This window comes from Rhinopithecus roxellana, chromosome 14 (genome assembly GCF_007565055.1).
Source record: "Rhinopithecus roxellana isolate Shanxi Qingling chromosome 14, ASM756505v1, whole genome shotgun sequence".
Classification (NCBI taxonomy): domain Eukaryota; kingdom Metazoa; phylum Chordata; class Mammalia; order Primates; family Cercopithecidae; genus Rhinopithecus; species Rhinopithecus roxellana.
Genome location: NC_044562.1, coordinates 65,866,779 through 66,155,136, shown reverse-complemented (window position 1 = coordinate 66,155,136; position 288,358 = coordinate 65,866,779). Strand labels below are relative to the sequence as shown.

At 43.1% G+C, this 288,358-nt stretch overlaps 3 protein-coding genes, 1 non-coding gene and 2 pseudogenes across 7 annotated transcripts; 4 read left to right on the top strand and 2 right to left on the bottom strand.

Annotated features, from left to right (window-relative positions):
* The first annotated feature begins 40,461 nt into the window (after positions 1 to 40,461).
* EFHD1 (EF-hand domain family member D1) lies at positions 40,462 to 91,288 on the top strand. Of its 2 annotated transcripts, none has more exons than XM_010354551.2 (4): positions 40,462 to 41,248; positions 70,847 to 70,994; positions 80,723 to 80,857; positions 90,110 to 91,288. In XM_010354551.2, exons 1-4 carry the CDS (start codon positions 40,959 to 40,961, stop codon positions 90,242 to 90,244), a joined length of 708 nt encoding a protein of 235 aa, XP_010352853.1. In that variant the 5' UTR covers positions 40,462 to 40,958; the 3' UTR covers positions 90,245 to 91,288. The 2 variants fall into 2 exon arrangements, with proteins under 2 accessions (XP_010352853.1, XP_010352854.1); XM_010354552.2 differs by lacking the exon at positions 40,462 to 41,248 and adding an exon at positions 42,312 to 42,430 and having other exon boundaries at positions 90,110 to 91,283.
* On the top strand, positions 87,505 to 87,606 carry LOC115893401. Its single transcript, XR_004053410.1, has one exon. It is a non-coding gene; the product is annotated as a small nucleolar RNA U13 (small nucleolar RNA).
* A 15,219-nt stretch (positions 91,289 to 106,507) lies between the features above and the next one.
* On the top strand, positions 106,508 to 272,921 carry GIGYF2 (GRB10 interacting GYF protein 2). Its single transcript, XM_010354548.2, is given in 29 exon segments — positions 106,508 to 106,553; positions 145,985 to 146,067; positions 159,441 to 159,570; positions 160,801 to 160,896; positions 168,278 to 168,389; positions 172,557 to 172,668; positions 173,750 to 173,790; positions 199,474 to 199,653; positions 203,013 to 203,230; positions 203,323 to 203,485; positions 203,573 to 203,761; positions 207,088 to 207,284; positions 208,401 to 208,560; positions 219,897 to 220,063; positions 223,089 to 223,180; positions 224,650 to 224,757; positions 225,820 to 225,920; positions 228,982 to 229,082; positions 230,233 to 230,394; positions 233,195 to 233,353; positions 246,881 to 247,096; positions 247,098 to 247,118; positions 253,831 to 253,953; positions 258,044 to 258,259; positions 258,373 to 258,578; positions 259,736 to 259,890; positions 261,353 to 261,600; positions 264,606 to 264,753; positions 271,084 to 272,921. Coding segments are annotated over 28 exon segments (3,930 nt in total). The 5' UTR covers positions 106,508 to 106,553; positions 145,985 to 146,026; the 3' UTR covers positions 271,152 to 272,921.
* LOC104655158 lies at positions 140,369 to 141,065 on the bottom strand (annotated as a pseudogene).
* Positions 179,114 to 189,170, bottom strand: KCNJ13 (potassium inwardly rectifying channel subfamily J member 13). Of its 3 annotated transcripts, none has more exons than XM_010354540.1 (3): positions 189,050 to 189,170; positions 183,515 to 183,990; positions 179,114 to 181,470 (listed from the first exon to the last, which is right to left on the bottom strand). In XM_010354540.1, the coding sequence occupies exons 2-3, from the start codon at positions 183,972 to 183,974 to the stop codon at positions 180,848 to 180,850; spliced, it is 1,083 nt and encodes a 360-aa protein (XP_010352842.1). In that variant the 5' UTR covers positions 183,975 to 183,990; positions 189,050 to 189,170; the 3' UTR covers positions 179,114 to 180,847. The 3 variants fall into 3 exon arrangements, with proteins under 3 accessions (XP_010352842.1, XP_010352844.1, XP_010352843.1); XM_010354542.2 differs by having other exon boundaries at positions 180,797 to 181,470; positions 183,751 to 183,990; XM_010354541.2 differs by having other exon boundaries at positions 180,797 to 181,470; positions 183,515 to 183,757.
* Positions 195,256 to 195,350, top strand: LOC115893330 (annotated as a pseudogene).
* Positions 272,922 to 288,358: the final 15,437 nt, after the last annotated feature.

Sequence of the window (288,358 nt, the reverse complement as noted above, 5' to 3'; positions counted from 1 at the left end):
GAGCCACTGCACCTGGCCCTAGATCTTGATTTCTAAATACAGTTATCCAATACAAGGAACCAGCCTCCTTGGTGAAACAGCTGATTATAGGGCTGGGCAGGAAAAATGTAAGATAAGCCTGGAACAGTTTATAGAGCCGGAAAGTTAAGGAGCGCTAAAAACAAGGCCCAGTGCAGTGGCTCACGCCTGTAATCCCAGCACTTTGGGAGCCCAAAATAGGCAGATCACGTGAGGTGAGGAGTTCGAGACCAGCTTGATCAACATGGTTGAAACCCCATCTCTACTAAAAATACAAAACTTAACTGGGTGTAGGTGGCATGCACCTGTAATCCCAGCTACTCCAGAGGCTGAGGCAGAAGAATCGCTTGAACCCGGGAGGCACAGAGGTTACAGTGACCGAGATTGCATCGCTGCACTCCAGCCTGGGCGACAGAGTGAGAAGAAAAAGGAGAAGGAGGAGGAGGAGGAGAGGAGGAAGAGGAGGAAGAAGAGGAAGAGGAGGAGGAAGAGGAGGAAGAGGAGGAAGAGGAGGAGGAGGAAGAGGAAGAGCTAAAAACAAAAACAAACCAGCAAAGAAACGGCATCGATGGGACATGTCAAAGGGACACAGGAACCAACTGAAAGTGCCGAACAGCCAAAGTTGAAACAATTGAGCAACAAAATAAAAGGTGGTATTGGATTATAGCCCAAAGCATAAAATAAATGTCTTTGAATGTATACTGATATAAAATAAATAAACAAAGAGGAAGAGTAGACAAATGGTCTGTGGAGAATTCTAAATACTGTGTGGAATAACTTCATTCCTTCAGTGTTGGCTGCATTCAGTGACTCCCTTCCAGCGAGTGCAGCGTGGAAAGGAGATCCCCAGTGTAAAGCTGAGGATGGAGAAATCTGAGCAATCCTGCCTCAGCCAGATGGCCAGGTCAGCAGCGACGGGGAAAAGTCACGTGGTGGTGTGTACCCTTGACATGGTGTGATGAGGGGGGCACTTTACTTCCGTGGTCTTCTTTCTAAACATGCCCAACCCCAGTCTAATCATGAGAAAAACATTAGATGAATTCCAGCAGCGAGAGAGACGTTCTGTAGAACACTGACTGTACTCCTCAAAGCTCGAGCAGCCATTGCAAACAAGGGAAGTCAGAGAAACTGTCCCAGCCAGGAGGAGCCTCCGAAGACAGGACAACCGGGTGTCATGTGGTATCTGGATGGGACCCTGGAGCAGAAAAAGGACATCAGGTAATAATTAAGGAAATCTGAATGAAGTATGGAATTTTTTTTTTTTTTTTTAAGAGACAGGGGTCTCACTATGTTGCTCAGGCTGGAGTGCAGTGGCTATTCCAGGCATGATTATAGCACACTACAGTCTCAGATTGTTGGTCTAATGGGATCCTCCAGCCTCAGCCTCCTGAGTAGATGGGACTACAGGTGCATGCCACCACACCTGGCTCAGAACACTTATTTTATTTATTTATTTATGAGAGGGAGTCTCACTCTGTTGCCCAGGCTGGAGTGCAGTGGCATGATGTTGGCTCACTGCAACTCTCGCCTCCCAGGCTCAAGCGATTCTCCTGCCTCAGCCTTCCGAGTAGTTGGGATTACAGATGCACGCCATCATGCCCGGCTAATTTGTGTGTTTTTTTAGTAAAGACTGGGTTTCACCATGTTGGCCAGCCTGGTCTCGAACTCCCGATCTCAGGTGATAACCCCGCTTTGGCCTCCCAAAGTGCTGGGATTACAGGCCTGAGCCACTGTGCCCGGCCAGAACACCTTATTAATGTTACAGGCAAGATCTGCAAATGAATGCTAAAAATAGTGAGCAAAACTTCAAGGAGAAACAGGATATTTCCCATAGCCCCCAAGTATCTCCCCTGAAAATATTTCTAATTACAGTGATGGTTTGAATGTATGTTTACAAATATTTGATATTCCTCATTCCAGGAGAGGGAGCTTAGTTCCCCTCCCCTTAAATATGTGCTTCTGGATTAGTGACTTGCTTCTAATGAATGAGAGCAGAAAGAGAAAAGCAGTAATTTAATAGTGGAGGAAACTGGCAGACACCACCTTCACCAAGTGGTCAAAGTCAATAGCGTCAGTGAGGCATGTTGACATGGCATGCCTTGGGAGGATGTGCTGAGAGAGGCAGTCACCTGTGAAGTCTTCTTCCCCCAAATCCATCACCTTAGTCTACTCATGAGACAATGTCAGACAAACCCATACCAAGGGACATTCTGCAAAACACCAAAATACCTGACCAGCACTATTCAAAAGTGTGAACATCATAAAAGACAAGGAAAGACCTGGGAACTGTCACAGATGAGTGAGGAGAACTGATGACTATCATCTGGAATCTTGGATAGGATTCTGGAACAGAAGAAGGTCAACCAGGGAAATCGGAATAAAGTCTGAAGTTAGTTAGCAGTAGTGTACCAATGCTAATTTCTTAGTTTTGATCAGTGTGCCATATTTAGGCAAAGTGGTAACATTAGGGGAAGCAGGGTGAAGGGTACATGGAAACTCTGTGTACTGTCTTAGCAACTCTTGTGTAAATCTAAAATTATTTTAAAATAAAAGTGCAAGTTGGACCCCTTGGCTCCTGCCTGTAATCCCAGCTCCTCTGGAGGATCACTTGAGCCCAGGAGTTTGAGACCACCCTGGGCAACACAACAAGACCCCATCTCTTAGAAATTTCATTAAAATTAGCCAGGCATAGTGGTGTGTGGCTCTAGTCCCAGCTACTCAGGAGGCTGAGGTGGGAGGGTTGTTTGAGCCCAGGAATTTGAAGCTGCAGTGAACTATGATCATGCCCCTGCACTCCAGCCTAGGCAACAGATCAAGACCCCATCTCTAAACAAATAAATGAATTACATTAAATTAAAGTACAGCCAGGCGCAGTGGTTCACGCCTGTAATCCCAGCACTTTGGGAGGCCAAGGTGGGTGGATCATGAGGTCAGAAGATCGAGATCATCCTGGCTAACACGGTGAAACCCTGTTTCAAATTTCAAAAATTTAGCCGGGCATGGTGGCACGTACCTATAGTCCCAGCTACTAGGGAGGCTGAGGCAGGAGAATCGCTTGAACCTGGGAGGCAAAGGCTGCAGTGAGCTGTGATTGTGCCACTGCACTCCAGCCTGGGTGACAGAGCAAGACTCTGTCTCAAAAAAATAAAAAAAAAGTACATTCCTATGAGGCCTGATAGGATCCCCCCTTCCCTGATCTGTGGCAGGGTGCACACCAAGCAGGAGAAGAAGCGGTGGGATCCAAAGTGTCAGGTGGTGAAGAGAGGGACCCCACAGAGGAGGTGGGCGGTCCCAAGAGTGGAAGGCATGGCCTACTTTGCCCATAGGGAACCCCTCTCGACCCCCCACCTTGGGTGGGCTCTAGGTGGTCCACACATGACAGGTGGTAAGAGTCCAAAATAAGGCGGGAACTGCCTCCAGCTGTGGGTCACTGGTGAGCCACAGCTAATGGTCAGACTGTCCCCTCTCAGGTTAAGGGCATGCTAAGGTGGTGACAGGTCAACCAAATCATGGAAAAAAAGTTCGAAAAAAGGCACCACACCAAGCCTAGGCTGACTCTCTAGGACAACCATTGTTAAGATGCCAGTCCAGAATGAGCTGAGGCTTGCAAAAACCACCAAGAGCAGTACTGTATCTTTTAATTGATGATCAGAGCATAAAAGAACAAGAGGCAATTGATGGGAGATTACCACAAGCAGACAGATTGCCTTCCCTGTTGGAAAATGGGTCATCAGTGTGGAAAGGGTGGGCTGCTCAGCATGGGTGCAGACGAGAAGCCATGCCTGGGAAATCATGGGTCCCAGCACTAACCCAGGCGGGAAAAGCTACACCCAATTCTCCAGAAGCGGGGAGGGGGTGTCAGCTGCCTCTCCAGGGGCTGCTGCTCAGTGTGCTCTGGCGGAAGAGCTTAGGTCTCGGAGGCGCCCCCCAGTACCGCCCACAGCACGGCTGAGGCCCTGAAACCCTCCAGCCCTGAAAAGGGAACACTGCCAGAGGAATGGTTTCAAATATCTAAATGATCAATCATGGAAAATGGCCTTGTGTGTGGAACTAGCACCTCTGGGTAGAAGTTACAGTGATGAGGCTTTAGGTTTAAGAAAAGCTCCCTGACCATTTGAGCTGTCTAAAAATGGAGTGGCTGGCTCAGCCGATGCAGGTGAAGAAGCAGAGCCCGGAAGGCCACCTGTTAGGCAATTTGCTGAGATGCCAGTGGTAAACCCAAGGGTAGGTCAGATGACCTTTAAGGCACCATTCAGTCATGAGATCTGAGGGTCTCAGAACTGAGCCTGGAGGGAGCTTAACAGCCCCTCTCCGGCAGCCACCCCAGCCCTGGGAATGCAGTGGTGTCAAAGGGGCTATTGCAGCTGGTGAATTAGGCCCTGGCACCAGTGGCAACCTGGCAGACTGCCGGTTTGGCCCGGAAGGTGCTAAAGATCCCAGCTCTGAGCCCCTGGCGTCCTCGGAAATGTGAGCAGCTTATGGATAAAAGGATAGCTCTGTCTAGCTTCCCAGATCGCAGCTGCCAGGACGGGGCCGAAAGGGGTGATTTGACCCTCCACAAGCTAGACAGGAAATCCCTCAAGACACTGGTCAACATGAAGGGACATCAGATCCCAGCAGCTCCTGCACCTGTCACGCCCCCGCCCTCTCTCCCAGGACCCAGGACTCCAGCTAAGCACCTCCTGCGGCTGCCATCCTTCTGCAGCCCCTCCCTCAGGCTGCCCCATGCCTTGCCCCCTCCCATGGAATGTCCTGCTCTACTCACTTCCCCACCTTACCAGGTCGCCCCAGCACCGGCGTTCAATGCCTCCTCTCCCTGCAAAACTTTTTTTTTTTAAGATGGAGTCTTGCTCTGTTGCCTAGGCTGGAGTGCGGTGGGGCAATCTTGGCTCACTGCAACCTCCGCCTCCCAATTCAAGTGATTCTCCTGTCTCAGCCTCCTGAGTAGCTGGAATTACAGGCGCACACCACAACGCCCAGCTAATTTTTTTTATTTTTAGTAGAGATGGGGTTTCACCATGTTGGCCAGGCTGGTCTTGAACTCCTGACCTCTGGTGATCTACCCACCTCAGCCTCCCGAAGTGCTAGAATTACAGGCATGAGCCACCGCACCTGGCCAACTCTTTTTTTTCCTTTCTAAATGAAGGACGTTTTTCCTATTTCAAAAACAAGACAAAAATTAGACAAACTATGATACATTCATACAATAGACTATTATTCAGTGATTAAAAAGAAATGAGCTATCAAGCTATAAGAGGATGGGGAGGAAATGTAAATGCATAATGCTAAGTGAAAAAAGCCAATCTGAAACGGCCCCATACTGTATGACTCCAACTGTGACATTCTGGAAAAGGCAAAACTGTGGAGACACTATAATCAAGTGGTTGCTAGAAATTGGGGAGAGGGAGAGAGAGATGAATAGGTAAAGCACCAGACTTTTAGGGCAGTGAAACTATTCTGTATGCGACTGTAAGGGTGGGTACATGGCATTGTCCATTTCTCAAAACTTACACAATGTACAACGCAAGCAGTGAAGCCTCATGTAAACTAGGGGCTTTACTTAATGATTGAGCATCAGTACTGGCGAACCTGGAGAGGATGTGGAGGTTCCGTGTTTCTTCCCAGGTGCCTCGCCCTGTGCATCTCTTCATCCTTTGTAACATCCTTTAGAATAAATCAGCAAACTGATTTCCCGGAATTCTGTGAGCTGCTCTAGCAAAAAAATTTTTTTTTTTTTTTTTTTTTTTGGAGACAGAGTCTCACTCTGTCACCCAGTCTGGAGTGCAGTGGCACGATCTCGGCTCACTGCAACCTCTGCCTCCCAGGTTCAAGCGATTCTCCTGCCTCAGCCTCCTGAGTAGCTGGGATTACAGACATGCACTACCGCACCCTGCTAATTTTGTATTTTTATTTATTTATTTATTTATTTGAGATGGAGTTTCGCTTTTGTCGCCCAGGCTAGAGTGCAATAGCTCAATCTTGGCTCACTGCAAACTCTACCTCCCAGTTCAAGGGATTTTCCTGCCTCGGCCTCCCAAGCGGCTGGAGGACATCCAGTTGGTGTTTGCTGCAAAATTGATTACAGGCATGCGCCACCACACCCGGCTAATTTTGTATTTTTAGTAGACACAGAGTTTCTCCATGTTGGTCAGGCTAGTTTCAAACTTCTTACCTCAGGTGATCCACCCGCCTCGGCCTCCCAAAGTGCTGGGATTACAGATGTGAGCCACTGCGCCTGGCCAATTTTTGTATTTTTAGTAGAGATGGGGTTTCACCATGTTGGCCAGGCTGGTCTTGAACTCCTGACCTCAGGTGAGCCACCCTCCTTGGCCTCCCAAAACGCTGGGATTACAGGCCTGAGCTACTGCACCCAGCCTGCTCTAAAAATTAATTAAACCTAAGGAGGGGTTCATAGGAACCCCGATTTATACCCAGATGTTCAGAATCAAAGGTAAAAGAACCATGAGTATGCAACTAGCATCGGAAGTGAGGGACAGTCTTATGGGACTGAGCCCTCAACCTGTGGGATCTGAAACTATCTCCAGATAGTGTCAGAATTTCATTGAATTGGGGGCCTCGTGCGGTGGCTCACACCTGTAATCTCAGCACTTTGGGAGACCAAGGCAGGTGGATCACTTGAGGTCAGGAGTTCAAGACCAGCCTGGCTAACATGGAAAACCTCGATTCTATTTTTTATTTTTTTTAAATGTTAGAAAAACAGGAAGAATGTAATCGAATTAGAGGACATCCAGTTGGTGTTTGCTGCAAAATTGATTGATTGGTTTTTGTGTTAGTTTGAGACAGGATCCCGCTCTGGCACCCAGGCTGGAGTATAGTGGCTCATTGCAGCCTCAACTTACTGGGATGAAGCAATCTTCCTGCCTCAGCCTCCCAACTAGCTAGGACTGACTACAGGCGCGTGCCACCATACCTGGCTAGTTTTGTTGTTGTTGTTGTTTTTGAGATGGAGTCTCGCACTGTCCCCCAGGCTGGAGTGCAGTGGCACGATCTTGGCTCACTGCAACCTCTGCCTCCCAGGTTCAAGTGATTCTCCTGCCTCAGCCTCCCAAGTAGCTGTGACTACAGGTGCCCGCCGCCACACCCGGCTAATTTTTTGTATTTGTAGTAGAGACAGGGTTTCACCGTGTTAGCCAGAATGGTCTCAAATTCCTGACCTCGTGGTCCGCCCACCTCGGCCTCCCAAAGTGCTGGGATTACAGGCATGAGCCACTGCGGCCTACCATGCGGTTTTTGAAAAAAAAAAATTGTAGAGATGGGGTCTTACTTTGTGGCCCAGGATGGTCTGGGAACTCCTGGGTCAAGAGCTCCTCCCACCTCAGCCTCCCAAAGTGCTGGAATTACAGCCGTGAGCCACTGCAACTGGAATAGTTTCTTCCTACTGTACTCTCAACAACACAAAATCTTCTATGACCTCGGGTTATCAAGAAATGTGTGAGAATTTCTCCCCACCAAAAACCAATCAATTGACTGGGTGTGGCAACTCATCCCTGTAATCCCAGTACTTTGGGAGGCTGAGGTGGGAGGATCGCCTGAACCCAGAAGCTTGACCAGCCTGGGCAACAAAGTGAAACCCCATTTCTATAAAAGAAGAAGAAGATGAAAGACGAAAGACGGAAGAGGAGGAGGAGGAAGGAAGGAAGAAAAAGAAGAGGAGGAAGAAAGAGGAGAAAGGAGGAGGAGGAAGAAAGAAAGAAGAGGAAGAAGAAAAGAAAAGAAGAAAAAGAAGGAAGAGGAGGAAGAGGAGGAGGAGAAGGAGGAAGAAAGGAGAAAAAACCACTAAGTTTTCTTCCCCCTCGCTGTCCTCAGATGATGGTGTTTTGGGTTTGGTAAGGTTTTGTTTTATTTTGTTTTGTGAAGAGGGTGGTGGCTCTTTGGGTTTTCCAGCTTTCAGTCATGATCATTGTTGTCTCTCCCTTTCCCAATAATTATACTACTTTATTTTTGTGTGTCATTGCGTTAGCCACAATATCCAGAAAAAAATATCAAATGATTGGAGTGCCACTGGGATTGATTCCTTGTTCTGATTGAACTTGAGTGCTTCTGGGATTTCCTACGGCTCCCTAGAGAGGATTCTTCTTCGCATTCACTCAAGGAATCATTCTACTGCTAAGTTACCAGAAGTTTCCATCAGGGGTTGATGTTGACTTTCATCAAATGCTTCTTCATAGGTACCAAGCAGTCTTTTCCTTTAAAATGACCAAGGTTTCCTGTACCCTTCTATCTTTTATTCATCTTCCCCTTCACGGGTTTCTCCTTTCCCAGCTAAAAATAGCTGCTTATGGCCACTTCCTTCCTTTTTGATTTTCTTCCCTCTCCAGCCTCTGAAATGAATGTCCTGGGCCAGCAGACACCACTCTTTTTACACCACTCCACTCTCCTGGAGCCTCCAGCCCACCCCACCCGGTTCTGCATCCTCCCTGGCCTGGAGAACGCCCTTCTCACTCTCATTTCAGGGTGGGTCTCCTGATCTCCCACCCGGGCCGTGAGTCAGATCTTCCCCTCTCTGCTCCTCCATCCCATGCCAACAAGACCTCAGGCGGGCATCCTCTGCGGTGCCCAGGCTCTTATCTCTCTCCCTACCTGCCCAGTAGACACGAGTAGACACGAGACTTCACTCACCCCACACTCAACATTCGGAGTCTGAAACGGGGCTCATCCTCTTCCCTTCTCTTCCAGCTTCCCACTTCCCACAGCTCAGCAAGACAGGGAAACACATAAGCCTGGGACCAGGAGCCTGTGGCCTCCTTCTCTCACTAAGTCCAGGTGCTGGGGTCACACTTCCCACAGCGTCCTTCCCCTTCGGGCCCAGCATGCTCTTCCGAGTACATAAGCTCATTCAAAGTTTCCCAACCCTGATAGCCAGATCATTGTGGCCCCATTTTACAGATAAGGAAGCACCTTACCAGCCTAAGCATCTAGTAGGCACAGAGGCCAGGAAGGAGGAGCCCCAGCTGACCCCGCCTCCAGGGCTGGCCGGTTCCAGCGTCTTCTCCCCAGCGGTGTTGGAGTCGGACACCCAGATGCTACGCCAGAGACCCCTGTCTTGGTGGGATGTTAAAGAATTAGGGACCAGGCCATGTGCCGTGGCTCACATCTGTAATCCCAGCATTTTTGGGGATCAGGCCATGTGTAGTGGCTCACACCTGTAATCCCAGCATTTTGGGAGACCAAGGTGGGTGGATCACCTGAGGTCAGGAGTTCGAGACCAGCCTGGCCAATATAGTGAATCCCTGTCTCTACTAAAAATACAAAAAAAATTAGCTAGGCGTGGTGGCATGCACCTGTAATTCCAGCTACTCAGGAGGCTAAGGCAGGAGAATCTCTTGAACCTGGGAGGTGGAGGTTGCAATTGAGCCGAGATTACGCCACTGCACTCCAGCCTGGGTGACAGAGTGAGACTCTTCAAAAAAAAGAAAAGAAAAAAGAAAAGGAAAGAAACAAAGAGGGAGAAAGAGAAAGAGAGAGAAAGAAAAAGAAAAGAAAAAGAATTCAAAACGAAGTGTCCAGTTTGCTCTGTGGCCCCCCAGCTTCCTCTCGCCATAGGGACGTGGCTTTACTGTTGTGACTCCTCAGTACCACAAAAACACCCTCAGCCGGGAAGGTGGGGACCTGCGGGCAGCAGCGCAGAGCCGGTGGTGGGCGCAGGCTCTGGAGCAGGCCCGCCTGGCTGCTTGTCCCAGCCCACAGGCTTGTCACCGGGCTGCGCCGAGCCGCAGGTCCATGTCTGGGAAAGTCAGGATTCCCCACCCGTGAGTCTCTGTTAGCATCGAGCAAACTAAAGCGCAGAAGAGCACGGCCCCGCGCGGGGTACGTGGTGGACATCCGAGAGCGCTGTGACTGCCGGCCGCGCGGTGCGAGGTCCCTGTGGAGGAGGCGACAGGGGCGAGGGGCACCGCCTGCTGAGCGCTGCCTCCTTTGCTACTACGTGTCAGCCTCTCCAGGCGAAGGCATCGAGAGTTGAGGGCCAGAGACCCCAGGGACCCTGACCAGCGGTGCCGGACTCAAGCGGTGTCTTCGAGCTGCTGAGGGCCTGGCAGGGCTGAGCTACACGGCCACCACCCGGGGTGTCTCCTCGTCCACCTGCCCGCTGGACAGGAGACTTCACTCCCACCCCACATTCTGCAGGTCTGAACCAGAGGTCTCCCCTCCCCACTTTGCTCTGAACACCTGTCCCCCCTCTCAGAGTCTGAGGCTGCCCCGCAACAGAGGAGAAATCAGTTGACTAACTGCTCAATACGTTATTTCACTTTTAAATGATTCTTCAAGAAGCAAACTTCCAAAACAGACCTTATGTACATATTAAAATTAATATATGATACAGCGATATCTCAAATCACTGAAAAAAGTATTATTCAATAAAGGGCCTGGAATAATTAATCAACAGTTAAAAATAAATAATCTCAACTGAGCACAGTGGCTCACACGTGTAATCCCAGTACTTTGGGAGACGTGGGTGGGAGGAGCTTGACCCTGGATTTCAAGACCACCCTGGGCAACATAGGGAGACTCAATCTCTAGGAAAGAAAAAAAAAATTGTAATTAGTTGGGCATGGTGGCACATGCCGGTGGTCCAAGCTATTGGGAAGGCTGAGGCAGGACAGCTTGAGTTCAGGCGATCAAGGCTGGTGTAAGCCATGATCATGTCACTGCACTCCAGCCCGGGTGACAGAGTAAGACACTGATTCAAAAAACAAATGCAGAAAGGCCAACATTAAGTAGCCAAATCTGGGACAATTTGAGGATCAAAATAACTAATGAGGCCAGATGCGACAGCTCATGCCTGTAATCCCAACACTTTGGGAGGCAGAGGCTGGTGGATCACCTGAGGTCGAGAGATCGAGACCAGCCTGGCCAACCTAGTGAAACTCTATCTCTACTAAAAATACAAAAATTAGCTGGGCGTGGTGGCACACTCCTGTAATCCTAGCTACTCAGGAGGCTGGGCAGGAGGATCTCTTGAACCCAGGAGGCAGAGGTTGCAGTGAGCCAAGATCGTGCCACTGTACTCCAGCCTGGGTAACAGATCAAAGAAAAAACAAACAAAAAATTAATGATAGTAACGAATTATAATCCATTAAATAACATAAGAATCTAAGGCAGGGTGCAGTGGCTCACGCCTGTAATCCCAACACTTTGGGAGGCCAAGGCAGGTGGATCACCTTAAGTCAGGAGCTCGAGACCAGTCTGACCAACATGGTGAAACGCCGTCTCTACTAAAACTACAAAAATTAGCTGGGCATGTTGGTGGGCACCTGTAATCCCAGCTACTCAGGAGGCTGAGGCAGGACAATCGCTTGAACCCAGGAGGCGGAGGTTGCGGTGAGCCGAGATTGCACCACTGCACTCCAGCATGGGCGACAGAGCAAGATTCCATAAAAAAAAAAAAAAAAAAAAAAAAAAAAAAAAAAATTAGCCAGGCGTGGTAGCACACGCCTGTAATCCTAGCTACTCAGGAAGCTGAGGCAGGACAATCACTTGAACCCAGGAGGTGGAGGTTACAGTGAGCCGAGATTGTACCACTGCACTCCAACCTGGACAACAGAGTGAGGCTGTCTCAAAAAAAAACAAAAAGAAAGAAAGAAATCCTGTCATTTGCAGCAAAATGTATGAACCTGGAGGATATTATGTTAAGTGAAATAAGCCAGGAACAGGAAGGAAAACACTGCACGATCTCACTCATGTAGAATCTAAAAAAAGTTGGTCTCATAGAAGTATAGTCCTAGAGGTTGGGGAGGACAGTGGGGATGGAGGGAGATTGGTCAGCAGGCACGAAGTTACAGTTAGTTCTGGTGTTCCAGTGCACTGGCCAGAGTGAAGAGATTCTACTGAATGCATGGGGTAGAGAGCCCAGAAGTGCCACATCTTAAAAATAGGATTAAATTAGCCAGAGAGGAAAGCCTACTCCAGACCAATCCTGAGTTATCTTAAAACCAAGGCTTATATGCCCAGGCCCATTGGCTCACGCCTGTAATCCCAGCGCTTCGGGAAGCAGAGGCAAGAGGATCGCTTGAGCCCAGGAGTTCGAGACCAACCTGAGCAATATAGTGAGACCTCATTTCTATTAAAATTTACCAGGGCATGGTGGCTTGCACCTGTAGTCCCAGCTACCAGGGAGACTGAGGCAAGAGGGTCACTTGAGCCCAGGAGTTTGACACTTCAATGAGCTATAATCATACCACTGTACTCCAGCCTGGGCAATAGAGCAAGACTCCACCTCTTTCAAAAAGATCAAAATGATCTGCATGTAAATTAACTGCCTAAAAATGTTTCGGGGCTCTTTGAGAGGATCACAACAAACTCCAGCAGCCCAAAACATACATTTCACAATGTCTGACATCCAATAAAAAATTACATGAAATAGGAGAAAGAAGGAAAAGGCGACCTTTAGCCTGGAGAAAAATCAGACAGTATAAACTGACACAGCAATGACAAAGATCATAGAATTTTTCTTTCTTTCTTTTTTTTATTTTTTTTTTGAGATGGAGTCTCGCCCTGTCACCCAGGCTGTAGTGCAATGGTGCGATTTCAGCTCACTGCAACCTTCGCCTCCCAGGTTCAAGAGATTCTCCTGCCTCAGCCTCCTGAGTAGTTGGGATTACAGGCGTATGCCACCATGCCTGGCTATTTTTTTCTTTTTTTTTTTTTATCTTTAGTTCCACCATGTTGGCCAGGCTGATCTCAAACTCCTGACCTCATGATCCAACTGCCTCGGCCTCCCAAAGTGCTGAGATTACAGGCATGAGCCACTGCTCCCGTCCTCAAATTTGTCTTTTAAAATGACCCCCAAATAACAGTCCCTGATGAAATTTCAAAGTGGGATTCTGTTCTGTTCTGTTCTGTTTTGGCAGGGTCTCACTCTGTTGCCCAAGGTGGAGTGAGTGCAGTGGTGCTCACTGCAACCTCGACTTCCCAGACTCCAGCGATCCTCCCACCTCAGCGTCCCAGGTAGCTGGGACTACAGGCGCATGCTGCCACACCCGGCTAATTTTTGTATTTTTTGTAGAGATGGGTTTTGGCCATATTGCCCAAGCTGGTCTTGAACTCCTGAGCTCAAGTGATCTGATCTGCCTGCCTCGGCTTCCCAAAGTGCTGGGATTACAGGTGTGAACCACCGTGCCCAGCCTGAGATTCTGCCTCTTCTCCCTCTTGGTAAACTGATTTCACCTAATGTTGCATTGTGGGCAGCTTGCCGGTCAGTGGACAGCGGCTGCAGTGAGCTTAGCACCTGGTTGGATGGAAGCTCCACCCTTTACGCATCAGTGCCCCCCGCTGCCTGACATTGTTTAATTCAGGAGCAACCTCGTCTTCTACAGAAAGCCCTCCCGGACCTCCTGGACTAAGCAGGTCAGGTTCCTTAAGGGTAAAGTGTTTTCTCTGCCCTGTTCTTTCATCCTGGCCATTTATCACAATTTATTCTGTCTCCCTCAAGTCCAAGAACTGGGGCCAGGTATGTCCTTGAATCTCCAGCAGGAATCACAGTGTCATTGATACTGTGACAATCGGGGTGTCATCGATAAACATTTGCTGAATGAATGGATGCATACGTGAAAAAATGCTGTGGGTATGATATTCGGTTCCGGGCCAGGTGCGGTGGCTCACGCCTGTAATCCCAATACTTTGGGAGGCCAAGGTGGGAGGATCACTTGAGGTCAGGTATTCGAGACCAGCTTGGCCAACATGGTGAAACCCTATTTTTACTAAAAATACAAAAATGAGCTGGGTGTGGTGTTGCGCGCCTGTAATCCCAGCTACTCGGGAGGTTGAGGCAGGATAATCGCTTGAACCCGGCAGGCAAAGGTTGCAGTGAACCGAGATTGCGCCACTGCACTCCAGCCTGGGCGACAGGGCGAGACTAAGAAAAAAAAAAAATCGATTCTGAGCAAGTTTCGAGAGTCACTGACAAAGCTGCGGCATCCAGCAGAGGGCGCGCCAGGCGCCAGCAGCAGGCTGGAGGACGCCTGGCTCAGCCCCAGGACGGCTTCCGGGAGCCCCGCTAAGTGCAGGGGGATACCCGGTCCTTGGCGGCTGCTTGCCTTTCTCCGTACTGTCCCTGTGAAGGTCAAGCTCTATAACGTTAAGAGTCCCCAGACATACGATGGGAGAGTTGCAGTAAGTACTCTTTAAATCCCCTTTCACCCTTGAGAGTCTACGATTTTCGACGTTTTGCAGGCGATTTTTACTCCGGTCCAGAATAGGGGTGCGGTAATTCCTGACTTTCGCCACCGGAGGGCACTCCCGGCCCTCGCTTCCCATGCCCCGCGCGCGGTCTGCAATCGGCTGGGCTTTTAAGCCTCTCTCGGCTCAGGCTGGTCTCCCAGAGAGAATCTAAACTCAAAACGCTTGAGATACACCCCAGCCTCCGGCAAGTCCAGAGTGTACTGAAGTCCCCATCGTCCTCTTCTGGAATGTCAGTGAATGGGGAAGGCTTCCCTTTTTACTCACCGCCATCCTCCCCTCCCAGGCGTGGGGAGACCCGGCGCTGGGGCTGGGGGCGCCCTGAGCAGGTTCCTCACCTGCACCGACCCTCATCTTTAAAGTTGGAGTGCATGGAATGGGCCTCAGTGGCACAACCTAATCTGGGGACACATCAGAACTTTTTTTTTTTCCTTATTTTGTTTTTCTTTTGAGACGGTCTGGCTCTGTCGCCCAGGCTGCCGTGGCGCGATCACGGCTCACTATAACCTCCACTTCCCGGGCGAAAGCGATTCTCCCATCTCAGCCTCCCGAAGTGCTGGGACTACAGGTCCAGGCCACCACGTCTGGCCCATTTTATTTCTAAATGGCTCATGCCTGTAATCCCAGCACTTTGGGAGGCCGAGACGGGTGGATCACAAGGTCAGGAGATCGAGACCATCCTGGCGAACACGGTGAAACCCCGTCTCTACTAAAAAATACAAAAAACTAGCCGGGCGAGGTGGCGGGCGCCTGTAGTCCCAGCTATTCAGGAGGCTGAGGCAGGAGAATGGCGTAAACCCGGGAGGCGGAGCTTGCAGTGAGCTGAGACCCAGCCACTGCACTCCAGCCTGGGCGACAGAGCGAGACTCCGTCTCAAAAAAAAAAAAAAATTAGACGGGCGGGCTGGGCGCGGTGGCTCACGCCTGTAATCCCAGCACTTTGGGGGACCGAGGCGGATGGGGATCACCTGAGGTCCGGAGTTCAAGACCAGCCTGGCCAACATGGTGAAGCCCCATCTCTACTAAAAATCAAAAAAAAAAAAAAAAAAAAAAAAAAAAAAGGCCAGGAGCGGTGGCTCACACCTGTAATCCTAGCACTCTGGGAGGCCAAGGCGGGCGGATCACAAGGTCAGGAGATGGAGACCATCCTGGCTAATACAGTGAAACCCTGTCTCTAATAAAAATTTTATATTTTAAATTATGTTATATTATTTAAAATTTTATATTATTTACAGTAGCCGGGTGTGGCGGCGGGTGCCTGTAGTCCCAGCTACCTCAGGAGGCTGAGGCAGAAGAATGGCGTGAACCCAGGAGGCTGCAGTGAGCCAAGATCGCGCCACTGCACTCCAGCCTGGGTGACAGAGTGAGACTCCGTTTAAAAAAAAAAAAAAAATAGCCGGGCGTGGTAGCAGGCAACTGTAATCCCAGCTACTCAGGAGGCTGAGGCAGGACAATTGCTTGAACCTGGAAGGCGGAGGCTGCAGTGGGCTGAGATCACACCACCAACAGAGCGAGACTCTGTCTCAAAAAAAATAAATAAATAAATTAGCTGGGCATACTGCCACGCACCTGTAGTCCCAGCTACTCGGGAGGCTGAGGTGGGAGAATAGCTTAAGCCCAGCATCAAGCCTGCAGTGAGCTGTGATTGTGCCACTGCACTGCAGCCTGGGCAACAGAGCAAGACCCTATCTCAAAAAAAAAAAAAAAAGGAAAGAAAATATAGGCTAAAATTCTATTTTTTTTTTTTTTTTTTTAATTTAAGGTTAGGGCCAGGCATGGTGGCTCACGCCTATGATCCCAGCACTTTGAGAGGCCAAGTCAGGAGGATTGCTTGAGCCCAGGAGTTCAAGACCAGCCTAGGCAACATAGCAAGACCCTATCTCTATTTTTTTAAAAATTAATTAATTAAAAGTCAAATAAAATGAATTTAAGATAACCACTAACAAGATAATATGGAACTACAGTCCTCAGTATCTGAGGAGGCACTGGTTCTAGGACTGCCACACCAAATCCGTGGTATTAAGTCCCTTATATAAATTGGTGTAGGCCGGGCATGGTGGCTCACGCCTGGAATCCCAGCACTCTGGGAGGCCGAGGCAGGCGGATCACCTGAGGTCAGGAGTTCAAGTCTAGCCGGGCCAACATGGTGAAATCCCGTCTCTACTAAAAATACAAAAATTAGCCGGGCATGGTGGTGCACATCTGTAATCCGAGCTACTCGGGAGGCTGAGGTGGGAGAATCACTTGAACCTGGGAGGCAGAGCTTGCAGTGAGTCAAGATTTCCCCACTGCACTCCAGCCTGAGCGAGACTTCCTCTCAAAATAAATAAATAAATTGGTGTAGTATTTGCATATAACCTATGTATACTTAAATCATCTTTAGATTACTTATAATACCTAATACAGTGTAAATGCTATATAGATAGTTGTCCTGCTGTATTGTTTTTTATTTGTATGATTTTTATTGTTATATTTTTTCCTGAATATTTTTGATCTATGGTTGGTTGAATGCCATTGAAATGGAGGGCCAATTGTACTTGGGAAAAAGAGAAAAAAATACTTGATGAATACAGCAAAGAGAGGGAAAGAAAAACGAGAAAACAGCCTGGCCCAGTGGCTCACACGTGTAATCCCAGCACTTTGAGAGGCAGAAGCAGGTGGAAAATGAGGTCAGGAGTTCAAGACCAGCCTGGCCAATATGGTAAAACCCCGTCTATACTAAAAAATACAAAAACTAGCTGGGTGTGGTGACCCACACCTGTGGTCCCAGCTACTCAGGGGGCTGAGGCAGGAGAATCACTTGAACCCAGGAGGTGGAGGTTGCAGTGAGCCGAGATCGCGCCACTGCACTCCAGCCTGGCAACAGAGCGAGACTCCGTCTCAAAAAATAAAATAAAATAAAATAAAATAAAAAAGCATTTTCACGAGGCGGGCGGATCATGAGGTCAGGAGATCGAGACCATCCTGGCTAACATGGTGAAACCCCGTCTCTACTAAAAATATACAAAAAACTAGCCGGGCGAGGTGGCGGGCGCCTGTAGTCCCAGCTACTCGGGAGGCTGAGGCAGGAGAACGGCGTAAACCCGGGAGGCGGAGTTTGCAGTGAGCTGAGATCTGGCCACTGCACTCCAGCCTGGGTGACAGAGCGAGACTCCTTCTCAAAAAAAAAAAAAAAAAAAAAAAAGCATTTTCAAACATATCACTATCACAATACATTTGAATGGATGAATCTCTTCTATTACAAGACCAAAAAAATGTTTAAATCATGAGACTCATAAGTTCTTTTTTTTTTTTTTTTTTTAGATGGATTATTGCTCTGTCACCCAGGCTGGAGTACAGTGGTGTGATCTCGGCTCACTGCAACCTCTGCCTCCTGGGTTCAGGTGATTCTCCTGTCTCAGCCCCCCGACTTATTGGGATTATAGGTGCCCACCGCCATGCCTGGCTAATTTTTTTTGTATTTTTAGTAGATATGGGGTTTCACCATGTTGGCCAGGATGGTCTCGAACTCCTGACCTCAGGTGATCCACCTGCCTCAGCCTCCCGGATTGCTGGGATTACAGCGCCATCGCCCGGCCAAGATGCATGAGTTCTTAAAGTGAAAACAGTGTCCTTTTTTGCAAACAGTCTGATCAGGGAAGGCAAGGTTAAGTGAAATATAAATTTTCACTTCAATTTTTCATTAGTTCCTTCCTCCATCATTTTGTTGCAGTGCCTAAGTGTGCCAGGCATGGTATTGGGTACCAGGGGTTCAGAGATGAATTGACTAAAGCTTCTCTAAGTGCCCCCCTCCCCAGTAGGAAGGATATCTGTCTTGACCAGAGTTAAACCCAGAGACAGCCAAGGAGGAAGTCTCGGCCTCCTCACCTGAGCCACGCTCAGCCTCTTCCACTCCCAAAGGCCTCCTGCTCCTTCACCTTCAGCCAAGCCCATGCATCTCCCTTGATGTGAGACTCACCCAAGTTGAGACGGAAACAGTCCCGACACACAATCAATCCTCACCTTTCCGACCTTTCCTTTTGACACACAACACGGACACTCTGGGTTTGCCCTGAGGCATCTGCAGGGACCGGGCCAGGGGAGCGGAGGCTGCGGCTCCTCCAGGTCTACTTTCTCTGAGGAGAGAGTAATGTGGGAGAAGCACCGTTTGCCTTTGATACTTACCAAGGTCACTGTGGTTGCTCCCTATGGAATGACAGTGGCAGCGTCCCCGAAACACTGGCTCCTTCTCCAACCCTCACACATGCATTAAATCCCAAAGGTGAAAGGAGGGGCTCAGGGCACAGTGCTCATCCCACCACATGCCAAGAGGGGCTGGGTAATCCTTCTGGGTTTGTTCTCCAAAGCCCGAGCTGGGGAAATGGGGACTCTTCAGACAGGGTTGTCTTTGTCTGTCCCTGTTCGTTTATGTGAGAGCAAGTTTGTTCTGCCAGGCTGAGGCCCCAGGCCCACCTGCCATCAGCTCCTTGTGGAGGTTGGGTGTGGGAGTGCCCCTCTGGGGATAGAAAGCCCTCCCATCGCTGAAGCTGGGCCTACCTGGGGAGTGGGGCAGGCGAGCTCCGCCAGCCACTGAGGAGTGAGGGCCTGGTCAGGACCCTGCCCCTGTCAGGGACCTGCCCCGGTCATTCCATAGGGAGTAACACACAGTTCTCTACTAAAAACACAAAATTCACCAGGTGTGATGGCACACGCCTGTAATCCCAGCTACTCAGGAGGCTGAGGCAGGAGAATTGCTTGAACCCGGGAGGTGGAGGTTACGGTGAGATGGCACCACTGCACTCCAGCCTGGGCAACAGAGTGAGACTCCGTCCCCCGCCCCGAAAAAATATACTGGGCCGGCAGGGCATGGGAGTTCACGCCTGTAATCCCAGCACTTTGGGAACCTGAGGCAGGTGGACTGCTTGTGCTCAGGAGTGTGAGACCACCCTGGGCAACATGGCAAAACTCCATCTCTGTAAAAATTAAAACATTATCTGGGTGTGGTGGCATGCACCTGTAGTCGCAGCTACTCAGGAGGCTCAGGTGGGAGGATCATCTGAGCCTGGGGATGTCGAGGCTGCTGTGAGGCATGATTGCATCCCTACACTCCAGCCTGGGTGACAGAACAAGACCTGTCTAAAAGAGAATGCTGACATTAAGCTGGGCACAGTGGCTCACGCCTGTAATCTCAGCACTTTGGGAGGCAGAGGTAGAAAGATCCCTTGAGGCCATGAGTTCAAGATCAGCCTGGGAAACATAATGAGACCTCATCTCTACAAATGTTATTTTTACTTAGCCATGCGTGGTGGTGTGCACCCATAGTCCTAGATATTCAGGAGGCTGAGATGAGAGGATCCCTTGAGCCCAGAAGGTTGAGGCTGCAGTGAGCTATGATTGTATTATTGCATTCCAGCCTGGGCAACAATGTGTGATCATGTTGCCCAGGCTGGTCTTGAACTCCTGGCCTTGAGAGATCCTCCCACCTAGGCCTCCCAAAGTGTGGGATTACAAGCGTGAGTCCCTGTGCCCAGCCTCCAGGGGCTTCTTGACAGAACAAGCATCCTGGAGTAGGGGTGAGGGTGGGCCATCCTAATTAGAAAGCATCCCTCCTGAGTCTCTCTGAAGCCCTAAAGCCGGGTGAAGACCCCAGCTCTGCATCTTGGCCCACAGTGGATCTTGAGAGGGGTCCATGGGAGTTCTCATCATCAATAAGACGTTCTGTAACTGGAGGACTCCAGTCACCTGAGAAATGAAGAAATGGGTCAGAGGACTTGACAGGGATGGGTGGGCCAGCGGTGCCCCCCAGCTCTGCACCACGTGATGGAGCCTCTTTTGCATTTGCAGCTCCCTCCCCGGGGCAGAACAGGTCTGTTTGTCTTCCCAAACCTCAGAGATGCCAAGAACGAACGAAATCTGATACCCCTAAGGCAAAAACTGTTCCACCCCTGTGCTGCCAACAGGAAGCCTTTGCCCATGCCCAAGAGAGAGGGCAGGTGAGAGACCTCCGCCTCAGGGTTCCCACCAACCAGCCAAGGGACACCAGGAGCCATCTGCCATGTGGTTCCCACAGCAGCCAGCAGGGGGCAGCCTGTCGAAGACTTCCTGCGGCCATATCGCCCTGAGTTATGCAGGTTCCCACAGGCCAGCACCCAGTGTGGAAAACAGCGTGTGGTAGCAGGGGGTTAGGTGTCCGGCATGAACCAGCCTGGCCTTTACCTTTTGGGCTCTTTTCCTGTCTAGCCCGCCCAAAATGTGGAAACCTTAACAGCAGACATGGGTTATGATGTCAGAGTTTGGGATTTTTCAGAAGGGGTCTTGTTATGTTGCCCAGGCTGATCTTCCACTCCTGAGCCCAAGCGATCCTTCCACCTCAGCCTCCTGAGTAGCTGGGACTACAGGCGCCTGCCACTGCGCCCAGCTTGGTGTCAGTTTGTAGCTTCACAACTTTGCTTTATCCTAATTTCTGGGCAATATCCAATCAGCTAGGCCCGGAGCACCATCCCCACGCTGAATGTCTCCCTCTTTTGGATATTTTATGGACATTAATAACAAGCATGGGCTTCAAAAGACACCCACAAGCTGGGAGAAAACATTTTAAAAAACAAACCACAGACTGGGAGAAAAGATTCACAATCTACGTATCTGGTAAAAGACTTGTATTCAGAATATATAAAGTACTTTTACAACTCACTCATTAATAAGACAAACATCTCAACAGAAATGGGCAAAAGATTTGAATCAACATTTCATCAAAGAAGATATGTGGAAAGTCACTAGAGACATGAAAAACGGACCCCATCATCAGCCATAAGGGAAACGGCCCTTGAAACCACAGTGAGATGATACCGTTTCCACCCCATTGGAGTGGCTGCAGTCCGAAAGGCTGGCCATACCAAGACTTGTGAGGATATGGAGCAAGGCAGGCTCTCATGCACTGCTTTTGGAAATAGAAAATAGTGCAACCACTTTGGAAAACAGTTTGGTAGTTTATTTTTTTTTAGATGGAGTCACACTCTATTGCCCAGGCTGGAGTACAGGGGCGTGATCTGGGCTCACTGCAACCTCCACCTTCCGGGTTCAAGCAATTCTCCTGCCTCAGCCTCCCGAGGAGGTGGGACTACAGGGATACACCACCACGCCCAGCTAATTTTTGTATTTTTAGTAGAGACGGGGTTTCGCCGTGTTAGACAGGCTGGTCTCGAACTCCTGACCTCAGGTGATCCACCCACCTTGGCCTCCCAAAGTGCTGGGATTACAAGTGTGAGCCACTGCACCCAGCCTAGTTTCTTAAAAAAATTGAAAGGTAACATTTAGAGCATACACTATCCCATTCCAAGGTAATTAATCACCCCCCTTTCCCCCACACAAAAAATGTATGAAAGCATATGTCCAGGCCAGGTGTGGTGGCTCACGTCTGTAAGCTCAGCACTTTGGGAGGCCGAGGTGGGTGGATCACTTAAGCCTGGGATTTTGAGACCAGCCTAATATGGTGAAACCCCGTATCTACTAAAAATACAAAAATTAGCTGGGCATGGTGGTGTGCACCTGAAATCCCAGCTACCCCGGAGGCTGAGGCAGGAGAATCGCTTGAACCAGGGAGGCAAATGTTGCAGTGAGCCGAGATCACGCCACTGCACTCCAGCCTGGGCAACAGAGCAAGACTCTGTCTGGAGAAAAAAGCATATGTCCACACAAAGACTCAAACACAGAGACGAAAATTTCCACAGCAGCTTTACAAGTAATAGCCCCAAAATAGAAAACCACCCCAGTGCTCACCATGAATAATGAGTAGATAAGCAAATTGTGGACTATCCATCTAATGGACTACTGCACAGGGACAAAGAGGAACCACACACACACATACACACACACACAAGTATACACACACACATACATACAAATATACACACACACATACACATGCACACAAATATACACACACACAAATATACATGCACATGCACTAACATATACACACATATACACACACACATATACACACACACAAATATACACACACACATACACACAAATATACACACACATATACACACGCACACAAATATACACACACACACACAAATATACATGCACACGCACATATACACATATACACACATATGCACACACAAATATACACACACATACACACAAATGTACACACACACATATACACACACACACAAATATATACACACATACACACACAAATATACACACATACATACACATATGCACACACACAAATATACACACATATATACACACACAGAGATATATACACAAATATACACACATACATACACATATGCACATACACATATACAGATAAATATACACACACATACATATATGCACATATATACATACACACATATACACATACATATATATACACATATATACAAACACACACCTATACACACACACACATGTATTTCTAAATACAGTCGGCCCTTGAACAACATGGGTTTGAACTGCATGCCTCAACTTATACACAGATTTTTTTTTTTTTTTTTTTTTTTTTTTGAGACAGAGTCTCGCTCTGTCGCCCAGGCTGGAGTGCAGTGGCCGGATCTCAGCTCACTGCAAGCTCTGCCTCCCGGGTTTATGCCATTCTCCTCCCTCAGCCTCCCAAGTAGCTGGGACTACAGGCGCCCGCCACTTCGCCCGGGTAGTTTTTTTTATTTTTTAGTAGAGACGGGGTTTCACCATGTTAGCCGGGATGGTCTGGATCTCCTGACCTCGTGATCCGCCCGTCTTGGCCTCCCAAAGTGCTGGGATTACAGGCTTGAGCCACCGCGCCCGGCCAGATTTTTTTTGAATAAAAGAGACCCTGAGTGTGCCTGCTTCTCCTCCCGCCTGCTCCACCTCTTAACCCTCTGCCTTCTCTGAGACAGTGAGACCAACCTCTCCCCTTCCTCCTCAGCCTACTCAAGATGGGAGACAACCAGGGTGAAGACCTTTGCAATGATCCACTTCCACGTAACGCATGGTAAGCAGAACTTCTCTTCCTCACAATTTCCTTGATAACGTTTTGTCTTCGGTAGCTGACTTTATTGTAGGAAAGCAGTGTGTAATACACAGAACCCACCAAATGCGTCTGCTTTCTAATCCCCTCAAGAATTAGAATGAGTGGATTGTTTGGCAATTGTGGAGTCCCAGGTTCCAGCAAAGGAGCTGAATGGTCTTTTAAAATGTTTTTATTTTTAGTTTTAAAAATCATTTGGCCAGGCGCAGTGGCTAATGCCTGTAATCCCAGCAATTTGGGTGGCTGAGCCAGGTGGATTGTTTGAGCCCTGGAGTTTGAGACCAGCCTGGGAAACATGGTGAAACCCTGTCTCTACAAAACATACAAAAATTAGCCAGGTATGGTGGTGCACACCTGTAGTCCCAGCTACTTGAGAGGCTGAGCCAGGAGGATCGCTTGAGCCCAGGAGACGAAGGATGCAGTGAGCCAGGATCGTGCCACTGCACTCCAGTCTGGGTGATAGAGTGAGACCCTGTCTCAAAAAAAAAAATGATTGGTATTTATTTCACTGAGCATGTCTCACAGTTCATCCACGTTGTCTCGGGTGTCAGAATTTCCTCCCTGTCGAAGGCTGAATAACACCGTGTTTTCTCTATACCCCATGTTTGATTTCTTCACTCATCTGTCGACAGACACTTGGATGGTTTCCACCTTTTGGCTGTGTGAGTGATTCCGCTATGAACATGGCACGCCACTAAAATTTTGATTCTAGGTGTTGTTATACCACAACAAATGGCTGGAACAATGTTGCGCCTCAATAAAAATGTATTTTAGGGGCTGGGCACAGTGGCTCACACCTGTAATCCCAGCACTTTGGGAGGCCGAGGTGGGCGGATCACCTGTAGTTGGGAGTTCAAGACCAGCCTGACCAACATGGAGAAACCCCATCTCTACTAAAAATACAAAATTAGCCGGGTGTGGTGGTGCATGCCTGTAATCCCAGCTACTCTTTGACACCCAGGCTGGAGTTGCTGTGGCAGGACTATGGCTCACTGCAGTCTCCACCTCCTGGGCTCAAGCAATCCTCCCACCTTAGTCTCCCAGGTAGAGGGGACTACATGCACCCACCACCACTTACAGCTCAAAATATGTGTTAACTGACTGTTTACGCTATAGACAAGACTTCTGTCAATAGCAGGCTGTTAGTAGTTAACTGCTGGGGAATGAAAAGTTATATTTGGATTTTTTACTGTTGGGGGGGCACCCCTAAACCCCTGCATTGTTCAAGGGTCAACTATAGTATGTATATATATTTACATATTTTTTCTTAGGTCAAGGTTGATACTGTATATATGCACCAGAGTAACCATAATTCTCCCTCTTCTTTTGCCTTTACTTTTAAATAGATTTGGTGCTCACCTCGACCTTCTGCACTTTTCCCTGCCTGCTCTTGTTTATGTGGACTGACCTCTGGATGGTACTGTCAGGCACAGAGGGGTTTTGTTTCTTCAAGAGATCATGAGGCTGCATTCCTTGAGAGTCTGCAGGTCGCCTGACCTTTGAAGGAAGGCTTTGCTGAGGAACACTTTTTAAAAAATAGTGTAGTCATTTTAAAAATACATTTTCTTTTCCTTTTTTTTTTTTTTTTGAGATGGGGTTTCACTCTTGTTGCCCAGGCTGGAGTATAATGGTGCAATCTCAGCTCACCACAACCTCCATCTCCCGGGTTCAAGTGATTCTCCTGCCTCAGTCTCCTGAGTAGCTGGGATTACAGGCATGCACCACCACGCCCGGCTAATTTTGTATTTTTAGTAGAGATGGGGTTTCGCCATGTTGATCAGGCTGGTCTTGAACTCCCAACTACAGGTGACCCGCCCACCTCGGCCTCCCAAAGTGCTGGGATTACAGGTGTGAGCCACTGCGCCCAGCCCCTAAAATACATTTTTATTGAGGCACAACATTGTTCCAGCCATTTGTTGTGGTATAACAACACCGAGAATAAAAATTTTAGTGGTGTGCCATGTTCATAGCCCAATCACTCAAACAGCCAAAAGGTGGAAACCATCCAAGTGTCTGTCAACAGATGAGTGGAGAAATCAAACACGGGGTATAGAGAAAATGCAGTGTTATTCAGCCTTTGACAAGGAGGAAATTCTGACACCTGAGACAACGTGGATGAACCGTGAGACATGCTCAGTGAAATAAGCCAGTCACAAAAGGACAAACACTGCATGATATCACTTTTTTTTTTTTTTTTTTTTTTTTGAGACAGAGCCTTGCTCTGTCGCCCAGGCTGGAGTGCAGTGGTGCAATCTCGGCTCACAGCCACCTCTACCTCCCGGGTTCAAGCAATTCTCCTGTCTCAGCCCCCTGAGTATCTGGGATTACGGGCACACGCCACCACGCCTAGCTAATTTTTGTATTTTTAGTAGAGATGGGGTTTCACCATATTGGTCAAGGTGGTCTTGAACTCCTGACCTCAGGTGATCCACCCACCTTGGCCTTCCAAAGTGCTGGGATTACAGGCATAAGCCACCATGCCTGGCCGCATGATGCCACTTATACGAGGTCCCTAAAGTAGTCAAATTCAGAGAGACAGAAGTAGAATGGTGGTTGCCTAGGGCTGGGAAGAGGGGATGGAGAGTGGGTGTTTAATAGGTAAGAATTTCAATTTTACAAGATAAAAAAGCTCTGGAGATCTGTTGCACAGTAATGTGGATGTACTTAACACTGCTGAAATGTACACCTAAAAATGGTTAAGATGGTAAATTTTACCTGTAATTTACCACAAATTAAAAAAAAAAAAAAAAAACTTAGTGGCATAAAGCAGCCACCACCATTGTGTGATGTTCCTGTGTTCCCTGGTCAGAAGTTTGGGCACAGGCAAGGTTGCTCTTCTCTGCACTAGGATGTCGGAGGCCTCATCTAGAGGTGACCCTAGTGACTAGGGCTGGAAGGACTGGAGAGAGATAATCTACTTCCAAGACCACGCTTTAACTCACGCATGTGGCACCTGGGCTGGGATGGCCCAAGGACGGGCTCTTCTGGGCCTGTTGACTGGAGCCCTCCATGTGGCACTTTCAGCATGGCAGCGTCCAAGCAATCAGACTCCGTTCGAGGTGGTTCAGGGTTCCAAAACAAGTGTCCCCATCGGGCAAGGCCATGTGGCCTTTTATCACCTAGTCTCAGAAGTGACAAAGTCACCACTTCCATGCATTGCTTCTTTACTGCAATGTAGGTACTTCAACAAACTTCAGCATCAACAGTGAAATGTTATGTGTATGCCAGTTACTTACCCCTTAACTTAGTATGTATCAAGAATGCTGCCAGGGTTGGGCATGGTGACTCATGCCTGTAATCCCAGCACTTCAGGAGGCTGAGGCAGGTGGATCACCTGAGGTCAGGAGTTCAAGACTAGGCATGACCATCTCTATTAAAAATCAAAAATTTAGCCACATGTGGTGGTAGGCACCTGTAATCCCAGCTACTCTGGAGGCTGAGGCAGGAGAATTGCTTGAACCTGGGAGGCAGAGGTTATAGTGAGCCGAGATTGCACTACTGCACTCCAGCCTGGATAGCAGAACGAGACTTGATCTAAAAAACAAAACAAACAAAAAAAGAATATATTCTAAAAACCCTTATAACTCAACAGTAGAAAGATAAATAAACCAGTTTTATTTTATTTATTTATTTATTTGAGACGGAGTCTCGCTCTGTCACCCAGGCTGGAGTGCAGTGGTGCGATCTCGGCTCACTGCAACCTCTGCCTCCCAGGTTCAAGTGATTCTCCTGCCTCAGCCTCAAGAGTAGCTAGGACTACAGGTGCCTGCCATGATGCCCGGATAATTTTTGTATTTTTAGTAGAGATGGGGTTTCACCATGTTGGCCAGGCTGGTCTGGAACTCCTGACCTCAGGTGATCCACCTGGCTCAGCCTCCCAATGTGCTGGGATTACAGGCATGAGCCACCGTGCCCGGTCAAGAGTGATTTCTTAAGGAAGTACTTGGTATTTTTCTGGAATGATGAAAAAGTTTTGAAACTAGAAAGAGGTGGTGGTTGTGCAACACTAGGAAAGCTCTGGATGCCACTGAATTGTACACATCAAAATGGTGAATTGGAGCCTGGAGCGGTGGTCTGGAACTGTAATGCCAGAGACTCAGGAAGCTGAGGTGGGAGGATCACTTGAGCCCAGGAGTTCAAGGCTGCACTGAGCTATGATCCTATGATCAGGCCACTGCACTCCAGCCTGGGCAACAGAGCAAGATCCCTGACTCAATTAAAATAAAAAATATATATTAAAAAACAAGAGAATGCATAGGCTCCAGGGGTATCAGCCACTATTGTATCAGCAGGGTCTCACTCCAGATGTGGCTAATACAAGTCTTTCTGTGATCCATAGCTTTATCAATAACCTAAACTTGATTTGCTAATTAGCATAATGATGTCTTTTTTTTTTTTTTTTTAAAGAGACAGGGTCTCTCTCTGTCTTCCCAAGCTGGAGCATAGTGGTGCAATCATAGCTCATCACAGTCTTGGACTCCTGGGCTTAAGCGATCCTCCTGCCTCAGCCTCCTGAGTAGCTGGGACTACACGTGTGTGCCATCACTCCTGGCTGATTCTTTTAGTAGAGACAGGGTCTCGCTATGTTGCCCAGGCCTTATTATTGTTTTGTAAGAGCTTCCCTTTCCTTTAAGATTCTGGATACTTTGATAAGTTTATTGAAGATACCTTCTCTAAGTGTACATAATTAAATTAAATCTTGAAATACACTTTCTTGGAACAGACTGCTCTTAACTGAAACTGTAAGTAGGTGAATGTTTTGCTGGGAATTCTGAAAAAGCCAAACCATACCTACTTATCTCCAGACCCACCGGGCCTTTGTCTAAGGATGTCACGGGCCATAATTCCCAAGCAGCAGCCACATTCTTAGAAAGGCTGAGGAACTGGGTTCAGCATTCTGGGGAGGTGTGGACACATCTGCTTAGGAATATAGGAGGAATTTGGGATTGGGTGAGGGAGTGTTGGAGTTCTCTAAGATGGAGGGGCAAGGATGGCAAGGAATGAAGGGGAGGAAGAGCTGAGCCACACAGCCAATTTGGAATGGAAGCAGTTGCTGAGGCCAAGGTTTTCCAAAAATCAAAATGGAAGTCATTGTCATGCAGCAATATGGCTCCCTGCTGTTTCCAAACCACCTTGACTGCTGTGGGCTTTTGAAATCATGAAGGGCTGAGTGGCTGTCTGCATAGCAGGGATGTGGGTGAAGGCTGCAAGGCGCCTCCTCCAAAACTGGCTTAGTCTGTGCCTGCAGATATGAAAGGGGTACACAGAGAATCCCTGGTGGCTGGAACCAATGTCCCCCATCCCCAACCTCAGCCACCATCTGTGCTGAGCCCGTAGCAACAGGGACACAGCAGCAGAGTGACATTTACTGAACAGCTAACTGCTTTACAGGCCATCGATCGTCACAACATCCTTCTAAGTCTTGTGGTTGGTATTCTTTCGTTTTTCCTTTTCTTTTTTTTTTTTTTCTCCTTGAGATGGAGTCTCACTCTGTCTCCCAGGCTGGAGTCCGGTGACACAATCTCAGCTCACTGCAACCTCCACCTCCCAGGTTCAAGCGATTCCCCTGCCTCAGCCTCCTGAGTAGCTGGGATTACGGGCACCTGCCACCATCCCTGGCTAATTTTGTATTTTTAGTAGAGACGGGGTTTCACCATATTGGCCAGGCTGGTCTCAAACTCCTGACCTCAGGTGATCCACCTGCCTTGGCCTCCCAAAGTGCTGGGATTACAGGCGTGAGCTACTGTGCCTGGCCCGGTTGGCATTATTTCTATTGCATATATGGGGAAATTGAAGTTCAAAGAAGTTAAGTAACTTACTCCAAGTCACAGCCTCTGAGTGACAGAGCCAGGATTTATATGATTCCTCTCCTCACCCCTCTGTGCCCATGACAGAGGGCTCCTGGTCGTGTCTAAAGGGAAAAGCCAGGATAGTTTATTATTACCAGAACTCGAAAGGTTAATTTGTCCTGTGCTGTATATTAAAACTGTCAGAGAATTTGGGGAATTAAATTAAGTATCATCTCGCCAAACTTCCTTAAGAAATGCTCCCATCAGCAGGTGCCTAGCACGAGGCAAACCTTTTAACTTTGGACATGACCCCTCTCTACAAAGGGTAGGCAGCCCTACCTACTACCAGGGAATTCCTGCTGCCCAGGACCCAGACTTGAACAATAAAAGACATCTGGGGCCAGGCACGGTGGCTTACGCCTGTAATCCCAACACTTTGGGAGGCCGAGGTAGGCAGATCACCTGAGGTCAGGAGTTCCAGACCAGCCTGGCCAACATGGTGAAACCCCGTCTCTACTAAAAGTACAAAAATTATCCAGGCATGGTGGTGTGCACCACCATGTCCCAGCAACTCTTGAGGCTGAAGCAGGAGAATCACTTGAACCCGGGAGGCAGAGGTTGCAGTGAGCCGAGATCACAACACTGCACTCCAGCCTGGGCAATGAGAGCAAGGCTCCATTTCGCCGGGGGTGGGGTGGGGAGGAAGACATCTGGGAACTGGGACCGGTGGGTTTTATTTATTTAGACCCTAGGTCTAGCATCCCTGGAGCCTGGGTCAGATTTGTGTGAATCTGAACACCTTGGTGGGAAGGGAGGGAGTAACGAGGGGGGCAGGTTTCAGAGGAGAAGTAGTGGAGGCCAGAGATGAAGCCTGAGCAGAGCTGCTCGGTGGTGGGATGTCCTCTCCAGTGAGGGTTGAAGGAGAGGCAGCAGCTGCTCCGGTTTGCCTTCTGGGCCTGAGCTATTCCACGAGGTTGCCACCAGCTGCACGTGGCTATCAGGTGCTTGAAATGTGGACAGTCTGACTGAGATGAGCAGCAAGTGTGAAATACACCCTACATTACAAAACCTTGGCATGAAATAAAGTAATGTACAATATCTCATTAATATTTTTATACTGATGACATGTAGGGATAATGTTGGACATATATTAGATTAAATGAAATGTTATTAAAATTAATTTCACCTGTTTTATTTTTCTTCCTTTACTTTTAAAAGCATGTGGCCACTAGAAAATTTTTCTTTTTTCTTTTCTTTCTTTCTTTCTTTTTTTTGAGTCTTGCTCTGTTGCCCATGCTGGAGTGCAAAGGCACGATCAGGGCTCACTGCAGCCTCGACCTCCTGGGCTCAAGTGATCCTCCCACTTTGGCCTCCCAAGTAGTTGGGACTACAGGTGTGTGCCACCACACCTGGCTAATTTTTCATTTTTTTGTAGAGATAGGGTCTCACTATGTTGCCCAGGCTTGTCTCAAACTCCTAGACTCAATCCATCGTCCCACTTCAGTCTCCCAAAGTGCTGGGATTACTGGTGTGAGCCACGGCACCTGGCCCAGAAAATTTTCAATTCAAAATTACAAATGAAATTGCTCATTCTGAGGCCAGGTGTGGTGGCTCATGCCTGTAATCCCAGCACTTTGGGAGGCCAAGGTGGGTGGATCACCTGAGGCCAGGAGTTTGAGACCAGCCTGGCCAACACAGTGAAATCCTGTCTCTACTAAAAATGCAGAAATTAGCCAGGAGTGGTGGCAGGTGCCTGTAATCCCAGCTTCTCAGGAGGCAGAGACAGGAGAATCGCTTGAACTCAAGAGGCAGAGGTTGCAAGTGAGTCAAGATTATGCCATTGCACTCCAGCCTGGGCGACAGAGTGAGTCTTTGTCTTAAAAGAAAAGAAAAGAAAGGAAAAGAAATAGCTCATTCTGTTTCTTTTGGGCAGCGCTGTCTTGGACCAGTCCTTCCTGCCTGTGTGAGTGAGGGGAGGACAGGTGGGCAGAGGGCTGAGCTCCTTCAGAGGAAAGCATTGCCTCCTGTGGCCCCTCCAGGTGAGAGCTGTGTGCAGACCTATGCAGAGAAGGGGAGGAGAGAGCAGAATCGCCCCAGGGGCCGGAACCAAGAGTTGACTGACCGGATGTAGGGACAGATGGCTGGGAGGATGGAGCTTCCTAGGGCAGTGCCAGCCCCTGAAGGGCATGGGTGGGGACAAGATGGGGACGGGCAGGTCGTCTTCTGATAGCCATGTCCAGGGCTGTGGGGGTAGGGGTCTGCTCTCCCTCCATCCAGCCCTGTAGGACTCATAGGATTTTTTGCTGCTCCTGTCAGGTGAGGAATAAGACTGATGTTTTCTTTCTTTTGGAATCCTTTGTTGGTCTCTTGATTCTTTGAGCCTGTGGGCAGCTGAGCCTACCCAGGGAACCCAGGTATGAGCTAATCGGCCCCCTGGGGGTGCTCCCTAGGAAGTCCCTAAAGTCCCTCAGCCCCAGCTTGCCCTCCAGACCACAGACATTGATGACAGGAGCCACAGGGGGCTTTGGGAACCAGGCCTCACCTGGGGGTTGGTGCCTGTGGGTCTGGCCTGGCGCCTGGAGTCTGAGGTTTAAAAGCTCCCCCGTTCTTGATGCCCGATTCTCTGATTCTCTGCCAGGAATTTCTCCGGCAGCTGTGCCAACACAGGGGTTCCAGGGCCTATGCCGGGGATACTCGTGTGTCTGGCTTGCTGGGATTCATTTACACAGTCTGGCTAATAAAAGAGATGGGGAGAAATCCATTTAGCTAGTGCCTGGGGCTATCCACTGGGCACTAGCAGCCAAGCCGGGAAAAGTTGTGTAAGCGTTTCCCAAATGTAAACAAAGGATTGAGACTTGCCCTTGAGGAGACATTCCTGGAGAAAAGGTGAAGTCATTGAGGGCTATCTAGAAACATCTATAGGGAAAGAATTAGAGGAAAGGACACAATTGTCAGAAGATGCTGGCAAAAAAAAAGCGAGGAATTCCATGCCTATAGCCTCTGTTGTTTCTGTTGTAGCCCTCAATTCACTGTTAGACCCGCTCACTTTCTGCTGGTCATGATTTAAATGTCAGCTACTCCATGATGCCCCTCCTGGTCATTTTACCTAAAATTACAACTTGCCCCACCACTCCCGACAGACTTTCCTTAAATGCTTTTCTGACTTATTTTTATCTTAGTACTTATCAACTAAGATAGATTTTTATTTATCTTGTTGACTATCTGTTTCCGCCATTAGAATGTGGGCAGGGATTTTGTATTATTTTACTGGTACTGGCTTCATACTTGTTTGTTTTTTTGAGACAAGGTCTCACTGTTGTCACTCCACCACTGCACTGTGCTGGAGTGCAGTGGTGCAATCACACATCACTGGGGCTTCGATCTTTTAGGCTCAAGCAATCCTCCCACCTCAGCCTCCGGAATAGCTGGGACTAAAGGAATGCACCACCATGCCTGGCGAATTTAAACTTTTTGGGGGGGGAGGGTGCAGAGATGGGATCTCGCTATGTTTCCCAGGGCTGGTCTTGAACTCCTAGGCCCAAGCAGTCCTCCGACGTTGGCCTCCCAAAGTGCATGGCAAGCCACCGTACCCGGTCTAGGTTCCTATTTGTTGATTGAAGCAATGGATGCATGCCTGAATATATGAGATTTTTCAACTTCCAACCCAAAAGCCGCTTAGGATGGGAGTCCACCCCCTGCTCTTTGCAATACTATGTGGGTAATAAAAGATAGGAGTGACTTTGAGTGTCCACCAACAAGGACAGGTTAGTTAATGTATGCTGCACACAGAGAACAAAATACTCAGCTGCCAATAAAAGAAATAAGATTAGTGATTCCTCAAAGTGCTCCACATACCTCTGAGAACTATTTTCATAATACTAAGACAGTATTTGCCTTTTTCAATGTGTTGACATTTGTACCCATGATGCAAAAGGAATGGTGGGTAAACCTGATGTCGCCTTAGCCTGAATTAAGGCAGTGGCATCAAACTATACCAGAAGTTATTGTGTTCTTCACCGTCATACACTCCTCATTTTTTAAAACATTAATTGCATTTAAGAATGTCCTCGAGGTTGGATGTGGTGACTCACACCTGTAATCCCAGCATTTGGGGAGGCTGAGGCGGGAGGATTGCTTGAGCTCAAGGTTCCAGATCAACCTAGGCAACATGGCAAGACCATGTCTCTACAAAAATACAAAAATTAGACAGGTGCATGGTGGCATGCACCTGTCTGTAGTCCCAGCTACTCGGGAGGCTAAGGTAGGAGGATTGCTTGATCCCGGGAAGTTGAGGCTGCAGTGAGCCATGATCACAACACTGCACTCCAGCCTGGGTGACAGAACAAGACCTTGTGTCCAAAAAAAGAAAAAAATATATACCCTCGATGAAGCAGGAAAATAGTTTTTAATTTTATTAAATTTTGAGGCTGGGCATGTTGGCTCATACTTGTAATCCCAGCACTTTGGGAGGCCAAGGCAGGCAGATCACTTGACATCAGGAGTTCAAGACCAGGCTGGCCAACATGGTGAAACTTCGTCTCTACAAAAAATAAAAAAAATTAGCTGGGTGTGGTGGTGCATGCCTGTAATCTCAGCTACTCTGGAAGCTGAGGCATGAGAATTGCCTGAACCTGGGAGGTGGAGGTTGCCGTAAGCCGAGATTGAGCTACTGCACTCCAGCCTGGGTGACAGAGCCATACCTTGTCTAAAATCAATTAATTTATAAATTTTGATCCTTAAGTACACACCTTTTTAATATTTGGTGTAATGGATGGAAAGTGAACATAAAGCCCTTGGGCTGCAGATCAAAGTCCATTACTCATCTTGAGGAAAGCTTTGTGCTGTTGTTTATGAGCTGAACTAGCTCCCCTTTCAGGGAACATCAGTTTTGCCTGGAAGCACAGCTGACAATCCATGGCTATTCACAGCTGGGCATTCAGAGACACTTTCTGGAACAATGAACAAAGTGAGCCTGTCACTTCAAGGTAAACAATTGATAGTACTTTCTAATAACAATAAAATGTGAGCTTCAAAGAAAAAGAATTTTGGGCCGAGCATGATGCCTCTTGCCTGTAATCCCAGCACTTTGGGAGGTCAAGGCAGGAGGATCACTTGAGCCCCAAGTTCAAGACCTGCCTGGGCAACATAGTGAGATCCCATCTCTCTTTCTCTCTCTCTCTCTCTATATATTTAAGTAGCTAGTTACGGTGGCACACACCTGTAGTCCCAGCTACTAGGGAGGCTGAGGTAGGAGGATCACTTAACCCCTGGAGTTTGAGGCTGCAGTGAGCTATGATCATGCCATTGTAGTCTAATCTTTGTGACAGAATGAAACCCTGTCTTAAAAAACACAAACAGGAAAAAATAAACTAGAATTTTGGAAAACTTTAATACTGTGTAAGTAAAATGTGTCAACACAGCCAATGGTACAAAAATATGCACAGGTTATAGATCTTAAATGTGCAAGACAGAGCAACAGATTTTTCTGAAACAGAGGATGTAAAGTTTGTTCATGTACTTTCAGTTTCCACATTGCAACTAAACCTCAAGAAACCCCCACTTGTCTGAGCTTTGCTGTCATATCAAAGAAGAATAGCCACCGTTATCTGAAAAGCCTATTAAATGACACCTCCCTTCTTTCAGCTATATATCCAACTGTATTTCCAGCGATCTGTGGAAGATTGGATTTTCTTCATATACTTCAAGCAAAACAAATTGCAACAAATCAAATGCAGAAGCAGATGCGATATCCAACTGTCTTCTACTAAACCAGATGTAGAAGACATTTGCAAAAGACATTTGAAAAAAGGTAAAACAGTGCCTCTCTTATCAATATTATTTATGTTAATATATAATGGCTTATTGCTATATTATTTTTAAACTAAGATTTATGGAGATATAATTCACTTATCATAAAACTGATCCTTTTTTGTTTTGTTTTGGTTTTGTAAAAGTCATCATTTTGAAGTGCACAATTCAGTGGTTTTTGGTGTATTTCCAGAGTTGTAAAACCATCATCACTATCTAATGTTAGAATATTTACAATTTAAAGAGGCACCGCAGGAAGAAACATGGAAAGAAAACTCTGCACCAAAATGAAGTGCTTAACAATGTTTTATTTATTTATTTATTTATTTATTTATTTATTTATTTATTTATTTAAGGTGGAGTCTTGCTCTGCTACCCAGGCTGGAGTGCAATGGCGTGACCTCAGCTCACTGCAGCCTCTGCCTCCCAGGTTCAAGTGATTCTCCTGCCTCAGGCTCCTGAGTAGCTGGGATTACAGGCACCTGCCATCATGCCCAGCTAAGTTTTGTCTTTTTAGTAGAGATGAGGTTTCACCATATTGGCCAGGCTGGTCTCAAACTCCTGACCTCAAATGATCCACCTGCCTTGACCTCCCAAAGTGCTGGGATTACACACATGAGCCACTGCACCCAGCCATGACATGAAGTGCTTAACAATGTTTATAAAAGTCAAAACCCTTTGCTCTAAAACAAATCAAAATCCTGAAATTTTGACTTGTTCAAGAAATAAGTTGACAATCCAAAAACAAGTGGGAGGGAATACCTCCGGGGATGAAAGCAGCCCTGGGGCTCTGCTCTTCCCTTCCTGGAATTTAGTTCATTCTGACTTCTTTGTGACTTGCAGGTCAGACTTTCCCACAGGACTCAGAGGCCTGTACTGACCCACCGGGGCTGAAAGAGAAATCTTTTCTTGTCCAGATGCCACAGAAATGGACTCAATTCTGCAGGGATTTTCAGAGGGCGGGCAGGCAGATTATAAAATCCAAAAATGGCCACAATTTCTCCCTGGAGAGGTAGGGGTCTGTGATCCCTCTCCTTGAACTACAGTCCCTCCCCTTTGTTACTGGCTTGGCCGATAGAGTTCAGCTATATGACTTCTGAGGCTACATCACAAAAGGTGATACAGCTGCTACCGGACTCTTCTTCTTGGAAAGCCCACCCTTGGAGCCCAGTGACCACATGGAGGCCACATGGAGAAGCCACGTGTGGGTGTTCCAGCCAACAGCCCCAGTGAAGGGCCCAGCTGGAGCCAGCACGGATCCTAGGACACATGAGGGAGGGAGTCTGAAGGTGGTTCTTGCCTCCAGCCTTAGCACAGCCCCCTGCTTTTTATAAGTGCATTAGAGCAGAGATTTCCCCACAAAACTCTGCCCAAATTGGACATCTGTGAGGAAAATAAATGTTTGAAACCGCTACATTCAGGGATGGTTTGTTACACAGCAATAGAACTGAACAAGAAGTCTTGGAGAGAAAAACAATGATTTTATTTTCCCTGGGAAAGGCAGAACCTACTTTGGCCACCCCAGAATGTTAGTGAAATAAATGAGCTCATGGGATGACACAGACAAAACATTTTCAGCTGCTCTACAGCAAAAACATCCGCCCTCCGCTCTTCTCCACTGTAAACAAGAACTTTTATTTTCTGATAACAGTTTGATATGTTCATGGTAGGAAATTTAAAAAAAAATGATTTTTTTTTTTTTTTTTTTTTTTTTTTTTTTTTAGATGGAGTCTCACTCTGTCTCCCAGGCTGGAGTGCAGTGGTGCCATCTCAGCTCACTGCAACCTCTGCCTCCCGGGTTCAAGCAATTCTTCTGCCTCAGCCTCCCAAGTACCTGGGACTACAGGTGCCTGCCACCACACCGGGCTAACGTTTGTATTTTTAGTAGAGATGGGGTTTCACCATGTTGGCCAGGTTGGTCTCGAACTCCTGACCTCAGGTGATCCACCCACCTCAGCGTCCTAAAGTGCTGGGATTACAGGCGTGAGCCACCGTGCCTGGACACAAAAAATGAGAATTTTTAAAAATGGAAATGAAAATGATCTGGACTCTTAGCATTTACACCTGTTAATAATTTGCCCCCTTTAGTTTTTTCCCCCATAGATAGACATTTGTTTTACAAAACATGGGTCATATTTACACAGTAAGATTGATATTGACCCATCATTCACCAAGCATGTTTTTTGTTTGTTTGTTTGAGACAGGGTCTCTGTCGCCCAGGCTGAAGTGCAATGGCTTGATCTTGGCTCACTGCAATCTCCACCTCCCAGGTTCAAGTGATTCTCCCACCTCTGCCTCCCAGGTAGCTGGGACTACAGGCACATGCCACCATGCCCAGCTAATTTTTGTGTTTTTAGTAGAGGCGGGTTGTCACCATGTTGGCCAGGCTGGTCTTGAACTCCTGACCTCAAGTGATCTGCCTGCCTCAGCCTCCCAAAGTCCTGGGATTATGTTTGAGCCTTTGTCAGGTGCCCGACTGGACACTGGAGAAGAGGAGAAGGAGAACAGGCTTTGAGAGGTGGCTGTTAACAGCGATCACCTGGAACGGTCATTAGTGCGATACTAACACTTCATTCCGAAGGGTGGCCAGCTGTTGCCTGGTGAATACTGTGGGCCTCTGCTATTTTCCCTCAGGGGCGGGACACAGCTCCTCTGGCGTTCTATCTGGGCTGGGTGCCTGGTGGACACAACCCTCAATCTTTGCCCCTCACAGGTGATGTGCCTTTTGAGAGGCACCAGGTGACTGCTCACATTATGCAAGCTCATTACCTTAAAGCGCTCCCTCATTTGGAAACACTTTCATGAAAAAGTGAAATGTTGTTCACAATCCACTCTTATTAATTTCAGAATCTTCAAGGCAGAGCACCGTGGCTCACCCCTGTAATCCCAGCACTTTGGGAGGCCTAGGCAGATAAGATCGACAACATAGAGAGATCTCATCTCTATTTAAATTAAAAAAGTAAGAAAAGGAAAAAAAGTCATTTTTAATTTAAAAAATTTTCAACATTATATTCATAAATAAGAAGAGCTGTTAGATTTTTTTACCATGAACTGTCATAAATTTCAGCATGTAAAAAATGGTTTAAAAATTGTATTACCGGCTGGGCACAGTAGCTCACGCCTGTAATCCTAGCACTTTGGGAGGCCAAGACAGGTGGATTGCTTGGGGCCAGGAGTTCAAAACCAGCCTGGCCAACATGGTGAAACCCTGTCTCTACTAAAAATACAAAAAATTAGCTGGGCGTGGTGGTGGGTGCCTGTAATCCCAGCTACTTGGGAGGCTGAGGCAGGAGAATCGCTTGAACCTGGGAGGCGGAGGTTTCAGTGAGCCAAGATCGCACCATGCACTCCAGCCTGGGCAACAGGAGCGAAACTCCGTCTCAAAAAAAAAAAAAAAAAATTGTATTACCTAGTCAAGCAAAATTTCTCTCTCTCTCTCCCTCTCTCTCAGACAAGGTCTTACTCTATCACCCAGGCTAGAGTGCAGTGGCATGATCATGGTTCACTGCAGCCTCCACCTCCTGGGCCCAAGTGATCCCAAATAGCTGGGACTACAGGTGCACACTACCACACGTGGCTAATTTTTTTTTTTTTGTATTTTTTGTAGACAAGGTTTTACCATGTCGCCCAAGCTGGTCTCAAACCCCTGGGCTCAAGTGATGCACCTGCCTCTGCCTCCCAAAGTGCTGGGATTACAGGTGGGAGCCACGGCGCCCAGCTGCAAAGTTTCTTGTTGATAAAGACTATTAAGAATTTTGAACTTTTTTTTCTTGAGGAGAGCTCAATGGAATATGAAAATTAAAAAAAAGAACAAAACCAACCAGGTGCGGTGGCTCATGTCTGTAACGCCAGCACTTTGGGAGGCCGAGGTGGGAGGATCATCTGAGGCTAGGAGCTCATGACCAGCCTAGCCAACATGGCAAAACCCTATCTCTACCAAAAATACAAAACATTAGCCAGGTGCAGTGGTGGGCGCCTGTAATCCCAGCTACTCAGGAGGCTGAGGAAGGAGAATCACTTGAATCCAGGAGGCAGGGGCTGCAGTGAGCCGAGATCACGCCATTGCACTCCAGCCTAGGAAACAAGAGTGAAACTCCATCTCAAAAAAAAAATAAATAAATAAAAGTTTTTAAAATATAAAATTAAAAAAAATTTTAATTACGAAAAATTGTTGACCTTTTTTCCCTGAAATATGTCACATAAAGTGATCAAAACAGATGTGACAACAAAGGCAACCTCCTAGCCACCACCACCAGGTCAGGAAGTGTAGCGCCCTGTGATGTATTTGCAGGGTTCTCCAATTGCAATTGCATGTGTAAAACCCGTATTCTCCGTACCAAGTCAAGTTGTTCAGTATGAATGTTAAAGAAAGATTTTTAAACTTTTACTTTACAAAAGTATTTTCCTTTATAACTTTTTAAAAATAACATTTTAGGCCGGGCGCGGTGGCTCAAGCCTGTAATCCCAGCACTTTGGGAGGCCGAGACGGGCGGATCACGAGGTCAGGAGATCGAGACCATCCTGGCTAACACGGTGAAACCCCGTCTCTACTAAAAATACAAAAAAAAAAAAAAAAAAACTAGCCGGGCGAGGTGGCGGGCGCCTGTAGTCCCAGCTACTCGGGAGGCTGAGGCAGGAGAATGGCGTGAACCCGGGAGGCGGAGCTTGCAGTGAGCTGAGATCCGGCCACCGCACTCCAGCCTGGGTGACAGAGCAAGACTCCGTCTCAAAAAAAAAAAAATAAATAAATAAATAAATAAAAATAACATTTTAACCCAGGTCCCCCGCATGCCCTGCACTCGCACGCCAAAAGCTGGTCCCTGGGTCTCAGACGACCACAGTCCAGCGGGTCACTGACTCGCCCCAGTCATCAGCCCCCGGTGGGTCAGAGCAGCTTCGTTCTTAAGCGGGGACAGACCCGTGTTTACAAGATTCTCAGTGCTTGGCTGATTTAACAGCGGCATCAGCCTTCCTTGGGGAGAATGACGACTGTATGTTTTTACCCTCTTGTTAAAAATGCTGATTTAATTGTCAAGCTTCTTTTCTCTCTTTCCTTTCTTTTTTCCTCCCCCTCCTCCTCCTTCTTCTTAGTTTATTTTTAGAGCCAGGGTCTCACTCTGTCGCCCAGGCTGGAGTGCGGTGGCCTGACCATGGCTCGCTGCAGCCTCGACCTCCCGGACTCAAGCTATTCTCCTACTTCAGCCTCCTGAGTACCTGGGACTACAGACAAGCGCCACTACGCCTGGCTGATTTTTTAAAAAGTTTTTTGTAGAGACGGTCTAACTATGCTGCCCAGTCTGGTCTCGAACTCCCGGGCTCAAAAGATCCCGCCACCTTGGCCTCCCAAAGTATTGGGATTGCTGGTGTGAGTCCCCGCGCCAGGTTTCTTCTCTTTCTTGTGGGTTTCACGCAAAAAAACCCGAGTCCCTGAAGCTGTGCTGCTCTCCTGCCTCCAGGGAAAACGGGAGTTTTTTCTGCTCCTTTGCTCTCCCTCTTTTTTGTTTGCTTATTTGTTTTTAGTATTTTTAGCATGTTTTGGAAACATTTCGTTTCAATGAGTGTTTGAAAAGCAGCTCCCCCGCCCCGCGTTCCGGGCGGGCGCCTGCCACTCCCTGACCCCGGGGAGGGTGGGCACAACTCCCAGACGCGGGGGACGCGTGGGTGTCGCTCGGGGGCCCTCGCCTCCCCCACCCAGCCTGTCCCAGGCCGCGAGCGCTTCCACTCGGGTTACTTCTGGGGGACGAGAAAGGAACCGCCTGAACGGTCGAGACGCTTTTTCCCGCTACGATTTTCCCCGGAGCGGACAGGGGCAGCAAGGTCGGAGTTGACCCGAGGGTCCCTGCCTGGTCCCGGGGGGACGGCCAGCCTCCCGCCCTGAGCCGCGGGGAGAGGAAGCAGGTCGGGGTCTCCGGGACGCGCAGACACCGGCGGCCTCCTCCCACCAGGCTGGCGGTCCCTGAGCCCTGGCGCCTCCTTAAAGCCGCAGCTCCGCCCCCCCTGCCAGTCCTCAGTCCCTCCCAACCGCCGGGTCCTGGCCGCCTTGGCGGAGTGGTGTAGAACCTCGAGCCTGCGAGGAGCGCGCCGCCCGCCAGCTCCCTGCGCCCCGTCCCGCGTCCCAGCGTCCTGCGATCCGCCGCCATGGCCAGCGAGGAGCTGGCGCGCAAGCTGGAGCGCCGGCTGCGGCGCGAGGAGGCGGAGGAGAGCGGCCCCCAGCTGGCTCCCCTCGGCGCCCCAGCCCCGGAGTCCGAGCCCCCAGCCCGTGCGCCCACGGCCAGCGCCGACGCGGAGCTGAGCGCCCAGCTCAGCCGGCGGCTGGATATTAACGAGGGCGCCGCGCGACCCCGGCGCTGCAGGGTCTTCAACCCCTACACGGAGTTCCCAGAGTTCAGCCGCCGCCTCATCAAGGACCTGGAGAGCATGTTCAAACTGTGAGCTCCCGCTGCGCGCCCTTCGTCCCTGGGATCAGGTTGGGAGCGGGAGGCTTTCTGGCCCGAAGTCCCGGGCCCCGTTTGGGTGGGGAGGGGTCTCGGGATGCAGGTAGCATTTGTCCCGATGCAGCCAGATCTTGCGCGCTCGGGTCTATCTCGGCGGGTGGGGGGACGGAGCCGAAGCGGGGGGACACCAGGAGCAGGAGCTCTCCGGGACGGAGCCCAAAAGTTCTCGGCGACCGCGGGGCCCGAGTTCCAGGTCCCCCAACCCCGACCGCTAGTCCCGCCCCCTCCGCCCGCCGGTCGGGAGATTTGCTCCGAAAGCAACTTCTAGGAAAGGGAGCCGTCGCTGCGTCTCACCTGCCAGCTTTCGCCGTATCCCCCAAGGGAAAAATTAGCCCATGTTGGCCTTTTATCTTTTAAAACAAAAGGGGAAAGTTAATCCTTGGCTGCAGCGCGGGGTTTGATGAACGAGCGGAGCCTGAGAACGGGGAGTTTGGTAAACTCGTTGTAAGAGATTCAGGACTTTCTTGGAGCAAGTGCGGCCCGGGAGCCTCCTGGGGGGATCATGGGAACCGAACTTAGCCGCTGGCACCGGTCCGGAGGGGGCTCGTTCGATCCTGCTCTGTGAGCCCCAGTGCGTGGGGAGCCGCTCACCTGGGGAGACACTGAGCCAGAGGCAGGCGATAGAGACCCACTAATCCACCTCGTCGCCTGGAACCTCCTTGGATCTCAGTTTCCTCATCTGGAGAGTGGGAGCAGTAACGGTCCCTGCCTTTTAAGGCCGAAAAGTATTTTGCACCCGGTAAGCTCTTAACCGAGCTATTAATATTTCCAGAATTGAGCCGAGACCGGAAAAATGCCTGGGGGAGCTGAGGCCGCCGGCCAGGTCATGCTTGGGCGTTTTTAAAAGCGCATGGAATGTGTTTGCCCTCCGCGTGGAGGTTCTATTTAAAGGCGCTGTGGCTGGCGCTGCGTCGCCTGAGCCTCCACTGCCCCTGCACAGAGGTCTGCAGAGCCGGCACCTGGGAGCCTCCGCCTCCTCTGCCTCCCTGACACCCTGGTTTCTTTGTCTGGCTTCCAGGCACTGATCTGTGGCGTTTTCTGGGTCTAGTTTGAACAATTCAGGAAGGCCGAGTGAGGCTGAAGAATGCGGCCGGGGCGAAAATGGAAAAGTAACGGGTGAGGCAAGCCTTGTTGGAGCCCCTTTGATTTCTTTGGGGTAATGCCTTTCATGGGAAGACTGCCCTGGCCGGGCTGCTCCCAGGCCTTACCAGTTCCTCCCAGTCCAGCTAGATTCAGGGGATCTTGGGGAGGGACCTTTATCTTCAAGTTGTCTTGTGGTCACTCAGGCTTCTTTTGTTTTTCCTGCAAAACAATCTTTGGAAAGATCAACTTGTAGTTGGCTACCTAAGAGTGGTAAAAAGAGCTCATACGCTCGGAGGGTCTTGGGAGATGAAGCAAGGTGGCATCTGTGAGCAAAAAGGTACTGGACCAGGATCAAGCAAAGGGGAGCCGGGTGCAGTGGCTTATGGCTGTAACTCCAGAACTTTGGGAGGCCAAGGCCGGTGGATCACCTGGGGTCAGGAGTTCGAGACCAGCCTGGCCAACATGGTGAAACCCCATCTCTACTAAAAATACAAGAATTAGCCAGGAGTGGTGGCGTGTGCCTGTAGTCCCAGCTACTTGGAGACTGAGGCAGGAGAATTGCTTGAACCCGGGGGGTGGAGGTTGCAGTGAGTGGAGATCACACTATTGCACTCCAACGAGGGTGACAGAGGGAGATTCTGTCTCAAGGGGTAAAAAAAAGCTAAGGGGAAGGCAGTGTGTGGCCTGAGATCCCAACAGAGCTAACAGTTCAACCAGTACTTGGTATTTCTTTCTAGGTTGAGTTTTCTGTCACTTGCAACCAAAATTGGCATAAACAAAAGGGGAATAATTTGGCTGAAGAAACCAAAAAGCCATCACTAGCTTCAGGTATGGCTGGATCTAGGAGCTTAGGTGCTGCCATCAGTGCTTAGTTTCTCTTTCTGTTAAACCACCTTCCTCTGTGCGTTGTCCCCATTCTCAGATGGCTCATCCTTGGTGGTGGCGGTGTGGCCACAACAGCTTAAATTAATAACGTAAGAATGTTAAAAACACTAAAGAAAATGTAACACACCAATTTGTTTTCTATTGGATTACCTTCCAGATTTTACTCATTGCAGCAGCAGTCTTGTGAGGCTATGAAAAGCGAGCACTTGGAGGCAGGCTTCCTGGGTTCAAACCCCAGCCCCACCACTTGCTACCTGGAAGGTTCCTTGGGCCTCTTATTTAAAAGCTCTGTGCCATCAGTTTTCCCTTCTGTCAAATGGGAAAGCACAGGACCTGCCATGTGGGGTTATTGTGGGGATTAAATTAATTCATGTACGTGATGCATTTAGCTCCATGTTTTAGCCTATGGTGAAGACACAGTAGATTTTAGCCACTAATTTTTAGATTATCACATATCTGTAAATTGGGTAAATGTGCACATTTGGCTGGGCCTGGTGGCTCACACCTGTAATCCCAGCACTTTGGGAGGCTGAGGCGGGCAGATCACGAGGTCAGGAGTTTGAGACCAGCCTGATCAACATGGTAAAACCCCATCTCTACTAAAAATACAAAAATTAACTGGGCATGGTGCCGTGTGCCTGTAATCCCAGCTGCTCAGGAGGCTGAGGCAGAAGAATCGCTTAAACCCGGGAGGTGGAGGTTGCAGTGAGCCGAGATCACGGCATTGCACTCTAACCTGGGCAACAGAGTGAGACTCCGTCTCAAAAAAATAAAAAAAGTGCACATTTTGTGTTGTCCTTTTTTGTTTAATAATTCACTTTGCTGAGTCCACTTTATCCTTTGAACCTGATTTAGCCCACAGTTTGAGCTGTGGAGTGGTGACCTGGCCTCTTGGTGAGTTCCGGGTCCCCGTGGGACTGTGTGCTTTGCCCTTCTGGGTTCTGTGGAAGGAACTTGTTAGTTCCTCTGCTGCTGGATGAGGTTGTTTGTTTCTTAGAGCTGCCTGAATGAAATGCCACAAACTAGGTAGCATAAAACAACAGAAGGGTATCCTCTCATAGTTCTGGAAACCAGAAGTCTGACAAGTCTGAAACCAAGCTGTCAGCGGGGCTGTGCTGCCCTTGAGGCTCCAGCCAAGACCCCTTCTGTGCCTGTCTCCTGGCTTCTGGTGGCTGCCAGAATCCTTGGTATTCCTTGTGGTATGGACGCATCACCCTAATCTCTGCTACCCTGAGCTCCTGGTGCTCTCCCTGTATGTGTTTCTGTGTCTTCACATGGTTTTTTTATTTTGTTTTTTTTTGAGACAGACTCTCACTCTATCGCCCAGGCTGGAGCTCAGTGGCTCTATCTTGGCTCACTGCAAGCTCTACCACCCAGGTTCACGCCATTCTCCTGCCTCAACCTCCCAAGCAGCTGGGACTACAGGTGCCCGCCACCACGCCCGGCTAATTTTTTGTATTTTTAGTAGAGACGGAGTTTCACCGTGTTAGCCAGAATGGTCTCGATCTCCTGACCTCATGATCTGCCCACCTCGGCCTCCCAAAGTGCTGGGATTACAGGCGTGAGCCACGGCGCCTGGCTCTTATAAGGATACCAGTCACTGGATTTAGGACCCACCCTAATCCAGTATGACCTCATCTTAATTTAACTTTTAAATCTGTAAAGACCCTATTTCCTGATAAGGTCACCTTCTGATGTTCTGGGTAGACATGAATTTTGGCGGGGGATGGGATGGGGTTGGGGGCACTATTCAGCTGAGAGTAGGGAGTGAGAAATGCTGCCCAGAGCTTGAGCACCATCTCTGGAGCCTCATCCAAGGAAGCTTCTGGATTTAGGGAGGTCAGAATCTCAGATTTATCCAAAGCCAGTATGACTCCCACCCCTGTCAGAAAAAGGATGTCTTCCCAAGGCACGACTCTGATTCAAGTGGATTCACTACCTAACTATAAAAACAAAACTGGCCAGGCACGGGCCTCACGCCTGTAATCCCAGCACTTTGCCCAGCACTTTGGGAGGTTGAGGTGGGTGGATCATCTGAGGTCAGGAGTTCGAGACTAACCTGGTCAACATAGTGAAACCCTGTCTCTACTAAAAGTACAAAATTAGCCGGGCATGGTGGCAGGCGTCTGTAATCCCAGCTACATGGGAAACTGAGGCAAGAGAATCGCTTGAACCCAGGAGGTGGAGGTTGCAGTGAGCCGAGATCATGCCATTGCACTCCAGCCGGGGCAACAAGCATGAAACTTTGTCTCGAAAAAACAAAACAAAACAAAAAACAAAACCAACAGAACCCACACAACACCCCTCTTCATGCCAGAAACACACCTATTTTCAGCAAGAATTTCACTTTTTTTTTTTTTTTTTTGAGATGGAGTCTCACTTGCTGCCCAGGCTGGAGTACAGTGGCACGACCTCGGCTCACTGCAACCTCCACCTCCCGGGTTCAAGCAATTCTCCTGCCTCGGCCTCCTAAGTAGCTGGGACTACAGGCGCGCGCCACCATGCCCGGGTAATTTTTGTATTTTTAGTAGAGACGGGGTTTCACCATGTTGGCCAGGCTGGTCTTGAACTCCTGACCTCAAATAATCCACTGGCCTCAGCCTCCCAAAGTGTTGGAATTACAGGCGTGAGCCACTGCGCCTGGCTTAAGAATTTCACTTTTAAGCAGTTTCTAGATTCACGTTCTGATGTCGCCTTAGTTCATTGGGCCCTTTACAGTATGTAACCGATTAGACCAGTACAGTCTTTTTGTTTGGGGCTAGAAAAATTCATACAGATACTGGGAGACATGCTTTGATCGTTTAAATTTGACTTTCCTATTTAAAAGTATTTGGCTTAAGGATTTCTTACATGTTCAAGGCTTTAAAAAACTGGATTCTTCCCAGCCTCTGAGTTGGTTGGGTTCTTGGAGTGGTGTCCTTTGTCTTTGGGTCCCTAGGACCTAACAAATGAGGCTGGCTTCTAAATGGTGTGTTGTAGAAGAAAGAGGGTTTTCTAATGAGTGTGGGAAGCCAGAGGCATCATCAGCCCGGCCGGAGAAAGTTCCCGCTCCATTTCCAAGCCTGTTACTGGATAGCCTGAGCCAAGAGAATAGTGGCCTGATTTTAAAAGAATGAGAAGGCCCAGAAGAAACTGACTCTACAGTGTAACGTGAGCTGGTGAAGCAGTCAAGGTTAGACAGGAAATTTTAATTACGCTGGACTTATCTGGAGGCCTCTTTCAAAGGGAAAGGCAGCCACTTAAAGGCAGGACCCCAATGCAACATCTTAAAATGCAGCTGCGAGGTTTTTGCAGCATACTAAAAGCTTGTGTTTCAATTCCCCAAAGAGAGGGTGGGAAGAGGAACATTTGGCTATGGGAAAGCTGTCTTTTTCTTAAGAATCTGAAACGGTGATGTCATGGATGTCCTGCCAGTGCCAGAGTTCCGTATTACCAAGACACCAGTGAAACCTAAAAAGGTGAGGCTGTCGTGGAATCCTTCATTTCTCATCCCCTCTTGTCTCCCAGTTTCTTTTTTTCCTCCTTAGTCTTGTCTCTAAAGAAGGGAGAAGTGGGTGTAGATTTGGAAGGCTGGGAATTTTCCAAAGAGGTAAAGTGAGCCTCTTAGGGAGGCTTACTGGGGAGGTGGAGGTGAGGCTGCCTGCATACTGGCATCCTAATCTTTTGAGTGAATTGACTTTAAAAATGGGAAAGATGGATGGAAATAAAAGGAAGAAGTTAAGTGCTTTCTTTTTCCTTGGAGAAAGGCAAGAGGTACTGACTTGTCCTGCCTGTAGCTTCAGTCAACAGTGATCACCTTAGATGTGAAATTTTCTCACCTGCACTGGAGTTTGTACATTTGACAATTTTGAATTGGGGGATAGGATAAGAGGACCTAGGGTTTGTCTGAATTCTGGAGGATAGCTTTAGGTCAGCCTTCTGTTTTCGCTCTTAGTCTCTGGCAGAAAGACCCCATGACTTGGAACTGTGTCTTAGACTGGTTTAAGTGCTGGCTGCTTTTACTTGCTGGTACGCATGATTAACCCATGTAGGAGGAGCTGGAAGGAGCTTCCACAGTTGCTGGTGGGTTTATCTTTGTAGGGAGTTCCCTCTTCCTCCTCATTCCTTGCTCCCCACCTCCCTCTCCCTGGGATGTCTCTTCCACCATCCTTGTTACAGAGCCATTGAATTTTATGAGAATTTGAATAATGGGAATTTGAAGTTGAGTGATGAAAACAGTTTATTAAAGTCTTACATTATACAAAAAGAGAAAAGTCCTTTCTCCCTTCTTCCTTGCAAGATTATTAAAAAGTGCCTGATTTCAAAGCTGTAAGGTCCAGGAAACTCTAACTTTTTTTTTTTTTTTTTTTTCTTTTCTCAAGACAGGGTCTTGCCATGTTGCCTAGGCTGGTCTCGAACTCCTAGGCTCAGGTGATTCTCCTCTCTCAAAGGGATCATAGGCATGGGCTACTTCACCTGGCCAGACATACACACACACACTCTCTCTTCCTTAAATGTTGCATACCAACCAAACTAACTTTATACCCTCAGCTCCGTGGTACACCCTGGACCGACTAGTATACAGGAATACTTCTTCCATTGACCTGCAGGGTGTTTGATTGGCATTGGGCTATGTTCTGCATGGGTTCATGGTGTAGCTGAGCTAGTGGGTCTCCAAAGATGTGCCAAATGGCCTAAGAGTCCACAAATCAGGTCTTGGGAGCTGGAGGGTGCCAGGCTGTCCACAATTGATGTTCATCTTAGTTAGGAGCCCAGCACACCCTCAGGGCACTGATATCTGGGCTTGGCACATGTTTGTCTTGACCTTTAGGCTTCACAAACCTCTGTATATAATGTGCAACCTCACACACTCACACATGCCTACCTGCGTGCTTACACACTAGCTCACTCCCACAGCCACTCTTCGGGTGAGGCTGTCGTGGACTCACCTGTCGTGACTCACTGCCCTTGGCCTCCTCCACATTTTACAGTCCTCCCAGAACACACCTCTATAGCCTCCTCCTGCTTCTGCGTTCCCTGACTGTTGGTGGCCAAAGGGCATCATTGATCCTAAATCCTAGACGCTTCTTGGCAGGGGACACACCTTGAGTTATTGGAGCATGGACCATGATTCTCCATTCCCAGCAAGATGAAACCTGACCTGTGGTCCATGACCTGCCAAGACATGGCCTTCCATCTTCCAAGGCTGCAGAGGTTCTGTGGTACCTCCAGTCCAACTGGTAAACAGGAATACTTCTTCCACTGACCTACAGGGACTTTGATTGGCATGGGGCTACGTTATGCATGGGTTCATATTGTGGCTGAGCTAGTGGGTCTCTGAAGATGGGCCAGATGACCTAAGAGTCCACTTAGGTCTCCTCCAGTGTTCCCAGCTCTGGGCTCCTCTGGCCAGCACTGTCCATATGTCTGCTAGTGTGTGCTCCTGTGGTACCATATCATGATGATGATGACGATGATCACCATGCCCCTTTCCAGCCTGCTGTGAGCTATTCATTCACGCATTCATTTTTTCATTCATTTAACTAAGCACCTGCCAGGTGCCAGATTATACATACTTGTATAATCTGGAAGGGTCTTGGCCCTTGAGAAGCTCGACAAATGCTGACAGCAAGCTGGATGTAACATGATGCTGTTTGGCCGGGAGGGATGTCACTCCCCAAGAAGCCACCCACCACCTACATACAGGACACTCTAGTAGCTGAGCAGATCCTGAGAGGATGTGGGGGTTGGGGACACTCTGACCTCAGGCTGCTGCGTTCAAAGCAGGGGCTCCTGGTCGTTCTGGGCACAGCCATGGAGGAGCAGCCACTGAGGATTGTGAAGGGATTCAGGCCCTGGGTGGAGGTAGCAGTGAAGGCCCTCGGGATGAACCTCCTGGAGACAGAGAATGGGGGCTGAGAACTTGATCTGGGTGGTGCGTGCTTGACCTTGGATGGCAGAAGGAGGGCAGTGAGGGCTCAAGGAAAGGAAGCTGCAGCCGTCGGGAAGCAAGAGCCTTCTCATGGTGGGAGTTAGTACTATTGTTATTATTTTTTGAAACAGGTTCTCTCTCTGTCTCCCAGGCTGGAGTGCAGTGGCACGATCTTGGCCCACAGCAACCTCTGCCTCCTGGGCTCAAGTGATCCTCCCACCTTAGCCTCCTGAGTAACTGGGACTACAGGCATGACCACCACGCCTGGCTAATTTTTGTATTTTTTTGTAGAGACGGGGTTTTGCCTTGTTGCCCAGGCTGGTCCTGAGCTCAAGTGATCCGCCCGCCTCTGCCTCCCAAAGTGTTGGTTACAGGCGTGTGCCACTGCACCTGGCCATGATCAGAGTTACTGAGAAATGGAACGAAAGGTCTTGCAAGGTGGTGAGCTGCTTTCTCTGGAGTTTCACTGGAAGGGAGGTGCTCTGACACCCTGGTGTGAGAGGCTTGCAGTTAGGAAGGGCCGAAAGCTTATGGAGGGTAGGAGATGGGCTGTCTGACTTTCGAGTCTCTTTCTAGGCCATGGGTGGGCAAACTTGTTTGTAAAGGGCCAGATAATCCGTCTGTTTGGCTTTGGGCCCTAAGGTTTCTGTTGTCCCTCTGCAGCCTGCTATTGTGATATGAAAGCAGCCACAGGCAATATGCAAATAGATTGGCATGGCTGTGTTCCTGTAACACTTGGTGAGCATGATTTGGCCTGCATGCCGATGTTAGCCAGCCCCCATGCTAGGCAGTCGCTTTAGAATCTTGAATCCAGAGCCTGGTCTCATTTGTCCCCTTTCTCACTTCTTGGCCTTTCCTCCCATCAGTGGCCTCAGGTCCAGAGGGGACACGGTGGAAGCCTGGTGTCCCCCCAGTTGGGTAGGCAGCGTAGTGAGGCCTGAGTTCCAGGACCCCAGAGCTGCTTTTAGAAGATTAGCACTGGAGAAGGAGCAGGACCTGCATCTGCTTCTTCTGCGGGCTGAGGAGGCCTGGCAGCTGGCACTCGCAGCTGAAGTCCTAGGGTAATACTCCCCACCCTAGGAAGGCTTGCCTTCCTGTGGCTTCCCCTGAGAGGTGGTCCCTGGTATGTTTGAGCTTAAAAACTCCCAATGAAAAAGACAAATGAGGCCAGGAGTGGTGGCTCACGCCTGTAATCCCAGCACTTTGGGAGGCCGAGGTGGGTGGATCAGAAGGTCAGGAGCTTGAGACCAGCCTGGTCAACATGGTGACACCCCGTCTCTACTAAAAATACAAAAATTAGCAGACTGTTGTGGCAGGCGCCTGTAATCCCAGCTACTCGGGAGGCTGAGGCAGGAGAATCACTTGAACCCTTGGAAGCAGAGGTTGCAGTGAGCCAAGATTGTAGCACTGCACTCCAGCCTGGGCAACAGAGTGAGACTCTGTCTCAAAAAAAAAAAAAAGACAAATGCAAAACAAAAGTTAATTAGCCTTGGGTGTCTGCTTACTTGAGCCCCGTGTTTGGAGCAGGAGCTCTTGACCTCCGGTCTTGGAACTCTCACCAATCGTGTGTGGAGTTGCACTCTCACACCTGCTGGGAGACCTTGCTTCTCAAGGGAGTGTACGGCTCCTCACTCCAGGAAAATTTGAGATCTACTGGTTTGGAGGGAAATGGGAGATAAGAATCTTATGACTTGACCGGGCGTGGTGGCTCAAGCCTGTAATCCGAGATGGGCGGATCACAAGGTCAGGAGATCGAGACCATCCTGGCTAACATGGTGAAACTCCGTCTCTACTAAAAAATACAAAAAACTAGCCGGGCGAGGTGGCGGGCACCTGTAGTCCCAGCTACTCAGGAGGCTGAGGCAGGAGAATGGCGTAAACTGGGGAGGCGGAGCTTGTAGTGAGCTGAGATCCGGCCGCTGCACTCCAGCCTGGGTGACAGAGCGTGACTCCGTCTCAAAAAAAAAAAAAAAAGAAAAAGAAAAAGAATCTTATGACTTACGGAAAACTTATTTTTCATTATCAAATTATAATATTCCCCATTTAAAATTTCCTTTAAAACAGTAAAGTTCTTTAGGAAGCAGAGAGTGGAAGCCGATGCTGTTCTGGTCCCAAGGGTCCCCTCCAGCTGGTTGGATGCATGTTCTTACACAAGATTGTAAGAGACGATCTATGCTGTTCTGCCCGTATTACTTGGGAGGCCTTTGGCTCAAGTGATGGAAAACTCTGCCCCAAACTCACTAATGAATAAAGAAATGGATCATCTCATGGATGAGGGCATCCAGAGGACAAGGGTGGCCTTGGGGCAATGGTTGGTTGCTGCTGTCATCCAGGACTTGGGTTCCATCCTCTGTCCTCTGCCACGCTCTGTGCTGGCATCAAAGTAGCAAGGTGTGAGGTTCCCCGAGTCACATCAGCTGCAACAAAATCCAGAGGCAGGAAAGACTTAGGATTCTTCTAAACAATGAGGAAATTAGAGCGTAGGCAGCTAGAAGTAAAAAAAAAAAAGATAGAAAGAAAAACATAAACAATGAGGAAATCTTCCTCTGTGTGTGCCCCAAGCTGGCCTCTGGCACCTCATCACCAGCACCAGGTCACGGGCCCATCCAGGGTGGTTTCTGTTCCCTGAGGGGTGTAGCCAAAACAGGGCTCTGTTAGTGAGGAAGGAGAGGTGGGTTTTTACTGAATCGTGTTCCATGGCTCTTTTCTGTCCATCTGTGCGTTTTGTTTTTGTTTGTTTGTTTTGTTTTTTGAGACAGGGTCTCGCTCTGTCACCCAGGCTGGAGTGAAGCGGTACGATCATGGCTCACCGCAGCCTCCACTTCCTGGGCTCAAGCCATCCTTCTGCCTGAGTCCCCCCCACCTCAACACCTGGCTAATTTTTTCTTCTTTTAGTAGAGATGGAGTTTCACCATGTTGCCGAGGCTGGTCTCAAACTCCTGGGCTCAAGCAGTCTGCCCAACTTGGCCTCCCAATATCCATCTGTGTTTTTGTTGTTGTTGTTGTTTGAAGCAGTCTTGCTCTGTCACCCAGGCTGGAGTACAATGGCAAGATCCTGGCTCATTGCAACCTCCGCCTCCTGGGTTCAAGTGACCCACCCCCCCAGCCTCCTGAGTAGCTGGGATTATAGGGTGTGCTACCACCCCAGCTCATTTGTGTTTCTGTATACGAGGGAGGGTCTTTTGATGTCGGGCTTGGTTTCTGGAGGCCAGGCAGGGAGCAGCCCATTCCTGGGGGGTCCCGAAGACCAAATGCAGAGGTCTTTCCTGCAGAACGTCTGTCATTTTCACTGGGATTCCCTGTGATTTTTCTCTTGCCCATGGGAGTGGACCCACAGCTAGGAGTGCTATTTGTGCATCTGGTGCTGGGTAGGCTGTCTGTGTCGACCACTCCCTAGGCCAGCTTTTAGTGAACCCCCCCCCTTCCATCTCTTGTCGCCCTTCCACCCTCCAAAGAGCCTGGCATGATGGGCACGCCCCCTGGCTTTGGAGGACTGATCATTCCGCCTCACCCTCCTGGCAGGTCACTGTCTTGGAAAACTGTTGGCTGCTACCCCATGTCCCCCCAGACCCCCTCCCCAAAACTTTTATTCTTTTTCTCATCGGGGGTGCCATGCCTCTGATTTCGTCTCCTCTTAGAAGGGGCTGCAGCTGCTACCTTTGGCCAGGAGTTGCCATGCCTTGAGGGTCCTCATTCCTTTAGTGGCTCCTGGGCTTCTGTGGCTAAGGGCCCTTCTGTTGGCTTGGAGGCATTTGTACAAGTCATGTGTGAGCATGTGTTACAGGGTGTTCTGGGCTGGTTTTCTTTTCTTTCTTTTCTTTTTTTTATTTTTGAGACAGAGTCTCACTCTATTGCCCAGGCTGGAGTGCAATGGCGCGATCTCGGCTCACTGCAACCTCCGCTTCCTGGGTTCAAACAATTCTCTGCCTCAGCCTCCCGGGTAGCTGGGGTTACGGGCTCCCACCACCATGCCCGGTTAATTTTTTGTATTTTTAGTAGAGATGGGGTTTCACCATCTTGGCCAGGCCGTCGTGATCCACCTGTCTTGGCCTCCCAAAGTGCTGGGATTACAGGCGTGAGCCGCTGCGCCTGGCCTAATTATTATTATTATTTTTTTTAAGAGATAGGTCTTACTATGTTGCCCAGGATGGTCTTGAACTCCTGGGTTCAAGTGATCCTTCTGCCTCAGCCTCCCAAAATGCTGGGATTCGAGGTGCAAGCCACCATGCTGGCCTGCTTTTATTTTTTTTTAGTCTTAGCCTAGCACACCCTAATCCCCAATTGCGTTGCTGAATGAAGGTAAAGTCTTTGGTTTTGCAACTCAGACCTGGGTTACCAGTGACAGCGGCAGCCTCCTTCCAGGCCAGGCAGAGCCCTGAAGCGGGCCGGGCGTCCACATCCAAGGCAGACACGCCCTCAGCCCTATGCCACGGATCAGGTTTTCAGGAAGCAGGAGGATGTTCAGGACTTACAAATGACCTCGTGCCCAAGGCTGGCCACTTTGCCCCTTCCGGGTGGTGAAACAGCAGAGGCCCCCACCCCACAGGGCCGTGGCTGATCCTAGCTCTAGGGTTAGACATCTCCATCCCCAGGTTTCCCCAGCACCCCTCACTGAGCACCCATTGTGCCTTGGGACAGCCCTGATCAAAAACATCTGGCTGCTCACAGCCCTCACTCTTTGCCCATGGGGACCCAGCGAACTCTCTTGTGGCCTTGGGGAAGTGCTGGCCTCTGATGCTGTCCTGTTTGCCTTTGGTGCTGACAGGTCTCTGCCTCCTCTCTAAATGCCTCATGCTCTCCACCCTGTGATGGCTGACTTCATGGAGCACTGGGTGTCCCTAATGCCACCTAGGGGCCCCACTGGCAGAGCCGACTGTGTGCAGGGCTGTGCTTAGCGATTTCCACATGGGAACTCATGCTTCACGACACTCCAAAGTGGGTATGATATCAGACCCCATTTCACAGATGAGGAAACTGAAGCACAGAGAAGCCAGGGAACTCACCTAAAGTCACACACCTTGTAAGCTGTAGAGCTGGGAATTGAATGAACCCAAGTGGCCTGCACTCTTGTCCAGTGTCGCATGCCCGTCTCACTAATGTCATTCCTACCTCCCAGCTTTCCAGCCTCCAAATCTTGGCCTTCCTTGACACCATCCCCTGCATAGCCAGGCAGGGCCTTGCCTGGCACAGTCTCTGCAGGCAACCTGACCTCCAGGCCCTGTTGGACCACCTGCCCTGAACCTGTAGCAGCTGCCTCAGACCTGGCCTCCACCATCTGTCCAACATGTTTTAGCTGGATGGACCTCACCAGAGCCCAGATCTCATTACCTTGCTTCCCTCTTCAGAAGTTATTTTGAGTTAGGGTGGGGCAATATACAACATTCAGTAGCTCCCTATTGCCCAAGGAAAAAAGTCTAGACTCCTCATTTGAACCCTTAAGGCCCTCTCCAGTCGGCTGTTACAGTCTTCTCTCTCTCTGGTTCCCCCCGCCCAGGCCTTGCTCTCACTGAGCTGAATGGCCCCCACAGCCTCCTATAACCCTGCAGTTCCTAGTTAATTACACTTACGTCTGTCCATTGTCTGTTATTGCTGATTCGCTCTCTTCTTTTCTCTTCTTTTTTTTTTTTTTTTTTTGAGATACTATTTCACTCTGTCGCCCAGGCTGGAGTACAGTGACATGATCTTGGCTTACTGCAACTTCTGCCTCCTGGGTTCAAGCTGTTCTCCTGCCTCAGCTTCCTAGTAGCTGAGATTACAGGCATATGCCACCATGCCTGGCTAATTTTTGTATTTTTAGTAGAGATGGGGTTTCACCATGTTGGCCAGGCTGGTCTTGAACTCCTGACCTCAGGTGATCCCCACCCACCTCAGTCCCGCAAAGTGCTGGGATTACAGGCGTGAGCCACTGTGCCCTGCTGGTTATTGCTGATTCTTATGAAGCTCCCACTCGCTCCAGAGTTTCCCTGGGAAAGCAGAGACAGAATGTTCATGGCCAAAAGTGGCTAACCTCTTCCAGCAGTCCCCATGCCCAGCCCAGGGCTGGGCCCAGGGCCATGGCAGAGTAGGCACCTTGACCTCTGTGGAGGCTTCTGAGCTCTGCCGGCTGCAGCTGCACTGAGGCCCTGATGACTGTTGAGAGGAGCCGCACAGCTCCCCGTGGCCATGGGAGGTCATGTGAGCCTTCAGTGGGGTCATGCGGTTCCCTCCAGCAGAGCCACTGACCCACACGGGCACACACCTGTAAGTGAGACCTGGAAAAAGGTAAGTGACCACCTTCTCAGGTTGTGCACAAGACCTCGTGACCACTCGGTGTGCAGTCATGGCCTTAATTAGGGCACTCATGTTCCAGCCCAGTGTTCTTTCCACTGAGGGCTGCTGGGTTTAAGGTGGTGTGGGCCTGGAGTGGGGAACGCAGGAAAAGGTCCTCCTGGCAGCAGTGGGTGGAGAGGAAATGACGAGAGCTGCATGGGTGGCAGCCCAGGGCGTCCTTGTCTCCCACTTGGGGTGATGGCCGAGTGCCCCGTAGTCTGCTTCTGTTGGGCTGCTGCCCTGGCCTGCTCTGAGACCTGTGCCCCCTGGGCCGCTGCACACCCCCTCGTTACGGCCTCCCACTGGCCGTTTCCTTCCCTGACCTTGGCACTGCTGGAACTGCACCAGGCACAGCCCGAATGGAGTCTAGTGTGGAAACCCCGTGTTGTTTGGGAACATCTGTTCCCTGATATCCACAGGGCTCCTGGGAATGCCAGAAGAACTAGGTTTCCAGGGGCCCTTCCGACCCAGTTTCCTGGCCCCTCAGGACTCTCCTATCAGAACTATTTTTTTTTTTGAGATGGAGTTTTGCTCTTGTTGCCCAGGCTGGAGTGCAATGGTGCGATCTCGGCTTACTGAAACCTCCGCCTCCCAGGTTCAAGTGATTCTCCTTCCTTAGCCTCCCAAGTAGCTGGGATTACAGACACCCACCACCATGCCCGGCTAATTTTTGTATTTTTAGTAGAAACGGTTTTTACCAGGTTGGCCAGGCTGGTCTTGAACTCCTAACCTCAGGTGATCCACCCGCCTTGGCCTCCCAAAGTGCTGGGATTACAGGCGTGAACCACTGCGCCTGGCTTCCTATCAGAACTTTTATGCAGACCTGGCAAGGTGGCTCACTCCTGTAGTCCTGGCACTTTGGGAGGCCAAGGCAAGAGGATTGCTTGAGTCCAGGAGTTCAAGACCAGCCTGAGCAATGTGGCGAAACTCTGTCTTTACAAAAAAATGTGAAAAACTAGCTGGGCATAGGAGGTATGTACCTGTGGTCCCAGCTAGGCAGGAGGCTGAGGCGGGAGGATTGCTTGAACCTGGGAGTTGGAGGCTGCAGTGAGCTATTATCACACTCACTGCAGTGAGTGCATAAGCCGAGTGTTTGGGGCACAAGGTGAGCTGGGAGCTCATTGGACAAAAGTGGCTATGAGTGGTTTGATTGGATGATGAAAACTTTAGGTCAAAGCTTTTGTGTCTCTGAGTCCCTTGGCCCTTTTTCAGAGCCTGCCCACCCTCACTCTGCATGCAGCTAGAGCATTGGAGTGACTGTTTCCCAGCCCACAGCTGGATGGATAGGAAGGAGGAGCAGGTGATTTGACAGCTGGGGAGGACCCACACAGCCAGAGAAAACTAGAAACTCAGAGAACCTTGCAGGCAGGGATGTAGGGAGGAGGGACTACAGTCCTGTGACCTTAGGGAGTCCCTGAGGCTCATCTAGATAGGCACAGCTGGGGACACCCATAGGTTAACCCCAGGAGGGCCCCTGAGAAGACCACCTGCCGGTGGGCGTAGTCTATGTCGCCCTTCTCTGCCTTGAACGTGTCCAGGGTGTGGCACGTTGAATGTGATGTGGGGGGCTTGTGAAAATACAGGCTGTGATTCAGCAGGTCTGGGGGTCTCGGTGGAACTTGAGACTGCATTTCTAATACCCCTGGGTGACCATGATGCTCTGGTCTGGGGACCTCACTTTGTGGGGCCAGAGCCTGGCTATTGAAAAAGGCAATGCATGATTTCTATTCCAAGCCTTTCTGTGTGAAGAGAAGCAGGTGCTCTTGTGTCCTGGTGTCCCTGAGGTGCAGGCAACCTCCTCCCATCACTAAGGCGTGTTCTGGGGCACTGCTACCCTCCTGAGAACACACTATCTGAGGAATCCCTGGGGACTTTCCAACAGCTGAGCCTCTGGTGGACAAAGGCCGGCCAGCTTCTTTCTCCATGAATGGCAGGATAATTTCTGGTAGGGAAGTTGGAAAACCAAGAAAGCCCAGGGGCGCTGCACAGTGGAAGCCAAGAGAGTAAGTGACTGACTCACGGGCCTGAAACCGGGAAGATGCTGGAGACCAGCCATTGTCCCTTGCTGCTGTCCTTTTGCTAGCTGGCCCTGGGTGGGGTTGGGGTCAGAGTCACCTCGGGGATCTCGGGGATCCACCTTTGGCGGATCTGGGGGCTTTCCCAGGCAGTGGGCACGCACAGCAGCAGATGATCAAGTGACCCAGGCAGTCGCACCTCGCTCCACTGCTCAGTGGTGGCCTCAACTATTAGATGAGTTGAGAAGCCTTTTCCAGGGGGCCTGGGGAGGCAGTCTTTATCCTCTGATAGGGCTGGGCCCTAAGAGTCACTCAGCAGGCTTTGTGGAGCAGCAGCACAAACAGTGACCACGGCAGGTGGTGGGTTTGGGTTTTCCCCAGAAGGCTAAAGATGAGGCTGTCTGGGACAAGCTGGGTGTGAGCAGCTTGTTAGAGTGGAAGCCCTGGGAACTGTCTGCTTCCTCATGACCACAGCCAGGTGCTACTTTAAAAAAATAGGCTTCTCACTGATAGCTTATCTGGGCCCATGTGCTGTGCAAGGGGATGATTTCCTTTGGGCCCCTTGACCACTCTGCAAGACACACAAGGCTCATGGCACTCTCGGGTTACAGATGGGGCCAAGTCTCTCCCAAGAGGGTGGTGAGGCCGGTTTAGAATCATACCAAGTGCCAGTGGAACCAGAGTCTCCCCGTAACAGAGTCTGGAGAATATAAAGATGAAAGGGACTGAGCGTGGTGATACATGCCTGGAGTTCCAGCCCCTTGGGAGGATCGCCTGAGCCCAAGAGTTCTGGGCTTTCTGTGTTCTGTGCCCATCAGGTGCCCACACTGAGCTCAGCATCAATACGGTGACTTCCCAAGAAGGGAGGTGGGGTTAGGGGGGATCACCAGGCTGCTTAAAGAGGGGTGAACTGGCCCAGGTCAGAAGCAGCAGGTCAAAACTCCGGTGCTAATCAGCAGTGGGATTTCTCCTGTGAATAGCCACTGCACTCCAGCCTGGGCAACATAGCGAGGCCCTATCTCTAAAAAGTAACAATAACAAAGATGAAAGGGACTGAGAAAATGGAAAATTTGGGAAAAGACCACAAGTCCACAAGAAAACTCTAGGATGCAAACAGGGCTGCAGGGTTTTTTTATGAGTAGTTTTCCTTTACTATTCTGGGGTTGTCTTTTTTTTTTTTTTTTTTTTTTTTTTTTTTTTTTTTTTGAGAAGGAGTTTCATTCTTGTTGTCCGGGCCGGAGTGCAATGGCGCAATCTTGGCTCACTGCAATCTCCGCCTCCCAGGTCCAAGAGATTCTTCTGTCTCAGCCTCCTGAGTAGCTGGGATTATAGGCATGTGCCACCACATACGGCTAATTTTGTATTTTTACTAGAGACAGGGTTTCACCATATTGGCCAGGCTGGTCTCGAACTCCTGACCTCAGGTGATCTGCCCACCTTGGCCTCCCAAAGTGCTGGGATTACAGGTGTGAGCCACTGTGCCCAGCTCCCCCGCCTTTTTTTTTTTTTTTTTTTTTTTTGTGAGACTGAGTTTCACTCTATCACCCAGGCTGGGGTGCAGTGGTGCGATCTCGGTTCATTGCAACCTCCGCCTCCAGGGTTCAAGCAATTCTTGTGCCTCAGCCTTCCAACTAGCTGGGATTACAGCCCACCACTATGCCTGGCTAATTTTTGTATTTTTAGTAGAGACGGGGTTTTACCATGTTGGCCAGGCTGATCTCGAACTCCTGACCTCAGGCAATCCGCCCGCCTCAGCCTCCCAAAGTGCTGGGATTACAGGTGTGAGCCACCACGCTTGGTCTATTCTGGATTGCCTTTAATTAAAAATATATATGTATATGGATTAAAGTTTAAATTTTAGGGAAAAAACGAGCTAAGATGTTGGCAGAGAAGGAGCTGGGAGCTCACGGGACTCCACTAAGCCTGACAGCATTTGAAAGGTGTAGGCTATGGGGAGAAAAAGGAAAGATGGTGATCATTTGAAATAAGGAGGGAGGGATCCAGGGTTAGGCCAAGCTTGTGGGGAGAAAGCAGGCCCTGGTCAATTGGGCCCAGGGCTGGGGCTCTGTGAGGCCTCACTGGGGCCAGGGCCTCCCTCCCCAGGCCTCCCGCTTCCAGGTGCTCCAGGGCTGGGAAGGGCATCTTTGCCCAGGGGAGGGGTGCCAGGTGTGCTATTCCATGGGGTTCTCTTTCTACGTGGCTGGATTCCAAATTGCAAGGAATGTGATAGCATTTTCATGGAAGGAGAGGGAGCAACACACCTTTCAAGAATGAAGAAAACAAATCCACCTTCATTTGCCTTTCCCAGAGGCTCAAAAGTTTGGTGTAAGATCTCCTGTTTGCAGGTAACCTTGTCTTAAGGGACTTTCACACTGCGGTTGCTTGGAGAACCTTCTAGCAGGTTACAGATAAGTGTTCCCCCTTCCCCCCAGTGTGTTTGGCCCTGGACCCTACCTGGGAGGCTGAGCCCCTCACCCCCAGCTTCCTTCAGCCACACCTGCCTGTGTGATGAGCACATTGAGGATTCTTTATCTTGTTTATTTTCCTTTATCTTTCAAATACCTTAACTCCAGTACAAAAAATGACAGGGTCCTGTGGTCCCACCTACTCAGGAGGCTGAGGCAAGAGAATCGCTTGAACCCCGAAGGCAGATGTTGTAGCGAGCTGAGATTGCACCACTGCACTCCAGCCTGGGCAACAGAGGGGGATTCCATCTCAAAACCCAAACAAACAAAACAAATACCTAACTCCAGTTTCTGTCTTTGTGAACTGTTTTGGAGGGGCAACCTTGGCATGATGAGGACTGACCTAAAAATCAAGTCTCACTTCCCTAAAACCCAACTCCTCTGGCCACAGCACCCAGCCTGGGGCAGAGCTGCGGGTTAGGGGGCCAGGCTGGGGGCCCTCTTTAGGCCTGGTGATCTTGTGCTGATCGGCCTTGGCGGGCCTGTTTCTCCATCAGCCAGACAGCACCACCCCCCTCAGAGGAGCCTTGAAGGATTACATCAGATGACATTTATCTGAAGGGCATGGCTGGCGAGACTGTTTCTCTGAATGTCTGCTAGGCGGTAACATCAGCATTCCTCTTGGCGAACAATGACTTCCTTTGCATATGTCGGTAGCCACGGGTCCATGCTTTGAGGCCACAATCAGAATCCACAAATATTCAGAAACATGACTTCTATCATTTCTGTCTACATCTTGAGACATAATTGCCAAATGTCTAACTCTCACAACAGTGACCTGGACATGGGGACACTGAGCACACACTGTGCTTTCTCTAGCCCCTTCCAAGTTCACGGGCACATCGTTCCTACTATACTTGAAAGCTTAGCGTCTGCTTGAAACCCCAGGTTCATTCTGATCCCTATGAATTCACTTACTTCAGTTTTCACCATCTATGAAGCGGGGCTACTAATAACCACTTCACAGCACTGCTGTGTTCAGTGAGGTAATTTAGGACAGTGCCTGGCACTTCTAAGCTCTCAGGCACCCATTAAGGCAGGCGGCTGTGATTAATTCTTCACAGGACTGTTGTGAAGATCAAAAGGATCAGTACATGAGACAATGCCTTGTGAACTGCAAAGCCGACCAGTTTTAGTTACTACATGTTTGGAACCCTGTTGTGTGCCGTGCCCTGTGTAGACATCAGGCATTTTGAGAGAAGCGGATAAAATAGATGATAAAGACGTGAGGTTTTTCCTGCCTGTCTTGCAAATCCAGGCCCTAAAGGAAATGACTGTAGACAAACCCTCCAAGGGTCACTTTGAAGAGAGAAAGACAGGTTTCTGGTGTATATATTCTGGCTCCATAGGAGAGAGGGTGCCACTGATGTGGTAGCTTTATTATTTTTTTCTTTTTGTTTGTTTGGTTGGTTGGTTGGTTTTTTCTTTTTTGAGACGGAGTTTCATGCTTTTGCCCAGGCTAGAGTGAAGTGGTGCAATCTCAGCTCACTGCAACCTCTGTCCCCTGGGTTCAAGCGTTTCTCTTGCCTCAGCCTCCTGAGTAGCTAGGATTATAGGCGCCTACCACCACACCCGGCTAATTTTTGTATTTTTATTACAGACAGGGTTTTGCCATGTTGGCCAGGCTGGTCTCGAACTCCTGACCTCAAGTGATCCATCTGCCTGGGTCTCCCAAAATGCTAGGATTACAGGCATGAGCCACTGTGCCTGGCGGTTTTTGTTTCTTTTTTTTCAAGATGGAGTCTCACTCTGTCGCCCAGGCTGGAGTGCAGTGGCATGATCTTGGTTCACTGCAACCTCTGCCACCCAGATTCAAGCAATTCTCCTGCCTCAGCCTCTCGAGTAGCTGGGATTACAGGCACGCGCCACTAGGTCCAGCTAATTTTTGTATTTTTCGTAGAGATGGGGTTTCACCACATTGGCTAGGCTGGTCTTCAACTTCTGACCTCAAGAGATCTGCCCACCTCGGCCCCCCAAAGTGCTGGGATTACAGGCATGAGCCACCGCGCCCAGCCTGTGGTAGCTTTAGAGTCCTGCCAGGACTTAAATAAAGGGAACTTGGCTGATGCTTCCAGCAGGAACAAAAGAAAGCAGCCCTGACTGAGCAGCTGGGATTGAAGGGGGTGCTTGGCTCAGGATTCCTTTCTCTCCTGCCCTTCTCCCCTCCACATTACACGGTCACAGCTCCACACTCACTTTATTCCTTTGCCCAGCCGGTGGCTCTCAGCAGAACACCAACGGCCCTTTTCCCTCTACGGGACTTGCCCACTGGGCTGGTGGGCTTCTGTTGCCGGGCACATTCTCTCCAAAGGAGTTGAACCAAATTTTCTTGCCCATTTAAAGAAGTTGGGGCCAGGCCTGGTGGCTCAGGCCTGTATTCCCAGCACTTTGGGAGGCTGAGGCAGGCGGATCACCTGAGGTCAGGAGTTCGAGACCAGCCTGACCAACATGGAGAAACCCTGTCTCTACTGAAAATACAAACACTAGGCGGTGTGGTAGTGGGTGCCTGTAATCCCAGCTACTCAGGAGGCTGAGGCACGAGAATCACTTGAACCCAGGAGGCAGAAGTTGCAGTGAACTGAGATTGCACCACTGTAATCTGGGCAATAGAGCGAGACTCCATCTCAAAAAAAAAAAAAAAAAAAAAGTTGGAATTCCTTCAATATTGCCCTGAGCTTGCCGGGGTCTTTTTTGACATATTTGACCCTTTTGTTAGGCCTGGAAAATGTTGTAGGCTTTGGGACCTGAAAGGAAGGTTTCCCAAGTCTTCTAGATTCCTCTCAGTTTGAACCCCAGAGGTAAAAGGATGACTTTTCTTTTCTCTCTTTTTTTTTTTTTGAGACAGAGTCTTACTCTGTCACCCAGGGTGGAGTGCAGTGGCACAATCTTGGCTCACTGCAACCTCCACCTTCCAGGTTCAAGCAATTCTCCTCCCTCAGCCTCCCGAGTAGCTGGGACTACAGGTATGGGTATCTGCCACCACACCTGGCTAATTTTTGTATTTTTAGTAGAGACAGGGTTTCGCCATGTTGGCCAGGCTGGTCTTGAGCTCCTGACTTCAGTTGACCCTCCCATCTCGACCTTCCAAAGTGCTGGGATTACAGGCGTGAGCCACCGTGCCCTGCCAGAAGATGGCTTTTCTCATACCCTTCCCTGTGTTGGGGAGAGCCTCTTTCCCCTCACATGCGACAGCCCCTCTGTGTCTGCGGGAGGCTGTGCTAGCTCCGGCTTAGGTGGGCTGGGAGGTCGTCTCCCTGGTCCTTCCTCTCCCAGCTGAGGACAGATTCCTGCCTATTCCCTGACCTTTACTTATCTTCCCATCTGCCTAACCAGTTTATCTCCTGTTCCTGGGCGCTGCTGTCTCCTTTCACCCAGGCTTTTCCGTTCCTCCCTTACTCGCTTCACTCTCCTTCCTTTCTGCTCACTCTTTGTTCATGTCCCAAATGATTCGCTTCTCAAATGCACCACATTCATCACTTCAGCCTTTTCTGCCAATTCTGTTGGAACACGCTGTGTGTGCTGGGCAGTGAGCAGTGGGCAGAAGACGTTTATCCAGAATCTTGGCACTGAAGGGACCTTAGTAGTCACGTTTTTCTTTTTTAAGAGATAGATCTCACTGTGTTGCCCAGGCTGTACTTGACCTGCTGGGCTCAAGCAGTCCTCCTGCCTCAGCCTCTGGAGTAGCTAGGATTACAGGGTCAAGCCACCGTACCTGCCCTTAGTGGTCATTTAACTGGGCCGCCCCGCTAAGGCTGACTTGACCAGAGAAGTGCTTCTCAGAGGGTTTTCTTGAAGCACTGCATTGCCAAGGTGCATCTTCTCAATGGAAAATCCCCAAATGCAGAGGACTGTGTGGTCAGATGAGTCTGTGCGCTCTGTTTCCCTCTTGTAAGTTTTGGACACATATGGAAGGCTCTGGAAAGTTCCACACTGAACCTGTTTACTTTGGGACTCTGTGTAACAGAGACTGCCCCTCCCAGCTGGTTTGTGCAAGCTCTTTACTTCTCAGGTCTAGTTCCAGTTGGCCGTTTTGCCAGAAGGCACTTCCTTGCACTTAGCTGAAGCCTGTTTCACCCATTTCCATGCAAAGAGCCCAGTTCTGGCACCCTTTGGGCCCCTGGGCAACATCTGAAGGCAGCTCTGCCAAATCCCGCTGGTTCCTTCCACCCTGTCCTTGTGTGGGGTCTTAAGTCCATTCGTCTTCTTGGGTGCTTCCCGCTGACCAGGCCCATGGCCTCCCTGCAGTGTGAGGTCTGCGTGGAGTGGGGCAGGCCATGATGGGGTGGACAGGACTGTGGCCCCTGCATTCGGGATTCAGGACTTTTTGTACTTGCCACTATGATTTATTTTGCCCACAAGTTTTTGGCAGCCTCCCTGACTCACTGTAGCGTCCCAGTCCCCTGAAGGTGTGGTCACAGGTGCAGGTGAGTGCCATTTGTCTCAAAACCTGTGCTAGGGAAGTCAGTTTGTGGGGGTCTCAGTTTTAATACCTTGCTTTTTTTTTTTTTTTAATTGTTTTGAGATAGGGTCTCACTCTGTCACCCAGGCTGGAGTGCAATTGTGTGAACATGGCTCGTTGCAGCCTTGACCTCCCAGGCCTGAAATGATCCCTCTGCCTCAGCCTTCTGAGGAGCTGGGACCACAGGCACATGTCACTATGCCTTGCTAATTTTTCTATATTTTTGAAGAGACAGGATCTCACTATGTTGCCCAGGCTGGTCTTGAACTCCTAGGCTCAAACAGTCTTCCCACCTCAGCCTCCCAAAGTGCTGGGATTGGAGGCATGAACCACCGCTCCGAGCCAGTACCTTGCATTTTTTAAAAATTGTGGTAAGATATGCATAATGTGAAATTTAGCTATTTTGTTTTGTTTGAGACAGGGTTGCATGCTGTCACCTAGACTAGAGTGATCACAGCTCACTGTAGCCTCAAACTCTTGTGCTCAAGTGATCCTCCCCCATTGGCCTCCCGAGTAGCTGGGACCACAGATGTGGGCCACCACACTCAGGTACTTTCTTAATTTTTTTGTAGAGATGGGGTCTTCTTTTGTTGCCCAGGCTGATCTGAAACTCCTAGGCTCAAGTGATTCTCCTGCCTGGGCTTCCCAAAGTGCTGGCATAACAGGCCTGACTGACTGCGCCCAGCAAAAATCACCATTTTTAGAACATTTTTAACCATTTTTGAGTATAGAGTTCAGTGGCAACAGCATTGACGTTATTATGCAACCATCACTGTCATCCATTTCCAGAATGTTTTCACCCTCCTAAACTGAAACTCTGTCCCCATTCAACACTAACTCCCCATTCTCTTCCCCAGCCCTTGACAGCCACCATTCTACTTCTGTCTCGATGATTTTGACTACTCTAGGGACCTGATGAGTGAATTCATACAATGAGGTGCCGTTTTTGCGACTGGCTTATTTCACTTGGCACAATGTCTTCAAGGTTCATCCATACTGTAGCCTGGGAGCATGTGTCAGAGTTCACTTCCCTTTCACTGCTAAATGGAATTCCATTGTTTGTATAGATCACATTTTGTCATTGGGCATTTGGATTGTTTCCTCCTTTTGGTGATTGTGAATAATGCTGCTGAGAATACTAGTGTCAGCCGGGCACGGTGGCTCACGCCTGTAATCTCTGCACTTTGGGAGGCTGAGGCGGGTGGATCACCTGAGGTCAGGAGTTCGAGACCAACCTCGCCAACATGATGAAACCCTGTCTCTACTAAAAATACAAAAAATTAGCCGGCCATGGCGGTGGGCCCTTGTAATCCCAGCTACTCAGGAGGCCTGAGGCAAGAGAATCACTTGAACCTAGGAGGTGGAGGTTGCAGTGAGCTGAGATCGCGCCACTGCACTCCAGCCTGGACATCAAGAGTGAAACTCCGTCATAAAAAAGAAAAAAAAAAGAAAGAGAGAGAGAGAGAGAGAATGCTAGTGTCCAGACATCCATTGGATCCTATGGTGATTCTTTGTTTAGGACCTGGCATTTTTCTTTTTTTTTTAAGACTGAGTTTCACTCTGTCCCGCAAGCTGGAGTGCAATGGCGCTATCTCAGCTCACTGCAACCTCTGCCTCCTGGGTTCAAGCGATTCTCCTGCCTCTGCCTTCTGAGTAGCTGAGATTACAGGCATGCGCCACCACACCCGGCTAATTTTTTGTATTTTTAGTGGAGACGAGGTTTCACCATGTTGGTCAGGCTGGTCTTGAACTCCTGACCTCAGATGATCCACCCACCTTGGCCTCCCAAAGTGCTGGGATTATAGGCATGAGCCACTGTGCCCGGCCAGGACCTTGCATTTTTCTTTGCTATATTTTATCTGTGGACATCACACCAGCTTGCCGAGATCTTTTGGGCCTAGATTGTGCCCCAACTTTGTGTCAATAGCAAATCTGAGAGTCAGCACCCTTTCCGGGTGGCTCTAACTAACAGCCAGTCCGCCTAAGTGTATCCATACCTGTTTATCTTCCCCCTAAGGGCCTGCTAGAGGGCATTGCTCACCCTGAGTGGTGACATCAGGTCAGTTGTGGTTTTCCGTTAGACCAACTTGACAGTAACGTTTCACAAGTAAATAAGCATGTGACCCAGCATTTCCAATCTTGGGTATATACACACGAAAATGGAAATATATGTCCAAACACTTGTATATGAACATTCAAAGCAACACTGTTCATAAGGTGTTGCCAAAAGGTGGAAACAACCAAATGTCCATCACCTGATGAGTGAAGAAACGAAATACGGTATATTGATACAGTGGAATATTGTTGGGCAACAAAATGTCCACAAGAGGCAAATCCATGGAGACAGAAAGGCTAGTAGTTGCTAGCGGGGAGGGGTGGCAAGAGGGGAGTGGGAAATGACTGCAAATGGGTACCAGTTTCTTTTTAGGGTGATGCAAACATTCTGGAATTACATGATAATGATGTTGGCACAACCTGAATATACTAAAAATCCATGCACTGTACAGTGAGTTTTATGGTATGTGAATTATATCTCAATAAAGCTGTCTTTTCAGGAAAAGCTTAAAAAACAGGTAAGTGAGGTCTATCCCCAAGTCATTTTCAGTGAACCCATGGAAATCGTTGCTTCCCTTCTTAAAGTGCTCACAAACCATCCTCTGGCAACGCTAGATCCTGGGCTGGAGCATCTGTGATTCACATACTCTGACCACTTCTGGGAAACCCAGAAGCACCTTGCTTGTTTCCAGACCTGGAACACCCGTCTCATCCTTCACGGTTCCTCAAAGCTCACTAACAGCCATCCAGTGATCTTGTCTGTGTCCTTTAGTGCCTTGCAATGTAACTCTGCTAGCGAGGAGGCCGCGCTGAGCACAGAGCTGCTTGAGTAAGAAGTAGCCAGCATACTGTTAAAGTGAGGGCACTGAGAAAAAAAACATAAGAAAGAAAAATAGCACCCACCAGAGGAAGGTGGTAAATGCTGTCCCGGAGAAGGATGGACAGTGGATGCTATTGGAGAGCTGAGGAGGAAGCGAGTGGCTCCCTGAGCTCCCGGGCACAGGAAGACCATATAGGAGGGCAGAGAGGGGGTGGCTAGGTGGGAGGAACGGCACGAGTTGGCCACTGTGACTGGAGGGCAGCCTGTCAGGGATTCCTGGGCCTCCTCTCCAGCCTGACCTTGGGAGCCTTAAATACCTCCAGCCCACAGCGCTAGATTCCTAGGTGCCCACAGGCTACATTTCTTGGCGGGTAGTGATTGTTCTCAATGATGGTGGGTTTTTGTTACTGAGGCTGTGTTGGGGGGAATGCAGATGGGTAATGAGTGGGTGAGTCGGTTCTCAAACAGCAACAAAGAAAAACCTGAGACTGACTAATTTATGAGAAAAGTGGTTTAATTGGCTCATGCACAGTTCCTCAGGCTGTACCGGAAATATGGCAGTGTGTGCTCGGCTTCTGGGAAGGCCTCAGGAAACTTACAAGCATGGCAGAAGGTGAAGGGCGAGGAGTGCTTCACATGGCTGGAGCAGGAGCAAGACAGAGCAAGTGGGAAGGTGCTACACACTTTTGAACAACTAGATCTTGCAAGAACTCACTCACTATCACAAGAACAGCACCAAGGGGATGGTGCTGAACCATCCATGAGAAATCTACCCCCATGATCCAACCGCCTCCTACCAAGTCCCACCTCCAACACTGGGGACTACAATTCGACATGAAATTTGGTGGGGATGCAGAGCCAAACCAGATCAGTGAGGAAGCCTGATTTGTTTATTTTAATCTTTAAATTTGTATTTATTATTTATTCATTTTATTTTATTTTATTTTATTTTATTTTGAGATGGAGTTTCTCTCTGTCACCCAGGCTGGAGTGCAGTGGCACAATCTCAGCTCACTGCAATCTCTGCCTCCTGGGTTCATGCCGTTCTCCTGCCTCAGCCTCCCGAGTAGCTGGGACTACAGGCACCCGCCACCACACCTGGCTAATTTTTTGTATTTTTAGTAGAGACGGGGTTTCACTGTGTTAGCCAGGATGGTCTCGATATCGATTTCCTGACCCCGTGATCTGCCCGCCTCAGCCTCCCAAAGTGCTGAGATTACAGGTGTGAGCCACTGCGCCCAGCCCCTTTATTAATTTTTTTAAGAGATGGGGTCTTGCTACATTGCCCGGGCTGGATACAGTCAAACTCCTGGGCTGAAGCGACCATCGCACCCTAGTCTCCCAGGTAGCTGGGACTACAGGTGGGCCTGTGATACTATACCCAGGCTTATTTATTTAATTTTTTAAATATTGTGGTAAAATGCACTCAACATAAAACTGACCAGGCCAGGTGCAGTGGCTAATGCCTGCAATCCCGACACTTTGGGAGGCCAAGGCAGGCGGATCACGTGAGGTCAGGTGTTCAACACCAGCCTGGCCAACGTGGTGAAACCCCATCTCTACTAAAAATACAAAAATTAGCTGTGTGTGGTGGCACCCACTTGTAATCCCAGCTACTTGGGAGGCTGAGGCAGGAGGATCACTTAAACCAAGGAGGCAGAGGTTGCAGTGAGCTGAGATTGTGCCACTGCATTCCAGCCTGGGTGACAGAGCAAGACTCTGCCTCAAAAACAAAACAAAACAACAAAAATTAGCTGGGTGTGGTGGTGCACACCTGTAATCCCAGCTACTTGGGAAGCTGAGGCACTAGAATCGCTTGAACCTGAGAGGTGGAGGTTGTAGTGAGCAGAGATCATGCAGCTGCACTCCAGCCTGAGCAACAGAGCGTGACTCTGTCTCAAAAACAAAAACAAAAAACAAAACCTCTGACCACTTTAACCATGTAAGTGGACAGCATTAAGTACATTCACGTTATTGTGCTGCCATCACCACCATCCATCGCCAGAACCTTTTTCTCATCTCAAGCTGAATCTCTACCCATTGAACACTAATTCCCATGCCCCTGTCTCCCAGCCCCTGGCAACCACTCATCCACTTTCTGTCTCTATGAATTTGACTACTGTAAGAACATCACAGAAGTGGAACCATACAGGATTTGCCTTTTTGTGGCTAGCTTGTTTCACTTAGCAGAATGCCCTCAAGGCTCACCCGTGTGTTAGCATTCCCTTCCTTTTTCTTGCCAAACAATATTCCCTTGTATAAACATAACCATATTCCATTGTGTGGATATACGAATACACCCGCTTTTTGTTTTTGAGACGGAGTCTCACTCTGTCACCCAGCCTGAACTGCAGTGGTGTGATCTTGGCTCACTGCAGCCTCCGCGTCCCAGGTTCAAGCAATTCTCTCACCTCAGCTTCTCGAGTAGCTGGGATTACAGGCATGTACCACCATGCCCAGCTCATTTTCGTATTTTTAGTAGAAACAGGATTTTACCATGTTTGCCAGGCTGTTCCACGAACTCTTGACCTCAGGTGATCCACCCACCTTGGCCTCCTGAAGTGCTGGAATTACAGGTGTGAGCCACCGCGCCTGGCTGGCTATACCCCGTTTCATTTCTCCTTTCATCTGTCCGCGGACACTTGCATTGTTCCCACCTTTTGGCTGTTGTAAACTGCTTTGTTTTTAGAGCAAGGTATTCATACCTGAGCAACAAGGAATTTCTGGGTGACGGAAAATGCTTGAAGGGAGGAGAGCCAGGGGGTCTGTGGAGAAATCCTGTAATGGGGGAAGTGGCTTGGAGGAAGCAGAGCACAGAGGGCTGATGATGGCTGGGCCAGGAGGGGACAGGGCCGGTCCCTGCCTGGTGAGGCTGGGTTTGTTTCCTGGCTGGGGACTGGGGGGCCAGTGAGCAGAGGGGTGGCCCTGTTAGAGGACAGAGTCAGAGCCCTCTCGGCAGACATAGCCGTTCAGAGCTGGAGACAAGACGAGCGAACCAGAAGGGAATCATGAGCCAGAGTCACGGCCACACACAAGGGTGGGAACCAACTTCCCCAGACCTGGGACGGGCTGTTGGGAATGGCCGTGGGAGAGATCCAGGGGCAGTGACCAGGAGGAGGCTCCTGGAATTGCCAGCCCTTCCCTGCGAATGTGCTGGGCGTCAGGGGCCAGCTCCTGCAACCCCTCCAATGTCCAGCATTAGGAGGAGGTGCTCACTTGATGTTTGTGGACCGAAACTGGGGGAAATTAAGGTAAACAAGGCATGTTTCTCACCCTCCAGAAATTATGGTTTAGTTGAGGAGATAAAAGACATGAAAACCAACAGGTAGTACAAGATCCACTTTGAGTCATACAAAGCCCTGAGGCGCTCTGAAGAGAGAGGGGTACCTCTGGAGCAGGTGACCCACATCGGCCTCGCAGAGCGGGAGGTATTTGAGTCATTTTTCAATGAATGAAGCCAAAGGAATTACATGTTTGGGAGACTAACAAGTGTCCTTTCGTCCCGGTCATGCATTCCTTTGACCCTGCAGGTATGACGCTGGGCGGGATGGCTTCATCGACCTGATGGAGCTGAAGCTGATGATGGAGAAGCTGGGGGCCCCCCAGACCCACCTGGGCCTGAAGAGCATGATCAAGGAGGTGGACGAGGACTTCGATGGCAAGCTCAGCTTCCGGGAGGTACCTGCCTACTGTGGCCCTGAGCCCCTGTGGGGTGCCCCTGAGGGGACCTTCAAGTGTACAGCCCCCTGGAGCACAAACGAGTTTGGCCTCTCCAGAGTGCTGTTTGCATATCTAACCTGCAATTATGCTTTCAAAAATGCCTTTTAGGAGACAGCTAACCCCAGTTCTGGCCTGGAAAAAGCAGCATGGGTAGTAGTATAACCTCCTTTCAATAAAATAATAAGAAATTTGGAGGATGTTCACCAAAATATTCATAGTGGATATTTATGGGGACAAAATTTTGGTGGTTTTATAAGGTTATTCTTTTTTATATATTAAAACTTTTCATGTTTAAACATATTTTAAAATTATTTTTAATTGTTATGGATACATAATAATTGTACATATTAGACGTGTGATTTTTTTTTTATTAGTATTATTTTTTGAGACAGAGTCTTACTCTGTTGCCCAGGCTAGAGTGCAATGGTGTGATTTCAGCCCACCGCAACCTCCACCTCCTGGGTTCAAGCGATTCGTGCCTTAGCCTCCCAAGTAGCTGGGATTATAGTGTGCCACCAGGCCTGGCTAATTTTTGTATTTTTCGTAGAGATGGGGTTTCGCCATGTTGACCATACTGGTCTCAAACTCCTGGCCTCAAGTGATCCTCTGTTTCAGCCTTCCAAAGTGCTGAAATTACAGGCGTGAGCCACCAAGCTCGGCCTATGGGTGATATCTCGATACAAGCATACAATGTGTAATGACCAAGTCAGGGTAATCTGGGTATCCGTCACCTCAAGCATTTATCATTTCTTTGTGTTTGAAACATTCTATTCCTTTTAATTATTTTGAAATATACAATAATGTGTCTTCTTTGCTTATCACCCAGGCTGGAGTGCAGTGGCTCAATCCTCAATCATGGCTCACTACAGCCTTGACCTTCTAGTCTCCTCCATTGATCCTCCCACCTCAGCCTCCTGAGTAGCTGGGACTATAGGCACATACCACCACACATGTCTAATTTTTTAAATTTACTGTAGAGATGAGGTCTCACTGTGTTGTCCAGGCTGGTCTCCAACTCAGCCTCAAGCAATCCTCCTGCCTCTGCCTCCCAAAGTGCTGGGATTACAGGCATGAGCCACCTTGCCCAGTTATTTTGAGAATAATACTTCTTTATATTTTCATTTTCATTATTTATTTATTTGTTTGTTTGTTTATTTACTTGAGACAGGGTTGCTCTGTTGCCTAGGCTAGAATGCAGTGGCATGATCACAGCTCACTGCGGCCTCAAACTCCCAGTATCAACCCATCCTCCCACCTCAGCCTCCTGAGTAGCTGGGACTACAGAAATGTACCACCATGCCTGGCTAATTTTAAAAAATTTTTTGTAGAGATAGAGTCTTGCTATGTTGCCCAGGCTGGTCTCCAACTCAGCCTCCCAAAGTGCTGGGATTACAGGCATGTCTAGCTACTTTTTATTTTTACAGCATGCAAAAATAGTTTATTTTTTATTAAAATTTTTTTTTGTTGTTTATAGAAACAGGGACTCACTTTGTTGCCCAGACTGGTCTCAAACTCCTGGGTTCAAGCAATCCTCCTGTCTTGGCCTCCCGACGTGTTGGGATTACAGTGTGAGCCACTGTGCCCATCCCCAAAATAGATTTTTTTTTTAAATTTTTTTTTAAATTTTTGAGACAAAGTCTCACTCTGTTGCCCAGGCTGGAGTGCGGTGGCATGATTTCAGCTCACTGCAACCTCCACCTCCTGGTTTCACGTGATTCTTGTGCCTCAGTCCCCACCAAGTAGCTGGGATTACAGGTGTGCACAACTATTCCTGGCTAATTTTTGTATTTTTAGTAGAGATGGGAATCATTCTACTTGGCCCCTGGATCTCTCCCACGGCCATTCCATCATTCTCCATGATGCCCAGGCTAGTCTTGAACTCCTGAGCTCAAACAATCTGCCTGCCTCGGCCTCCCAAGGTGCTGAGATTACATGCATGAGCTGCATCCAGCTGTATTTTTTAATTTTTTGAGACAAGAGTCTCACTCTGTTCCCCAGGCTGGAGTGCAGTGGTATAGTCTTACCTCACTGCAACCCTCACCTCTCAGGCTCAAGCTATCCCCCCACCTCAGCCTCCTGAGTAGCTGGACCACAGGCATGTACTACCACACCTGGCTTTCAAAAGTAATTTTATAAAGGGTCTTATTCTGTGCCGGTGGAGCCCCCTCACCAACAGTCCAAGAATGGACTTGGTCTTTGAACCTCTGAAATTGCAGGCAAAATTTTGAGGTACCGGCATCTCCCCCAGGAAGAGTGCATATAGCATTCACAGCTGATCCCCAGATGGCTAAGAACCTCTGTGAGAAAGCCGTTTCTATTTTAGGGACAGTGTCTCAAGACTATCCGATGTCTTCCGTGGCAAGGACGCCACCCCACAGGGAAGGGGATTTCATGTGTTCGATGTGTTCTTATGAGTTTTATCTGCTACCTGTATTATAACTTTTTTTTTTTTTTTTTTTTTTTTTGGAGACAGTCTCACTCTGTTGCCTAGCCTGGAGTGCAGTGGTGCGAACTCAGCTCAGTGCAACCTCCACCTCCTGGGTTCCAGCGATTCCCCTGCCTCAGCCTCCTGAGTAGCTGGGACTCTAGGCACGTGCCATCACGCCTGGCTACTTTTTGTAATTTTAGTAGAGATAGAGTTTCCCCATGTTGCCCACGCTGGTCTCGAACTCCTGGCCTCAAGCAATCCACCTGCTTTGGCCTCCCAAAGTGCTGGAATTATAGGTGTGAGCCACTGCACCTGGCCTATTATAATAATTTTGATGATGATATCAGATTAAAGGTTCAGAGCATCTGCAGTTTCAGTCATGTCTCAGCTTCAGCCCTTAGGAGCTGGGAGTAGAGGACCCTCCCTGCTTCCTGGTGTTTAACCTTGGTTATTCCAGAAACGTTGGAGTACTGGCACCCTGGTTTTTTCACAGCTCACTGCAGCCTCTCACTTCTGGGCTCAAACAGTCCTCCCACATCAGCCTCCCAAAGTGTTGGGATTACAGGCGTGAGCCCCCACACCCAGCTAGCGCCCTGGTTTCTGATGTGAGACTTTGGGTCAAGCATTGGTCTCTCTAGGCTAGAAGTTCTTCCTGGAGCAGAACTGGCAGCCACAAGCCCCTCCCTGAGCCGTGGTGAACTGGGCTTGTCCCTTGCTTCTACAAATCGGCTCCAAAATCTTCCACCTTTACTAAACCTGAGATAGGATTCACAGGGCTGGGCATGACCGTCTGGATGGTCTCATCTAGCTTTGCATGCCAGAGCCAAGGGGCTGAAGGACCACAGATATCTGGGTTTGCTGGGTGTGGGCTGTGGCCTCCGTGCCACTCAGCCTGTCCTGTCACCACCACACTTGTCCTCACAGCTGCCCCATTTGGCTCCTGCTGGGGCACTGGCTCTTTCCAACCCGAATACCCCTAGAGTATAGAAGGCAGATACTTTTGCCTTGGTGAAGCTTTGGAGTAGGTTCTGGGGAGAGAGCTGTGGTGAGGCTGTGACCTCTGGGAACAGGAGCTGAGAGGGTGTTTTGTGGCTTGCAATTGCCAAATGAACTAAGACACATTCCCCCATCTGCTCCGTTGTACGCAGGGGCCAACCACAGGTGCTCCTCCCTGAATCCGTGATGCTTGGTTAGCTTTTGTCTAGCTGCTGGTTTGGCCAGCAGATGGTAGACATCAGAAGCTTGGAAATCTCCAAAGGGTTCCTGTGATTTGTTTGCACCCCCATTCCAGAGCTTCAGGGACATTCACAGTCTACCCTTTGTCAGTTCCAAGCCCAGTCCCATCTCTAGTAGCCGCCCCAGGCATGCAGGCCCTGGAAGTGTAAGGACATGCTGCCACTCATACTTTCCTGTTCCATTATTTCACTGTGCTGGTTTCCACCTCTGCTTAAGGCCCTAGTGGACCAGGGCTGTGTTCACAGACTGAAAAGAGCATGGGCTCAGGCTGCCATGCAAAGCTAGGTCCCCAGAGTGAGATCTTTTACTTCTGAGCCTCAGTTTTTGTGTCTTTAAAATAGTGGTGTGAATAGCTCTCCCCGCTATTGTGACCATTGTGAAAACTAAGTTATCTTTCTGTGCCCTTTACAAGCTAGGAAGACATTCCTTACTGGAAACTGTATTTGCTGCCACCTTGGTCTTGCACTTCCAGCTTCTGAAACGGTGAGAAAATACATTTCTGTTGTGTGAGCCACCCAGTCTGCACAATTTTGTTAGGGCAGCCCAAGCAGACAAATCCAGTGGCCCCTGGAGCCTGGCCGTGCTGGGCTGCCCGCCCGCCTGACCGTGGCTGACCAGACCATGGATGAACCCCTGGTCTCACCAGGCTAATCGAATTCTCTCTCTTGGGATTTTGAAATTGGGGTTGAAGTGCTCTGAGTTGGCTCTGCAGATGGCTGTTCTTGGAAGGGTAATACAATGTGGGGTGCCCACTTTCTACCGTGTGGACCAGCATGAGAGAGGGAGGGGGAATCTTGCCTCCAGTCCTAAGGGCTTTGCCTCTCCCAGTCCTCCTCCAGGCCACTGCATCTTGTCCTTGGATTTTTGAGACATCTATTTTATTTATTTATTCATTCATTCATTCATTCATTTATTTACTTTGAGACGGAGTTTTGCTCTTGTTGCCCAGGCGGGAGTGCAATGGTGCAATCTCAGCTCACTGCAACCTCCGCCTCTCAGTTTCGAGCGATTCTCCTGCCTCAGCCTCCCAAATAGCTGGAATTACAGGCATGCAGCACCACACCCAGAGAATTTTGTATTTTTCTTTTTAGTAGAGACAGGGTTTCACCATGTTGGCCAGGCTGGTCTCGAACTCCTGACCTCAGGCGATCCACCTGCCTTGGCCTCCCAAAGTGCTGGGATTACAGGCACGAGCCACTGTGTCTGGTCGAGACATCTGTTTTAAATAATGAATACTTCCTTTTTGCTTAAGTGAACAAGTTTATTTCTGTCACTTGCAACCTAAGAGTTCTAACTAATACCGAGGGAGTGTTTGCATCACCAGCCGCAGCCATGAAGTTAAAAATTCCCTGAGTGTATCAGAAGCATCCATAGCTTGCGTGTGGAAGGGCTTTTAGCTTTGTTAGTTCTCTTGCTGTCTCTTTGTTTTCTACCTCTCCTTCCCTCCCCCTCTTTCTTCACAGTCACAGCTAGGACAGTTTCCAATTCTTCTACCACATGCCCGGCTTTGTGGACTATAAATAGGAAGACAAACAAGGCTGGGCAGTTGGATAAATTGTCATTTAGGGTGGTTGGTGATTGTAATAAAATAAATGGAAATGTCTGGCATGCTTCATGGAGGGCGAGGCGCTTTCAGCTTGAGCTGAGTTTTTTTTTCCTTATTTAACTGGCTGGGGTAGGGGGGACCCCTGAGGTGTGACAGGGATGCTGCTGGTCACCTGCTGACCCGGCACGGTGAGTGGATGTGGTCTGGATCTGCCCCAGACCTGAGGGTTCAGAGGAAACAGCTCTGGGAAGGGACCCGTGAGGAGAGCTTTCCCTCATGTTTCCAGTTCATGGAACCCGTCCGTAAACTGTCATCTCCACTCTGGATGTGAGAAGGCCAAGCCTGGGGGATGGTGAAAGTCCCTGAGGTCACCTGGGTGGGCGCTGGCTGGGGGTGGTGCTCTGTCTTTTCTTTTTTTAGAAAATATTTTATTATTTTATTTATTTATTTAGTTATTTGAGACACGGTTTCACTCTGTCACCCAGGCTGGAGTGCAGTGGCACGATCTCAGCTCACTGCAACCTCCACCTCTCAGATTGAAGCAATTCTTGTGCCTCAGCCTCCCGAGTAGCTGGGATTACAGTTGTGTACCACCACGCCTGGCTAATTTTGCTATTCTTAGTAGAGACGGAGTTTCACCATGTTGGTCATATGCTGGTCTCGAACTCTGGACCTCAAATGATCCGCCCGCCTCAGCCTCCCAAAGTGCTGAGATTACAGGTGTGAGCCACCACACCCAGTCAGTGCTCCGTCTTTTCGCAGCTGCCTGTCTGGGCCCCAGAGAGCACTGGCCTGGTGGGGCTGCCTGTTCTGTTTGCTGCGTGGAGCAATATGGTGGGGCCTTCTGTGAAGGAAATGCTTTAAGGATAGCAGGGCACGGAGCGACTGCTATGTCATTCCCTCTCTGCACATGCCTCTCATCCACAGCCCTGAAGTCTGCTGGTTCAACCTTTCCCACCCCTGTGTCCCCATCCCCTTGACTTCCAACCTATTCTTGGGGGCCCTGGCCTCCTTCAAGAGGCCTGTCTTCTTTCTTTTTTTTTTTTTTTTTTTTTTTGAGACGGAGTCTTGCTCTGTCACCCAGGCTGGAGTGCAGTGGCCAGATCTCAGCTCACTGCAAGCTCCGCCTCCCGGGTTCACGCCATTCTCCTGCCTCAGCCTCCCGAGTAGCTGGGACTACAAGGCGCCGCCACCTCGCCCGGCTAGTTTTTTGTATTTTTAGTAGAGATGGGGTTTCACTGTGTTCGCCAGGATGGTCTCGATCTCCTGACCTCGTGATCCGCCCGTCTCGGCCTCCCAAAGTGCTGGGATTACAGGCTTGAGCCACCGCGCCCGGCCAAGGCCTGTCTTCTTTCAAATCAGTGTTCAGGCTCTGATAATCCGCAGCAAACTGAGTCTCTGCCGGCCTCTAGTGAGAGAGTTTGAAGCTGCAGGTGGATGAACGGGGCTGACCGTCGGCCTCTCCGTGGGCATGTTGCTGTGTCCCTTGCTTTGTATTTGACAATATCCACGGTGGCGTTAGGACCCTGAAGGGAGCAAAAGGAAGAGGGTGTCTTACAAGGCGTTTCAGGGTTGCGGCGGTTGAGACTCTCACCACATGAAACACACTTCCCTCTGGGAATTGAGAGCCTTGGCAGTAACGATACTCAAGTGAGGGTTTGGAAGGCCTGCAGAAGTTGCTTAACATATCACTCTCCTTTAAGTAGTGTTCTTTTCCCTTTTGAGAAGGCTTTTTTTTTTTTTTTTTTTTGGAGACAGAATCTTACTCTGTAGCCCAGGCTGGAGTTCAATGGTACGACCTTGGCTCACTGCAACCTCCACCTCCTGGGTTCAAGCAATTCTCCTGCTTCACGCTCCTGAGTAACGGATTACAGGTGCACGCCACCATGCCTGGCTAATTTTTGTATTTTTAGTAGAGACGGGGTTTCACCATGTTGGTCAGGCTGGTCTCGAACTCCTGACCTCGTGATCCGCCCGCCTTGGCCTCCCAAAGTGCTGAGATTACAGGCGTAAACCACTGTGCCTGCCTAAAAGAAGGCATTCTTTTAGGGAAGAGGGTTATGAAAAAAGACCTGGAAACCTGAAATTTTCCTGTGGGTGCACACATTTTAGGTAGCACCTGAAAACCTGGAGAGACCCTCTTTTGATGATGGCTTGGAACATATCAGTTTATATTCTTTCCATATGGAAAAATAAATCATGAAACTTAGATAGCAGTTGTTTGATGCATAAATCAATTAAAATTATTTAAATAAGAGAACTTAAAAAGCCACAAAATTGCCTTGGGAGAGTACAGGAAGATGGGGGACCTGCCATTTAAGTTTGGCCAATTTGTAGCTGGGCATGGTGGCTCATGCCTGTAATCCCAGCACTCTGAGAGACCTGAGGCTAGGAGTTCGAGACCAGTTTGGTCAACATGGCGAAACCCCATCTCTACTAAAAATACAAAAATTAGCCAGGCATGGTGTCACGCTCCTGTAATCCCAGCTATTTGAGAGGCTGAGGCGGGAGGATCGCTTGAACCTGGGAGGCAGAGGTAGCAGTAAGCTGAGATCGAGCCATTGTACTCCAGCCTGAGCAACAGAGTGAGACTCCATCTCAAAAAAAAAAGGTTTGGCCAATTTATTTATTTAAAAGTTTGTTCTTTGGAGGCCTAAAGATTAATTCATTCAGGTCACATTTTGAATCTGGAGGAGGAAGGTGGATTATTCAACAAATGATACAAGGATTACTAACCAACCATTTGGAAGAAAATAAGGTTAATGATTAACCTCACATGTTAAATAAAAATAAATTTCAGAGATTAAATATTTACATGGTTAAAAAAAAAGCCATAAAAGTTGTAGAAAAAATGTTGGTGATTGTTTATGTAACCTTGGTGCTGAGGAAGGTTTTTCTAAGCATAACACTATATGTAAAATTTTTGAAAGTTGAAAATTAGCATAAACATACTTAAAAGGCAAGTGACAAAGCTGAAGTATTTGAAACATACCAGGTTCTGTGAAGATCTTTAGCAAATGATAAGAAAGGTAAACCATCTAATGCAAAAATGAGACACACTAGAAAAATACAAGTTGTTAAAAAACCATTGGAAATATTAAGTTATTTAGTTTTTTGAAAAATAGTTCATATAGGTTTATTTGATTTTTCTTTCGTCACTGTAAACTAGGATGCTGCTAATTTTTTACTTTCATAGATAATGTTTAAACCATTGTAGGAATGTTTCTGAAGGATAAATTCCTACCAGTAGAATTAATGGTTGGAAGGCAAAAAGCATCTTATTTTCCGTAAACATTTCCAAAGTGCCCATCAAGTGCCTCACACCTGTAATTCAGCACTTTAAGAGGCTGAGGCAGGAGGATCACTTGAGACCATGAGTTTGAGACCAGCCTGGGCAACGTAGAAGACCCTGTCTCTACAAATTAAAAAAAAAAAAAAAAAAAAAAAGCCAGGTGTGGTGGCACATAGCTGTGGTCCCAGCTACTCAGGAACTGGAGGCCACAGGACTACCTGAGCCCAGGAGGTCAAGGTTGAGCTGTGATCACAGTGAACTGTGATCACACCACAGCACTCCAGAGTGAGACCCTGTCTCAAGAAAATAAAGAGCCTGTCTCAAGAAAATAAATAATTATCGGCCGGGCGTGGTAGCTCACACTTGTAATCCCAGCACTTTGGGAGGCCGAGACGGGCGGATTACGAGGTCAGGAGATCGAGACCATTCACTAACACAGTGAAACCCCGTCTCTAGTAAAAATACAAAAAATTAGCCAGACGTGGTGGCGGGCACCTGTAGTCCCAGCTACTCGGGAGGCTGGGGCAGGAGAATGGCGTGAACCCAGGAGGTGGAGCTTACGGTGAGCCCAGATCGCACCACTGTACTCCAGCCTGGGCGACAGAGTGAGACTCCATCTTAAAAAAAAAAAAAAAAAGAAAAGAAAAGAAATAGGCCGGGTGTGGTGGCTCACACCTGTAATCCCAGCACTTTGGGAGGCCAAGGTGGGCATATCACCCGAGGTCAGAAGTTTGAGACCAGCCTGACCAACATGGAGAAACCACGTCTCTACTAAAATACAAAAAAATCCGCCGGGCATGGCGCATCCCTGTAATCCCAGCTACTTGGGAGGCTGAGGCAGGAGAATTGCTTGAACCTGCGAGGCAGAGGTTGCGGTGAGCCGAGATCACGCCATTGCACTCCAGCCTGGGTGACAGAGCTAGACTCTGCCTCAAAAAAAAAAAAAAGTTTGAATTGGTTTACACTTTCAAATAAATATGAGGGTGCCCATTTCCCTATATCCTTGGGAAAAATGGACATGTTTTCATTTCTGACAATCTGATAAGGGAAAAAAATAATTTGCCACACACACACATAAACACCTTTCTTAAGTGATTAGCGGAGTGACTTCGGCTTGGGCCAGAGGCTGGTTGTGAATCTCTCAGTGAGACCCACGCTGATTCCCTGCTTTCTTTCCCCTGTAGTTCCTGCTCATTTTCCACAAGGCCGCGGCGGGGGAGCTGCAGGAGGACAGTGGGCTGATGGCGCTGGCAAAGCTCTCCGAGATCAATGTGGCCCTGGAGGGCGTCAAAGGTGCCAAGAACTTCTTTGAAGCCAAGGTAGGGCTTCGTTCCTTCTGTGAGGAGCAACCACTCCCAGCCTTCACCCTGTCCACCAGACTGCAGCTGTCAATTTCATCTCAGCAGAACAAACCTGCAGAAACAGACCAGGAGGGTCCTCCAAGTCCCCTGCCACTCAGCACAGTGGGTGCCAGTCCACCTGAGCTCAGAGTCTGCCTCCTCCATCTCCCTACCCTGTCCACTCGGAGCCTCAGTGTCTTCATCTGTATGATGGAGGGGTGACAACAGAATTGCCTGAATGATGAAACGAGTTCATGTACATGAAAGCGTTTAGCAAGTGCCTGGCTCACTGTGAGCCCTTCGTAGGTGGTATGGGCCGTTGGGACTCTTGTGGAGTTTCGTTTTAGTTTATTCTGGGAGCTTGCCCAGAGACAGAGTGCCTTGGTGACACATCCTGGCCTGCCCAGTCCCCTAAGCAGGACTCTAAATTCTCACTTCTCTTTGAGGCTGCTTGGAGACAGATTTCATCATCTTTCTGCCACGCTGAAAGCCCAGTGCTCTCATCTGACAGTGTCAAGGACAAGCCAACCACTCATTGTGCCTTAAACACTGGCACCATGTGTCCAATTCTGAAAGTGGTTTGGCCTTTCCTTCCTGACTTAGCATTGATTCAGCCCATCTCCAGCAAAGCTGGGCACCGCATTGAGCTCTAAGAGACAACTTCTTTCTAAGGATGAAGTGGACGTAACTGTTGCCCTTCCCAGGGCACATACATAGTCCAGTGAAGAAAGCAAGCTCCACAATGATACAGAGAAGGTAGAGAGGAGGGAAGGGCTATTTTGCAGGGATGGGTCTTCTCCATCCATTGAGTATATAACATGCCGATGTCTTATGATGCCTTGGCAGAGGTGCTAGGGTTGAGAGCCCGAGCTTAGCAGGACAGTTTTCAGTCCACTGCTCCAGTGCAAGGTGATACGTGTTCTAGTTGAAGTAGGTTTGAGTGTCTGGGAATGTTTTATCTGGGCATTCAAGACCTGTTATAATCTGGCTCTGATCCCTGCTTCAGCCTCATCCATCCCCTTCAAATGCTGCCACGCCTTTCCCAACTGGATCTGCTGTTCCCTCTGCCTGAACGCCCTACCCAAATGCCTCTGCCTAGAAAACTGCTTCTTCATCCAGACCCATTTTGAAGAGTTCCTCCCCTAGGCTGCTTTCCCTGACTGTCCGTCCTCTTCTGTGTGCCTCTAGTACACGTGGAAGTGGGTTATAATTTATCTTTTCGAGGCACCCTTAGATGCTTTTGGTAAAAGTATAAATTAACCCAGCTTTTTATTTTATTTTTTGAGATGGAGTCTCACTCTGCTGCCCAGGCTGGAGTGTAGTGGCAGAATCTTGGCTCACTGCAACTTTGACCCCATTTTTTATAAAGCAGTTTGAAACTAACTATTCACATTTTATATTTTTCCCTTCCAGAATTCTACCTCTTAAGACTTCTTCTTCTTTTTTTTTTTTGAGACTGAGTCTCACTCTGTCGCCCAGGCTGGAGTACAGTGGTGTGATCTTGGCTCACTGCAACCTCCGCCTCCCAGGTTCAAGTGATTCTCCTGCCTCAGCCTCCTGAGTAGCTAGGACTATAGGCACGCACCACCACGCCCAGCTAATTTTTGTATTTTTAGTAGAGATGGGATTTCATCATATTGGCCAGGCTAGTCTCAAACTCCTGACCTCGTGATCTGCCTGCCTCCACCTCCCAAAGTGCTGGGATAACAGGCATGAGCCGCTACACCCATGCAAATGCACATACATGTACGGACAAGGATTTTCATACAATATTATTAGTAATATAGAAAAATTAGAAATAACCAAAACTTCCATTATCAGGGAAGTGAGTTCATTGTGATATACCCACACATTTGCACACTCTGCAGCTGTCAAAAAATGAGATGCAGCTGCATGTCCGTGTGGACAGATGTCCAGAATAAATGAAGCAAGACAATATGCTGGAAACCTAATTTTGTAAACATGAAATCCAACCTGGATCATTACATGCCAAAGTATTAGTAATAGTTGTGTCTGAGGGACTTATTTTATATTTTTGTGATGTTTTACAATGAGTGTGCACTCTTTTTATAACTGGAGAAAAGATGAAAAGAATGACAATAAAAATTCTTGCAGCTTGTTATGTTCATAGGTCTGCCTCCTCACCCAAACTCAAAGGCAGAGTAGGTATGACATCTTTGTAATTACAGTGCTTGGTATATAATGACCCTCAATAAACATCTGCCTGGATGACAAATGGAGGGCGTCACCGCTGGATTTGGGAGAGGGCCATAAAGAAGCTGCCATTTGTGACAGATGTTCCGAGATGAATGGGGATTCACCTTGTAATCAAGGAAGGGAGGGCGTTGTGATCGTGGGAACAGCAAGTGGAAGGCTCCAAGGCATAGAGGGTGAGGCTTGTTTGGAGGCTGGAGAGGTGTCACAATGTGAGGATACAGGATGTGTGAGGGAGCAGGGCTGGTGACGTGTCTGGAGGTGAAAACCAAGATGCAAATATGGTGACCCCAGCCTGGCCAACATGGTGAAACCCGTCTCCACTAAAAATACCAAAATTAGTTGGGCATGGTGGTGCACACCTATAATCTCAGCTACTTGGAAAGCTGAGGCAGGAGAATTGCTTGAACCCAGGAGGCGGAGGCTGCAGTGAGCCGAGACGTGCCACTGCACCTCCAGCCTGGGTGACAGAGCATGACTCCACCAAAAAAAGAAAGAGAGAGAGGGAGAGAGAGAGAGAGAAAGAGAGAGAGAGAGACGAAAGAAAGAAAGAAAGAGGAAGGAAGGGAGGGAGGGAGGGAAGGAGGAAGGAAGGAAAGGAAGGAAGGAAGGAAGGAAGGAAGGAAGGAAGGAAGGAAGGAAGGAAGGAAGGAAGGAAGGAAGGAAGGAAGGGGAAAGAGAGAAAGAAAGAAAATATGGTGATCAGGAAACTGGGCCAGCACTTGCCACCCTTTGGCCCACCATGGCACGTATGGTCTGTGACTCTCAGATTGGATGGCCCCCGGCTGCACTAGACAGTATTGGACAGAGAGCTCCAGCCTCCCCAAGGCTGAGAGGAGCTCCTCTCTGAGCACCTGGTTGGGAAGGTCAGGCCTTCCCCAGACTGCTGAGTGTCAGAACAACCTGCACACCAGAGTCTCAGGCCCATGCACATCTACCTGGAATTTCTCCAAGGTGGGTTTCAGGAAACGTGTAGGTGATGGAGCTGTGATGTGATTCCGACGCACAGCCACAGGTGCAGGGGAGCCCGAGTGTTTGGGATGGGCACTACGAGTACACACTTGCCTGGGGACAGTTTAGACTCAGGGAAGTTTTCAAAGATGTCCCGAGAAGAATTGTGGGTCCAATAAGTGTAGTGACAACCAGACTAGGGAGGAGGAGGGGACAAATTGAGAATTCTCTAGAAGTCTCAGTGTTCATGACCACTCCATTGAAGGTGGGAGATAAGCGCCATGAGGTTTGTCAAGGAGGGAAGTTGATGATATTTTTCATCAAGACCAGCCTCCCAGGCCGAGTGTGGTGGCTCACGTCTGTAATCCCAGCACTTTGGGAGGGTGACGGGGGAGGATTACTTGAGGTCAGGAGTTTGAGACCAGCCTGGCCAACATGGTGAAACCCCGTCTCTACTAAAAATACAAAAATTAGCCAGGCGTGGTGGCGCATGCCTGTAGTCCCAGCTACTTGGGAGGCTGAGGCATGAGAATTGCTTGAGCTCAGAGGCAGAGGTTGCAGTGAGCCGAGATCACACCATTGCACTCCAGCCTGGGCAACAGAGCAAGACTGTGTCTCAAAAAAAATAAATAAATAAAGCAAAAATAAATAAAGCCCAGCTTCCCCCTATTCCCAGAATGGCTGTGGTTTGAAGAGGAAAAGTTATGAACTGGGTCTGGTGTCAAGTGTGAGGGGACTTCAGGCACAGGAAAGGTGTGCCCCTTCATTTGAAGGCCATCGTATTGGTTACAAATAATTTCTGATCACATCCTGTTTGACCGAACCTGGTGACTCCTGGCTGCATGGGAGGTTAGGGAGTGTCTTTTTTTCTGGGATCTGCCTGCCTGGCTATAATTATTGCCACTGGGGAAGGTGAAGATCCTACATGTTGAGGGTCATGGAGTGATTTCTTCCACACATGCCCAATTCTGAACCTGCCATTGGAAAACACTGGAATATCATTATCTCAACTGGGCTCTCTGGAGCCAGGGGTGGCGTCAGTCTCCCTTAGGCCTCTGGGCCATGTGCCAGGCTTCATAGCAAGAAATAAGGCAGGAAATGGGTGCTTCTGGGCACCTCACAACATAGACCACAGGAGCTAACTTCACAAGATATAAGTTGAAACCAAGGCTTAGAGATTGACCTATGGTAGAACAGAATGGTGCCAGGACTGTGGGGAAGGCTGGCATTTAGGCCTTTGGAGAAGAAGAAGGTGTAATCAGAGGTACAAGGAAACCCTGGGGAAATGCTATTTTGGAGGACTGGAGCAGTTTTTAGAAGAGATTAGGCTGGGTGCAGTGGCTCATGCCTGGACACTTTGGGAAGCTGAGGCAGGAGAACTGTTCAAGCCCGGGAGTTCAAGGTTGCAGTGAGCTGTGATCATGCCACTGCAACACAGCCTGCACAACAGAGCAAGACCCTGTCTCTAAAACAAAACAAAACAAAACAAAAAGCAAACATAACAAAATGGAGTTTTTAGTCCCTGCCTCTAGGGATTATAATTCCATAAGAGTAAAAGTGACCTGGTGCAGTGGCTCACACCTGCAATCCCAGCACACTTAGGAGGCCAAGGTGAGAGGATTGCTTAAGCCCAGGAGTTTGAGACCAGCTTGAGCAACATGGCAAGACCCCACCTCTACACACACACACACACACACACCTTTCTATATAAGCATAACTCTTGCTGTTAATATTCTCAGAGTTACCTGTCTTCCGAAATGGACCCCTGTCAAATGCAGGGGAATTTAGAAAATGGACACTGATTTTTCATTGAAATGGGAGCATCCAGGCCTGGCGCAGTGGCTCATGCCTATAGTCCCAGCACTTTGGGAGGCTGAGGTGGGAGGATTGCTTAAGCCCAGGAGTTTGAGACCAGCCTGGGCAACATAGTGAGAACTTGTCATTACAAAAACAAAAATAGTAGCTGGGTGTGGCGGTGCATGCCTGTAGTCCTAGCTACTCAGGGGGCTGAATTCGGAGGAACACTTGAGCCTGGGAGATTGAGGCTGCAGTAAGCCATGACTGCACCACTGCACTCCAATCTGGGTGACAGATTAAGACCTTGTCTCAAAATAAAAAAGACATTTAGAAAGTTGAGAACTCTGCTCCAACTCCCCCAAAAGACAGGTAAATGTTGGGAAATGTAAGGATTACTTCTTCCTTTGTCCTCCAATGTTATAAAGAGAATGCAAATATTGAAAAAGATCATATCATATTCATTCTCTGAAGCCATTGATTCTGATAAAGTCACATAAAAATGACACATTAGAAAAAAAATTATATCAATGGATGTAGCTCTAAGAATCTTAAAACTTCAGGGCCAGGAGCAGTGGCTCATGCCTGTAATCCCATAACTTTGGGAGGCCAAGGCGGGCAGATCACCTGAGGTCAGAAGTTCGAGACCAGCCTGGCCATCGTGGTGAAACCCTGTCTCTACTGAAAGAAAAAACAAAAATTAGCTGGGCATGGTGGCGTGTGCCTGTAATCCCAGCTACTTGGGAGGCTGAAGCAGGAGAATCACTTGAACCCAGGAAGTGGAGGTTGCAGTGAGCTGAGATCACACCATTGAACTCCAGCCTGGGTGACAGAGTGAAACTCCATCTCAAAAAAAAAAAAAAAAAAAAAAAATCTTAAAACTTCAAAAAACGGAATGCAGTGATTACATTTAAGGATGTATATGTTAAAACTGCAAGAATGATTTGAAAATGTTACTATCATAGGTATATCAAGAAAAAATCATTTAAATTAAATATCTCAAAGGTATCTCATAAAGTTTAATACCCATTCATAGTAAAACATTTTAAAATAAGAAAACAATGCTTCTTTAGCACGGTAAAAGAATATTGGCCAAGCACAGTGGCTCACGCCTGTAATCCTAGCACTTCGGAAGGCTGAGGCAGGCAGATCACCTGAGGTGGAGAGTTCGAGGCCAACATGACCAACATGGAGAAACCTCATCTCTACTAAAAAACAAAATTAGCTGGGCGTGGTGGCACATGCCTGTAATCCCAGCTACTCAGGAGACTGAGGCAGGAGAATCGCTTGAACCTGGGAGGCGGAGGTTGCAGTGAGCTGAGATCGTACCATTGCATTCCAGCCTGGGCAATGAGAGTGAAACTCCGCCTCAAAAAAAAACAAAAAAAAGAAAAGAAAAAAAAGAATATCTACTTTCCTCATAAATATCAAGGCATTCTATAAAGCAGTAATATTAAATCACACAGTATGGGTGCAGGAATAAACAAATCAGTCAGTGGCACAGGATAGAGAACAGAAACATCTCTTTCATGTGGGAACTTAGAATATGAAGACAATTGGGAGAATAATGGGCTAGCAATAAAAGGTGCTGAGACAATTAGCTATGCACTTAGGAAGATAAAGTCAAGTCCCTACTTTATACTCTTCACTAAAATAAGGGCACTTAGATCCTTTTGTGGTTCATAATGTGAAGACTGGGTTTTCATGCCCATGTGTGAAGTGTGCCTGCCTCCAATCTTGTTAAGATGTCAGCACATTGCCTTCTGACGGGAAAGAAAAGTGAAATAAGTGAGCTTATTTTTGTGGCTTAAGGGGCCAAATGAGAACACAAAACCATAAAGGTATTAAAATGAAATTCAGGAAATGGGTTTAGAACCTTGGGGGTTTAGAAGACCTTCTTAAACATGCCATAAAATGCAAATGGCAGAATGGAAATGCTTGATCAATTTGATTACATCAAAATTTTAAATATATGTGTCGTCCCAAATGCCTTAGAGCTAAAAGATTAGCAAAAAACTGGGAGAAAGTAACTAAAATATGTATAACCAGAGACTAATACCAAGAATTTATAAGGAAAGTAAATATTCTTTTATTTTTATTTATTTATTTTTTTGCCTTATGTAAATCAAATAGGGGCTGAGCTCAGTGGTACATGCCTATAATCTCAATGCTTTAAGAGGCTGAGGTGGGAGAATTGCTTGAGCCCAGGAGTTTGAGACCAGCCCAGGCAACATAGTGCAACTCCATCTCTACAAAAAATTTTAAAAACTAACCTATAGGTGGCATGCACCTGTAGGCCTAGCTGCTCAGGATGCTGAGGTAGGAGGATCGCTTGAGCTCGGGAGTTCGAGGCTGCAGGGGACTGATTGTGCCACTGCACTTCAGCCTCAACCTGGGCGATGGAGCAAGAGTGTTTCTTAAAAAACAAAAAAAAAAAGGAATTGCAAATTTTAAAATAATAATATAATAACTGAATAGAAATGTGGGCAAAGGATATAAATGGGCAATTTACAAAAGAGGAAATAAAACAAGGTTTTTGGCTATCTGATTGGCAAAAAGTAAAAACATTAATGATAACCTTGGCAAGGTTGTGGGGAAATGAGAGCTTCCAGTTCATGATTGTGGGGGTGTAAATCGGAACAGCTGCTTTGGAGAACAATGTAATAGTCTATTAAAATAACATACATAAGGCTGGGTGCGCTGGCTCATGCTTGTAATTCTAGCACTCTGGGAGGCTGAGGCGGGTGAATGCTTGAGCTCAGGAGTTCAAGACCAGCCTGGGCGACATGGTAAAACCCGTCTCTACTAAAAATACAGAAATTAGCCAGGCATGTGATGACGTGTTCCTGTAATCCCAGCTACTCCAGTGGCTGAGGCAGAAGGATCGGTTGAGCCCCGGAGGCACAGGTTGCAATGAGCTAAGATTGCGCCATTGCACTCCAGCCTGGGCAAGAGTGAGACTGTCTTAAAAAAAAAAAAAATGTACATACTCAGCGAGTTTGAAAATTTTACAAATTGAGACACACTCACAGAATCAGTTCTAGAACAGAGGATTGTTAGATGGGTTTATCCGATATGATATTATTGAAGACAAATTGTTAGATTTAAAATACTCAGATGGCACCAAATTCCATTCACGATACCAACAAAACCACGTAATATCCAGAAGCAAATATAGGGCGACTGATTTAGTGAGCAACATAAAGGCGTAACTGCATGAAAACTGAGGCATTCAGGGAAAACTGCTTTTTAAAATTATTGTTGTTATTTTGAGATGGAGTCTCACTGCAGCCTCGACCTCCAAGGCTCAAGTGATTCTCCTGCCTCAGCCCCTGAGTAGCTGGGATTACAGGCACATGTCACCATGCCTGGCTATTTTTTGTGTTTTTAGTAGGGACGGGGGTTTCACCATGTTGGCCAGGCTGGTCTCAAACTTCTGGTCTCAGGTGATCCACCCGCTTCAGCCTCCCAAAGTGCTGGGATTATAGGCTTGAGTCACCACCACACCCAGCCCAGGGAGAAATGTATTTTAAAGGTATCCCTTTGCCATAGGCAGATGGATGCAATTCCAGTCAAAATCTCATGAGGGGACTGGGTGCAGTGGCTCATGCCTGTAATCCTAGCACTTTGGGAGGCCAGGGCCGGTGAATCACCTGAGGTCAGGAGTTTGAGACCAGCCTGACCAATATGGTGAAACCCCTTCTCTACTAAAAATACAAAAATTAGCCAGGCATGGTGACGTGTGCCTGTAGTCCTAGCTACTCAGGAGGCTGAGACAGAAGAATTGCTTGAACCTGGGAGGCGGAGATTGCAGTGAACCAAGATCATGCCACTGCACTCCAGCCTGAGCGACAGAGGGAGACTCCGTCTCAAAAAAAAAAAAATCCCATCAGGGCATTCATTTTGGTTTGCCTTTTTCCCTAGAACTGAACAATATTAGTGTGAAATTAAAATAATGTAAAAGTAGTTAATAAACTGGGATGTTAAACTGTATCCTGAAAAAAAAGTCAAGTAGAATGACCAACCCCAGCAAAAGAAGCACACGGGGGCACAGCAACAAATCCAGTGACGTGTTAGAGATGGTGTCTGCGCCAACAGAAAGCAACTTTTGAAGGCCACACAGAAAGAGTGCTTGCTGGGGTCCTGCCCTCCACCGGCCCACGTTCCCTTATGTCTAGGTCTGCTGAATGGACTGTTCGCTCAGGTGTCAGCAGCTCCAGGGTCCTCTGCCCTCCCTTACTCGGTTGGTCTGTGTCTGCTGTTTCTCTGCAGGTCCAAGCCTTGTCATCGGCCAGTAAGTTTGAAGCAGAGTTGAAAGCTGAGCAAGATGAGCGGAAGCGGGAGGAGGAGGAGAGGCGGCTTCGCCAGGCGGCCTTCCAGGAGCTCAAGGCCAACTTCAGTACATAGTCCTGCTGACCTTGCCCTCTGCCCACAGCTGTGCCTCACAGACGCCCCGGGAAGAGATGACAGGCATCTTCATCACTGCTGCCAGTCCCCTCCCTGAGCCAGCGTCTCCACCCATCATCCCGTGCCAGCTCCCATGCCAGCCTTCATTCCTCTCAGTGTCCAGGCCCCTCCAGGAGGGTCCTGGAGTGGGCCAGATGCCTGCCCACCTCTGTCTCCGGCCTCTGCTCCTCCACCCTGCCTGTAGCCAGAACTCGTATCTTCTCAGCAACCTTCACTTCGTCCTTGTCCCTTTACCATTCCACATCAAAGAGTAGTCTGTATGTCAATTTGTCTTTTCGGGTCCTCAGAGAAAATGCCCATTTTCAAGAGGAATTCTCTGCACTCCCCTCTGCTTCCCATCCAGCTTCCCTGTTCTCATCTTTGGTAGGATTCTGCCAGTTGCTTTTACATCTTCTGTTCCTGGGTAATGGTGGGTCTTAATGGAGGCTGGGTGGACCACTGCCCATTCACTCTTCAACAGGAAGAACAGCATGCCGCCACGGTGACACACATTAGAGAAAGGACAGAGGTCTGCTCCTTCCTGCCACCTTTCTCCTGGCCCCTTAGCATTCCCCCAGTCCCTCCCTCTTCACCCTGCTCGTCTATGTCTTCCCAGTTCAGCCTTTTTCCCATTCTTAAATACTGTGCTACTTCACTGTAAGATTGAAAGAACAGTTAGGGTACCAATGAGTAAAAGGGTTCCTGGTCACTCTGACTCTGTGCAAATTGTATTACAGTAGACCCCTGACACTCCCAAGTGACAGATCCAGGGCCTTTCAAACATCCCCAAAGTCGTGGCCATACTCACCATTAGCCAGTTTCTAACATCTGTTTCAGGGTATCGAACTGTAGATGTTCTTACCCCCCATACTTGTGAGTTCTTGGGGTTGCTCACAAATACTAGGGGTTGTGTTGTATTTTTAACAAATATATCCTGTTGTCATATTTATTCTCTTTTGTAACTGCTATCTTTACAATAAAGAAATCACCTGCCTTTCTATCTTACAGCTGTTTCTTTTTACATTGTACAAATAATGTGACCATCACATCAATGTGCCTGGAATTTTCTTGAATTAAAGGAGAGAGTAGGGTATTTTCTATAGGAGCCAAGTCCCATCCAGGGCTTCTGTTTGACACCGAGGTCCTGAAGTACAGTTAGAAATGGGAACTAGAGGCCAGGCACGGTAGCTCACGTCTGTAGTCCCAGCACTTTGGTAGGCTGAGGTGGGCGGATCACTTGAGGTCAGGAGTTCAAGACTAGCCTGGTCAACATGGTGAAACCCCATTTCTAGTAAAAACATAGCTGGCCTGGTGGCGCACACCTGTAATCCCAGCTACTCAGGAGGCTGAGGTGGGAGAATCCCTTGAACCGGGGAGGCAGAGTTTGCAGTGAGCAGAGATGGTGCCACTGCACTCCAGCATAGGCAACAGAGCAAGACTCCATCTCAAAAAAAAAAAAAAAAAAAGGAAACAAATGAGAACTAGAGGGCTGGTTTTCACTCTATAGGATTCAGAGTACTGAGCTTATCAGGTGTACTCCCCTTCCCTTCTGTGAGGATGCCTTCAGCTGCAGGGAAAAACCACAGCTTCATTTCTTTTGCTTCTTAGATCCCTTGGAACTGTGATGAGAGCCAATGCCCCTCCCTCCCATGTATAATCCAGGATATTTGGCTACCCATGCAAGGACCTCTGTCCCAAGAGAACACCCTTTGCTCCTCAGGATCATTCTGTGTTATACAAATCCAAGACCTATGCTTTGCAGACATCATTTTCTAGCTAGTGTCACCCTCTAGTCTCCCTACCAGAGGGGACGGACATGAAAAAGGAGTAGAGAGATTCTTACCATATGATCCAGCAATCCTACTCATTCCTATTTCTTTAGACTACATGAGAGCTTATGTCCACACAAAAACCTGCACATGAAGCTTTTGTTTTTTGATTTTTTTTGAGACAAGGTCTAGCACTGTCACCCAGGCTAGAGTGCAGTGGTGCGAAGATGGCTCACTGCAGCCTCAACCTCCTAGGCTCAAGTGATCCTCCTGCCTCAGCCTCCCAAAGTGCTGGGATTACAAGCATGGGCCACTGTGGCCAGCCTGCACACGAATCTTTATAGCAGCTTTATTCATAATTGCATAGACTTGGAAACAATCAAAATGTTCCTCAATAGGTGAGTGCATAAATTATGATACATCTGCACAGTGGACTATTATTCAGTGATGAGAAGTATTTACCAATAGAAAGAAATGAGTTATCAAGTAATGAGAAGACATGGAGGAAACTTACATGCATACTGCTAAGTGAAAAGTCAGTCCTAATCTGGGTGTGGGGTACTTGTTCATAGTTCTAGCTGCTCGCGGCTGAAGAGGAAGGATAACTTGAGCCTCGGAGTTCGAGTGCAGCCTGAGCAACATAGTGAGACCCCGTCTCAAAAAAAAAAAAAAAAAAAAAGCAATCTGAAAAGGCTACATGCTATTTGATACCAACTATGGTATGACATCCTGGGAAAGGTAAAAGTGTGAAGACAGTGAAAAGATCAGTGGTTGTCAGCAAGGAGAGGGGGAGGGATGAATAAACGCAGCACAGGACTTTTAGGGCAGTAAAACTTATTCTCCATGATGCTGTCGATGCTGGTGGATGAATGTCATACATCTGTCGAAACCTATAGAATGTGCAACACAAAGAATGCACCCTAGGCCAAGTGCAGTGGCTCATGCCTGAAATCCCAGCACTTTGGGAGGTGGAGGCAGGAAGATCGCTCAAGCTCAGGGGTTCGAGACCAGCCTGGGCAATATAGTTGTACCCTGAGTCTACAAGAAACTTTTAAAAAGCCAAGCTTGGCTGGGAGCGGTGGCTCAGCACTTTGGGAGGCTGAGGCAGGGGGATTGCTTGAGCTCAAGAATTTGAGACCAGCTGGGGCAATATGGTGAAACCCTATTTCTATCAAAGATTCAAAAAAAAAAAAAATTAGCTGGGTGTGGTGGCAGGCACCTGTGGTCCCAGCTACTCGGGAGACTGAGGCTGAGGTGGGAGGATTGCTTGAGCCCAGGAAGTGGAGGTTGTAGTCAGCCGAGATCGTGCCACTGCACACCAACCTGGGTGACAGAGTGAGACTGTGTCTCAAAAAGAAAAATAAAGGCCAGTGTGGTGGCATGCACCTATGCTCTCAACTACTCAGGAGGCTGAGGTGGAAGGATGGCTTGAGCCCAGGAGGAGAAGGTTGCAGTGAGCCAGGATCATGTCACTGCACTCCAGCCTGGATGACTGATTGAGAGCCTGTCTCGAAAAGGAAAAAAAGAATGCACCCTAATATTAACTATGGAGTTTAATATTGCGTCAATATGGGCATGTCAATTGTAACAAATATACCACATTAAAGTAACATAATAATAGGGAATGGGGAGTTGGGGTGAGAGGGGTACATAGGAACATGTACTTTTGGCTCCATTTTTCTGTAAACCTGAAACTTCTCTAAAAAATAAAGTCTAGGGTGGGTGTGGTGGTTCATGCCTGTAATCCCAACACTTGGGAGGCCTAGGTGGGCGGATCACCTGAGGTCAGGAGTTCGAGACCAGCCTGGCCAACATGGTGAAACCCTGTCTCTACTAAAAATGCAAAAAATTAGCTGGGAGTGGTGGTGCACACCTGTAATCCCAGCTACCCGGGAGGCTGAAGCAGGAGAATCACTTGAAAACTGGAAGGCGGAGGTTGCAGTGAGGTGAGATCGTGCCACCGTACTCCAGCCTGGATGACAGAGCAAGACTCCATCTCAAAAAGATAAATAAATAAATAAACATTTAATGGTGAAGGAGACAAGAAAAAAAAGCCTATTAATTTAAAAAGAAGGAAGAGAACGGAGATAGCAGTGTCATTACTTGAAGCATCCGTTTGCCTTTCTGGACAAGTGGGCCCACGTGAGAGCTAAAACTCTTGATTGCTTGTCACAAATTGTGAAAATAAAAACAAACAAATAAGGCTGGGTGCAGTGACTCATGCCTGTAATCCCAACACCTTGGGAGGCTGATGCAGGTGGATTACTTGAGGTCAGGAGTTTGAGACACACCTGGCCAACATGTCAAAACCTCATCTCTGCTAAAAATACAAAAAAATTAACCGGGCATGGTGGCATGTGTCTGTAGTCACAGCAACTCAAGAGGCTGAGGCAGGAGAATCCCTTGAACCCCGGGAGGCAGAGGTTGCAGTGAGCCAAGATCACGCCACTGCATTCCAACCTGGGTGACACTGTCTCAAAAAATAAAAATAAAAATAAATAAATAAATAAAACTTTTGATTACAAGCAATAGAAAATCCAACACAAAAGGACTTCAGACAAAACAGGACACATTGGACCATGTCACTACAAAGGCCAGGGAGAGGATGTCATTCCTGCCTCTTGGCCACAAAGTCCTCCAGAGGCTGCTCCCTTGTGCCTCCCACCCTCCATCTCCAGGGCCATGATCATAGCTCAGACCTTCATAGGTTCCTTCCTGGGTCTCTACCGTGGGCTCCTCACTGGTTTCTCTGCCCTCATTATAACCTGATCGTCTACTTTGCAGTTGGAGTAATCCTAAGAAAATGTAAACCTGTTCCTAACATCTCCCTTTCAATTTTTGATTCCCCGCTTTCAGGATCTGGCCCCAACTCATCTCTCCAGCTCCATCTCTTGTCCCTCCTCCCTGCCCTGTCTCCTTCCAAACTCTACACTCCTGGTATGTGCAATGCCTAACCGATCCTAGAAAATTCCACACCTCCAGGCTTTTGCATATGCGGTTTCCTCTGCCTGGCACTCCCTCCCTCCCTTCCACAGGTGGGCTACTTCTCGCTGTTAAAGACTCAGCTCAGAGATTATCTTCAGGAAGCTTCTTTGATGCTCCCAGGCCAGGTAAAATGTCCTTTCTCAGGACTCCCATTTCCCCCTGTGTTTCTCTCTACTATAATCCTGACAGCTGGAGGCAGTAGCCTTCTCTTTACTTCTCAGCCTCCCTGTTTGGACTGTGAACTCTTTGCAGGGCAGGAAGTTTGCCTTGCCTATTGCTATAGGCCCAGCATGCTGTGTGGCATGTAGCAGGCAACGCTTGCGTGTTGGTTTTACAAGGACATGCCCGGTTTGTTAGAGCAGACAGATGGGCAAGGCAGGATTATTACCACTGATGTCAGAGATCTTCTGAGTACTCCACCATGAGAGCCTGAGGGGCCAGCTCTGAAAGTGGAGACTGGCCGGGTGCGAAGGCTCATGCCTGTAATCCCAGCACTTTGGGAGGCCAAGGCGGCTGGATCACCTGAGGTCAGGAGTTTGAGACCAGCCTGACCAACATGGAGAAACCTCGTCTCTACTAAAAACACAAAATTAGTCGGGTGTGGTGGTGCATGCCTGTAATCCTAGCTATTCGGGGGGCCGAGGCAGGAGAATTGCTTGAACCTGGGAGGTGGAGATTGCTGTGAGCTGAGATTGTGCTACTTGCACTCCAGCCTGGGCAATAAGAGCGAAATTCCATCTCAAAAAAAAAAAAAAAAAAAAAAAAAAAAAGAAAAGAAAAGAAAAGAAAGAAAGAAAAAGAAAGAAAGTGGAGACAGCAGAGCTTGTGGGAATATCTTTCTCACTGGAAGAGAGAGAGGTCACTCCCCAGGGCTCTCCTTTGACTGAGCAATAGGAAAAACAACACACCAATTAGTCTTGCCTAGGCCCTGGAGGCTGTGTGATGTAATGGAATTTGGACTCCAACACTAGGCAAGTAACTGAACCTCACTGAGCCTCCGTTTCCTCACCTGTAAAATGGGCACAATGATGACCTACCTGGCAGATTCCATGTCTGCCATATATTTAGTGCTCAGGACACATGGGTCCCCTCTCTCCCCTCCCTCCTCCACTACTGTAACTCTGTCTCCTCCTGAGCCCTGAGTCTCCACAGTTAGGTCCAAGAGTCTCAGGCCAGGGTAGCCCAGAAGTGCTCAGTCCTGGCTGCTGTCTTGGCCACAAGTGCAGATGTCCATGGACCCAGGTTCTCTGTTACTTTGAGACCCCTTTCCTGACCAGCCCAGGGAATTTCTGCCCATCTGCCAGCTCACTTGCATGCTCCTGGCGGCTGCCAGTTACTGAATGTGGCCTGACAGCTGTGGCTTTGTCACTACTCAGATTTCTCCTTGTCTGCCTGTCCACAAGGCCAGACGCTGGCACATCCCTGCCCACCTGGACTGACTGTACTATACAAGAATGATGATTCCATAGCTGCCTTCTGGGTCCTGTGATGGCAGTGGGGCTCTCAGGAGCCAATTCAGAATTCTACAATTTAGAAGGGCTGGGCATGGTGTCTCATGCCTATAATCCCAACACTTTGGGAGCCCAAGGCAGGAGGATTGCTTCAGCCCATGACTTCAAGACCAGCCTGGCCAACACGGCGAAACCCCATTTCTACAAACAAATACAAAAAAGTTTAGTCGGGCATCGTGGTGGGCACCTGTAGTCCCAGCCACAAGGGAGGCTGAGGCAGGAAGATCACTTGAGCCTGGGAAGTCAAGACTGCAATGAGCTGAGATCACACCACCACGCTCCAACCTGGCGACAAAGCAAAATTCTACAACTTAGTGAGGCACTAAGGATGAGACCTCAGCAGGGGTCAATTTTTTTTCCCTCCATTCCTTTCCAAAATCGGTGGCTTTTGGCATTCTGCCATGGGGTGTTGAGCATGTACATTGCTGTTGCCATCTTGTTATTAGTAGTGTTTTTTCTTTTTCTTTTTTTGAGACAGGGTCTTGCTCTGTCACCCAGGTTGGAGTGCAGTGGCACGATCTCAGCTCACTGCAACCTTCGTCTCCTAGGCTCAAGGGATTCTCATGCTTCAGCCTCCTGAGCAACTGGAACTACAGGCGCATGCCACCATGTCCAGTTACTTTTTGCATTTTTGGTAGAGAAGGGGTTTTATCATGTTGGCCAGCCTGGTCTCGAACTCCTGAGCTCAAGCAATCGGCCCACCTTGGCCTCCCAAAGTGCTGGGATTACAGGTTTGAGCCACTGCACCTGGCCTCTATTTTTCTTTATAGAGGCCATCAAGCTAAAGCTGTTGCCTTGTTGGTTTTTTACTTATTTTTATTTTTATAGAGACAGAATCTTGCTCTGTCACTCAGACTGAAGTGCAGTGACATGATCATAGCTCACTGCAGCCTCAAATTCCGGGATTCAAGCGATCCTCCCACTTCAGCCTCCCAACTAGCTGGAACTATAGGCACGGGCCACCATGCTTGGCTAGCTGTTACCTTTTGAAGGGCAATTTGGTAGACTGTTAAAATTAAAAATTGTATTTGTATTATTTATGTTTATGTTAACAAATCACATTGTGACTTAGTGGCTTAAAACAATGATTAATATTTATTATCTCACACAGTTTCTGACGGCCAGGAATTTAGAAGCAATTTGACTGGGTAGTTGGTTTGGGCTCAGGGTCTCTCATGAGGCTGCAGTCAAAATGCCAGCTGGGACTACAGTCATCTGAAGGCTTGACTGAGACTGGGGGACCTGCTTCCAACACGACTTACTCCTGTGATTGATGCTGGCTATTGGCAGGAGGCCTCAGTTGCCTGCCATGTGAACCTCTTGAGTGTCCTCACAGCATGGCAGCTGGCTTCCCCCAGAGCAAGTGATACAAGAGAGTAAAGGGCAAGCCTTTTAAGACCTAGCTTCCTGAATCACACTCTGCTATTCTACTAGTCACATAGGTCAGCCCTATTGGCAAAAGTCGTTAGGAGCCATCTTATTGGCTGGCTACTTTGGAATCAGTCAGAGTTCTTAATTGCAAGTAACAGAATCTAAACCAGGCTGATTTAAGCAGAAAAGGAATTGATTGAAAAGACAAGGAGGAGTCCCCAGAATCACCAGCAGGGCTGGGGGGTGCAGGCTAAGGAAGCAGGCAGGAGGCCAGGAGGCTGGGACAGCAGCCAAAAGCACACCATGGGAACCAGTTGCTGCCCTGGCTGACAAGCGTGCTGTGGTGTCCTGCTTCTTCAGGTCATTTACTCCACATCAGAGTCTGAGGCTGAGCCTAGTCACATGCCCACGTCAGGGGTGGGACAGGGGAGTATCTGGGCTTTTTGTGTTCTGTAAGGGGAGGCAAGCTCTGCCAGCCACCAAGATTCTCATTTTCCACAAACATGGGAAAGAATTTCAGTATTTCAACTGAAAGTAATTCACTATTTCAGTTCAGCAGAACTGTTGTAAAGAACGGCAGGTGTTCACTGCAGAGATACTCATGAGCTTTGGCCCAGAAATGTATCCTATAGGTAAGTACAAAAATGAACAAGGATGTATTTAAGGGAATACTCATTACAGTGTTGTTTGTAATAGCAAAAATACTGGAAACAATCAGCATATCCATCAGCAGGGGATCGGTTCCGTATATTAGGTACATCCACGTAAGCATGCACTGATAGGCAGCCACTGAAAAAACATGGATGCCACCAAGATATCTTGTTTCTTAGAAACAGGCCAGAAGCAGAACAGCATGCACAGTAATGCTCAGGTGTTCTGTGTTTTTTTTTTTTTTTTTTTGTCTGAGACGGAGTCTCGCTCTGTCGCCCAGGCTGGACTGTAGTGGCCGGATCTCAGCTCACTGCAAACTCCGCCTCCTGGGTTTACGCCATTCTCCTGCCTCAGCCTCCCGAGTAGCTGGGACTACAGGCGCCCGCCACCTCACCCAGCTAGTTTTTTGTATTTTTTTTAGTAGAGACGGGGTTTCACCATGTTCACCAGGATGGTCTCGATCTCCTGACCTCGTGATCCGCCCGTCTCGGCCTCCCAGAGTGCTGGGATTACAGGTTTGAGCCACCGCGCCTAGCCAGGTGTTCTGTTTTGTTTTGTTTTTTAGTTGGGAGGAATAAAGTCATGTGTATTAGTCCATTCTCATATTGCTATAAAGAACTACCTGAGACTGAGTAAGTTATGAAGAAAAGAGGTTTAATTGGCTCATGGTTCCACAGGCTGTACAGGAATCGTGGCTGGGGCAGGCCTTAGGAAACTTACAATCATGGAAGAAGGTGAAGGGGCCGCCAGCACAAAGCAGGAAGTGCTACACATTTTCAAACAACCAGGTCTCCTGAGGACTCTATCATGAGAACAGCAAGGTGGAAGTCTGCCTCCATGATTCAATCACCTCCCACCAGGCCCTCCTCCAATATTAGAAATTAAAATTCAACATGAGATTTGAGTGGGGACACAGAACCAAACCATATCACTCTGTCTCTACCCAAGTAGACTGTAAGCTTTATGAGGTGGGTGATCAGGTGGATTTGGGAGCAACCATTGAATCTCCAGCACTTAGTGGTACTGAGAATAAAGGAAAATGCCGTACTTGTTTTGTTTGTTTGAGACGGAGTTTTGCTCTCGTTGCCCAGGCTGGAGTGCAAGTGGCATGATCTCGGCTCACCGCAACCTCTGCCTCCCGGGTTCAAGCGATTCTCCTGCCTCAGCCTCCTGAGTAGCTGGGATTACTGTTCACCATGCCTGGCTAGTTTTTTTTTTCTCTTTTTGTATTTTTAGTAGAGATAGAGTTTCTCCGTGTTGGTCAGTCTGGTCTTGAACTCCCAACCTCAGGTGATCCACTTGCCTCAGCCTCACAAAGTGCAGATGTGAGCCACCTGCATCAGGCCTTTTTTCTCCTTTTTTCGCTCTGTTGCCCAGGTTGGAGTGCAGTGGCATGATATCGGTTCACCGCAACCTCTACCTCCTGGGTTCAAGCGATTCTCCTGCCTCAGCCTCCCAAATGGCTGGGACTACAGGCGCTCGCCACCACACGTAGCTAATTTTTGTAATTTTAGTAGAGACGGGGTTTCATCATATTGATCAGACTGGTCTTGAACTCCTGACCTCAGGTGAGTCACCCGCCTCGGCCTCCCAAAGTGCTGGGATTACAGGTGTGAGCCACCGCACCCGGCTGGAGAATGCCATACTTGTTAATGCATGCAACATTTTTGGGGAGACCACACAAGAAATTGATGGAAGGAGAACCTGAGGGTCCTAGATAGGTCTTGCGGCGGGGAGGATTTAAATTTTTTCCTTTATGTGTTTGAATTCCAAAAACTATGAAACCATAAACATGTATTGCTTTAGTACTACAATGACTACTACTACCACCACCACCAGCACCTCAATTGTTAATAACAGTTAATAAAAAAGACAGGGGGCTGGGTGTGGTGGCTCATGTCTGTAAACCCAACACTTTGGGAGGCCGAGGTGGGTGAATCACCTGAGGTCAAGAGTTCGAGACCAGCCTGGCCAACATGGTGAAACTCCATCTCTACTAAAAATACAAAAATTAGCCAGGCATGGTGGCACACACCTGTAATCTCAGCTGCTAGGGAAGCCATGGCAGGAGGATTGCTTGAACCCTGGAGGCGGAGGTTGCAGTGAGCCAAGATTGTGCCACTGCACTCAAGCCTGGGCAACAGAGTGAGACTCTGTCTCAAAAATAAATAAATTAGTAAATTAAAAATAAATTAAAAAGAGAGGGGAATGTCTGACCACAAAGAAAACAAGAAGAGCAGTTGAATGTGCAAGTGGGAACCCTCTGGGATAGCAGAAATATGAAACCCTAAAGATGGAAAATTCTCAGATAAAAATGAATAACATTTTGGGATGCATCATGGGATATTAGTTGAAAGGATACATTTATTGTATTCCAAGGTTTTTTAAAGAAATGATTTGATGTCTTGTACATTCAGAGGTTGGAAATGAGAACAGAATTAAAAATATGCAATTACTTTTATAATAAAAATGTTTTTCAAACATAAAAATGGGTTTCTTTTCATAGTTATTGTCTGCATAGCCTTTCTTGTTTGTTCCATTCTCTGGTACAATTATCTTTTTTTTTTCCACCTAAGCTGGAGTACAGTGGCATAATCACAGCTCACTACGGCATGAAACTCCAGGACTCAAAAGATCCTTCCACCTCAGCCTCCCAAGTAGCTGAAACTACAGGTGTGTGCCACCACACCCGGCCAATTTAAAAACATTCTCTTTATTTTTTAGAGATAGTCTTGTTCTGTTGTCCAGCCTGGAGTGCAGTGGCACAATCTCAGCTCACTGCAACCTTCACCTCCCAGGTTCAAGAGATTCTCACGCCTCAGCCCTCAAGTAGCTGGCATTACAGGCACACACCACCATGCTGGGCTAATTTTTGTATTTTTAGTGGAGACGGGGTTTCTCCATGTTGGCCAGGCTGGTCTTAAACTCCTGGCCTCAAGTGATCCACCTACCTCGGTCTCTCTAAGTGCTGGGATTACAGGTGTGAGCCACTGCACCTGGCCTAAAAACACTTTTTTTTTTTTTTTTAGAGATGAGGTCTAACTATGTTGCCCACATTGGTCATGAACTCCCAGTCTCAAGCAATCTCCTGCCTCAGCCTTTCAAGTAGCTGGCATTACAGGTGCAAGAATCTGCACCAAGCATGGGGAACACAGTTCAATCCATAACAGTGATGTTCCAGCCACTGTTGCTGTGAACAAATTACCCCAAAACATAGTGGCTTATAACACCCATTTTATGATGCTGACGGTTTTGGTGGATCAGGAATTCAGAGAAGGCACAGTAAGGATACTTGTCCCTGCTTCATGATGTCTTAGGCTTTGACATCTGGGGGTGACTAGACAGCTCAGGGCTAGGATCATCTGGTGAGATTTTTCACTCAGACGTCTGGTTGTTGATGCTGTCAGCTGGGACCTCAGTTGGGGCTATTGATGGGACAACAGTGTGGACCTCTCCGTGTGGTTTGTGCTTCAGGCAGCTTCAGGGACTGCCAAACTGTTTTTGCTTCAAACAAGACTGTTTCAGGAAGCAAGGTGGAAGGCATATCACCTCTTTTTTTTTTTTTTTTTTTTTTTTTTGAGACGGAGTCTTGCTCTGTCACCCGGGCTGGAGTGCAGTGGCCGGATCTCAGCTCACTGCAAGCTCTGCCTCCCGGGTTTACGCCATTCTCCTGCCTCAGCCTCCCCAGTAGCTGGGACTACAGGCGCCTGCCACCTCGCCCGGCTAGTTTTTTGTATTTTTCAGTAGAGACGGGGTTTCACCATGTTAGTCAGGATGGTCTCAAACTCCTGACCTCGTGATCCGCCCGTCTCGGCCTCCCAAAGTGCTGGGATTACAGGCTTGAGCCACCGCGCCCGGCCGGCATATCACCTCTTATGATTGAAGTCATGTCATTTTACTTCTACCGCTTTCTATTGGTGATAGTGTCCAAGGGACTGGGAATTAGACTTTACCTCTAGAAAGCATAGCGAAGGTGCTAGAGAAGTATGTCAAATGGAAGATATTCTTGCAGCCATCTTTAGAAATATACAATCTGTTACAGGTGATTTTTTTTTGAGACAGGATCTTGCTGTCTTTTTTTTTTTTTTTTGAGGCAGGATCTTGCTGTGCCACCCAGGGTGGAGTGCAGTGGTGTGATCCCAGCTCACTGCAGCCCTGATCTCCCAGGCTCAAGCAATCCTCCTGTCTCGGCCTCCCAAAGTGCTAGGATTACAGGTGTGAGCCACCATGCCCAGCTATGTGCTCATGACAAGTTAAACTTGTTTTGGATTAAACTCCTTACCTTCCTACCATTCTCAAATGATCTATTATTCTCAACTTCTGTTTCTATCAATGACGCACTATAGCTAAAACTTTATTATCCCTGACAAAAGCATGCATCAGTCTACTGTTGTAATTTAATACCACTATTTAGTGAAACACTGGAAAGACAGTTACTAAAAGGAGAAAAGAAAAGCCCCCTTCCTAAAGAGTAGATAATCAAGAATCGATTGGATTTTATTGGTGTTTGTTGAGCATTTACTGTGTGTTAGGGTAATACCAGCTGCAGAGGTTGCTGGATGAAATAACGCAGCACGCACAATAGTGAAAAGCAGGGATTTTTTTTCAGCTTTTTTTTTTTTTTTTTTAGACAGGGTCTCACTCTGTCACCCAGGCTGGAGTGCAGTGGCACACAGTCTCGGTTCACTGCAACCTCTGCTTCCCAGGCTCAAGTGATCCTCCCACCTCAGCCTCCCGACTAGCTGGGACTACAGATCTATGTTACCATGCCCAGCTACTGTTTTTTGATATTTTTAGTAGAGATGCGGTTTCTCCATGTTGGCCAGGGTGGTCTTGAATTCCTGAACTCAGGTGATCTGACTGTCTCAGCCTCCCAAAGTGCTGGTATTACAGGTGTGAGCCATCATGCCTGGCTACCTGTATATATTTGTCTCGAATTGCAGAATTGTGAAGTAAAAATGCTAAATTTTACTGTGTGCAAATTATACCTTAATTTAAAATAATATATGTATAGGCAACGTACAGATGGCATGACAAGTTGGTTAGGGACATGGGCTCTGCAATCAGCCAGCCTGGGCTTGGAAATCCTGGTTGAGATTCGGAGACGGTAAGCACTTCTCTCAGAAGCCTTGTTGGATTGCTCCATAGCTGTCTTACTAGGATCACAAGAGACAGTGCAAGGAAAGCATTTAATGAGGTGGTCAGCACATAACAAGTATTAGTATTACTTTTTTCCTTAAAAATAACAGCTCAGGGGGTAAACTCTTTGGTCTAATGGAGGCACAGAGGCAGTAACACATGGACTGGCAGGAGTTGCAGGTTGGGGACAAGTGGGGTAAGTGTTGGGAATGGCATTGCAACAGGATAGAACAGCATGCGCAAAGGCTAAAACATAATGTCTTGTTTATGAATCTTCTAACATGGGCCTATTTGGACCACTTAGTTCAGGGGGAAGATCAAGGAGAGGAGAACAACATGGATGATGGGGTAGAGTTCTTTTGATTGTTTGTTTTAGAGACAGGGTCTTGTCCAGGCTGGAGTGCAGTGGCACGATTATAGCTCACTGCAGCCTTGTATTCCTGGGCTGGTGATCCTCAGCCTCCCAAGTAGCTAGGACTACAGGTGCATGCCACCACGCCTGGCTAATTATTTTTTATTTTTATTTTTTAGAAATGGGATCTCTCTATGTTTTCCCAAGCTATGGGGGTAGAATTCTGCAGAATGGGATTGTTAAGGGCTCCTTTAAATTTCTGTATTTCTAACAAGTCTCCACATGATGTTGATGCTACTGTACCACTTTGAACAGTAAGGGTATAAAAGTCAAGGGAAGAAAGTGTTTCAGAAGGCCTGGTGTGGTGACTCATGCCTGTAATCCCAGCACTTTGGGAGGCCGAGGTGGGAAGATCACCTGAGGTCGGGAGTTCAAGACCAGCCTGACCAACATGGAGAAACCCTGTCTCTACCAAAAATACGAAATTAGCCGGGCGTGGTGGCGCATGCCTGTAATCCCAGCTGCTCAAGAGGCTGAGGCAGGAGAATAGCTTGAACCTGGGAGGTGGAGGTTGCAGTGAGCAGAGATCGCGCCATTGCACTCCAGCCTGGGCAACAAGAGTGAAAATTCGTCTCAAACCAAAACAAAACAAAACAAAACAAACAAAACAAGAAAGCGTTTCATAAAGTAGGAAGTGGTCAATCATACTGAAGACAGGGAAACACGAAGTTAAGATGAGGACTGAAAGACTCCAGTTATCAACCTGTAGGATGGGGTGTTCTTAGGGCAAGCAACAAGCAGATAGGAAAGGACAGAAGCCACCTAGGAGTGGTTGATGATTGCATGCCAGGTGTGGAAATGGAGAAAGTGCATATAAACAATTCTTTGGTGCAACCTGGCTTTGAAAGGGAACAGGGTCGCAGGAGGGAGAATTGGTGTTTTTGTTTTGTTTTGTTTTGAGACGAATTTTCACTCTTGTTGCCCAAACTGGAGTGCAATGGCACGATCTCTGCTCACCGCAATCTCCGCCTCCCGGGTTCAAGCGATTCTCCTGCCTAAACCACCCGAGTAGCTGGGATTACAGGCATGCGCCACCACGCCCGGCTAATTTTGTATTTTTCGTAGAGACGGGGTTTCTCCAGGTTGGTCAGGTTGGTCTCAAACTCCTGACCTCAGGTGATCTGCCCTCATCGGCCTCCGAAAGTGCTGGGATTACAGGCGTGAGCCACCACGCCCGGCCGAGAATTTGAGGTTTTTGTTTTTGTTTCAGACGGAGTCTTGCTCTGTCGCCAGGCTGGAGTGCAGTGGCGTGATCTCGGCTCACTGCAACCTCTGCCTCCCCGGTTCAAGCGATTCTCCTGCCTCAGCCTCCCGACTAGCTGGGACTGCAGACGCGTGCCGCCACACCCAGCTAATTTTTTTTTTTGTGAGTGTGTATTTTCAGTAGAGACGGGGTTTCACCGTGTTAGCCGGGATGGTCTGGTCTCGATCTCCTGACCTCGTGATCCGCCCGCCTAGGTCTCCCAAAGTGCTGGGATTACAGGCGTGAGCCACCGCGCCCGGCCTGAGAATTGGAGTTTTTAACAGTTCATTTTAAGACAGGAGACAAAAGCAATCTTTAAAACTGACAGGAAGGATCCTGTAGGAAGGAAGAAGTTGGAGACACAGGCAAGAACGGGATGCCTAAGGATAGAGTTGCTAGATTTAGCAAACACAGGACGCCCAGTTAAATTCGAATTTCAGAAAAACAACAAACAGTTTTTCAGCGTGTGCCCCAAATATTGCTGGGTGTCTTGTATTTTATCTGTCCATTCCAAAACAGTTCATCGCTAGGTAAAAGGGTTATAGCCCCACATGTCCTAGGAAGGAGTCAGAGCGCTCAAGTCCTTCCCAGCTGTCCCAGTACAACACTCTGGAATGAATTCCCAGTTCTACCAGAACTGTTAACAAGTAGAGAAGCTGCTTTGAATTTCAGCTTTTGCGGCTTTCCCATTCGCTCTAGGATGGCAACTGGGAAGGAAAATGCCGGACTAAAAGCTGTGGAAAAGTTCTAATTTGAAAAACCAGTCCGTAAGTGATGCAGAGGCTTTTGAACTGCAAAAGGCTCTGGGCGTACAGGACAGTGAGTCACAGGGTGCCTGGTCCGGGCCCAACTCTGGGAACCAAGTCCACTCAACTCAAGGGCAGGTACCCAAATGCTGCCAAGGGATCAGCAGGCGCCTGCGCACTGCCGCGACCCCGCCCTCTTCCAACCTTTCATCCGGGTCTCGGGCAGGGGCGTGTCTGGGCAGAGGGGCGGGTGGCGGTGGAAAGGAAGGATGTCGTGGGAGACTGGAGAGTGGGGAGGGAAGCGGGAAGGGGCGGGGGCGGAGCAGGGGGCGTGGCGGAGCGAGCGCGCGGTCACGTGACGTACGTGGCGACGTGTCGGCCATCTTGTGTTGTTGAGGCTGAGGACTGACTTGGGTTCTGAGACTCCCTGTCCCGGACCGCAGGTAACGAGCCATTCCGTGTCGCTACCCTGCTCGGCTCTGCTCCGCGCCCTGGCCCCGCCGCCTCGTCCCGGGCCGTCTGTGCCTCTGGTCCGCGCTCGTGTCCCTGCCCCTCCGGCTCGAGCCGGCCCGGCCGCATGGACACCCACAGGCCGCTCCGACCGGCTTGGGCCGTCAGGCGACGGGACAGGTCAGGTGCAGGGCCGGAGAGAGCCTCCTCTCGGGCGAGGGGCGCTGAGGGCCCTGGCGCGTCACGGCCGCAGGGATCCGAGGAGCCCCTTGGCCAGGGCCTCTTGGCATTGCGAGGGGAGCTGAACAAGGCAGGAGGGTGGTGGGGTGGGCAGTGTCAGGCCGGCTTGTTCGGAGCCGGAGGGCTCACCTTCCTCTGCCTACTTCTTCGGGCCAGCCACCCGCCCAGCCTCGGGGTGCCGCGCTAACAGCTGCTGCGGCCAGACAGCTGCTTCTGCCGGCTCTCCTGTCCACACCTAGCCCCTGGGAGGTGCGCTCCTGCCTTCCCCACGGAGCATCTGGACGAAGGAGACTCCTTCCGTGGCGAGAGTACTGGGTCTGGACCAGGCCTGAGGCGAGGTGGAGCCACCATGATCGGAACCTTGGGACCGAGGCTGGGAAAGTAGAGCCCATGGCAGCCTTGGGGACCCGAATGTTCACATCAGGTTGAAATGGGCATTAGCCTTAAGTGTCAGCAGTTTCCAAAAGCACTCTGAATACTTGTTTTGTGACTGAAACATAAATCAAGCGAACAGAGAATGGGGGCCTGAAAGAAGCGGAGTGTATGATCGTATTCGGGAAGCAATAACGTTGCTTTGCAGTTAGTTATCTAGTACTGTGTTTTTTATTTTGTTGTTTTCATTTTCCTGCAAGTCAAAGCACTTAAACACACATGGTCTCTCTGTAAGAAAGGTAAGTATTCCAGTTTAACTTGTAAGAAATTGAGTATGGGGCCAGAGCCTGTGAACGGCTTCCTGTCTAGTGCTGTATACCTTGAATTAAGGCAGTTTTGATTCCCAATGTTGTGTCTGGGGAAGGTACTCTTTCCTTACATAGTATTTCCTTTTTAGAATCAAATGACTTCCTAGATTAGAAATTTTTTTTTGTCATTCTGAACATTAATTTTGATCCTTCTAATATTTGTAGCTTTGGCCTTACAAATTTTGTCCATTTTGCCCAGAACACAAATATTTTCTCTTATTCATTGATGGTTTTACGTGTTTTACTAGTTAGTATAGCAGTTTCTGGTGTGCTCAAACTGGAATATGTACTTTGCTTTTACATCAGATGTTGACATCAGAAGAGGACACTAGAAAAGTATTTAAAAGTGACACGTAACTGGAAAAATGTCACATGGTGTTTCTTTCGAAATTTAACATCAGTGAATACACGGATGATGGTAGTGATTCACCAGAAAGGAGAAGGCTTCATGCCTTTTTAATCCCTGACAAAGCATTTGAGAGTCTTGAGGCTGGGGAGGGAGAAGGGACTATGTGCTTCCATTCATTTGTTTATTCATTCATACATGCGTTTATTTGACAGATACCCTATTGAGTACTTACTACACCCTTATGTGCTGGGAGCAAAACAGACCAAACAATTCCTGGCTGTATGGAATTCATTTCTAGACAGACAGGTAAAATACGTGATGTAGTGGTAAAAATGTAGTGGTAAGCGATGTGAAGGAAAAAAATGAGTCAGGGAGATAGAATAATAGGGATTTAGGGAAGGGTTAATTTTAAGTGTCCCGAGAAGGCCTCATGGAGAAGCTAACACTGGAGGAAAAACCCAACAGAGGTGAAGGTGCTGTTTCTTTAGCTTTACTGGAGTAAAAGTGCTCTAGGCTAGGGAGCAGCAAGAGCGAAGACCCAGAGACAAAAACTTAGTTGGGAGCGACTCAGGAGTAGACTGGGAAAAGCATGGAGGCTAGCCTAGGCTGAGAGGCAAGGGTGAGAGGGAGACTGGTGGGAGATGTGTGTACTTACCTCTTTGGTACTAAGATGAGATGGATTATTTGCTCTCCTGAATTCTTTTTTCTTACCTCTTGTGATTCTTGGAAAGGGATATCAGATTCTGGAGATTTGGGCCAGCAGTCAGCCTATGCAACCCCCTTCCCCTACGTAACTCCCCTCCCCATCCCCTAATTTGGAAAAATTTAGGATGCTCAAATATTTCAGGAAATTATAATGAAATATCTTTCTCAAAAGTAAACGTTTTAAAATGAGATTGATGATAAACTGCCTGAAAGTGCTTTTCAAAAGCAATTACTTTACAAGAAGGGGTATCTTTGGAAATTTCAGGATATTTGCAAATGTAAGGAAGTGAGAAGTTTTCCGTTGACGTTTAGACATATGATTAAGGAACATAACCAGGAAAAAAGGTGGAAACAGTGTATTAACTCAAATTATCCTTAATCTGGTTAGTAAAGAATTTCCCTTAATACTGTGCTGTCCAGCCCAGAGACTCTTCTTCTAATTCGTGTCCATATCCTTTACATTTTACACATGTAGAACTTTGTGTGCTGAGTTTTTTATTCCTCCACTTTTACCTTTCAGACTAGTTCTCTAATCTGATACTTAATAGACATTTTTTTTTTGCAAAAAACATTTTCTGATTTCCTTCCAGCTTATCTCTATATTCTTTTTACTGAGCTTTCATAAATGTCCTTGTCATTTTAGTTCAGCTGAGGAATTTTAATATTTTGGGTTTGAAATGGTTTTGCTGGTGATATGCACATGTGAGAAACACTTTGGAGTAGGTTTGCCTCAAAATCATGAGAAGATGGGAATTACAAGGTCAGTGTGTGAATGCAACTCCTTGGCTAAAAGGGAGGCATAGTGATGGTAGTGATGAGGTAGTGTTTTAACTAATTGCCTTTCTACCTCTTGTTTTTCTGTTGTGTTTTTGAAATGACATTTCCAAATTATAATGTCTTTGATGTCGTATCAGCTCATTTGTTTTCATGACTCTGCATTTTAATACTCTATATGTCTATTCTCTTTTTGTTGACCTTCACGTTGGAAGATGAAACTGTTGATAGTGATTCCTATCTGGGAGAACCTTTTTGGGTAAAAAGATTACTACTGTCACTTTTATAATTGCCCTTCTATAGGATCTTTGACTTGTGCCATTTTCAAATTCTGACTTTGTTTGCAATTCTCCATTAGCCTCTGCTGATTAAATTTTCCATACTTTGTTTTATTCTATTTCTTATAGATTATAGTGGGACCAGTCTCATTAGGTTGAATCTACAGCCTATGTTGGTGTTAAACCCAGGTCTCTTAGAGGCAAGTTAAATGTCCATTTTCCTTCAGTTTAAATTACCATGACATATTGTTTGGTCATTGTTCTAAAAGTCTTAACTCAAGCTTTTTTTCACTGCTTCGCTCCCACTAGGGTTTTATGGTGATAATGTCCTATGGTTTTTGCATGGGAGAGTATTTAAGAATAAAAGGAAAAATGTATAAAATGAAAAAGAAATAAATAGAAGTTTAAAATAAGGTTAAAAAGTTCTAGAGTTTCCATTGGTTTTAATGCTTTGAAAAATTACATCTCTTTAAAACTAGAGATTTTTATTTCATGTATAAACTTGCTTATAGTTAGCAGTGCAGTGTTTCTTGACCAAATATTGTTTTTACATTTTATTCATGCTCTTAGATGAATGAGAAGTATACTAAATTAATTATGTAGGAATGTAAAGTGATACCTTTATTGAATTGCCTATAGTTTTGTGTGAGGTTGAAAGAGGAGAGAGGTTTGAAAAACAAAGAATGTTCTCTTAATTGACCAAACTTCATTTTATAAAAATATTTCAAAGTATTACATACTTCCCTACTTTAAGTAAATGAGGAACACAATTTTATATTTTCTTTTTTTTTTTTTTTTTGAGACGGAGTCTCGCTCTGTCGCCCCCAGTGGCGCGATCTGGGCTCACTGCAAGCTCCGCTTCCCAGGTTCACGCCATTCTCCCGCCTTAGCCTCTGGAGTAGCTGGGACTACAGGCGACCGCCACCACGCCCGGCTAATTTCTTTTTTTTGTATTTTTAGTAGAGACGGGGTTTCACTGTGTTAGCCAGGATGATCTCGATCTCCTGACTTCGTGATCCGCCCGTCTCGGCCTCCCAAAGTGCTGGGATTACAGGCTTGAGCCACCGCACCCGGCCACAATTTTATATTTTCTTATTAACTATGGGGTTTCGTTAGCTTAATTATTATTATTTGAGATGGAATCTCACTTTGTTGCCCAGGCTGCAGTGTAGCGGCCTAATCTCGGCTCACTACAGCCTATGATAGAGCAAGACCCTGTCTCTTAGGGGGTTGAGGTTGCAGTGAGCCGTGATTGCACCGCTGCACTCCAGCCTGGGTGATAGAGCAAGACTCTCCAAATAAGACAGGGTCTTGCTCTGTCACCTAGGCTGGAGCACAGTGGTACAATCACTGCCCACTGTAACCTCAACCTCCCAGACTCAAGCCATCCTCCTACCTCAGCTTCCTAAGTGGCTGGGATTACAGTTCCATGCCACCACATCTGGCCAATATTTTTTGTAGAGATGGGGTCTCACTGTGTTGCCTAGGCTGGTCTTAAACTTCTGGTCTAAAGTGATACTCCTGCTTCAGTCTCCCAAAGTGTTGAGATTATAGACATGGGCCACTGTGCCCCACCAAGAGTGCAATTTGAGAAAGTCACATCCACCTCTGATTTAATTTTGCAAAAAAAGTAGCCATGTTATAATGTCCAAAGGTCATATAACTTTACCCACTGAACTGTGTAATTTTTTAAGGGCAGGAGGAAAGGGAAGGAGAAGTGGATAATAAATAAACTCTTCTATGGGTGGGTGCAGTAGTTCACACCTATAATCCCAGCACTTTGGGAGGCTGAGGTAGGAAGATGACTTGAGCCCAGGAGTTTGAGACCAGCCAGGGCAACATAGAGAGAACCCCATCTCTAAAAAAGATTTTTAAAAAATTAGCTGAGTATGGTGATGCACGCTTACAGTCCCAGCTACTCAGGAGGCTGAGGCTGGAGGATTGCTTGAGCCCAGGAGGTCAAGGCTACAGTGAGCTCTGATTGTACCACTACACTCCAGCTGAGGGAACAAAGCAAGACCCCATTTTGAAAGTAATTGGCTGGGTGCAGTGGCTCATGCCTGTAATCCCAGCACTCTGGGAGGTCAAGGTGGGCGGATCACTCGATGTCAGGAGTTCGAGACCAGCCTGGCCAACATGGCGAAACCTGTGTCTACTAAAAATACAAAAATTAGCCAGGCATGGTGCTGCACACTTGTAATCCCAGCTACTCAGGAGGCTGAGGCAGGAGACTCGCTTGAACCTGGGAGGTGGAGGTTGCAGTGAGCTGAGATTGTGCCACTGCACTCCAGCCTGGGCAACGGAGCGAGAGTCTGTCTCAAAAAAAAAAAAAGAAAAAAAAAGTCTCTGTCTCTCTCTCTCTCTACCTAGTTGCTTTCCTGTAGTTAATGGAATTGTCAACTTTAATTGTTAATTATTGTTCTTTGACTTTGTATAGCAATAAAGCATCATTTGATTTTAGCCAAGAAACTACCTGAAGATACTATACTTCAGTTCACTCCTTGTCACTTGGAATATCACCAACTTGTGAATTTTTAAGATACTGCCCCAACATAGCATTAAAGTCAGGTTGTGATTTTGCAACTGAAAGCACACTTGGAGCTTTGCTCCCTGGACATTTTGGCAATGATCGTCTTTCTGAGGGTTCAGTGATTATTTGTGTAGGATGCATATTGCTGTGATGCGGCTTTTGTTTTTCTGTTAGATATATATTTTTTGAGATAGGGTCTCACTCTGTCCCCCAGGCTGAGTGCAGTGGTGCAGTTGCAGCTCACTGCAGCTTTGACCTCCCTGAGCTAACGTGATCCTCCTACCTCAGCCTCCTGAATAGCTGGGACTACAGGCATGCGCCCCATGCCTAGCTAATTTTTGTAGAGATGGGGTTTTGCTATGTTGCCCAGGCTGGTCTTGAACTCCTGGGCTCAATCGATCACCTGCCTTGTCCTCCCAAAGTGTTAGGATTACAGGCATGACCCACTGTGCCTGGCAGTAGGTTTTGAAAGTTAATACCGAGTCCCTATAATGGAGTTTTGAATGAAAACTCCAAATAATCACTTCTCTGAAACCCCATGGTGGTCTTCATTTGTCAGCTTCATAAGAATCACTTGGAACTTCTGTTAAAAAATATATAGTTTTCATTCCCACTGTAGAACTACTGAGACTTTCTAGATGTTAGGGAATCTAGTTTATAAATACACCAGCTGAGCTAATCTTTTAACCAGGTTTGGAAGCCATTTTCTGCAGAATATATTCATGATGAAAAATTGTGCTTTTAAAGTTTCCTAAGAGGTTGCTGGGTGATTTATATTAATATTTTTATTATTTACAGTGTTAAAAGGATCTGAACAAAATCTGCTCAAATCTCCTGCTGTGAACCAGCAGAATTTTTGAACAGGTAAGTGTGGAAGGGAAGCACAAAGCCTGAGGGCTTTTGCAAATAGGTAATTTCTGCTTTTAGGTTTTAGTTATTTTTGCCCTATTATTTCTCCTGAGGTTTTGGGTAGTGAGTAGAAACTTCTTCCCTGGTGCCTGTCAGATCCTTTATGAACAGTAAGAGTAACGTACCCTTTTTGCATTGATCCTGGTGTGAATTTGTGTCTTAAACTGTCATAATAATTTTTTGTTGGCAAGAAAAAAGGAGGAATGCTTTGGAGGCAGGGGTACTCTAAAGAACCAAAGAGCAGTTGACTTCCTGAGGGATGTGAACCAGAAACTGGGAAGCTTTCAGGAGCCATAGTACTTGTAGATAGCACTTTTCTACCAGTTGGCCAGTGTCCTCTCTTGTCTCTTTTTGTCCTGCTTTAGTTGTATTTGTGCATTCTGACCTTTTCTACTTTAACAAACACAAACTCATGGTAGCAAATGGCCACTTAATTCTTGGAGCCACATATGAACTTAGGCTCTAGTGCCAGTAGCCAATGGATTGCTAGCACAGTGTTCATGTTTCAGATTCTTGGGAGGGGAGATTTGACTGGTTGAACTTGGCTCAGTTCTCCGTCATTGATGAGACTAGTTATGGACATAGGATTGGAGTCTAGAAGTGCACACACAGTTAGCTGAAAGGTCCCACTCCTCATGGCAGGGGTAGGTCTCAGAGAAGGTAGAATGGTGACTGTTCTAGGTGGACTCCCAGAGAAGCTTTAGACATTTTTCCTTTTCTAGCATTCTAGAAAAATGTCCTGTGTATAGCTCTGCAGTTTAGATTTATCTGTTCTAAAGAGTTAACCTATATGCCTATCTATCTTTTGGTGAATGAGGCCATTAGGTCTCACCAGGCATACTTGTTGAAATTTATTAGTGCTGTTTTTGTTTGTTTGTTTGTTTTTTAGACAGTCTTGCTCTGTTGCCTGGGCTGGAGTGCAGTGGCACAATGTCAGCCCACTGTAGCTTCTGCCTCCCAGGTTCAAGTGATTCTCATGCCTCAGCCTCCTGAGTAGCTGAGATTACAGGTATTCGCCACCACATCCAGCTAATTTTTAGTAGAGATGGGGTTTTGCCACGTTGGCCAGGCTTGTCTTGAACTTCTGGGCTCAAGAGATCCACCCGCCTCGGCCTCCCAAAATGTTGGGATTACAGGTGTGAGCCACCACACATGGACTTCTTAGTGCAGTTTTTTAACAAAAATTATTGATTTTGGAGGTTCAGAGGAGTGGCTGGGTAAAGGTTTAGCAAGCAGACATAAGCAAAGGAGAAGCTTCGTGTGGAAAAATTCGTTGGTTATTTCCATTGTTTGTTTTTTGTAAATTTTAACTTCTCGATACTTTTTATAGTATTAAGCTACACTTGAGTATTAGGAAGCCATATAGAATTCGAAAGGTCCAACTTCATAGACTCTATTCACATTATTAGAGTAGTAATGGGGACCGTTACATTTGGGAAAGGATCAGTGAGACAGTATAAACTTTTGAAATAATACGTTTTTGTATTCCAGAATTATTAGATAATACTGAAGCAGACTTTTTTTAATGGAACATTTTGAAGTCCTGTGTATTTTTTTTATTTTTGTATTTTTTTTTTGAGATAGAGTTTCACTCTTGTTGCCGAGGCTGGAGCGCAATGGTGCCGTCTCAGCTCACCACACCGTCCGCTTCCCGGGCTCAAGCAGTTCTCCTGCCTCAGCCTCCCAAGTAGCTGGGATTACAGGCATGCGCCACCACACCACGCTTTGTATTTTTGCTAGAGACAGGTTTTCTCCATGTTGGTGAGGCAGGTCTCAAATTCCTGACCTCAGCTTATCCGCCCGTTCTCTGCCTCCCAAAGTACTGGAATTACAGGCATGAGCCACCGTGCCTGGCCTTAATTTTTATTTTTTGAGATGGAGTTTCACTCTTGTTGCCCAGGCTGGAGTGCAGTGGCATGATCTTGGCTCACTGCAACCTCCGCTTCCTGAGTTCAAGCGATTCTCCTGCCTCAGACTCCCAGGTAGCTGGGATTACAGGTGTATGCCACCACACCCAGCTAGTTTTTAATATTTAGTAGAGACAGGGTTTCACCATGTTGGCCAGGCTGGTCTCGAACTCCTGACCTCAGGTGATCCACCTACCTCGGCTTCCCAAAGTGCCGGGATTATAGGCATGAGCCTATAATACCATACCCAGCCCCTATTTATTATTGTTTGTAGCTCATATATACTTGGTGACACCTAATTGCTTAGCTAATATTTTATTACTTACATTTTGCTGTATTAGTATGTCTAGATTTTTGATGCAAAGGCTAGGAACTAATAAAAGTGATTTATTATAGAGCGATATGTCTAATGACAGCCCACAGATGTGACTTCTGATTCCTTTTTTTTAGCCATGGTTGTTTTTAGCAGATGGTAGCTGAATTCATTTTTAAGATAGAAAAGTTCTTTCTTATATTGTACATTTTCTTAAATCTGGATGTTGACATAAGACGTATTCAGAGCTTTGTGAGGTTTAAAAGGATTTCTGCATGATTTGTGTAAAATTTTCACGGGCTGGGTGCAGCATGTCTTACATCTGTAATCCAAACATGTTGGGAGGTTGAGGCTGGAGGATCACTTGAGTCCAGGAGTTTGAAACTAGTCTGGGAAACATAGGGAGATCATGTCTCTACGAAAATAAAGAAGTTTGGCTGGGCATGGTGACTCACGCCTATAATCCCATCCCTTTGGGAGGCTGAGGTAGGCGGATCGCTTGAGGTCAGGAGTTTGAGACCAGCCTGACCAACATGGCGAAACCCTGTCTCTACTGAAAATACAAAAATTAGCCGGGTGTGATGGCACGCGCCTGTAGTCCCAGCTACTTGGGAGGCTGAGACAGAAGATTATCTTTTGAACCTGAGAGTGGAGGCTGCAGTGAGCCGAGATTGAGTCACTGCACTCCAGCCTGAGTGATAGAGCAAGACTCTGTCTCAAAGTAAATAAATAAATAAATAAATAAAAATAAATAATTAGCTCCGTGTGGTAGTGCATGCCTTGGTCCCAGTTCCTTAGGAGGCTGAGGCTGGGAGATCCCTTGGCCTGGGAATTTGAGGCTGTACAGAGCTGTGATTGCACCACTGCATTCCTACCTGGGTAACAGAGCAAGACCTTGTCTCAAAAAAAAAAATTTTTTTTTTCACAGGATCTAGGGAATCCCTCTGTGGAAAACATTGGCTTATAGTAAGATTATCAAATGATGTGGCAATGTTGATGGCATTGTATTTTTTCCTAAAATATTTCATTTTTGCTGATTTTATTCTTTTCACCAAAAGGAGGAAGAAAGAAGGAGAAATGTTTATATTGTTCAGAAACAGTAGGAAGAATGATAATATTAGCAATATGTTTTCTTCTGTAGTGATATTGTGGCTAGTATCTTCTTTGGGAACAAAGCGCCTTTTATTCAAGTTCTCCTGGGCATGGAGGAGGAAGTCTTGGGAGCTCTGGTCTCTTCATTATTGGTCCTTGGGTTATACAGATTGACGAGGAATTGGCAGAAGTTTTTGAGGTTTAAAATTCCTCCTGTACAACAAGAATTTGGTTGTACAGACTGACAAGGAATTGTCTTGGTACTTTCTATTTGATAAATCATGGCTTAGGTCTCGAAGAGTAGCCATAACCAGGGGCTCTCATGATCAGTTTCTTGGGAATTGATGTGTGGTGCTCCCCAAACCATGACCAGATCTTTTTGGTGTAACTGGATTAGTAGCCGTCCTGCAAGATCAGTGAATCAGAGAGCCCTGCTTTAGTTCTGGAATCTGACCCTCTTCTTAGCTTTTTATATTACTTCTACCATTGGGATTTTTTGTATTTTTGAGATGGAGTTTTGCTCTTTCGCCCAGGCTAGAGTGAAGTGGAGCCATCTTGGCTCACTGCAGCCTCCATCCCCTGGGTTCAAGTGATTTTCCTGCCTCAGCCTCACTGGCAACTGGGATTGCAGGCACGTACCACCATGCCTGGCTAATTTTTGTATTTTTAGTAGAGACGAGGTTTCATCATGTTGGCCAGGCTGGTCCCGAACTCTTGACCTCAGGTGATCCACCTGTCTTGGCCTCCCAAAGTGCTAGGATTGCAGGCGTGAGCCACCGCTCCCAGCCTTTTTGTATATTTTTTTAATTAAAAAAAAAAACGTTTTTTGAGATAAGGCCTTGCTCTGTCCCTCAGGCTGCAGTCGCAGCTCACTGCAGCCTTGACCTTCTCGTGCTCAGGTGATCCTCCCACCTCATCCTCCTGAATATAGGAGTACAGGCATACGCCACTGCACATGGCTAAGTTTTCTATTTTTTGTAGAGACTGGTTTTTGCCACATTGCCTAGGTTGGTCTTGAGCTCCTGGACTCGAGCTGTCCTCCCGCCTTGGTCTCCCAAAGTGCTAGGATTACAGGCGTGAGCCTCCACGTCCAGTGTTTGTACCTTTATTAATGAAGTTTCCCATAATGTATTATAAGAACATACACTCTTCCTTAATTGAGGGCAACTATATTGTTTAATTGTGTGGTGCAAGGGGGTGAGAGTTTGGGGACAGTGAACAGAATGGAGATTGAGAAAAGGAAAGAAAAGTGACTTTGTACAAAATGAATTCTTCTGAAAATTGCAAGGGACTGGAAAAAAAAGCAATATTGAGTACCATATCAATATGTAGTGAAAAGCTTGAGGCTTTTGAGCAGGGAGATGTCGGTTTGATCTTTTGTCACTTGGCCAGGTGCAGTGGCTCATGCCTGTAATTCCAGCACTTTGCTGAGGCTGAGGCAGGTGAATTGCTTGAGTCCAAGAGTTCAAGACCAGCCTGGGCAACATGGCAAAACCTCATTTCTTTAAAAAAAAAAAAAAAAGTAGCTGGGCATGGTGGCATGGGCCTGTAGTCCTAACTACAGTCTCACTGCAGCCTCAGCCTCCCAGGCTCAAGTGATCCTCCAATTGCACTCCAGCCTGGGTGACAGAATAAGACCCTGTCTCAAAAAGAAAAAAAAAAAAAAATTTCTGGCCAGGCATGGTGGCTCATGTCTGTAATCCCAGCACTGTGGGAAGGCCAGGCAGGTGAATCACCTGAGGTCAAGAGTCGGGACCAGCCCGGCCAACATGGAGAATCCCCATCTCTACCAAAAATACTAAAATTAGCAGGGCGTTGGTGGTAGGCATCTGTAATCCCAGCTACGCAGGAGACTGTGGCACCAGAATCTCTTGAACCTGGGAGGTGGAGGTTGCAGTGAGCCAAGGTTGCACCACTGCACTCCAGTCTGGGTGACAGAGTGAGACTCCATCTCAAAAAAAGAAAAAAAAAAATTCTGTTACTTATTACATGTAACTTTAAACAGGTTAACCTTTTGGAGCCTAACTATCCTTATCTGTAAAGTATGTTCCTGTGGTTATTGTATCAATGAAAAATCTAAGTATAATACCTGGCATGCACTAAGTAGGCTCTCAGTGAATGGTGGCTTTTATGATTGCTGTTACTATGTAAATAGGTAAATTTTGATTGCAAAATGTCATCTTTTAAATTTTTTTTTTTTTTTTTTTTTTGAGACGAAGTCTCGCTCTGTCGCCCAGGCTGGAGTGCAGTGGCCGGATCTCAGCTCACTGCAAGCTCCGCCTCCCGGGTTTACGCCATTCTCCTGCCTCAGCCTCCTGAGTAGCTGGGACTACAGGCGCCTGCCACCTCGCCCAGGCTAGTTTTTTGTATTTTTAGTAGAGACTGGGGTTTCACCACGTTAGCCAGGATGGTCTCGAACTCCTGACCTCGTGATCCACCCGTCTCGGCCTCCCAAAGTGCTGGGATTACAGGCTTGTTAAATTGGTTTTTTAGATACAGGGTTTTGCTCTGTCATGCAGGCAGTTTGCTGCAGCCTGGAACTCCTGAGCTAAAGTGATTCTCTGGCTTCAGCCTCCTAAGTAGCCGGAGCTATACACGCGGTCCACCACACCAAACTAATTTTAATTTCATTTAACTTTTTAAAAATTTTTCGTAGAGGCCGGGCGCGGTGGCTCTTGCCTGTAATCCCAGCACTTTAGGAGGCTGAGGCAGGTAGATCACGAGGTCAAGAGTTCGAGACCAGCCTGGCCAACATGGTGAAACCCCGTCTCTACTAAAAGTAGAAAAATTAACTGGGTGTTGTGGTGCGGCCCTGTAATCCCAGCTACTTGGGAGGGCGAGGCAGGAGAATCCCTTGAACCCGGGAGGCAGAGGTTGCAGCGAGCCGAGATTGCACCACTGCACTCCAGCCTGGGCAACAGAGCAAGACTCTGTCTTGCAGGGGGAGAAAAAAAATTGTAGAGATGAAGCCTTAAGCCTGGTCTTGAGCTCCTGGGCTCAAGTGATCCTTCCGCCTTGGCTTCCCAAAGTTCTGGGATTAGAGACCTGAGCCACTGTGCCTGGGTTACAGCTAATTTTTAAAAAGTTATTTGTTTGTTTGTTTATTTATTTATTTAAGACGGAGTCTTGCTTTGTTGCCCAGGCTGGAGTGCAGTGGCTTGATCTTTGCTCACTGCAAGCTCCTCCTCCCGGGTTTACACCTTTCTCCTGCCTCAGCCTCCCAAGTAGCTGGGACTATAGGCGCCCACCACCACGCCTGGCTAATTTTTCGTATTTTTAGTAGAGACGGGGCTTCACCGTGTTAGCCAGGATGGTCTTGATCTCCTGACCTCTTGGTCGCCCGTCCGAGCCTCCCAAAGTGCTGGGATTACAGGCGTGAGCCACCACGCCTGGCCTAAAAAGTTGTTTTAAGAGGGGGTCTCGCTGTGTTACCTAGGCTGGTTTAGAACTCCTAACCTCAAGCAATCCTCCCACCTTGGCCTCCCAAAGTGCTTGAGGTTATAGGTATCAGCTACCATACCCAGCCATCGTTGTGAGTTTTGAATAGACATGTCAGTGAGTTCTGTTTGTGGGTCTTTTTTTTTTTTTTTTGAGACGGAGTTTCGCTCTGTCGCCCAGGCTGGAGTGCAGTGGCCGGATCTCAGCTCACTGCAAGCTCCGCCTCCCTGGTTTACGCCATTCTCCTGCCTCAGCCTCCCGAGTAGCTGGGACTACAGGCACCTGCCATCTCCTGGCTAGTTCTTTTTGTATTTTTTTTAGTAGAGACGGGGTTTCACCATGTTAGCCAGGATGGTCTCAATCTCCTGACCTCGTGATCCGCCCGTCTTGGCCTCCCAAAGTGCTGGGATTACAGGCTTGAGCCACCGTGGCCGGCCTGTGGGTCTTTTGTCTTTAAAAAAATATTTAAACCCAGCAAATGTTTGAATGATTGCCTTGTGCCAGGTGCTGGACTAGCCCTGGTGGTTGAGCAAAACACATGCTGTTCTGTCTTCACAGGCCTTATAGCCCAGTGAGAGAGGCAGCCAATCAATCATTTAAGTAAAATCCAAAATGTGAAAAATCTTTCTGTCCTTGGAAAAGGTACAGTTTGAAAACACTAGATACTTTCTGAGTAAGTGTCACGTTTTGGATCTTGGTGTTCTTTTTTTTGGAGATGGAATTTCGCTTCTTGTTTCCCAGGCTGGAGTGCAGTGGTGCGATTCTCGGCTCACTGCAACCTCCATCTCCTGGGTTCAAGCAATTCTCCTGCCTCAGCCTTCCAGGTAGGTGGAATTACAGGCCTATTACCAGTGTCCGGCTAACTTTTTGTATTTTTAGTAGAGACAGGGTTTCACCATGTTGGCCAGGCTGGTCTTGAACTCCTGACCTAGGTGATCTACCCACCTCGGCCTTCCAAAGTGTTGGGACTACAGGCATGAGCCACTGCACCTGGTCAGATCTTGGTGTTCTTATTGTCAGTGATATTGTATGCCCTTTGATATGCTCTATAGGGTATTTATGTATGTTTTAAGTTTATGTGTTTTTTAATTTTTTTTTTTTTTATTTGTTTGTTTTTAAAGACAGTGTCTTGGTCAGTCACACAGACTGGAGTGTGATGGCGCAGTCTTGGCTCCCTGAAACCTCTGCCTCCTGGGCTCAAGCTATCCTCCCATCTGTACCTCCTGAGTAGCTGGGACTCCTAGGCGTGTACCACCATGCCTGGCTAATTTTTTTTTTTTTTTTTGGTATTTTTTTGTAGAGATAGGGTTTCACCATGTTGCCTAGGCTTTATTTTTCGTTTTCATTTTTTCTTCTTTCTCTGAGATAGATGTTAATCAACTTTTTGATCTTAGGACCTCTTTACCCTCTTAAAAGTTATTGAGGGCCCCAAGGAGCTTTTGGTTTTTTAGTTATATCTGTTTATCAAAGCAAGAAGTTTAAAAAGTATTAGTTCATTTAAAAATAACAAACTCATTATATGCTAACATAAATATATTTTTAGTATGACATACCTATTTTCTAAACCATTTCTAAAAATTTGTTGATAGGATTGGCATTGTTTTACCTTTTTACAGATTTCTTTATGTCTTGCTTTATGGAAGGCAACTGGGTTATATTTGCTTCTGCGTTCATTCTGTTGCTATTTATTACTTTGGTTGAAGTATATGAAGGAAAATTATCCTCACAATGATATTATATATGTATATAATATGTATATAGTTGTAACAGAGAATTTTAATAGCTTTTACAGATAATTGCAGGTATTCTTTGATATTACACTAAAATTTGACCAGCAGTGTTTTTTTTCTTTTTTTGTATTTTAAATTTTTATTGCTTTACTTTAACACTGGGTAACCAAGTAGTGTTTTTTTTAAAGGTTAGTTGCAATATAAAATCTGAGTATATCAATAGTTTGTCCTCTGTAAATATAAAATCCATTTGTCTAGCTTCCATGTTGAATGGATATCTTACAGTATACAGTATCAAAAAATCACTTTCATTGAAATCAGCACTTATCAGAAAAGCCTTTAAATATTGGAAAACTTTCTGACTCATGGTGACGAATAGAAACTTTAACAAAATTCTAATTTTTGCTTGAAAGGTCAAATTTTATAATTGGCAACAAGTTCTCTGAATTGTTTTTCTTGAAGTCTTATTCGTTTTGAAAAAAATATCTGCTACATACACAAGTCTGGACAGACGTATTGTTTGCAGCTATTCTTTCAAGTCAAAATTATGTTCTGTGAAAAAAAGCAACTAGTTGAGCTTGTAACCCAAAACAGTTGCATGAAATATCATTCTTCATGACTTTTTATGCAGTAGAAATGCATATTTTCCATTTCATCATGTAAAATATTAAAAAGATGTGTTCCTAAGGATCAAGATTACTACAATTAATATTTTTTACTCCTTCGTCATTGGGCATTCGTAATAAAAGTGGCTTTTCCCCCCCTCTCTTATGAGTACGTGCCACATGGCAGTGAAGAATACAGTGACTGCTGGTACAGTTTGTTGCAGTTAACTTCAGTCATGCTGTAGTGCCGGCAGTTTTCCCCATCACTACACAGTCTGTGCAAGTGTCAACACATTGAAAAATGCAAATAATATTTTAGTTTTTGCAATAGAAAATTCTCAAACTAGCAAATGAGATCACAATAGTATTTTGTAATAGTATTATTAAGAAAATACATCATGGATGCCCTGAAAGAGTTTGGAGGTCCATAGATTGTACTTTGTAAACTGCTGCTTTGAGAAGTGGAACACTTTTCAGTGTTACATTTATATATGTTACATTGATTTTTTAAAAACCGATTTTAAAACATAAGTGTTTGAAATTAGAATAAACACATCACTGAAGGTTTTTAGATATTACTGAGAATTTTTAGTGCTGAGTAGATAAGAATTTGTTTATAAGTTAGGATGAGTTATTTTCTGCTATGAAGAAAATGTTCTATGAATCTCCACCATGCAGTACTATGACTACTAGCCACTTGTTTCTGTTGAGCACTTGAGATACTACTAGCTGGTGTGACTGAGGAACTGCATTTTTAAAAAGTGTAGAAACTTTTTTTTTTGAGATGGAATCTTGCTGTGTTGCACAGACTGGAGTGCAGTGGCACGACCTCTGCTCACTATAATCACCACCTCTCGGGTTCAAGCTATTCTCCAGCCTCAACCTCCCGAATAGCTGGGATTACAAGCACCCACCACCGTGCCCAGCTGATTTTTTGTATTTTTTATTAAGAGACAGGGTTTCACCATGTTGGCCAAGCTGGTCTTGAACTCCTGACCTCAAGTGATGAGATCGCCTTGGCCTCTCAAAGTGCTGGGATTACAGGCGTGAGCCACTGGGCCCGGCCTTAACTTTTAAATTGTAACTTTTTTTAAAAAATAGTGGGCTTTAGTTTTTAGAACAGTTGTAGATTTACAGAAAATTGAGAAGATAGTGCAGAATTCCAGTTATTAACATCTTACATTACTAGGGTACATTGTTATAATTAATAAACCAATATTGATATGTTGTCATTAATTAAAGTCCCTCATTTATTTACATTTCGTTAATTGTACCTAGTGTCTTTCTCTGTTTCAGAATTCCATCCAGGATACCACGTTATACCTAGTCATGCATTCTTAGGCTTCCCTTAGCTATGACAGTTTCTCTGACTTTCCTTGTTTTTGATGACCTTGACAAGTTTGAAGAGTACTTGTTATTTTGTAGAATGACTCTCTTTTAGAATTTGATGTTTTTCATGATTAGACTGTGATTATGGATTTTTAGAGGAAGATTACAAAGTGCCATTTTCATCATATTGAGAGTATATATGTCATCACGATTTATCATCCTTGATGTTGACCTTCATACGTTGTTAGGTTTGTCCACTGTAAAGTTGTTCCCTCTGGTGCCTTTGAAGAACTGATTTTTTTTCTTTCTTTTTTTTTTTTTTGAGATGGAGTCTCACTCTGTCGCCCAGGCTGGAGTGCAGTGGTGCGATCTTGGCTCCCTGCAAGTTCCACCTCCCAGGTTCACGCGATTATCCTGCCTCAGCCTCCTGAGTAGCTGGGACTACAGGCACCAGCCACCATGCCCGGCTAATTTTTTTTGTATTTTTTAGTAGAGATGGGGTTTCACCATGTTAGCCAGAATGGTCTCGATCTCCTGACCTTGTGATTCACCCGTCTCGGTCTCCCGAAGTGTTGGGATTACAGGCGTGAGCCACTGCACTGGGCCGAGGAACTGATTTTAAAATTTTAGTTAATCTTAATTTAACTTTACATAGCCATATGTGGCTAATGGGTGCTGTGTCAACAGTACAATTGTAGATAATGTTCTTCACTTTTAAATTTTAGCTAGAACTTTAACATCTGTTTTAATACCTTTAAAGAAGGCAATTTAACATAAAAGAAATATTAAAGCTTAGTCTTGGAATACATTGCTTTTTGGGTGGTGTAGTCTATTTACTTTTAGTAAGTTTAGTCTTTTTTAAAAAAACTTTTCTGAGGTAAAATTTACAATAAAATATCTTCATTTTGAGTATGCTCATTAAGTGTACATTTTGATGAGTTTTCAAAAATGCACACACTGATGTAACTGTTACTGTAATCAAGATATGTAACATTTTCATTATCCCCAGAAGTTTCCCTCAGCTGTTTTGTAGTCATTTTTCCTCCTCTACCACTGTTTTCTGTGACTTACTGATTGATAGTTGCATCCTCTAGAATTTCATGTAAATGGAAATCATTTTTAGGTCTGGCATTTTTTTCCCCCCTATTTTAATACTTTTATGTTCGGGGGTACATGTGCAGATTTGTTACATAGGTAAATGTGTGTCATGGGGGTTTGTTGTATAGATCAGTGCCCATTAGTTATTTTTCCCAATCCTCTCCCTCCTCCCACTCTCCACCTTCCATCGTCTGAGATGCCTCAGTGTGTGTTGTTTCCCTCTGTGTGTCCATGTGTTCTTATTATTTAGCTGCCACTTTTAAGTGAGAACATGCAGTATTTGGTTTTCTGTTCCTGCGTTGCTAAGGATAATGGTCTTCAGCTCCATCCATGTTCCTGCAAAGGACATGATCTTTTTCTTTTTTATGGCTGCAGGGTCTGGCATCTTTTGCTTAACATAATTATCTGTGATTCATCCATATTGCTGCATGCAAATAGTTTGTTTTTTAATGCCAAGAATATTCCAAGGTATGACTTTACAGTATTTGTTCATAATATTTATGAACATTTGGATTGTCCTCAGTTTTGGGCTATTAGAAGTAAAGCTGACCTTAATTTTATGGCATACGTAATGATTCAGAATTGTATTGGGTTGCAGTGTTTATCACAATACTATAAATAGAAATTTAAATTCCTGTTAGGAAGGAGAAAAGCCAGCAGAGTATCTGTAATTTTTTTGAAGACATGCCATAGAAAGGATAATTCACATAGAAATAATGTTTTGCAAGGCTTTATGTATAGTGTATGGGCCAGGTAGGTGTAGACAATTCCTTGGACTTTTGTTGCCTTTCTGGGGGGGAAAAAAAGTTCTTTGTTAATTCCTTAGGTAAAATGTTTAGTAATAAAGTGAGTATTGAAGCCTAAGTTTGCTTCATGAAGTTTTGTCATCAGTAAATGTGTTAACAGATCATATTTTAAAAATTACTCAAAAATGTTGATGTATTTATTAGTGAAGACATTTAGTATTGCCAGATTAGATGAATGCATAAGGAAAAGGTGTTTTCTGCTATGGTAGATGGGAGAAGAATTTCCTTTTTTTTTTTTTAAACCTTAAAATTCTTTTTAAACCAAGTTAAAGTTGAAAAGAGTGATAACTTTCTATGACATTTATGTTGGGACTGTAAAAGTATTTCAGCAGGCCAGGCCTATGCTTTTTGTGATAATTAAAATACATTTTATTATAAAGTAATGAAAGAATATTGCAAGTTTTGAGAGTAGCGGACAAGTCATTAATGTCACCTCACTAATATTCCTTTGTCTTGTGTTCTTTTCGCCTTTTTTTGGACATACAGTGTAACTGTACTGTGTGCAGCTGTTACGATAGCTGTCTTTTGTTGAGTGAATGTGCCACTTTTACAAGATCGCTCCCAGTCTTTTACTATTATAAGTAATGTGGGTCCTTCTCATGTTTGGACTTTTTCCTTTTCAACTTCTTACTTAGCTGTTTTCTGACATTTGAAAAAAAGCATTCGAAGATCTACATTCTTTTAGCCTAGTACGTGAGTCTTTCTTCATTTGAATGTAGACCTTTTTATGGTCTTAGGAGCTGACAGATTTGAAGATTATTTTATCAAGATAATGGTGTTTTTTGTTTTGTTTTGGTTTTTGAGACAGAGTTTTACTCTGTCACTCTGACAGCAGTGGCACAATCTTGGCTCACTGCAACCTCCACCTCCCGCGTTTAAGTGATCCTCATGCCTCAGTCCTCCCTACTAGCTGGGATTACAAGCATGTGCCACCACACCCGGCTAATTTGTTTTTGTATTTTTAGTGTAGAGATGGGGTTTCACCATGTTGGCTAGGCTGGTCTTGAACTCCTGGCCTCATGTAATCTGCCGCCTTGGCCTCCCAAAGTGCTGGGATTACAGGCATGAGCCACCGTGCCTGACTGGTGTTTTTTTGTTTTGTTTTGTTTTTTAATGGCAAAATTTTAAACAGGGAATACATTTAATATGTTATCGGAAGACATGCATTTAAAATAGTTTAGATAGCTTTGTTTCATGCTCACTGAAGTTTTTTTGATCCAGGGTCTCACTTTGTAGCCCAGGCTGGAGTGCAGTGTCACAATCACAGCTCAGTGCAGCCTTGACCTCCTGGGCTCAGGTGATCCTCCCACTTCAGCCTCCCCAGAAGCTGGGACCACAGGTGTGCACCATCACACCCAGCTAATTTTTTTTTTTTTTTTTTTGGTAGAGATGGGGTTTTAGTCTGAAACTCCTGGACTCAAGCAATCCAACTGCGTCAGGCTCCCAAAGTCCTGGGATTACAGGCATGAGCCACCATGCTTGGCCTTGAAGTATTTGTAATTGCTAAACCATTTATGGTTTATTTAACCTTTATTAAAAACAACTGGAGCCTGGGCCTAGTAGTTCATACCTGTAATCCCAGTGCTTTGGGAGGCTGAGGCAAGAGAATCATTTGCACCCAGGAGTTTGAGGTTACAGTGGGCTATGGGTGCAGCCCTGCCCTCTAGCTTGGGCAACAGTGAGACACTGTCTCTAAGAAACAATAATAATAATTGATATGTAAAATATGGTAAATACATGCACAAATGTGAAGTTGATAGTTCAATACATTTTTACATGCGTATATACTTTTGTAGTCACCACTTCGATCATGATAGTGAACTTTTCCAGCACTCCAATTCCCTCTCCTTCCTGTGTAGTAGTCCCCTCTTCCCATGATGAGTACTTTCCTGACATCTGTCACCATTTATTATCTGTCTTAGTCTGTTTGTGTTGCTATAAAGGAATACCTGAGGCTGGGTGATTTATAAAGAAAAGAGGTTTGTTTGGCTCATGGTTCTGTAGGCAGTACAAGAAACATCTACTTCTGGTGAGGGCTTCAGGCTGCCTCCACTCATAGTGGAAAGCAAAGGGGAGCCAGTTTGTTTAGATCTCATGGTGAGGGGAGCAAGAGAGAGAGAGAGGAGGGAGGTGTCAGGCTGTTTTTAACAACTAGGTCTCTTGGGAACAAATCAAGTAAGCACTGACTCATTACTGTGAGAGTGGCACCAAGGCATTCATGAGGGATCTGCCCATAATCCAGACACCTCCCATTAGACCTCATCTTCAGCATTGGTGATCAGATTTCAACATGAGATTTGCATGGGTCAAATACCCAAACCATAGTACTCGTCTTGAACATCATATAAAAGGAATCATACAGTATATTTTTTTTTTCCTAGCCAGCTTGTTTTTCTAAACATGGTGTCTGGGTGATTTCGCAGTATTATTGTGAATATCAGTAATTTTTGTTGTTGTTGTTTGTTTTTTGAGACGAAGTCTCACTCTGCCCAAGCTGGAGTGCAGTGGCATGATCTTGGCTCACTGTAGCCTCACTACAACCTCCGCCTCCTGGGTTCAAGCAGTTCTCCTGTCTCAGCCTCCCGAGTAGCTAGGATTACAGGTGCCCACTACCATGCCCAGCTAATATTTGTAATTTAAGTAGATAGAGACAGGGTTTCACCATTATTGGCCAGGTTGGTCTTGAACTCCTGACCTCACGTGATCCTCCCAGCTCAGCCTCCCGCAGTGCTGGGATTACAGGTGTGAGCCACCACACCCGACTGGTTCTTTTTTAAAAATTGCTGAGTAATATTTCATTATGTGAGTATACTGCAGATTGATTTTCCTGTTGATGTACATTTACATTGATGGATGTAATACCCAAATGTCAGTTTTTGACAATTATAAATAAAGCTACTATGAATCTCTTGTCTTTTGTCAAGGAAACTTCAGTTTCCTTGGGCGTATGTGTAGCAGTTTGTTACGGGATCACAGAGTAGGCATACAGTTTAGATTTAATGGATATTGCCAATCTTTTTTGAAGTAGTTGAACTAATTTGCACTAATAAAGTTATTAATCTTGTGTTATCTTAATTCATATCTGGCTAAACTAAAAATCACTGACTGCTGTAGTGGGGACAGAACTACTAATTTGTTTAGTATATGTGGAGAGTGCTAGAGGAGTTGGTCTTTTTTCAGCTTTTGGAAAAACATAGGTAGGGAATGGGCATGGGGCAGATTCAGGTTCCTTGGTATTCATTCTGTGTTAGTCTTGTGGCAGGCTATACATAGTACTGGCTGGACTCCATCCCAAATTTCACCATATTTTTTCTGGGTAAGTTTTGTGTAGCTAGGAAATAGAGATTTGTAGTAGCACTTTTTTTTTTTTTTTTTTTTTTGAGACGGAGTCTCGCTTTTTTGCCCAGGCTGGAGTGCAGTGGCGTGATCTCAGCTCACTGCAACCTCTGTCTCCTGGGTTCAAGCAATTCTTCTGCCTCAGCCTCCCGAGTAGATGGGATCACAGGTGTGAGCCACCGTGCTGGCCACATAATTTTTATAATAAAGATCCAGGGGGTTTTCAGAGGTGTGTATGTTTTGAGTTCTTAGTGAAATAGTGGTGGTAGCTAATCTGTCTTCAAGACTTCTGGGAAGCAGTATGCGGGAACACTGTCAAAGTTGAAGTATCAGACACTGTGCTGGAGTGTGACTCAGCATCTGCTTTGGCTTCTTCTTGCTGATTTTACCCACATGGGACTTACTACGTAGATTTGCTACCTTTTTTGTTGAAAGTGATTTCCTGAGATGAGAAGTTGCTTCGTTCCTCTAGGCTGTGCCAGGCTGTAGGAAAATGGCAGGCTAAAAGGGAGAGGTCAGACTCTGTCTGTTCTTTATAGTAAACTCAACAATAAGAAGTACCTAGGTTGATTTCTTTTTTCTCCTGTGAAAATGTACTCAGGCCCACAGAGTGATAGATGAGGTCCCAAAGAGGAGATGAACAGTTAAAGAGGAAGTCATGAGAATTATAGAAAAATATAGGGAGAAAAAGAAAAATAATTATACTAATAATCAGATAAAATAACTTATAGTGAGGTCTAAATTTAGCTCAGTTATTTAGAAGTTGACAAAAAGTCTAGCTTATATAATATTCATTGTCAAGTACAAGGATACAATTTATTGAAGAAGACAGCTTATTGGTATTATTGCATAAGGTATATATTAGTTGAAGTCACGTGTAATTTTGAGTAATGGACAAAGTCTGAAAAAGCAGTTATGTAGAAATATTCTTTCAGCTGTTTTTTTTTTTTAATTATACTTTAAGTTCTAAGCTACATGTGCACAACGTGCAAGTTTGTTACATAGGTGTTCATGTGTCATGTTGGTTTGCTGCAGCCATTAACTCGTCATTTACATTAGGTATTTCTCCTAATGCTATCTATCCCTCTCCCAGCCCCCCATCCTATGACAGGCCCTGGTGTGTGATGTTCCCCACCGTGTGTCCAAGTGTTCTCATTGTTCAATTCCCACCTGTGAGAACGTGTGGTGGTTGGTTTTCTGTCCTTGTGATAGTTTGCTCAGAATGATGGTTTCCAGCTTTATCCATGTCCCTGCAAAAAGGACACGAACTCATCCTTTTTTATGGTCACATGGTATTCCATGGTGTATATGTGCCATGTTTTCTTAATCCAGTCTATCATTGATGGACATTTGGGTTAGTTCCAAGTCTTTGCTGTTGTGAATAATGCTACAGTAAACATACGTATGCACATTTCTTTATAGTAGCATGATTTATAATCCTTTGGGTATATACCCAGTAATGGGATCACTGGGTCAAATAGTATTTCTAGTTCTAGATTCTTGAGGAATTGCCACACTGTCTTTCACAGTGGTTGAACTAGTTTACACTCCCACCAACAGTGTAATTTTTTTGTTGTTGTTCTTGAGATGGAGGCTCACTCTGTTGTCCAGGCTGGAGTGCAATGGCATGATCTCAGCTTACTGCAGCCTCCGCCTCCCAGGTTCAAGCAATTCTGCCTCAGCCTCCTGAAGAGCTGGGATAACAGGCATGAACCACCTCGACTGGCTAATTTTTGTATTTTTAGTAGAGACCGGGTTTTGCCACTGTTGGCCATGCTGGTCTCAAACTCCTGGCCTCAAGAAATTCACTCACCTTGGCCTCCCAAAGTGCTGGGATTACAGGCATGAGCCAACGCGCCCTGCCTCTCAGCTGTTTTTAAGTCATGTCTTTCAAATATGCGATAGAACTTTCTTTGAAGTCCTTATCCCTAGTGTTGGAATAGCCAAAGAGAAAAGGCCAGAAGAGGGAGGGAAGAACCCGATTATCTTCTCTGTCAGAGTTGCTTTCAGCATGAGAAAGATATGCTAATAGAGCGATCTCAGAACTAAAAATATTTTGCCCACATTCCTTCAGAGGCACTGTCTTCTTCTGACTTCTTCTTCAAAGGTTTGAGTGCCCCTGTCTTTCAGAGATGTGAGGGTAAGTTCTCAGAATTCCTGAGACCTGCCAGTTCCACTATGCGATGCATTCCTGTCATCATCTGTCATTGTCCAGAATGAAAGTCCATCTATTTATTCATCCTTTTTTGTAGTCTGATCTTCATACCACTCAGAGTTTCCTCTTCCCTTGACCAAATCTCTTGTTTAATTCCTAAGACTTTCCTCTTGTATTCTCTGAAATGTTATTTTTGTGTTAAACCTCTCCCTTGTGTTCATAAGATGTTTTCCGGCTTTCTTGTGGTAACTGAAGCCCATCTACCCTGGTAATCTTACCTTCCCTTTAGTCCTCTGAGGTTAACAGTAGATTTTCTTGCACTGTGGTATGTCAGGATGCAGACTCAGGGTCTTCATCCTCTCCATTCACAGGCTCATTCTATTCCTTGATTAGGGTGGCTCTTCTGCCTAGCTTGCTGTTGTTCCTCTATGCAGTTCTTAGTATCCTTTCATACATTTTCTAGTTTAGGTGATACATGATATATGGTCAGGTTAGCCATTTTTTCTCTATCTTTGTGCAAAACTCTCTTTCTTCTGAAGTTCATGCTGTCTGACAATGCATCTCTCTTCCCTTCCTTAGTATCAGAAAAGGACCCTGTGGTCTTACCCTTTGATTCATTGTTCTATTTTCCTCTCTGCCATTATCCTGAGGTTACTTTAGAGTCTATATAGCTGATCTATCCAGTCCTCCCAGGTTCCTGGTTTCTTATCTTTTATTTTCATCTCCAGTTCTAGTAGTGCATTCATTTTTATTCCTACTGTACTTGCTTTTTGGCATTACCAACATCTTAAATTTGTCAACTCTCTTCTGTTTTTACACCCTTCCCCATAGTGTCTAAATCACACTTCTGCCAGCACTCTCTACTTTGCCTCTTATTCTTCCCTTTACTGTGCTGACAAACCCCTAACCCTGGTTTCCTATGGGCTCTCTGCCCCATACCCAGGCTGCTACGTTGGAGAAAGAAGCCCACAACCTTGCAGATTAGCTTCCCTCTTGTATTAACCCATTTTCATATTGCTGTAATGAACTGCCTGAGACTGGGTGATTTATAAAAGAAAGAGGTTTGGCCGGGCGCTCTGGCTCAAGCCTGTAATCCCAGCACTTTGGGAGGCCAAGACGGGCGGATCACGAGGTCAGGAGATCGAGACCATCCTGGCTAACACAGTGAAACCCCGTCTCTACAAAGAATATAAAAAACTGGCCGGGTGAGGTGGCGGGTGCCTGTAGTCCCAGCTACTCAGGAGACTGAGGCATGAGAAGGGCGTAAACCCGGGAGGCGGAGCTTGCAGTGAGCTGAGATCCGGCCACTGCACGCCAGCCTGGGCAACAGAGCGAGACTCTGTCTCAAAAAAAAAAAAAAAAAAAAAAAGAGGTTTAATTGACTCACAGTTTTTCATGCCTGGGGAGGCCGCAGGAGACTTACAATCATGGTGGAAGGAGGAGGGGAAGCAAGACACCTTCTACACAAGGCGGCGGGAGAGAGAAGTGCCAACGGAAGCAGGAAGAGCCCCTTATAAAACCATCAGATCTGATAAGAACAGCGTGGGGGAAACTGCCCCCATGATTCAGTTACCTCCATCTGGTTTCTCCCTTGACACGTGGGGGTTATAGGGATTACAATTCAAGATGAGATTTGAGTGGGGACACAAAGCCTAACCATATTACTTCTCTATCTTGTTTGGGTCTTTAGAGATACTGTAGATAAGTGCAACAAGGTGTCCTGAATTGGAGACTGGCACCGAACAAGGATGTTGTTGGAAAAACTGATTAAATCTGAATAAACTCTGAAATGTAGGTAATAGTGATGTACCAATGTTAGTTTCTTAGTTTTGACAAAGTATTGTGTAACCTAAGTTGTTAACATTAGGGGAAACTGACGGTACTTTCTGTGTTATCTTTGTAACTTGATAATCTATAATTATTTCTCAAGATTATTAAAAAAAAAATCTCTAGCATAGAACACAGCAGCTATCAATTTCTTTAGTTTCCTCAAACTCTACCTTATCTTCTGTGTCATTTGCCTACTCTTCTGAGAAGATTGAAGCCGTCGGTTTGATGAATTCCCCTCAGTTTCCTTTATTTTTGTTTTTGTTGGTTTATTTTAAAATTATTTTTTATGTAGGTTTTGTAGGTACAGGATCTTGCTGTGTTTCCCAGCCTGGTCTCAAACTGCTGGGCTCAAGCAGTCTGCCTAACTCAGCCTCAGTGCTGGGATTCCAGGCATGGGCATTAGCTTGGTCTCAATTTCCTTTTAAATTCCCCTACCCCCTTCAATAAAACGCTACATAACCTTGGAAGCATTCTAAATCATTTGGATCTACTTTCCTCTGGTTACAAGTAGATAGGAGTCGTTTTTGTTTCTATTTGTTCTGTGAAACCCTCATACTTCCTGCCTTCTCAGAGATTTCATTTACATGACATTTTTGTTGAATTGTTTCTTCACCTTTTGACTCTGCTAGTAATTTTCCACTGGGGATATATCTGAAACAAAAAAATGGAAATTTTCTTTCCGTTCTACTTTATTTCTCTTCTCTCACAGCTAAGAATCTTTTTTTTTTTTTTGGCGGAGTCTCGCTCTGTAGCCTAGGCTGGAGTGCAGTGGCATGATCTCGGCTCTCTGCAACCCCGCTTCCTGGGTTCAAGCGATTCTTCTGCCTCAGCCTCCCAAGTAGCTGGGAGTACAGGTGCACGCCACCACACCTGGCTAATTTTTGTATTTTTAGTAGAGACGGGAGTTTAATTTTTAGTAGAGACAGGAGTTTCAACATACTGGCCAGGCTGGTCTCAAACTCCTGACCTCATGATCCGCCTGCCTCGGCCTCCCAAAGTGCTGGGATTACAGGCGTAAGCCACCATGCCTGGCCGTTTTTTTTTTTTTTTTTTTTTTTGAGATGGAGTTTCGCTCTTGTTGCCCAGGCTGGAGTGCGGTGGTGCTATCTCAGCTCACCACAACCTCTTGACTCCTGGGTTCAAGTGTTACACTCCTGCCTCAGCCTCCTGAGTAGCAGGGATTACAGGCTTTTGCCACCACGCCCGGCTAATTTTTTATATTTTCAGTAGAGACGGGGTTTCTCCATGTTAGGCTGGTCTCGAATTCCCGACCTCAGGTGATCCTCCCGCCTTGGCCTCCCAAAGTGCTGGGATTACAGGCGTGAGCCACTGCACCCAGCCTTCCACAGCTAAGATTCTTAGTTTTGAGATGGAGTCTTGCTCTGTCACCCAGGCTGGAGTGCAGTGGTGTGATCTCAGCTCACTACAACCTCCGCCTTGAACCTTCTGGGTTCAAGAGATTCTCCTACCTCAGCCTTCTGAGTAGCTGGGATTCACGGGCGCCCGCCGCCATGCCCGGCTAATTTTGTTTTGTTTTGTTTTGTATATTTAGTAGAGACGGGATTTCACCATGATGGCCAGGCTGGTCTTGAACACCTGACCTCGAGTGATCCACCCATCTTGGCCTCCTAAAGTGCTGGGATTATAGGCGTGGGCCTGTGCCGGCCTCACATGTAAGATTCTTGAAAGAGTTGACTGCATTTGTGGTCTTCCCTTCCTCACCTCCCAGTCATGCCTCACTCCATTGAAATCTGGCTTTGTCCCCCATGGTACTCCTAACTGCATTCTTCCAGGTCATCAGTGAGTTCGTTTCTGAAGCCAGTGAAGAATTTTCAGTCTTTCTCTTTTTTGACTTAAATATTTGAAACTTTTTTTTTCTTTTGGAGACTGTCTCGCTGTCACCCAGACTAGAGTGCAGTGGTGCTATCATAGCTCACTGGAGCCCTGAACTAGGCTCAAACCATCCACCTCAGCCTCCCAAGTGACTGGGACTAAGGCAAGTGCCACCATACCTGGCTAATTACAATTTTACTTTTTTTGTAGAGATGAGCTCTCACTATGTTGCCTAGGCTGATCTCAAACTTCTGGCCTCAGATAATCCTCCTGCTTCAGTCTCCTAAAGCTTTGGAATTACAGTCGTGAGCCACGGCACCTGGCCTAATATTTGAAACTTTCAAATACTTTCCTTAAAAAAAATGTACCACTACCATCTTTGTTGTATGCACAAATTAGAAACTTAATAGGAAAAGAGAATTATCCACAATCCTACCACTGAGAAGTATTAACATTTTGGGGCATATCTATATATATCCAATGTATTTTAAAATGTTTTAAATATAATCATATTCTCTGTATTCTATAACTTGCCGTTGAATACTTAATATGTTGCTGGTAACCTTTCATGTTAGTGAAGTTTAGTTACTCGTCACCTCACTCTTCCCTACTAGATCGAATTCATTCTCCTCCAAATAACTATCCTCAGTCATCTTTCTAAAGTACAAATTTTATCCTGGAAATATGAAATGCAAAGACTTTTGTGATGTAGCCACTGTTTTACCAGTCTTCACGTTAGTTTTTTAGCCTGTTGAACAAATTATCTTCCAAAAGAACCTAGGTCTTTCTCCTTTACCCTTTCCTGCACCTCTCCCTCTCCCCTTTTACCCTTAAAGACTGCCTCATTCTTAGTATCTGGTTTTTGGAGTCCTTATAATACGGTTTGACCTTGTGCGAGCTGCTTAACTTTTCTCTGTGCCTCATTTCCTCATCTACAAAATTGGGCCAAAGAATCTATGTCAAATTAAAAGAATACATATAAAGCACTTTGAACTCTTAGTAAAGCACATAGTTAGCTCTCAATAAATGCTAGCAAATAGTATAATTCAACAGATCTTCAGTGTTATGCTTCTCATTTTAGGATAATCTTCCCAGTATTCCCAGAGCTTACTTTGCATAGTTCATTGTAGTCCTTATCACGTGGTACTCATTGTTTTTTTTTTTTTTTTTTTTTTTTTTTTGAGACGGAGTCTCGTGCCCAGGCTGGAGTGCAGTGGCCAGATCTCAGCTCACTGCAAGCTCCGCCTCCTGGGTTTACGCCATTCTCCTGCCTCAGCCTCCCGAATAGCTGGGACTACAGGCGCCCGCCAAATTGCCCGGCTAGTTTTTTGTATTTTTTAGTAGAGACGGGGTTTCACCGTGTTAGCCAGGATGGTCTCGATCTCCTGACCTCATGATCCGCCCGTCTCGGCCTCCCAAAGTGCTGGGATTACAGGCTTGAGCCACCGCGCCCGGCCACTCATTGTTTTTTTATTAGACTGGTGCCTTGAGGGCAGGAGTTGTCATTGTATTCCTTGTTCATAATGCATCCGAGTAATCTGGTTGGGGTTACCAGATAATACTAGCAGTATCCATTAGATTTTTATATTGGATCAAAGAAATTATTTCATGGGATTTTGTTAGAAAATCTGCTCTTATTTATATATTTCTGTATATGAAGTTTGTTATTCTGTAGAAGGGGTTGGGGCTACTAGTAAAAGTTTGGGACTGGGAGAGTTTAGGACATGGATCCTTTGGCCAGCCCTTCGGGTGGCCAGTAGTAGTAATGGCTTTTAATTTTTTGCAGTTTGGAGTTTAAAAAGTAAGCAAGATGAGGCTGGTCACCGTGGCTCACACTTGTAATCCACCTGTAATCCACCACTTTGGGAGGCCAAGGCGGGTGGATCACTTGAGGTCAGGAGTTTGAGACCAGCCTGGCCAATATGGCAAAATCCTATCTCTACTAAAAATACAAAAATTACCTGGGTGTGGTGTTCGGCACCTGTAATCCCAGCTACTGGGGAGGCTGAGGCAGAAGACTTGCTTGAACCTGGGAGGCCGAGATTGCAGTGAGCTGACATTGCATCACTGCACTACAGCCCCGGTGACAGAGCAAGGCTCTGTCTCAAAAAAAAAAAAAAAATTCATATGGGAGCACACCCTTCTCCCCATCCCCAAATACCCTTTGTTAAAAATTTTAAAAAGAGCAAAGTAAATAAGCCACAGTGGTGCATGCCTATAGTTTCAGCCACTGGGGAGGCTGAGGTGGGAGGATTGCTTGAGCTGAGGAGTTCAAGTCCAGCCTGGGTAACAGTGAGACCCTGTCTCAAAAACATAAAAGTTAAAAAATAAATAAAAGAGTTGGTTTTTTTTTTTTTTTTAAATTTTTAAATAGGTCCTATAGCTTTTGAGGATTTGAGATTTCTACTAGGTTAAAACTTATTTTAAAATATACGTGACAAGATTTCAAAAGTACAAAAAGGTAACTCAATGGAAGATAGATCTTACCCACTCCATACTTCCAGTTCCTCTTTCTAGAGGACTATCACTTAGGTGAACTTTAATTTTCTGTAAAGAAATCATATTATACACTAAGCAACTGTGATTTTAGAAGTCTGTCTAGTAGAGATAAAGGCATAAATATATGAATAAAAGGTTGTTTATTGCAGCATTGTTCATAAGGGCAAAAAAGTAAAAGTTATCCATTTCTATGGAATGTTATACAGCTTGCTTTTTTTTTTTTTTTTTTGGCACAGTCTTGCTCTGTTGCCCAGGCTGGAGTGCAGTGGTGCGATGTCAGCTCGCTGTAGCCTCTACCTCCTGGGATCAAATGATTCTCATGCCTCAGCCTCCTGAGTAACTGGGATTACAGGCATGCACCACCACACCCAGCTAATTTTTTGTATTTTCAGTAGAGACAGGGTTTCACCATATTAGCCAGGCTGGTCTTGAACTCCTGGCCTCAACTTGATTCACCTTTCTTGGCCTCCCAAAGTCCTGGGATTACAGACATGAGCCACTGTGCCCGGCCCATTTTAGCTTTTAAAAACTGCAACTTAACTCTGTATCTGTTTATTAGAAGTTTGTCCATGCAAATATATTGAGAGAATTGCCTGTCTCAGAATAAGGTATATAGTATGATTCTTGCTTTATAATAGCAAATAGCTAATCCCCTTTCCCCACCACATATATGTGAACATGTTTGAGTGTGAAGTATGGAGGGATACACACTAGGCTGTTAACATGTTTACCTCAGGAAATGGGAATAGCGGAGAGGCAAGAGGAATTGTGAACTTCTTGGAGGTTAGTATGGGTTCTATTTTAGTTATAGAGAATGTGGTGAGAGTAGTACCTCGAGGGAGAAAACTAGAGTCAGTGAATTTGAGTTTATTGAAAGGTTTGGGCTAGAGATCTCTACCTCTGTGGTCTTTCTCTTTCTTCCTGTATCAGCCTGTACAGTGATTGCTGAGGCTTTGTTCTTGTTCTTTCTTAAGATTTCTGCTTTGGGGTAGCCTTATTCAATTTTTGGTTGTAACTTTATGGATTCACTTCCATTAAATCTGTATCTTTCTATTCTGACTACTCTTCAACTCTAGGTCTTTTGGATACCTCCTCAAGCACCTTGCACTTATTTTGTTCAAAACCATCCTCAGTATCCATCCCCCCAAATTCATTTTGCTGTTTTCTGCTTCCTTTTAAGCTTTATAATACATGTTTGAAAAATACCCCCAACATTCAGTCCTATAGATTCCATTCCATTTCTGTTATCCTGTGTTTTAGATTTTCCCTTCCAGAGGGAGCAGTGCTTTTACTGCTTTGGGAACTATTTTATGGAGTGGGTGTTTGAATAGATCCTTGGTTTTGTACGAGCCATTCTAAGGGAGGGAGGTCAGGCTTCTGGGGGAAGGGTGTGTCAGCACAACTAAAGAGGAAGGAAAATGCAGTGGACAGTAGAAAGTTCTCATTTGGCCTTGAGTTGGGAAGTGAAACAATAGGAGATTGAGTTGGAGAGGGAGGCATGGATTGTCAGATTGATGGTACATAGTAGGTGTGATTGGACTTTTTTAGGGGAGTGTAGGCCATGATCAGAAAGGTGCCTTAGGAAAATTGATCTTGAGGCCCAGTCAGGGAAGCGAATGAGAACTTTTGTTATAATAATCCAGACATGCATTAATAGAATTTGGACTATAATGAAAGAGGAATGCAAGAGGAATCTTGAAGGAGAAGTAGGCTAAATTTGAGACAAAATGACTGGATATAAGGGATGGAGTAGAGAGAGTTTCAGATGATCTAGGCTTTTGAGACTGGCTGACCAGTAAACTGAAAACAGTAGTGCCTTGATGATGTGATCAGTCGTTGATCCCATGCCACATTGGTCATGGGAGAGAAAAACCAAATTTGTGGTTAATTGCAGGGGTGGGATCATCTCTCCCAGCCAGTGTCCAGTTAGAAATTTGTGGGCAGATTTTTAATTGCTGTTGTTAAAATGACACTCCTACTCTCTGCATGCCCTCTTTGCCATTCTGTAATTTAGAGGGAAATAAAGATGGGCAGAGAAATACCAGGATAGTACTGGTAATGGAGGAAAAGGGAGGTCATAGTTTCAACAAAAGACAGTCTGCAGAGGCAGGATAGCATGATGGAGCAGAGCGTCCAGAGTCTAGTTCAAATCCTAAATTGCTTTATAAACTCAGAGCCCTTTTCTTTTCCCCTTCCTTTCCCTTTTCTTTTTCTTTTCTTTTCCTTTTCCTTACTGGGTCTGGCTCTGTTGCCCAGGCTGGAGGGACTCACTGCAGTCTCAACCTCCTGGACTCAAGCAGTCCTCCCACCTCAGCCTCCCAAGTAGCTTGGACTACAGGAGCATACCACCACGCGCGACTAAGTTTTGTATTTTGTGTAGAGATGAGGTTTTTGCCGTGTTGTCCAGACTGTTCTTTTTTTTTTTTTTTTTTTTTTTTGAGACGGAGTCTCGCTCTGCCGCCCAGGCTGGAGTGCAGTGGCCGGATCTCAGCTCACTGCAAGCTCCGCCTCCCGGGTTCACGCCATTCTCCTGCCTCAGCCTCCCGAGTAGCTGGGACTACAGGCGCCCGCCACCTCGCCTGGCTAGTTTTTTGTATTTTTAGTAGAGACGGGGTTTCACCATGTTAGCCAGGATGGTCTTGATCTCCTGACCTCGTGATCCGCCCGTCTCAGCCTCCCAAAGTGCTGGGATTACAGGCTTGAGCCACCGCGCCCGGCCGTCCAGACTGTTCTTGAGCTTCTGAGCTCAAGTGATCTGCATCCCTCCGCTTCCCAAAGTGCTGAGATTACAGGTGTGAGGCACTGCACCTGGCCTCCAGAGCTGTTTTCCAAAGGTCACAAGTCTTCTAGGAGTTTAAGCTGAAAACATTTGGATCGTTGGAGTTTAAAATGTTGCCCTAAGCTCCTTTTAACACCTCATTACATTCTTAGAAAAGACTATTCAGAAATAATGCACAGTTTCCATTCCAACTTATTTATAATTTAGAGGCAGAGTGTAAGACCATGCCTCCAGTACATGTAAATACATTAAATCTGGGCTCGTTGAAATTGATTTGGAAGGAGCTGTCTGGGATGAGCAACTCAGAATTAAGAGAATACAGTATTTTTAAGTACATAAGTTAGATTTCTCCAGCATTCATGCCTCTTTGATTTCCTGCTTTGAATCATAAAGAAGAATGAGCAGAACACTGTTCTGAGTAATGGAGGTCTCTTTATTTGATAATTAAATCACTTGGTTTATTATTTTTAGGTTTTTTTTTTTTTAATTAACCTTTCAAGCTTTTATTTAAATGACATGATCCAGGATGGATTTTAGATTTTGTTGAAAGCAGCCACATCCATGGACTGCATGCACATAGTCCTCAAAAGCAGTGATCTGCTTCTCCAGCATATCTGTTCCAACTTTATCTTCAGCTACACAATGTATTTGAAGTTTCTTAATTCTGTATCCCACTTGAACTAGTTCACATGAGCCCCAGACTAAGCCATCTGCTTGAATGCCTCTGATGCACTCCTCTAATTTCGCCATAACTGTCTTATCATACCAAGGTTTCACATCTAGTAAGATGGAAGGCTTGACAACAAGTGCAGGTTTTTTGGCTTTCGTCGATTCATATTGTGCAAGGCATTCTTCCCTTAGCCTCTTCGCTTCTTCACTTTTCTCCTCCCATCAGATCCAAAGAGATCAATGTCGTCATCATCTTTACTATTTAGCTCCTCTTCCTATAGTGTCTTCCACATCCACAGGACCATACTTGCCCAAAGCTTGCTTCAGTCCTGGAAGGCTGGCCTTTTCTTTTTCGTAAGACTTGATGTGATTATACCAACGAAGGGCATGACACAAGTCAGCAGGCGGTAGGCTGGACACTGCTTCAAATACTGCCACATCTTCTTGTGATGGCACATACCCCTCGATGTAGCTCTTGTCCACCAGGTAATTGTTGAGCACCTGGAGGCCGGCAGGACTTTTCAGGTCTCTGAAATCCATGGTGTCAGCTGTATCTGAGAGCTGGGGAGCAGCAGAAAGAGCACAAACTGTGGGTACCTTGCACTGAGAAAGGAAAAAAATATTCTTTTTTTTTTTTTTTTTTTTTTTTTTTTGAGACGGAGTCTTGCTCTGCCGCCCAGGCTGGAGTGAAGTGGCCGGCTCTCAGCTCACTGCAAGCTCCGCCTCCCGGGTTCACGCCATTCTCCTGCCTCAGCCTCCCGAGTAGCTGGGACTACAGGCGCCCGCCTCGTCGCCCGGCTAGTTTTTTGTATTTTTTAGTAGAGACGGGGTTTCACCGTATTAGCCAGGATGGTCTCGATCTCCTGACCTCATGATCCGCCCGTCTCGGCCTCCCAAAGTGCTGGGATTACAGGCTTGAGCCACCGCGCCCGGCCGGAAAAAAATATTCTTAGGTTTTTAAGAGTTCTTCAGAAATCTTTAGGGGCCGGGTGCGGTGGCTCATGCTTGTATTCCCAGCATTTTGGGAAGCCGAGGCAGGTGGATCACTTAAGGTTGGGAGTTCGAGACCAGCCTGGCCAACATGGTGAAACCCTGTCTCTACTAAAAATACAAAAATTAGCTGGGTGTGATGGTGCACGCCTGTAATCCCAGCCACTCAGGAGGCTGAGGCAGGAGAATCACTTGAACCTGGGAGGCAGAGGTTGCAGTGAGCCAAGTGCACAGTGCCACTGCACTCCAGCTTGGGCAATAGAGCGAGACTCAGTCTTAACAAAAAAACAAGTCTTTACATTAGGAAATAATTTTCTTATGGAAACCATGTTGTAAATGGTAGTTGGTTTCCAGCTCAAGACAGTGAAAAATCTTCTGAGCTCTTAATGGTTGTGCATTGTAGTAGTTTTGCAGTACTTAAAGATTTATAGGTGCAATGATAAAGTGGACCCAAACAGGATTTCCTTGCTTGTTGTTCGTTAGATGCTGCTTGAATCTGGGGCTTCGTTTATATTTCAAGACTGCTGCCTGTAGGGGCTTCGTCTATATCATTTGTGTTAATAGTGACCCTGGAGTTTTGTGCTTTGCAGAACCTATGTGGGCATATGTGATGGCCTTGTAGTAAGTTAAAGGGGAAAATATTAAATCACTAACAATGAATTTAGTATTTTCACAAATAGCAATACTTGGAATTTTAGTTGAGATTTACCTGCTTTATAAATTCAGTCTGATTTAAATCCTGACTTGCTTTATAAATGCAGAGCCATTATTCAATGCTCTAAAATCCTTTACGGGTTTGAGTTTAAAACATTTGGCTAGATGGGGCTTAAAATGGTGGTAAAATCGCCTTCAGGATGTTTAGTATTAAAAGAAAAACATTGCAGTTGATGTTGTCTCTACAGCTCTAGTTGATGTAGTCTCTTCGGCTCTATTTGTCATCCAGATAGGTCCACATACTTTTCGAAAACACACTGAATTGATTTATGTTACAAAAGGTCATAAGGCTGATTTGTAAGCAGTGATACCTGTTTTAGTTTAACAGTGGGCACCTTTCCTGGGGTCTGATCATTTCTACCTTGACAAATCATTCATTTGCAATGTATCATAATTTTAATTGAATGTTAACATGTGTCAACTATAAGATTAATCATTTTGTGCATTACGGAGAAAGAAAGGAATACTACCAAGAAGACTCTGTTGCATCTGGCACGGGCTTTTCTTGTTAGAATTATTTTATATTTTTTAAAAAAGCTCTTTTAAACTTATTTAGCAAATAAGAATGGATTTTTATTGTACATTGTATCCTTTTATTGCATGTATGAAAATGAAAATAGAAGTAAAATACATTTGTTAAGATAGTCCTAAGATTTCTGGGTATTTAGAGTCTGACTTTTCTAAATCGCTTTTCAACTTGGCATTATAGAAGTCTCCTTGTGCTTTCTTCGTCCCTCTCCCCACCAGTCATTCAAAGTATTGGTGATACAGTAGTTAAGGGAATGCTCCATTATTCTGTCATCAGTTTAAAAATTAGTCATTTGATGTTTGTGAAGATTTTAAGAGCAATATAAGCTGTTTAGTTTTTAACCCCTTTTAGTATTTCAGGGCTGCTGCATGTGGTCATATGGGTTGTGCAGTGTCATGTATCAGTATCAATAGCAAACCATAACAGACTCCATTGGCTTGTGTGTTTTTCCCCCCTTTCTTTCTGAGGTCCTGTAAATCACTTGGAATCGTTTTCTGAATGATTAATAGTTACTTCGCTAATATTCCATGGCTGTATTTGCTTCTTTTCTGTTATACAATAAATTTAGTTTTGATACAGAATCATATTATTTTGAAGACATTTAAAGTGGCAATTTTAAAATTGGACCTTGTTCAGACAGCCGTAACACAACTCGCACCCAGCCAGTAGCAGTTGTAACTTGGCATCAGTTTTAAGATTCATTCTAATTTCAGAAAATTAAAATGTTAAAGTGTGTTTTCTTTTTTTGTTTTAATTTTTTTTTTTTTAATTGAGATAAGGTCTTGCTCTTTTGCCCAGGCTGGAGTGCATTGATGCAATCACGGCTCATTGTATTCTCAACCTACCATGGCATAAGTGACCCTCCCACCTCAGCCTCCCTAGTAGCTGGGACTACAGGTTCGCACCATCATGCCCAGCTAATTTTTGTATATTTTTGTGGAGACAGGATTTTGCCATGTTGCCCAGGCTGGTCTTCAACTCCCGGGCTCAAGCGATCCACCCACCTTTGCCTCCCAAAGTGCTGGGTATTACAGGTGTGAGCCACCGTGCCTGGCAGTTATGTTTTCTTTGAATCACCAGTTGTTTTAAGAGGTGAGGAGGGGCTGGGTGCGGTGGCTCATGCCTGTGATCCTAGCACTTTGGGAGGCCAAGGCAGGTGGATCATGAGGTCTGGAGATGAGACCATCCTGGCTAACATGGTGAAACCTTGTCTTTACTAAAAATCCAAAAAAAAAAAAAAAAAATAGCTGGATGTGGTGGCACATGCCTGTAGTCCCAGCTACTCGGGAGGCTGAGGCAGGAGAATGGTGTGAACCCGGGAGGCGGAGCTTGCAGTGAGCCTTGATCGCACCACCTGTACTCTATCCTGGGCGACAGAGCGAGACTGTCCCCCCCAAAAAAAAGAGATGAGGAGGGTACTAAGTTTACCTCAGTTTTAGTCTGGTTTGCACCTTTTGTGTGGTGGGGAGCAGGGAGTCAGGGTCAAGTAAGAACATGATAATCTCCCTTGGAGTCTGCTTGGTTGACATAGGACTGGAAGTACCTTTCAGAAAGAAGGCAGATAAATGAATAGCTGATTATGAAGGTTAACACACTTTTACTTTGCTGTTTCTAAGCTTTAGACGTTTGTAGTTTATTATTTTTTAGATCATTTAAACAGAGGCAACAGGGTGATAAAGGGAGAGACTCCTTAACTTGGTCCCCAGTGCCCTGTATGATGTATGTTAGAGATATTTTACAGTATACAGTTGTCCCTGAGTATGTGTGGGGTTTCGTTCTAGAATGTCCTTCAGGTGTTAAAATCTTTGGATGCTCAGGTCCAAGGATAATGTAAAATGGCATAGTATTTGCATATAACCTGTGTACATACTTCTATATACTTTAACACCTCTAGGTTACTTATAATGCTTAATACAACAGAAATGCTGTGTAAATAGTTGTTCCGCTGTATTGTTTAGGGAATAATGGCAAGGAAAATAAGTATCTATACATGCTGGTACAGATGCAGTTTTTTTCCATCCGAAGTTGGTTGAATCCATTGACCAGAACCCATGGATATGGAGGTCCAGTTATATTTACAATTTTTATAGTATTTTCCATTTTTAAGCTCTCATATCTTAAGACTACTTTCAGAATGTCACTTGTGAAATTCATTAGTTTATTATTTTAACTTGACGATCTGAGGCAACTTTAAAAAAATTTATATTTTTTTAATTTAAAAACTTTTTTTTTTTTTTTTTTTTGTAAGAGATGGAGTCTCACTAGTGTTGCCCAAGCAGGTCTCGAACTCCTGAGCCCAAACCATCTGCCTGGCTTGGCCTCCCAAATTATGAATTTATTTTTATTTATTTATTTTGTAGAGACGGGGTCTCACTCCATCGCCTAGGCTGGAGTGCAGTGGCAGAACCACACCTCACTGCAGCCCCAAACTCCTGGGCTCAGGTGATCCCTCTACCTCATCCTCCCAGGCAGCTAAAACTACAGGCATGTACCACCATGCCCAGTTGCTCTTAAAATTTTTTTTTTTAGAGACCACGTCTCCAAATCCTGGGCTCAAACAATTCTCCCATCTTGGCCTCCCAAAACGCTGGAATTACAGGTATGAGCCTGTGATACAGGTACTTGCCTGGTGGTTCCTGGCCTGATCCAAGATAATTTTTAAAAGAAGCACTAGGCTCGAGAGGCTGAGACAGGAAGATCACTTGAGGTCAGGCCAGGAGTTTGAGACCAGCCTGAGCAACATAGTGAGACACACTGTCTGTTAAAAAAAATCACTAGGGGGTAAAATGCTAAACACAGAAAGTGAGGAGAGTTGAAGCTCTGCGATAGGTAAGGAGGGTCCTTATTTTAATAATCTTTGATGTACCTCATAGTGATAGGGGAGCCATTACTAGGAAGTAATAGAAACTAAAATGTAAATATATTACCCTTCATTCACTCCCCATTGTTCCAGGGATAAAGGGAGAGTCCTGTGTGGTCTGTTCATACCTGTCTCTCTAGCTTCATCTTAAACTATGCCTCATTCCCCCAGATTAACATAGAAAGGTGGGGAGTCAGAATATAAGGGTTGATTTCTTCATTTCACTTTGCCTGCTATATTATTGTTTTAAGTAGTAATTTTAAAATCTCATTTTTGTGACTCTTGTTGAGAGGAGCATAAATAAAATACTCTCTAGCTGTACTTTCTGGCCTGGAATTCCACATTTAATCTCAACTAATTGTATGGAGATATTTTTCTCGTTAACAGTTTCTCCACATAGAAAAATCTATTGTAAAAATACGGAAAAGAATGGCAGCGGAAACGCAGACACTGAACTTTGGGCCTGAATGGTGAGTTTTCAAAATCTCATCCTCCTTGATATTGGATGACTAATACAGCAGTAAAGTATTTGACAGGTGCTAGGTGGTTTATAAATGTGCATGTTTTTGAGACTTGTGCTTTATGTGCCTCGCTGAAAACAATGTGTTAGTTCAGTAATAAATTATATTTGGTAAATGAGTGTATTCTATACTTAATTAAAATTTTTTTCTTTGTCTGGTTATATATGTAATGATGGCGGGAGTCTGACCCTCCTAGAGAATTATTTTCTGTTTATTTAAGTCATTGTCTAGGTGCATATACAATTTTATGTAAGTATAATTATAACATTTTTATGTCTGTATGTTTTATGCTACATTGTTTTGTCATTGCTATTCATAGATTCAATGAAAACTATTTGAGAAACAGTTTTCACTGAAGTATTATTTGAAAGATGGGCCAGGCAGGTAGTTCAGTATTATACTAGCTGTTAGCAGTAGCCTATCTAGGATTGAGTTAGCGTTGGACATGATAACGATTAATTGGCCTTTGAGTCTCTTACAGATGTGTTTGGACCCCGAATATGGAATTCTCATGGAATTTTGAGATCCATCACATTGTAGTGTGGCTTTCCCCCCTCCCCTCCTTTCTTTTTCCCCAGAGTTGGTGATTGAAGATCCTCTCTTCAGTGGCATCAATAATAATAATTAATTTTTCTATTCAAGCCTCAGGCAATCCCTTTGGTAATATCAGAAGCAGTATCTAAAATAGATAAATTGGATTTGTGTCTTAAACTCTTGGTTGTTCAGGTGGGAGTGGTTCAATAAATGATATAGACTTCCTTTGGTAACTGTTTGAGGAGTCTTATTAACTTACCCTATTAGAAACATTTCTTTTTATTAATATATGTGATCTCGAAGTTTTCTTAACCTTTATAGCCAGCATTTGGAGACTGAGGAGAAAGCACTATTTGAAGTTCTAAGAACTGATGGAACTCCTGTATTTTGAGAGTTTATTTAGAACATGTTAACCTAAGTAATGCTGTACTTGTTTCAGTTATTCCTTTATATTTTAAAAATGATTTTCTTATTATCAAATTAATATGTTTCTAAAAAAATGAGAAATAACTAGTAAGCCAGAAAATATCATCATAATTTCAACATCCATGGTACACACTGTAAATATCTTGGTGTATCTTTCCAGGTGGTTTTATGTATGCTTATTTTTGTATATATACGTTTATTTTTTACAAAAATGGGCTCATACTGTACCTTCAGTTTTGTAGCCTGTTTAAAGAAATAGCCAAATTAGAAACATCTTTTTTTTAAATAAATATTTTCTATTGTATTAAATGGTTGCATTGTATGGATGTACCATCATTTATTCAACTAGTCCTCTAGATGTGGCATATAGAAGCTGTTCTTGATTCTTCGTTATAAAAATATTTTTAATGGACATTCTTTAGTTAAATCTTTATTTCTACCTTAATTCTTTTTATCAAGTGGATTTAAATTCATATAAGTTACTTTTTAAGCCATTTTGTGTGCAACTCATCCGCCTTTATCTAGAATTTGTAACTGCTTCTCTTTTATATTTACATACCTTCATGTCTGTTTCTTTATAAAAACATGGTTAAAATTGTCAGCTAATTTAAGGAAGTTGTTTTTTTCAGCATCCTACTGTTTATAGGTAACAGAAAGGGAACAGCAGGAATTAGACACATCAAAAGGGAAAAGAAAAACTGATGATGTTTTAGAATCAATATACATTCATCTTGATGCCCTATATTATGGGTTGGCAAATTGTGGCCTGTGGGACTGTAAAGTTTTTGTAAGTAAAGTTTCATTGAAAACAGAGACATCCATTTGCTTCCATATTTTCTGACTGCTTTCATGCTACAGTGGCAGGGTTGACAGAGGCCATTTGGTTCACAAAGCTTAAATATTCTCTGGCCCTTTACAGAGACAGTTTGCTGGCTCCTGCCCTATACCATGAGTTCTCAAGGTCATCTCAGTGTAGTATTGAGCATCTTTTAATAGCATCTTACACATCCTCCTTTTTATTGATACTCTGAAGTTTTGTTTGATGGTATTTCACTTGATTGGCTCAGTGTTTTGTACAAAATTTGAATTGAGGTAGCCTTAAACAGAGGGCAATCACCATTTCCATGCTTAAACAGTCGACTCACCTAATTGTGTATCTGTTACCTTGCAGACATTAGAGCTTAGGAGCATTCCCTTAGTCATCTGAAATGAGGATGAACTGAGGAATGCAAGTGTAAGTAAGCATAGTGCCCTGTTTGTATCATCTGTCACAATTCCTCCCGGCAAAGGGAATACATGAGGCCCTTAAGTAACCCAAGTAATCCTGAGCTGGAAAGTTTCAGTCGGTGTAGAGAGTACTACCTTATTTTTCTTCATGTATGACGTTCTTTGTGAAACTTGAGGTAAAGAGCTGTGCCCAGGGGTACTTGAGAATCAAGATTTAGATTGATGACATTGAACCAGTGTGCAGTTAACTCTAAATGAGACAGAAGCACTAAGTGATACGGTGTTTACTAAGGTCATCATTTTTGTGAATAATGTAAAACATAATGTTCAATAAGGGATACTTAAAATGAACCAATTTATTTGTATCTTGGGGCAGCTGTGAAGATGGGAGAACGTTTAAAATTTTGGTAGGGACAGACCATGAGTGGCTGTAAGCTTTAACTTTTTTTTTTTTTTTTTTTTGAGATGGAGTTAGCCTCGCTCTGTCACGCAGGCTGGAGTGCAGTGGCGTAATCTGAGCTCACTGCAACCCCTGCCTCTGGGTTCAAGTGATTCTTCTCCCTCAGCCTCCTGAGTAGCTGGGATTACAGGCACCCACCACCACGCCCAGCTGATTTTTGTAATTTTTAGTAGAGACGGGGTTTCACCCTGTTGGCCAGGCTTTTCTTGAACTCCTGACCTCAGGTGATCCACCCACCTTGGCCTCCCAAAGTGCTGGGAGTACAGGCCTGAGCCACTGTGCCTGGCCAAGGCTTGAACTTATTTTTTTTTTTTTTTTTTTTTTGAGGCGGAGTCTCGCTCTGTCGCCCAGGACTGGAGTGCAGTGGCCGGATCTCAGCTCACTGCAAGCTCCGCCTCCCGGGTTTACGCCATTCTCCTGCCTCAGCCTCCCGAGTAGCTGGGACTACAGGCGCCCACCACCTCGCCCGGCTAGATTTTTGTATTTTTTTAGTAGAGACGGGGTTTCACCATGTTAGCCAGGATGGTCTCGATCTCCTGACCTTGTGATCCCGCCCGTCTCGGCGTCTCGGCCTCCCAAAGTGCTGGGATTACAGGCTTGAGCCACCGCGCCCGGCCGGCTTGAACTTTTTAAGGTCTGTGGAATCATTAGGTCTTAGATTATTTTTCTATGTAGAATAAAAAAGTGTATTACATTATCATCAGAGCAGTTTAAAAGGGTATGATACATTCAATGCCAAGTATATCCTTTCTAGATATAAAGCAATAGTGTCTTTCTTTAAGCCTTTCCTCAAATGCCACCACCTTAGACCTTTCCTGACAATCTGTATAACCCTCCACCCTTTACTCCCTTCCTTGCTTAATTTTTCTTCATGTTTTATGTCAAAATGTAACATGCCAAATATTTTATACATTTATTTTGTTATTTATATCCTACCTTTCAACCCCCACTAGACTGTGAGCTCCATTGAGGGCAGGTACTTTGATACAGATTTTTGTACAGTTGGTTTACTGCTGTATTTCCAGTGCCTGGCACATAGGTACTGAATAAATATTTATTAAATGAATGAATTGTTGGAAAGTAAAGTTGTTTTTAATGTTTTGCTCTTGTAAATGATATGTGTGTATACCCTTGAACAATTTTGTTTTTATCACTGATCATTTTATTTGGATTAATTTCTTGGAAGTGGAATTATTAAATCAAAAGTTTTATTTTTAAGACTTTGGATGATATATGGACAGTTTGACCACTAGAAGGATTGTATGAGTTGAATTGTCATCTGTGTGTTTGCTCTTGACAAAACACTAAGCACCGTCTTAATAATTTTTTTTGGTGCTAAATTCCTTAGATTTAGGTCTTTTAGAGTTTTTTGTTGTTAGTTTCATTAACAAAATAAACACACTTATTCCAGAAAATCTGAAGGAAACAGTATAAGAGGAAAAAGAAAAGGGTTAGGCATGGGCTGGGCGTGGTGGCTCACGCCTGTAATCCCAGCATTTTGGGAGACTGAGGTGGGCAGATCACCTGAGGTCAGGAGTTTGAGACCAGCCTGGCCAACATGATGAAACCCCATCTCTACTAAAAATACAAAGTTAACTGGGTGTGGTGGTGTGTGCCTATAATTCTAGCTACTCAAGAGGCTGAGACAGGAGAATCGTTTGAATCCGGGAGGCGGAAGTTGGCAGTGAGCTGAAATCGTGCCATTGCACTCCAGTCTGGACAGCAAGCCTGGGCAACAGAAGCAAAACTCCTTCTCCAAAACAAAAAAAAGAGAAAAGAAAAGGGTTAGGCATGGTGGCTGGCCCCCCACTCCCAGCACTTTGGGAGGCAGAGGCACGAGGATCACTTTGAGCCCAGTAGTTCCAGACAAGCCTTGGCAACACAGTGAGACCCCCTTCTCTACAAAAAAATAAAAAAAAAAATTAGCTGGGCGTGGTGGTGAGTATGTTTGGTGACAGCTACTTGGAAGGCTGAAGTGGGAGGATCATTTGAGCCTGGGAGATCGAGGCTGCCATGATTGTGCCGCTGCACTCCAGCCTGGGTGATAAGACCCTGTCTCCCAAAAAGGAAAAGAAAATAAAAAGACCATCAAAGGGAAAGATCTAGGTAGGATCCTAATCCTACCACCCAGAGTAGCTTTGCTAACGTTTTGGTTTGTATCCTATTTGCAAATGTATCTTCAAAATATTTAAAAAACAAATATTTAGGCCGGGTGCAGTGGCACATGCCTGTAATCCCAGCACTTTTGGAGGCTGGGTGGGGGTGGATCACTTGAGGTCAAGAGTTTGAGACCAGCCTGACCAACATGGTGAAACCCCATCTCTGCTAAAAAAAAAAATTACAAAAATTAGCTGGGCACGGTGGTGTGCGCCTGTAATCCCAGCTACTGGGGAGGCTGAGGCAGGAGAATTACTTGAACTTGGTAGGTGGAGGTTGCAGTGAGCTGAGATTGTGTCACTACACTCCAGCCTGGCTGACAAAGTGAGATTCTGTCTGTAACAAACGAACAAACAAATATTTGGTGATTTAAAACACTTTTGAGGATCAAAAATCTATTCAAGTCGAGTGTGGTGGCGTGCACCTGTAGTCCCAGCTACTGAGGAGTCTGAGGCTGGAGGATGACTTGGGCCTAGGCGTTTGAAACCAACCTGGGCAACATAGAACCCATATTTAGAAACAAAAAACAAACAAAACCAAACAACAACAACAAAACTCGGATAAGTCTAGATAAGTACTTTATTATAGGGAGAATAATTATAGACATTATCTGGCTTTCTTGGAGCCAAGAAAGCTCCTTTGGGAGTTTCCTCTGTCTCATCCCCTTGGTCTTAAGGAAGTTTTCCCAGGTCTTTCCTTGCAAAGAAGAGGGAAGTACTTGTTTTCTTCCCCAAAGCATTTTATTTATACATTTGTTACAATAGTTAACGGCCTTGTGATGTATCTGTATATGTATTTGCGCCTTGCTAAAGAGCTAATTCCATTAAAAAACACACTGTATTTCTCTCTTTTGATAAGCCCATTGTTGAGCTTAGTGTACTGGACATTGGCATTAATATTTAGTTAACTAATTTAGTTAATAAATAAATGTTGAATGAAGCCATTAGGGTCTTATGGGGGACGGGTAAGAGAATGCAAACCTGAGATTGCTAGCTTACTATCGGTAATTGTGGGATTATGTGAAAAATGAGAGACATTCTGGAGGATGAGATGTGTTAATATTTCCAGTTTTCAGACAGGGTAAAATATTTCTATGTGAGCTGAAGGAGTAGTAAATTGGATGTTTTTGAGGGGTGTATTTTGGAAGAGAATATTTGTTCAGAAAACATTTTATCAAATGCTTGCTGTGTTTTATGTCTTGTGTTAGGTGCTAAGGCAATAAGGATAAAAATACACAGTACCTAGTCTTGAATTTAATGAGGAAGCTGACACTAAATAATTTCACTATGTCATAATGCTGTAAAGGAATTATAATGCAAGCACAGGATATTCAGCTGCCTATTTGATTTTTCCACTTAGATTCCTTACAAGCATCTCATACTCCATACTTTTCCAAAACTGATCTCGTTAGTTTTGCCTTTATATATATTTCATCTTAATACCATATGTGCCCATTTGCTCAAGCTAGCAGTCTCAGAGTTATCTTTGATAATTCCTTTTACTTCTCTGTTCCTATATCCAGTCTGTCACAACATCACATCAATTTTACCTCTACAGTATCTCTGGAATCTTTTCATTTCTCTGAATCTCTGTTGCTATCACCTTAGTGAAAATTGCCAGCATCTCTAACATAAATTTTGTGCTAGTGGCCTACTGATGTTTCCTGGCTTCTTCTTTTTTTTTTTTTTGCTGGGGGAGATGGAATCTCACTGTGTCGCCCAGGCTGTGGTGGTGTGATCTTGGCTCACTGCAACCTCTGCCTCCTGAGTTCAAGCGATTCTCTTGCTTCAGGCTCCTGAGTAGCTGGGACTACAGGCATGTATCACCATGCCCGGCTAATATTTGTATTTTTTAGTAGAGATCGGGCTTTACCATATTGGCCAGGCTGGTCTTGAACTCCTGACCTCAAGTGATCTGTCCTCCTCGACTTCCCAAAGTGTTGGGATTACAGGCGTGAGCCACTGTGCCTGGCTCCTGGCTTCCATTTTTATTTGTCTTCTATTTGTTTTCCTCACAGCAGCCAGAGTAATCTTAAAATGTAAATTAGATCAAGAATTCTCTTAAAATCCCTTCAATATCTGTATGTCCACTTACATGACTTTATTATTTTCTTCCACTAGCCTCTTAGTTTCATGAAGGCTGTATAGGAACTTGTGTTTAGCAAGGCCTTGAAGATCTCAAATTCTCTTTTTTCCTCCCTTCCCCTTGACTCTTTCCAGCTCTCTATCCTTATTTTTCCTTTCTCCTTCCACTTCTCTTCTTCCCAGCACCTCTCTCTACCCTGTTGGTGAAAAAGATTAGGAAGAATATTCCTGATAGCAGAAAGGACACATGTGAAGATAAGGCAAGGAACTGATTTAAGAGAGGAACTTTATGATGCATAATGTTTACCTTTGTTATGTGAAGTGTGGGAGATACAAGCTTGGAGGCAGCCCTTCTGTGTTAACAAGGCTTGGATTTTATTGGTCATTGTATGCCAGTGAAAAAAGAATTGGGGCTGGGCGCAGTGGCTCACTTCTGTAATCCCAGCACTTTGGGAGGCTGAGGCGGGTGGATCACCTGAGGTCAGGAGTTCGAGACCAGCCTGACCAGTATGGTGAAACCTCGTCTCTACTAAAAATAAAAAAAAATTAGCCAGGTGTGGTGGCATGTGCCTGTAATCCCAACTACTCAGGAGGCTGAAGCAGGAGAATTGCTTGAACCTGGGAGGCGGAGGTAGCAGTGAGCCGAGATTGGAGTGCACTGCGCTCCAGCCTGGGTAACAGAGTGAGCCTCTGTCTCAAAAAAAAAAAAAGAGAAAAAAAGAAATAAATAATTCTTAATAACATAGGGGAGTAAGACTAGTAAAATCGTTTAGGATGCTTTTGCAGCAGTCCAGGCGGGAAATAAAAGTGTGTGAATAAAAATTAGGTTAGTTGGATCAGGGGAAGACTTGAGAGACGGAGAATTTAAAAACTAGTAGGATGTGGCAATTGGGTATGAGAGATGGTAGAAGGTGAAGAGTAAAGTATGAATCCCAGATTTTTAATCCAGTGGCTGATTAAATTGGGATATCCTTAACTGTGTTTGAGAATATGGGCAGTGAATGGGGTTGGATGAATAAATTGATGAGTAGGGTTAGGGTTTTGGACATATTGAACCTGATGGGCTTTACATGGTTGTGTATGAAAGCCTGACTATAGGAGAGGTCACAGCTGGACTTGAGAATCACAAGCTTATATAGAGGTGCCTTTTGACTCCCACACCTTCACACATTATTGATTGACTATCCAAATTGCTTTCATAAGCTGAAGTTTGGATTTTGGACAACACCAAGCGAAGATTTTGGGAGTATCATGGGGCTTTGGGGGGCCTGCTGCTGCCACTTACTTACTACCCATGGTAGAACTGGGCCTCCTTTGTTAAACAGATCTCATTATAGGCCAGAAAGATGAAGGCGATGAGGACAGAAAATTTTCACGTGGGTTTGGCAGTGTTGAGGTTGTTGATGAGCAGTGCAGGAGCTAGTGGAGTGGCAGGAGAAACCAGGCACATTGCGTTTTGAAGTGACTAAGAGGCGAGGAAGTAGAGATGTTTCTGTATGAAGAGGAAAGATGAACAGTGCATAGCTAGAAGGGAGATGCTGCATCAAAAGTTTTAAACAAATGAAGAGATATGTTTAGAGACAGAGGAAAGCACATAGGGGTTAAATTTGTAGAAGAGAGGGTTGTATGGAGGAGATAAAGATCATATATGGATTTTTTTAACTTTTAGGTTCGGGGGTACATGTGAAGGTTGTGTAGGTAAACTTGTGTCATGGGGGTTTGTTGTACAGATTATTTCATCATCCAAGTGTTATGCCTAGTAGCCAGTAGTTTTTCCTGCTCCTCTCCCTCCTCCTGCCTTCCACCCCCCAAGTAGACCCCAGTGTCTGTCACTCCCTTCTTTGTGTTCATGAGTTCTTAGGTGGATTTTTAGTGAAGAATATTACACAAATATCTTTTAGCTTTTCTGAGTATCTGTAGGTGAAGAGGGACTTGGAATTGAATTTGTCCATTATTGAATCATAGTACAGCCATTATCCTAATTCAGGCAACTGTCTTTTAGTTTGAGTTACTGCCAGTTTGCCTCAGTTTCTTTTTATAGCACCTGAAGGAAATCTCTGATTGTGTTATTGTGTTATTTTTGTATTTTTTATTTTTTGGAGATAGAGTCTCACTCTCACCCAGGATAGAGTGCAGTGTTGTGATCATGGCTCACTGCAGCCTCTACCTCCTGAGGCTCAAGTGATCTTCCCATCTCAGCCTTCCAAATAGCTGGGACTACAGGCATGCACCACCATGCTCTGCTAATTTTTAGATTTTTGGAGAGACAGGATCTCACTGTGTTGCCTAGACTGGTCTCAAACTCCTGGTCTCAAGTGATCTTCCCACCTTGGCCTCCCAAAGTGCTGGGATTACAGGTGTGAAGCACCATGCCCGGCCTTTGTGTTACTCTTTTTTTTTTTTGAGATGAAGTCTCGCCCTGTTGCCCAGGCTGGAGTGCAGTGGCACAATCTCAGGTCACTGCAACCTCTGCCTCCTGGATTCAAGCAATTCTTGTGCCTCAACCTCCCGAGTAGCTGAGACTATAGGCGTGTACCACCACACCTGGCTCATTTTGTATTTTTAGTAGAGACGGGATTTCACCATGTTAACCAGGCTGGTCTTGAACTCCTGACCTCAAGTAATCCACCCTGCCTTGACCTCCCAAAGTGCTGGTATTACAAGCATGAGCCACTGCACCCAGCCTGTGTTACTCTTAATAGATCTGGTGACTATAAGAAATGTTTAGTCTTGGACATTGGAAAACCATTGGTGATACATTGGAAGGGACAGGGTAGTGAATACATTTGAAATTTTATTGTGAGCAGCAATTGAAGAAATTAGGAATGTTAGGTCATGGGAAGGAGTCTTTGAGGAGTAATGGTGATTATTTGCCAATACCAGAATGATTTTCATTTGAAAGAGTGCTTAGATGTGTACTCCACTGGTAGAAACTGTTGGGAAACATTGGTTTGGTGTTAAGGAAGATATTTTAAAACAATTTCTAATAAAATATATGTATATTTTAAACTGTGGCTATTTTAAATAGAATTTTGAGACCTAATTGTTGTAAAGATTGTGGGTTTTTTTTTTTTTTTTTGAGACAGGGTCTTGCATGGTCACCTAGGCCTGGAGTACAGTGGCTGTTCACTACAGCCTTGACCTCCCAGGCTCAAGCAGTCCTCCCACCTCAGCCTCCTGAGTAGCTGGGACCACAGGCATGAGCCACCAAACCTGGCTAGTTTTTGTATTTTTTGTCAAGGTGGGGTTTCATCATGTTGCCCAAGCTGGTCTTGAACTCTTGTACTAAAGTGATCCACCCTCCTTAGCTTCCCAAGTGTTGGGATTACAGGTATGAGCTAGCCTGCAAACAGTCAATTGTGGTCTTTTTAGTAATAAAAACCTCAGTTTGAATCTTTGTTCTGCTGCCTCTGACTGTGGACAAGTTGTTTAACCCTTCAGCTTTATTTTTATCTGTTATGTTTGGGTTGTTGTGAAGGTTAAATTAGATTAAATGAGCTGGTTCATATGTAAAATTTTCAGCTTCAGTATTCAGTGGATGTTAATTCCACTTCTTTAGTAAAGAGCCCAACTTTACAGGAATCTAATAGAAAGCAGTTTCTTGGAAGGTACTGGAGTAGTGCCTTTCTTCTTGAAAGGAGTGATTGGACCGCTCCTTTGTGGGTATGTTGTTTTCTTACCTGGTTGTTTAACCTGTTTTATGGGGGTTGAACTAAATGACCTCCAAGCCCACGAACATTTGGAAAGGAAACAAAGAGTAGCAATGAGCACTCCCAGAACCCAGGTTGTGGTATTTCTATAAATGACAGCGAATCCGGGCCCCCTGGAAATGATAGATTTCAGGTCTGAGGCAAGAAAAATACAAGATGATCCTGGAACATTCTGACGTACCAGATAGAAAAGAAGCTGTTAAAGACTGCTAGGGTCATGTCAAAAGGACCCAGGAGCCAACCTGAAGAGTCTCCCATTCTTCAAAGATGAGACAATTGAAACACTGTTAATAATTGCTGTGAACTGAAATATGTTAATAAAATAATGTGTTACTGTTGGACACTGTTGGACTGTTGTGCAAGTGAACCTAGTCATTATTTTGAAAACAAATAAGACTTAAGGCTTTTTCCCTCCTTTCTTGTATTAAGCAGTATCATTGGTAAGTATCATTTGGTAACTATACCAAGTAGTATAAGAGGAAAATTTCTTTTTGCAGAAGTATTCCAGCTAATATATAAGGGAGGAATGAAAAAATATAATCACTTACAACCTTAGTGAACTTAGGGAACCAAGCATTGATCAGCAGTTACTGCAAGTATCACAAACACATCATCACAATGTGTGCCTCTTGATGGAATAATATACCACTACATACGAAGTATTGCCAAAAAAGAACCCAAGTTAATGAAAATCTGAAACCTCTATTCCCAGTCACCGATTTACATGAAATGCAAAAGAGAGAAAAACATTTAATTATATCATGGATAAAATCAGCAAAACCCAGACTTTAAAAAAATGTTTGGGGTCAGGCATGGTGGCTCGTGCCTATATTCTCAGCACTTTGGGAGGCCAAGGTGGGAGGATTGCTTGAGGCCCAGAGTTTGAGACCAGGTTGGACAATATAGTGAGATCCTGTCTCTACAGAAAATGCACAAATTAGCTGGGCATAGTGGTATGCGCCTGTAGTCCTGGTTGCTCAGGAGGCTAAGGTGGGGGAATCCCTTGAGCTCAGGAGGTCAAGGTTGCAGTGAGTTATGATCGTAGCATTGCACTCAAGTCTGGGTGACAGAGTGAGACGCTGTGGGGAAAAACAAATTCTTTGAGAAATAGCATTCTTAAATATTTGTGTATGGAGTGCTAAGCCAAAACTTTTCTTCAAAATAATATCAAAGGAAGCTTAGATAAGATGGTGGAAAGAGCAGGATTCGCCATGGATTGTTGGTTTTGGGACTGAGTGATTGGTACTACGGGAGCTTGTCATCTGCTTCTTGGTGCATTTATGAAATACAAAAATTTTCCATAATCAGTAAAAAAAAAAAATCCCACCCCAACAGTCTCACTTTACTAATGCATATTTTTTCTTTAAATATTACTTTCTTCTTGTAAACACATTTTACTGTTTACTATGCATACGCTATTTTTAATGTGCACATATTTACTGTGCTTTACTTGGCCTTCATATTAATATTTAATGTGTCATAGTTTAGTAGGTTGTTCCCTTTTTTGTTTTGTGAGTAAAGCTTAGCAATTTGGGGCACATATTTCAATGCTTCTATTGAATTTTCCCTCAATCTAAACTAGAATTAACATAGCTTGGTCCTTTTGACCCTTGATATCAGCTACTCCTGATGTTAGTTTTTCCACTTGCTGTCTGACACAGTGCTACAGTAGAATCTTAGTTGCCATTTTTTGTTGAAGTTTTCTTCCCTTTTTCCCCATAAAAATATATTATTTTAAAATTAAAATAGTGCGTTTTCCCCAAGTTCTGTTCTTTAGAGGCAACTTTTGTTATCAGTTTGGAGTATATTTTTTGTCTTCTTAGCAGTAAATGTAGTTTTCACTTTCTCTTTGTACTTTACTGCATTTTCAGATTCTCTACACTGACCATTAATTGCTTTTATTAAAAACATTGTGAAATATTTCGGGCATATAAAAATATAAATTGTGATAAACACCCGTGTATTCATTGGCAAGCTGCAAAAATTAAACATTGCAGTACAATTAAGTCTGCCTTTATAGTCTTATCTTTTGCAGATATAACCTTATTCTCAATGTTGTATTTGTCAATTTCATGTTTGTTTCTATGCTTTTGCTGCAGTTTGTCTTGAAACAGTATAAACCTACTTGCAGGTTTATGCATTTTATATAAAAATTATTACTATAGGCTGTGTTTTGATTTTTCTTTTGTATAGCATACTTTATTAAATATTTTAGCCATTATCAAATTGCCAAATAGGTAATTAAATAATTAACTATTATCAAATCATTCTTTGAAATGATTGTTTCAGTTTACAATACCATAAACACAACTTGAAAGTTTCCATTGTTTTACCTCCTTACCAGCATCTGGTATTATCAGACTTATTAAGTTTTATGAATCTAGTGAGTGTAAGGTAGTATCTCACTTTTGTTTTAATCATATGCGCCTTTTAAAATTTGGGAAAATGTGTCCCTTTTTCATTCTCTGAGCTTCTGGGGGACATAGCCATGATGCCTTTTAAGTTAAGGAATTGCCACATGGTTGTCTAGTTATCTCTCAATAAACTGCCCTCTTAGTGTGCCATGACACACTAAGATTGTTTTAAAGCTAGTCTGATACTTTGAGATAGTAGGATTTCTCTTTGCTCTTCTAAAGAACTAAAATGAATTTTTTTGACAGTGTATAGTATAAAAAGTCTGTAGCACCAGAACATTTGACATATTCTCTGTCTTTTCTATTCTAGGCTCCGCGCTCTGTCCAGTGGTGGGAGTATTACATCCCCTCCTCTTTCTCCAGCATTGCCGAAGTATAAATTAGCAGATTATCGTTATGGCAGAGAAGAGATGTTAGCACTTTTCCTTAAAGACAACAAGGTAAGGAAGTAGGAAAAGAGTTCAAAATTATGAATGAGACTTTGGGATATATACCATGATGTATTGATACATGAAAACTGATTTATTTTACTAATGTATTGACCCATGCCTTTTCTTTCCACCTTACTGTTTCCCTGCTTTGAAGCCTGCAATGGTTAACAGAGGATGTTCTGAGTGTCATCACACACTACATTTTAGGCCGCTTCATGGAAACAGGAGAGTAGTCAGCACTTACTGCCTTCTCTAGCTAACTTCCTCTTAACCCCCCTTTCAAGTCTATTTGTATACTAGTTCAGTGGCTAAGAAATGAAGAATTTTTCCTTTCTCTTTATTGTAATTCTTATCCTACCTTCCAGTTAAGAGGAGGAGCACCTTCGACTATGTAAAATTTTTGGTGGAGAGAAAACCTTAAAATGTAACACTACGTTTGTGTCACTTAGATCAAAACTGAAACAGTATAGAGTATACTTTTATTATGACTTTCATCTTACTCACTGAGTGACTAGTAAGAAATAGTATTTTGTATTTTTTCCCAGTATACTTTTTTTTTGAGACAGAGTCTTGCTCAGTCGCCCAGGCTGGAGTGCAGTGGTGTGATATCGTCTCACTGCAACTTCTGCAACCCAGGTTCAGGTGATTCTTGTGCCTCAGCCTGCTGAGTAGCTGGGATTATAAACATGCGTTTTGGCTAATTTCTTTTGTATTTTTAGTAGAGATGGGGTTTCACCATGTTGGCCAGGCTGGTCTCCAACTTCTGCCCTCAAGTGATCTGCCTGCTTTGGCCTCCAAAAGTGCTGGGATTACAGGCTTGAGCCACAATGCCCCCCCTCCAGTATACTTTGTTTTTCAATGATCTAGAATTTCACATTTTAATGATGGTTGCTAAGGACACATACAATTGCTTATAAAACTCTCCTTATCATCTTCTGCTTTGCATTAAATGTAGAGACTTTTATTCCTCTTCTACTTTGTGCTCTGGAATAGCAGAGTTAGTGCTAAATTCAAAAGTGGCAATCGCTTGAGAAAGCTGGGGAGTATTGACTGGGGTTTTTAATATTGACTTTCTCAAAATGTGTAAGGACTGTAGAAGTCAATTATGGCTGAATAAGCTTTAATCTGTATTTATAATAACAATAAACAGAAGAGTATTTTTTCTTGGATTTATCTTCTTGTATTTCTTCTTATTGCAGGAATAGCATTAATCTCATAATCATGTGTTTGGTCCTACAGATACCTTCAGACCTTCTGGACAAAGAATTTCTGCCTATCCTCCAGGAGGAACCCCTTCCACCACTGGCTCTGGTACCCTTTACAGAAGAAGAACAGGTTTGTAATTAGCTCTGAGCCCCAGCAAACCCTTATTCTTTTCCTGCTAAGGCATGAAAATAGGAAGTTACTATTTATGCCCTAAGGATTATCCTGCATCCTCATAGGCCTGCTTTCTTCTATTGGTATGTTGATGCTTATTAGTTGACTAGATTTTGCTGTAGTATCTGTAGCTGTTGAGTATTATTTGGAAATGTTTGTAGATCCTTAAGGACATTGGGAACCATCGTTTAAAACTTAAGTAGCACTTTGGGAGGCCGAGGTGGTCAGATCACAAGGTCAGGAGATCGAGACCATCCTGGCTAACACAGTGAAACCCCGTCTCTATTAAAAAATACAAAAAATTAGCCGGGCGTGGTGGCGGGCGCCTGTAGTCTCAGCTACTCAGGAGGCTGAGGCAGGAGAATGGCGTGAACCTGGGTGGTGGAGCTTGCAGTGAGCCGAGATCGTGTCACTGCACTCCAGCCTGGGCGACAGAGCGAGACTCCGTCTCAAAAAAAAACAACTTAAGTAGAGGAAGAGTGATTTGCGGGGAGGGGAGGAAATCATCTTTGCAAATAAACAGATGTTCAGAAGTAATTGCCAACCTGAATTCTTAACCAGTGCATTTTACCACTAAGGGAAAAATGTAGATCTTCAGTTCAAAATGCATTCAAAACTCTTCTATCACCACTTTGTGTGTGTGTGTGTGTGTGTGTGTGTGTGTGTGTGTGAGAGAGAGAGAGTGATGTGAGAAAGTAAAACTTGTGGGCTGGAAAGTAGTGAATTTAGTGTTGTTCCTGTTTATAGTATACCTTGTTCTGTGCAAAGAAAATAAAAGAGTTTCTGATTTCAAGGAACTTAGGAGGAGTGTAGAAAAATGGAAAAATAAGCCTTGTTAGAAAGCTTGAATGTTACTTTATGGGCATCCATATGGGAAGAAGAGAGTCCAGGGAGCCAAGAATATCTCTGTTTGACTCTTAGGAAAAGGTAAAGCAAGAAGTAATAAAAATCTTTTCAAATACTCTATGAAATATTAAAATCCTGGGCATTTGAAAGAGAATTTTTCAAGAGGGTTTTAAACTGTGAAATGTTTTGAACTACAAAAATGTTGGGGCCGGACACATGGCTCACACCTGTAATCCCAGCACTTTGGGAGGCCAAGGTGGGCAGATCACCTGAGGTCAGGAGTTCGAGACCAGCCTGGCCAATGTGGTGAAACCCCGTCTCTACTAAAAACAAAAAAATTAGCCAAGCATGGTGACACACGGACGTAATCCCAGCTACTTGGGAGGCTGAGGCAGGAGAATCACTTGAACTCAGGAGACAGAGGTTGCAGTGAGCCAAGATTGCGTCACTGCACTCCAGCCTGGGCAACAGAGCGAGACTCCATTAAAAAAAAAAAAAAAGAAACAAAATGTTGGCATATGTCCTTTACACTTGGTACAAAAATGCAAAAGTGTGATACACAGGAAGATGCGCCTCGGGCATCTTCCTGGCAGAGGGGTAAAACTGAGCCTTAGGAATTAGGGTAAAAAAGAATCCTGCAATTCAACTAATATTTTAATCCTTTCCATGCCAGCTGCCTCCTTTCCCAAAGGCAGCGAGTGTTGGCAATTTCTTATGTATTTTTCTGATTAAATATGGAAATATATTTTCCTCCTTTTAATACAAGTGCAGTTCTGTACTTCCAACGTCAAGTATTTTTATTCAAAGACTTCCCTGCAGTTTTGGAAAAATTTGTTTCCATTGTTTTTGTTTGCATTTCTTTGCCTGTAGCAGTAAACAGTTGTTTTTCAGATGTTTATTCATCATTTATATTTCTTTTAATATTTTTCTTACCTTTGCCAATTTTTCTTTTGGGATATTCATCTTTTTCTTGTTGGTTTATGCTATTTATATGAGCTCTGTGTGTGTGTGTGTGTGTGTGTTTTGTTTACTTATTTAGATTTTATTTTTCGAGATAGGGTCTTACTCTGTCATCCAGGCTGGAGTATAGTGAGGGTCTCAGTCTGTCACCCAGGCTGGAGTACAGTGGCATGATCATAGCTCACTGCAACCTTGAACTTCTGGGCTCAAGGGATTCTCCTGCCTCAGCCTCCTGCATAGCAGGGAGTACAGGTGCATGCCACCACATTTGGCTAATTTCGTCTTTTGTAGAGACAGATCTCGCTCTGTTACCTAGGCTGGTGTTGAACTCCTGGCCTCAAGTGATTCTCCTGCCTCAACCTCTCAAAGTGCTGGGCTTACAGGCATGAGCCACCATGCCTGGTCTGGCTCCTCATATTTTAAGGTCATTGACCATAGCTGTGCCCAGTAAGTTTTCTCAATGTCAAAATTGCATTTATGATTTTATTTATTTCTTTTTCTTTTTGAGACTGAGTCTTGCTCAGTTACTCAGGCTATAGTGCAGTATCACAGTCTTGGCTCACTACAACATCTCCCTCCTGGGTTCAAGGGATTCTTGTGCTTCGGTGTCCTGAGTAGCTGGGATTACAGGCATATACCAACACGCCTGGCTAATTTTTGTATTTTTAGTAGAGACAGGGTTTCACCATGTTGGTCAGGCTGGTCTCAAACTTCCTGAGCTCAAGTGAATCCTCCTGCCTTGGCCTCCCAAAGTCTTGGGATTACAGGCGTGAGCCACCATGCCTGGCCACATTATGATTTTAAATAAAAAAGCTAATTTTATGAGCTTCTTATATCAGTTTTATTCTCTCGTGATTATTCTTTTAATTTTTAGCTATTTATATTTTATTTTTTAAAATTCCCTTTTATGTTTCTTTAAATGATTTCCTAGATTTCTTAGAGACTAAATGTGTCAGAAGAGGGAGAAGGACATGCTGCTACTAGTTACCAAAATGAGGACTTACAGAATGAATAATTGAATTACCCAGAAACATCTTGTAACATTTTAAAGAAATTAGTGTGTAGTAAGTACAGAAATCACTTGGAAAATCAAAAATTATTTTGTAGATGTTGCTTGGGATCTGTTGGTTAACTGCAGTTGACCAGTAATAGTTGGTTAACAATTTAGAGAAGAATAAAATTCGGTATGCACTACACCTATACACTAAAATTAGTTCTAGAATGACTAAAGGAGTGTGTTTAATTTTGTTGTTATGATGGAAATATTTATCTTAAGGTCTGTATTCTGTGATCACAGCATCTTGATGCAAGGATTGGGAAGTTTTCACTGTAGCCACAGAAGATCATCAGGTCCGTTTTGAAGGCATTTAAAAAATGCATCATTTGGGATTTCCTGATGCATATTTGGTAGCCTTTATCATTTACCAAATATGTTGGAGTAGGACAGTGCTTAAAGATGGCAAAAAAATCATCAAAAATTTGATGTTTGTCCTTCGAATGATCAGGTATCCATTCAGAGATTAGTATTGACTAGATCTTCCTAGACTAGAGTTTTGTATACTTTTTCTTTTGGTACTCCTAGGGAGGTAAATACTTTAATAACTTAAAGCAGGCTTCTTGCTGCATGTCTTTTTCCTGAAGTTAACTGAATATACTGACATACTCATTATACTGACATACTTATTCTCCTTCTCCCTCCATGTGTCTGTGTATCAAATATACTGAAGAAAAAAATGCATTACACCTGCAATTTAGGTAACTGTTACAAGACTGGTGTATTTTATTTATTTGACATCAAAGAAATTATTTATGTATTCTTGAATAGATAATACTCGTATATATACCTAACAAAATTCAGAAAGCACAAAATGAAAAGCAAGTCTGTGACTCACCTAAACTCTGCCACCTATTACTCTTCCTCCAAAATAACCACTATTTCCATTTTCTTGTATTCCCTTCCAGGGGTGCTTACGGTGTCTACAACTATCTGTATATTCCCTTCCTTAAACACTGCTACACAGACACACACACACAAATGGTAGCATGCTATTCACACAGTTCTATACTTGACAGCTTCTATTTATTTATTTATTTATTTTTTGAGACAGAGTGTCACTCTTGTTGCCCAGGCTAGAGTGCAGTGGTGTGATCTCAGCTCACTGCAACCTCCGCTTCTTGGGTTCACGTAATTCTTCTGCCTCAGCCTCCCGAGTAGCTGGGATTACAGGCACCCGCCAACCACACCTGGCTAATTTTTGTATTTTTAGTGGAGATAGAGTTTCGCCATGTTGACCAGGATGGCCCTGAACTCCTGACCTCAAGTGATCCACCTGCCTTGGCCTCCCAAGGTGATGGGATTACAGGCATGTGCCACCATCCTTGGCTATTTTTTGTAATTTTAGTGGAGATGGGGTTTTGCCATGTTGGCTGTGCTGGTCTTGAACTCCTGGCCTCAAGTGCTCAACCTGCCTTGACCTCCCAAAGTGCTGGGATTACAGGTGTGAGCCACCGTGCCTGGCACTTTACACAGTTTTAAGCTAAGCGTCTAAGAGGTCATGACATACTTACTTAGCTTTTAGTATGTATTAGACACTGTTCTAAGCACTTAACATTTAATGTGTTGAGTGCTTGCAGTGACCCTGTGAGGTAGATAAAAATATCCCTAACTACATTATATAGATGAGGAAAATGAGGCACAGAGAAGTTGAGTGAGTTTAGGGGCCAGAATTCAGTCCAGGGAGTTTGGCCTCTCCGTGTTCCTAATTACAAGTATGCTCCATATCCCTGTATATTAGGTTGACCACAGGATGTTGCAGTTTTTGTTATCATACAGTTCTGCCTAAGAAATAGAGTTGTGGCCGGGCACAGTGGCTCACGCCTGTAATCCCAGTACTTTGGGAGGCCGAGGTGGGCAGATCACAAAGTCAGGAGATCGAGACCATCCTGGCCAACACGGTGAAACCCCATTTATACTAAAAATAGAAAAAATTAGCCGGGCATGGTGGCATGCACCTGTGGTCCCAGCTACTCGGGAGGCTGAGCCAGGAGAATCGCTTGAACCTGGGAGACGGAGGTTGCAGTGAGCTGAGATTGCGCCACTGCACTCTAGCCTGGATGACAGAGCGAGACTCCATCTCCCAAAAAAAAAAAAAAGAAAGAGTGATTTCTTTTTTTTTTTTTTAAATCAGCAGTACAGAATTTTACATGTGGAGGACCATGTTTTTTTTTTTTTTTTTTTTTTTTTTTTTTTGAGACGGAGTCTCGCTCTGTCACCCAGGCTGGAGTGCTGTGGCCGGATCTCAGCTCACTGCAAGCTACGCCTCCCGGGTTCACGCCATTCTCCTGCCTCAGCCTCCCGGGTAGCTGGGACTACAGGCGCTGCCACCTCGCCCGGCTAGTTTTTTTTTTTGTAGTTTTTAGTAGAGACGGGGTTTCACCGTGTTAGCCAGGATGGTCCCGATCTCCTGACCTCGTGATCCGCCTGTCTCGGCCTCCCAAAGTACTGGGATTACAGGCTTGAGCCACCGCGCCCAGCCTAGGACCATGATTTTTAAATTAGGATTGGCTAATACGTAGATGGCTTCCATATTTTACCTTTATAAACAGTTCTGTAGTTAATGATCTTTCTATTTATGTTAGTTTTTACTTGGGTAAGAAGTAGAATTGTTGTGTCAAAGGGGATAGGCATTTAAATAATTTTTAGAAATTGCCTTCTAGAGAGATTATACTAGTTTATACTTTCATCAGCAATGTATGAGAGTTTGTGAAAATATATGAGTTGTTCCCACGTGTACAGATGGGTGCATTTGAGTTTTATATATGTGATAATTTGGTTAATAGTTGCTCAACTGCATGGGATCCTAGCATACATAATGCAGTTAGCTCTGACCACCATTATTTCAATATTACAGTATATTAATCTGGATTTTGGGACCTCATACTGTTGTTTAATTATAGTAATACCCAGAGACATTATTCAGTACCCCACTGCTTACTCTGTGCTAAAAGGTAAGTTAATATGTATGTTTCAATCAGCTTTCTTTTTTATTAAGCACATTTTATTATAGTTTGAAATAGAAATATAATTTTTGAGTTTGGTGTCTTATTTTTAGTTGTCATTATATCTTAAGTCTTTAGTTTTGAAGTTACTTGATTATATAATTATATACCTATAAACTGAAAAAAAAATCTTATTTACACTGATAAAGTTCCTAAAACTTACTGAACAAATTGTTGTGAATAAAATTCTGAAAAAAGCAGCTAAGAGAAAATGACCTATTTATTACAACAAATTAAATAATGAAAGTAGAAGTTTTTTTTTTTTTAACAATTAGATGTTGACTTCTTCAAAAGAAGGTGGTATAGACATTATATTTCAGTTGATTTTGAATCAAAATAGAAAGTCAGTGGAAACCAGTTTGGACTAAAATATTAGTTGAATTGCAAGATTCTTTTTTACCTTACTTCTTTCTTTTTTTTTTTTTTTTTCTTTTTTTGGGACAGAGTCTTACTCTGTCGCCCAGCTAGAGTGCAGTGGCGTGATCTTGGCTCACTGCAACCTCTGCCTCCCGGGTTCAAGCAATTCTCCTGCCTCAGCCTCCCAAGTAGCTGGAATTACAGGCGCCCGCCACCGTGCGCGGCTAATTTTTGTATTTTCAGTAGAGACAGGGTTTCACCATCTTGGCCAGGCTAGTTTCGAACTCCTGACCTCGTGATCCACCCGACTTAGCCTGCCAAAGTGCTGGGATTACAGGCATGAGCCACCATGCTTGGCCTTTTACCTCAACTCTTAAGCCTAAGGTTTTCTTTCTGCCAGGAGAACCCTTGGCTACAGACATATCAAAGGTGTACTCACTATCTCTTTGTACTTGACCCTGTCCCAGATTGGCTGCAGTGCAAACGCAGGTTGATAACTGAGTGATTGGGTTTTACTTTAATTTACTAAGTATTCCCTTCATCTTCCCATTAATGTGTTATTTAGATGGTTGGTTTTATTTAGATCCTTGGCTCTTTCCCATTCACTGCTGATTCCTGTCATTATATTGAATACTACTTGGAGTTGCTAATTCACATTGATGTGCAGAATGTGCTACCCTCGCATCAGACCTTTTGGTAACTCCCTTTCATTTTCACCTTTCACCAGTTAAAGGCTTACAGGACCCTTTCAAACCAGATCTCTTTTGTAAAATTTTCTGTATTTATTCTGTTGTGTATTTTCCCTATGTACTTCTGCATACATAGAGCATTTAGTTGGTTTGCTTGTTTCCTCACCAAACCTAGCATAATGTAAGACATTGGTTGTCAGTTTTGTTGATCCGAAATGTTAATTTGCAATTATCAGGTAAAGTCAAGTTTTGGATCATCTCGTATGTTGTGCAGTTACGGTTTTCCATTGCTAGTAGTAATTAGATGCCATTTTATAGATGCAGTGGGAATGTGGGGAGAAGCAACATGTAGTTTTATCTGTTTCATCCATTTTTTTCTTTCTTTTTTTCCTTTCTCTCTCTCTCTCTTTTTTTTTTCTTTTTGGCAGAGAAACTTTTCCATGTCTGTAAATAGTGCTGCTGTCCTGCGATTGACAGGACGAGGAGGAGGAGGAACAGTGGTGGGGGCTCCTAGAGGTCGAAGTTCTTCAAGAGGGCGAGGTGAGCTTTCATGTGAAAAAAGTAATAATGGAGGAAGAGGATAGAGAACTTACTTTTAAAATATTTTAATGCCTGATTTAATGAAAACTGTTCTTTGACATTAACTGCATACTAAATGGTCTGAACATTTATATTCAGAACCATTTTTTTAAGGTATCTCCTCTATAATCCCTGATTTGCAACAGAGGAGTATAATTCTAGCTGTACAGATTTGAACATGAGGGAGTCTAGACAGTCCTAATTCACTCTGAGAAATCCATGTTTCTCATCCATGTTCCATGTTCCTCATCCCCAGGGAGCCTTATACTTTGGGAGCCAATGCTTCCTGAAGTGTCTTAACTATGGAAGCAGCACTGAAGTACCTGCAGTCCTCTGTGACAGTTTCTGTGTGAGGGGCGTGTGCCAAGAGCTTCTCCATCCAGAGAGAAACTTTAACAAAAACTGCCTCGTCAGGACTAGGTCCTTTAGGGGTAGAACAAAAGATAATTCTGCCACATTCATTTATTTAACCTATAGTTTTACAGATTTATGTCTTGGAAAAATAGTTCTTATTTTGATATCACTCGTTTCTTTGATATCTGCCCCCTATTTTGGGTTTGCTGATATTCTTCTGTATGAGGACATTCTTAATATTTGTAATATAAATATTTGCTTAATCATTTTGCCCTTACGTTGACTAAATCATAACAGTGGTCTAAATACACCTTGTAATTTTCCCTAAGAGATGCTTTAGAAATGGAAGAATTGGATTTCTGCAATGAGTGAGACCATTTTCTCTGCATATTGTACCACCAAGATTGGCATGATCATGAGTATAGAGTATTTAAATTCTTTATAAATAGAGTAATTTATCTATAGTCTTTCTAGAAAATGCATTCAATTGTGCATTCCTGGGAAGAGGTTTCTTTTAGTAGTCCACTCAGAATGTGGGAATCCAGTTGTGAAGTGTCTGATTCAAACTCTCCACTTGTTTTACTAGCAACTATTACCTAGTTGTGTTTTTTTCTGCTGGCTTTATCTGTCCATCTTTAGAGAGTGTTTTTTTTTTTTTTTTTACACCTGAGGAGAGGTTAGACTGATCTGTAAAACTTACAGGAAATACCTGTGCAACAAAATTTTGGGTGATGGGATCTAGGCATGTGTGTGCTTCAAAAGCTCCACAGGCAATTCAGATTCATATACCGAATTAGGTTCCATTGGTCCAGAATTTGAGATCCATGCATCTTGGTGGCATGGTGGTGGTTTCGAGTTGGGACTGACCACTTATGGCTCTGGCCTGCTACTTGGGCGTTTCCTGTGGTTTTCCGCTGTGGGTTGGTGGCAAGGAGAGGTTGTACTTGGGTAACTGTGCCTCCAGTGCTTTTCAGGGTGAGCCAGGGAGAGATCGTCTTGATGAAGAAGTGTGAATAACACCGACTTTGTGTGCTGCAAATACCAAACAATCTCTAAACAGCACCCTCCCCCCCAATTACTTAATCGAGAAACAAGTGAATGATTGAATTTCTCCTTGCTTTTTGGTTTATGATTGAATTTCTCCTTGCTTTTTGGTCTCTTTGAAATGAAGGGTTATCACATATGATAGAAGGCTTACATTCAGAATTTAATCAGGCTGTGTTAAAAAAGATAGATGTTGTGACATATGTAAGAAGTTGTGACTTTTTTTACATATTGATGTTGAAGAATGGCATGAAACTAGTCAAGTGACTGAACTGAGTTGGTGTGAAAAGTACTTTTAACAGTATCTCAACCACCTGTTGAGATCATTCTTTTTAATGATCTCAGTAGCTCATTTTCTAAAACAAGATTGTAATTATAATCTGTGGTATTGTGGTTTCCACTCATTACTTAATTTTAACTTGCTGGTTAAATAATGATTATTGTGGTTTTTCTTTGTATAGACAGAGCTAACATTAGATGATTATCTTGGCTGTTTGCAACTTTAGGAAACTTTGATGTGGAAATTGACTGATTTCCAGACTGCTAAATATCATGTACTAGTAAAATTTAAATAAACTAAATAGGTGGTAAGACAACATGAAACTGTCATTTTATTTGGTTAGGTTGTTTAAAAATAAAGTGGATTGACACAACTCTCAACCATTGTCTTCATCATTATTAAAAGGAAGTATGTTTTAATTCCCAAAAAGAATAGGGTGAACTCTCAGTAGAACAGTTCTTTATTGAGTTTTACGATAGGTTCATCATGTTATATTTACTTCCTTATTCATGTATGGGAACCACTCTGTAGAAGAATAAAATTTTTTCAAGTTGGAAAGCTTTAGAACCTGATCGTTGTAATATGTCCCACCATAAAGTTTTAGTATCATTAGCAGGGCCAGTGTCAGTGCTAGTCACAACTGAGAAGATATTTTATATGTGTTTTGCTTATTTTTCTGGTAAGCTGGAGGTTGTTTTTTATATTTATGTGTTTCTGGAATAAAACATCTTCAAGGTGGTACAAGTGTAATGGCCTTCCTGAGAAAATGGTTTTCTCTAAAAGGCAATGAGACTTTTGTCCCCATCCTTAAATCTTCCTGTAGAGGACAGGTGTTACATGACAATTTGTATTACATTATTTTAGGATCTTAAATACAGTGTATACATTTCCTGAAGGGGAGAAGTACTTAAACTGTGAGTTGACTTTAAGTGAAGTTGACACAAGTGGAAGGGTAACTTTAAGATTATTACAGTTCCACTGTGCTTCTCACTTCCATTTGACAAAAGAAGAAGTGGATACTTGCACTAGTCAAGAGGGTATCCATTGTTTCTAAGATTACCCACAAAATAATTTGGTGCATTATTTTGATATAATATAGCCATATAAAAGTAAAACTGTATTCTGAGTTAATTCTTAATAAATTACAAATAAGAAATAAAATTACTGCATGGATATTTGAAGTAATTAGCTCAATTGTATTTAGCTTTGGGATGCATTCATCAAGATCCATCATCATTTTTCTTTGGGTCATTGTGCACTGTGAGAAAAATTGAGCTAGGGATGATGGCTAAGATTTCACCTGGTTATAAATACATCCTTAGACCCCCCCACCCCCTTCCCCTCCTCTCATTTTCTCACCTGTGTATTGAATACAACTGTTTGTTGGGAAAACTGTACATAAAGTATAAAGCTAAAAAGCTGAAAGTACATATGGTCTTCTGCCTCCAGACCTAACAATTGGATATATAACCTTCCTGACCCTAATGGAGCAGCTATATCATTTATATAAATGGGGTAATTTTTATATGCATTGTTCTTCAGTATGTTCTTGTTATTGAACAGAATAACGTCAGTACTTAATCCACTGTGGCATCATTGTGTTCTACTGTATCGTTTTATCAGAATTTATATAGCTCATCCCTTATTGATTAGATTTCTAGTTTTTTTTTAATTACAGCGAAATCTTCATACATATATATTTGCATTTTTGTACAACTATTTCTATTAGGATAAATCCTAAATAGAATTGTTGAGTCAAATGTCAATAGATCTGACCAAATTGCCTTCAGTAAAGGCCAGTTTACGCTTGAACCACCCGAGAGAGCCTCTAAATCCCTGTACCCACACACACTACCAGCTTTGTTGGTTCAAGTTTAGTCCTGATATATTTCTTTTTAATCTCAAGATTTGGGTAAACTGTACCTTTGGTTACTGTGGAATATACCCTGTATGGCGTTCATGAGATTTGATGGTTTTAAAATTGATCTATTAAGTTATCCTTTTTCTGGGATTAGATAAATTATTTTAACTTTTATGCTTGACTTTTTAACTTTAGCCCCTGTCTTCTTAAACTCTCTAAACCAAGATTTCTTCCATTTTTATGAAAATAAAACAGTAAAAAATTTAATCTACGGTAGTGTTTTATTGAACTTCTTAGAATTTCACTTTTCAACTTTTTGTTAAAGAACTTAATGTTTATACTTTCTTGTTCAGGACTGGGTCTGTTACATTATATTACTTTAGTTTTTTAACTTGTTTCTTTCAGCCTCTTGTGGTCTACCTACTTCAATGCCATTGTTGGTGTCACAAGTCAAGATCATCAGGCCTCGTTCAATATTTAAATGTAGATGTCCTGCCTTGTATAGAGAGAACTTTGGATACTAATTTATAGTGGTGAATGTGTGCCACATGTTGACATCTATCATTTTTTTCTGTTTTCTTGTTTTCAGGTAGAGGCAGAGGTGAATGTGGTTTCTACCAAAGAAGTTTTGATGAAGTAGAGGGTGTTTTTGGTCGAGGGGGTGGCAGAGAAATGCATAGATCGCAGAGCTGGGAGGAAAGGTAACTAAGGGATCCACATATTGGCATAAAAATTTCTTGGCATATAAAAATTACCTTTTTTGTGCTTTCTGCGGGGAGAAATGTTTTTGTACAGTTAAAGGGTTTCATTTTAAAAAATGCTCTTAAGTATTGAATATCAAGTTGTACGTTAGAATTTTTCTTTTTTTTTTTTGAGACGGAGTCTCACTCTGTCGCCGGGGCTGGAGTGCAGTGGCCAGATCTCAGCTCACTGCAAGCTCCGCCTCTCGGGTTCCCGCCATTCTCCTGCCTCAGCCTCCCGAGTAGCTGGGACTACAGGCGCCCGCCACAGTAGAGACGGGGTTTCACCGTGTTAGCCAGGATGGTCTCGATCTCCTGACCTCGTGATCCGCCTGTCTCGGCCTCCCAAAGTGCTGGGATTACAGGCTTGAGCCACCGCGCCCGGCCTAGAAATTTTTAAATGATTCTCATTTAAAGGAAGAAGGATTCTAGATGGATAGGTTAATACATGAATGCCAGCATAGTTAATTTGATTTGGTATTTGATACCAAATACCAAATTGTCATGTTATTGTTTGTTGGTATTAGTAAAAGTATCTTCTCTCTGTATTGTTTGTGACTTTATATGAAGTCTATCAAGATGAGTGGGAGCAATTGCACAAAGATGCATGTACAAGAATGTTCACTGTGATGATATTTATAATATCAAATAATTGGAAATAAGCCAAACATATTGATATTGCCCTTATATAATTGTATATCCACAAAGTAGGATATTATATGAGCATTAGAGGTGTTTTTGAAAATATTTAATGATGTGGGAAAAGACATTCTAAGAGCAGTATATAAAACTGTATACTATGTATCTAATTAAAAAAACAATATTTTGGGTCAATAGAAACAGCTTTTGGTAGGTGAGGGGATGGATATTTTTCTTTTTATCTTTGTGCTTTTCTGTATTTTCCAAATATTAGGCAATAACTATGTATTTGTTTTGTAATTTGAAGAAGAAATGCTTTTAGAAAAGTGGGAAAGTGAGTGTCACAGATAGGAAATCTATATCACTGTGGGACTTTGTTTGAAATTTATTGTTTCTTTTCCAGGGGTGACAGACGTTTTGAAAAACCGGGACGAAAAGATGTAGGTAAGGTTCTTACCTACACACATAAGGATAAATTTATTAAAAATCAGTCTCAGTTACCTGCACCTCTCCAGTAGATGGGGCTGCAGCATTTCCTGCATTTAAACTTCCACGGTTATTTGAAGTCTCTGCTGCATGAAACCAGAGATGAATACAGCCATTAGGATTTACTTGACTGACTTGGTCTGTGTGTTCTTTGCAAGGCATGTATTCTTTATTAAGGCCAGTTTGTGAACTGAAGACTCAAGTTAGGAAACAATCTACTAACTCTTTTTCTAGTGTCGACAGCATCTCACAGATGAGAAGAAATGGGGCAAATGCTAAAATCTTTGCTTTTGTATCAGAGAACAAAGGGCAAAACTATGAATGTTCTTAATTTACTAATTTATTCATCTGGCCTTTTTGCTGTATAGTGTTTTTTTTTTTCTTGTTTTGTGATGAGAACAAAAAAATTAACTAAGATAAATTACAGTTAAGGTAGCCACTGAAGAGGAACATAATAAAGGAACAGGATTTCATTGTTTATGATGAATTAATCATAATTTATATTTAAATTTGTATTTAAATACGTAATTTATATTTAAAGAATTTATACTGTTAAGATGAGCTTCCTAACTGATTAAAGATACTACCTTACAAACTACCAGTAGGTATTAACATCTGAGAGAAAATAATGCCAATTTGTAGTACTATGAATTGGTACTATGAAAATTATCATTACAAGTTCCAAATCCTGCAAGTGCTAAAAAAGTTCTCCAGAGCGTGATTATAACTGATGATGGTAATCATTTCTTGTTTGTAGTTTTTTTGTTTTGTTTTGTTTTGCTTTTGGAGCAGAGTCTCAAAGGCTGGAGACTCTGTCACCCAGGTTGGAGTGCAATGGTATGGTCTCGGCTCACTGCAACCTCTGCCTCCTGGGTTCAAGTGGTTCTCCTGCCTCAGCCTCCCAAGTAGTTGGGACTACAGGTGCATGCCGCCACGCCTGGCTAATTTTTGTATTTTTAGTAGAGATGGGGTTTCACTCTGTTGGCCAGGCTGGTCTTGAACTCCTGACCTCACGATCCACCTGCCTCAGCCTCCCAAAATGCTGGGATTACAGGCATGAGCCACCGTGCCTGGGCAGTGGTAAATATTTCTTGTAAACATATGTTAAATATGTAAATACCATTCACAGACTGATTTGCAGATTGTTTTAAAAACTAAGTAATTGTAACAGCTTTGTATCACTGTTTCTGTTAAAAACTTAAAGATATCAGTAATTAAAATTTCTCATTTATGAATGTGGCATTGGGAATACATAGTTGTATTTACATTAATGAAAACCATTAAGGCCCAGTGTGGTAGCTCATGCCTGTAATCCCAGTGCTTTGGGAGGCCATGGCTGGACAGCCTGGGCTACATGGTGAAACCCTGTCTCTACAAAAAAGTACAAAAATTAGACATGCATGGTGGCGTGCGCCTGTAGTCCCAGCTGCTTGGGAGGCCATCATGGGATGAGAGGATAGCTTGAGTCCAAGAAGTTGAGGCTGCAATGAGCTGTGATCACACCATTGCACTCTGTAGCCCAGGTGGCAGAGTGAGATCCTGTCAAAAAAAAAAAAAGGTGTATAGCATGAAGAAAGTTGGAACAGACTAGGTGGATAGTTTATTGTTAGCTTTAACCATTTTGTAGACTATTGGGTTAACATAATCATGGGAGGCTTGTCAAGACCTCTGCTCCCATCCTTGTCTGATTCAGTACTTTTGCCATGAATATGTAGAGGGATGAGCAGTAGTTTAAAGAGTACAGGATTTGGAATCAGAAGATCATGGTTATTCTGAGTTCTCAGATCTCATTAGTCTTGTAATAAAATGAGTGATAATGCCTTACAGAATTTTTTTTTTTTTTTTTTTTTTTTGAGACAGAGTCTTGCTCTGTCGCCCGGGCTGGAGTGCAGTGGCCGGATCTCAGCTCACTGCAAGCTCCGCCTCCCGGGTTCATGCCATTCTCCTGCCTCAGCTTCCCGAGTAGCTGGGACTACAGGCGCCCGCCACCTCGCCCGGCTAGATTTTTGTATTTTTTAGTAGAGACGGGGTTTTACCGTGTTAGCCAGGATGATCTCAATTTCCTGACCTCGTGATCCGCCCGTCTCGGCCTCCCAAAGTGCTGGGATTACAGGCTTGAGCCACCGCGCCCAGCAAAATTTTTAGGATTATGTAGTTCTCCCACTTTATTTGTGGGAGATACATTTCAAGACCCCTGGTGGATGCCTGAAACCCCTGAAACCACAGATGGTACTGAATCCCATAAATACTGGTTTTCTATACATATATACCTATGATAAAGTTTAATTTATAAATTAGGCACAGTAAGAGATTAACAGCAATAACTAATAAAATAGAACAATTATAACAATATACTGTAATAAAAGTTATGTGAGGCCAGGCACAGTGGCTCACACCTGTAGTCCCAGAACTTTGGGAGGCTGAGGTGGGCGGATCACTTGAGATCAGGAGTTTGAGACCAGCTTGGCCAACATGGTGAAACCCTGACTCTACTAAAAATACAAAAAAAATTAGCCAGGCGTGGTGGTGAGCACCTGTAATCCCAGCTACTGAAGGGGCTGAGGCAGCGGAGTTGCTTGAACCCAGGAGGTGGAGGCTGCAGTGAGCTGAGATTGTGCCACTGCACTCCAGCATGGCTGACAAAGCAATACTCTTGTCTCCAAAAAAAAAAAAAAAAAAAAAGTTATGTGAATGTGGTCTCTATCTCTTTCTCAAAGTACTGTAATATTTTTGGATCACGATTGACCATAGTTAACTGAAACTGTAAAGCAAAACTGTGGATAAGGCGGGATTACTGTAAATAAGAGCATATGAACTCATTTATTCAACAAATACTGAATTCCCACTTATGTGCTAGGTGTAAAATATTTCTTTAGAGGATATTGTTGGTGTGCTGATCAGATTTTCTAATCATTCAATATTGTAAGGGATAGCTATGGAGTAGAACAGTTAGGACATGGGATGAGAATCAAGGTGAATCAAGAGACCAAATCTAATCAAATGGGGAGTTTTAACAGCAGAAATTAAAAGTCTTACATAAGGAAATTACAGAATTTAAGGAGTGGCTGCATGTAAAAGCAGCCTCCTGTGGAAAGGTTGCAACCCTCTCAGTGACTCTGGGCTTCATGTTCATCAGCGGTGTGCTGATGTCCTCTCAGCCATGGGCAGTATTTCCTAAAGTGTCCTCAGTGAGTCAGATGATAGGCCCATTGTCTTTTATGTTGTCAAGGCAAGCCTAAGCATTGTGTTCACTTCTGGGACCACACCTTGAAAGGGTCCACACATTGGAGTAGGAGGGCTGGGACATTTAAAGCCTTGTGATGGGAGCTGTGTGAAGGAAATGGAGCTGTTTAGATAGGAGACAACATTGTGGACAGGGCAGAGTGGGGAGGAGGTCTTATAGGGTCACTGTCTATCAATACTTGCTTGCTAATCATGATCATGTGAGTGAGGACTTAGACTTGATCTGTAAGAGTCTAAAGGGCAGAAAGAGGCTAACTGTTGGAAGGTTCAAGGAGGCAGGTACTGCACACAATCTTAAAAGATCTAGTAATTAGAGTTGTCTGAAAATGGCCTGGGTTGCCTTGGGAAAGTAGAGAGTTGCTAGAATAAGAATAGCCTGATTTTAACTGTTCACACATATTCACACTTTGGTGGTTTGGAATGCTCAAGTTTAGTCATCGTTATTTGTGGTTTTCATATTTTAACTACATTAATCCAATGAGGGTAACTTTCTTAGCCATCCTCTGTTAAAGGTAAACGTTCTTTTCTTTACATCCCATTGGTATATATTTGAAAAGGCAAGTTCCATAAAACTAAACTGACATAAAGTATCTCAGAATATTAAGGATACTAACTTCTAGTTAGTATCTACTGTTATGTATTGTAACTGGTAGTATACTAAAATATGGTAATTTCCACCTGCATATATATTCTAATATGTCATAGTGACTTTGAATGCTTTTTGAAAAGATGCTCACTTCAGGTTAACTGTGCTAAAAATTCTGAGCTTTTAGTTTTTGGAAGTAATCCACTTTTGTTGACGATAATGTAGATCTTTATAAAACATTGTTCATAATTATATCTTACACTCTCCAAGAGTAGCAATACTAAACTAGTTTGTTCAGACACACTGATATGTTGATCAGTGTGAGATCAATATGAGTATATTGTGAGGTGTCCGACGACATCACATTAAGACAGTTCAAGTACTGAAGGTTCCAGGATGATCTGTTCTTTTTAAAATTAGGAATGATGCTTACCATGTATTTGCTTCTTATGAAAAGAGAAATGGGTAGAATTACAGACATCTGGGTAAGAAGCTTACGTAGTCCCTGTGAACAACTGTAGGAGAATGTGAAGATGGAAAAAGGTCTTTGATACTAGAGGTAGAATTGCTATTCAGTAGGAATTGATTGTGCACAGGGGGAGATCAGTTCTGGTGTTCATCTTGTGGTATAATAATGTAAGGGTGAAATGAAAGGATTATTAAAAAATAATCCAGATGATACCAGTACACTCAGCCAAGTGCAATACAAATTAGTGTATTTTGGTATGAAATATTTGTTAATAGACATAGCAGTTTTTGGTTATAGACTCTTCTGATACTTGGTAGTATGGGCTTGTACATACATAAAACTAGGCCCCTAAGATTTTTGGTAACTACATGTCTCCAGTTTGTTGGAACTGTCATGCTATCTTTATCAGTTTCCAAAGGAACGTTTAACATTAGTTCCAAAGTAGTCTTCCTGATGATGTATGCCAGACTCCATGACCAAGCTCTCAGATGATCCAGGTTAGTGAGCTGCACATCCGGGAAGGCAGAGTAGCCATTCCTGCCTCCCAGTAATTTCCCGCCTTTTTTCCTTTTTTACTTCATTTTCCTCAGTGGATAATGGTCTTTCTATAGAAAACCTAATCCTTAACCTAGAAACTGTGATTTGAAATAAGTGAAAGAAACAATGAACAGTCCTCCCAGAAGCTTTCTATCTCCTGCAAAAAAGTTTTGGATCGTGTTTCTTACAGATTTATAAAATGTTTATTAAATAACAGTAGTTTGCCAATAGTTTTTTTTGGCATGTGTAGGGGAAGTCATATTTAGTTTTCAAATGCCAAATTTATGTGTAAACAGTAAGTATAATACGAAACTTATTTGACTTGAATGGAACCTTAGATCCCAGGTTTTAGTCATTCACTTATATCACCCTGGGCAGCTTTACTTAACTAGCGAGAGTGTGATCTGTGTAAGTGATGTAGTGCCTTTAGGAAAAAACATACCATGTAAGTCTTCAATACTACTTTATTTTCATAGGTTAGGTGAATCTTGTTAATTTATTATAGAAATAAGAATTCTTGCTGTCTTTATGTGTTACAATAGTCTTGGGTTGGGAAAATCTGTTGGTCTGATTTCTACCTAAGAATGAATGTCTAAGATTTTCAAACAGCAAAAGTTCACAATAATTAAGTTTCTGTGTTCTTGATATTCTTCTGCTATTATCAGTCTTAGACCACTCCAGAGTTCTTCTTTATTTTCTTTTCCTTTTGGTCAAATAGTAGAAAAATGTGACTTGCTGCTGAGCCCTGCTCTTCACACCTGCTTGCCTTTACTCAGCTAGTATTTATTTCAAGAGATGATTCCTGCCTAGGTCATCACCAGTGGGGAAGGTTAAACTTTCATTTTTTCCCACAGAAACCTGAATAAGGGAAATTTCAGAAAAGAACAGCCACAAATCTGTTTGAAACCTGATAGGGTGACTTTTGGTTTTTGTTTTGTTTAAGGACAGTTTGTTTTTTTTATTGAAATGAAAATCATGCAAATGATCATTTTAAACTGGACATAAGGGAAGGGGCTCGTTTTAGCATAGATAAAATAAAAAATGAAACAGAGGAAGCATAATTTTTATGGAGTATTAGATTTAGAAAGAAATACTAGAGTTCATCTAGTCCAACCTCCTACTGGTGAGTAAACACTCATTTTGTGTTTATAGAAAAAACTATTTGAAGTTGGAAACAGGAATTTGGGTTTGAAAATGCTTTGTTGCCTAATTATCTTTTGCTTTATCTACTGTAGATTTTTTTCCCCTACTCACTGAAGTTATATCTAAGTAAAGCTTTGTATCTATAAAGACTTAAATATATTTTTGTATTTATGAATTAGAGCCTTCATGGTGTTTTATATGATCAAATCAATCATACATAGGAGGGGAATGTTTTTACTTAGGTTGCTAGAAGTCATTTAGGTGAATCACTGTTTGATTATTATGGAGGACAATTTTAAAGTAAATAAAATTTTGCATCTCCTTGCAATGCAAAATACCACCCTGCAGATTCCATTTGGGCAGGAGCTAATCTGATCACCTTTTGCCACAAATATATGAACATATGTATGTGTTTGGGTGTCATGTTGAAATGCTTTTAGGTTTATATATAAATCTGTACTTTGTTGCTTTTCTCGTTAGTTTTTGTTCTTAGTTAAAAATTAAGGAGGTAATACTTACTCAAGTTTCATAGTATAAAGAACCAAATGAATGATCTTTGTTGTCTTGAAAAAATCCCAGCTTTTAAAGGATGTTCACTAAGTATAGTGAAGTCATCATTCCACCCGGGGAGCTAGGTTTGAAGCTAAACTATTGCTTCAATTTGCAGACGAAAATGAGAGTTTAATGGTTGCTTTTCTTGGAGTTCAGTTGTGTTAAACTTCACTGTCCATTTTGCCTTCATTACTAGTATCATACCACATTCTTATAAATTCACCAGCAACATTTCTGTATAAGTGTCTGTCAAGTTGAGTTACATTGATTTTAGCAGGTAACAAACTTTGTTGTAATATAGAGTGTTATGTTTCCAGAATTTGTATTGTTAGCTCAGCCATTTTTATGTGGGCGTAGGCATGATTACCGTGATGTAATCAGAGAGCTGTAATTAGCATTGAAAAAAGAAAACATAAGATACAGTGAAGAAAAAGTAGCTGCATAACTGGCTGGGTGTATTTAATACATTAAAAAATGGATAAGTCTTATTCTGTCAGTCCTGTTTCAGAGATCTGAAAATTATCAATGCTTTGTCCATTGATGCGGATATCCAGGTCAGTCCTGTTTGGGCTTTTAGAAACCAGAGGAGTTGGAAATTCAGGGATAGTCTTGTCAAAATTCTGCATCTTGATTTGATATTCACCTTTGGAACCTCGGGTCAACAGAGATGCAAAACAGTGATGTAACATGATCTCAGAGGGTAGGTAGGATGTCCTCCTTTGGCATATTTCTCCAGTGCCCTCCTGCATTGCTGAAAGGAATACAACTAATTCAAAGTGGGAAGGATTTTCATGCTGGAGCAGAGTAGCCAGAGGACTCGATGGTGTAATGGAGTGATAGTAGGTTAGTGGAAAGATAAAGAATGGACATTCCTCAGAACTGATGCCATCAAGGTGGAAATCTACACTGGTCTGGTAGAGTTCGCCATTTTCTCTTTCCTGATAGAGTACAGCTGAGACCCGGACACTGGTTAGAGGGCTAGGTCGGGTGTTGGCCACTTGGAAGATAAGATTAGGTTTGCCATCTATGTGAGCTACTACTGCTATGTCAGTAAAGCGAATTGAGAAAGCTCGATTTTTTGGCCGGGCAATCTTCGCCACAAAGGCACCTAAATAAGAAATTATTGAATTTTTTTTAGCATGAAGACCTTAAATATCAATACTTTTTCTGAATGAGAAGGGTATATCAAATATTTACACATTTTTTGGTGCCATGCCTTTCAGTGAGTCAGGAATTGAACTCATTGTTAATTTGGTTAGTCTTATTTGCCTGAAGCATTTTTCAAAGTACATTTCTGTTTAAAAACCATTATTTCAAATGAATAAGCAAAATTATTTTGTTACAGAGAAATGTAAAACTTCGTCCTCTAGTTTTTTACCAAGTCAAAGAAGTGGTCACTTCCTATATTCCTGCCTGTGCTTAAAAAAAAGTAATAGAAAATAAATGCAACTTGGCTACAGCCAGATTAAGTTGAAGTAGAGACTAGATTCAGAGTAGAATGATTGGGGATGGAGAGGGGACCAGTAGAATGAGTGATATTTTGGCTGGGCACAGTGGCTCACTCCTGTAATCCCAGCACTTTGGGAGGCTGAGGCGGGCGGGTCACTTGAGGTCAGGAGTTCGAGACCAGCCTGGCCAATATGATGAAACCTTGTCTCTACTAAAAATACAAAAATTAGCTGGATCTGGTGGCGCATGCCTGTAATCCAGCTACTCAGGAGGCTGAGGCAGGAGATTGCAGAGAGCCAAGTTTGTACAACTGCACTCCAGCCTGGGCAACAGAGCAAGACTCCATCCCCCCCCCCCCCCAAAAAAAGAGGGATACTTTGAAGAATTCTTAAACTTTGAAACATACCTTTTCTGGGGCAAGGGAGGACTGACTATCAGGTAATTTCAGTGCACCTTTCAGATGTATCTTCCTTGTGCCCTAAGCTATAGATAAGAGTTTCTTAATCAGTTTTGTGCCACAGATTTTATTGGCAGGTTTTTGGTAAGGTCTAAGAAGTAAATACTTATCAGAATTACGTTTTAAGTGCTTAAAATATAAAAGAAACCAAATTATTGAAATTCAGTTGAACATTTAAGAAATAATATTATAGTACCATATGTACCTTACTGATACATTAAATAACAGTCTAGTGGTGGGTTTATTACTGTGATTTTGAAGTGTTCTGGTTTGATATGACAAAATATTTATGATTTCTGTTTGAATCAAAGCTAGTAATACTGCTGATGATACTGTTTTTTGTTGCCTGTAGGAAATGCCAAGTTTCAGTTAGTGGTTTGTGCCAAGAGATGTAAGTTTTTCCCATCTAAGTTTATAGATCCCCTTAATTGTATCCAAAGGACTGACCCAGTGTAGGAACTCTTTTTGTAGAAGTTTGTGATTTGCGGGTTATAGAGCTGGTTGGTAGCACATTGGGATTTCATTCCAGATCATTCTGCATATGGCCCAATGCTTGCCTTCTCAGATTATTATTGAATAGTATATTAAAGCCAAGTTTTCTTTTAAAAGTATGTATGTCACATAAAAGGGCACTAGTCGTCCTTCTTTAAAGGAAAGAGTTTTCTGTGTTCATGAGCAAAATTTCATAATCTTTGTGGACATATTTCCAGTGCATTTTGCTAAGAATGTGTATACGTAACTTGTTCTCTAACATATAATGCTGACTGTGGTGTTCTGGGCTCACTGGCATAAAGTAAATGTTGAAAAGATGAACTCATAGGAGGGAATTCTAACCCAGTGAAGAAAAAAAACCAAATTCCTGTGTTAGGTAAAATAACTGTCAAAATATGTATTGAATGTATTTATTCATTTGTTTGACAAAATGATTAGCTTCAGTGGAAACCTTTTAAATCTTTTTTAAATTTTTTTTTATATAGGATATTTCTGCAGTTTAGTGTCATACTGATCTCTTTTTTCTTAAGTAGTTCCAGTAAGTAAAATTTTGGCATTGAGACAGGTTCCTAATGCATTTCTCCTATTTTTTTTTCTTGGCTCTAAACTGTTTCTTTTCTATCTTAGACATTACCTGCTATTAATATAGATAAATTATTCTGTAACAGTATTACTTATAACTGACTATACCCTTTCCAAACACCTGTAGTTTTTTTTTTTTTTTTTTTTTTTTTAAGAACAAAGACAAAATTACCTGTGATAAAAGCCTCTAGCATGAGGCCTAGGAGCATTTGTATGGCAAGTAAGGCGATTGCGCTTGGACAGTCACCACTGGGGAACATGGTACCATAACCAATTGTGAGTTGTGTCTCCAGGGAGAAGGAGAATGCAGCTGTGAAACTGGTGATATACTTGACACAAATAGTGTGGTTTTCAGGTGGGGCATCATGATCTAGTTCCAGATCACCATTCATCTCAGCTAGAACATACCAGAGCACTGCAAAGACAAGCCAGTGGACAACAAAAGAAGCAGAAAAGACCAACATCATCCAACGCCAGCGCATGTCCATTAGGATTCCCCAAGCATCTCGAAGATATGCAAGACCTCTTTGAGCGCCATCCATTTGAAGTGTGCTGTGGCCATCCTTGGTGACCATCCTCCGGTATCTTTGACTTAGGAGGGGAGCAATAACTTTGCAATTACTGCTGTCCATTTCAGGCTGTATTTCTCTGAAATCAAGAGTAAATTAGTAAGCTCTTAACTGTTTTACAGTTAATGTTTGTGAATTTGGAGACCTCATGCACTTTCTGCTTTCTTGGGAGTGCTTCTCTAACCACAACTTCGCCAACTCGCTCGCTTTTCTCTTTATGTAAGGGGGCATTTACTAAGTCATTCATTTGGGAGCTAATTGTGTGTTACCTTAAAATATCTTTTCCATTGTTTCTTTGAATGACTGTTAAGGCATTGTTTAACATTTAAACATTTTCTAAGTATATTTTAAAATTCCTGTGGGTAGAGATTGTATACCCCTGTGTCTTCCTTGCATAAGTCCAGGTGTCAAGCATTTATTGATTTGACCAAATATTATGTGTAAAGACTAGCATTTCATAGTTAATTTATAATTATTCATTCATAATTAAAAGGAGTATGTTTAAATATGTAAGTGTTCTTCTGTGTAAATAATTAGAAGTCATTTGGAAGCTTATTTTTAAACTATCTGCAAATCTTTTGAAGCCAGATTTAGTGCTAGGACAAGGCTTGCATTTGTGGTAAGCGTTTAGAGGTCTGTAGTTCTAATGTATGCCTTATAATTAGCCTATTCAGAGTTTGATTTATTGATTTGTATTTTTAGAGGCAGAGTCTTGCTCTCCCTCCTAGGCTGGAGTACAGTGGCACAATCATAGCTCACTGTAACCGCGGCTAATTTTTAAAATTTTAATTTTTGTTGGTACTGGGTCTCAATATATTGCCTAGGCTGATCTTGAACTCCTGTTCTCAAGCCTTCCTCCCACTTCAGCCTTCCAAAGCACTGGGATTACAAGGTTGAGCTACCACACCTGGCCTTGTTTATAGTTTTATGATTAGGCTTTATTTGTTTTTGTCATTTTGCAACCATGTTCATGGATTGTTTCTGTCCTGGATGATAGATTGCTGTCTTTTTGAATATTCTAGGCTCTGATTAGATTGTGGGGTAGAAAGAGAATTGTTTTCTTGGCAAAATAAGAAATTCCAGGTAGACATTTCTAGATAGCATTAGCTTTAAAGGTAAGTAAACCAGAAGAAAAAGTTTTAAGAGTTTAATGAACTAAAATAATCATTAAGGGGTTAAATAAGAATTTTAAAAAGATAAAATTAGTATAATTAATTTTCTGCTACAAACAGTTTTCAGCAGTGGTTATCCTTTTCTCAAGATGGTGAGTAGAAATCTAATGTATGCCTTCCTTGTAATCATCCTTGCGTATAAGAAAGGTGTCTTAAGACTTTAGTGTAGCAGTTATCAGGAACAGAACAGGAAATGCAGCTTTGCTTCCCTTGAGTGAGCCTCTCTTCTTTGCTACAATCCAGGACGATGAGTTTATATTTAACTCTCCTTTGCTTCTTCCTTCAGAGGTCGATACCCTTGAGAGTGCTGCATACCCACTTCCTGCCTTTTAATGGGGCTTAGGAAGGGCACTACAAATGTGTGGAACTAGGTTGTTGCTTGGGTTTCCTAGTTCCTGTATCTAGGGACTTTGGGGCTTTAGAGGCTGCCTTTCTGTGTTGTTGGAATTGGATATTGGCCAGCTAGGTATATACAACTTTCTTCTTTGCTCTGAGGTAACTTAACATTTATTGGTGATTAACTAGAGACTTTTTTTTGTATTTTCTTCAGATTTGACCTGATGAAACACTGGGATGATTTATTTATTTAGATTAGATGGCGATTTCAGTTTCATATGATAGACTTTAAAAAGTCTTGGTGCATTATTTTAATGTTTTATAGCTTATGACCCTAACAAGTTGTCATAATCATTTAGTGTATTATTTTTTCTTGGCATAGCTACTTAATGACCCTTATTTTGTTAGATTATTTTTAAATAATCTAACCTGATCTCTACGCTTTGGAAACAACAACAACAAAATCTTCATAGGCACTGTGATCACTGCTTTCATACTGTATTATCTCTTAATTCTTCGGTATCTCAACTAGATAGCTATTGTTCCCATTTTCAGATGAAGTCACTGGTGCTCAGACAGATAAAAGAAATTTACACAAGGCAAATTGGAGCTTTGGATTATTTGGATGATTCAAGTTTAGCTAACTTCAAAGCCAGTTAATTTTTTTTTTTTTTTTTAACTACAGGAAGTGTTTGGTGAAATAAGTCTTTCCACAAATGATTGGTACTGCATTCTCAAGATAGTCTTTGACAGCCAAATTTCTAGCACCTTTAGTAGATGCCTTTCTTGCCCCTATAACTGTCTCAAGTATCTATATTAAACCATTGTTAACTTTATTCGTGATTCTTGTGATAGTAATGATTAATAATATTAGCTAATATATATATATATATTGTTTAGTATGTACCAGGAGTCATACCAAATACTTCATATGTACAAACTGATGTGAAGCCAGTGGCCAGTGTCTGTCACAGAGTAAGCTCTCAGTAAAGTATTAGTTGCTTTATTGTTATTAAAAATGTGTCTGGCTCGCAGCACTTCGGGAGACCGAGACAGGAGGATTGCTTGAGTCCAGGAGTTTGAGACCAGCCTAGGCAACGTAGTGAGACTTTGTCTGTCTTTAAAAAAAAAAAAAAAAGTGTCTTAAGTTTCACAGTAATAGAATAAGTACCACTGGTAGTCCCATTTTACAGATAATGAAAGTGAGGAACCAGGCATGGTGGCTCATGCCTGTAATGCTAACACTTTGTGAGGCTAAGGTGGGAGGATTGCTTGAGGTCGGGAATTCAAGACCAATCTGGCCAACATAGCGAGACCTTGTCTCTAAAAAAAAAAAAAAAGAAAGAAAGAAAAAGAAAATGAGGTAGTAAATGGTGGAGATGAATCCCATATATTCTGAGTCCAGAGTTAGTGACATACTGCCTCCAAAACAGACATTTGACCCTGCTTAGCTTTTGTAAATAATACTGTTTCATTTGATTAGTTTTGTTCAAGAGCCACTCCAGAATATTTGTTCTTCAGTAATGTTGATTAGGTTCAGACCTATTATTTGTAGTTAAAAATAGATTTTCAGTGAGGAAAGACTTCTTTCAAGACTTGAAGATTATTACAGTCTGAATTATTAGATAGTCTAGTTGTATTTTGCACATCAGTAAAATTAAAGCAATGTAGAGAGGAGAGTTATGACATAACATTGCCAAGTTTATATTTTGCCAGATGAGAAGACAATTTTAGAAGTATAATACTGTCATAAATAAAATTATGATGACATAATAAAAGATTTTGACACTTGGAAGGATATAACAATGAAAGGATATTTGGTTGCCTTCAAAATGGTGGGTGAATAACTTTGTCATTCTCCACTGTTGTTGCTTCCTGTCTGTGTGGAAATGCCCCTCATGCTCCTGGACGCTGGTGCTTGTTCCACATGTGGAGCTACTCTCCTACTGAATGCTGCGAAATGCTTAGTGTTGCACAAAAGCTTGAGGAAGATAAAGCTCCATGATTCTTTTTTATTTTCAACCTACTTTATGAAAGTTCTAAAATTCCTTACTTAGAGCCTTTCTGTGTAGACTATAACTAACAAAATTCATCATTCTCATTTGGGCCTTTTCAGGGCTGTTTTCTTACCTACAACTTTTGTGGCACTCTTACTCAAGGCTCTTTATAATTTTATTTTATTTTTCTCTTGCAACTAAATACATGGAAAAACCTGTGAACAGGGGAGTCAAAGGCTAATAATCAGAACAGTTAAGCAGCATTTTTTTTTTTTTAACCTAAGACTGCTGGATTTGATTTAGATTGTGCTGGCAAGTGGAGTAGTATAGAGAAGGAAGATTGATTTCTAATTTCCACTTAACCAATTACCCTGAATAACTATTCTGTGGACTCCTACAGTCAGTGTGGTTTAGTGTAGAGAATGCAGGATAAGGGGATATGGCCTTCAGGCTCTGGCACTGTTGGTTACATAGCTGTGTTATTTTGGGCAAACCACTCAATCCCCTTGGCCTGACATCCTTAGATTAAAACAAAGAAAGTGAAAAAAGAGGGAATTATGGTAATAAGATTTCTTAAAACTCTACAGACTTATGTAAATGAACACATTTCCACTTCCTACAACGTATACAAGTTTCCTATATGATTTCTTTTATTTCTGTATAGTTTGATGTCTGCTTGTATGGTTTAAAAAATTATATTATTGTTACCTGATATTTAAGTCTCATCAACTGATCCCAATAGAAAGTGGAGTGGAAGGTTGGGAAGGTTTGCTTCTATTGCTGTGTGTGTGTGTGTGGGCTGTAAAATATTTGCCCATCGATAAATTATTTGGAGGAAAAATAGTACCTATTAAAAAATGATAGCTTCACTGATCATCAAAATTCATTCTACTCATTGGGTTGTAGCACTTACAATTATGTCTTTTCTGTTCCCATGATATAAAATAGTATAGTTCATACTAAGGAGCCAAGATAAAGGCTATAACTAACAAACATTAAATGAACATGGTATTACTATGTATTTGTTCACGTCTGGTGTAAATACTTGATATCGAAAGTCTTATAATGATTTCTTCTGCCCTCCATAATTAGGGCAAACACTATGAGTTCTAACCCTATTATATAAGCTCAGAGATTCTATTTTACTCTCTTAATTACAGAAATATCTACTAATTTCAGCAATAATTCCATGCTTAAAAACTTACAATTAGGATACTCATCACTTTCTTCTTAAAGAAATAAAAACAAAGTGGCTTATTCTTTTGGCATTTGTTTTTTTATGCTCATTTTGGGTTTTTGAAATTCCTTCCAAAAGAAAAAGACTTTTTCTCAAGCCACTGAATTTTTTTTCCTAAGGCCTTTATCCTCTACTGATACATTATAATAGAAAATAGTGTACACTTAAAACAGTTAAGAAGAAAATATCTAGTAATGCATTCAATATGGCTGTTATTCCATTTTTAAAATTTAAGGTAAAAGAATATAGAAACCTTACTATACTACCCTATAGATAATGTCCTTGTTTTGAAAATCTATTGGAAGTAATCTAGCTGTGTTCCTATTTGCCAGTCAGTTTCCTTCCCTGTTTCCCATAAGGAAAGAAATAAGAGTGGATATTATTGCATGTACTCACCAGTTCTTTTGCTGGGTCAGCCTTTATGCCAAGGTAGGTCTTAAGGAAATTTATAGAGTCTGCCTTTTTGATCAGATAATTTTAATCTACAAGTCTAGTTTGTAGGTTCTCTTCTTGGACTGATTTTACAGCTTACATTCCTGTGTTTATAACGTTGTGGGGGCTGGTTTCAGCTGAAGTTGATGTGATTGGTCACTTAGCCTGCAGGGGGGCCAATTAGCTCTGATCATGTGGAAAAGAATGCTGGTTTGTTAGGAGGTCTTTCTTTACCCAACACAAACCTTAACAACTCTGGAGAAAGCCTCCAGAACTGACTTGGAGAAGGGGTGCATTTTTTCCCTCTAATCAGGACCGGTCTTTAGTAAGTTTGCATAATCTTACTTAAGAGTTTATTTGAAAGTTCAAAGGGATGAAATTCCCTGCAAGATTTATTTTCAGCCGTCTTTCCTTATATAGCATGTTGAAGTGTGAGATACTTCCTTTACTAATCTTTTTTCTTTTTTTTCCACCATGTGTTTGGGGAAGATGTATTTGGATAAAGACTTATAGGCGTACATTAATGCATTGATGTTCTTAGTTTTTTTCTCGTGTGTCATCAGAATGGCTACCATTAGTTCCAGAACTAGTAATATAGATAATTTGGTTATCTGAAATCTTTTATTTTTTTTGGCTAGGAAACAAACTTTTTTTTTTTTTTAAGGCTGTATGCAAAGACCTTGAATAGGAATAAAATTAATTGTTCTGCACCTGACACTTTTAAAAATACACACCTGTGTGAAAGAATTGAAGAATTTTCTTAAGGCTTATTTTAGTGATGTTTAGGAGATGTTTCCCTGATCAGTGTGATGAAGTATAGTATTAATAAAACATAGTGTATGGTGTACAGAAAATGTAACACAACACTGAAATAGCGTTTAGCTGGAAAATGTGATCCAGCTTGTCAGAATCCTGAAACGTGCTGTGGTATGGCTTTGTGCAATGCTTTAGTGAACAGTGCTTTTCTCCTCCTCTGTTAGCTGCTGATTTTAAAACTTTGACCAGACCTCAGATCACATGTAAGAGGATCTGAGAAACAAAGACTGTGATTGTTCAAAGTAAAATCTTGGAAGGCTTGCTGGGAAAATTATTAATGTAGACTAATATAATGCTACTTAGAAAGTGAAATCCGCCTTTGTAGAATCCTCTCCGTCCCCCCCAATTTAAAAAATATATTAATTCCTTCTTTGTTTGATTAATACCAAATACTTCAACACAAGTTCAGACACAGCATTTAGAAACACCTTCAGAACTAGGGAAGGTAAAGTATAAAGAAGGGATTTGTGGTGTGATGCTCATTCCCTGCTTGCACTGGTAGGAATTATAATGTATATCAATTTCCAGCTAACTAATTGAAGAAAAACAGAACAACACAACAAAAAAAAAATACTAGAACAAGTATAGTATAATCCTGCTTATAGGAAGCAGAAGCACTTGAGTGTATCTGTCATGTGTTTTGAATATACATTATATATTTTTTATTTTCATTTTTTTAGACATAGAGTCTTGCTGTGTCACCCAGGCTGGAGTGCAGTGGTGTGATCACAGCTCACTGCAGCCTCGACTTCCCAGGCTCAAGTGATCCTCCCACCTAATCCCCCACCCCCTGTAGTAATACCACCACATCTGGCTAATTTTTTATTTTTTGTGGAGGCAGGGTCTTGCTGTGTTGTCTAGGCTGGTCTTGAACTCCTGGGCTCAGGCTGTTCTCTCAGTGCAGCCTCCCAAAGTCCTGGGATTACAGGCATGAGCCACTTCACCTGGCCTGAGAATATACACTATAGTAGGCAAGACAGATAAGGATTTTATTAAACTTAAAAGTCTTTTTCCATAGTATACTTGGTTTCAATATATTGAGACAAAAATGATCTTCAATTAAGAAGGAAATGTCGTAAGTGAAGCTTTCTAATTTCTGGATTTCTACAATTTGAAAGTCTTGCTATGGTCTATAAACAGTGATTCCTAACTGCTAACTGTGAATATTGTAGACCAGCTCTGAAGTGCCCACTCAGGAGCATAGCACTCCCATTACAATAGCCTGAGCATTTAAAGTCATTTCTGGTTGAAGTTACCAGGTTAGCTGGTGTAGGGGAAAGAGAAGACCTTCTCTCTTCCTTTTGAAGGTTTGAATAATTGAGTCCAAAATATAAACCAACAGTAGGTAGACTTAACAGAAGAAAAATAGTTTATGTGCTTATGCACAAGAGTCCCACAAAACTTGAGACTCGAGGAAGGACCAGATGATTGAAGTTCTTATAGCATTGGAATAGGGATATGGAGGTCCTGGGGGAAGGTATTGACTGACACGCTATGGGAAAATGAGGGGAAGAAATGTATGATGAACAAAAGTTGTCAAGTTATTGAGATAAAGTCTTTCAGGTATTAAAAATTAACTTGAGGAAGATCGTTACTGGTCCTTTTAATCTCTTATGTGATAAGGTTAATCTTTCCTGATTGATGAAATTCTAGAGAGAGGACAAAGGAATTTTTTGAGTTAAGGGGGCATCAGAGAAGGCCCCTCCCTGTACTTGATGTTCCTCAAGTTCTCTCAGTTTGCAGTAATGAGCATACCAAAGCAGCATATTTTGGGGTGGTGTTTCCTGGGGCTCCTTCACTGAGATGACATGGATATTGGCACAGATGGTATGCCACCTTCAGCCAAAAACTCATGGTTCTTCCCATCTAGACAATGTGTTATTTCTGTTTTAGCTGTTTCACAGTAAGGTAATTGGAAATGGCTCTAAAACATTTCTTCTGTGAATGAACATAAATGCTAAATACCTGTTCATAGATTGATGGATTGTGTCTCCAAAATTATAATGATTAAATTAAGCAAGGTACCAAGACCAGGTAAATTATTCTATATTAAATCTAGTCCTCTGTCCCTAAAGACATTTGATTTTCTTTCCGACTGAAATAATTCACTATATAAATGTATCACATTTTTCTTGAGAACAATAACATCTTCAGTTGGAGTGCGATTTCTGGCCTATGTAAATAGGTAATCTCACAGCTTTAAAACTTTAGCCCTGGTCTCCATGTTCTTGCTTACATAGTGTACTTAGCTTTCTTTTGAAGATGCGTAGTCTCTTTCCATTTCCACATGTCCAAGCCAACTACTAATTGCCTTCCCACAGATTTCAGGCAGCCTCTGGGTGTGTACCAGCAGACAGCTGAGCATGAGGACTGTAGGGTTATGGTACATATTCAAATGGCCTGAGGACCTTTTTCTGAGATTCTGATACACTGCAGCTTCTACAGTCTCTACTGTTTTTTCAGGACTCAGATTAACCAGCTGAGCAGGTTATTTATTCCTCAGGGAGAAAGTTGTAACTCTCTGGGTATAGAATTTAAACTGCTCTGTCTTAGCCACCCTGAGTTTTGTTTATAAGTAATTGTAGGGGAGAAGGGTGGTAAATATCAACACTTGGGTGGGATGCCCTTTCACTGTTTACTTTGGTGTTAGAATATTTTTTTGGTGTTGATCAGAGAATATATATCTGAATAAAGTAATACAAAGTCACTCCTTAAAAAATTTGCACATAAACAACCTTCAAAGTCTGTCCCATAATTCCACTTTTGCTTGTGGAGATTGGGCAGTTGTAAGCTCCAAGTCTCACAGCTGTAGATTTTGTTGGCTGAGTGCCTCTTTGCTCCATCTGAAGTTTTCCATAAACACTATTTTTGGCCGTGGGTCAAACATGCACACAGGTGCCCTTTTACTGCTCTTTCTCCTTAGGAAGTCCACTCAGTTAGACCAGGCAAAAACCAACACTGCATTTTAATTTAATTTAATTTTTAGATGAATCCTATTTGGACTTAATACGCTAAGACTGAAACAACCAAGTATTTATTGCCACTGGGGAAATTATTTGTATATGCAGTACATATGTATTTTAGCACCTTTACACAATTTGCTTTTAACGTAAGGACATAAAATATACGTTTTCTTCATAGTCATGTTTGCTATATTGAATGGAAAAAAAGACATTTAAAATTTGTGTTTCTTTGCCTTTTGAGGGTCACAGACACCTTTAAAATTCTGACGAAAGCCATAGACCCTTTTCCCTGAAAGAAGAAGAAAGCATGCCAGCACAGAGTGCACTTCCAGTGCAAGGCTTCACAGCCCTGAGCTCATTCACTGACTGTAGATTAGGAATATTTGGTCCAGGCATGAGTTTGTAAATAATTCAATACGGTTTACTTTAAAATCATCTTGTTTGTAAATCTGTTAAGATTTTAAAAATAAGTCAACTGAAATACAGTATTTGGTTAGTCGACTTTGTCATGGTGCTGACGTTACAGAAGGAGGAAGCCTTTGATTTTGAATGCTGAGGAAGGGCCATGTAACTCTCACTCAGTTTAGTCTTCGTTACTATGAATTTTTGGAATTTTTAGACGTGAAGGGAACTTAGATGTCATCTTCTAAACTGCCCATGAATGACTAATATTTATCATTTATTTATTTTTATTTTATTATTATTGTTTTTGGAGACAGAGTCTTGCTGTGTTGCCCAGGCTGGAGTGCAGTGGTGCAATCTCGGCTCACTGCAACCTCCATCTCCTCGGTTCAAGCGATTCTCCTGCCTCAGCCTCCTGAGTAGCTGGTACTACACGCGCACACTACCAGGCCATGCTAATTTTCAGTATTTTTAGTAGAAACGGGGTTTTGTCATGTTGGCCATGCTGGTCTCAAACTCCTGACCTCAGGTGATCTGCTCGCCTTGGCATCCCAAAGTGCTGGGATTATAGGAATGAGCCAACATGCCTGACCTATTATTTATTTTAAATTATATCAGGAATACATATATATATATATTTAATTCAAATTACAAAGATGACAGTCTCCTTGGCACTCCCACCCACCCATCCAAATTTGCACAAGTAAATCTGTAATCAATTTGGTTAGAAGGGATTTATTTTAATATTTTAGGGGATCGCTTAGATACAGTATAATTTTTAGTTATATTAGTAGTAATGGGAAATGTGCATTTTTATGGCTGTGTTTGAAGTCACCTTCTAAATAATTTCTAGAATAAAATTTTTATATTGAAGAGGTTGGTCTTAACCGTTTTTTTTTCAGGGGCATACATTTTGAAATCATTCTGTGGGAAGATGAAAACAAATTTAGTTCCATGTCTCCCCTTTTTAGAGATGTTGACACTTTCCCCAAGATGTACCATGCATGATTTGTCTACTACCCTTTTAGCTTGTTATACTTGAATCCCAGATCTCCTTCTTCCCATTTCAGTTTCTCTAGAATTTCTGGCTGCTTCCAATGGGTCAAATTTATGAGTGAACCATTAAGAATCATTTAGTGTGGAAATAAACCATAGGTTAGGAGTTTGAACACTGCCTAGGTTCTGTTTCTGATTTGATTATGATTCAGCTGTGTGATGTTGGGAAACCAACTTACAGGTATCCCTGTCCTTGCAGAAGCAAGAGAGTTAATGATGGTTGACTTAATCTCTTGTGGTTATTATGAAGATCAGATGAGATACATTAACACATTTTGTCAGCTGAATTAGGTTGTTTATTTACCTGTGTGTCCATGGACCTGGAGATCAGTTGCTGTATCTGAGCCTTATCTTTGTTTTTAATCCTGTGTCTCTAATTGTGTTTGTCTGTAAAGGAGTGAGTCATTTAATGATTGCTAGAGGTTTGAGAAAAACAAACAAGCAAACAAATGGTGAATTAGTACTATTTCTTTCTTAAAATTTTTTTTTATGTTTTAAAAATTATAGATAAATATAGAGATGAGGTCTCATCATGTTGCCCAGCCTGGTTTCAAACTCCTAAACTCAAGTGATCCTCCCTCCTCAGCCTCCCAAAGTGTTAGGATTACAGGCGTGAGCCACCATGCCTGGCCGGTAGTACCATTTCTTTGGAAGAATATTCAGTAGTAGTAAACAAAGTTGAGCATACTGCGACCTAGCAGTTTTGATGCTAAATATATACCCAACAGAAATCCGAACATATACTTCCAAAACTCATGTCCAAGAATATTCATAGAAGCACAATTCTTATGATAGCAAAAAGGTAGAAAACAACCTAAATGTCTCTAAGCAGTAGAATAAGAGTAATACAGTGTGGTTTGTTTATACAGTGAGATCCTGTACAGCAATGTAAAAGACCAAAATATTCCTTGTAACAATGAGAATGAATCTCCCGTGCTTGCTTCGGCAGCACATGCACTAAAATCGGAACGATACAGAGAAGATTAGCATGGCCCCCATGCAAGGAGAATGAGTCTTTCATAATGTTCAGCAAAAGAAGCCAGATATAAATGAATATTCCATTTTATAAAAAAGTTTAAAAGCAGACAAAGCTAATATTTGGGGCTAGATACTAGGATAGTGTTTATATTGGGAAGGGCTGATTTGGGAGGACACATGAAGATTTTTGAGGCTCCTTAAAATCTTTTTTAAAAAATCTAAGGTGGTAGTTAAATTATATGTATTTGCTTTATGAAAACTCTGTCGGTTGTACATTTGTGATTAGTGTGCTTTTAAAAAATGTTTTCTTAAAGAGGTGGGGAGATGAGTGAAGTCCATTTAAAAGTTCTTAAGGTCTTTTCACCCTTATGAAAATGAGCACGGCCCCTGGAGGCAGAACTTACATGGCTTGATGAAAAATGTGGCTGTACTAACAAAAGAGAAACAAATGTAAAACAACCTTGTGATTCTCAAACCGTTGGAAAACCTGTAGCTCGTAAAGTTTGAATGACCAGTTCTGCATTCCTTGTTTCAGAAAGGATTTGAGGCAGAAAATTTGAAGATAAAGAGGAAAGCAACACCAAAGAAAGAATGATGAGATTTGGAGTCATTAGACCTGGTTTCAAATTCTGGCTCCAATTATTTTTTGTTTTGTTTTGTTTATTATTTTTGTTTCTTTTATTTATTTATTTTTTAAATGTGTTGTTTTTTATTCTTTTTTTTGGCTCCAGTTCTTATCTGCACACTTTGACTAGTGAAGACCCATTTCCTCATTTGTGAAGGAGGGGGCGGAGGTGTTGTGGAGAATGAAGTAGCCTGAATTTACATGAATGCTAGTTCCAAACCATTCTACATGAATATTGGTTCAACCCATTTTGAACAATACTTGTTCAGAAATTTCTGTAAAGGAGCTTAAATTTTGTTTCTAGGTGATTATTTACACATAATAATTTCTTTTTTTTTTTTTTTTAGTTTACTAAGTCAGATCTAGGTGTGTGTGTGTGTGTGTGTTTGTTTGTTTGAGACGGAGTTTCGCTCTTGTTGCCCAGGCTGGAGTGCAATGGCATAATCTCAGCTCACCGCAACCTCCACCACCCAGTTCAAGTGATTCTCCTGCCTCAGCCTTCCGAGTAGCTGGGATTACAGGCGTGCGGCACCATGCCCGGCTGATTTTTTTGTATTTCAGTTGAGACGGGATTTCTCCATGTTGGTTAGGCTGGTCTTGAACTTCTGACCTCAGGTGATCTGCCCGCTTCGGCCTCCCAAAGTGCAGGGATTCCAGGTGTGAGCCACCACGCCCAGCCTCAGATCTATTTTTTTTACTTGTAGCATCAATAAAGTTTACTTAGGTACCAGTAGCAGTTACATACAAGGTTCAAAAATTTACCTCCCTGAAATTCAGCATCCCTGAAATTCAATGGATAGGATTTTCTCATAACATGATCACATTTTTAAACAGCCTATTTAGGGCAACAGTTGGAAATATGTGATGAAGAAACTGAATAAATTATGCAGAAGTGCCCTTCTACATAATTTACTAAGAGGTCAAAGCAGAAGGATCACTTGAGGCCAGGAGTTCAAGACCAACCTAAACAACATAGCAAGACCCCCATCTCTGCAAAAATTAAATGAAATGAAATTTTAAAATTAGCTGAGTGTGGTGGCATGTGCCTGAGGTTCTAGCTACTTACACAAAATAATTTCTAAAAGCTGCAATATAGTTTTTGACATATCAGATATTACATAATAACTGCAATAGATTTAGATTATGACTTCTCTGGTAAGCCAAGTGATATAATTTGGATGTTTGTCCCCTCCATATCTCATGTTGAAATTTGATCCCCAGTGTTGGAGGTGGGGCCTGGTAGGAGGTGTTTGGGTCATGAGGGTGGATCCCTCGTCCCCTCCCCACTGTAATGAGTTCAAGAGTCTGGGATCTCTGTCATCTTTCTCATTCCCTCTCTCACCATGTGACATACTTGCTCTCACTTCACCTTCCACAATGAGTAACAGCTTCCTGAGGTCTCACTGGAAGCCATGCAGATGCTGGTGCCATGCTTGTATAGCCTGCAGAACCATGAGCCAAATAAACTTTTTTTTTTTTAAATAAATTACCTAGCCTCAGGTATTCCTTTATAGCCATGCAAAATGGACTAATAAACCAAGGAAAGCCAGAATATAATTCTGACATTCCAGACACATCCTGCAGGTAAAAGCAAGGTCATAGATAATAAAACCCTTGCTTGGTGGTTGAAAACAGCAAACATTTATTATCTCAGTTTCTGTGGGTTGGGAATCTAGAAACAGGTTAGCCTAGCTGGGTGGTTCTGGCCCAGGGTTTTTGTAAGGCTGCACTCAAGGTGTCAGTCCATGCTGCAGTCTCTCAGAGCTCAACTGGGGTTCGATCCACTTCCAGACTCACTCATGTTTCTGGTGGTAAGCCTCAGTTCTTTACCATGCAAGCTTCTCCACAAGATGTGTGTCATTACATGGCAACTAGTGTCCTTCAGAGAAAGTGTCCAAGATGGAAACTGCAGTCTTCTTTAATATTGTAAGTGGCATCTCATCACTTCAGCTGCGTTCTGTTAGTCCAGCTCATAATTAGCGGTAGAGGATTCCACAGAGATCAGCAGGCTGGGATTGTTGGTGAGCTCTTAGAGGCTGCCTACCACAATAAGAAAGCAGCAGATCATGTTTCCCATTCTCCCAAGATATTTTATCTTTCAATAGAATGATACCTTAGTAGCAGACTAACAACCATATGGGCAAGCAGGATGCTGAATCTCAATATATGTAAGATGGAATATAACAGAATGACCAGAAATTAGAATCTCATTTTCGTATGCTGTTGTTATCTATTTTTTTTTCACTTTTAGTATGGATTAATTAAAAGGATTGAGTTTGTCATTACGAGACAGGAACTTTTATTTTTCATAAACTGAGGACATCAATGTATGTTATTCTGGATTTTCAACTATTTTGATGTGAGATTTTATAAATGTTAGGAGTTATATATGTTAGCACATGTGGAATGGTGACTGAATAATTTGCACAATTTAGAATGATCTTGTCCTTTTAAAATAGCAGTTTAGTTTACTTGGTGTACTGGGCTCTCTTGACATTAATGGAACTTTTTAGATACTAAGTTAGACATAGCTTAGCTTTGAATTCTGTCCAAAAGCAATTTATGGTATGCCTGTATTGTATTAGGTGCTAGAGTAAATGAGGTTATACTACTTTTCAGTTTTTGTTTTTTTTTTTTTGTTGGGGGGGTGGGGGATGGAGTCTCACTCTGTCGCCCAGACTGGAGTACAGCGGTATGATCTCTGCTTACTGCAACCTCTGCCTCCTGGGTTCAAGTGATTCTCCTGCCTCAACTTTCTGAGTAGCTGGAATTACAGGCACTTGCCACCACACCCAGCTAATTTTTGTGTTTTGAGTAGACACGAGGTTGCACCATATTGGCCAGGCTGGTCTCCAACTCCTGACCTCGTGATCTGCCCTCCTCGGCCTCCCAAAGTGCTGGGGTTATAGGCATGAGCCATCATGCGGCCTACTTTTCAGTTTATAATCTGTTTTGGAATAACAGAGGGCCTGACATGTACAGATGCCATGTTTAGGCAGAATCACCAGTAGGTGTTGGTTATATAAAGTATGTTGTATAATGAAAAATATCGTATAACTTTAAAAAGTATGTGCTGGTAAGGAGGGATTGGCAAGATACAGTGTTAGTGAAAACAGCAAACAAAACAACATTTATAACATCCAGAGGGTGGCGTTTGTGCGTGTGGATGAGGGAGCTATGTATACATGTATAAGTATACCCACAGACAGTGCTTGGAAGACTTTATAAGAAACTTGATGATGGTTACTTCTGGGGAATATGACTCTGAGGGTCTTGTGTAGGAAGATGGACTTTCCATTGCATGCCTTTTTTTTAAAAAAAACTGTACATAATATTTTTGTTAAAAAATAATTGCACAGTCTATGAACATTCAGCCTTAAGAAATGTGTCTAATAATATATGCAAATACCCTCAGTTATTTTAGTGATTTTTCCTGAATATTGAAATGGACACATTTGCAGGAAAGCTTGAGTTTAGCTGTGAAGTTTGTTTTCAAAATCCTTACCGGCAGAGGCTCATGTTTACTTACCATATTATTTTCTTTATAGGGAGACCAAATTTTGAGGAAGGTGGACCAGCATCAGTAGGGAGAAAGCATGAATTTATACGCTCAGAAAGTGAAAATTGGCGCATCTTTAGAGAGGAACAAAATGGAGAAGATGAAGATGGAGGTTGGCGACTAGCTGGATCAAGGAGAGATGGAGAGAGGTGGCGACCTCACAGTCCTGGTAAGAATTCTGAGTAAAGGTCCATAGGGAAATAAGGGAAGTTTGATGGAAATAGGGATTAAATGGAAAAGATAAACTGGCTTAAAAAAGGTGGGGGAGGATTCATATTTATGCTATCACAGTTTGATTACTAGAAAAAATTGCAACATAAAAATTTCCTGCTACATGTGTTCAGTTGATTGAAATAACTTTTCTATTTTTCTGGGGCAAATAGTGTAGTTTAATGGGAAGCACCTGCTCTCAACTGCAGAAATGAGGGTTTCATTCCGTTTTGTCTACTTCTAAATCTTTAAATCTTTTTTCAGCTTTCTTTAAGATTTATAAATGTATAAAAATTATACACTTGAAATATGTGCTTCCCTCCCCAACAATGGGTGTTTTTCCTAACAAGAAAGGGTTTATTCTTTCATTTTTTCCCCTCGAAAATGTGATTTAACCTTATTTGAAGAATAAGCTTTAAAGCTAGGTCAGAAACATAATCACAAGTTCATTCTTATGTCCTTCTAACTTTAGGAGAGAGAATAGTACTGATTAGTGGTTTTTAAAGTTCTTCTGTTTGTCTCTTAAGAATGCTTCAAACTGTTCTTCTTGGATATTAGATATGCTGGTAATTGAAGACACTAGTGCTTTGTGTTAAAGTTCATATCCTACCACAGTGCTGATTCCATGCCTCATGATAATCAGATGCAACTGTAGTTCCAGTCGTGGGGTCATGCAAAGCTGAAGCACACAAAGTATGTGCATGCCCTGTGAATTTAATGTGTATGACAGTATTTTATCAACCATGTGCCAGAGAGGCTTACCTTTAATACAGGAAATTATGATAATGTAAACTGTTTTCACTTTTAAAAATCAAGTTATTAGCAAAACCACTAGCTTAGATCTGGGTAGACATTATATAACAGGCATTCAGAGTATTTTAAGGAAGTGGTAGGTGGAAACATACTGAAGTTAATGTTTGGGTAGGGTTAGGATACTTTTATACCAACTCTTCATGGCTGCCTCTTGGGTGGGTTTTCTGTCATTAGTGGGCATTGTTTACATCACAAGATCTAGACAATTTTCATTAGTCTGTGTCCTGAGCCAAATGTTACAGTTCTCTAAAAGGCATCACTGCATTTTATGCTGAGCTTGTCTGTAGGCAGAGGGTTTGTAGACTATGTTCCCAACAAGCATTCAGTGAAGAATGGATAGAATCTGGGCTGAGAGAGAAACGAAATTCCAGCTGGTCAAAAACAAACAAGGTGAATGTTTTGGAAGATGAACAGTGTTTTTTGAGCCCAAATGTCTGATGTTGATTCTATTAAAGGGAGTTTATCAAAGTACCTCCCACCCAACAACTTAGAATTTGGATATATATTATCTTCTCATCTTTTCTAAATCTTTCTTTCCCCCTAATATTTGACTTTCATGTCATTTTTGTCATCAACTTGTGTATCTTCCAGAACTTTTAATCCATATACATATATGTTTTTTCAGTCACACCTGTGGCTGAAATCCATATATTTTTAAAAGATAGTTTGGGGAAGACAAAGATATATGGGTCTGAGAAAACAGTGTAAATGCAATTTAAATAAAGAATACCGTTCACTTTTTAAACCCAGTATATTCAAAGTATAGCCTGATTATAGCAGTTTTCATATGTTAACTCTTAACGTTTGTTAGTTTATGGTTAATCTTTTATTAAGATTTGAGTAAAACTTTAAATTATTTTAACTGCTTTTATCTTTATGAAAACAGGATCCAACTTTAGTTTAGATGTAGGGTCTGTAAATCAGCAGTCAGCCTTAATAAGTACCTTACATGTCTTACATGCTGTATTTAGTTTTGTGAGTAAAATTTTGTGAACTACTGGTAAGATAACATTATGGGATATAAAATAGGGCTTCCAGCTGGATGTGTATGGAGGTGGGACCATTAAGGACAGGAAGGCATCCAGTCTAGGAGCTGAAACCTAAGAAACTCAGTAAGAGGAAATATGAGCCAGGTACCTAGAAGGATAGATTCCTATCATGATGTACATTTAGACTATTAGAAATGAAAGCAGTACAGAGGGCTCTGAAATTCATTTGATCATGAAGACTTTTTTTGCATAATGGCTCTAGGTTTCCATGTAAGCAGTCTGGGTATAAAATTCCTTAGTTCTCATAGGAATTAGTAAATAGTGTTTTGTTGTTGTTACATGAAGGGATGGGAGTGTGGGAATAAGATTTCTTTTTGTGAGTGGCTTATCAGATGCTACCTGTATTTGGCTTTTTAACATTTTGCCCTTTGTTTTCCAATTTGATTTTTAGATTGCTGGTTTTTGCAAATTTTGTCTCAATAGTGAGAACATTTAGCTCTGGCCACATTTCTTTTTCTTATCCCCCACAGAGAAAGCAGTCAAGGATGGAAAATTCTAATAGGTTAAAGCCTGCTTTTCTTTTCAAGACTCTTTTAGACTCTGTCAGAGTCTAGGTCTGTCAGATTTTAACAAGAGTTTCCATTTCTTTTTTTTTTTTTTAGAAAAATACCTTAAGTAGGAGCTTTTATTATTAGGCAATCTTTTTTTCTGTTGGGAAATGTAGATTTAGGAATGTCCCTGGGGGTGTTATATGGATAGGGAGAATTAAGAGATGAGAAAGAAGGGAAAGGAGAGTAAGCATGTTATTGTGGAACAAGCAGCAGAGGGTACAGAATTGGATTTTAGTTCTACTTTGCCATATGCGAGTTACTTCTGCTGGCAAAGTTTTAGTTTCTCCTTAAACTATAAAATTAGGATAGTGGACTTTATAAAATCTCTGTGACAACTTTCAGCGCTGTAGATTTCATGAATTTTGCGGGGAGGATCAGAATTACAAGTGGGAACCTGGCATTAATAAATAGGCATGAAGAGTTGGATATTATAAATCGACACAGGGAGCTGATTTTATCCATAAACGATATTTTCATGGGAAGAAAGAAAATGCTTTAAGATTGGGCAAAGGGAAGGTATAATCTTCAGTATGGAAGGATGTCTAGTGCATTAAGTCTGGATGAGGATTTGGCGGCTAATCAGTATTTTAATCAAGTACCTAGGACTTATTAAAAGTGCTTACTTGGAATACAGTGTCCTTTAAATGTGCTTCATTTTAGATTTATCTTTTAAAGCTTTAGAGTATGTTGCGTGGCTCAGTACTTAAGTACTGTTGTCATCTCATAATAGTAGATATACTCTGAACTCTGAACTTTGTTTAGTTGCCTAATGTTCTCTTTACTAGGTCAGTCCATTTGAGTTTGCAGTCACTTGTAGTGTTCTCCTTTATTTTCCATTCCTGATTTTCTTTTTCAAATACTGTCATAAAACTTTTCTAAGGTTTGTGTCCTCCTTCTCATCTCAGATGGCCCTCGTTCTGCAGGCTGGCGGGAGCACATGGAACGACGTCGAAGGTTTGAGTTTGATTTTCGAGATAGAGATGATGAACGGGGTTACCGAAGGGTTCGCTCTGGCAGTGGGAGCATAGATGATGACAGGGATAGCTTGCCCGAATGGTGCTTAGAGGATGCTGAAGAAGAAATGGGCACATTTGACTCATCTGGAGCATTCCTCTCTCTAAAAGTAAGAAATGTGTTTTAAATGTCATGACCAGCATTAACCTTATACCAAAGCCAAATCTGCTGTTGATCTTTGGTTTTATTCTCTTGCTACAGAAAGTGCAGAAAGAGCCTATTCCAGAAGAGCAGGAGATGGACTTCCGGCCTGTGGACGAAGGGGAGGAGTGCTCTGACTCTGAGGGTAGCCATAATGAAGAGGCCAAAGAACCTGATAAGACAAATAAGAAAGAAGGAGAGAAAACAGATAGAATAGGAGTTGGTAAGGCCTCTTCTTGCCCTTTACCTTTTTTTTCCTCCATCAAACCAAAACTTTTCTAAGTTCAACTAAGATTACTTCGTGTTCCAGAAGCTAGTGAGGAAACTCCCCAGACCTCATTGTCATCTGCTAGACCAGGCACTCCTTCAGACCATCAGTCTCAGGAAGCATCACAGTTTGAGAGGAAAGATGAACCAAAATCCGAGCAAGCGGAACAAGCTGAAGAGGAGATTCAGATGGAAAATAGTCTACCAGCCAAAGTGCCCAGCAGAGCGGATGGTATGTATTTGTGGGAACAGACAAGCTAAAATAGGATTCTGCTGCGGCCAGTGATCACTGATAAGATAGGCTTCTGCTTATGCCTCCTAGAACTGCTTTTAGTGGGTGCATTATCAAAATAGATTGTTTTACCAGTAAACCCAGTCAAACAGGGCTTCTCACGTATGTGTCCGTCTCAGAATTTACCAAAATAGAGAATCTGCAAGGGTGGAGCTCTGGAATCTCATGTTCTAAGGTGTTATGACATAGCCACCGTGTGTCATTACTAGTGAACTGGGTATCAGATCCTTTCATGTGTTGACTGATTATGTGCCCAGCTTAAATTACCAGATGACACACCAAAATGCCATTGTTCTAAAAGAGGCCAAGAAGAGAACATACATGAATCTGTGGCAGAATAAGCTTAAAATATATCTCTTTTTCAGTGTGAATGTATTGGTTTAAGTTGCTCATACACTTTATTAGGCAATATTAATGCTCATTTCCATGTTTCTTCTTGTACATATTAAAAAATGTCATTGTAATGCCTGACGTTGAAGGGTTACTTGATTCATTTACCATAAAAATTCATCCCTTTTAACATGACATATGTGACACTGCACAATCTGGCATCTGCTTCCCTTTGTGCAGTTTCATTGCCAGCCTCTTTACCTACCTCACATTCTACTCACCACTCTCAAAGCCTTCTAGGTCCTGAAATATCTCCTGTTTTCTAGGGTTCATACCTTAGCACATCGTTTTCTCTGTTCTTGAAACTCTCTTCCATCCAAAGCCCCCAGACTAGGGTAGGTGTCTTCTTCCTCTGTTTCTTAAACAATCAGCCTTATTTCTAACATAGCATTATAATATCATAAAGATGTTTATTACCTTGTTTTCCCAGTAGACTAATACTTTGAGAACTCAAACCAAGAATTTTTCAATTTTTTGAATGTCTAGAACAAAGCTGATTTTTTTTTTTTTTTTAAAGAGATGAGATTCACTGGGTGTGATGGCGTGTGCTTGTAATCCCAGCTACTCGCGAAGCTGAAATGAGGGAGATCACTTGAGCCCAGGAGTTTGAAAACAGCATGGACAACATAGCAAGACCCCTGTCTCTAAAAACAAAACAAACAACAGCAAAAATGAGACAAGGCCTCACTATGTTGCTCAGGCTGGATCCGAACTCCTGGGCTCAAGTGATCCTCCTGCCCTTAGCTTCTTGAGTAGCTCAGCAAGTACTTGAATCTATACTCTACATAGCAGGCACTGTGAGACTGGTATATCTTTGAGACAGTTTGATTTGTAGTAGGATATGCCCCAGAGCTACTTGTGGTACATTGTTTTGAATAAACATGCTTGAAGCCTTATTCAGGAGATTCTTGGATCAAGTCTAGATATACATATTCTGAGAAGGCTTCAGAGATGTACATTAAAGGTCCAAACTCCAGATTTATAGTGTGTAGGGGAGATAAAGCGTGCATGTATCACTATTCCAGGGCACAAAGTAAGATAAGGGTTCACTGCTGGCAGACTCTTGGGATGCTTCAGGAAGTAGGTGGTCTCTGAACACATCTTGGAATAATAAGTAGAATTTGGAGGTAAGTGTAGCTAGATGAATTGGGAGAAGGCATTCCAGTACTAGGGAGCAGTGAAAGCTGAAGTGAAGAAGTGGGACTGATCCAAGCTTGGGCAGGAAATCAGCTCTTGTTTTTATTTGATGAAATATGAAGTGTGAAAAGGAGGATATTGGGAAACATGGTTAGAACATGGATTTGACAGCGGGGTGTAGATTATCTTGTGATGACAGTTCGGCTTCACTGTGACCGCTTAGACTCCTGAGCAGTCACTATGGGGTAGATAGTACACCTGTAAAGGGAAGTTGTGGCGGATGAGATACCTTAAAATACCTTAAAATAGGTATTGGCAGGACTCAGTCATTGACTGGATATCAGGTTAAAGAAGAGGGAAGAGCCAAAGAGGATTATAAGAGGATTATGGTGCCATTCACATGAAAAGAAGAGGGAAGAGCCAAAGAGCCTGAGAGGATTATGGTGCCATTCACCATAGAGTGGAAGTCGAGGAGCACACGGGGGAGGGGAGAGAATAAATTCAGTTTTGAACAGTGATTCTGAGGTGTTGATGAGAAGAAATTAAGTGGAGATGGCCAGAGAGCAGTTGTGAATGAGGGACTGTATCTAGATGGGAAGAGTTTAGGGCTAGAGAGAGAATGAAAATTGAACATATTGCATGCACTTATTAGGGGTAAGAAGAAAAGTGGACTGAGATTAGAACTTTGAGTAATTCCCATTTTTAAAGGGTGGAGGAAGAGGAACCAGAGAAAAATCCTCAGAGGTAAAAGTAGAGATAGGAGAGTAGAGTGCAGGGAAACTAAGGAATGGGAATGTTAGCTTAGAATTGAGCTGATAATGTCAGATGCTACTAAGAGATTGGATGAGGAAGACTAGGAAAAGTCATTGTATTTGGCAACTTTGTGTCACTGCTTATTTTTGAGAGAGGAGCTTTACTGGAGAGATGAGAGTAGAAGTCCCCTTACAGCAGGTGTGCCTAAAGTGGAGATAGCATGTATAGACTATCCTTTTAAAAAGTATGGCAAAGAATGAGTCAGTGAGAGGAGCAGGAATTTGGAGAAGCTGTCTGTAATTGAACAAACAAGATTTCAAAGGGGAAACTGCAATTATACCTAATTATTCCATCCCCCTTTTCCTTCTTAAGAGCCTGCACACTGAGAGGTTAGAAATAGGAACCAAGACAGAACCTCTTTTGTAATTTGTATTCCTATTGAGGAGAACACCCTGCACTGTACAGGTAGACTCCAAGTGCTTCTCATTATCCTACAAGATGTAATATATTGAATTATATTAATCATGACTTGAAACAGGTACTTAAGGAGCATAATCATTGATATTTTCAGTAAAGGTTTTGAGAGAGATGACATATCTTTGAGAAGATTTAGGGTGCATTGATAACTATCCTTTACAGTTGGAGATATGTTATGAAGAAAGGATTAGACTGATTGATTGTTTTTAGGTGGTCAGCCTATAACTGGGTAGGTGCTGTGGTGACACAGGTAAGCCCTGGAGAATCACCTTTTAGGTACCTTTTAACTCTTACCTTTCGTCATTCTGTGTAGGTAATTTTGTCATTCTAGGAAGTACTACATACTCCTAGGAAGGAGTACTACTTCCATAGAAGTAGCTTCACTGTTCGTGACAGGGCTCATATTTCTTTTGGACCCAGTTAGCAGGCTGTGTGACTTGATAATGTAATTAGCCTTCATATAAGTCTCTGTATTTCAAAGGATTTTCATCTGATTTTTTTCCCCCTAGAAATGGTTGCTGATGTCCAGCAGCCCCTGTCGCAGATTCCTTCAGATACAGCCTCTCCTCTTCTCATACTTCCACCTCCTGTTCCCAATCCTAGTCCTACCCTACGGCCAGTTGAAACGCCAGTTGTAGGTGCTCCTGGTATGGGCAGTGTTTCCACAGAACCTGATGATGAAGAAGGTCTCAAACATTTGGAGCAGGTAAAAATCCTGTTAATTCTTTTTGTCTTCTCTTAAACTGCCATAAAAATTAGCAGGCATTACATGCATTTTCAAATATAAAACTTTTGTCACTAGATTTTAAGTACTGGAAAAATTGGATATTTATTGTTTATTTGTATAAGTAATTGTCTTTCAATTCATTTCATGCTTATAAGTTTCTGCTATGTAGTAGTCATTATGTCAGGTTATTTTTTGCTCTTAGATTGCCCCTAGCTATTTACTTTTCTTTTTTCTTTTTGGACATTAGTGGAATGCCAAAAATGGTGAATACAAGCAGCTGTGGATGGTCACTGTATCTTCTGTAATTTTTGCTTCAAGTATAACGGGGAAAATAGTTAAACTCTCAGAGCATTAACATCTTATTCATGTCTCTAAATTTCCCCAAGATTGTGTATACCATTGTTATATGTAAAGTAAGTGATAGCTTGCTTTTCTGCTAAAGAATTTCTCTTCCCTTTGGGGTGGGATGGTTAGTGGCAGGAAATGCTGAAGAAAGGAAAAAGCGGGATAGTGTCTTAGTAAAACTTGTAAAAGATTTTATTTATAATGTATTAATTGAGCCTTTTGTTCTGTTAACATTCTTTTTACAGGTTTAGTTTATACCATTTAGAGTTGACCAATAGCTTGTTAGTTTAAAAAGTACTCTTAGCCAGGCAAGGTGGTGCGTGTCTGTAGTCCCAGCTGCTTGGGGAGGCTGAGGTAGGAGGATCGCTTGATCCCAGGAATTCAAAAACAGTCTGGGTAGCATGATGAGACCTCGTCTCTATTAAAAACAAGCAAAGTACTCTTACTAGTGTTGATTTGAACCCTGGGCTTTGATCCAGAGCAGTTTTTGTTTTAATCTTAGTTGATTTGATCAGTAATTTTGAGACCTTGAACAAGACTTGGCATCTCTGAGCCTTAGTTTCCCCCTCTGTAAAATGAGGATAGTACCTGTTTCATGGCATTGTTGGGAGAAGTTACCTGCTATGTTCTTTGCATAGTGGCTTTCATAGATCAAGTAGTCTGGAAAAAAAAGGGAAGTCACTGTTATTATGTGTATAAGTACTAATTTAGGATCATTTGTTTCCTTGATTTTTGTTTTTCTGTTATTAGCAAGCTGAGAAAATGGTGGCTTATCTCCAAGACAGTGCACTAGATGATGAAAGATTGGCATCAAAACTGCAAGAGCACAGAGCTAAAGGAGTGTCAATTCCATTGATGCATGAAGCAATGCAGAAGTGGTATTACAAAGATCCTCAGGGAGAAATTCAAGGCAAGTTGTTCCTTTCTCCTTTAAGTACTGAAGTGTGTGCCATTACCTCCAGAATCTCTAAGAAGGGATTTGTTTAATTTGAATTATAGTAGAAAAAGAAGTCAGCAAGCACACACGCGCACACACACGCAGGCTAGAAGTGTTTCCGATTTCAGGTGTTTTTACATTTCTTCCCGATTTTGGAATAATTGCGTTGTACATACCAGTTGAGCATCCCTAATCTGAGAAATCCAAATTCCGTAATGCTCCATTGAACGTTTCCTTTGTGTGATGCTCAGAAAGTTTCAGATTTTAGAGCATTTTGGACTTCAGATTTTTGTATTAGAGATTAGTCAACTTTTGTGAAAATAATTTGAATACAGCCTTGCGTGGTGGCTCACGCCTGTAATCCCAGCACTTTGGGAAGCCAAGGTGGGTGGATCACCTGAGGTCAGGAGTTCAAGACCAGACCGGCCAACATAGTGAAACTCCATCTCTACTAAAAATGCAAAATTAGCCGGATGTGGTGGTGGGTGCCTGTAATCCTAGCTACTCACGAGGGTGGCAGGAGAACCGCTTGAACCCAGGAGGCAGAGACTGCAGTGACCCAAGATCACGCCACTGCACTCCAGCCTGGGCGACAGAGTGAGATTCTGTCTCAAAAAAAAAAAAAAAAAAAAAATTGAATACAAGGCAGAATGTGATGACAAATATGACAGGGGTAATATTTAAGCAAATGTTTCACACTTTTTAAAACTTAAGCAAAATGTTTAAGACTGTTAGCTCTGGCATCTCAGTTGGTTAAGTAGGCAGATAGCCTTCTCACCTTCTCTGTTTCCATTTCCCTGACTGTGAAAAGGTGATGGCAGCAGTAGTGTTGGAGGACCTTAACTGTTTTGTTTTCAAATGGAGTTGATAAAAATGGTAGAGAACTACTAAAAATGTCAGATAAAAGATAGTACTGTGTTACAAATCCCTTAGAGGATTTGTGTGGTGTATAAGTTCGATTAGAATGGGCGCAGAGTGCTATCTATCTATAAAGGATTATTTGTTGATTCTTCATTTCTGCTTTTGAAATCTATCCTGTTACCCTGAGATTGGTCACTTCATATTAATGTAATTTTAATAATAGCATTTTACTGTGTGCCTACCCTATGAGCTCTCTCCAATGAACTAACTCCCCATTCCACTCTCAATCCCCTTACCCTGCCTATTCTTCACAGCATTTATTACTACCTGGCATTTTACATATTTGTTCATTGTTTACAGTCTGATAAGATATATGAGAGCAGGGCTTTGTGTGTGTGTGTTTTAATCAAATTTATTTTGGTATAATCATAGCTATATATGTAATTATAAGGAATAATACAGAGAGATTACATACACCCTTTACACAGCTTCCCCTGGTGGTAACCTCTTGCAGAACTATGGTACGGTAACATAAGTGGGACATTGACATTTGTACAGTTAAGATTCAGAACATGGCTGCCTGTGGTGGCTCATGCCTGTAATCCCAGCATTTGGAAGGCCAAGGTGGGTGGCCCACTTGAGGCCAGGAGTTCAAGACCAGACTGGCCAACATGGTGAAACCCCATCTCTACTAAAAATACAAAAATTAGCTGGATGTGGTGGCATGTGCCTGTAGTCCCAGCTGCTTGGTTGGCTGAGGCATGAGAATCACTTGAACCCAGGAGGCGGAGGTTGCCATGAGCCGAGATTGTGCCACTGCACTTTAACGTGGGTGACAGAGTGAGATTGTGTCTCCAAAAAAAAAAGATTCAGAACTTTTCCATCTCCACAGAGATTCTTCAGGTTGCTCTTTTATAGCCACCTGAGCTTCCCTTCTACCCCCGCTCCTTCGTTAACCTCTAGCAATGAATGACTCATCTGTTCTCCAGCTCTGTGTTCTGTCGTTGCAAGAGTGGAATGGAATCACACTTTCGGAGATTGGTTCTATTCACTCAGCATAATTCTTTGGAGACTAATCCAGGTTGTTGCATATTATCAATAGGTTGTGTCTTTTTATTACTGAGTAGTATTATGTGATACAAATGTTATCAAAGTTTGTTTAACCATTCATCCATTGAAGGACATCTGGGTTGTTGAGGTTATGGGGCTATAATGAATAAAGCTGCTATAAACATTTATGGACATGTTTTTGAGGGAACATAAGTGTTCGTTCCTTTAGGCTAAATGCCGAGGAGTGCAGTTGCTGAGTTATATGGTAGTATGCTTAGTTTTAAAAGAAACTGCTGAACTGTTTTCCAGAGTGGCTGTACCATTTCATATGCCCACCAGCAATCTATGAGCGATACAGTTTCTCCACATCCTTATCAGCATTTGATGTTGTTGCTATTTTTCTGTTTTAACCATTCTGACAGGTGTGTGGTGATATCTCATTGGGGTTTTAAATTTACATTTCCCTAATGGCTAATGATGTTGATCATCTTTGCATGTTCTTACTGGCCATCTATTTGTCCTGTTCATTCGAGTTTTTCTTCATGTTTCATGTCTTTTTTTGGTTCATGTCCTAATTGGACTGTTTGCTTATTTTATGTTTTTTTAAATTTATTTTAAATATTGTGTTAAAATACACATAAAATTTACCATCTTAGCCATTTTTAAATGTATGGTTCAGTGGTATTAAATACATTTTTAATGTTGTGCAACCATCATCCGATTGTACAGTATTTGTCTTTTGACTGGCTTATTTCACTTAGCATAATGTCCTCAAGGTTCATTCATGTTGTAGCTTGTGTCAAATTTTCTTCCTTTTTAAGACTGAATAGTATTCCCCTGTAGGTATATTACACATTTTGCTTATCCATTTCATCTATTGATGGACACTTGGATTGTTTTCATGTTGCAGTTATTGTGAATAATGTTGCTGTGGGCCAGGTGTGGTGGTTCATGCCTGTAATTCTGACTCTTTGGGAGGCTGAGGTGGGAGGATTGCTTGAGCCCAGGAGTTTGAGACCAGTGTGGGAAACATGGAGAGACCTTGTCTCTATAAAAAAAAATTAACTGGGTGTGGGATGGTGTGTGCCTGTAGTCCCAGCTACACAGGAAACTGAGGCAGGAGGATCACTTGAGCCCAGGAGTTGGAGGCCGCAGTGAGCTGTGGTACTTCAGCCTGGGTGACAGAGCAAGACTCTGTCTTTAAAATAATAATAATAATAATAATAATAATAATAATAATAATAATACTGTTTTGAACATGAAGGTACAACTATCTCTTTGAGACCCTGTTTTCGATCCTTTTGGGTATATACCGAGAAGCAGAATTGCTTGATCATGTGGTAGTTATATTTTTAATTTTTTGAGGAGCTACCATACTATTTTCCACAGTGACTGTACCATTTTACATTCTCAAAAACAGTCCACAAGGGTTTTAATTCTCACCAACACTTTTTTAATAGTAGCCATCCTAATGGGTGTGAGGTGGTGTCTCATTGTAGTTTTCATTTGCATTTTCCTAATGATAAGGAATGTTAAGCGTCTTTTCATGTGCTTGTTAGCCATTTGTATACTTTCTTTGGTGAAATGTCTATTCAAGTCTTTTGCCTTTTTTTTTTTTTTAATTGGGTTGTTAATTTTTTTGTTGCTGAGTTTCAGTTCTCTATATATTCTGGATGCTAATCCCTTATCAGATATATGATTTGTAAATATTTTCTCCCATTCTTTGGGTTGCCTTTTTATTCTGATGATAATGTCTTATCATGCACTTTTTTTTTTTTAATTTTCAAGAAGTCCAATTTGTCTGTTTTTGCTTTGTTGCCTGTGCCTTTGGTGTCATATCCTGGAAATCATTATTGTATCCAGTGTTGTATAAAGCATTTGCCCTGTGTTTTCTTCTGAGAGTTTTACGGATTTAGGTCGTGCACTTAGATCTTTGATCCATTTTGAGTTTTTGAATATGGTGTTAGGTAAGAATCCAGTTTCATTCTTTTGCATGTAGGTATCCAATTTTCCAAATACCATTTGTTAAAAAGACTGTCCTTTTTCCGTGGAATAGTCTTGGCATCCTTTTCAAAATATTTGACCATGTACTCTGGTTCATTTTGGGGCTCTCTGTTCTATTTTATTGGTCTATATGTCTGTCTTTATGTTGGCATTACACTGTTTTGATTACTCTTTGTAGTAAATTTTGAAATCAGGAAATGTGAGTCCTCCAGCTTTTTCTTTTCTTTTCTTTTTTAGACAGTCTTTCTCTGTTGCTCAGGCTGGAGTGCAGTGGTATGATAAGGCTCACCGTAGCCTTAAACTCCTGGGCTCAAGTGATCCCACCCCAGCCTCTTTAGAACAAGCACACACCACCACATTCAGTTAATTATTTTTCTTTTTTAGAGACGAGGTCCCAGCTGACATGTGCTGGCTCATGCCTGTAATCCCATTGCTTTGGGAGGCTGAGACCAGAGACCAGAGGACTGCTTGAGTCTGGTAGTTTGAGATCAGCCCGGGCAACATAGTGAGACCCTGTCTCTCACTTTTTTTTTTTTTTGGAGACAGAGCCTTACTCTGTCACCCAGGCTGGAGTGCAGTGGGGCAGTCTTGGCTCACTGCAACCTCTGCCTTCTGGGTTCAAGCAATTCTCTTGCCTCAGCCACCCAAGTAGCTGGGATTACAGGCATGAACCATTGCGCCAAGCCAAGAGATCCCACCCCATCTTAAAAATAAAAAAAGAGACAAATTCTTGCTATGTTGACCAGGCTGGTTTTGAACTCCTGGCTGTAAGTGGTACTCACTGTCTTTCTTCTGCCATCTTGGCCTCCCAAAGGGGGATTATAGGTGTGAGCCACTGCGCCTGGCCAAAAAATTTTATTAATTACATTTTTAAATTGTCATATAAGAGACTGGGCGTGGTGGCTCATGTCTGTAATCTCTGCACTTTGGGAGTCCGAGGCGGGAGGATCACTTGAGTCCAAGAGTTTGAGACCAGCCTGGGCAACATAAGTGAGACCCTGTCTCTACAAATAATAAAAAATTAGCCAGATGTGGTGGTACGCACCTGTATTCCCAGCTACTTGGGAGGCTGAGGCGGGAGAATTGCTAGAGCCTAGGAAGTTGAGGCTGCAGTGAGTACAGCACTCAGCTTGAGTAACAGAGACCCTTAAAAAAAACAAAAAAAGTCTTAAAAAAAAAAAAAGACATATATATTATATATTTGCTGTATACGACATGATGTTTTTAAATATGCATGCATATTATGGATGGCTAAATCAGTTTGATTAACATAAGCGTACTAATCATTTTTTGTAGTCAGAACACTTAAAAATCTACTTGGCAGTGTTTTTTAAGAGTACAATACATTGTTATTAACTGTAGTCATTGTTGCATGATAGATCTCTTGCTCTTTTTCAAGAAAGAAACATTATTTCGGCCATTTGCCCTCTTTTGAGATTTCGTATGTATTTTAGGATGGATTTTCTGTTTCTGCAACAAGCATCATTGGGATTTTAATAGAGATTACCTTTAGTCTGGAGATTGCTTTGTAACATTGTAACAATGTTAAGTCTTCCAGTCTGTGAACATGGATATGTTTCCATTTATTTAGGTCTTTAATTTGTTTTAGCAGTGTTTTGTAGTTTTCTTTGGACAAGATTTTTACATCCTTAGTTAATCCCTAAGTATGTTATTCTTTTTCATGTTATTGTAAGGGAAATTTTTTTCTCATGTTCTTTTCAGATTGTTCATTGTTAGTGTATAGAAATGCAACCGATTTTCGTGTGTTGACTTTGTGTCCTACCACTTTGCTGAATTTGTTTTTTACTTCTAACCTGTTTTTAGAAAAAATAGAATCTAGAATTTTCTGCATAAAAGACTATATATCATCTGTGAACAGACTTCTTCCTAATTTGGATACTTTTTTTTTTTTTAATTCTTGCCCAGTTGCTCTGACTAGAACGTTTAGTACTATCTTGAATAGAGAAGTGGTGAAAGTGGGCATCCTTCCCTAGCTCCTGATGTTAGAGGAAAAGCTTTCAGTCTTTCACTATTGAATATGATGTCCACTGTGGGATTTTTATATATGACTTTTATTGTATTGAGGTAGATCTTTCTATTCTTAATTTGTTGACCCTTATGAAAAGGTGATACTACTTCTGTGTCAATTAAGATGACCATGTGGTTTTTTTCGCCTTATTTTGTTAATGTGGTAAGTTACATTGATCAGTTTTCATATATTGATGCCTTGAACCATCCTTGCATTCTAGGAATAAATAAATCCCACTTGGATTATGGTGTATAATCTTTTTAATATATTGCTGAATTTGCTTTGCTAGTATTTTGTTAAGAATTTTTGCATCAATGTTCATAAAGGATATTTGTCTATATTTTTCTTTAGAACCTTTGTCTGACTTTGATACCAGGGTAATTTTGGCTTCATAGAATTAGGAAGTGTAGGCAGTCTTCCTTCCTTTTCAGTTTTTGGAAAAAGTTTGAGAAGGATATTATGATTAGTTTTTCCTTAAATATTTGGTATGTTTTCACCAGAGAAGCCATCAAGGGCAGTTCTTTCCTTTGTCCAGAGGTTTTTTAGAGTCTAGTCAGCCAGGCTGGAGTGCAGTGGCACGATCTCAGCTCACTGCAACCGCCGTCTCCCAGGCTCAAGCAGTTCTCCTGCCTCAGCCTCCTGAGTAGCTGGGATTACAGGCGTGTGCCACCATGCCTGGCTAATTTTTGTATTTTTAGTAGAGATGGTATTTTGCCATGTTGGCCAGGCTGGTCTTGAACTCCGGACCTCAGGTAATCCGCCCACCTCGGCCTCCCAAAGTGCTGGGATTATTGGTGTGAGCCACTGTGCCCAGCCTGTTCAGAGATTTTTGATTACTGATTCTAGATACTAGTCCTTTGATGGATGTGTGGTTTGCACATATTTTTTGTCAGTCTTTATCTTCTCATTTCATTCTCTTAATAGGGTCTTTCACAGAGCAAAAAGTTGTAAATTTTGATGAATCCAATAGATAAATGTTTTTCTTTTATAAAAGGTGGTTCTTTTTTGTATTAAGTTTAACAAGAACACTTTGCCTAAGCTTTAGATTCCAACAGTTTTTTTTTTTTTTTCCCGTGGAAAAATGTTATAGTTTTTATATTTTACATTTAAGTTCGCGGTCCATTTTAAATTAATTTTCACGTAAGCTAGTTGTTTTTTGTTGTTTTTTTCTCAATGAGTGTCCATTTGCTGCAGGACCAAGAATGTCTTTTCTCTCTTAAATTGTTTTCTTTCACCTTTGTCAAAATTTAGTTAAGCATATTTGTGTGGGTCTGTTTCTTTGTGGTTCTGTTTCTATTTCTGCTTCTTAATTTTGTCCCATAGATCACTGTCTCTTCCTTCACCAGTACTATACAATCTTGATTACTGTAGCTGTATAATAAGTCTTGAAATTGGGTAGACTGATTCTTCCCAGTTTAATCTTCTTTTAAAATTTTTTTTTAACTTTGTAGTTCCTTTGCCTTTCCATAAAAATTTTTAGGATAATCTTGTCCGTATTTACTAAAAATCTTGTTGAGATTCTGATAGGGATTATGTTGAACCTCTGTATCAGTTTGAGAAGAACTGATGTCTTTACCATGTTAGTCTTTTAGTTCATGAACTTGGTATGTCTCTCTGTGTCATTAGATCTTTGATTTCTTTCATCAGTGTTGCATAGTTTTCAGCATACATTCGGTACGTGTAGATTTACATCTGAGCATCTCAGTTTTTTTTTTTTTTTTTTCCAGTGATTGTAAATGTTTGAGCTCATTTATTAGCTCAAGGAGTTCTTTTTGCTTTCTGTTCTTTGGGTATTTTCCTTGAGATTTTACATAGACAGTCATATTTATCCATAAATAGGGGCAGCTTTATATCTTCATTTTAAATCTGTATGCCTTTTATTTGTTTTTGTTGCCTTATTGTGTGTTTGATCACTATATTGAGTGAGAGTGGTGAGAGTAGACATCCTTCCCTTGTTTTCCTGTGTTCTTCTTTTAAAGGGAATACATTCAGTCTTTAATAATTAAATGTAATGTTAGCTGTAAGGTTTTTATAGATGTTCTTTATCAAGTTGAGAAAGTACCCATTCATTCCTGTTTTCTGAGAGTTTTTATTGTGAGTGGGTATTGGATTTTGTCAGATGCTTTTCCTGCCTCTGTTGATATGATCGTGTGATTTTTCTTTAACCATTTCATGTGGTGGGTTATATTGATTGCTGTTGGAATATTGAACTAGCTTGGCATCCTTGAAATAAATACCACTTGGTCATGATACATAATCTTTTGTAGATATTGGTGAATTATATTTTCCAATTTTTGGTAAAGATTTTTGTATCTGTATTCATGAGGGATGTTGCTTTATAGTTTTGTTTTTTGTGTAGTTTTAGTATCAGGGTAATATTAGGTTCATAAAATGAATGGGAAAGTACGTCTTCCCCTTTTATTTTCTGAAAGAGGTTTTTTTAGAATTGGCGTTAATTCTTTAAATGTTTGGTGGAGTTCTCCATTGAACCCACCTGGAGCCTTCTTTTTTGGAAATTTAAATTATATTTTCTATTTCCCTAGTAGTTTTAAAGTTATTTAAATGATCTATTTTATGTGAGCGAGCTGTGGTAGTTTGTGTTTTTAAATGAATTGGTTCATTTTGTCTGATATATCAAATGTATGTGTGTAGAGTTGTTTGTAGTATTTCCTTATTATCCTTTTGAGGTCTGCAGGTTCTGTAATGATATCTCATTTGTGATATTGGAAATGTGTGTATTTCTCTTTTTTCTTGTCAGTCTTGCTAGAGGTTTCTCAGTTATACTGAAATTTTCTAAAAATCGGTTCTTTATTTCACTGCATTTTCTCTCTTGCACTGAAATAAAGAGTTATTCTTATTTTCAGTTTTATTTCTACTCATAATTTCTTTCCTTCTGATTGCTTAGGGTTTATTTTATTTCATTTTATTTCTCTTCTTTTCTTTTTGGAGACACAGTCTTACTCTGTCACCCAGGCTGGTGTACAGTGGCATGATCTTGGCTCACTGTAACCTCTGCCTCCTGGGTTCAGGTGATTCTTGTGCCTCAGCCTCCCAAGTAGCTGGGATTACAGGCACGTGCCGCCACACCCGGTTAATTTTTGTATTTTTAGTAGAAATGGGCTTTCACCATGTTGGCCAGGCTTATCTCAAGTGATCTGCCTGCCTTGGCCTCCCACAGTGCTGAGATTACAGGCATGAGCCACCATGCCTGGCTTTATTTTGTTCTTTTTAGATTTATGAATTGGGAGCTTAGATTATTGATTTGGAACTTTTTCTCTTTTCTAATGGAAACATTTAATACTATAAATTCTCAGCACTTCTTTAGTTGCATCCCACAAAATTAGATATGTGTATTTTCATTATTTTCATTTTCTTTCTTTGTTTTTTTGAGACTGAGTCTCACTCTGTCACCCAGACTGGAGTGTGGTGGTACAATCTTGGCTCGCTACAACCTCTGCTTCCCAGGTTCAAACGATTCTCCTGCCTCAGCCTCCCAAGTAGCTGGGACTACAAGCATGCGCCACCATGCCCAGCTAATTTTTCTAATTTTTGTGTTTTTTAGTAGAGACAAGGTTTCACCATGTTGGCCAGGCTGGTCTCGAACTCCTGACCTCGGGTGATCTACCCACCTTGACCTCCTAAAGTGCTGGGATTAGAGGCGTGAGCTACTGTGCCCAGCCTGTATTTTTATTTCCATTCAGTTCTGTGTATTTTTATTTCCCTTGAGACTTCCTCTTTTACCCTTGGATTATTTTGAAGTATATTTTTGGGTTTCTAAGTGTTTGAAAGATTTCCTGTTATTTTTCTTGTATTGATTTCTAGCTTGAATCTTGGTGGTCAAAGAACATACTATATATGATTTTTTTTTCCCCCATAGGTTTTTGGGGAACAGGTGATATTTGGTTACATGAGTAAGTTACTTAGTGGTGATCTGTGAGATTTTGGTATACCCATCACTGGAGCAGTATACACGGAATATGATTTCAATTTTTAAAAATCTTTTTATGTTTGTTTTATTGCCCCAAATATGTTCTATTATTGCTGTATGTTCGGTGGTTAGTTGAAAAGAATATGTATTTTTCTATATTTGGAATGTTCTGTAAAGTCATTTCACTTCTTTTGGTTGATGGTGTTGTTGAATTCTGTAATCTTGCAGATTTTCTGCTAGTTAGGCTATCACATGGTGGTTATGTCTTCAATTTGTGGATTTGTCTGTTTCTTTTTTTCAGTTCTGTCAGGTCCTGCTTCGTATATTTTGGAGCTTTGTTGTTTGGTACATACATATTACAATTCCTGCATCTTCTATGAGTATTGACCCTTCTTTATTACATCTCTCTGTCTCTGATAATTTTCTTTGCTCTGAAGTCAACTTTATCAAACATGAATATAGCTTACTTTAAGTTAATATTTGCATGATATATCTTTTTATCTCCTCAATCTGCCTACTTTGTTATATTTTGTGTGACTTTCTTGTAGGTAGCATATAATTAGGTCATGTGTTTTGGTTGCTGGCTTCTTCATCTTCAAATCTGTGATATATGCTATAAAAAGAAAAACCAGGGAATTCATGATCATGTCATCACTGAGACCCCTAGTCAGCCTCCCTTCTTCTCTCCACCTTTCAGTGTTATTTGTTTTATATATTAATACAATGTCCAGGGTTTCTAGTTGTACTTAGAGGAGAAATATGGAAAAGTACATCTACTTCATTTTCTGAAGTGGAAGTTCCAGGGCTTTGCTTTATTGATTGCCATATCCCTACTGTCTACATTGTATATCATCAATGTTAAGTAAATATTTGTTGAATGAATTAATGGTTTTTGATCAGAGTGAATTTGTATGTTAATTTTATGTATATGAAATGCTTGATTATTTCATATTATAAAACATTCAGAGAATATTCGTTTTTCCCCACTACCAAGGTCAGAGAGTGAATTATAATTTGTCTTAATTATTATTTACATTTTGCCCCACTTTCACTAATCTGTGGCAGAAAACGAAAATTGGAGAACGTTTTCAGCCCTGCATGTTTATATTCTTTATGCCTAAATGATACAAAGTCTAGTAAATACTTAACTCTTCAATTGTATCATACTTACACATGAATGTTGTAGAGATTGAGATAGAGACAGTTATGCTCCTTATAATTGAAGTACTGCTGATAATTTGGGATGTATAAACACAGACTTTATTTTTAAATTATTTTATTAGAAGTCTGTTAGCTACCTTTAGAGGTGAATTAAATTAGATGGTATAAAACCTTTTGACAGATGCCACCTCGATGAGGATCAGATGCAGGAAATATTTTTTTCTCTGAGTCTGAAAGGTTTCTTATTGTCCTTCTGTTTAATTGGTGCTATTATAGGTCCCTTCAATAATCAGGAGATGGCAGAATGGTTTCAGGCGGGCTATTTTACTATGTCTTTATTGGTGAAGAGAGCATGTGATGAAAGCTTCCAACCTCTTGGCGATATAATGAAAATGTGGGGAAGAGTTCCCTTTTCTCCAGGTCCAGCTCCCCCTCCCCATATGGTAAGTACCTTCCACCTCACCTGAAATACATACTAGTCACAGAAACACTTGATTCTCTTTGAAAACACAACCAAATATATCATCTAATGAAGGAATTGTAGTTCTTTGAAATTAATGGAAATCGTAAGGGAAAGTCTGAATGGAAGACTGAATATTTAGCTATAATGATCTTTTCAAAACTCAAGTAACCTATGCCCATCCTCTTCACACTCCACCTCCTCCCCAACAGAGAAATGGAATTCTTCTGTCACGTTCCAGCAGATGTAAAATGAAGACCAACACCTTATCCTGGCCTACCTACCAGGTCCTGCAATGCCTGGCACCTTACCTTTCTAAGCTCATTTCAGAGCTTTTACCTTTATCTGCTAGGCTTCAACACAGTTGACCTCTTTGACTTTCTTTGCTGCCTCTAGTTAGAATAAACATTCCCCTCTCTTCCACTTGATTTGCCTCTTGCCTTCTCACTCATAATGTTTGTAAATTTGAGATTTGCCTTAAAATAAATGTTACCAGTGCTTCAAAAATATTTTGAGGACTTAAAAAAAATTTAGTTACTTGTATTTTAATTAAGAAAAGGAACCATGGCCGGGCACATTGGCTCACTTATGTAATCCTGGTGTGGAAGGGATTTGGGAGGCCAGAGTTGGAGGATTGCTTGAGCCCAGGAGTTTAAAACCACCCTGGACAATGAAGTGAGACTTATCTCTATAGATAGTAATAAAATAATAAGCATAAAAAACTAGCCGGATGTGGTGGCAATCAGTGACAGAGGTGGGATGATCACTTGAGCCTAGAAGTTGAGGCTGCAGTGAGTTGTGATTGCGCCATTGCACTGCAGCCTGGGCAACAGAGTGAGACCCTGTCTCAAAAATAATACCTTAATGCTGGTGATCTCCCTAGGGCTCTGACACTGGGGTACTATTGGCAGGGACATCCTTCTTCCTTTTGCGGCTACTCTTGGACTCTCTCAGTAGTGTTCCTTTTGGAGGTCTGTCACCTGTACCTCATTTTTTCTTCTCCAGGTTAGACTGTCTGGTGACGGGCTATAGTTAAAAGTTACCATAAACTTTTTTTTTTCTTTTTTTTTTAAAGAGATGGAGTCTCGCCATGTTGCCCAGGCCAGTCTCAAACTCCTGGGCTCAGGTGGTCCTCCCACCTCGGCCTTTCAAAGTGCTGGATTTCAGGAATGAGCCACTGTACCCAGCCCATAAACCTTTAGTATGGACACTGCGTTTCTACAGTAAAGTCACCATTGACTTATTCATCAATTGTATATTGAGGGCCTGTGCCAGGCCTCCTATTAGGTTCTTAGGAGATGAAGATGAGTAAGACCTACACTCTGTAGTCAAGGGAGTGTAGGTGAGGAAAGTGGCTTTTTTTCCGTTTTCTTTTAAATGTTGATCTTAACCCAGTATTTGATTTCAAAATCCACTAATGTGTTGAGACCTATAGTTTGTGGAGAGCAGTGGTCTAGAATGGAAGATTCCTAGGTGAGAGGAATTTTTTCTCACACCATCCTAGTTGTTTTAAGTCACGAGAAAAATTATACTGTGTGTTGCAGCATATAAATTTAACTTATATGTCAAGTTTAAGCTTTATTTCCCTTCTCTGAAATTAAGATGGGCTTTGATCTTGCACATCGCAGAAGCTGAAAGCTCATCTCTTGGATATTGGCATGCTTGCAGTAGTCCACTTCCCAGTTTCCAGTTAGAGGAGCTGAGCCTCAGTCATACCTGTGTAGGAGGGAAACTGTGCAAAGCCCTGCTTCCTGTCTGTTATTGTCTTTGCCCTGAATATTGCTGATAAGAGAGCCCCCCTTCATGATGAATGTATACCTTGAAACTTAGTTTTTCATGTAGACATTTTAGATGAACCTAAGGTAGTAGCTATCCTCCAGTATTGAATAAGCAAAAAAAGCCTCTGAATTTCAGATAATCCCTACCCCAAGAAATTGTGTATCAAATGTCTTATTTCAAACTATAAGCAATATATAATAAAGATATAAACTTATGATTTACCTAGTCTGTCATACTTAAACACTTTTTCTTCTGTTATCTTATACTTCATGTTTCTTTCTCCTAATTGTAACTTTTCATAATTTAAATTCCAGTCATATTATTTCACATATGAGCTAAAAAAATTGGTTTTATTTTACTGCAACTTATTTTTTCTAACTCATGATGTATTAATAGCAACAGAAACACTTTATTCTGGGGGAGTTATAGTTATCAAAGTATATATATATATTTTGTTGTTGTTGTTGTTGTTGTTTTTGAGACGGAGTCTTGCTCTGTCGCCCAGGCTGGAGTGCAGTGGCGCAGTCTAGGCTCACTGCAACCTCCACCTCCCAGGTTCAAGTGATTCGCCTGCCTCAGCCTCCTGAGTAGCTAGGACTACAAGCGTGTGCCACCACACCCAGCTAATTTTTGTATTTTTAGTGGAGATGGGGTTTCATCATGTTGGCCAGGCTGGTCTCAAACCCCTGACCTCGTGATCCGCCCGCCTTGGCCTCCCAAAGTGCTGGTATTACAGGTGTGAGCCACCGCACCCGACCTCTTTTTATATTCTTAACATCTTTAAGATAGATACTGGTTCCCTGCATTTCTTATATACCATTATAAAATTCTATAACATTTCCTTTGACCTTTAGATACTTTTACATTTTTCTGTATTATATCAAGTTTCTCTAATTTCTGCATTATCTAATTATACAGTCTTTCAGTTACAGTAATAACTCTGGAGTACAGTTGAACGTTCAGCTTTAAGGGCAGGAATGGAGAATGGCAGCTGAAATAAGGATCCTTTGTCACCTCAGGGAATCTTTTACAATATTGACACCACTGTTTCCACTAGAAGGCGCTGTTTAGTTTTTAAAGATGTCTGAGTTTTTACTCAAGTGTTTGGGTAGTAGAGTGGGAGGTAAAGGTCTTAGATTAATTTTAATTTCAGATACCTGTACTAAGTGGCTTTTAGGTTCTTTGCAGTTTATTTAATGGTATTTATTTCCTCACCACTTCATTCCTAGGGAGAACTGGACCAGGAACGACTGACCAGGCAGCAAGAACTCACAGCCTTATACCAGATGCAGCACCTGCAGTACCAGCAGTTTTTAATACAGTAAGAAGAGTTATGCAGTAGGATGTACTGCAGCATGAAAGGGGACTTTAAATAGAATCTACTCTCAAGTCTCATCTTTTACAGCAGAGAGAACTAACAGCTTATATGGCACTTCAGTTGCCCAGCTAGTGGCATCTTACTGCCATACATTCTAATTTTAGTCTTGTCATTTACTTATTTATTTATTTATTTATTTATTTATTTATCTGACAGAGCCTCACTCTGTCATCCAGGCTGGAGTACAGTGGCATGATCTCGGCTCACTGCAACCTCCACCTCCCTGGTTCAAGTGATTCATGTGCCTCAGCCTCCTGAGTAGCTGGGACTAACAGGCATGTGCCACCACGCCCAGCCTATTTTTGTATTTTTAGTAGAGATGGGGTTTCACTGTGTTGGCGAGACTGGCCTCGAACTCCCAGCCTCAAGTAATCTGCCTGCTTTGCCTCCCAGAGTGCTGGGATTACAGGCGTGAGCCACCACTCCTGGCTTATCTTACTTTTAAATACCAGAAGTTTAGAAGATGACACATAACTTTAATTTTGTAAGCTCTTTAGTTTTTAAGTGCCTCCTGAGTGGCTCAGCTTTGAATGCCACAGAGGGGAAAAAAACAAACAAACAAACAAACAAAATATATATATATATATATATGTATGTATGTATGCGCGAGGGTGGGAAAGAAGTTAAAGTTAATTCTTTTAGAAGTGGTGTGGAATGACAGCCAAGTCAGTCAGGTTTTGTTGTATCCCTTTTGTAGAAGAAATGAGACTTGATGTTATGTGGTGCAAAGGTTGGCAAAGTCTGACCTTTGGGCTAAATCTTTCCTGCTCTCTATTTTTATAAGCAAAGTGTTACGGAAACAGACACACCTTTTGGTTTGTGGGGTGTGTATTGCTGCTCTTGCCTTACGATGGCAGAATCGAGTAGTTGCAACAGACAGTATATGACCTGCAGCAATGAAACTACTCTCTGGCCCATTACAAAAGTTTAACCCTGATCTAGTGAAGAAAAATTACCTAAATTTTTCCAAGTTGAAGACTATCAGTGTATGAATTTTTATAGAAGTGTTACATTTTTTACAAAGGGTGCATCATATGGAAAAAGCTACTGATTTGAATCTGTTTTATTTTTCACTTGATTTCTGATAAAAGGTTATCTTTGGAGTTTACCAGTTTTTGACATTTGTGATTTTTAAAATATTTTCTCTGAATAGACCACTTTGCATTGAATTGTGAATTTTTTTGCTATCCTCTTTCACTTGGAAACATGCCATCTGTGAGTTCAGTACTTTCTGAAATGAAGCATTTCTATATGTCTGTTATAATGAAGAACTATAAAATATATTTAATAGCTGTTTCTAATAATGTTTCCAGGGGCGAGGGGGGGCTTTGAATTGAACTTTGTCTTTCAACATCTCAGCCATGTGAACTAAATGTGGATTGACAGGTTATACCTTTTTTTACTTTTTGAAGACAACAATATGCACAGGTTTTGGCCCAACAGCAGAAAGCAGCCCTGTCTTCCCAGCAGCAACAGCAGTTGGCACTTCTGCTTCAGCAGTTTCAGGCCCTGAAGATGAGGTTGGTGGTCATTCCATTATGTGTCATATTAGGTGCATGTGTTGTGAAAGAAAGAGAAGAAAGGAGAAATTCTGGTATAGTGTGTGATTTCTGGCACCGGAACGCTCCCAACACATACCTGCATGTTGTATGTAAAAACAATACATTTTTAAAAAATATTTCAGGTGGAGATAAGCGTTTATTTGGTATTTTACTAATAGAGATAAATTTTGATTAATCAAAAGACCAGAGAATAATGGGAACACTTGAGAAACAGTGTCATCTTATGGAACCTGCAACAGAAAACCTATAGCCTAGGATTTTAATTTCACTTTTACCCATAGTATCTCAAAGTATTAGCCACACCACACAAGATTTTTATTTTCTAGAACTCAAAAGCCATTAAGGTAGGTCTAAGGAAAAGGAAATTATGCTAGAAGTCTAGAAGAAATTTCTGCTGTTTCAGATTATCGTTCAGAGTAATATTTCTCCTGAACAAGTATCAGTCACTGCTCTTAAAAATCTTATTGTCTCATTCAGCCAAAACTGTTTGTTTCTTTTGAGCCTTAACACATCCTGTGAGGTAGGCAGTTTAGGTGGTAGGAGCTCCACTTTATGGATGGGCAAACTGGGACTCTGAGAGGTTATAGGACTTGATTAATATAACACACAGGAAACTCAGGCTAAAATGCAGACCTTTTATCTTAAAGTGTATTGAGTTTTTCATTATAATATGCTGTCTCTGTGACTTTTGAGATGATCTGGTTTTTTTTAAGATATGGATATACTGTATCTTTAAGGTATACATATCTTTAAGATATGAATATACAGTAAGTATATCCATCATTTAGAAGTCAGTATTACCATAGAGGATTCCAGAAGTGTGATCATTGTGCCCTTCTCTTTGTTCCACTCTAAATTGCTTTGGTAGTGTTAGGTTTTAGTAAAAGAGGGAAGGCGTTTTCTAGCCAGATAACCTGGAGAACCTACATATAATCTAGAAATTCCTCTTCATCTTTTTTTTTTTTTTTTTTTTTTTTGCAAATGATAAGAACAAGTTAATTTTTTATTTCCCTTTTGCAGAATATCTGATCAGAACATCATTCCCTCAGTAACTAGGTCTGTGTCGGTGCCAGATACTGGCTCTATCTGGGAGCTTCAGCCAACAGCTTCACAGCCTACAGGTAAAAACTTAGATTAACCTTTAGTACCACTCTGAGGATTTAGATATTATTAATAATTTTACAATTCAGTTCTTAAAAAATATATTAGGTTTCTGAATCCATTTGTATTTGATGTTAACAAAAAGGTTCATTTTTTACTAGATCCAAGCAATATTGAAGGTGTTACTGAAAATATACTTTTAAGGATTTGTTTGAATTTATTTAGTGGATTTTTTTTTTTTTTTTGAGTCAGCGTCTCTTTTATGTTGCTCTGATCAGTGTGGAAAAATCATTTGAATTCTTTTTGATCTCTTTAGCCAGATGGGGGAAAAAAGCATACCTAAAAACATAAGTAGTGGTAATCTGTTCTTTTGAGTTAGAAATTAACACAAGCTAGGCATGGTGGTGTGTGCCTGTAGTGCTAGCTACTCAGGAGGCTGAGGTGGGAGGATTGCTTGAGCCCAGGAGTTTCAGGCTGCAGTGAGCTATGATCATGCCAAGCGTTTTCAGCCTTGGCAACGGAGCAAGACTCTGTCTCTAAGAAAGTAAAAAAAAAAAAAAAAATTGATGTTAACACTGTAGGTACCCAGAAATTTTGGGAAAAGAAAAACCTGCTATGAATTGAGCACCTTTTCTCACTTTTATCTTTTTACATCAAATTAGAAAATTTGGGGTTGAGATTTTTTTAAGTCTTGGTATTGGTGGAGGACTGCTGTTTTTCTTTCTTTTTTTTTTTTTTCCTGAGACAGACTCTTGCACTGTCGCCCAGGCTGGAGTGCAGTGAGGGCGACAGTGATGCGTTCTCAGCTCACTGCAACCTCCACTTCCCGGGTTCAAGCAATTCTCCTGCCTCAGCCTCCTAAGTAGCTGGGATTACTTACAGGTGTACGCTATCACCCCGACTCATTTTTGTATTTTTAGTAGAGACAGGATTTCACCTTTGTGGCCAGTCTGCCACAGCGCCCAGCTGAGCACCTCTGTTTCTTATGGTCTAAATACCTGCAGAGATGGATAGTTTGATCCATGGGTAGTCCTTTCAAGAGATTATAGTTGGTGTTGAAGATCCTCAAGACTATAGGCCTTGGTGGAGTTTTTCTAGAGCTGTTGAGCCATTCAGGTCATGGTTCTGTTGTTAACATTGACCCTGCAGATTTTTACAGAAGGATGGTTGTCTTCCCTTATCAACTTTCCATGCTGTTTGTACCTTATTTTTTCTTGGTAGCCATTTATAGTTAGGATGTTAAGAATACAGGTTGAGCATCCGTCCCTAATCCAAAAGTCCACAATCCAAAATGCTTCAAAATCTAAAACTTTTTGAGCATTGACATGATTTCACAAGTGGAATTTTTTTTTTTTTTTTGAGACGGTATTGCTGTGTTGCCAAGGCTGGCATGTAGTGGCGCAATCTTGGTTCACTGGAACCTCTGCCTCCTGGGTTCAAGAGATTCCCCTGCCTCAGCCTCCCGAGTAGCTGGGATTACAGGCACCCACCACCACGCTTGGCTAATTTTTGTAGTTTTAGTAGAGACGGGGTTTCACCACATTGGCCAGGCTGATCTCAAATTCCTGGCCTCAAGTGATCCACCCGCCTCGGCCTCCCAAACTACTAGGATTACAAGCATGAGACATGGTGCCCAGTCCACGATTGGACAATTTTACACATAAATACTTAACACAAACATTTTTTTCGTGCCCCAAATTATTTAAAATGTTGCATTAAACTACCTTCAGGCTGACTGGGCACAGTGGCTCACGCCTGTAATCCCAGCACTTTGGGAGGCCAAGACAGGTGGATTACGAGGTCAGCAGTTCAAGGCCAGCCTGGCCAAGATGGTGAAACCCCGTCTCTACTAAAAATAAAAAAAAAATTAGCCAGGCGTGGTGGTGGGCGCCTATAATCCCAGCTACTCCGGAGGCTGAGGCAGGAGAATCGCTTGAACCCTGGAGGCGGAGGTTGCAGTGAGCTGACATTGTACCACTGCACTCCAGCTTGCGTGACAGAGTGAGACTCCATCTCAGAAAAAAAAAAAAAAAAGTACCTTCAGGCTATGTCTATAAAGTGTATATGAAAGATTAATGAATTTTTTGTTGGATCTCATCTCAGAGATAGCTCATTATGTATATGCAAATATTTCATTATGTATATGCAAAATCTGAAAAAATCCAAAATTTGAAATGCTTCTGGTCCCAAGCATTTTAGGTAATGGATACTCAACCTGTGTTCTGCAGTGTTTTGGAAACTTTTAAGTACTCTATTAAACAATTTATCTCTTTGGATTTATATGCAGTCAAGGTCCTTTAAAGTAGTCCATTGGTTTCATACAGACAATATTTGATAGTGTATAATTAGACTACGATAGGAATGTAGAAGATAGAGAGTGCTGAAAAATGGTGCTAGCAAACTTCGCTGGCAATAGGAAAATGAACTCAGAAGCCATTATCTGTTTACTTCCAAATGTGATCTTGCAGTGCCCTTCAGGTTAGCAGGACCAGGTTTCACTTGTAAGACCTGCCTGGCCTTTCCAAAGGTCTCCACAGCTCCAGCTGTAATGCTTACTTTCACTCTTTATTGAGATGAAATTCACTTAACACAAAATTAACCATTTTAAAGTGAACACTTGAGTGGCATTCACAGTATGGTGCAACCACCTACTTCTCTCTAGTTGATGTGCAGTAAGAGGCTATATGGTTACTGGAAATCTATGTGGAGTCTAATACACTGGGATTTAAATCCTGGCATGGCCACATGCTTGCCATGTGCCTTTGGGAATGTTAGAAACTACTTCTGACCCTTAGTTTGTTCATCTGTAAAAATGGGGGTATGAATAGAAACCTTATAGGGCTTTGTAAGGATGAAGTTAATTCCTATAAGTGCCTGGTACTTCCCTTCATTCTAGATGTGTTGAAGGATATTCATAGAAACTAAAGTCCATTGGCAGTTCAGTCTACTCAGAGGCAAAACAGATGTGTTTGGTGGAGCTCATTTAGGCACAGGGAAGCAGCTTTTTTCATGATTCCTACAGATATGTCACCATGTGTGTAAGCTCTGTCATCCCTTGTTCTTTCTTTTGTTGTCTTACAGTTTGGGAAGGTGGTAGTGTATGGGATCTTCCTCTGGACACCACGACACCAGGCCCTGCCCTGGAACAGCTTCAGCAGCTAGAGAAGGCCAAAGCTGCAAAGGTCTGAAACTCATTCTTCTACAACAGTGCATTGTCATCTGGCTACAGGACATGAACATTGCTGTTTATTCATCTCTCTAGCTAGCTATAGTTTTTACTTTTTACTTTCAGTTTACTGCTGCTTAGCTGTTATAAGTACATTCATATTGTGTTTTTACTGTGCTCTCTTCTCCCCCCCCCCCAAAAAAAAAAAACTCAAAACAGAATTTAAATTACTATGTTTGGTTTGATTAGTTGGCACATTGTTGATTATAGACACATATATATTTTAGTTATGTTATTCATGGTATGAACATTTATTATAAGTAACAAAAATGTGAGAAAATATCCGCTACATTATTTATGAGGCTCCTGATAACGTGGCTTGAGTTCTCCCATTGAATCTTTATAGTGGTGTTTGTTTATATTTCTTAGTATCCACAGACGTAGCAGACAAAAAGCCCAACATCAACATTAGATTGTGTGTTCCACTCGCATTTTTTGGAGGAGCTAAATCTTGAATTTTGGTTTTAGTACTTGACAGAAAAGAATGTCTACATCAATACCTAGTGTCATTGTAATGATTTATAGGTTCTCATGTGTACAAGAGAGTGTTGTTGCTGTTTTATTCTTAATGCATTCTTATCCCCTGAGGTTGTGACAGCCCCCTTAGAGTGCCCAGAATGTGGAAAGGTTCATACAACATTGCTTTTAAAACATTATAGCCATATATTGAACATATAACTGTTAAATGTTCAATCAGAAAATGATTTGTAGGGATGAGTAAAGAAGATGAGATCCAAGAGCATTCTGATGTTACTCTCCTGTGTGGTAAAATGGTAACGTGGAGTGTGGAGGCAAGTATAGGTGGGAGGAAAGTGCGTTCAATTGAGACAATCATAAAATTCTTCTAATTACTGTGATATGTCACAGCTTAGAGTTGTTACAGGGTGTTCATGTTGTAGCATATGTCAGAATTTCCTTCCTTTTAAAGGTTGAATAATATTAATATTTGTATGTATATAACATATTTTGTTTATTGATCTGTTGGATCACCTGGTTGCAGTACAGTACAAGCAGCTGATTGAATGAGCGAATATTACTGGTCAGTGCTTTTGGAGTGTGCCTGTGCTTGGTTTCAAGTTTCTAAGAATACTCTTGTGTAATCACAGCTAGAGCAAGAGAGAAGAGAGGCAGAAATGAGGGCGAAACGGGAAGAGGAAGAGCGAAAGAGGCAAGAAGAACTCCGAAGACAACAGGAGGAAATTCTTCGGCGACAGCAGGAAGAAGAAAGGAAAAGGCGAGAGGAAGAAGAACTTGCCCGAAGGAAACAGGTATATGTCTGGGGACTCTGATCATAGGATTAGTGCTTGATGAGGGCTTTCAGGCTGCCTTCTTTCATCATTTCACAGATACTCCTGAAGTCCATAGGATTGGGGTTAGAACCGTAGAATACTCACTCACCTTTGGAAAGAATCTCTGTTTTCCACCAACACCCACTGTAGGGATATTCTTCAGTCTTAGTAAACCACTGGAATTGATTTTCTTTGCTTATTTCCTAGGGTTTTATAAACCAGTTAGATTTCAGAAGTTCTGTCCTTCTGTCTAAAAGCAACGAGAAAGTAACTTTGATGTGCAGCATTAAATGTCAAATTTTAAGTTACATGGGCTTTCCAAAAAATTGTGCTAACATACACGTAACATAAAATTTACCATTTTAAGTGTACTTTCAGTGGTGTCAAGTATATTCATTCATATTGCTGTGCAACCCTCACAAACATGTCTGTAGAACTTCTCCAGTTTTGCAAACTGCATACCCATTAAACAAGGAGCCCCACTCCCTCCATCCCATAGCTCCTAGTAACCACCATTCTTCTTTCTGTGTCTGAATTTAAGCTAAATCAATTTCTTATGTAAGTAGAATTATACAATATTTGTCCTTTTGTGTTGGGCTTATTTCGCTTAAGGTTTATTCATGTTGCAGCATATATCAGAATTTCCTTCCTTCTGAAGGTTGAATAATATTCCATTGTGTGTTTATCCATTCCTCTGTTGATGGACATTTAGATGACTTCCACATTTTAGCTATTGTGAATAATGCTGCTGTGAACATGGGTGTATAAGATATCTGTTTGAGTCCTTACTTTCAACACTTTTGCGTATACACCTAGAAGTGGAATTGCTGGATCATATGGTCATTCTCTTTTGAATTTTTTTAAGAACTGCCATATTGTTTCATACAGCTGCTGCACCACTTTATATTCCTACTGGCAATGCACAGCCATTCCAGTGTCTCCACATTCTCACCAACACTTGTTATTTTATTTTATTTTTTTGGTTTTGCTTTGTTTCTTTTTGATAATAACTTTTTTTAATGGGTGTGAAGTGGTATTTCATTGTGGATTTGATTTGCATTTCTCTAATGATCAGTGTTGTTGGGCATCTTTTCACATGCTTATTGACCATTCAAATGTACTTTAAAAAAGTATCTTTGACTAAGACCTCTGCCTTCTCTTTATTCTTTCCCTTAATGAACCTCTTCTCTCTATTTTAGTGTTTCTAAATAGGGAGCAAAAAAAACTCTCACATATATTTGCTTTACAACATTTTCCACTGTATAACTGAGCAAAAACCAGAAAGATAAGACACGTTTTTTTCCCTAGAAAGATAAGACACGTATTTTTCCCCTAGAAGCAGGTTTTCATTTAAAGAAATTTAGACAGAAATCACCCAGCAATAATTTTGAATGTAATGATTTTTGTATATGGTGTGAGATGAGGGTCTGATTTCATTCTTCTGCCTGTAGATATCCAGTTTTCCCACCACCATTTGTTAAAGAGACTGTTCTTTCCCCCATTGTGTGTTTGTGGCATCTGTGTCAAAAATCAGTTGAGTATAAGTGTGTGGATTTATTTCTGGGCTTTGTATTCTCTTTTTGGTGTCTTCTTTTTATTTTTTTGGAGACAGAGCCTCACTGTGTCACCCAGGCTGGAGGTATATATTATTTGTACTTGTGTTTTATAACCCTTCTTTTGACATGAATTATGTCATATTTCCATGTCAAATGTGTATCTAAAAATCTACATCATCATACTTGCTAGCTGTATTAAGTTTCATTTTATAAGTAAATTATAATAAGTTAACCAATTCCCTGTTGTTGGACATGAGGGTTGTTTCCAGTTCTTCACTGTTAGATAAGTGTTTGAATGAAAGTCCTTGTAGCTAAGTCTTTGCTTAAGGATTTATAACCAGTGAGGTATAACACTTTTAATGTTTTTTGGTTTTTTTTTTTTTTTTTTTGGTCAGGAATTCACCATTCATGTGCTTGGCTCATTTTTCCATTGGGGTTTTCCTAGACTTCGCTTGAAAGGATCCACTCTCTTAATAGCCCCACAGTCTAGCCTTTACCACTTGTTTCCTACGTTTTAGCCCAAAGAGGTGCTCTGTGAAAAACAAAAAAGATCCATGCTGAGATGAAATGAGAACTACTGTTAATTCTTAGCGTCACACTATACCGCAGCATATTATAGAGGCTCTAAGGAGTATTGCAGTAAAGAAGTATGTTTAATTCTGTGTTGCTCAGTTTTCTATAAATGATCTCAACGATGGGACCTCTTTCTGTGTAATACTTAATAGTATTGGTGGAACTTTTGATCTTCAGAACATGTTCTGGGACACATGGCTTTACTCAGTACTTCTGACCGGGAGAATTTATCTTACGCCAAAATTTTTGGTGGCCATGTTGATTTGCCCACTCTATGCCTTAAGTTCCTAGTTGATTAAAAAAAATAGGGATTAAAAATACCAATGGAGAAACCAAAGCTTTAATTCTAATGTAACTCTTTATAGGGTTAATCAGTAAATGATGTAGCTAATATAGAAACCAGGATAGACTTCACAGTTTATTGTAATTTAACTACTAATATTTTAAATTCAATTTTCTTTTTATTGTAACGTGTCCAGTTCCCCAATTTACATGTATACTTTTTACTCCAGATCATGATTACTTTTATGTTTACTGTTTAACAGAGTCTTAGCAGCACATAGCCTATTACTTTCCAAATATGACATAATAAATTGAATGATAGACCTGAGTCCCTCCCCCACCCCCCACCCTCCATCTTTTTTCCTTAGGAAGAGGCTTTGCGTCGCCAGCGGGAGCAAGAAATTGCATTAAGGCGACAGCGAGAAGAGGAAGAAAGACAGCAGCAAGAGGAAGCTCTTAGAAGACTGGAAGAGAGGAGAAGAGAAGAGGAAGAAAGGCGGAAGCAGGAAGAATTGTTACGCAAACAGGTGACCAGATGGTTTTCTCTTCTGATTGTTCTTTTTTTTTTTTGAGACGGAGTCTCGCTCTGTTGCCCAGGCTGGAGTGCAATGGCGCGATCTCGGCTCACTGCAAACTCCGCCTCCCGGGTTCACGCCATTCTCCTGCCTCAGCCTCCCTAGTAGCTGGGACTACAGGCGCCCGCCACCACGCCCGGCTAGTTTTTTGTATTTTTTCAGTAGAGACGGGGTTACACCGTGTTAGCCAGGATGGTCTCGATCTCCTGACCTTGTGATCCTCCCGTCTCGGCCTCCGAAAGTGCTGGGATTACAGGCTTGAGCCACCGCGCCTGGCCCTGACTGTTCTTTAAAGCTGAGAATTAGTGATTTAGAAAATACTAGGACATTAAGATAGCCTATCTAAAAGTTTTTCAGGTTGCTGAAAATTACCAAAAGAAACCTAACTGGCTCTTATTACTTCTGTCTAAATTTCTTCAAATGAAAACCTGTTTTCTAGAGGAAAAATAAAATTTGTCTTATCTTTCTGGTTTTTGCTCAACTATATAGTGGAAATGTTGTAAAATGAATGGTTTTTTTAAAAGCAAGTTTCAGACTGAAGCAGAATAGTAGTACAACAAATTCCCATAAATCACCCAGTAATAATTTCTTTTTCTTTCTTTTTTTTTTTTTCTGAGACGAGTCTCGCTCTGTGGCCCAGGCTGGAGTGCAGTGGTGCGATCTCGGCTCACTGCAAGCTCCGCCTCCTGGGTTCATGCCATTCTCCTGCTTCAGCCTCCCGAGTAGCTGGGACTACAGGTGCCCACCACCACTCCCGGCTAATTTTTTGTGTTTTTAGTAGAGATGGGATTTCACCGTGTTAGCCAGGATGGTCTCAATCTCCTGACCTTGTGATCTGCCCGCCTCAGCCTCCTAAAGTGCTGGGATTACAGGCGTGAGCCACTGCGCCCGGCCATCACCCAGCAATAATTTCTAACGTAATGATTTTCATGTATGGTATGAGATGAGGCTCTGATTTCATTCTTCTGCCTATGAATATCCAGTTTTCCCACCACCATTTATGAAAGAGACTGTTCTTTCCCCCATTGTGTGTTTTTGGCATCTATGTCAGTGAGCGTGAATGTGTAGATTTATGTCAGTGAGCGTGAATGTGTAGATTTATTTCTGGGCTTTATATTCTCTTATTGCTTTTTTTTTTGGAGATCAAGAGCCTCACTCTGTTGCCCAGGCTGGAGTGCAGTGGTGCCATCTCGGCTCACTGCAACCTCCACCTCACCAGCTCAAGTGATTCTCGTGTCTAAGCCTCCCAAGTACCTGGAACTACAGGCAGGCATCACCACGTCCGGCTAATTTTTTTGTATTTTTAGTAGAGGTGGGGTTTTGACTTGTTGCCCAGGCTGGTCTCAGCTCCTGGCCTCAGATGATCTGCTTGCCTCGGCCTCCCAAATGCTGGGATTACAGGTGTGTCTTTTTGCTTTCTTGACAGTGTTCTTTGAAACACGTAAATTTTTCACTTTGATAATGTCCAATTTATCTTTTTTTTTTTTTTTTTTTTTTTTTATTCACTTACTTTCTTATTTTAAGACGAAGTCTCGCTCTGTTGCCTAGGCTGGAGCACAGTGGTGCGATCTTGGCTCACTGTAGCCTCTGCCTCCCAGGTTCAGGCAGTTCTGCCTCAACCTCCCGAGTAGCTGGGACTACAGGCATGTGCTGCCACGCTCGGCTAATTTTTGTATTTTTGACAGAGATGGGGTTTCGCCATGTTGGCCGGGCTGGTCTTGACCTCCTGACCTCAGGTGATCTCTCACCTTGGCCTCCTAAAGTGTGGGGATACAGGCATGAGCCACCGCGCCTGGCCAATAATGTCCAATTTATCTATTTTTTTCTTACAAGTTGTATACTTTTAGCTCTTACTTTTAGGTTTGGATTCCTTACATTCTCAGTATGTGTCCTTTGTTAGATAAATGTTGTGCGTACTTTCCTCCACGCTATAGCCTGTCTATTTTTTTCCTAGGGGATCTTTTGATAAGTATAGATTTTTAATTTTGATGAAATCCTATTACATTTGTCTTTTATTAGTGTTTTTTTGTTTCTATATAAGAACTATTTGCCAGCCTACAGATTATTAAAATATCTCCTGTATTTTTTTTAAAGCTTTATAGTTTTGGTTTTACAAATAGTTTGAATTGTTTTTTCTGTATGGTATGAGGTATGGGTTGTTTCAGTGCCTGTTTTTGCAAAGTCTTTACTTTTTCTATTGAATTTTTGATGCTTTTGTCAAAGTCAATTGTATAATTTTTTTTTTTTTTTTACTGGACTCTTCCGTTTTGTTCCACTGATAAGTTTGCCTGTCCTTAAACGAGTACACACCGATGTGATTACTACTGTAGTTTTATAGTAACTACAAGTAAGTCAGTATGTCTTCCAGCTTTGCCTTTTTATTCAAGACTGCTTGACTAAGATCTTTTGCCTTCCTATTAAAATTTAAAATTATCTTCTTAATTTCTGTATAAGTAAAAGCCTACTGTGATTATGATTTGGATTGTGTGGAATCTAAATTGAAGAGAATTCACATTTTAAGATATACTGAGTCTTCCAGGCAATGAACATGGTATATCTTTCCATTTATTTATGTGTTCCTTGTTTTTTTCTCAGTGCCATTTTGTTTTCATTATACAGGTTATGTACATCTTTAAAAAATTGAGTTTTTTCTTTTTTGCTATTATAAATGGAATTTTTAAAGTTTATTTTCCCGCAGGTCAGATGCGGTGGCTCATGCCTGTAATCCCAGCACTTTGGGAGGCCAAGGTGGGCAGATCACGAGGTCAGAAGTTTGAGACCAGCCTGGCCAACAGGGTGAAACCCTGTGTCTACTAAAAATACAAAAATTAGCTGGGCGTGGTGTTGCGCTCCTATAATCCCAGTTACTTGCGTTGCTGAGGCAGGAGAACTGCTTGAACCTGGGAGGCGGAGGATGCAGTGAGCCGAGATGGTACCCCTGCATTCCAGCCTGGGCGACAGGGCAAGACTCCATCTTGGCGGGGGAACTGTTTATTTTCCAGTTCTATATGGAAATGGAATTGATTGGTTTTCATATGTAGATCTTATATTCTGACACCTTGTGAAACTCAACTTACTACCTCTAATGGTACTTTTGTTGATTCCTCAAGATTTTCTATGGAATCTTACTGATAAATGGAAGCAGTTTTAATTCTTCCTTTCCAGCCTTGGATAGAAGTGGTTAAAATGGATAATAGCCTTATTTCCAGTATTAGGGAGAAAATGTTCAGTATTTCACCATTAAATATGTTGATCATTTTTCATAGTTATCCATTATCCAACTGAAGAAGTTTCTTTCCACTCCTACTTTACTGAAAGTTTTTCAATGAATAGATATTGAGGTTGTAAAATACTTTATCTGCATTGATAATCATTTACTTTTTTCATTCTGCTCATATGGTGAATTATTAATAATTAATATTAATAACAGTTATTGATAACTATTAATAACTGAGTTTTGAAGGTTAAGCCAACTTTGTGTTCCTGGATTACCACCCTACTTGATACATATGTTAACCTAATTTGGTACTGTTTTGTTAAGAATATTTGCATCTGTGTTCATGAGGGAGAAATAGGTCTATAATTTTCTTTCTCTTTTTTCCCTTTCTTCCTTTCTTTCTTTCTTTCTTTCTTTCTTTCTTCTTCTTCTTTCTTCTTCCTTTCTTTCTTCTTTCTTTCTTCTTCTTTCTTTCTTTCTTTCTTTCTTTCTTTCTTTCTTTTTTTTTTTTTTTTTGGAGATGGTCTCACCCTGTCACCCAGGCTGCAGTCTTGGCTCACTACAGCCTCGACCTCCCATGCTCAATCAAGCCTCCCACCTCAGCCGCCTTAGTAGCTTGGGCCACAGGCACATGCCACCACACCTGGCTAATTTTTTTATTTTTTGTGGAGATATGGGGTCTTGCCGTGTTGCCCAGGCTGGTCTTGAATTCCTGGACTCAAGCAGTTTTCCTTTCTTGGCCTCCTAAAGTGGTGGGATTAGAGGAGTGAGCCACCACGCCTGACCTATAATTTTCTTGTAATGCTTTTGTCCCCTTTTGGTGTTAGGTTTATACTGGCCTCTTAAATTGGAATATGATACTTGAATTGTTTTCTGAAAAAGTTTGTATAAGATTGGAATTATTTCTTCATTGAATACAGGCATACCTCATTTTGTTGTGCTTCACTTTCTTGTGCTTTGCACGTATTTCATTTTTTACAAATTGGAGGGCTTGTGGCAGCCCTGCATCGACCAAGTCTGTTGGCCAGCAGCATGTGCTCACTTTGTCTCTGTGTCACACTTTGGTAATTCTTGCAATGTTTCAGGTTTTTTTTACTGTTATATCTGTTACGGTGATCTGTAATAAGTGAGTTTTGATGTCATTATTGAAATTGTTGTGGAGTGCCATGAACTGTGCGCACATAAGGCAGCAAACTTAATCCATACCTATTGTGTATGTTCTGACTACTGACTGGCTATTCCCTGTCTCTCTTCCACTCCTTGGACCTCCCTATTCGCTGAGTCACATCATTATTGAAATTAGACTGATTAATAATCCTACAGTGGCCTCTAAGGGTTCAAGTGAAAGGAAGAGTCATGTCTCACACTTTAAATTGAATGCTAGAAATGATTATGCTTAGTGAGGAAGGCATGTCAGAAACCAAGATAGGCCAGAGGCTAGGACCCCCTGTGCCAGTTAGCTAAGTTGTAAATGCAAAGGAAAAGTTATTGAAGAAAATTAAAAGTGCTACTCCAGTGAACACATGAATGATAAGAAAGCCAAACAGCCTTATTGCTGATATGGAGATAGTTTTAGTGGTCTGAATAGAAGATCAGAGCAGCCGCAACGTTCCCTTAAGCCAAAGCCTAATCCAGAACAAGGCCTTAAAACTCTCTTCAATTCTGTGAAAGCCAAGAGAGGTGATGAAGCCGAAGAAGAAAAGTTTGAAGCTAGCAAAGTTCATGAAGTTTAAGGAAAGAAGCCATTTCCATAACATAAAAGCACAAGGTGAAGCAGCTAGTGCTGATGTAGAAGCTGCAGCAAGTTATCCAGAAGCCCTACTTAAGATCATTGATGAAGGTGGCTGCACTAAGCAACAGATTTTCAGTATAGATGAAACAGCCTTCTAATAGAAGAAGATATTATCTAGGACTTTCATAGCTAGATTGGAGAAGTCAGTGCCTGGCTTCAAAGCTTTAAAGGACAGGCTGACTCTCTTGTTAGGGGCTAATGCAGCTGGTGACTTAAAGTTGAAGCCAATGCTTATTTACCATTCTGAAAATCCTAGGGCCCTTAAGAATTATACTAAATCTACTCTGCCTGTGCTGTATAAATGGAACAGCAAAGCCTGGATGACAGCATATCTGTTTACAGCGTCGTATATTGAATATTTTAAACTCACTGTTGAATACCTACTGCTCCTTTCAAAATATTACTGCTCATTGACAATGCCCCTAGTCATCCAAGAGCTCTGATGGAGATGTACAAGGAAATTAATGTTGTTTTCATCCGTGCCAATATCACGTTCATTCTGCAGCCTATGGATCAAGGATTAATTTTGATGTTCAAGTGTCATTATTTAAGAAATAATGCTCTGTGTACCATGGGTAGTGATTCCTCTGATGGATCTGGGCAAAGTAAATTGAAAACCTTCTGGAAAGGATTCACCATTCCAGATGCCATTAAAGCATATTAGTGATTCATGAGAGGAAGTCAAAATGTCAACATTAACAGGAGTTTGGAAAAAGTTGATTCCCACCCTCATGGGTGACTCTGAGGGGTTCAAGACTTCAGTGGAGGAAGTAACTGCAGATGTGGTGGAAATAGCAAGAGAACTAGAATCAGAAGTAGAGCCTGAAGATGTGACTGAATTGCTATAATCTCATGGTAAAGTTTGAATGTGTCAGCAGTTGCTTCTTACGGATTCAACTACTTTCCATAAGCAAAGAAAGAGGTTTCTTAAGATAGCGTCTACACTTGGTGAAGATGTCGTGAACATTGTTGAAATGACAACAAAGGATTTAGAATATTACATAAACTTAGTTGATAAAGCAGTGACAGGGTTTGAGAGATTGACTCCAGTTTTTTTTTTTTAATTAAGTTTTAGTGTACATGTGCACAATGTGCAGGTTTGTTACATAGGTATACATGTGCCATGTTGGTTTGCTGCACCCATCAACTCATCATTTACATTAGGTATTTCTCCTAATCCTAATGCTATCCCTCCCCAGCCCCCGACCCCCCAACAGGCCCTGGTGTGTGATGTTCCCTGCCCTGTGTCCACGGGTTGTCATTGTTCAACTCCCACCTGTGAGTGAGAACATGCAGTGTTTGGTTTTCTGTCCTTGTGACAGTTTGCTTAGAATGATGATTTCCAGCTTCATCCATGTCCCTGCAAAGGACGTGAACTCATCCTTTTTGATGGCTGCATAGTATTCCATGGTGTATATGTGCCACATTTTCTTAATCCAGTCTATCATTGATGGACATTTGGGTTGGTTCCAAGTCTTTGCTATTGTGAATAGTGCCACAATAAACATACATGTGCATGTGTCTTTATAGTAGCATGATTTGTAATCCTTTGGGTATATACCCAGTAATGGGATTGCTGGGTCAAATAGTATTTCTAGTTCTAGGTCCTTAAGGAATTGCCACACTGTCTTCCACAATGGTTAAACTAATTTACACTCCCACCAGCAGTGTAAAAGTGTTCTTATTTCTCCACATCCTCTCTAGCATGTTGTTTTCCTGACTTTTTAATGATTGCCATTCTAACTGTTGTGAGATGGTATCTCATTGTGGTTTTGATTTGCATTTCTGTGATGATCAGTGATAATGAGCATTTTTTCTTTTGCATAAATGTCTTGTTTTGAGAAGTGTACAAAAGCCAAAATAGACAAATGAGTTCTAATTAAATAGCTTCTGCCCAGCTAAAGAAACTATCATCAGAGTGAACAGGCATCCTACAGAATGGTAGAAAATCTTTGCAGTCTACCCATCTGACAAAGGGCTAATATCCAGAACCTACAAAGAACTTAAACAAATTTACAAGAAAAAACAACCCCATCAAAAAGTGGGCAAAGGATATAATTGACTCCAATTTTGAAAGAAGTTCTACCCTAGATAAAATGCTACCAAACAGCATCACATACTGCAGAGAAATCTTTCATAGAAATTAGAGTCAATCAATGTAGCAAACTTCACTGATGTCTTATTTTAAAAAATTGCCGCAGTCATCCCAGCCTTCAGCAACCACCACCCTGATCAGCAGCCATCAACATCAAGCCAAGACTATCAAAAAAGTATACAGCTCTCTGAAAGCTCAGGTGATTGTTGCATTTTTTAAGCAACAGATTTTCAATGTAGGTGAAACAGCCTTCTAATAGAAGAAGAGATCATCTAGGACTGTCATAGCTAGAGAGGAGAAGTCAGTACCTGGTTTCAAAGCCTCAAAAGGACAGGCTGACTCTCTTGTTAAGGGCTAATGCAGCTGGTGACTAAGTTGAAGCCAATGCTCATTTACCATTCTGAAAATCCTAGGGATTTTCAAGGTATAGACATTATTTTTTAAGACATAATGCGGTTGAACATCTAATAGACTGCTGTAGAGTATAAACATTTATATGCACCGGGAAACCAAAAGTTTCGTACAACTTGCTTTATTGTAATCTTCACTCTATTGCAGTAGCCTGGTACTGAACCTGCAGTATCTTCGAGGCCTGCTTGTTTTTGATGGAGTTCACCACTGAGACTATCAGAGCCTAGTGTTTTCTTTGTGGAGAGATTTTTTATAAAGTTCAGTTTCTTTGAATTATGTGGCTAATCAGGTTGTCTTGTCAGTGTTTGTAATCTGTGTCCTTTTAACAAAGCTGTAAAATTCAGTGGCACAGTTTTATTCATTGTTATTCTTTTTATGTTTGTTTGGTCTGTAGCAATAGTCCTCCTTTTATTCTGCATATTGGTAGTTTGTGTTCTGTTTATCAGTCTTTTGAAAGATTGAACAAAGAACCAACTTTTGGCTTTGTTACTTATTTATCTTTTCATTGATTCCTGCCACACAGTTGTTTTCTGTCTTCTACTTTGATTTGAATTTGCATGTCTGTTTGTAGTTTCTTACGACAAAAATTTAGAGAATAAAATTTAAACCTTTCTTCCTTTTTAATAAATACATGTAAAGCAACATTTCTTTCTGAGCACTTCTTTAATTGCATGTCACAATTTTTAGTATGTTGCATTTTTATTATTTAGTTTAAAGCACTTTTGAATTTTTTTGTAATTTCCACTTTGGCTTATGAGTTATTTGAGAATGGGTTATTTAATTTCCAAGTATTTGGGAGCCTTTTCCAGGTAATCTTATTTATATTCTTTCTTTCTTTCTTTTTTTTTTTTTTTTGAGACAGGGCCTCGCTCTGTCACCTGGGCTGAAGTACAGTGGTATGGTCACAGCTCATTGCAGCCTTTACCTCCCTGGGCTCAGGTGATCCTCTCACCTCAGTCTCCTGAGTAGATGAGACCACAGATGTATGCCACCACACCTGGTTAATTTTTGTATTTTTTGAAGACAAGGGGTTTCACCATGTTTCCCAGGCTCAAGCAATCAGCCCTCCTTGGTCTCCCAAAGTTCTGGGATTACAGGCGTGAGCTATAGTGCCTAGTCCCTTACTTATATTTAGTTCTAACTTAGTTATGTTGTAGTCAGAGAACATAATCTGTAAGATCCCAATTTTTAAAAATGTATTGACCCCTTTTGGTTGAGTATATGGCTTGTCTTGGTGAATTATTCCGTGTGCATTTGTGGGTGGTTTTGTTTGTTTGTTTGTTTGTTTGTTTGTTTGAGTTCAGGTCTCACTCTGTTGCCCACAGTGAAGTGCAGTGGTGTGATCATAGCTCACTGCAGCCTAGAACTCCTTGGTTCAAGCTATTCTCCTACTTCAGCCTCCAGAGTAGCTGGAACTACAAGCATATACCACCATGCATGGCTAATTTTTTAAAAAGTTTTTATAGAGGCAGAGTCTTGCCTGGTCTGATGGTAGTGAGTTATCAGAATTTATTAAAATTATTAGTGTCATTGAAGTTAGTATATAACCACCCACTGTTTAACTAGTTTTTTTAAAAAGGGAAAAAAGGCCGGGCGCGGTGGCTCAAGCCTGTAATCTCAGCACTTTGGGAGGCCGAGACGGGTTGGATCACGAGGTCAGGAGATCGAGACCATCCTGGCTAACACGGTGAAACCCCGTCTCTACTAAAAAATACAAAAAACTAGCCGGGCAAGGTGGCGGGCGCCTGTAGTCCCAGCTACTCGGGAGGCTGAGGCAGGAGAATGGCGTAAACCCGGGAGGCGGAGCTTGCAATGAGCTGAGATCTGGCCACTGCACTCCAGCCTGGGCGACAGAGCGAAACTCTGTCTCAAAAAAAAAAAAAAAAAAAAAAAAAAGGAAAAAAATTAAAAATATATAGAGTGTGTAGAGAGAGATGGGGTCTTGCGATATTGCCCAGGCTGGTCTTGAATTCCTGGCCTCAAACAATCCTCCTGCCTCAGCCCCCCAAAGTGCTAGAGTTATAGGCAGGAGCTACCAAGCCTGGCCTCCTACATTTGTAAAGAATCTATATTTCTCAATTGTTGAGTGTAGTGTTTCATGAATGACAATTAGGTCAGGGTGGCTGATAACATTTAAATATTTTATATCCTTACTTAATTTTTATCTAGTTGTCATATTGATTCCTGGGAGAGATGCTACAATTTTTTCAAAATTAGCCGTGCATTTTCATCTTAAGAAAACAGATGCTAAAATCTGAAACTGCAGTTTTTGATTTGTTCATTTCTCCCTTTAGATGTTAGTATTTGCTCTTGTGTCTTGAGGCTCCGTTATTACTCGCATATATATTTATATAGTTCTGTCTTCTTAGTGAACCTTTTATCATTATGAAATGTTCCTATTTACCTCTGATTGTATTCCTTGTCTTAAAGTCTATTAAATTGATGTTAAGGTTGCCATTCTAGTTGTCTTTGGTGTTTGCATGGTATATATTGTTTCCTTATTCCATTTTTGTGTATATCTAGTGATTTTTATAATAAAAAAATTGTATAAGGAACATTCTGAATGGTAGATTATAGAGATTATGCATTCTGGTTTGTCCCTTTAAAGAGAGAGTTTAGTTCTGGCTGGCACTTACCTTGGTGAATTCAGTCTTCAGCATTGCACCGCACTCATGGTAGAGCAGCAGAAATCTCTAATCTCAGTTACTGAGTTTTTCCAGCTTCCAGCTGCACCTTTTAGCTTGATCCCGAGGTCTACTTCATGCCTGTAGTTTGTGAGCCAGCCAAGGATTTCTGCAGATTTGGGGGCTCATCTCTTTTCTGGTTCCCTTCTTCCTGATGGTCCCCCTTCCAAATTTTCCCCCAGGTTAATGTCTGCTTGTCTATCCCAGAACTCTCCCTTTTGACCACCAGAACTGCTAGTAACACTTCGAGTCCGTTGCTGGTGAATGGGGGAGTGCCCTTAGGCAAAACGTAAATAAAAATCTTACATGTATTTTTTCAACAGTATGCTTTTTGATTAATAGACAGGTGGCGGGCGGGGAAGGGTATACTCTTCTTTGATTTCTGTCTGGTGTTGTTTGTTTGTTTGTTTGTTTTTATTGACGACGTCCCACTCTGTCGCCCAGGCTAGAGTGCAGTGGTGTGATTATAACTCACTACAACCTTGTACTCCTGGGCTCAAGCGATCCTCCTGTCTCAGCCTCTCAAGTACCTGGGACTGCAGGCACATGCCCCATGCCTGGCTAATTTTTACTTTATGTTTTTGGAGACAGGGGTCTCACTGTATTGCCCAGTCTGGTCTCAAATTCCTGGCCTCATGTGACCCTCTCGCTTCAGCTTCCTTAGTAGTTGGGATTACAGGCGCAAACCACTGGGACTGGCTCAGTATACCTGTTCTTTTTTTTTCTGTTTTTAGTTCATTGGTATTTAGTTCAGCTTTTATAATTACATGTGTGACAGTTAGTCCAACCATGGTACTCTGTCATTACAAGAAACTAGAACCCCCAAATTATTTTATTTTAATGTTTAAGAACATAGTTTTTTTTTTATTGATAGAGTTTATTTTTACAACAGTGTTAGATTTTCAGAGAAACTGGGAATATAATACACAGAACTTCCATATTTCCCCTTGCACACAGTTTCCCCTACTATTAATGTGTCTTACATGAGTATGGTACATTTGTTACAACTGATAAACCAGTACTGATGCATTATTATTAACTAACATCCATTGTTTATTGAGATTTTTAAAGCTTTTCCCTAATGTCCTTTTTCTGTTCCAGGATTCCATTCAGAATATCATATTAGCTGGGCACAGTGGCTAACACTTGTAATTCCCGTGACTCAAGAGGCTGAGGCAGAAGGATCGCTGAGGCCAGGAGTTTGAGAACATCCTGAGCAACATAGCGAGACCTTGTCTCTACAAAGAAAAAATAATGATAATAACTTGTAAAAAAGAGAATATCATATTGCATTTAGCTGTCATGTCTCTTTGGGCCCTTCTTGGCCATGACAGTTTCTTAGACTTTCCTTGTTTTTGATGACCTTGACAGTTTTAAGAAATATTGGTTAGTATATTATAGGGTACCCCTTGATAGGAATTTATCTGAAGTTTTTCTCATGAATAGACTGGGCTATGGGTATTTGGGAGGAAGATCACAGAGGCAAGGTGGCATTTTCTTCACATCAAATCAAGGGGTACACGTGTTGCCAACATGGTTTGGGACTGCTGATATAGACCTTGATCACTTGGCTAAAGTAGTGTTTGTCAGGTTTCTCCACTGTAAGTTACTTTCCCCCTTACTACTGTAAGTAGTACTGTAAGTCAGAACTCTACTGACTCCTTGGAAGTCCCTCTGTGCAGTCCACACTTAAGAATGTAGAGTTTTGCTTGCTTTTGCCTGTGTTCTAAATTGAGCTTTTTCAGAAACCTGAATTCTATTAGAGATAGATAGCTTCCAAGTTAGATTGTGTGTTGATTCATTCTTTGGTTTATTCATTTAACAGCTAACATGTTTAGTTAATGTACTACATGCTAGTTATTGTGCTTGTTTTCTGGTGGAGTGTAAGACTTTTTGAGAAATTATTTCTGTTCTCAAGAAGCACAGCCTATGTGTGTGATGAATATACAAGAAGTAAGCGCCATCATTAGGATACTTTCAGCTCCAAAATAAAAATACCCATCTAAGGTAGTTTAAATAATAAATGAAATTGTTGCCTCACACTCTAAGGAGGTCTGCCCATCAGCCTGTTATACACTTGCTTCAGTGACTCAGTGAATGCTATTAAGGATTGACAGCCTTTGCGTATTCCTCCTCTGCCATTTCCTGGTGTGTTGACTTTTGAGTTCAGATGTTTCACGTCATGGTTAAGAGTTTTGGATATCACACTGTTTGCAACCGGTATCCAAATAGGGAATGGTCCTTCTCTCATGCTTTCTTCCTTTTATCTGGGAAAAATTTCTTCCTTAAAGGTCTCCCAGTAGACATCTCTTTGACTCCAATTGGATCACATGACTACCCCTAGTTACACTGGAAGCTTAAAAGCAAAATCTGACATTTTAAACCTTTGATGTGGCAGGAGGCTTTGTCTACAAGGAAGGAGCCTGACAAAGGTAGTAGTTGTTGAACAGGTAGAAGCAGGAGCTGCCATAGGTGGACTAGAAGCAAATAGATAAGGACAGGGTATAGTTGACCTTAATCAAAAGGCAAAGGTGAAGTATACCTCCTAAAGGCTAGGCGAGTCTCCGAGTGGCTGACTTCTCTCTGACCTACGTTTTAGAGAATGAAATAGAGGAATGTGATTATGGGTAAGACAAAGCATTGCAGGCACAGCAGACAGACTGCACAGATGAAGGGAATTTCTTAGTGAAATGAGTTTCGCAGGGCACAGTGGAATGGTTTTGAGGGAAGGAAGCAGAAGGAAAATGAGTCCAGGTGAGGGCAAATGTAGTAGATGGTGGAGGACTGGTTGAGGAGAGGTGTTCTGAAGGGCCTATAAGCCACAGGGCAAGAGCCAAGGATGGAATTCTGTGGTCTTGGAAAGTTGCTTTGGTTCTAGAACTGGCTGATGCTTTCATGGTAATCAGCATCCTTACAAGGTATTGGTAGCTCTTAGCGCTCAGCACCCTGAAAGGCTTGCTCACCTCAGATGTTGAAGCAGTGTTTCCAGGAGACGTTCTTGCAGTTGATGGTGAGCTGCTTCGAGATCAGGGCTTTGACTGCACATGGTTAAAGTGGTAGTCCTTTAATTAAAATTTCATCCTGTAAGCATACCAGGCCTTTGTGGCTACTATAAATATATTTTAAAAGAAAAGTTGCTTCTACCTTGCACCATCATGAACAGTTTCTGCTTTCTCTATCATTTCTATAGCCATTTGACAGAAGCTTTCAAAAGTGAGTCAGATTTTTTCCCTCCACAATTAATACAATTTTTATCTCTTTAATTTTTCCTTCTGGAAAGGAAGAGGAGGCTGCAAAATGGGCCCGGGAAGAAGAAGAAGCCCAGCGTCGATTAGAGGAGAACCGGCTGCGGATGGAAGAGGAGGCAGCCAGACTCCGGCATGAGGAAGAAGAACGGAAGAGGAAGGAGCTGGAGGTCCAACGGCAGAAGGAGTTAATGCGCCAGAGGCAGCAGCAGCAAGAGGCTCTCCGGAGGTTGCAGCAGCAGCAGCAGCAAGCAACAACTGGCGCAGATGAAGGTAAAGCCCGAGGCATCAACCTTAGGAGCTCCTTGCTAACATTTTTTAGTTAGGTAGGTGCTGGCTGTACCAGTAGAAGTAAAACTGTACTTTCTTTCTTTCCTTTTTTTATATTAAAGTATTTGAAATTATTTATTTATTTTTGAGACTGGGACTCACTCCCATCACCCAGGCTAGAGTGCAGTGGCATGATCTTGGTTCACTGTAACCTTGACTTCCTGGGCAGCTCATACGATCCTCCCACCTCAGCTTCCCCAATGGCTGAGACTACAGGCGCGCGCCGCCACACCTAACTAGTTTTTTATGTTTTTATTAGAGATGGTGTTTCACTATGTTTCCCAGGCTTGAACTTCTGGACTCAAGCAGTCTGCTCACCTCAGCCTCCCAAAGTGCTGGGATTACAGGCATGAACCACTGTGCCCAGCACTTTCTTTATCATTGAATATTACTACTTTGGTTTTTTGATCATCAATAAGGTATATAATGCACGTACTTTGTATTAGGCATTTAAATGAGAGAGGAGTAAACAAGAGGATAGGACATGAGCAATAATGCAGGCAAAACATGTAAATCTGTTTGGTTCGTAAATTTGATGTGGCCCAGTAAACACCGGAGTGCCTATTCTATACCAGTTCAGCACTGCTGAGACAAAGATAAATGAGACAAGGCAGTTGCTCCCAGAGAGCTCACAAACTTAAAAATATAGGCATGTAAACATTCATATGTGTGAATGGGAACTAGAATATAGGGCTTGAAACAGAGTTGGCCATGGGCATTTATTGAAAGTTACATTAAGAGGTGATATATACAAAGTGTTGTTTTAAGGAGGATTCAAACCTTTTTTTTTTTTTTTTTTTTTTTTTAACAAGGAGAAAGTGAATACTGGGTAAACACAGCCCAGTAAAGAGGCTATGTTGGTGCTGGTGTGAATGAATAGGAGAGGCCAGCAGGAGGGAGCTGGCCTGATAGCAGTCAGCAAGACTTAATTACTCTCTGGAGCTGAGGGAGGAAGGCAGAAGCTGGGGTGCCTGCCAGAATAAGTTTCAGGACTGAGAAGGTAGTGGAACTGTTGATGGAATTGGAGTAATTGGGAAGGGAGGAGCAGATTTATGGCAGGGTCTGCTAACTTCATGCTGGGTCTGCAGTGAGCAGTAAGGTTTAGTGTCCCCTATCTTTAAGGAACTCACAGGTTAGATATGTAAACCAGAAAGTAGAATATAGTATGGTGAATGTAGTGGGAGAGGTGGCATGGAGTCAGTCATTCTCAGAGTTCCGTCGCTTGGGAACTTGTGAGATGTCCGGATTCACACCCCAGACCTATTGAATCAGAACCTCTAGGGGTAGAACTGAGAAATCTTGTATTTAAACAAACCCATGCTCTCTAAAATGTGAGAACCACTGTCCATCTGGGAAGTTTGGAAAGGATTCTTGAAAAAAAGATAACTTCCAAACAGTCTGGCTTTCAGCATTTTTACTATGACATATCTGTTTATGGGTCTCCTTGTGTTTAATCTACTCAGAATTCATGGCGCTTCCTGGATGTGTAGATTAATGTTTTTCTATAAATTGGAGAAGTTTTTAGCCATTGTTTCTTCAGTTATGTGTTCTGTTCCTTTCTCTCTCTCCTTCAGGCACTTGAGTGATGCTTATGTTGATGTACTTCATGCACTTAGTGGTGTCTCATTTCTCTAAGGCTGTCTTCAGTTTTCTTCGTGTTCTTCTCTGTTCTTTGTGTAATCTGTATTGATCTATCTTTAAGTTTATTTCTTTCTTTTGCCAGTTCAGATATACTGTAGTGTACCTCTAGGGATTTTTTTTTTAACTAAACAATTTTTATATATATTTAGGGCATACAAGTGTAGGTTCTTAATTGCATACATTGCATAGTGGTGAAGTCCGGGCTTTTTGTGTACTTATCTCCTAAATAGTGAGCATTGTATCCAGTAGGATACTGGATTATTCACCCCTTACTTACCTCCTATTCTCCCAGCTTTTGGGGTCTCCAGTGTCCATTATTCCACTTCGTATGCCTGTTTGTATCCACTGTTTAGCCCCAACTTTTAAGTGAGAACATGTAGTATTTGACTTTCTGTTTCTGGGTTACCTTACTTAGGATAATAGCCTCCGGTTCCATCTGTGTTGCTGTGAAAGACAAGATTTCATTCTTTTTTGTGGCTGAGTAGCATTCCGTGCTTTATATAAACACCACATTTTCTTTATCCAATCCTCCATTGACGGGCAGAGTTTTTAATTTCATTTATTATACTTCGGTACTCCAGAATCTCCTTTTGGTTTTTTAAAAAATATCATCTATCTATCTCTTTATCAATATTCTTTATTTGGTGTGACACTGTCATCATACCTTCCTTTACTACTTTAGTCATAGCTTTCTTAGGTTCCCTGAAATAGCTTTTATAACATATGTGAAGTCTTTGTTAAGTCTGACATCTTGTTCATTGTCACAGGCAGTTTTTGTTTCCTGCTTTTTTCCCCCAGTGTATAGGTTATACTTTCCTGTTTCTTGCATGTCTCGTAATTTTTTATTGGCAGCTGGACTTTTTGATAATGTCTTGTAGCAACTCTGGGTATCTCCATTTGCCCCTTCCAGCTTGATTTTCTTACTTGTTTGTTTATTTGTTTTGTGACTGGATAGATTATTTTAGTGGAGTCCAACTCTCCCCTCCTCCCCCTGACCATGTTGAAGACTTTGCTGTTGCCCATGCCGGGGGTACAGCACTGGGTGTGCCCAGAGTAACTCCGAGGTGACATTGGGTTTGGCAGGGCTCTCTTTGATTGTCTTTTCTACACTCAGCTATTTCACTCCACTTATTGCTAGACGATTGCTCTGTTGTTCGTAACCCGTTTCCTGTTTGCCCTGAGAATATTCCTGGTGGTACATGTGGCTGCAGCGCTGACCCTGAGGTAACTCTGGGATTACAGTCCTAACCTTACCCCTAAATGCTTTTTAGAGAATTACATCCAAACAGCACTGATGCAGTTAGGACAGCTTGTTGGAACAGAAAACAGATGCCAAAGGATCTAGAAAAAAACCCCTGCAAGTTAGCTCTAGGTAAATGCCGCAGCTGCACGTGCTGCCAGCAAATATTCTCGAGGCAGATGGGAAATGGGTTAAAATTGTCCTGGGCTGGGTGCAGTGGCTCACGCCTATAATCCCAGCACTTTGGGAGGCCAAGGCTGGTGGATTGCTGGAGCCCAGGAATTCAGGACGAGCCTGAGCAACATGGTGAAACCCCATCTCTACCAAAAAAAAAAACAGTACAAAAATTTATTCAGGCGTGGTGATGTGTGCCTGTGGTCCCAGCTACTTGGGAGGCTGAGGTGGGAAGATTGCTTGAGCATGGAAGACGGAGGTTGTAGTGAGCCAAAATCACACCACTGCACTCCAACCTGGATGACGGAGTAAGACCCTGTCTCCAAAAAAGGAAAAAAAAAGTCCCTTGGGACATACACTGACAGACTGATCCACTTAAATTCAGGTTTCTTTGAAAAAATAGCTCCTGAGGTCTATATATGAAATTTGTTTTGACTCCGGGAGGATTTCTTCCAGTTTTCTTTAACTAGTTTTCTCAGATAAGGTAGCAGCCTCCTACAGTTTAGCCTGTATCTCCTATGAATCTACCAGTTTCCTCCCAATTGCCTTTTACCCCAACTTCTACTGTTTCTGAAAACACCATTAGGCTTGAACTCCTCCACTATCTGTTGCAAATAAAGTCAGTTCCTTGGGAAGAAACCTGGAGCTTTCTGTTTTCTACCTGTTTCCTACACTCCTACCTTCAGACAAAAATCTCTCAGTCAGCTCTGGAAGTGGGCACAGTAGTCTGCTTTCCTCTAACATTTGCTGAAGCGTGAGCAGAATAGTAGCCTCAGGTCTTCTTGGCTTGCTTCTCCTGGTGGCTTGGCCCAGCCAGCCCTATTGGTGATCACGGCCCTAGTATTGGTATTGCTGTGGTCAAGAGTTTCCATCCTATGAGTGGGGCTGGGCACAAGAAGAGAGCCCCCACATCAGTTGCACTTGTTTGGAACTTAGCATTTGTCACAGGTAACCAGCATCAGGGTGAGACACACCAATGTGCTTTTCCCAGGAAGAAAGCCTGCTGACTGATGTCTGAGGGGAGAAGGGAGCCGTGTCTTGACTATACCAGTCTAGAATGGAGTTTCTGTCTCATTAAGCTGGGAGGAGAGAAGGAGAGAGTAGGTCTTGGTTTAAGTGTCACAGATTCTTGCTGTTCTTACTGATTTTAGCAAATACTCTTGAATAAACTTTTTTTTTTTTTCTTTTTCATTTGCTCTATGCCCTTAGGAGTATTACCAGAGACTTTATTTATTTTTTTGAGACAGGGTCTGGCTCTGCTGCCCAGGCTGGAGTGCAGTGGCACAATCTCGGCTCACTGCAACCTCCACCTCAGCGATCTTCCTGCCTCAGCCTCCCGAGTAGCTGGATTACAGGTGTGCGCCACCACACCCAGCTATGTTTTTTTATTTTTAGTAGAGATAGGGTTTTGCCATGTTGGCCAGGCTGATGTCAAAATTCTCACCTCAGTGATCGCCTGCCTCGGCCTCCCAAAGTGCTGGGATTACAGGTGTGAGGCCCTGCTGCCAGTCAGAGAGTTTAAATGATTATTTTAAAAATGATCTTCACCAGTTTTGCCAGGGAGCAGGTCCGTGCAGTTCCTCATGCTGTCATTCTGACAGTGAAACAGTTATTTCTTAAAGCAAAACCAGTGTTGAAATGTAAGGTAGCAATGTTAGGGCAGAACAAGAAGAATATAGTTTCAAAAATCAGTGAAGGATGGTAGGCATTCAGGGGTCCCTGTTGGCTTTTGATTTGTCAAAAGTTTGTTCTGAGAAGCATGATTGACACACTGCAGTTCTCCTGAGTGGGCATTGTAGGGTGATGGTTGGGCTGGTAAGTGTCATGAGGCAATGTTGAAAGAGTTCTGGGATATTATTTCTGATGTACAAGGAAGATTTAAGGAAAATGAAAGCTATCAACAGACATAAGTCTATATAAGGAATACTTAAGTTTGGTCTGCAGTTACCTTAGAGAGCAGATCTATGAAATATGGAATATATATTTTGTGTGTATGTATACCTAGAGAGAGTGTGTGTGTATGTATATGTGTGTGTGTATGTGTGTATGCGTATGTATGTGTGTGTTATAAAGAGAGAAATAGAGAGTAGGGCCAGGGAGGAGAGAGAGAATAAATATATATTGGCACAGCAATAGGAAGATTCTCAGAGGTGCCCATGAGGATAGACGGCCATTTCTGGAGGCATTACCTCTATTCCCGGTGCTGACTGAGTTCTGCTGAAGCGGGCTTGAAAGATTGTTTCCTGGTTATCATGGGGTGACACATCTACTGTGATATTAGAAAGCATCAGTGGTTACTGGCTGCATCAGAATGATTAAAATATGCTGATTCTCCTGCCTTCCCTTCTGATCTTCTGATTGATATACATGTGGTGGAGCCAGGGCCTCTATATTTTTATAGGTCCCTTCAGGTTATGCTGCCAGTTTGAGATCTACTGCCTTACTAGATCTTGATAGTGCCTTCAAATGAGTCATTTCCTATGGAGAAAAAGTTAATTTTTGCTCAGTTTTGCCTCTCAACACCTCCTTCCCCCAGTCTTTGTTAACTTCCCTCTGCACCCCTCCCCAACCCCAGGGCAGGTGCATTTTGAGAGAAATGCCCTATTGTCTATCTTATTGGCCAAAAAATGTTAAGGGTTGATTATGTTCACTAGTGTTGAAGACATTCATTTGATGAGTTGTTTGGCAATATCAGTGGTGGTTTAAACTGTTTATACCTTTTATCCTATCAATATCCACTGTTACAGATTTCTGCTATAGGTCCATTCTTTTGGGGGACTGTTTGGCATTTTATTTGTTTTGATCTATATACATGTATCATTTTTATTAAATACATTTTTTAAGTCTGGTTAGGTTTCTTTTTTATTGTGTTTACTTGTTTGATGCCTCAGTATTAAAAGTGTATCTTTTTCTGGCCAGGAAGATCAAGGGTTTCTCTGAGAATAATCAGGCTTTGAGAATATTGAAATATTTAGGACCCAGATATTTATACTCTATTTTAGTCAATAATCTTAAGGGATGGGAAAAATAAAATTATTGGTTAAAAGCAGCTTAATGTTCATGACTAGAAGCTACAGCCTGGTTAACAGGGGCTCCCTTTCATAAAGGCTGATCAAGAACTATGCCAGCATCTCTCATGAGATGAGAAATCTCACGGTGCTACCCTCAGAAATCATGCCCTTAACCCTTTCACTGGACAGCAGCATATCATGTCCTTTGTTGCTTTTGTCAGTTAAAAAATCCTTAAGCCAATTTAGTGATTCTTTTGTTTACTCCTCTTTATGGTTGTATATTGCTGTTTATGTCAGTACCAGATGTAACAAATTTGTTGTCACCAAGTGTTAGATCAAATATAAGTGTATATGTGTATTATAAGTTGTTTTAAAATAAACTTAGGTTTGGAGCAGTGACAAAAACTTAAGCAAAAGGAGCTAACTGAGCGGATAGTAAGTAAAAGCAATGAAGAAGGAAATTTGAATTGAATGTGGTAAATGAAGTTGACAGAAATGCATTTGTTCTGGGTGTACATAATGCATTATTGCTTCTTTGTTTCCTGTCCACATTTCCTCATGAACTTTCCTGCCTTTCCTTTTTTGTTAGCTTCCCTCTTCTTCAACGTGGGGCCAGCAGTCCAATACAACAGCATGTCAGTCCCAGGCCACACTGTCGTTGGCCGAAATCCAAAAACTAGAGGAAGAACGAGAACGGCAGCTTCGAGAAGAGGTAAAATTTTAAAGTTTTTATTTAAAGGGACCTAGTCAAGCAGTGTTCCAGAATATCTAGCGTGCATTATGGATTAGTGGTTACTGAGGACAGTTACTGTCAGAATTGTTTTGTGTCTGAATTGGATGTTCATTATTAAACTTCGTCCCATAATTTGGTTACCCTAGCAGATGTGAAGGATCTCATAGGAATAACATGAAGATTGGGAGATTGAGTAACATAACTGTTCAGTTTTCTTAAGCATTTTACTGTAGTTCTTGAGAAGACCTCGTAAATAAAAACGCATGGGTTGTTCAAAATTGTGGGTGAGTTGTGTGCAGATAATCTTTTGTAAGTCTGATGTCTAGAAAGCAGAATGTATTTTTCTCCAAAGACACTGGGTTCCCTGACTAGTCTAGAAAAATATGACAGAAATAAAGTACCTCTGCTTTTAAGTGTATATCCTATAGTTCATCATTAGGGTAGGAAGGGTACAAAAGAGTGTAAAAGGGAAGGGGAATAACACAGCTTTTGACAGAGAGGAGAAAATGAATAATTCATAGTTTGGTTCAGTATGCCATTTGGTGCCTCATTCATTCATTCATTCATTCATTCATTCAACACATGCTTACTGAATACCTACCTACTTAAGGTCTGGGGATATAGCTGAGTCTAAAACAGGCAAGATTTTCTGCATTCATGAAGCTGACCCTCTGGTTGAGGAGAGAAAAGTAGAAAATATAGCGTATGAGAGGTTGATAAGTGTCAGAGAGATAACAAGGGAAGGTGGGTGGGGAGAGTGTTGGGAATCAGGGGTAGTGATGGTGTGGTGGATTTAGGTAGTGGGGTCTGAGAGGGCCTCTGAAAAGGTGACGTAATATAGCAGAGTCCTGAAGAACATGCTTTATGTAGATATGATTTGAGGTAGAGCTGTCAATTTGTTAGAGAATGTAAGTTGTCATTTTTGGATTTCGGTCATGTGGTTTACTGAAATTAGGAGGGCGTTGGATACACAAGGAGAAGTGGAAATTACCTATTTGTGTTTACCATGTAGTGTGCTTGAAGTCATCCAGTAAGAGAAGATGTTTCTTCACACTTGAAGATGACCTTATTTCCTACCTTTATTTAAAAAAAAAAAAAAAAGGATTGAACTTTCTTTGGAATCATCTTTCTCTAAAAGGTTACCAACAAATGGATGCAGAACAGAGTATATCTCTCCCTTCAGGGCTAAAAATTATCTCACTAATTTTGGTCCCCACCAAATGAAAAGATAATAATAGTGGTGATGACAAGGAATCCCAGGTCTCCTCCCGCCTGCCAGAAGTTAATAATTATTTCATTTGTATTTTATTTTTGTTTTTTTTTCCTTTTAGGGATTGAGTCTCGCTCTGTCACCCAGGCAGGAGTGCAGTGGCGCAATCTCGGCTCACTGCAACATCCACCTCCTGGGTTCAAGCGATTCTCCTGCCTCAGCCTCCCAAGTAGCTGGGATTACAGGCACTTGCCACCACCACCAGCTAATTTTTTTTTTTTTTTTTTTTTTTAATATTTTTAGTAGAGATGGTGTTTCACCATGTTGGCCAGGCTGGTTTCAAACTCCTGACCTCAAGTGATCCACCCGCCTTAGCCTCCCAAAGTGTTGGGATAACAGACGTGAGCCACCGTGCCCAGCCTTCATTTGTATTTTCATTTAATTTTCTTGGAACTTTTAAGTCTTCCCATACCCTTCATAAGGGTGCCTCTTAATACATATTTCTTGCATAGAAAAACCTAAGATAATTTTATTTCGTTGTCATCCCTGGAGGCATCCTTTCTGGGGGCCTCTAACCTGTTCTGATCTGGACACTCTCAGCTTGCTACATAGCTGCTGTTTTTTTTTTCTTGAGTTCCTGTTATTTACATGTTTCTCCCAGGACTGATTTTTACTTTCTCATGTTTTTTCTCCGATTTTCCATCTCTGTGCTTTTATCTTTTTTGATAAGATCTCGCTCTGTCTCCTGGGCTGGAATGTAGGTAGGACTACAGGCGTGTGCCACCATGCCTGGCTAATTTAAATTTTTTTTTTTTTTTTGAGACAGTTGTCACTACATTACCCAGGCTGCCCTCAAACTCCTGAGCTCAAGCGATCTTCCCACCTTGGCCTCCCAAAGTGTTGGGATTATAGGCATGAGCCACTGCGCCCTGCCCTTTTTATCTTTTCTATGGGGCATTTTCTCAGTGTTACCTCCAGTCCTTCTGTTGGGCTTCTCCTCTTAGAGACAGGGTCTTGCTCTGTCACCCAGACTGGAGTGCAGTGGTGTAATGGTAACTCACTGTATCCTTGAACTCCTGAGCTCAAATGATTCTCCTGCCTAGGCTTCCCTAAATGTTGGGTATTACAGGCATAAGCTACCACATCTGGCCAAGTTGAGCTTTTAATATGTGCTATCTTATATCAAACGTCTGTGAGTCCTTATTTTGTTCTTTTAAGTATTTTTATAGCCTTTTATTCTTGTTTCATTGAATCCACCATCTTACCTCTCTAAGGATATTACTTACTGATAGCTTTTTAAAAAGCCAACTCCTATTTTCCCGTTCTCTTATTTCTATTTCTGCTGAATTATTTTTGTTTGTTTTTTTCTTTGGCTTTTATGTTAGAAGTTTATGTCAAATGTTAGGTAATTTTGGGCTGTTTGTTCCTATTTACAAATAAGGCACTCAAAAGCTGATTAGAGGTTCTGGTATGTACAGCACCTTGATAGACTTTCCTGTAATCGTTTCTGGCTGGGTTTTTCTGTTGGGGATGTCCACCCCCCACCCCCACTCCAATTTGCTGGTACCTACCTATAGGTGTATTTTCTTGTCAAGCTGGTTTCTTGTCAAGGATAATGTACCAGTCTGGTTTGGCTTCTTCAGACAGGGAATGTTCAATTTTCTGCTGTGTTGAGGGAGAGTGAATTGCATAACTGCTTAGAGTGCGGGAGGCAATTTTGTGGTCTTACTGCTTCTTTTTACAGCCTTTCAGCCAGTCTTCCTCTGTTTGAGAGATTCAGCATGTCCAGTTTCTGAGCCTTCTTTATGAATCTGCCTGTTTCTGAGCTCCTTTACTTAGATTTCAATTTATTGGGTCTGTTACATTGGTTCTCATTATTTATCTGCTTTTCAGATTTTAAAAAATCTATTCTGTTTTCTTTGTCCTTATGGGTTTATGCTGTGTGTGTGTGTGTGTGTGTGTCTGTGTGTGTCTGTGTGTGTGTGTGTGTATAAATAATCTGTCATTTTGGTGGGGGTTTTAGGAAGTAAACATGTTTTATTTCTATGCTTAACCAAAGGCCTACTTAATTTTTTAGAAGTAATTCTGGCCGGGTGCAGTGGCTCACGCCTGTAATCCCAGCACTTTGGGAGGCCGAGGTGGGTGGATTACGAGGCCAGGAGTTCGAGACCAACCTGACCGACATGGTGAAACCCTGTCTCTACTAAAAATACAAAAATTAGCCAGGCATGGTGGCAGGCGCCTATAATCCCAGCTACTCAGGAGGCCGAGGCAGGAGAATCACTTGAACCTCTGAGGTGGAGGTTGCAGTGAGCTGAGGTCGTGCCATTGCACTCCAGCCTGGGTGACAGAGTGAGACCCTCTCTCCAAAATAAATAAATAAGTAAATAAAGAGGTAATTTTGAGGCCAGGCACGGTGGCTCATGCCTGTAATCCCACCACTTTGGGAAGCTGAGGTGGGTGGATCACTTGAGGCCAGGAGTTCGAGACCAGCCCGGCCAATACGGTGAAATCCCATCCCTACTATAAATACAAAAAATTAACCGGGCATCGTGGCTTGAACCTGGGAGGCAGAGGTTGCAGTGGGCTGAGAGTGTGCCACTGCATTTCAGCCTAGGCGAAAGAGTGAGACACCATCTCAACAACAACAAAAAAGGAAGTAATTTTGCATTTGATGTTTTTATTCTCCTTTTTAATACTGTTAGCGATTTACATTTTTATTTGCAACAGCAGAATTTAATCCCATCAAGTTAATTTTATGTAGCTACTATGTGTTTGCATTCCATTTAGTATACCGGATATTTATAACTATTATCTAAAAACAAGAATCCTCAGCTAGGTTCTATTTTTATGCAACAGCAAAGGCGCCAGCAGAGGGAGTTGATGAAAGCTCTCCAGCAGCAGCAGCAGCAGCAACAGCAGAAACTCTCAGGTTGGGGGAATGTCAGCAAACCTTCAGGTACCACGAAATCTCTTCTGGAGATCCAGCAGGAAGAGGCCAGGCAAATGCAAAAGCAGCAGCAGCAGCAGCAGCAGCAGCAGCACCAGCAACCAAACAGAGCTCGTAACAATACGGTGTGTGCATTTTCCTAAGCTGTCGTTTTATGGACTAGTATTATCTTTTCTGACTGTCTTCTTATCTTTTTAACATGATTAACGATAATAATTTTTCTCTTTTTCTTTAACAGCATTCCAACCTGCACACCAGCATTGGGAATTCTGTTTGGGGCTCTATAAATACTGGTCCTCCTAACCAGTGGGCATCTGACCTAGTCAGTAGTATTTGGAGTAATGCTGACACTAAAAACTCCAACATGGGATTCTGGGATGATGCAGTTAAAGAGGTGGGACCTAGGAATTCAACAAACAAAAATAAAAACAACGCCAGTCTCAGGTAGGGCTCAAAATGACCACACCTATGCACCTTGGTTGGTTGGGAGGTGAGGATGGAGGAAGTTTGATGTTGGGTGGGCAGGAAAAGGTAGTTATTTAGTTTTTACTTACCGTTTTCATCTGTGTTCAAGCACATGCAGTCGTAATTATGGTGATTGCTTTCTTCCCCATAGAAACACATTCGTATTAATTCTTGGGGCTCCTTCTGCTGAGCACTTATTCTATCGCCTAGCACATGGTAACCACTTAATAAATATTAGAAATAGTATAATGTTTTTGTTGTGTTGTTGAACATTTCTTCAAGCTATTCTTTAGATACCTCAGCATTTTTCCTAAATTTGTATTTTTAAGTGATTCATACTATTAATATGAGTATTATAAATTACCTCTGTAATGACCTTAAACCTATTTATTTTTATAAGTTAGTTACATTTTCATCTTCATCTTTCTTTCCTCAGTATACAGTGTTGTTGAACGAGCATGGGTTTTAGTGTTGAATACATGAACTCAAATCCCAGCACTACCACTTATTAGCTGTGTGACCTTGGGCAAGAGGGAACCTCTTTGGGCCTCAGTTCCCTCACCGGTAAAATGAAGATAATAATAACAACTTTATGCATGTAGTTGCAAAGATTAAATGAATACATGATAAGTAGTAAGTGCCTGGCACATAGTAACTACTTAATAAATGGTAGTGTTGTCCGATTGTTTCTTCTTGATTTAGGGCCTAACATATTATGAATATAGGACAATAAATTTTTGTTAGTTTATTGAGCATCTTTGCCAGGCACTGTGCTATAGGCTTTTTCATACAATATCTTTATTACTTATGATAACCCAAAAAAGTGTTAGTACCATTTTACAGATGAGGAGACTGAGGCTTAGTAAAATTAAACAACTTACCTAAGGACACATAGGAAGAATTTCATCCTTTTGTCTAAATAGATGCCCTTTATCCACAAATTAAGATATATTAACTGAGACTAGATTTTAAGGGTATATCCAATCCAAATATTTGAATTTTTTTCTTTTTTGGAGCCAAGCATTGGATTACTGGACATCCATCCAGTGTTGCCAAGACATTATATATGGTATTGTGCTATAATCATATAGTAACAGTTTCTGGGAATATAATATCGCCCTATTGTTTTGCTTTAGTAAATCTGTAGGTGTGTCTAACCGGCAGAATAAGAAAGTAGAAGAAGAAGAAAAGTTGCTGAAGCTCTTTCAGGGAGTAAATAAAGCCCAAGATGGATTTACCCAGTGGTGTGAACAGATGCTTCATGCCCTTAATACGGCAAATAACTTGGATGGTAAGAATTGGGAAGGGAAACCCGGCATGTGGAATGACAGAGCAGGACCCACAGAGAGGCTGGCAAATTTGAGCAGTGGTCCAGAAGTCAGAAGATGAAATCTAAGGAGGTCAACTCCTGCACCTGCCGTGGGAACTTGACTCTTTAATAGTATTACTTGTAAGAAAAGTCTAGTAATACTAAACTTTTAGTAATAGGTTATTGGTGGTTGTCAAAAATTAAATGCCATCTTAGACTGCCTTAATGATACACAGGACAGAGGAGGTCTTAGTTCCATACTGTTCATTTTATGGGGAACATTGCCAGCTATGTCAGGTTAAAAAAAAAGTAACTGTCATGCTGGAGACAAAGGTCAACCTGGACAAGTGATGACTGAGGTAATGTGACATCATTCCCTTTCTACCTTTGGGGGAGGGAGTGGGAATTGTGATAAAGCAAGTGTACTTATTTTGTGTGAGGTAAAACTAGGACCAATGTGCAGAAGTGAAAAGGCTTTGGCACAGTTCAGAAAAAAACTTGCTGATGGTTAGCTGTTTATAAACAGAACTGTCTCCCATCCCTGAATGTTTGAAGAGAGACTGGTCATGTCAGGATTCCCATAACTAACAGGCTGAATTAATTAGTCCACCTCTGATACCCTGTCTAAAACCAAGAAACTGTGAAAAACAGAAGTAACGGAATTAAAGGGTTCCTTTGCAGCAGTGTAACAATATCTAGTGATTTAAAAGTCTACAGAGAAAACAATTTTAAATAACAGTAATGGCTGCCATGCATTAAGCACCTACCATGTGCTAGGCACGCTCTTGGAGTTAACATGTAGTATCCCAGTTATTTGATTAGCAGTGATTTTTGAAGATACCTTTACAAGATAGGTGATATTATCCCCATTTTATAAATTAGGAAACAGAGGCTCAGAATGGTTAAATAACTCATCAAGGTCACACAGCCAGCAAATTTCGGAGTCAGGTTTTAAACCCATGTTTGTCTAACTCTGATACTCATGCTTTTCTCCTATAACACACACTGCTTACGTTTTCCATTTGATTTCTCTCTAAAAAAATCTCAGTGGATTGAAAGTTCCAGGAGGATATAGCTGTTTTCTTTAGTATACGTTGTAGTGCCTGGCACACATAATAGGAGTTAATAAATATTTATTGAATTTGGGGATTTTTAAGGGAAGAATGAATCCCCAAATTACTTCAGCCTTAGTCAAGTAACTGTTTCAGTCAATGTAACATTCAGTGAAATTAAACATGTGATATGGGTGTTGTGATTATAGTGTTTTTTTCATTTATATAGGGTAGATTAAAGAATATTTAAACACAATTGCTGCATACTTATCAAGTTTCTGTCATTAATGTTTGATTAGGTATAAAGATATATTAAAAATGGAAACTGATTTTTGTATGTTCTCTTTCATTATTTCATTGTTACCCTTGTCTTCTTCTCTCCCATTTTGCAGTTCCCACATTTGTTTCTTTCCTGAAAGAAGTAGAATCTCCTTATGAGGTCCATGATTATATCAGGGCCTATTTGGGAGATACTTCTGAGGCCAAGGAGTTTGCCAAGCAGTTCCTTGAGCGCCGTGCCAAACAGAAAGCCAACCAGCAGCGGCAGCAGCAGCAGCAGCAGCAGCAGCAGCAGCAGCAACAGCAGCAACAGCCATCACAGCAGCCTCAGCAGCAGCCGCAACAGCAGCCGCAGCAGCAGGTATAAAGTAGTGTAGTGTATGCAGTACCTCTGAGGATTAATACCTTTAGATGTTGAGTAAACCAAGAAATGAAAATTAATACAAAGGTACCATTTTTGTATATCCAGTAACCGTGCTTTTAAAAATGTGTAGACTTCATGTTTTCAAATTACTTGTCCAGATACCTTTGTGTATCTCCCAAATAGCAAGTTACAACCATTCATTTTACACTAGGTTTACCAGTTGCATTTTTCTTGGTTCATATTTGTGTCATAGTTTGATTGCACGTTTCAACGTGTCAAACCCATAGATCTGGTTTTGAAAAGTTAAAACTTAAAATGTTGAATTCTCCAGTGTTCAGGATGCACTGTACTCAGTACTGACAACACTGCAGCATGCCAGATACTTCATGTTGTTGGGGATGTAAAAGATACAGCAGTGATTCTCATTATTCACAGTAGTTATATTCTGTAAAGTCCCCATGAACACTGAATTTGAGCAAATACTGAACCATTGCTCCTAGGGGATGGAGTTAGGTTCCCATAAACCTCTAGTCACAACATTTTCCTCACCTGATGAGTACATAATCTTATTTTATGTGTGTGTCTTTTTAAAGACACCTCATTTCATATATGTTGATTCATTAATATTGAACTCACCACCAATAGCACTACTATTCATGCCCAAATGAAGCTTATCCAGCACACATATTTTCTTCCTAAGGCACCTCACAGCCTTCCTGTACTTAGGAACACCAACCAGTTCTTCAGCACTATAGTTGAGGGCCACTTTAAACGGTGAAATCCAGTGGCTCATGCCTATAATCCCAGCAGTTTGGGAGGCCGAGGTGGGTGGATCACGAGGTCAGGAGTTCAAGACCAGCTTGGCCAACATGGTGAAATACCGTCTCTATGAAAAATACAAAAATTAGCCAGGCATGGTCACGTGCTCTTATGGTCCCAGCTACTCAGGAGGCTGAGGCAGGAGAATTGCTTGAATCTGGGAGTCAGAGGTTGCAGTGAGCCAAGATCTCACCACAGCACTCCAGCCTGGGTGACAGAGTGAGACTCTGCCTCAAAAAAAAAAAAAAAAAAAAAAAAAAGTGAAATCATTAATAAAAAGCACAAAAATTTGGAAAACATGGCACTTTAGATCACAAAAAGAGCACTTGTTGGCAGTATTGAGAACTGTAATAAGAAGGCATTGTTTCCTTGTTCTACCTTGACTGGGAATATATGCCTTTAGCATCTCATGTTTTTTGCTGAGTATGTGTATTTCTAGAATGACCATAAAAGCACTACAAGTATTCATTTTGGGGTTACAAATACATTTTAACAAGTAGGTGAATTCACAAATACAGAATCTGTGAGAATCAGTTGTACAAGTTTTCTGAAAGACAAGTTGGCAAGGCTCATGGAAGGACATAAAGATATTCATATCCTTTCCTCCTGTAATTGTTATTCTAGAGAGAATCAGTATTCATTATGGGTCACTTCCAATGAGGATATGGAAGATACAGAGAAGTACAAGGCATTTAACATCCAACTGGGTAATGGGCTAACAGGCATAAATTGAAGGAAAGTGAAAGATGTAAACACTGAAACACTAGGAAAAAATTTTATTTATTTATTTATTTTTAGACGAAGTGTCACTCTGTTGCCCAGGCTGGAGTGCAGTGGCACGATCTCGGCTCACTGCAACCTCCAACTCCCGGGTTCAAGTGATTCTCCTTCCTCAGCCTCCCGAGTAGCTGGGACTACAGGCACACACCACTATGCGTGGCTAATTTTTTGTATTTTTAGTAGAGATGGGGTTTAACTATGTTGGCCAGGCTGGTCTTGAATTCCCGACCTCATGATCCACCCGCCTCAGCCTCCCAAAGTGCTGGGATTACAGGCATAAGCTACCATGCCCAGCCCTAGGAAAAATATTTTAAGGAGAAGGCATCATATAGCAATATAGAAGACTGTTTGCATTTGTGAAATGGCTCCACTGTGGGCTAAAACAGGAAGGTGGAAGCCCAGTAAGCACGTGCACCCATGGGCGCACGCATACACACATGCTCACACCAGGTTTGTCCTTCCACAGAGCTTTTTCCACTTCTCCCCCACTACTACCACCTGTGCCTTCAACTGGCTCATTGGCTAATAAGAGGCATGAAGGGGCCGGGCGCAGTGGCTCAAGCCTGTAATCCCAGCACTTTGGGAAGCCGAGACGGGAGGATCACGAGGTCAGGAGATCGAGACCATCCTGGCTAACACGGTGAAACCCCGTCTCTACTAAAAAAATACAAAAATCTAGCCGGGCGAGGTGGTGGGCGCCTGTAGTCCCAGCTACTCGGGAGGCTGAGGCAGGAGAATGGCGTAAACCCGGGAGGCGGAGCTTGCAGTGAGCTGAGATCTGGCCACTGCACTCCAGCCCGGGCGACAGAGCGAGACTCCGTCTCAAAAAAAAAAAAAAAAGAGGCATGAAGGGCTAGTAGGCAATTTCACAGTGTAACCAGTTGGTAGAAAGTATACAAACAGTATTTTGGGGTCAGATCCTTTCTGGGATTGCTGATAGGAATAAGGTACACGACTTTAACTTTGGTAATATGCCACCCCTGTCCTCTCTGTCCTGGGGCCCAGGGAACAAAGAGGTTTTCTGCTCTTAGGTGAGAGGTGTATATTGCTAGGGTGCAGTGGTCTGCTTATGATTATTTGCAGTATTAATTTCCTAGTGTTTGGTACAGACTCTGTATATCCCAGAGAAGTTCTGCCATCACAGCAGGGTAGAAACCCAGAGTTAGCCAGGACAGGCTTTGTGGAGGCACTGAGCCCTGAGTGGGATGTCTCAGTCTAGATAGAGGAGAATGGTGGCTCAGTGGCCTGCTCTTGGTTTTATTATTAGAACATGTGATGATAAGCTTTTTGTTTTTCTGCTTTTAAGCTCATACTTGATTAGGTGAGGACAAGCCAAACATTTTCCTAAGGTGAGCCAAGTCTGAATCCGCTGCATAATCTCAGTCATGTTGCTTATTTCACAGGACTCTGTGTGGGGGATGAACCACAGTACACTCCATTCAGTATTTCAGACCAATCAAAGCAACAACCAACAATCCAATTTTGAGGCTGTGCAGAGTGGCAAGAAGAAGAAAAAGCAGAAGATGGTCCGAGCAGATCCCAGTTTATTAGGTGAGCACGTCCTAAAGTCTTAGCTGAGTGTTGGAGGAGTGCAGATGATACCAGTTATCCTGTGTGAGTCTCCATGGAGCATATTTTTTCAAGAAGGGAAATATTTCTTTTTATCAATAATTAATGTTTTAACTGGTTCAAAATAAGTAGCCAGTATTTACTGGGCGTTTCAGTGCAGGAGCTGTGCCTCATGTAATAACAACTTATATTGTATGGTGCTTTAAAGTATTGTTTCATATTTAATATGAATTTCCCTGGAGGATCTTTAGTAATTTAGTTGGAAAACGATGCTAATAATGGATGGCACTAAAAGTATGTTAAAAACTTAAATGCTTATTTGTATTGAAAGCAGACCATTAGTCTTATCAGGTGTTGCAAGAAGAGAACCAGTATGTGTTTGTAATCACTCTGTATATCATATAATTATCAGAATTACTTTGCATTATGAGGTGACATCCCAGTTTCACCAGTAATGAGCGGACCAAGGCGCAGAGATTCAGAACATTTCCCAGTGTTACATAGCTTTCTGCTATGGGAGGCTGGGCTTTCAGGGCAGGCCTGTTTTCTTTCCACCCTTCTGTGTTACCCATGGCTATTTTTGTCTGTCTTTATGGACCATGCAAGGCAGGCTTGGGCAGAGTGGCTCACTTTGGGAAGCTGAGGTGGGTGGGTCACTCGAGGCCAGGAGTTTGAGACCAGCTGGGATAACATAATGAGACCATATCCCTACAAAAAATTTTAAAAATAGGCATTGTGGTGCATACCTATAGTCCCAGCTACTTGGGAGAATGAGGCAGGGGGATTCCTTGACCAGGAGTTAAAGGCTGCAGTGAACTGTGATCATGCCACTGCACTCTAGCTTCTTGGAAAAGGTGACATCTGAATTTGGGCTTTGAAAGAACGGCAGAAAGGATGGGGATTACTGCTTCAGGAATAACAAACAGTATAGGCTGCCCATGTGTTTTGCAACAGTGAAACTAACTTTTTTTTTCTTCTTCTTTGAGATGGAGTCTCACTGTTGCTCAGGCTGGAGTGTAGTGGTGTGATCTCAGCTCACTGCAACCTCCGCCTCCTGGGTTCAAGCGATTCTCCTGCCTCAGCCTCCTGAGTAGCTGAGACTACAGGCACATGCCGCCACACCCGGCTAATTTTTGTATTTTTAGTAGAGACGGGGTTTTGTTATTTTGGCCAGGCAGGTCTTGAACTGCTGACTTCAGGTGATCTGCCCGCCTTGGCCTCCCAGAGTGCAATAGAATATATTCACAAAGATGGAAGTTCCGGTTGTTGTCCTGTCAGGAGGGCAGAACAGTGAAGAGGCTGCTAGACTAGGTAAAAGATACCAGTGACTTGGAATAGGGTTTTGGTAGTGGGGATGAAAAGGAGTTAGATGGATTTCAGAAATGTAGGGGATAGAATTAACTGGACAAGAAGAGTGGAAAGGTCTCAGGCTTGGGGAGCAGGATGGATGGATGGTGTTGCCATTTGCTGTGAAATGATAAACAGTGGAACATGGAACAGGCTGAGGGGAATTGAGTGTTGACTGGGTTGAGTTTGAAGTCCCTGTGGGACAATCATGAAGAGCCTGAGACCCCATACGGTGAGAGGCAGGCGGTAACCTTACAGTGCCCTTGGTAGGATTCTCTCTTTCCCTCAGAGCCTTGCGGCCCTGGTGAAAACAACATGACAGTAAAACCTAACTTTCAGGACTGTCCTTTAGAATTGGTGCCTAAAGCCAGACACGGTAACTCAATGTCTATAGTCCCAGGTCTTTGGGAGGCTGAGGCAGGTGGATCACTTGAGGTCAGGAGTCGGAGACCAGCCTGGCCAACATGGGGAAACCCTGTCTCTAGTAAAAATACAAAATTAGCTGGGCATGGTAGTGGGCACCTATAATCCCAGCTACTCGGGAGGCTGAGGCAGGAGAATCACTTGAGCCTGGGAGGTGGAGGTTGCAGTGAGCTGAGATCATGCCACTACACTCCAGCCTGTGCAACAGAGTGTGACTCCATCTCAAAAAAAAAATAACAATTTAAAAAAATAATATTTAAAATATTTTAAAATAATAGTAATAAAGAATTGGTGCCTGAAAGCTGGGTTTGGGAGCTTGTAGATATGGTGTGATTCTGTTTTCCTCTGCTTGCTTGTCTCAAAAGTTGATGTTAAGGATGGATGGAGCAGCCTGAAATTTTTTCCAATTTGTATGGAAATAGGTGAATAGATTTTAAAACATTCCTTAAAGTCTAACTAAGAATCTTTCGGACTTGAGGATAAGCTGTTAGGGAAAAGGTTGCTCTGAAAATGAGGTCAGACCGTTTGGACTTAAATATTCCCTTGGATCTTATCTTCTATTTATAGATCTAAGAAAGGAAGGGACTTTAAAAACCTCACTATAAGGGTGTGGGAGATAGGTCATCCTAGGAGTAGAGTTTAAGGAATCCATATACCTTGAAGGGGAAGAAAAACAAATGTTGAACAAAGTATTGAGGATACTCACTGAGGTTATGAAAATTACTGCTCGCCTAAACCTCACTCTGGAAATTCCTCTCATAATTGCTCATTTTTGTCGTGTACTTACTCATTTCATTTTCATTTATTATTTTTTAATTTACATATTTCATATAATTTGTATACTGAGAAAAAATTAACTATCCATTAGCTACACATTCCCCATGCATAAAATGGGAAAATGGGAAGTCTTCATTGAAAAAGCAGTCACTGATGGAAAGAGAATTTTGCTTCTAAAACAAACCAGCTGAGGGGGGCCACAGCCTCATTTTAATTACCAATATTCTCCAATATCTCCTATCTCCAATAGGCTTCCTCTTTTTTTTCCTTTTTTTGGAGACAGGAGTCTTCCTCTGTCGCCAGGCTGGAGTGCAGTGGCGCAATCTTGGCTCACGGCAAACTCCCCCTCCGGGGTTCAAGTGATTTCCCCTGCCTCAGCCTCCCAAGTAGCTGGGACTACAGGTGCATGCCACCATGCCAGCTAATTTTTGTATTTTGGTAGAGACAGGGTTTCACCATGTTGACTAGGATGGTCTTGATCTCCTGACCTCATGATCTGCCCACCTTGGCCTCCCAAAGTGCTAGGATTACAAGGGTGAGCCCCCGCGCCTGGCCGGCTTCCTCTTTTTAGAGCTCTTCTGGTGGTCATTGTGAATCAGCAGCCTGCACTCGGATGTGATAAACACACAACACAGTTTCCCCCAGACTTTCCTTATAAGAACAACCTCACAAATCTTAAAGAACTCATGTGAGTGAGACTATGCTCTGAACCTCACAGAATATCATCTTTAGAGCCAGGCATAGTGGATTGAATCCTTGTTTGTGTTGCCTTGGGTTTCATGGTACCCAGAACTTTCCCTTACATCAAATGGCTGAATTTGATAAAGAATGGCATTCAGCCAAAGGATGAATGCATACCTTGCCAGTTTTTGAAATGACAGTTGAATGAGAATATGTCTGTTTGCTAAAAGCCTAGACTGATAATTAACATATTAATCAACTTTTTTTGGCCACAGATTTTTCCCTTCCTGTCTTTGCATGAGTAAAATTAATTTAGCTTTTAAATTACACTTCCACTTCTTTTGCATGTAGTTCATTATTGCCTTTTATCACATTTTGTCTGTTCTTAAGATATACATGAAGTCAATGAAAAACCTGCCTCAGAATAGAGTAATATTTTATTTCACAGACTATTTGGCCTTTAGGTTCTTATACTTGCCTAATTAACTGTTACTTTAAAAACATAAATATTAGGGCCAGGCACGGTGGCTCACGCCTGTAATCCCAGCACTTTGCGAGGCCAACTTGGGCAGATTGCTTGAATCCAGGAGTTGGGGACCAGCCTGGGCTACATGCCAAAACCCTGTCTCTACAAAAATTACAAAAATTACTTGGGTGTGGTGACACATGCTTGTAGTCCCAGCTACTGGGGAGGCTGAGGTGGGAGGATCGCTTCAGCCCGGGAGGTGGAAGTTGCAGTGAGCCAAGATCGCACCGCTGCATTCCAGCCTGGGTGACAGAGTGAGACTCTGTCTTTAAAAATACATATATATATGTATTTATATATATATATATATATATATATATATATATATATATATATAAACACTAAGGCTTTCATTATTTTCAAGGGGGAAGAAAAAGACTTGTGGGTTATTGGAACATAGTTGATGGGGTCAAACTCAGGATGGGGTTTAGAATCCTAGCCTCTCCCTGTATTTGGTCTTGTAAGCAATTTGTACCACAACTTTTTTGGTTGATAAATAGGCATGTTTGTTTTTTTGAATCATGATATTTTTGAGTCAGTTAATTAAGGTATTTTTATGTAAGGCATTTTTGTTTGTTACTGTTACATTTCAAATGTGTATTTATTTGAAAACTTGAACTTTAAAAAACAAGAGGCTGCAGAAAATCCAGCTAATATTAACAGAACTGCTTTTAGAATAAGGACATTGCCTGTTTACTTTTTGGTATTCAAATAGCTAAAACAATTTGGGATTTAATTCAAGGTAGAGGAACTGGAACATTTTTGGGGAGTCACTCAGTTTAAAGAGATATTCATCATAATTTTTATCAACCTCCAATTATGGAAGTTTTGGAAAAATTACATACATGTGACCATTGGGCATTCGGCATTAGGTTTTCTTTTTTTCTTTTCTTTTTTTTGAGACAAGGTCTCACTCTGTCGCCCAGGCTGGAGTGCAGTGATGTGCTGTCAGCTCACTGCCTCCTGGGTTCAAGTGATTCTCGTGCCTCAGCTTCCCGGCTGGGATTACAGGCATGCAGCAACATGCCCAGCTGATTTTTTGTATTTGGAGTAGCGACAGGTTTTTGCCATGTTGGCCAGTCTGGTCTCGAACTCCTGGCCTCAAGTAATCCACCCACCGTGCCCAGCCAGCATTAGGTTTTCAACTGTCAGTTGTGTTTGTAAGTACTGCTTATTGCCTTCAATGGGTATGCTAGTACTGCTTTTTCTAAACCAAATTCCATTTTGGTTAATCAGATATTGCTAACTGAAATCCTTTCCTTTGCAGATATATTTACAGTAGATCGAGTTGGAGTACTTTAATCTTCTTGCTTTGTCTACTCTGGGAAAGAGAATATGCGAAGACTCTAAGGATCTCATAGTGTGTCTTCCTTGGAGCCTCTCACCCTGAGTATCAAAAGCTCTGGGCCAGAACTTTCATAAAGTTTTTGACTGGTGGGAAGAAGTATTCCCGTTAAAGTGGGTTGAGGTTTAAAGGGGCATTAATCCCACTCAGATTTCAAAGTTATATGGTCAAGTAGTTACAAAGAACTTAGTGTGTACAACCCTCCATGGTAACCCCCCTGCCCACTCCCATTTCTTTTAAGGTAGACCTCCTGCATGAACTTCCCCCAGGACCAGCCCAGCCTGTCCTTGGTACATACTCACATCCTATTGTTTTCTCTGATTCTCTAAAGCAGTGGTTTGCAGGGTTTTGTTTTGTTTTGTTTTTTTGTTTTGAGACAGAGTCTCTCTCTGTTGCCCAGGCTGGAGTGCAGTGGCGCGATCCTGGCTCACTGCAAGCTCTGTCACCCAGGTTCAAGCAATTATTCTGCCTCAGCCTCCCGAGTAGCTGGGACTACAGGCACCCACCACCACACCCAGCTAATTTTTTTTGTATTTTTAGTAGAGACGGGGTTTCACCATGTTAGCCAGGATGGTCTTGATCTCCTGACCTTGTGATCTGCCTGCCTTGGCCTTCCAGAGTGCTGGGATTAAGGCATGAGCCACCGCGCCTGGCCTGCAGTTCTTTTTAATTGGTGTGATGTTATTTTGTTTTATTTTCCTTCCTAATTAAGTTATATCAGAACCCTAAGAAAATAAAAGAATTTCTCTTATTGGAAGAATAGAAAGCTACTGCTGTGACCTTTATCTTTATTTTGTCTCCCTGTAATACTTCTTGGTATGCTCAAAAACAAAAGACTGGCCAGGCGTGGTGGCTCACGCCTGTAATCCCAGTACTTTGGGAGTCCGAGGCAGGTGGGATCATTTGAGGTCAGGAGTTCAAGACCAGACTGGCCAACATGGTGAAACCCTATCTCTACTGAAAATACAAAAAAATGAGCCAGGCATGGTGGCATGTGCCTGTAATCCAGCTCCTTGAGAGGCTAAGGCATGAGAATCGCTTGAAACCAGGAGGTGGAGGTTACAGTGAGCCGAGATCACGCCACTGCACTCCAGCCTGGACAAACAAACACAGACTTACATTCCAGCTCACTGCCTAGAATTTGAGTAACTTGGTTGCCTGGGTGTGGTCACTCATAGCCAGTTTTGTGTTTTTGTTTTTTTGTTTTTTGCAGGATTTTCAGTCAATGCATCATCGGAGCGACTCAACATGGGTGAAATCGAGACACTGGATGACTACTGAGCACCTGCCAGTGGACTGGCCATTCCTCTCCTGTCTGCCGACTGTGGAGTCTCCACCTTTGGACACAACACTTACTCACCATTTACTCTTTTTATCACTCTGCAACAAATCACAGAAACGATCATCTCAGGCTTTTTTCTTCTGGCCCTTTGTGTCCAAGATTCTTTAATCCATTTTTGTTGGTGAACATCTCAGACTATAGATAAGTGGACTGGACCCTGTGTCTTGTGGGTGGCAGTTGGGATTACTCCCCAACAAGGCTGATTTTAGGCAGCATGTGTTCACTGTGCTGTGATTTCATCTACTATCTCCCAGAAAGTGTGTTGGGATCGGCCATCAGCAGCTTGCTTTCTCTTGTCACTTTTTTTCTTCTATTTTGTTTTTTCTTCTTCTTTTTCCCCCTATCAGGGCAAGAGGTCTAACTGGTGCAATCAGGAAGAGAGTTATTGGTTAACAGACATTGGCCAGTAACAAAACACCCCACGGACTGTGACTCGAGTATCCAACAGGCAGTCAGAGCTCTCCCGGTCTGAAAGTTGCATTGCCACTGCTAACTTTGGGATTGCATCAGAGAGGCCCTGAGTGGGGTTGAGATGAGGTTGGATTGGTTTGATGTTACACACTCCTCACCTGTTCTTTCTGAGCGTCCTTTCTCTGAAAGGATTTGTGTTTTTCTTCGTTAGATAGTGACTTCTGAGCAAGCTGATCTCCCCTGGCATACTCCAACCTGATTGGACAAAGGAAACCGTATGGCCTGGGAGAGAGACTATTCTTGATTTTTCTTTCTTACAAAAACTGATTTTTCCCATAAATATTTTTACTTCAGAGGACTAGGACCATTTTGTTTTGGGCCCTTCTGCTGAAAATTTGTCTCGTTTAAGAGGCAGCTAGGATCTTTACCATATGTATGAATTTGTATAATTTCATTTTTGGATAGGGATAAACTTTTGCTTCCGATAAAAGCCTGGAATTTCATCTGGTCCTCAGAGCATTGCGTGTGTGTCTTGCTGTAGCCTGGAAAAGGTTTTGTGTAAAGATTCTGGGATGGCAAGTTGCTTGCCTTTTCTGAAAAGAGAACATACAGAACCTGTCCATCTTTAAGACCTTCATCCATGGAATCTACTATACAGGAGGATGCAGTGGGCTGGAGGGGATGGGCGAAAACGGGAGCGGGAAGCCTGGCCTGGCTTCTGGTCATGGCCTCCTAATACCTTTCACTTCAAGTAGAAATGTACTCAAGCCCTATTTATAAACAAATACTCTTCCTGCCTCCACCAGACCCCTACAGAACATCACCTGGAATTGCCACTCACACTGGGTTGGAGTCATTGGTCAGCTGTGCCTGTACGAGAGGTGCTGTGGTCTGGGCAGCCCCTGGAAAAGCACCTTTGCTTCCTGTCATTGTTGCCTGAAGAAGGCTGGAGTTGCTCTGAGGGCAGTTTGGGTTTGGAGTATTATATTTGGCTTCTATTTTTATTATTTTGGATCACCAGTCTCCCTATCCCTTCTTGCCTCCCTCCCTTCTAAACATGTATAATAACTATACAGAGACTGCTACAAAATTGTATATAGTTTTTGGATCAAATAGCATGAGGGGAGAGGAAACCATTAAAAATTGGAGCTCCTACTCTCCTTTGCTTTGTAAATTCAAAAGTAGGGGGTGGGTGAGAGGGATAGTTAAAATGTTTACAAAACTTTAGGCTCCCTCGGAACTTTTGCCAGTGTGGAGGAAAATAAAAAAGAACTTAAATAAAACCTGATTGTATTCTATCTGAGTGCACCTCTTGTACTCACCTTTATGGAGGCTGAGTTCTGCACTAAACTGTTCCTCTTGGTACCATGGAAAAGCTCCAAGCACCCAAGACATGGAGGCAACCATGGCTTCTTTCTCTGCCAGACCACATAGCACTGGCTGGTTCTGTATTTGAGAATGTAGAGGTCAAGGCAGATGTCGGTAAGTTTGACCAAGTATCTTTTTTCTTTTGACTGGCCCTTTCTGCTACCATGTGGATCAGCTCCTGCCCTCATGCCACAGACACACCCCTTCTGAACACACACCTCCAGAGCTTGCCCACACCTTCCCATCTAGACTCTGTGTGTGTATTCAGGAAAAATGAAAATAAATTTTAAAAAATTGGGAGTGGAATGGGCAGATTAGGGGGAACAAAGTCATTTTGGTTACAGAATATCCATTTGCTTAACCAAGGAGACTTGCTTCTATCTGAGGAATTTACCACTTAGTAGAAAGAAACCACTCTTCCTTGGGAATGTTTGTTTCTGTCTCTCAATTCTACTCTCTTTCATATTCTCATTTGCTCACCCTTTCACTTAGAGCCACCGTTTTCTCATCCCATTCTATTAACTTATTTCCAAGTTCTCCTAACTCTTCCTGAGTTTTGAAGTATTTGTTTTGTACACGCTTTGCTTCCAGTTTTTTGTTTGGTTGACTTTTTTGGAGATGGGGTCTTGTGTTGTTGCCCATGCTGGTCTCTAACCCCTGGGCTCAAGCGATCCTCCCACCTCAGCCTCCTGAGTATCTAGGACTACAGGTGTGAGCCACCATCCCCAGCTCTAGTTTTGTTGGTTGATTTGTTTAAATTCAGAGATTTAAAAACATCCCAGACAAGACAGTTTGATTATGGAGACTGTCCGCAAGCAGATTGGTGTGCTGGTGGCTGCTGTGCATAACAAATTCCCTCCAGATTGGCTTACAACAGCCCTTCATTCTGTGGGTCAGGAATTTGGATAGGGCTCAGCTGGGTGGTTCTTCTCCTGGGGTCTTCTTTGGTTGGGGTCAGATGTCTTCTGGGGCAGCATTCCTATGAAGGCTTAATGAATTAGGGCAAGCTTTCCAAGATGGCTCACTCATGTAATGATAGTTGACGTTGGCTGTAGGCTGGGAACTCAGCTGGGTTGATGACTGGAGGAGCTATGTGTGTCCTCTCCGGAATAGCAGCTTCAGAGGAGTTGAACTTGTTAAGTGGTGATTGGCTTCCCCCAGAGAACCAGGCAGAAGCTGTGTTACCTTTTTGAGCTCTTAGCTCAGGAGTCATATAGAGTCACTTCTGTGACACTTTATTCCATCAGAGTAGTCACAAACCCACTCAGATTCAAGAGAAGGGAGTATGGGCCTCTCACTGCAACCCCCCTTGATGAAAGGAGTGGCAGGGTCACATTGGAGAAGAGCATGTGGGATGGGAGATATTATAGCCGTTTTGGGGAAATACCTGCATAAAATGAGTTTATGCATACATGAAGGACTTTATTTTCATTGGCTTTAAGTTGAGGGTTTTTGTTTTTGTTTTGGAGATGGGTTCTTACTATGTTGCCCAGGCTGGTCTCAAACCCCTGGGCTCAAGTGGTCCTGCTGCCTCAGCCTCTCAAGTAGCTGGGACTACAGCTATGTGCCAGTGCACCCAGCTTGTTTTTTTAAATTTTAGGATAGATAATGGTACTTCTGGCTTTATTTAAATATTTTTTTTAGGGAAACCATTGTATTTATACATGCATATATTTTTATATATACAAATATGTATATAAAAGTATATGTTTTACATTTTCAATATATATATAATATATACATATATGTTATATACGTATATATATTGCACCCTACTTTAAAATTCACTGATAAGAAAATTGGTAATTTTGTAAAAAATGCCCAACTGTGCATTATTAATAAAAGTATGTGAATGACTCTAATTAAACAGAAGTGATTATTTGAAATGAACATATTTCTATACTTCCAATATGTGACTTAGACCATTTTCAACAGAGTAGCAGGCAAGCGCATTCTAGAGGGAGTAAAGTACAACCAGAGCACATTCCAAATGGAAATTGACCTTATAGTTGATGAGTTTCTTAGAACACAAAAGCCCAGCTATGGAGGGTGACTTTCGTCCTGCGTGAGTTCAGTCTCTGGTGAGGAAGCTGTAATGCTTTCTAGGACCCTGGAGAGTCTGAGAACCTTGAAGCAGCCAGATGTGTGATACTTATTTGCAGGTGTTGCCTGAGAACGATGGACGCGTATAGCTTTTGGTAGTGCTGGTTCTGGCCTGGGAGCCTAAAACCTTCAAGAGGACAGTTTCCCTCCAAAGAATTTATCAGTGGGAATGTTTTGCAACAAAAGTATCAGCCATAGCAGTGGGGCACCACATGGGAGAAACAGCACATAGATTCTGGGAAGTAAGAAGTGGGCTCTTTACCTAATAGCTGATCTTCGACCTAAAAGCTGTCATTGCGTTCCCTTTCATTGCTGCCAAAGTGATGACATCCTGGAGATGGAACTCACGATCACCTTCACACTTGGTTCAGTCCACCTGATCATAAGAAGCAGAGACATCACCTCTTAAGGACTGTTTATTGTCCCCCAATTGTAGGAGTGGAAGGTTAGTTTCCCTTGGCAGCAAATTGCCTTTTTATTCGAATTTCTCCTTTAGCATGAGACATGCTCCTGGGAATGGTCAGTGGGTCAGTATTGGGTTTGGTTGCATCTGACAGAAAATAAAAAGTCAGCAGTGACAATAAAATTGCTTATTTTCAAGTGAACTAGGTCATTGGTCCAAGACTTGTGGGGTGGCCCAGGGATCCAGATTCTTTCTGTTTCAGCATCCTGATTGTGGCTTGCTTCTTCTGACTCATGATCCAAGGTGACTGTTAACAGCACCAGCCATCACGCCTATATTCCAGGCAGGAAGAAGGAGTGGGGTGAGGCAAACAGCACACCTCCTTGCTCAGCCCTGTTTAAGGAGCTTTTTGGGGAGCCCTATCCAACATCTTAAGTCTTACCAGCCAGAATGTAGATACATAACTACAGTTAGTTGTAGACGTTTTGGGATTTTAGTTGAGTGCTTTCATCCCCAAATGTCATTGGGATCCTGTTACTGAGAAATTGGGAAAACGGATGCTACATTGGCAGTTGCAGTCTCTACCACATCCTTTGCAGTCTTGTGTTTTAAAGTGGGCAACGTGGGATGGTTTGTGCACACTGATCATGGGATAAGAGTCTTCCTGGGTACACCAGTTTTGCCTGTGGACTGAGGATCTTAGGCTTTCCCAGTGAGGGGACTCAGTAAGCTCTGGTTTCTGTTCCTGTGCAGTCAGGGACCCAGAGCAGGTGCCAGTGACCCAACCTTACTGTGTGTTTTATTTCCTAATTCTACATAGCATCTGGGGTTTTTTCGTTTTGTTTTTTTGTTTTGTTTTGAGACGGTTTCGCTCCGTCACCCAGGCTGGAGTGCAATGGCTCGATCTTGGCTCACTGCAACCTCCACCTCCCAGGTTCAAGGGATTCTCCTGCCTCAGCTTCGCAAGTAGCTGAGATTACAGGCGCCCACCACCATGCCCGGCTAAATTTTTTATTTTTAGTAGAGACAGGGTTCACCATGTTGGCCAGGCTGGTTTCAAACTCCTGACCTCAGGTGATCCACCTGCCTTGGCCTCCCAAAGTGCTAGGATTACAGGCGTGAGCCACCGCGCCCAGCCTGGGGTTTAAGTACTCTATGGAGTGAATCTGGGACTGGTTTTGTGCATGGGAGCCCTGGAATCAAACTGTCAGATTTGCATGTTGATCAGTTACTTGGGGCAAGTTTCTGTCTGTATTTTTCTCCCATCTGTGAAACGAGAACTATCAGGGAGTTGTGATCAATGAAATTGTTATTACATAGTATGTTCCCAGCACAGAAATGCTTGACAAGGCTGGGAGCAGCGGCTCACATCTGTAATCCCAGCATTTTGGGAGGCCAAGGCGGGTGGATCACCTGAGGTCAGGAGTTTGAGACCAGCCTGGCCAGCAAGGAGAAACCCTGTCTCTACTAAAAAATTGCAAAAAAATTAGCTGGGCTTGGTGGCACCGCCTGTAATCCCAGCTACTCAGGAGGCTGAGTTAGGAGACCAGGAGGAAGAGGTTGCAGTGAGCAGAGATCATGCCATTGCACTCTAGCCTGGGCAACAAAGCGAGACTCTGAAGAAAAAAAAAAAGCTTGACAAGTACTTTTTTTTTCTTTTCCTTTTTTTGAGACAGAGTTTTACTCTGTCGCCCAGGCTGGAGTGCACTGGTGCGATCTCGGCTGACCGCAACCTCCGCCTCCGGGGTTCAAGCCATTCTCCTGCCTCTGCCTCCCAAGTAGCTGGGATTTCAGGCATGTGCCACCACGCCCGGCTAATTTTTGTGTTTTTAGTAGAGATGGTGTTTCACCATGTTGGCCAGGCTGGTCTTGAACTCCCAGCCTCAGGTGATAAGCCTGCCTTGGCCTCCCAGAGTGCTGGGATTACAGGCATGAGCCACCAGGCCTGGCGACAAATACTACTTGTAGGCCATTTTGCAAGTGAGAAGGGCGTTCATGGGCACATATGTAGATGCAGTAGAGCATATGAAATCAGAGTAAACACCTTCTTAGATGTCTTATAATTAGTGCAAAGAAGTAACCCTTAGGCAATGTGGTATGGGTTCCAGGAGGCTGCATGTAAGTACTAGCCTCATTATTAACCAATTTTTTTCCGTCCTGTCTCTGGTCCTCAGTTTCATTGTTAGATGAGGTGGTTGGCCCAGATCACCTAAGGAACTTGAAACAAAAATCAGTCCCTTAGCTCCATGTCCCAGAGTCTGTAATCTGGGGTGGGACTGTGCATTGGAAATTATTTTCAAATTCCCCAGAGTTCTAAATGGACAGCCTCAGTGGAGACCCCCCAGCCTAGCCTAACTCAGATTTCAGCTCCAGCTTCCTAGTGTGTGTGTGAGTGTGAGGCACGTGTGCAGCAGTAAACTGCTGACACTTGGCCTCTTGACGGTGCGTGACGAGTAACCTTTTGCAATTTTACTGAAGGAGAGCCAAGTTGAAAGGCAAGCATGGTGAGCCTTGCATAGGGGGACAGTCACCTGCCTGGATTTTCTGACTTTGGTAACATGAAATGGGGCCTTAAGCAGGTCAGGGTCCTATCGTGAAACAGAAACCACCCTAGATGAGTGTAAAAAAGAAAAAGAATTGGTGTTTGAAGTGTTGGGAACAACATGGGGGAAAATTACTGAAAGGTTAGTTACTAACCGTAGGGAAACCATTAACACTGTGTCCACTCGTCCCATCCATCAGTTGTTATGTCCATTTTTAGGTGATACTAACTTCAAGTTCAGTCTCACCTGACTATTTGATATCTTAAGGAATACATTGTATTTATGTAAATTAGTAGGGGAAAGTAGAGAAAAGTTGGTTTGTATCTGCAAACATGTATGTATATATAAGAAGGAATAAAATGCACATCGCTGCCACAGTTCTTGTTTCTGTCCGTGGTCACAAGGTTGTGGAGGGTGTTGGCTTTACTAAGTTCCACTTACCCTTTGCCAGCCCCTCATCTGTTGGGTGGCCCAAACCTTCATTTGTGAACGGTCTGAGTCTTTAGCAGTCCTGAGGTCACTGGGTTGTGGTCATCTTCAATTAGTTTTTTCCCAAGGCCAGTTTTTCTTTTTAATGAAAATATTCTAGGGAGTGATGGAAAATGTGAAAGCTGGAAAAAAAAAAAAAAAAGAAAAAGAAAAAGAAACATACATAGAAGTAGACTAGTGTAACAAACTCCTACCTAATATAATCTGGCTTCAACAATTATTGACATTTTGCCCATTTTGTTGTATTTATCCCACTTTGTTCTCTTAGAATATTTTAAACCAAATCCTAGGTATTATGTCACTCATAAATCTTTTTAATACATATGATAAAAGAGGACATCTTAGAAAAAGCAACCCACAGTGCCTTATCACGTTAACAACACATCCAGTCCACAGATGACTTTCTCAGATTGTCTCCAAGGTGTCTTTTTACAAAGTTTGAATGCAAATCAAAACAATGTTCATTGCATTTGGTTGATAGGCTGTAAGTCTCCTTTAGTCTTAACAGTTCTCCCTACAAAAAGAGAAAAAGTTGAAAAACTGGATCATTTATTCATAGCACATTGCATATTCTCTGGATTTAGCAAGAAGTGTCTTAATGGTGTCGATTTCTTCTTCCCCCCTGACCTCGCCATGTTTTCTGTGAATTAGAAAACGTGACTTGAGCCATTAGAAAGCCATGAGAAAACTGACTTGACTAAAACCAGGTTCTCCCTTCCCCACCTCTCACAAGAACCCTTTGTTGGTGGTGTGGTGTCTTTCCCACTGTATCGCAGTCCCACTCTATTGTCTGGTTGTTCCAGTTTTACTAATGCCACAGTTCGTCAGTTCTGTTGCTATCAGGTTGATTCATCCATTATAAAAGTCCTGTTGCTCTTACATGTAGCAGTTTTAACATTCCTTGAAGACAATTGCCTAGATATATAATTAGTTGAAAAATTGTGATTTTTGGTGGGGAGGGTTAGTTTTATTTTGGAATAATTTGACTTTAAGTTTCAAGAACAGTACAAAGGACTTGCACATAACCTTCAACCTTCACCCAAGTTCTCTAGTTGTTAACATTGGACCATACCTGCTTTATTTTCTCTCAATAACTATAATCTCATGATAACTTTTTTTTTTTTTTTTTTTTTTTTTTTTTTGGAGACGGAGTCTCGCTGTGTCGCCCAGGCTGGAGTGCAGTGGCCGGATCTCAGCTCACTGCAAGCTCCGCCTCCCGGGTTTATGCCATTCTCCTGCCTCAGCCTCCCGAGTAGCTGGGACTACAGGTGCCCACCACCTCGCCCGGCTAGTTTTTTGTATTTTTTTTTTTGTTAATAGAGACGGGGTTTCACCGTGTTAGCCAGGATGGTCTCGATCTCCTGACCTTGTGATCCGCCCGTCTCGGCCTCCCAAAGTGCTGGGATTACAGGCTTGAGCCACCGCGCCCGGCCAACTTTTTTTTTTTAATGTGAACCATTTGTGACTAAGTTGCATACATCATGTCCCTTATTCCTGAACCCTGGTGTGTTTCCTCAAAATGAGGACATGCTCCCACATACCACAATACAGTTATCAAAATTAGTAAATTAACAATATGATACTGTTAATAGCCAAGCTTCATTCATATATCATCAATTGTTCCACTAATTTTTTTTTTTTTTTCAGACAAGTTCTCAGTCTGTCACCCAAGCTGGAGTGCAGTGGCCTGATCATAGCTTATTGCGGCCTCAAACTCCTGGGCTCCAGCCATCCTCGCCTCAGCCTCTTGAGTAGCTGGGACTATGGGCACATGCCACCATACCAACAAAATACTATTATTTTTGGTAGAGACAGAGTCACCATGTTGCCCAGGTTGGTCTCAAATTCCTGGCCTCAAGCAATCCTCGCACCTTGGCCTCCCAAAGTACTGGGATTATCCATGAGCCACTGCACCCAGGCCACTAATATTTTTAATAAAAGCAAAAAGGCACCGGATGTCATTCATGATCACTTTTTGTGTTTAGTTGTCATGCTTTTGAATCTCCTTTAATCTGGAACAGGTCCTCTGTCTTAATCTTTCACACCTTAATGTTTTTTTAAGAGTAGAGGGCGATTGTTTTTTAGAATGCCCTCCATTTGGATTTGTCTGATATTTTCTCATGATTTGATTGTGATTATGCAATTTTGACAGGAATACTACAGAAATGATGTTATGTCCTCAGTTCATCACATCAGGAGACATATGAAGTCCATTTGAGCCATACTGGTGATGTTTACTTGGTTTAGGTGGTGTCTGCCACATGTCTCCACTGTAAAGTAACGTTTGTCTTTATGAGAGACACTGTTGAGACTACATTTCTTCATCAAACTTTTATCCATTGATGATTCTTAACTGAACATTTACCAAAGTGCTTGCCAAACGCTGGGATTACAGGCATGAGGCGGGCTGGAAAGCCCGGCCAGGAAGAGCTTTTCATACACGCACGCATGCATACCCTCTATATATTAGCCACAATCTGTTACTATTCTTCATGCACACATTGTCCATTTGGAGCTGGCTTCTGTGTCCTTTTGCCATATTCCCATCATTCTTTAGCACTTTTTCACTTTGGCACCAGAAATTCTAGGCCTATCATCTACTTTTCCTTTATCATATGTGGAATTAGTCATTTCTCCAAAGAGCACTGTCTCCTTTTAGTGGGAAATGGTATCTAAAAACCAAACCTGGCCACTGGATGGGCTCACTGCTAGTGTGGTGTCATTGCTTCTAGACTCTCCACAGTGAGACAGGGTGTTGATGTATGCTTATAGGTACAGAAACACTTGCGTTATCAACAGCTGTCTATGTATTCATGCTGAGATCTGCAATTCCAGTACAAATGCCACAGGATTAATTCTAATCTCTCCTTTCCATATTTGTAATTCCCTTCAGCAGTGAGAAACCTCACACTCCCTTAGCCTCAGTGTTTTTGCTTTTGCTCATTAACACAAACTTTATTGGCTTTATCCTTGCTCTCTTACTTGCCCCACTTTTTTGCTTGTGCTTTCTGGGATCACCACGTGGCTATATAAGTTCCCTGTGCCCAGGTCTTTGTCTTAAGGTCTGCCTTAGGGAAACCCAAACGCAGATAGCTCCCAGCTGTTTCCATTGTTAAATTCGTTTCATGGGATATATTCACTTTGGCCAAGGACTACACCCTTCTTTTGGTAGCTGTGTAACTGCGTATTGCTTGACATGTTTTGTGGACCTGCACTCAATAACTACTTACTCTGAATAACTGATATGTTTTGAGAAAATTTTTAGTATTTACCAAGAATCTAAGTTTTTAGTAAGTTAAAGGAAATTCTATGGTATTTTTCACCATAGCTTACGAGATTTTCTCTTTGCTCCTATTAGGTTCCAGTTTGGGACACACACGCACAAAAGTCTGAACATGCTTTGAAAAAAAAAAAACGTGGGTTTTGCTTTTGGTTTTGTTTTTTGTTTTGTTTTGTTTTGTTAGGGAGTCTTGCTCTGTCCCCCAGGCTGGAGTGCAGTGGCACGATCTCAGCTCACTGCAAGCTCTGCCTCCCGGGTTCAAGCAATTCTCCTGCCTCAGCCTCCTGAGTAACTGGGATTATAGGTGCCCACCCCCATGCCTAGATAATTTTTATATTTTTAGTAGAGACTATTATAGAGACATTATACAAATGTTTGTATTTTTAGTAGAGTCAGAGTTTCACCATGTCTCTCACATTCAGTAGAGATGGGTTTCACCATGTTGGCCAGGCTGGTCTTGAACTTGTGACCTCAAGTGATCCTCCCATCTCGGCCTCCCAAAGTGTTGGGATTACAGGCGTGAGCCACCGTGCCCAGCCAAGCCGGAACTCCCTTTGGAAAATTTAGCCTAGGTACTAAAACGTGTGAAAATGAGCCATAAATTGGGTTTATTTCTAAAAATATCTTCACACTTCCCTTGGTGTTTTTGTTGGGGAATCGCCTGTCTATCGAATGGCTAGTACTACTCTGCACTTCCGTAATCCTCAGTATTTCCTTATTTGCTAAATTCTAGGATATACCAAAATGGTTACAGAGTTGCTAACCCGTACCGAGAGAGACAAACTTTCTAAACTAGAGTTCTATACCTGTTAGCTCTAACTAGAGATGAGTAGAGTTCTATACTTGTTTAAAGACACTCCAACATTATAAAAATACATATGTACAGGCTTATTCATTGCAGCTATCTGTAATTTTAGACTTTTTGTCTGGTCTAAGAGTATTTTTTTCTGCCTTTAGCATGGTTATAATAATCATTTGAAATACAATTCATTGTCTTGAAATTCTTAATTTTATCTTTGAAATTTGAGTTCTATAAGTAAAGTCTGATGGAATCATGGAGCATGCAGCAACAGCTTGCAGCCTTGGCTCACGCCTCATCCTGCCTCCCCAAGATGGGTTCTCAGCCCACTCGTGCACCTGGGCAGCCTCCCTCCCTCCCTATCATCCATATATCACTTGACTTCCATACATTCTCACTTTGGTAAACACAGTGGCATTTTGAGTATCCAAAGATGAGTGTCAACAAAATGTCAATGTCTAGTGATCCCTGAAATACATATGCGTCTGCTTTCCACCAGTGCCCAACTATTCTGGTCCACGACTGCCTAAACCTTTCAGGAAGATTTGGAAAAGATTTACTGTCTATGCTTGTGGCCATCTTGCAGGGTCCTTCCTAAAAGATAAATTGCCTCCCTTTCTATCAAGAGATTTTGGTTCTGGGAACCAAGTGAGAACCTTGATGCTCCATTATAGTAAATACAGATTTCTGCTCACCTGTTCATTTTTGTAGATCAAGTAATACACTAGTAGACTGGCTGTCTGTTTTATTCCTAGGTATCAAAATATTCTGAAGGTAATTTCATCTTTTTTTTTTTTTTTTTTGAGATGCAACCTCCGCCTCCCTAGCGCAAGCAATTCTTGTGCCTCAGCCTCCCGAGTAGCTGAGAGTACAAGTGTGCACCACCACACCTGGCTAATTTTTGTATTTTTAGTGGAGATGAGTTTTGGCCACGTTGGCCAGGCTGGTCTTGAACTCCTGACCTCAAGTGATCCGCCCGTCTCGGCCTCCCAAAGTGCTGAGATTCTAGGCGGAAGCCACCGCACCTGGCGAGGCCATTTCATCTTCTCCATCCATGGCAGGGTTTGCATCCACCCGGCCTCTGGCAGTTCAGTGCTGCCGCTTGGCCTCTGTAGCTTTAGAATCACATTATTTCCTCTGAAATCAGTGATCCCATCATCAACTCTGGCCTACAAAAAACAGCCACAACCTATCTTTTTAAAGTTGCCAGTCTGAACTAATGCATTTCTCAGTGCCTCAGTGAATAGAGTACTATGGGACCTCCTGAGAACTTAGTTGGATCATCGAAGATAAATCCACCCCAACATTCCTTTCTTACTAAGCCATTGCTATCCCCTTCTTCATTAAATTAGGCTTCTCAATCTCATTGCATCCAGGCTATTATTGAGCCTAGGTTTTGGTCAGCCAGCCAAACAGAGCTGCTCCTAGATGCTTAGGCTGAAACATTAAATTCAGACTTCACTAAGCACACTCCTGTCTAGAATGTGGCCTGATCTAATGTCATACTCACATCCTGCCTATTTAGTCTGACACCTTAGAATTCATTCCCACACCAGGTTTCTATTAATATAAATTAGCAAAATTCATATCTTACTAACTTGATACTAATTTATTGCTAGCAAAGATTAACAGTAGTTTTAGTTTTTGCTGATTTCCTCCTAAGTCAGACTTTGTGCTTGCTCTCCCTAGGAATGCTGATACCTGATTCTAGTTATGGATAGGGAGGCAAGGAGAAGTTGTTAGGATAGGTCTTGACAACACTCTAAAATGGGGTTGTCCCTTGCAACAACCCTATTTTCTTGCAAGGGAACTTAACATTATTATTCAAACAACAAAAGGCTATTCAGACAGGGGAGAAGTGCCTGTTGCGTCTGCAAGGGAGGCCTGAAGATTTGTGGGTGGAAGATCCTCATATTTACATTGTAACTCTCAATATCTCACTCCTTTCCAATCAGTGCCGTAAGGTAACTTTGGGCAAGGCTATGAATTCATCTTGACATTGTAGTTATACAACATGCATAATTAAATTTTGGGACTGATTTGCTGCCAATCATGACATTTGCTACAAAAAAAAAAAAAAAAAAGATCTTGGCTGGATGTGATGCCTCACACTTATAATCCCAGCACTTTGGGAGGCCAAGTTGGGCAGATTGCTTGAGGCCAGAAGTTCGAGACCAGCCTGAGAAACAGTGAAACCCTGTCTCTACAAAAAATACAAAAATTATCCAGGCATGGTGGTACCAGCGTGCCTGTAGTCTCAGCTACTTGGGAGGCTGAGGTGGGAGAATGACCTGAGCCCCTGAGTTTGAGGCTGCAGTGAGCTGAGATCATGCCACTGCATTCCAGCCTGGGCAATGGCAGTGAGACCTTGTGTTAAAAAAAAGAAAAAAAAAAAAAGATATTTAAAAGACTACCATAGAAATGCTCTGGTTATCTGATCATGCCTTGACCTTAGAATTGAAAGCCCTGAGCTTGTCATTTTCTTTCTGTGAACATGCAATGGCTGTAAAAAGTAGCCAGTTTACTTCACTATCCTTTTGCTCGTTACCACCATAAACCTCAAGTGCAGCATCCTTGGTTCTTTAAATCTTGTCTTCAGTGGATACTTTATGCTGAGCAGCCACAAATACTTACATATTGACATTTCATATATTGCCAGTATCTCATTTTTCACTGGCAATGAGTTCTTCACTGCATTCAACCTCAAGCCAGAAAGAGATCTTTGAGGGCCTCTTTTCTGGGGCCATTCCGGCTACCAAGCATAATACTGTACTGGTCAGAGTCTGACTAGGAAACAGAGACCACTTTAAGTATTTCAAACAGAAGAGATTTAACACAGGAATTTGTTACAACAATGTTTAAAGGACTGAAGGAACAAAAGAGGGAAGGTAAGGTTACTCAAAAAAGTCACTTTAGGCCAGGCGTGGTGGCTCACACTTGTAATCCCAGTGCTTTGGGAGGGCAAGGCAAGGGGGATGGCTTGAGCACAGGAATTCAAGACCAGCCTGGATCACAACAGAGTGAGACCCTATCTCTACAAAAAAAAATAATTATCCAGTCCCAGCTGAGGTGGGAGGATTGCTTGAGCCCAGGAGTTCAAGGCTGCAATGAACTATAATTGTGCCACTGCACGCTGGCCTGGGCAACAGAGAAAGACAGTGTCTCCAAAAAAAAAAAAAGAAGAAGAAGAAAAAGACAACTGGCCGGGCAATTTGGCTCATGCCTGTAATCCCAGCACTTTAGGAGACCAAGACTGGCAGATCATTTGAGGTTGGGAGTTCAAGACCAGCTGGCCAACATGCTGAAATGCTGTCTCTACTAAAAATACAAAAATTAGCCGGATGTGGTGATGGGTGCTGTGATCCCAGCTACTAGGGAGGCTGAGGCAGGAGAATCACTTGAACCCAGGAGGCGGAGGTTGCAGTGAGCTGAGATTGCACCACTGTACTCCAGCCTGGACAACAGAGCAGAGTCTCAATTAAAAAAAAAAAAAAATCAGTCACTGTAACTAGGAAATCAATAACGCCCTGGACTGAGGAGCAGAAATTACTCAGAGGCCAGAGCACTGTCCACTAAGGCTCCTGGTGTCACAGTCCAGCCGCTTTGAGGAGGATCCAGAAGCCTACACTTCTAGCCGTCTGTCGCTGTCCCTGCAGCCACCACCACCTGACTTTTTGTCATTGATGTTGCTCTAGCCAGTGCTGCTGCTGCCACCCAAGACATTGTCAGAAATCTGAAGCAGAGTCACGTCTCCCTTCCCACCTTCTGTCTCCTGCCACTGCCTTCCACCGGCAGACCCTAACAGGCAGGCAGCTGGCAAAGTGTCAGGAGTGTGACTCCACGTGGCCTTGCTACAGTACATAGTAGAGCACGGAAAGAGGGGCAGGGGATGAGAGCAAACAAGCTAAGAAATGAGTGAATGACGGCCAGGTGCGGTGGCTCACGCCTCTAATTCCAGCACTTTGGGAGGCCTAGGCGGGTGGATCACCTGAGTTCAGGAGTTCGAGACCAGCCTGGCTAACATGGTGAAACCCTGTCTCTACTAAAAATACAAAAAGCGGCTGGGTGTGGTGGCAGGTGCCTGGAATCCTAGCTACTCGGGAGGCTGAGGCAGAAGAATCACTTGAACCCGGGAGGCGGACGTTGCAGTGAGCTGAGATTCCACCTCTGCACTCCATCTTGGGTGATAGAGGGAGACTTAAGTCTCAAAAAAAAAAAAAGGCCGGGCACGGTGGCTCATGCCTGTAATTCCCAGCACTTTGGGAGGCCAAGGCATGCAGATCACGAGGTCAGGAGATCGAGCCCATCCTGGCTAACATGGTGAAACCCCGTCTCTACTAAAAATACAAAAAAAAAAAAAAAATTAGCCGGGCGTGGTGGCGGGTGCCTGTAGTTCCAGCTACTTGGGAGGCTGAGGCAGGAGAATGGCGTGAACCCAGGAGGTGGAGCTTGCAATGAGCATAGATCGCGCCACTGCACCCCAGCCTGGGCGACAGAGTGAGACTCCATCTCAGAAAGAAAGAAAAAAAGAAAAAAAGAAATGAGTGAATGAGTGAGAAAATATTTAATGTTAAATCTATCCCAGAAGTTCCTGCTGATGGGATTCACATATGCAGTTTCTGCCGTGGAGCTCGGCGTGGTGCTAGATTCTGGGACTGCACTGGTAAACACAAAAAGCCCCCACTCCCCTTGAACAATCACAGGGTGAAGACAGACGAAAAAACAACCCTTCATCTGGAGGCACCATGACATATACCTGACAAAGGATTTTTACCTGGAATATACCAAAAACTCTAAAACTAAAATTTCAGATGTAGACCACCCGAAGAAATACATAGGCAAAAAAGTGGAGCAGCCCCTTCACAAAGGGAATATTCCTGGGGCCAGTAAACATGGAAAGGTGTTCAACTTTATTAGTCACAGAAATGCAAATTAAAACTACAATAAGATACCACTACATACCTATCAGAATGACTATAGATAAAAAGACTGGCAATGCCTAGTAATGATGAGGATGTGGGGCAACTGGAACTCTCCTGTTGGTGAGAGCAGAGACTGGAGCACACACTTTGGAGAACTGCTTAGCAGTATCTAGAGCATCTAAGCATGTACTTACCCTTGACCTAGCTATTCCATCTTTAGTTATACAACTGAGGGAAATTAGCACCTCCATCAACAAAAAGACATGCACAAGAATATTCATTAGAGCTGCATTCATAAAAGCCCAAACCTAGAAACGACTCAGATGGAGATGGAGAAATAAATGAAATGGGTAAGAGAATGGGTAAACTGGCATATTCATATAGTTGAATACTATTCAGCAGGAAAAATGAATGAGCTACTGCTACACGCAACAACATGGATGAAGCTCATAGACAATGTTGAATTAAAATAGCTGGACACAAGAGTTCGTATGAGTCCATTTTTTGAAGTTCCAAGAGTAGACAAATGAAGCTGTGGAGGTAGAAGACAGAAGAGAACATTGCGGGTATGACTGGGGTGGGCACAGGGAGCCCTGCTGCTGTGCTGGGAAGGGCCTCTATTGATTTGGGTGGTGCTAAACCTCATCAATCGGTAAACATAAGATTTGTTCAGGCCGGGCGCGGTGGCACATGCCTGTAATCCCAGCACTTTGGGAGGCCGAGGCGGGTGGATCACCTGAGGATGGGAGTTTGAGACCAGCCTGACCAATATGGAGAAGCACCATCTCTACTAAAAATATAAAATTAGCTGGGCGCGGTGGTGTGCGC

What these genes read in the sequence shown, in the direction of transcription:
- EFHD1 (XM_010354551.2), top strand. Translation starts at nt 40,959, where the DNA reads ATGGCCAGCGAGGAGCTGGCGCGCAAGCTGGAGCGCCGGCTGCGGCGC. An exon ending in CTGGAGAGCATGTTCAAACT is followed by an intron (nt 41,249 to 70,846) that starts GTGAGCTCCCGC and finishes TTGACCCTGCAG; the next exon opens with GTATGACGCTGGGCGGGATG. An exon ending in GCAAGCTCAGCTTCCGGGAG is followed by an intron (nt 70,995 to 80,722) that starts GTACCTGCCTAC and finishes TTTCCCCTGTAG; the next exon opens with TTCCTGCTCATTTTCCACAA.
- KCNJ13 (XM_010354540.1), bottom strand. Translation starts at nt 183,974, where the DNA reads ATGGACAGCAGTAATTGCAAAGTTATTGCTCCCCTCCTAAGTCAAAGA. An exon ending in GCTAGAGGCTTTTATCACAG is followed by an intron (nt 181,471 to 183,514) that starts GTAATTTTGTCT and finishes TTTCTTATTTAG; the next exon opens with GTGCCTTTGTGGCGAAGATT.